At 41.3% G+C, this 240,199-nt stretch overlaps 2 protein-coding genes across 25 annotated transcripts; both read left to right on the top strand.

Annotated features, from left to right (window-relative positions):
* Window positions 1–12,177: 12,177 nt before the first annotated feature.
* On the top strand, window positions 12,178–176,825 carry SNCAIP (synuclein alpha interacting protein). 24 transcript variants are annotated; one of them, XM_086410681.1, is made up of 15 exons: window positions 12,973–13,112; window positions 42,969–43,065; window positions 62,486–62,553; window positions 95,724–95,826; window positions 111,712–111,784; window positions 113,777–113,870; window positions 131,466–132,337; window positions 133,939–134,118; window positions 139,823–139,936; window positions 150,409–150,534; window positions 155,317–155,486; window positions 161,456–161,548; window positions 162,119–163,187; window positions 164,450–164,520; window positions 176,271–176,825. In XM_086410681.1, exons 4-15 carry the CDS (start codon window positions 95,798–95,800, stop codon window positions 176,353–176,355), a joined length of 2,976 nt encoding a protein of 991 aa, XP_086266807.1. In that variant the 5' UTR covers window positions 12,973–13,112; window positions 42,969–43,065; window positions 62,486–62,553; window positions 95,724–95,797; the 3' UTR covers window positions 176,356–176,825. The 24 variants fall into 24 exon arrangements, 22 of the variants coding, with proteins under 22 accessions (XP_086266823.1, XP_086266814.1, XP_086266821.1 ...); XM_086410682.1 differs by lacking the exon at window positions 62,486–62,553; XM_086410685.1 differs by lacking the exon at window positions 113,777–113,870 and having other exon boundaries at window positions 12,980–13,112.
* Window positions 79,449–83,507, top strand: LOC147368999 (uncharacterized). The gene has a single exon (XM_086410704.1). The coding sequence runs from the start codon at window positions 80,730–80,732 to the stop codon at window positions 81,699–81,701; it is 972 nt and encodes a 323-aa protein (XP_086266830.1). The 5' UTR covers window positions 79,449–80,729; the 3' UTR covers window positions 81,702–83,507.
* Window positions 176,826–240,199: the final 63,374 nt, after the last annotated feature.

Genomic DNA, 240,199 nt, shown 5'->3' with positions numbered 1-240,199 from the left:
GTGTATGTTGGTGTTTCTTCTGATGTCACACTTTAAATTGTGCCTCTCTGCTGCCTATTTCATCACATCCAGTGTGTGTGCTTGCACACAGTTGTGTGCAAGACGGAGACTTTAATCGGCTCTTGTTCTGATCATTAGTTCACAGTTTGTGATTAGGAAACAGTTACAACAATAATACAAATGAGAACAATTTTGAAAAATAGAAGAGTATAAAACTATATTGAGGGCATTTGTCATAGCACTAGATCTAGCAGCAAAAGCAATGGAAAACAAAGAAAGTAGAGACAGACTAAATATTTGTCAATAATTAAAATATTGCGTGTGTTATCACTCAGTCGTGTCTGACTCTTAGTGACCCCATGGACTGTAGCCGACCAGGCTCCTCTGTCTATGGAATTCTCCAGGCAAGAATACTAGAATGGGTTGCCATTTCCTTCTTCAGGGGATCTTCCCGACCCAGGGATTGAACCCTGGTCTCCTGCCTTGCAGGCAGACTCTTTACCAACTGAGCCACCAGGGAAGCCCTTTAATTGAAATATTAGTCATCAGCTAAATAAAATTATGTGGACCTTATGTTTTTGCATGAAAAGATGTGCAAAGAATGTTTTTGTTTAAAAAGGAATTAATTTGGGAACCAGATGCATTACTTTGATTCCATTTTTGTTAAAAGCCAAAAAAATATTTTTTGAAGGTTGGGAAGAGTTTCTGGGAAAGTACATTTAAAGACACACTTGAAGGATAGGTTTGAAATGTAAGATTTGGATTTTTATTTTTAATGACTTCTTTACTAATGATTTTTAAAATGAGTATATATATTGTTTTATTAATTTTAAAAGCCATCATTTTTTTTTGTTTAAAAAAATAGGGAAATGGTGAAATACAAAAAAAAAAACAACAATAAAGCTGCGAGGTATGATTTAAAAAACTGCACTTTTGCATTCAGACTACCTCCTATGCCAGAAATGGTTAATTTTATTGCAGTTATTTAGTTTGTGTTCAATTCTAGAGGGTGAGTTAAGATTGACAGAATTTCCATGTGTATAATTATGTGTGTGTAATTTCTGCTAATACATTTGAGAAAAAAGAGAAATTACCTAATCATTTCCATTTTTCTTTCTTTTTTTCATTTTTGGAGGCCATTATTATGCTTTCTATTTTCTTTCCTTTCTCTTTTTTTTGACACAGTTTTTATTTGCACTCAAACATACTGTACTGGAATCTTTTGATTGTAACAGACAGAAACCCAGCTCAAACTGGATGATGCTGAAAAGAAAAGCTTAATGGGAATTTTGTGATCATATAAGTAAGAAATCTGGGGGCTTACATTTTTTCATCAAGATTTCTTTCCTTTTACATCTCTTAGTACTACTTTTCTCAATACTGTCTTCATTCTCAGTCAGGTCTCTTCAGAGTAGCAAAGATGGCAGCCACAACTGCCCAAGTCTTACATCACTCTCAGCACTAACAGCCCCAAGAGAACAAGAAGGAATGCTTCTTTTTCAATAGCCGCAACCAGTCCTCCCAAACCTATGGCCAAGAGGACGAGACATTCTGATTGGCTTGTCTTGGTCACGTGCCCATCACTATGGCCAGGGAGGCAGGTCAAGTGATAAACACATCTATCAGCTGAGGAAGGGAGTGTTCCCAGAAGAAAAGATAATAGTTGTTACAAGAAGGGAGCAAGTCTGCCAAGTAGGCTAAAACAACAGATATACACTAAACGTGGGATTTAAACTGTGTCTTTCTCCATAAGAAAAAGTAAAAGAGCCACCCTCATCTTTTTGGTCTTCCTAAATTCTTGAAAATTTTTCCTCCTTAAGTTTCTACAAGTTCTGTGAAAAATCTCTCTCTGAATTGGGAGACAAGATTGCCTGTGTTTTTCTTCCCGTGTGTATCCTGTTATGATCGAAAGGTTCATGATTTGGTTTACCCAACTGTCCTGCCACTTGCCTTCCAATGGTTTATCTCAAAAGGAAGCTGGTAAAATGAAAGATTTTTATTTTTAAAATACTTTATTTGAGTAGGGGTAGGGGGAGAAAACACTGTTTCAAATGAGGTTTTTAAAAGCCTTGAGTTGGCGAGTTGTTGCATAAAAATAACTTATGTTCTTTTCCCTGAGCCAGCAGTCCTTTAAAAAAAGCAGGTGTTCCGGATACTGGAGATGACAAACAGCTTTATAACTAACACAAGGAAGAGCAGAGAACAGGGAACTTTTCTGCCAAGTGTTAAAGCCAAGGGCAAAATATTCCAAAATGGACTTTTCTGTAACCATTTCAAAACAGAGGAAGCCAGAGGATTAGTAAAACAGTAAGTGTACAGTCTGGTCACTTTGAAGCCTGACATATTAGTCAGTTTGCTAAGGGAGTACATTTATGCAGATCTTTTCAAGGGAAAAGATTTTTCCTTCAGCCAAGTATGAAGACACAATAGTTTTTTTTCTGTATCCTCAGTCATGCTAAGCATCATCAACATCTGTTGCATAATCTACATGGAGTGTGGCTATTGTCAAGAAGTTTACAGAATACTCATTAGCTTAGAATACCTTAGATTATTGATTGTAAAAGGCTTCTTTCTGCTTGTTTAGTTGCTGTATTAGAAGAAAGATAGGAAGGTTCAATATAATTTTGGAGAATTATTCATGCTCCCTTTTTAAAAAAAAATCTAAAGCAATCTGAAGGACAGAATATTCTGCAGCCCCTCGTTCACTTGGCACAAGGATAAAACAGTGTTTTGTTTTATTTTTTATGCTCCTGGTTTCCTTCTTTGGGAACATCTACAGCACATCAATAAATATTGTCTAACACTTATAGATGAGTTTTTCTACCAAGCATTAATTTTTCCAATACTGTGTAACTGTCACATCCATCTCTCACCTCCCATCCAAACCTGAAACTGGCTACCCACCCTCTGACAACACTGCCATCCATTTTGATGGAATGGTTTAGGATGGATGCTGGGGAGCAGGTATGATGGGGTGATTTTTCACATTCCCTAGAACCGAGCTGTCCAATAGAAATATAATGTGAGAGAAATATTCATTTTTAAGTTTTGAAGTAGCTGGATTAAAAAAAAGATTACAGGTGAAATTCATTTTCAACATATTATTTAACCCATATATTCCAACAGTACACAATTATTAACGGATATTCTACGTTCTTTTCTCTACACTAAGACTTTGAGATCCAGGTGCCTATTACACTCAACAGCACATGTCAGTTGGGACTAGCCATGGTTCAAGAGCTCAAGAGCAACCTCTGACTAGTTGCTGCTGTATGGAGCCGTGTAGCCCTGGAAGGACCCTGTAGGTTACACTTAGAGCATCTGCTGTGGACCTGTTATGCTTTCAAATAATGTTATATAGTTCTGAGTATCAGGATACTGTGAGCAGTAGAATTTCTTGCCCCCACCCAAATCCTCATTTCCTCAATTCTGTACCAAGATTCCATGTTCTTTCCCCCTGGTCAGTGTAGCTTCTAAAAGCCATTGCCAAGGTCATGATGGTTCTAGAAAATGTGGAAAGTTAGAGTCCAGGAGAAGCGTTCCAAATTTATAGGTCACAATTCTTGTTAAATTCCATATAAGAAAACACAGTGTTTAAAATGCATCTACCTGATTATTTATGATTCTCATAGATTTTTTTTTCACCACCCTCATGATTTTCTGCTGACTTGCTCTTAAATGTGTTTTATGTTCCAGTCTCAATTCTCCAGTGTTTTGAAACAATTGACCTCCTTTCTGTTATACCTGGCCACACATTTCCACTAGCACTGCTTGATCCCCACACTAGGGAGTATGCTGTAGGAGGTTTGACTTTCTTTGAAGACTTGCTGTCTAGGAATTAGCACAATGCAGTTATATTGTTCTCACAGATGTTTTATAAGCACTTTAATAAGTCAACATATCCACTTGTGTTTCCCAAATACATGGTTAATGGTGGTATTGATGATAGATTTTGCTTTTGTATCTGTGTGTACCAGGCCAAGTGGTAGATGACGTGTGTGTGTGTGTTTGTGTGTGCATGCGCTCAGTCATGTCCAACTCTTTGCAACTCCAGGAACTGTAGCCTGCCAGGCTCCTCTGTCCATAGAATTTTCTAGACAAGAATACTGAAGTAGGTTGCCATTTTCTCCTCCAGGAGATCTTCCCAACCCAAGGATCTAATCCATGTCTCTTGCATCTTCTGCAGTGGCAGGCAGGTTCTTTACCACTGAGCCATCTGGGAAGCCCCAGTAGCCCTCCTTAAATCACTTAGTTATTTGAGAATAACTCTTAACACTTGGTTTCTGCATGGTCAATGGATTGATACTGAGCAGTCTGGGCTGGTTCTTCTACCTGGAACTCTTCTCTCACTGTTGGCATAGTTGTCCTTTTTTCTTTCTTCAAATTTCAGACGCCTTCCCTGACCACCCAATATTATAGTATATCCTCTTTGTTTTTCTTTTTTCCCCACAGTATTCTGTTTTTGCCTTCATAGGTCTTGGCAACACTGAAACATGCTTGTTTATTGACTACCTATAAGATCAGTCTAGTGTGTCTATTCTCTCCAAGATCCTCAACAATTAACACAGTGCCTGCTGCTGCTGCTAAGTCGCTTCAGTCATGTCCGACTCTGTGCGACCCCATAGACGGCAGCCCACCAGGCTCCCCCATCCCTGGGATTCTCCAGGAAAGAATACTGGAGTGGGTTGCCATTTCCTCCTGCAATGCATGAAAGTGAAAAGTGAAAGTGAAGGCGCTCAGTCTTGTCCAACTTTTAGCGACCCCATGGACTGCAGCCTAACACGCTCCTCCACCCATGGGATTTTCCAGGCAAGAGTACTGGAGTGGGTAACACAGTGCCTAGTGCACAGCAAATGCTCAAATATTTGCATAAATATGTAACCAAGTACCTTGCATTTTTCCAAGGACTGTATTTTTCCATTTATATCGCTATAGTGATAATATCTCAAAATCATATTGACAGCCCTAGAGTTAAATGTGGAAGATACTCCTCTCACTAAAAATGTTTCATTGTTAAAAGTATTTCCTCTTCGTCTATTTCTAAATTATTAGTCAAATCACCATTGGAGGTCTCAGTTGAATGTTAAATGCTATTTACAAACCAAAGTTAAATGTGAAATTGGAGGCTAAAAGTTTTTTTAAACTTTAAATTGTCAGAGAACCAATGGCAATACTAAAACATGAAATGAAAGATTTTCTCAATGTCACATGATCTAAATGATTATAATAAAAGTAAGTTTGTGGACAACTATACACATGCCATATAGCAATCTAGGATGTACTATTATTGTAGTTTAAGAAAAAAAGAATTCTAGTGCTGTTTAATGCCATGACACAAGTAGAGAAATAGGGATATTTCCATCCAACAAAGCAGCAGTGAGCTCTACGGTCCATTTTTTCCCAGTGAATTCACCCAGGTGCCATAGGTTTTCTAGAGTTCATTTATTTAACAAATACTTATTTAAACTTTTAATTGTTTACTTTTAATTCTTCTTAGAATATTAGCTTATTTAATGCTGATAACAATCTTTTGAGTAGGTACTATAACCTCTCATTTCATAGCTGTGAAAAGTAAGGCCTGGACACATGAAGTGACTTTGAAGGTGGTAAGAAGGGAAGCTGGGATTTAATCCCAGGAGGTCTGACTCCCAGATCAGGGTGCTTAACCTTTATACTGAGGGTTACTTTGGACTTTGAGTTTAAAAGCATTCAGTCTATCAACAATTACATCTTTCTGTATTCTTCCCACAAACCGCCTTTAAAACATTTCCCATGCTTTACAAGGACCGTTTTTCATCAGCCATCAGCTTTTCTCATCCTGTCCAATATGTATTTAGCTTTTCTTTCCTTGATTTCTTCTAAAGAGGACCATATGTTCCCAGGACGAGGAATTGGAAACTGGAAGCTATAAATTTATAGAAGAAAGTAAAACTCGTAAGATAGTCATATCTAGGAAGACTGAATATCTTCCTTCATTTTCAGAACTGGACTTTCTGCACCAAAACTGTTTGGAAATAGGATTTATTCTGGTTTGGAACAGTGGGGATTATAATTACTTATGCATTTCATTCACTGACAGCTTTCTTCTGTACTTAGAGGTAACAAATTCTAATGTCTTTGCATGACTTATCCAAGCGGGAAAACTTTTTGTTCTATTAATCCCTAGAAGCTGATTAAAGATCAAGTCAGAGACCAGTCTATTATACTTTTAATCCTCATAAACTCTAAATCACTTTACTCCATCTCATAGCCATGGAAATCTGTAGAGCCATCCAGTTATCTCCAAATGCATGTTTCCGGTGCTGAGGTAGAACAGAGGAGAAAAAAAGGTGTATTACTCATAAAGACAATAAAAACTCTGAATCCAAGCACATACATATCATAGCAATATTCAAAATACAGATTATGTGCATGCTAAGTTGCATCAGTCATGTCCGACTTTTTGTAACCCTATGAATTGTACTCCCCCTACTCCACGCTCTTCTGTCCATGGGATTCTCTAGGCCAGAATACTGGTGAGGATTGCCATGTCCTCCTCCAAGGGTATCTGTCCAACCCAGAGTCTCTTGGTCTCCTGCATTGGCACGCAGGTCCTTTACCACTAGCGCCACCTGGGAAGCACACAGATTATATACTGTAGTAAAATCTTGAAAACGTAAAAGAGATACATTAGAATAGATTCAATGTCAGTTTACATCAGTGACTGGAGAGCTATTAATGAAGATGGGAGAGACTCTAGAATTTAAAAGGGGGAAAGGATGATTTTAAAGACAAAAAACAGCCAAGTAAGAATGATTTTATTCAGGCTCTTGAAATAAGAACACCCCAGCCCTGAGTACCAGAGTGTTTCTGATGGGTGATGTTGCATTAGAACTTTGTAGGGAAGGACAGACATGTTACAAGTGAGATGATTTACATTTGGGATGGTTGTAATCAGAGGAAGTCTAGGTCAGTTAGCTGAACAGGAAACATTTTTCTCTGTGTCTAGGAAGTTTCAGAGGGACCCACAGTTGTAATCTCAGCTATTCATTCATGAGACAAAGAATGGGAAGTTGGAGGGTCTGGGTCTGGTCTTGTCAGCACATTCAGGCAGAAAGAGGAAAATCTGTGTTTAGGCTTGTCCTGGGTAAACAAAAGAGTCATGTGCAAATCTTATGAAGTCATTAGAAAGAGTGGACCGTGGGTTTTATCAAAGTCACGGGGAGGAGGCTTTTTGTGGTAAGCCATTGCCCAGAACACAATAAGGTGGGTACACTTCCCAATGATTGTTAATATGTGGGAGCACAGGGCTTAGGCACTTTCACCATTGTCAATAGCAAACAGATTCAGAGCAGAGGCTCAATGGACACATAGTGAGATGTGTGTGTGCATTAGTAGCTTGGTTGTGTCCAACTCTTTGCAACCTCAAGGACTATAGTCCTTTGGATTCTTCTCTCCATGGAATTCTCCAGGCAAGAATATTGGAGTGGGTTGTCATTTCCTTCTCCAAAGGATCTTCCCAACCCAGGGATCAAACCTGGGTCTCCTGCATTGTAGGCAGATGCTTTACCATCTGAGCCATCAGGGAAACCCCATAGTGAGATGTGCTGTGACTCAAAGGAAGATCAATTCAAGTAGATCTGAAGGCAAAAAGCCACTCTTGGAGGGAAGAGGTTTTCCATTAAAAAGTATCCAGGAAAAAGGGACCTACTGAAGATGATGTAAGTGGAGTCCCTAGAAAAAGACCAGTCCACTGAACCCAGGTTGCTGCAGAAACAACACTTTGAAATCACAACTGCAGGTTTGCAGATGAAGCTTAAGAATGGGCAGTGTCTCTCAAGGCCAACATGAATAGTGTGTCCAAATAAACTTTAGGTAGAATAAAGCACAAACATGCACAAATCTGACTACTGGGTTAAAGTAATTATAGTTAAATCTAGCCATGAATACTTGTATAGAGTTTGAATCCAGAGCTCCTCTAGGTATCTTTACACCAACTTTTGTACCCTGCTGGTAGCTTGTTATGAAAGCGGAACACAGGGGAAAGATCACAGTCCCAAATCAGTTGATTTACTGAAAACCCCTTAATGCCTAATGGATAGTTGTTTGTTTGTTTGTTTGTTTTTGGTATGTTTTTGCCCCAGGGTGTCTCAGAACAAATGGCAAGACATTCATCTCATTGTAACTTTGTGCATGGTCTAATTTTTCCCATTTAAAAATCCCAACAATAAAATTGCCAATGATCTGTAAGGATGAGTAAAGTACAGTAACAGGATTAAATGGAATTTCACGATAATCTCAGCAAATCAGATTAACAATGCATAAAATTACTCCTATACCTAATCTTCTACTGACATTGCAATATCATAAGCAGCTAAGCTGCTGGGCTTGAATTTCATCCCCCTCCCCAATTTTAACTTTATTAGAAGTGCTAAAATGAAGCAAAAGGCTAAAACTTGCTCCAAGAAGAGAAAAAAGAAGAAATATTGCAGGGAAAAAAATCACTAGAAAGTGAAGATGTGATCATAGAAACAGGTCAGGTGAGAATGCTAAATTCCTAATCAGACTCAGCTCAGGCATACAAATACCCGTAAGTATAGACCTCCCACTTGATGCTAGTGGTAAAGAACCCGTCTGCCAATGCAGGACACGTAAGACATAGGTTTAGTACCTGGGTCAAGAAGATCCCCTGGAATAGGAAACGGCAAGCCACACCAGTATTCTTGCCTGGAGAATTCCCATGGACAGAGGAGCCTGGCGGACTACAGTTGATGAGGTTGCAAAGAGTCGGACATGACAGAGCAACTAACACTTTCACTTTCATAGCAAAGATAAGCTGTATGTAAAGAAGTTTAAAGTTTGTCTGAAGATATTCAAAAATGTTCAAAAGTTCGATTCCTAATCATTCTTTGTCAGTCACATTTATTTGCTCTTGATTTTGTGGTTATTTCAGAAGTTAGAGCTGCTATAGAGTTTATACTTCTGTTCATCATCTATTTCTATACTTCAGCTCTATGGCTTTTTGTAAAATGCATGAAGACTTTTCTCCTGTTTTATGAGATCTACAGTCAAGTGTAGTACGCTCATACCGCCTCATCTTATTATTTACCAAATGTCTGGTCATATTGTAGGATGCACTTCCTTGTCGTCTTGTGAGAAGTGGAGCCACATGACTAGTTGTGGCCAATGAATTGTAAGCAGGAATAACCTGTATAATTTCTGAGCTGGAGTATTTAATTTCCCATATAAGACCTTCAAGTTCGTTTTCCCTCACTAGAGTGACCAGCAATATTGCTGTTAGTGGCTGTTTCATTAGGCTGGTCTTAAAGTGAAAAAGATGTGAAGCAGAGATGCTGCTGATCTGGAATTACCATATAGCGAGAACAAGAAATGCATTTTTAATGAGCTGTGGAAGTTTTGGCTTCTTGTTGCCTGAATGTTTGTTACTATAGTATAACCTAACCTATCATGACTGATACACTTATATTTGCATGTGAAGTATGATCTGATTCTTGATACACTGTTGTTTAGGTGCTAAGTCTTGTCAGACTCTTTGCAACCCCAGGAGAACTATACCCCTCCAGTTCCTCTCTCCATGAGATTTCCCAGGCAAGAGTACTGGAATGGGTTACTGTTTCCTTCTCCAGGCGATCTTCCCAACCCAGAGATAGAACTTATGTCTCCTGCGTCTCTTGCATTGCAGGTGGACTCTTTACCCACTAAGCCACCTGGGAAGCCCAAAAGCATGGGCCCAACTGAATTATAGGTTCCAACCAGAAGTCAGAAAGGACCCCAAACAGGGCTTTCTTCAGTGATTCACACTCTGCAATGAGAAATAAAAATCAGAGCTTGTCATGCAGAGTTGGATGTCTTATTAAGCAAACCAACACTTAAAGAATGGGAAAAAGAAAAGAAAAAAGAATAGTTTCTATTTGATCGTTGGCAGTGTTGTAGCAGGTTTATTCAATTTTTGTAGCACAATAAAGATATATTATGGAAACTGGGTAAAAAGAAAGAGGCAGCTGTTTAATTGTAATAATTGAATGAATAATTACATGGCAGCTCTTTGGCAGATGATTTACAGTGAAATGAATTTCTGTACTAATTATTTTCAGTAGCTAACTCTTGAATATAAAAATCTGCTTAGTGATGAAGATCCAAATATGAGTAATATGAACTCCCTGGCATGAATGGAAACTGACAACTGAATAGTAGGGAAGAAGAAAAGGACATGAAGCAGAAATAAGTGCTCTAAGAGTTGCACACTCCAAGCTGTGACAGGCCTGGGAGTTCTAAAAAGGGGTAAATGATCTAGTAGCTATGGCTGCTAAGCCATTCCATAGTTAGTACTAGCCTGTAGAGGCAGCTGCTTGAATAGAAAACTGAGTATCAGAGAGTAGTTGGTAGTAATAAGCCACTGAAGGAGTGGGCAGAGCAACTTATAACTTGATAAAAAGTCAACGTTATTTTGAGAAAGCCGGATTTCTTGCCATCCAATCTAAAATCTAGCAGCTCTGTTTCAACTCCAGTTACTTCACTACTTCCACACTTTGGTGTATCAGTTTGTGGTTTAGGATTTGGCAAGACTGTGCACAGGAGAAGCAAACCAACAAATGGTCCAAGTGAAAGCAAACTGATTGCCTGTGTGTATAAGCATAGGTTTAAGGCACAGTGTAAAAATAATCACAGGGAAACAATGGTAAATATGTAATCAAAAACATGTTAGAATGAACCATAACAAAAGAAATTAAAAAAAAAAACAGGGGAAATTTTCTGAAACAATGTCTCAAAGACTGCTTTTTTAGAGTATAGCATGCTCTTCCTTCGCTACACAAAACCAATATTTTCTCTCCTCAGCAATGTCTTCTGTCCATGTAACAGGATCATACCCATTCTTTGTTGAACCGTTTACACTGAGGTAACACTGGCTTACTTACTGTTAGATGTTTAAGGCAGTTGGAAGGAGATAGCCTTCAAAAAATTACTCCTTCAGTGTTAAAATTTGATTTTTCAAAAGCAGGCTGTCAAAATATTTAAGAGGATGGCAATAAAAGTGTGTTGTGTATAGAACATATCAAGGGTGACACCAACTCCATCCATATCTACTGGATGGAAGCAAGATGTGCTTTTCTGAGAGTTTATAGTAGGCAAAAAAAAAAAAAAAAAAGAGAGGCATTTTTATTTTAACCAGATGTGAAAGAATTAAACCCAATATTTTCAAGTATTTTTTAGTGCCATATGATGTCATCTGATTTTATATTTTCTGAGGGATAGTGGGTATTTTCAAATTGTTAAGCCACTTTCCATGTATGTACTTAAAGTCTTATATATGATAAATTACAGTAAACAAATTACCACACCGGCAGAACATACTTTTGGCTGTTTATGTAAGACAGCAGAGAGAGAAATTTAGTTTCTCAATCGGAAATGGGATCAAAATCATGTGAAATGTCTTCTTCTGGTCTTCAAGACAGTCCTTATTTCAGAGACTATGTACTTCCTCATCCAAAGAGGTCCAGGGCAGGGAGGGCTGGGTGTGTCCTCCGAATAGTACAAGGGCCTCTTCCCTGCAGCGCCAACACAGCAGCCCCCGGACCTCGTAGGCACTACACTAGTCATCCAGGCAACCACAGTTTTTAAACAACCATGCCCTTCCTTTTTTACTGGTAATATGTTTTCAGTGACAGCCTTACACAGGCTATATCTCACCGCCACTAACCCAGATGGGGTCAAATTTCCCAGGATTGCTGCGCCACTCTTGTCCTCCGGAGTTGGCAAGGGAACCAGGCGGCCCCTAAGCAGACAGGCGAGAGAACTTGCTTCCTCACACTTTTCTCTGGAGCAGCATCAGACAAGCGGCCATACCCAGGAGCAGGAGAGTGGCCCTCAAAGGCTTTGCTGAGTGAGCTTCTCTGAGCCATCTCTCCCGGGGTGGGGAAAGAGACTTCTTAAAAACCATTAAAAGCTTTCCAAAGGGCAAGAGCGAGACGATCGCGAGCCAAGGTTAGCATCAGTGGTTCCACTCCTCCAGACTTCACTTCGGAAATAAGGAAGGAGTCAGTCACCAGTGCTGACTGACGGATGCCTCATCCAGCAGCTCTCCGCCCTCTCCCAATTAAGACAGAGCTGCTGAGAGTAAAGTTAATATTACTAAAGGGCCGTCGTTGTATTAAACGTTGTTGAATTAGAAACACCATCAGTTCAGACCAGTCTCCTCCATCCACCACCCATACTCAAGCACGGAACATTCCGGGCAAAGACCCCTCAGCCTTCCTTCCTTGGCGAAGTCCTCGAGGGTGGGCGAGACCGGGTTGGGGGCGGGCGGGGAGGATTGGAGTTTAGGACTGTGCCAACGCAAAATCCTCTGCCAAGGGGCTCCCGAAGCAGGGCAGTTTCCCAGGACCGTGCCCACGTTCCGTCGCCCCCTCCCCGAGTGTCTCTGCCCGGCCGAGGCTGGAACCCTGGATGGGTTGGGGACCAATGAGATGGCAGCGGTTGACGCAGGGATCACGGTGAGGGGCGATTTCATCTCCCGGGGGTGGGGGGTAGAGGCCGCCCAGCGCGGGTGGGGGGCGGAGGAGAAAGCGGGTAAAAAGTGGGAGGGGAGGAGATCGGAGACAGCCAGTTGAGCAGCAAAGACACAGAGGTGTGAGAGCCAAAGGTAAAGAAGAAAAGAGCAGGTTCGCGGACGAGGAGGCGGCGCGGCCGGGGCTGGGGGCCGCCGCGCGTAGGGCGCCGCGGGGAGGGCGGGGGAGGGTCGCCGTCAGTCAGGCCGAGCCGGGCTCGCGGGCCGGGGGGCGGGCGCCGGGCGCGCGGCGGCGGCGGGAGGGCGCGGCGGCCCGGGCCGTGGAGACCGCGCCCCCGCCCGGCGGTGCGCCGCGCTCGGCGCTCCGCGTCCCTCAGCGCCAGCTCCGAGCCCGCCGCCCCGGAGCTGCCCTCCTCCCGCTGCCGCGCGCCCGTTGAGGGGCCCGGGGGGGAGAGGCGCCGGAGGCCCGGCCGCATTGTGACGTAGCGGGGCCGCTGCAGCGCCTCCGCCGCCCGCCGGCTCCCGCGGTTCCTGCTCCCGCCGCCGCCGTCCATCTGTCCGTCCGTCCGTCCGCATTTTTGAGCAGCCCCAGCCCCGGGCGCCCGGGGTGAGTCCAGGTCCCGGGGTGGACGCCGCGGGGAGACGGGGGTGGGGCGCGAAGGCGCGAGCGACTGAGCCTTTTCCAAGTTTGCACCGGGCGACCCGGGCGGGGGTCACCCCCGCCCCGCCGCGAGCCCCGGGGGGGCCCCCTTTGTGCAGCGAGTCCCGGCGGCTCGAGTGGCGGCGGTGCCTCTGCAGAAAGGGTTTCGGGGGAGGTCTCTATAGTAACGTTGGCGGCGCCTGCCAAGCGGCTTCTCTTCTTCTTGAGGGAGGGGGGAGGAGCCCCCACCTCAGGTTCCAAAGGATTGCTCTTTTCCTTTGCCGGTTTCGTGTGGTTCTTATTCTTCCTGCCACCTGGGATGGTGTGGGAGGCAGGGATGGGCAGTGCCGGGGCTCCTAAGAACTGAGGTAACCAGGGACGAAGTAATAGTAATAGAAACGGTACCAACAATAATAATAGTAATCGCAAAAGAGGGACGCCTGGGGTTGCCGCGCGGCCCAAGGGGAGCCCCTCGCTCTTGGGCACCGCGGCCCCCTGGCTGCCCGGTCCTCTAGGGCTCCGACCACCACCTCGGGCGCTGTCCTGTGTCCGCCGCTCGTCCGGGTCAATTGTAGCCAGGAGTGTTTCTCCCCTGGCCTCCTTTCGCGATGATGTCTCTCATCTGCAGGTGGTAAGCGAGGTGACTGGTAATTTGGCTATTGTCAAATGCCACGTTTTGTTTATTTCATTTTTACGAAAGGAAAAGAGGGAAAATTATGAGCCATTACTGGCAGCCATACAGTTTCCACAGGAAATACTAGCATTCTTTGAGGAACACGCTACTGCTTGCGGGGAAGAAAGTCTTTAGGAAACAAAAAGGCAACAGCATTGTTGCTCATTTTCAATGGACCGCTAGGAGAGGGGAAACGTGGTGTTTTTTCCTGTGGGAACAGGCTTGCCTTGGGAAAGTTAATTAAGGAAGCTTACTGTCGGGGCCCGTTTTTCACTTGCTGGTGCCTGGACCCCACTCCTCCTGGCTATTACTGACAAGTGTCCATCAAAGAGCTGCGAGGAAGGGAGAACCATTGCAGGACAGTCTCACCACACACCATGTGCTGTGGAGCCCAGCCAGGGTGCAGTGTGCAAAATGAAATAAGGGCTGTCTGGGGAGGTTTATGAGGATTGCATGTGTGCAGAGTATGTCAGTTCTCCAAGGTGTCACTCTAAACACATCATTTTCAAGCATGGCTTTCCCTGCTGAATCTGCAGAAAGGCAAAAAACCTATTTCTCTTATTATGGAGCGGACGTCCCAGCTGGAAATGGGTTGAAATATGTATTTCATTTGTATATATTGAAATTTTCAAAGGCAGAGAGGATAAGGTTTAGGAAAGCAGTATGCTAATGGGTTCACATCTAGAGAATGTCTGTTGGGTATTTCTGATGCATCTCAACGTTAAATTACGTTCAGCCTGGCTGGAATGAAGGGAGACACCCTTCAGGTGCCCTTTATTTGAAAAAGTGTGACATTTTGTCCCCATTGCAGAAGTCTCTCTGGAAGGCAGTATTAACTGAAGATTACCCAAATATGTAGGAGTTTTAGGTCTAGACACAGAAAGAAGATGGTGCTTCTCTTAAGGATCTTTGGACATCTCAGTTAGAAATAAAATATAAAAAAATAAATAATACAGCTTTGAACATAAACTTCATTTTATTTAGAGCAAGCATTTCATGAGGAAAGGTTACAATATGGTATATCTGAAATGATGCTGCAGTTATTGATTTGACATTTACTACTGTGTATGGCGTGCTGCGATTCATGGGGTCGCAAAGAGTCGGACATGACTGAGCGACTGAACTGAACAGAACTGTGTATGGATATCCAAAAGGAAGGGACTAAGGCAAATGAATTTCTCTGTCTACTGTGTCATAGCTCCGCTACTTTCAACTAGCTGTTCTTGTGCAGGTGTACAGTGGAAATTCAGAACAGAGGCCAAGAAACTTTCTGTGCCCTGTTGTCTTGGAGGGAATTGCAGCAGTATTTTACTGCTCTTAAGAGGAGGAAAACCCACATAAACATCTAATACAAACAAATGATCTTTGATATTATCAGAGAAAGCCTAGAGTCATTTTTCTTGCCAGATTGAAGGCATTTCTTGTCAAAAGAGGAAATCTCCCAAGGAGCAGGTGCATCATTATAAGAAACACAAGAGAATTTTTCTTTTAAATGCAAAAATCTAATTGAATTGAATAGCAACAAGAGAATCAAGCGACACTCTTAGAATAGAAAGTTTGTTTTTGGCAGTCTGTCAGATTAGGGTTGCAAACCACATAGGAGAAATAGGTGTCCTGGGAGAAAAATAATTTCCTGATGAAAATCAAACATTTGCTTCTGTGAAACTGTTACCTTTACGTGCTTGTTTCCTTGTGCCCCTTAGATTGGTGTGCAGATTCTACTTGCAAGAATTAATTTTCTGGAAATGATTCAATGAGTGGTTACTAATATATATACTATGCGTGATTTATGCCTGTAGATAACCGGATTTTATATTTTATAATTTTTATATCTTATCACTCCTTTTTTAAGCTTTTAAAATTATTGATCAAAATATGTGTTGACATGATTAATTTTTTTTATTTTTAATTGATATGATTGACAGCTGGGTCCTGGGAAAGTGCTGATTGATTACTAAATAGTCATCCCATATACACTTTGTACATACATGGGGTATAAAAATATAAAATGCAGAGTCTCTTCGCAAAGAACTTACAAGGGGAAAAATAGGATACATGAAATATTAAGTAATGATACAAAGCATGAAAGAAGATATTTTATGATTAATTGCCCAAGACAGTGAGCAGTAATTGAAAAGGAATTCCCGTGAGAAAGTAACCAAGTCAGCTTAGATGTTTTTTCAGTTATCCATTGCTGTGTAACAAACCATCCCCAAATCATTGCTTAAAATGACTATTGCTTGCAGTTGTGTGGTTGGTAGTTCGAGTTGGGTTCAGCGAGGTGGTTCTGCTGCTGCTCTTGGCTGAGTTCCTCTGTTATCTTCAGTCACCTGGTAGTTTGGATGATCTAGGATGGTCTCATTTACGTCTGATAGTTATTAGGTCGGGTTAACAAGTAACTGTAGCATGGGCCTCCCATTCTCCAGCTGACTAGCCTGGGCCTGCTTGTCTATGTGACAGACAAGCAGTATTCCAAGAGCAGCAAAAGAACAAACCCCAGTTTAGGGTGATTTTTAAGCCTCTGCTTGCATTATATTTGCTATACCTTCCCCTCAGCCAAATCAAATCACAGGGTCTCCCCAGATTCAAGAGGGTATTGAAAGACTCCAGTTGCTGTCAGTGGGAGCTGCAAAAATTTGTGGCAATTTTTTTTCAACCTAGTATGTGTATGAAAATAATTGTTCCAGCCAATGTTTTTGTGCTGAGGGATAGTGTACTGTAAGCTAGTATACTTGGAGACAGCCCAGAATTGAGGTTAGGGAATTGCCCTATAAATCATTGTCCTGTAATCTTTGTTCTGTAAACCACAGAAAGAAAAGGAATGACAACGATAATAAAATTTTAGCTATATCCTATGCTAGTGGTGTGAGGATGGTTTGGAGACAGTAGGCTGGTAGCAGAGTCAGCAATCCATTGTTGAAGGGTGAGGAAGGCTCTGACAAAGGTGGAGGCAGAGAGGAAGGAAAGGAAGGGATTGATCTGTGCATTTGGGCTAAGTCGTTCTGTCGTGTCCTGTCCAACCCTTTGTGATCCTATGGACTGTAGCCGGCCAGGCTCCTCTCTTCATGGGACTCTCCAGGCAAGAATACTGGAGTGGATTGCCATGCCCTCCTCCAGGGGATCTTCCCAACCCAGGGATCGAATCCATATCTCTTTCATCTCCTGCATTGGCAGGTGGGTTCTTTACCACTAGTGCCACATAGGAAGCAGGGATCGATCTGGGACATCCCATATTTTGAATTAGGTGACTGATTATACAAGGTTAGCGAAAGCCTAGAGTCAGAATCATTATGAGATTTAAAAAAGCTTAAGTGACTGAAAGAATGATTGTGCTGTTGTGAGAAATAGAGAAATCAATAAGTGATTTATTTGGGGGGAGGTGAAAAATTCAGTGCCAGGAAGATTGATTAAAAGAGATAAATGAACGTGAGACTGCTTTATAAGCTGCAGAGTATATTATGAATGTTACAATTGCTTAGTGTTTAAATCACAGTGGATTGTGTACAGTTGTTTCTCTAGTTGTAAAGCAACAGAAAACAAATGCAATCTGGAGGATATCCTGAGAGTCAAAGGGAAGTCAGAACCATTCTCAGGATAGAAACGGAACTCCTCTTGGGCACTGGGGAGTAGAAACTGAAGGTCTTGTTCCTGAGGCACACAGCTGGCTGTCGGCCCTTGGAAGGCTCTGCCCTTGCACTTAGCAAAGCAGGAAGAACTCCTTTGGCCTAGTTTGAGTGGCAGGCACACTGCTGAGCCAGAAGCGTTCATTGACAGCCCTGCTCAGATAGCACACAATGGGGGAGTAGGTGGGTGCTTCCTCAAAGGACCTGGGAGCACTGCTGTCAGAATTGAGAATGGACACAGGGTAGCAGAACCAACAAATCCCTGCCAGAGATGAACACTTGATGATTTCTTTGGGCCTGGCTACTGGGAGGAGAAGGAAATGGCAACCCATTCCAGTATTCTTGCCTAAGAATCCCGTGGACAGAGGAGCCTGGTGGGCTGCTGTCCATAGGGTCGCACAGAGTCGGACACGACTGAAGCAACTTAGCATGCATGCATGCATTGGAGAAGGAAATGGCAGCCCGCTCCAGTGTTCTTGCGTGGAGAATCCCAGGGACAGAGGAGCCTGGTGGCCTGCCGTCTATGGGGTTGCACAGAGTCAGACACGACTGAAGCGACTTAGCAGCAGTAGCAGCTACTGGGAGGTGGGCAGGGTAGGAGGTGACACTTTCGGCACATTTACATAGAGATACCAGTGCATTCGTGACAGTTAACACCCATGCTAGTGGCAGGAGAGAGCCAGCACAGTGTAGGCTCCTCTGTAAACGTCAGTGGATGTTTTATTAGTGGGAAGAGGAATGCAAAACACGTTCTTTTCTGTCTTTCACCTGAGGGTTCAGTGGAGGTGCTGCTTCGCCAGCCTTGTTTTATAGGTGGCCTGTCTGAAATTCAGGTGGCCTCCCTACCATAGAGTGCAGCTGTCAGGCTGGCCTGAAACATCTGGCCTCACTCATATCCCACAATTCGACTCAGCAGCACACACAGCTGTGCTTTATGGAAGGGCCTGGGATGGACCAGCTCAAACCCGAGCCCACACTTTTTTATATCCCGGAAGATATTCCATAAACATTAGTGAGTGAATGTGCCATTATCTGCCACAGTAACATTTTCTAAAGCAGTCTGGTCTGGATTTTCATTATTCACAGAAGAATTGGCTATAAAGTCCCTAAATACCTTTTGTAGATTGAAATGTTTTAAGGTACTGGTGGTGGTGGTTTAGTTGCTCAGTCATGCCTGACTCTTTGCCACTCCATGGACTGTGGCCCGCCAGGCTCCTCTGTCCATGGGATTTCCCAGGCAAGAATACTGGAATGGGTTGCCATTTCCTTCTCTGGGATTTTCATTATTCATAGAAGAATTGGCTATCAAGTCCCCTAAATGCCTTTTGTATACTGAAATGTTTTAAGGTACTAGTGTCACAGAAATACAGGTTTTTATAATGCCAGTTACAAAAATAGACCCTGGGGTTTTTTTGAAACACAGTTGTCTTTACTTTTTGTATCTGTCAGGACTCTTGGCAGCAAGTCACAGAAACCCAGTGTTCAAGTAGGAAGGAAGGGACATATCCTGGCTCCTATGTTGGAAAAGTTCAGGGAGGACCAAGTTCTGATTTTCTCTCTTCTTCATGGTGGTAAAATGTTTATCAGCAGCTTTAGACTTAATCCCTGTGGGAAAAGAGAATAATTCAGAATTAACTCTAATTAGACCACTTTGATCATATGCTCATGCCCAAACCAGTTTTTTTGGCCAGAGATGGAATATGCTCCTTGGCTCGGCCTTGATGATGGGCGCAGTCCTGTCCTGGAGCCTTCAGGAGCAGGAGGGAGTCAATGTGAGGGGTGGCTGGGTGCCAGGGAAGGTGCATGGGAGGGTGGGCAGGTTTATGGGGGGAGGGTGGTCAGTAAAGCCCTCCTAAACCCCGTGACCTGAGAGCAGGAAACGGGTGGGTTTTAAAGAGAAAATACTGAAAAGAAGAGAGTGGAGGCTGTGCAAGCAGAAGCAGCAGATACCTATTGTTCCATCTGTTTTCCCTAGAGTACATAGTATATCTTGCTAAGCCACCAAGCCGTAAACCTGAGGATGGCCCTGGTCTGACCATCTTCCTTTCCACTTCCACCTAATCATTCACCAGGGCCTCCGAATCCATCTCTCAGTCTTACTCTTTTTCCCTACGTCGGCATAGATCAGCGATCCCCTACTTTTTTGGCACCAGGGACCAGTTTTGTGGAAGACAGTTTTTCCAAGGACTAGGGTCAGGGTGGGGGGTGGTTGGTTTCAGGATGATTCAAGCACATAGCAATTATTGTGTGCTTTCTTTCTATTATTGTTACATCAGCTCCACCTCTGATCATCAGGCATTAAATCCTGGAGGCTGAGAACCCCTGGTTTAGGTCATCACTGTTTTTAACTCCTTCACTCCTCACAAGTCACCTCTGAAATGCTGCTCCCAGTCTCTCCCTGCCGAGCCGTTCTCCTCGCCACTACCTGAGAGTCCCTTCTAAAGAGCAAAGAGTTAAAATTGAACCACGTGTCCATGGCCAAATAGTACAAACTTCCAGCGGTAAAATGAAAGCCATGGGGCTATAATATACAGCCTGGTGACTATAGTTAATAATGCTATAGTGCATAGTTGAAAGTTGCTAAGAAAGTAGGTTTTAAAAACTCACCACGAGGAAAAATGTTGTAAGTTTGTGTGACAGATTTTAACTAGACTTCTTATGATTATCATTTCATAATATATACAAATATCAAATCATTATATGGTGCACCTGGAACTATTGTAATGTTATATGTCAGCTGTTTCTCAATAAAAAAAAAAAAAAGAACCATTCAAAATTTCATAGCTCTGGGAAAGAAGCCCAAGCTCTTGACCATGAAGTCTGGGGTTCCCCATGATGTGTGCCCTGCCTCCTATTGAACACCGGATGGATGGGAGGAGGGTGCGCAGTGACTTCTAGCTGCCCACGAATTCCCCATGCTGTGATGACCTCTCTAGCACTCAAGGTCACCAAGTGTCCATTTTCTCTCTCATTTTCATGCTTTTGCATCTGTTGTGGTCTCTGTGGAGTATTGTTTCTCCTTTCTTGACCTAGTGAAAAGCTGCTCCTCCTTCCTGACACAACTCAAGTGTTACTCTTTCGAGAAACCTTTGCTGGTCCAAGGCCCTGCCTTGGACTTGACCCTGTGGGACAGCACTGGGTATACTTTCTGTCTGTGCCGTTGCTCTGAACGTCTGGAGCAAGGCATTGCCTTTCCTCGTCTTTGTATATTTCTGTGCTTAGTAACAGTGCCTCTCATAGGGATGTTTTTTTAATTGAATGAATGAGATATGTGTACTGAGTTGTTAACCTTCAGGTTTTTAAGGTGATTTTTTTTTAGATCACCTTAACTTGATTCTGTTTCCTTTAACTTGATTCTCACATTTGCTTCTCGGAACATTGGACATGAAGACAGGTTACTTTTGAAAATGCTGCTCAGACACTTTTCCGTCAGTTCTCCCAACTGCTTGTTTCCTACTTGGTCACTAAAAGCTACCTTAGAAAAGAGCTGGAAAAATGCAAGTGGCCCAAAGTGAATATCAAGGCTGGAATCTATGGCTCAGAGATCAGATGAGGAATATTTTTTCTTCCTACTGTAAAGAGGCTATCTATTAATTAATATCTGAGGTGCTTACTCTGTGTTGGGTACTTGCCAGCTCAGAGGCATTCCAGTTATTCTTAGTGAATCCTCACAGAGGCTCTAGGAAGGAGGTACTAAGTTATCATCCTCTCTCTCCATCTGAGAGAACTAACATGTAAAGAGTTGAAGCAGCTTGCTTGCCACTAAGCTCTCCCTTCCTGGGGACTGAAAAGCTGCCAGACCCTCAGCTGGGCCATTAAGGAGTAGACCCCATCTCTGATTGGGCTCTTCTGAGTCATCTGTTATAATGCTTTCGTTGTTTCTCTAAAATGAAGTGACCACTTCCTAAGAGTAAAACATTCCAGCTGCCTCCCTTGGCCATCCGTTATGTCAGAAACACTATGGGAAAAGATGTGTTTAAAGAAGTAAGGACACCAGTTCTATAGGTAGTTGAAATCAAGATGAATTTCTACCTTAGGCATTCCCATCATGTTCTTCTGCTTCTGCTATGGCCAGACAATAGAGACCTCTTACAGAGGTTGTCCTCTTGTGTGTAATGCGTAGGTCTCTTGAACAGACATTGAAGAGGCTTCATTCTGAGAACCACTCTGAAACATATACTAAGAATACACAAAATGAGCTAAAGATTTTGGAAGCCATAGAATGTTTCTTAACCTGTTTTGAGTCTGAGAGCCTTTTGAGGCTATGATGAAAGCGATAGATTCTTTCCTTAGAGAAAAAAGATGTACACACACACACACACACACACACACACACACTGTGTATCTGATTTCAAGAGTTTCCATCTGTGGATTTCCCCCGGCTCCATACACTCCAGGTTAAAAACCTGCTTAAAAGCTGTAATCTGGAAGAACGGTAATAGCCATTGTTGAGTGTTTACCATGTATCACATGCAACCATTTATTGTGCTCACCATGTGCCAGTCCTTTCTGAAAAGCACATCATAGCCAACCAGCCCCAGAGACATGCATGATGAGCCCTGTTTTAAGCTGTCCTGAGTGAAGTTCAGAGAAGGAACTTATTCTTCACCCAGCTGCCAAGTGGTGAGGGTGGAATTAAAGGCTGAACCCTGATCTGCATCACTGCCCCTTCCTGCAGCCTCCACGCCCGTTCCTCTTACTGTGTGAGACATGAAACCTGGCTAGGGAGACTCCCAGCCTCTGTCAGTCCTGACGGCCCTCAGCCTCTCTGTTGACAAAGTTGGTCTAGTGGCTGCTTCTGCCACGGGAGCCTCCTGTAATGCTGGAGCAGATGAAGGCTGAAAAGGGGGACAGAGTAAGCAGAGTAAGCAGAGTGGTTTCCTTTCAGGCCCCCTCTGCAGGTGAGAAGGCAAAGGGACCAGATGACAAGCCACAGATGGAATGAAGACAGGCTGACTGGTCGGTCTGGTCCCAGTAGAGCATGGCTCCCTGGAAACCAGAGCCTGCTTCTCATTTATTGATGATGTGACTGTTGTCCTTGTTTTGGCCTTCATGTAGTGGTGTGTCTGCTGCAGATGAATCCAATGATAAGTGCTCTTCAGGGAGCACACACACCATCAACCTCTTCTCTTTGCAGCCCCTCGTGAGGTCCCCTGTGTTTTCCCTTCTCTCATTCTATGGCTCCTTCTCCCCTCTCATCCGCAACACCCCAAGACAGCCTACTGGATTTTCTCAAGCGTCCGCTGGTGACCAGAACTTCCTGCTACAAGTAATAGAATCCATGGTTCATTTCAGATTTTCCAGTAGACATGGTGAGAAAAGTAAAAGGAAACAGGAAATTAATATTAATGTTTTACTTGGGCTTCCCTGGTGGCTCAGTGGTAAAGAATCCACCTGCCAGTGCAGGAGATGCAGGAGACTCAGGTTCAATCCTTGGGTCAGAAAGATCCCTTGGAGGAGGAAATGGCAACCCACTCAGGTACTCTTGCCTGGAAACTCCCATGGACAGAGGAGCACGGAGGGCTACACAGTCCATGCGGTTGCAAAGAGTTGGACATGACTGAAGCTATTGAGAACGTACGCAGAGCACACGTGCAATGTTTTACTTAACTCAGTATATCCAAAATATTAGCATTTCCCCATGTAACTGATATTTTTAAATATCATTAATCAGATTCTTTGCATTCCCAATCTCTTTGAAATTTGGATGTATTTTAAAAATGTTAATTCTTATTGAAATATAGTTGATTTACAGTGCTATGTTATTTTCAGGCATATCATGAAGTAATTCAGTTATACATATATATATATATTTATATATATATATATATTTACATTGTCTTCTATTATAGGTTATTACAAGATATTGAGTATAGTTGGGTGCACTTTATTCTTAACTCAGACCAGCCAAATTTGCCTTGCTCACTTGCCACGTGTGGCTTGTGGCTCCCATTGCAGCCTGCAGGCTTGGGCTCTGAAGAGGCCTTGGGAGCCCCGAGGGCAGACTCAGTCCCCACCACCAGCTCTGTCTCCCCAACACTTAGCTTCATCTCCTCTGTCACCCCATAAGAGGTGTTGTACTCAATTGCCTGCGCTCTTGAACCTGGGCCCTTGAGAGTAGGCAATGTGTTGGTCGTCTCTCTGTCCTTGGTGTAGAGTGCAGTGTCTCAGAGTCCACAGTTGGCATTTGTGACCTTGAATGCATTAAAGGAGGGGGAGGTTGTATGTAATCTCAGGAACTGAAGAGACTGGTATATGAGGCTCACCTCCCAGCCCTGGCTCCTGCCTTTCAATCCCTGGTGCTTTCTGGTGCCACAGAACCACACTGGAGTCAGACCAAATGGACAGTCAGAAGGAACACTATAGCCTAGAATTGTGCTGTAAGCTACACCTCCTCTAGTATTGAATCCTAGGGGAACTTATTGCAGTCTAGCATGTTAAATCATAATGGTCTTATTTAACAGAAGGGGAAAGAAGTAAGACAGACCAAATACCAAAACAAACCTCATCCACTGGACAAGCCTCCTACTGACATTGCAAAGAAGGCCAACTGACATCTAGAATATTAAATCCACAGAGAGGGGATAGGCTGCATCAGGGAGCTGTTGCAGTCGTGATGATGAGCTTTCTCTATGCTTCCAGTGGTTTGAGAGTCACGACCACGCCCCCTGAGAGAATGGGAGATTTATAGCCCAAGTTAGTTTGCCTTTGCACAAACAGTAGTTAAATTTTGCAAGGCTCCTAACCAACTAACATTCATACGCTTGTCTGTCTACTTTACCCTAATGATAAATGCTGTGTAAAATAATTCATTCAACCAAGTCTCAAAGGTTGGTGCTGCCACAATACCATACAAACCACATACTCACATAAAGTCAAAAGTTTGGAAATGGGAGAAAATATTTGTGTTTGATCTATTAAGTCATATAATCATTTTAAGGACCTCTTGTCTCAGAAAAGAGTATGTTGCCTCAGAGCCACTCAAAGGGTGCATTGAAATAGAAAGTGGAATCAGGCCTAACCTCTGTCTTCTAGTTGATTCCCATTTTCAACCTGGAAAGCTCATTGACCTGCTGGCGGTTTTTGTTTCTCAGAGTACATACAGGGAAAAGTAAATCCTGCTGTCACAGACTATGTAGGAGGAGGATGAATGAAGTCTAGAGAATGTTTTGAACAATTTCTCAAAAAAATTTTTTATTGGGAACAGTTGGAGGGCAAAGTAGCTGCCAATATTTTTGCAGAGTAAATTCTAAAGAACTAGAAACATCATAGCATACATCCTATTGTAGATAACCAAACACTAACCATGTTTAAGTAATTTGATGATCTCTTTTTAATAAGTCAAGGATGGTTCAGGACAGACAAAGCTTTTCATCTATTGGCTAGAGTTTTGGGAAGGCTGCTTTCATTTGCATGTCTTAAAAAGAACCCGTGGCTCTCCTTATCTGCAGTGTCCTTCATCCTACATGCAGCTCTGGTGTTGCTGTGTTGGTGTAATTGAAAACCTATAAAAGGCCGAGAGCTACTTTTGAATTGGCTCAGTGAACTTGGACTGGATTTGTCAAAGTGGTGAAAGGTTTAAAGGAATTTTCATAAATGAGGTCTCCAAGCTGTGTTTTAGCCATACAGTTCCAATGAACTCCAAGGCTCGTGAACTCGGAGAAAAGCGCCTCTGAGAAGGGCAGTCATATCAAGATGGAAATAAATGATTCATTTTTACTCCCCGAGTTCTGCAGACATAAGCACACTTAGCCGCTGATCATCATAATTTAACGGTACTGTTGTGCACTAAAAATACAATTTAAAAGTCTAATCTTTAATTAAGTTGAGTACTTGCAGATTAACGTGGTTACAAATCTTGGGCCCTGAATGTAGCACAGTGTTCACTCTTGTTACTAAGAAATAATAGCTCTTCACAAGCTACAGATTGACTTGGTAAGAAGAGGGACATAAGCTTTTCCTACTAGGGGACTTGATCAGTTCTTCTTTGTTTCTGTCTCATAATGTATGTGAATGCATTTCATGCAGCAGAGGTCTTGCTGCTTTTGTTGGCCACAGAAAGCCCAGGTATGCGCACTAAAGCAAACATTTCGAGGATGTTTGAAAGATCTTACCTAGAGCTCTTGGACAAAATAAGCTTCATCAAGTTTTTGAGTTTTTAATGAAATGAATTTGTCCATTCATTAGAATTACCAAGGAAATAGATTGTTCTTTAATGTAGAATTATCACACAGCTAATTGATGGCTTTGCATTCTCACCATTAGTGGGAAGCTGTCAAATTAGAATCAGCATTTAATCCAAGTTGATGGTTTTCCAAAATCATTAAAACTTGCATGTAGGAAATCAACTCTGCTATTCCTTTTTCCCTTTCCCTCTCTTTGGCAAACCTCACCGCGTGACACATTGTACAATAGTTTTTAAAAATGCAAAGCTAATGCTTGCACAGCATGAAAGGGGGTAGCGATGCCAGTTCATTTGCCTTGTTCCTGAAAAAGACGAAAGATTTCTATGTGCTATTTCAGTCAAGATTAGGCATGAAAGAATGGCCTCCCCAAGCTCAAAAGCAGAACTAAGAAAAAACCCACAGGGACGAATTTCTGTTTGATCTGTTGGAGGCAGGCCCTTGTACACAGGGCTGATGTTTCAAAGCAGAGGCCCTTCCTAAAAGATGGAAAATAGCAGAACACTTGTTTGTGTTGAGGAACAGCTTTTGATTGGCTTGTGCTCATTACAGGATTTTGTCCTAAATCCAAACTCAGAAGAATCTGGGGAGATTATATCTTTTGAGAAGGGTACTGCTGAGGGACAGGATCCTGACTGCACCCAGCGTATATGCTCATGACCTCTCTTGGTGAGTGAGTGCATGCGTACATAGTCGCTTCAGTTGTGTCCGACTCTTTGTGACCCCATGGACTGTAGCCTTCCAGGCTCCTCTGTCCATGGAATTCTCCAGGCAAGAATACTGGAGTGGTTGCCATTTCCTCCTCCAGGGGACCTTCCCGATCCAGGGATCAAACTCGTCTCCTGCATTGCAGGTGGATTCTTTACCACCAGAGAAGCCCTGCTCTTGGGGATTCAGTTCAGTTCAGTCACTCAGTCGTGTCCGATGCTTTGCGACCCCATGAATTGCAGCACGTCAAGCCTCCCTGTCCAGCACCAACTCCCAGAGTTCACTCAAACTCACGTCCATCGAGTCAGTGATGCCATCCAGCCATCTCATCCTCTGTTGTCCCCTTCTCCTCCTGCCCCCAATCCCTCCCAGCATCAGAGTCTTTTCCAATGAGTCAATTCTTCACATGAGGTGGCCAAAGTACTGGAGTTTCAGCTTTAGCATCATTCCTTCCAAAGAACACCCAGGTCTTATCTCCTTTAGAATGGACTGGTTGGATCTCCTTGCAGTCCAAGGGACCACACTTTAAATTTCCCTCTGGATAATTAAGGGCTCATTTCTGTTAGAAAACCTCTTGTTGATTTTGGTAAAAATGTTTTCTCAGTCTGTGCAAGTACCTGGCACAGTTTTAGGTTCATACTTATGATTAATACATGCTGGCTGGATAAATGAGTCCTTCAGCATGTCTTGCAAGTAAATGTATCAATTATAAGACTGAAGGTTTACTTCAGTGCAGTAAATAGAGGTTATAAACGCTTGTCCTCTCAAAAGATATCATTGTGTAACCTGTGTAATTTATATTCAGAGTATCCCTCCGAAGCAGGATACTGTCAAACACTTGGGCAAAATACTATGTGATGGAAGGTCTCACTGCCCAGCCACTAGTTGGAATAGGGAAGGAATTGTAAGAGTCTTAAGACCTGCTTTTATGGAACTTTTGATGCTAGAAGGGAATTTGGAAATTTGATAGTAGTAAGATGGAGAGATAACAAAACTGGCACACAGGTTACAAGCTTCTAGAGGGTGTTGATTATTTTTTGTTATTCTCATTGTCACCTGAAACACCCAACAGCATGCTTATAAACGATGTGGGTCAGAGATGGTGCATGAAGGCAGACTGCTACACTGGTCATGAGTCTCAGAGCACAGGCTGGCTTAGTCTCTTACTGTGTGTGTGTGATCTGGGGCAGCTTACTGAACCTCTGGATATTTTGATATGATTTTATCTTTCACTAACAGATATCTGCTGATTATTTCACTTACTCTAAGTTTGGGATGATGGTATCAAATGGATTCTAATCCACTCTATTCCTTTCTCAGCCTACTCTGTGTGCTGAGATATTTGGACTGAATCAGCAGGCTTGTTTCCTGGTTTCTGATTGGGTTTGGTCAGTGAGAGGCATCAGCAGGAGATGAGCTCCTGGCACTTGAGCATCTCCCTAAGGCTACTTTCTGAATTCTGGTAACTATGCCCTCCTGCGGCTACTTCATACTGATAACTGCTCCCCTTTGGTCTTACTAGCTTAGGGTACTACACCATCTCTTGTAGTTTCTTCAAACCCAGCCCACACCTTTGCAAATGGTCTCTTTATTAAAATACCCACAAATTTGCATTTGATTGTGCCACTCGTTTCCTCGTGGGAACCTGGCACAAGTGGTTACCTGTTTCAGAGGTCATTGTAAGAATGACATGTTTTAGGTAGGATTTAAAACAATGACCAACTCATAATAAGTATTCAACAAGGTTAAATATGATTATCATCAGCAGTTGTTGTCTGCTACAAAATATTGGGTTTGTCATATTCATTGTGATTATGATGTTTTCAAGTTTTTAAAAGACAAGAAGTAAATAACTACCACGTTGCAGATGTTAAAAGTGGAAAAAGTGAAACAGAGAAGTCAAGAGCTAAGGCACTCAGTACTTCCATTCTAGAACTGAAGAAGTGAATTGAAGATTTTTGTCCTTGTTTCTCTGTACAGGGTACAGAGTCGCAATAATGTCTGGAAAAGAAAGTTACAACTTCAAAGTATTTACTAACTTGAAACATAACCTACTTGGAGTAAATGGATATGCCAAATATAATACAGTCTATTTGTGACCGCTAAATAATAATTGGGTTGAGTCATGGACACCTCAGCATCTTCACCTTAATTACTGTAAGAGCTGGGGCTCAGCATTTTCACATTTATGCTCTCTTGGTGGTGTGAAGATATATGATCCTTAGCACTGAATTTCTTACAGACTCTTGAGGGTAGATCTATTTGTTTATACTCATAGCTGAATAAAAGACCAGCATTATGATGCTTATATAGTACACATTTTTCTTACTACCATTGAAGTGTTCTCATTCTTAAGTCATATAAAATAGCCCACTCTGTGATAATTGGAGCCATCTCATCTTAACTTATAGTACACTCATTACACTGTTTGGCAAGAATGAAAACTAATGCTTTCCCTGAAGGAGCAGTGATCAGTTTGAAAAACTAAACATCCTACAGTGTCTTTCCATTTGTCATAGTTGTTGAAATTTCAGAACATGTGGATACATCTTTAAATATCCTGGAAAAATTGTATACATATTCACTAAGAAATTAGAAAGAAAGTGAGTTTCAGAAATGTCTCTCTCTCTCTCTTTTTTTTTTTTTTTACAGTTAAGTGGAGTCAAGGGGGAGAAGGCGATGGCACCCCACTCCAGTACTCTTGCCTGGAAAATCCCATGGACAGAGGAGCCTGGAAGGCTGCAGTCCATGGGGTCGCTAAGAGTCAGACACGACTGAGCGACTTCACTTTCACTTTTCACGTTCATGCATTGGAGAAGGAAATGGCAACCCACTCCAGTGTTCTTGCCTGGAGAATCCCAGGGACAGGGGAGCCTGGTGGGCTGCTGTCTCTGGGGTCGCACAGAGTCGGACATGACTGAAGCGACTTAGCAGCAACAGAGTCAAGGGAGGGATAGCAATCTGAAAGGCCTTTTGATGTCAGTCCATATGAGGATTTATAGATTCTCCCTTCCATTCAAGGAGCTAAGTGGCAAAAACAGATATCTCGTTTCCAGAGAGGCTAATGCTTCTAGAAGAAAGGATTATTGTTTGAACATTTGGATCTCTTTTTATTCTTTAACGTTTTCTTCAAAAGCGCATCCAGGTAAGATTGATGTTGTCTTTCTTTATAAAGAATATGCCTTTTATATATTGGGCACTTAACAAATGGAAACTTTCTCAACTACATGTTTATTTATTGTCTTAAGTTGTCCTTTATGGAGGAGACATCATATCCAAGTGCCATAGCAATCTCCCACTTGACCCTCATGAAGCCTCCCATTGCTTCCTTCCACCCATCTACTTCTGTTTAGATTTTCTCTCTTCCTATTTTTTTTTTCATATTGAGTGAAATACAGTGGCATAGTCACCAAGAGGAACTAGTAATATATTCATTGTAGTTATTATTCCAAATGATAACAACTGTTTTCAGCACATCAGTTGTGTTGACATGCATACCAGCAGTGTGGGAATAAAATAAAGTTCTTAGTAGATCATACTAAGTGATCCTAAAAATATCACACTGTACCCAAGAACCTTCCATGGCTGCTTGCCAAACAGATATAGCCATAGGTTTTTTAAATTGAGTAATAGATGGTGTTTGCAGATGAAGGACATGTTGCTTTACATAGTCATTTGGTAAACATGCTTTAATACTCTTTGCTGTATAGAGGCAGTCATTTCCTTCTCTGAACTTTCTGTCTAGTGCAGGACATAATTGGCTATCAATAGTAGAGGCATAGGCCAAGTGCTGTAGTAGGAAGGGGTTGGGAGTAATGAAGTCCACCTAGAATCTGGAGGAAGGTGGTCAGATTATCAAGGTTTCTCAGGAAAATTGACATTTGGTTTAAGAGTTTAAGGCCAAGTGGGAGATCACCAAGCAGAAAACTTCAGGAAGAGTGTTAGGGTCTAACAGACTTGAGAAATTGTAAGTATTTTGATGTGACTTCACAGTAAGATATATGGTGTGGAGTGGCAGGTGATAATGTTAGCTGGAGCCAAATCTTTAGCTGTTTCGCAGTATGGAAGAAAGGAGCCTATCTATTTCAGTGAGTGATACTAACAAATGACCCTACACAGACTCTTGTGTCATCTATGCTTGAGGTTCATACTATCATCTGTGTTGGTGACTTTCAAATTTTTATCTCTGGCCCTGGGCTACAGATCCCCTTTGTCCTCTGCTTACCTACATTTTGATGTTTTCATCGGCTGTCACAAAATCTCCACTCCCACAGTAAACCCATCACCCTTCCCTCAAGACCTTGACTCTGTTCTGATTCTTAGTTTAGACAATGGCCCCAGTTTTCAAGGTAGTCATCCATGACACTCTCTTCTCTGGAACCCCCAGTATCTCCTGATATCATCTCAATAAGTTTACTTATTTATTCAGTTACTCTCAACATTATTGTCTCTTTTCCATGCCTAGTTCCAGTATCTTTATTTAGGTTGCTGTCATCTTTCTCTTTGGTTACCCCTGCAGCCTCTTAACTCAGCTCCATCTCCCTTTCTGTTCAGTTATCTCATGGTTACCAGGTTGATCTTTCTAATTATCGCATAAGTGACAGCTAGTAAAATTTTTAGCAGGTTCTCATTGCCTGTGGATAGAATCCAAAACATCAGCATGACATACAAATCCATAGGATTTTGGCTCTGCCTGCTTGTCCAGCCTCCTGGGGCCCATGATCAATCCCCTACCCTTCTCCAGACTTTTTCAGTGACATGGAGCGCCTGTAATTTCCCGTCTGTTAGTCACCTGGGCATTTTCCTGTTCCTGTTCCCAGCCTTCTTACCCTGTCTGCTCACTCCTTTGCACCACTGCCTCCATCCAGGTCAGGGTGAGGTGTTTCTACAAGTATGTGGTGATAGGTTTGTTTGTTTTCCTCCACTAGATTTCAGGCTCCTCAGCATCAGGCACCATATCTCATTCATGTCTGCCATCTTCCCAGCACTCGTGTCTAGCTCAGAGTTACAGCAAAATAATAGTGTTGACAAAGCACTCTTTGTAGGCCAAGCAGGGTGCTAATTTATTTACATATATTCTCTTTTAAGGGAAAAAACAAAATCAAGCTATGATTTAGAAAAGGAATGTGGAAGAAAAGTAAAGATTGGGCAAGAGATTTGTTACAGGGAGTTCAGTAAAGACAGTATTTTATCAAAACAAGTAAGAATTGAAAAGATATCTACACTAGGGTAGGGCCTTCCCAGGTGGCGCTTGTGGTCAAGAACCCACTTGCCAGTGCAGGAGATGTAAGAGGTGAGGGTTCAATCCCTAGGTCGGGAAGATTCCCTGGAGGAGGGCCTGGCAACCCACTCCAATATTCTTGCCTGGAGAATCCCCGTGGACAGAGGGGGTCGCGCAGAGTTGGACATGACTGAAATGACTTAGCATACATGTACACGTGCACATACAAGGGTAGAGGCAGTAGAAACCCAGTGGAAAGAATTCTTCATAAGATGGTATGAAAAACCCAAACAAAACTTTCTGGCCAACCCAATGTTACAGTGATTCCTAGAGGTACTGAACGGATGGCTAGCTAGGTGACTGAATGGAAGAATAGAGAACCCAGCATGTGCTCCTTACATAGAACCTGCTGTGAAACTTACTTTGTTTAACTTACAAGTCTGATAACTTTGGTGCAACAACTTCATTAGGATGAGAGGAAAAAATGTCTAGGTGCAGAAGTAAGCTATGAGGCAACAGCCCGAGAGGAAACAAAGGTACAAGCAGACATATCCTGAGAGAGTAATTGTGATGGCTCTTAAAAGAGATATTTAAAATTAAATGTACACATACGATTATTAAATTAAGTCCAAAATTGCTCAGGTGTGGAAGTATGTAATGTAATTCAGAATTCTTTCAGGGTCAAAAAGTGAAGATTCCAGTGGTCATTGTAAGCTGAAGGATTGTCAGTTGGGGTGTTGTTGTTCAGTCACCCAGTTGTGCCCAACTCTTTGTGACTCCGTAGACTGCGGCACACCAGGCTTCCCCATCCTTCACCATCTTCCAGAGTTTGCTCTGACTCATGGAAGTAATGGTTAAAAGTGAGGACCCTGGAATCAGAGTGCCAGGCTTGAGTTCTGGCTCAGTCATTTACCAGCTATAGGACCTGGAAGAAATGACTTTACCTCCAAAGTAGAGGTACTTTCTTTGTTGGGGTGTTTTAATGATTCAGTGAATAAAAGAAAGCATGTGCTTCTGGAGCGGGCTGGGCTGTAGCAAGCAATCAGTGAAGTGTGGTCTCAGCTCCGTGTAAACCCGCACGACTTAGTAAAGGTGGGAAAGGGAGCAGTGACTGTATTCGCACTTACACTCATGGATTTCGATGGGCTTTCATCATGTTTGGTAGATGTGTTAATATGGGTGAAGTGTTGCCTTGTTTCATATTTAAAATGACAATTTTGTTTCGTAAGATACACTTCAAGGGACTTTGTTTTTGCTACGCTTCAGCCTAAGTGCACTTAGTTTTCCCATATACTTCCTGAAAATAGTTGGTCAGGTGAACAATGAAAGTGATCAGTAATCATTTAAGACACAGTGTATTAAAATATGATACCTAGTTAAGTCCTTATGGTGGGAATTTTCGAGTTCATTGGTGTTGAATGTTCATTAAATAGTCCCTTTTACTATTCATTATTTTAGCTAATTAAACATCTTAATAGAAAAAATCCTTGAAATATGCCACTTTCCAAATGTTTCCTAAGATATAATTCATATATATTTCAAGATAAAAATATTGTGTCCTTAAGGAGAATTGCCCAGAAATAAATATATATTGATTTAATGACTAACTGATAATGAACACAGAATTAACCTGTAGGATTGACTTAACAAGTCTTTTCTAAATGTCTGCTTTTTATCTTCATCTTCCTCAGTTTCTTTGATTGATGCAGACACAAAGCGTTTGGTGCGTGTGCATGTAAGCTAAGTTGCTTCAGTCATATCCAACTCTTTGTGACCCTATGGACTCTAGCCTACCAGGTTTCTCTGTCCATATGATTCTCCAGGCAAGAATATTGGAGTGGGTTGTCATGCCCTTCTCCAGGGGATCTTCCCTACCCAAGGATCAGACCCACATCTTATGAGACCTGCACTGGCAGGCGGGTTCTTTACCACCAGAGCCACCTGGGAAGAACATAACATTTGGTGGCGCTTCTCAATCCACTGTCATTCTCTGTACCTTTACCTTATGTTATTTTTTGTGTTGTAGCACTTATCCCAATTTAACATAAACTAGCATTATTTGCTTATTTATCATCCATCTCCCCAACCTGAATAGAAGTTGCTATGTGCAAGACTTTCATTTGTTCACTGCTACATTCCCCAAACCTACCATAATGCCTGGCAGAAATTCAGTAAATATTTGTTGAAAGAAGAAATGTACATATGTAAGTTTGTGCTTAGTCAAGACTCCTAGACAAGATTGTGCTGCTACATGGATGTATTTTTGTAAACATTGTTTACTGAATATAATGTAATGCTTATTCACTAAAAACTCAAAACAAAATTTGGGAAATACAAGGAAATATCAATTAAAAAAATGTTAAATCATTCTCCAACCCTGAGAAAATGATGACATTTTGTTGTGTTATCCCCTTCATGTATTTGATGTCACATCATAATTATGTGCCATCCTGGATATATTATTTTATATGCTGGATTTCTTTCACTTGTATTATATCATCAGCATCTTTCTATACTTTTACAAATATTTTCTAAAGACTTCTATTTTAAATAGTAGAGTTGAAATCCTTTTCTTCTACCTCCAAACAACATAAGTAATGAAAAAACAGAGAAGAAAATCCATCTGTGATGAAACAAGTCATTAGCAGCAACCCCAGAGCACAAACTTTGAAGTACACCTGCCAAGTCTATAACATATGGATACAGGTGAAGGAAGACTTAAGAAACTACCATTATTCCATCATCTTGGACCTTGAACAAGGTGCAGATTTCCTTCAAATCAAGTACACTTCCATCCAAGACATCTCCAGTGTTTCCTTAATTAACCTAGAGCCGTAGATAGACTCTGGGAGAAGTTGGAGTGACTCTGTAAATATCCAGACATCACCACTGAAAGGCGGACAAGATGGAACTGGAGGAGAAGTGATTCTGAGGTGCCATGTTCATTTTCCTCTCCCAACCTGCTAGCTGGGGGTGTCCAGTAGAAGTGAAGTGTGAGGAGGGCGGGGAGGCAGCCGTTGCCTGTAGGGGGCCCACTGGGGCAAGCAGAGGGAGGAGCAGGGGGCAGCAGAAAGGAAAGGCTTTCTGCAAGAGCTTGCCAAGGCTTTTAGGGAAATGCGTTACTTATTTCAGACTGAGAATGTACTGAGACACTGAATAATATTTGGTGAACTTAAAGAGTGAATACTTTCTCCTTATCCTGTTTGATAGAGAGACATGGCCACTAGGGAGAAACTAACCCATTAAGATTAGAAATGAGAATGAAATAGCTGAGCTTGTGCAAACTTCATGTAGTTTACAGAAAGAGGTTAGCACAAAGATAAGGGCCATAAATCAAAGATTAAGCAACATGGCACAAAAGGGCATGTTTCTGCAGTTGTAAAAAGAGCTTTGCAGCAAAAGGTGAAGCTGAGCTTTTCAGATTGCTAGAATGTCACTGTTTATTTATGAGGCAAGATAAAACTCATTTTTAGATAAATGACTAAATTGAAATACCATAATACGTACCATTCAGGTGCTGTTATAGTTTTAAAATGTGACTATAAAAATGTCACATTATTACGGATCCTATTTGTTGGTTGGGTATTTTCCGAGTCCCGTCTACTCAGTGTATTGACTCCCACTAGGTTTTACTGCTGCCCGCCTTGTGTAGCCAGTACACAGTAGCTATTATAAAAGCAAGATAGAGTTCTTTTCTACCTTGCAGAGCTCTGAAGAGTTTCAGGAATGTGGGCCAGAGCTCGTGTTGTTGTTTATGGTATTAGATGGAGTAGAAATAAAGGCCCTTTGCTGACAGAGACCATACCTCATTTACAAAAAAGCAGTGGGTTCTTCAAAATTCAAATTTATATTTCATTTGAAACTTGAAAATCTTACATTCTAGTTGTTTCCCATTTCCCTTGAGCAGCTCTGCCGGATTTAGGCAAGGCTGAGTTTACTATGTGAGTGTGCAAGTGCTTAGTCGTGTCTGACTCTTTGCAACCCCATGGACTGTAGCCCACCAGGCTCCTCTGTCCATGAGATTTCCCAGGCAAGAGTACTGGAGTGGGTTGCCATTTCCTTCTCCAGGGGATCTTCCCAACCTAGGGATCAAACCTGAGTTTCTTGCATCTCCTGTATTGGCAGGCAGTTCTTGACCTGCCTGAGCTGGTAACTCACTAAAAAAAACCGTTGCGTGACTGCATGACAGTAGCAGTCCTGTATTTTGTGTGCCTCGCTGGTTAGTCATGTTCACAAATTGCACTTTACATTTCATCATGCTACCAGTAAGGTTTTTGGAGATAGTTGGGAATAAGTCAGAAACAATGGGCAAATGGAAGCTGTGTTTGGGTATGGAGGCCACTAGGAAGAGCAGGTTGATATGGAAAACTGAGCTTTGGGAAGCACAGAGCAGTGGATTAAGAGGGTAAGTCAGGTGACAGTATGAGAGGAGGCTGTAACAGGCTTGCAACTTCTGAAGAGGTGATAAGAAGAAGAACTCAGGGAAATGAAAACAGAGTGGCAAACCAGTGATAGGAAAGATGTTCAAACCATATGCAGGCACTGTCCTAGATGCTTTACAAATGTTAACTCAGCTTCACCATAGCCCAGTGAGCTAGGAATGACTAGCATCTCCACTGTATAGGTGGAGAAAAAAATTGAAGTGAAGGAAGTTTTAAAGCGGGAGAAGGCAATGGCACCCCACTCCAGTACTCTTGCCTGGAAAATCCCATGGATGGAGGAGCCTGGAAGGCTGCAGTCCATGGGGTCGCTGAGGGTCAGACACAACTGAGCAACTTCACTTTCACTTTTCACTTTCATGTATTGGAGAAGGAAATGGCAACCCACTCCAGTGTTATTGCCTGGAGAATCCTAGGGACGGGAGAGCCTACCGTCTATGGGGTCGCACAGAGTCGGACACAATTGAAGCGAGTTAGCAGCAGTAGCAGCAGCAAGTTTTAAAGCACTTTGCTCAAGTTACACAGCTAACAAGAGGCCCAGCTGGGATTTGAACCTGGTACCTCAGATCCAAGCCCATGCTCTTGGTCCTTATATTGCTTTGTCTCTCAGACATCTGTGACAAATTAAGATGCTTTGTAAAAGTTTAAGTGTTCACTGTACAAACGAATGAGTTGGCAGTTAGGTCTTTGTTCGAGGTAAACACTTGATTCATACTTGAGACACTTTCAGGGTAGAAGTAATGAGTAAGAGTGGGCACACAGGGTCGTATCAATGGACAGAAGTTAGTGAAATTTAAAGAGGAAAATATAGGGTGGATTAGAGAAATTATTGTAATAATGAAGCCTCATCTTCAAACTGGGTTCATATTAGACAAATTGTTACTTTTAGAACCCACTTCAGTATTCTTGCCTGGAAAATCCCATGGACAGAGGAGCCTGGTGGGCTACAGTCCATGGGGTCGCAAAGAGTCGGACACGACTGAGTGACTTCATACACAGTCTGTAATTGAAAAATTTCTTTATAGAAAATGTGCGAATATTGTGCAGTTTTACAGTTCTGTTGTTCAGTCTCTAAACTGTGTTTGGCTGTTTGCAACCCCATGAACTGCAGGCTTCCCTGACCTTAACTGTCTCCTGGAGTTTGCTCAAACTCACATAGTGTGCTTAAACTCATGTACTTTACGGTAGTCCTAGAATAAACAGCATGTGAACTATTTCGTTGTCCCCTATGCAAATGAATTAGCCACAGAATTTAGGTAAGTGTCCAGTAATTAGTGGATTTTTCTTTTCAATTTAGGACACTTAGGCAAAAATTATGTTGATCCTCTTGGTGTGGATTTAGTTCAGTGTTTAGGAAGTATTATTAAATTGCCAGAGATATTATTAAATCACTATAGGTTTGGCCAGAATGTACTTTTAAATGTATTTGACAATGTGCCTTCACTTTTAACAACTAACACAATTAAAAGTGTAGGAGGAAGACTTTTAGGCAATTTAAATACACGTTTTCAATAACCGGTGTACGAGACAGCAAAAGAGACACTAATGTATAGAACAGTCTTATGGACTCTGTGGGAGAGGGAGAGGGTGGGAAGATTTGGGAGAATGGCACTGAAACATGTAAAATATCATGTGAGAAATGAGTTGCCAGTCCAGGTTCGATGCACGATACTGGATGCTTGGGGCTAGTGCACTGGGATGACCCAGAGGGATGGTATGGGGAGGGAGGAGGGTTCAGGATGGGAACACATGTATACCTGTGGTGGATTCATTTTGATATTTGGCAAAACTAATACAATTATGTAAAGTTTAAAAATAAAATAAAATTAAAAAAAAATAAATACACATTTTCAAGCATGTTTTTCCTGTTTCTTTTTTCTTGACAACCAAGATATTGTATAATTGTTTTTAAAATAAAAATAAAACCTAATGTTTTAGATTCATTTTTAGTGAAATGTATTTGTTAGGGAGAGCAGTTTTATAGACAAGTTTCAGTTGAACAATTGTCAAAGACCCAAAGGATAGGCTTCTTTATATGCCGTATGTAGGGCTGTGTCTTGACAATGTCAAAGCAACTGCTTAGTTCAATTAACGATTTGATTCTGGAATCAAATAAGAAAAACTAATTATTTGGTAAAAATAATCTGTTTTTGTTATTTTCTCTCATCTTCTTCAGTCAAAAGTACCCACTTGTAGTTGTAGAGAAGCTGATGCACCAGCTCTTACAAAAAATAAAAGGTGCTTCATTTATGATGTTGCAGGAAGCCTGACTCCAGTAACCTTTAATACTGGCTAGTTTTGGCAGATGGAGAAGGAAATGGCAACCCACTCCAGTACTCCTGCCTGGAAAATCCCAGGGACGCGGGAGCCTGGTGGGCTGCCGTCTATGGGGTCGCACAGAGTCGGACACGACTGAAGTGACTTAGCAGCAGCAGCAGTTTTGGCAAATGGTTACTCTGGACTCTAACTGTTATACTTTGGGACTCCTGGGAAGTAGACTATATGCCGGAAGTTTATCAGAGAGTGCTCTTGGGATCAACACCTGTGGAAGGGAGTGGGCAGGAGAAGCTGGGCTCTGATGCTGTCTCACCAAAGGCCTCAGTTGATCAGCAGAGAGTGGAGGATCTCTGTTTAGCCAGGGGCGATTCCCAGAGAAGAGGACAGCTGAGGGCTGTCGGGCAACATCATTCCCAGCAACTGGGGATGATGTCCTTCCATCCTAAACTGGAAGCAGCAGTGCCCTCTAGAATAAATGACTAAAATATTTTGAAATTTTAAGAAGGAAAAAAAAAAATCTGCATCTTATCATTTACTTTCAAGTTATATATAGTGTTATCACAGAAGCCTCATTTTACAAGGAAATGAAACCAAGAAAAATTTTATTTGAATAAGTCTTTTGCGTAGAAAAGGGAAGTGGTCATATTTTTAGTTACTGGTCATCGGGAGAATGTACTTGTGTGTGCAAGAGTGTGGAATAGATAAATAGGATGAGCCACTTTTAGTCTTGTGCGCTGTATTAGGAGCTTGAAAGTGAAAGTGGTTCAGTCATGTCCGACTCTTTGTGACCCCATGGACTCTACAGTCCATGGAATTCTCCAGGCCAGGATACTGGAGTGGGTAGCCTTTCCCTTCTCCAAGGGATCTTCCCAACCCAGGGATCAAACCCAGGTCTCCCACTTTGCAGGTGGATTCTTTACCCGCTGAGCCACAAGGAAGGCCCTGTTAGGAGCTTAACCTATCATTTAATCTGTGGAACTCCTCTGTGAGGGAGGTACTGTTCTCTTGATGGTATTGGTAAATAAACAGACTCAGACAGGTTAAGTGATGCCTGAGATCACACAGCTAGTTTGTGATATAGTCATGACTCGAAGCCAAGTTCATCCAAATCAAAGCCCTTTTTCAGATCCCATGCTATACTGTTCTAATCCTTTAACTCTAGCCAGAGATTTTCTGCTTCAGTGGTTAACTTTCTTCCCTTGTTTTAACCATGTCTCCTTATCCGGGTTTAGGTCCTCACAAATCCCAGAAATTTGCTTTTGACCCTTGAGACAACTTCTACTGGTAAAAGGCAAATATTTTTATCCTCCCTTATCAGGGCTGTAGTGCGGGTGACAGTGGACCAGCGTCCTATGAGAACGGGTGCCTTCTGGGATGATTTCTGCCCCGTACTTCTGTCCCCATTTAGTAGGTGTGTTAGTGGGTAAAGGAAATTCACCATGCTAAAATATTCTTAGGAGTCAGAGGTGAAGCTGGGTGTACTGATTCCAAATCCCGTGCTTGATCCCCGCTTCAGTGAGATTAATATGGGGAAGGAGGTGTGTGTGTGTGTATACAGTAAGTATAGAAACACTCCAAACTTTGAATGACCCCACATTATAAGCATTTCATTTATGATGAGGGGTTCTTGGAACCAGTAGAAAGAAATCGCTTGGGGTACTGCTAGGAAAAATATAAATATATACACTTGAAGTATATGCTTTTTGAAATGAATTTAAACCATTTAAATTAGAATAACTTCCTTTGGGCTTCTCATTTGATTAGAATGCCTGGACAGTGTTCTTTTACACTGTGTTCTGTGTTTTGAGGAGCTATGGTTGACTGGTCCCCACAGTTGAATCAGGTTACAAATGACACAAAACTTTCACTGCTCCATGACAGTCGGCGTCCTCTGATTTGTTTTCGACAGCACAACTGAAGTAGGCAAGGTTCTCTTGTTACTTTGCTTATTTGAATAGGATACTGCTTGTGTCAGATAGTCCATGAGGACTTTAAGACATTTGTCAGATTTTCATATAATATTTCATCTTCTATAGTAAAAAAAGGAATAAGGCAAGTCATTGTAATATTTTCAGTCACATATATTCTTTGATAAAAGTAAATGACAATCTCTATCTGAAGTATTTTATGTCTTTTCTCAAGCAGTGATTACTTTATTTGTATGACTTTGGTTTCTACGCAAATCTTAATTTAATGGAGGATTTCAGGAACAGTTGAATGAAACAGATATTTCGACATGATTGATGCAGTGTCCCATATATATTGTATTAACTGCATTATAAATTACTTGGGGCTTTAATATTGAAAACAGATGAAAGTATGTTTGCTTTTTGAAATGAGAAAAGAAGGATATTCGTATACAAACTTGTAGAGGTTTGACTATATCATGAATGCATATCTTCATTAACAACCATAACTCAGCTTCCCAATTTATCAGTATTAATCTAAATGGCTGTAAACTTAATTATCAGTACTAGTGCTGCAGTCAAGACCAACTAAGAATTTATTATTTTTTTATTGTTCTGGGTATTAAAATGGTCACAGAACTATAGTAATACTGTTTCATATCTATCCCTACATATATTAAATTATGCTGATACTGATAATTTATAAAGTTTATGAATGAGAACCAAATTAAAGATGCCCTTTGAGTTCTCTTTTTTTCCCCCATAGTGAAGTTAGGAATCAAGTAGTAATATAATATCTTGAGAATTCATATATAATGGACAAGGATTTAATGAAGACTTTCAGGTTTCACTGTTATTTTAGATCCCCATAGTATTTGAATGTGGTTTTATATGTCATTTGAATCTCTTGGCCTAAGTCTTCAAGGGAATGTTCATTTCCTAAAACCTCTTTATGGGATAAACATAAGCTTTTATAAAAGGATTCATGCACACCTCTGCTTCTAGGGTAGCCTAAAGGCGTGTGCATATACAGGCAGGAAGGAATCAGATACCAGGAGGGGGACTTGGGTCTTACACAGGGGGGAAGGCTGTGGCAGCTTGCGTACTGGTGTCCTGATCTGAAGGAAGCAACTGGGTTTGTGATCATTTTGAAAAGTAGTACCAATTTCTCTACATCTAATGTTCAAGAGAAGATAAAAATATGGATGTTTTTGTAAAATTCCTTCATTTTAGAACACTGAGAAGACCAAATCAATCCCTGATGTGGGCTGCATATGGCCCGAAGGCATCCAGTGTTCTCATTCCCATCTAAGTCATGGGAAACTGGAATTCTGATTGTCTTCCATTGGACATACATGGAATGGAAGTTTGAGTAGGAAACTAATTATCTTAATAGAATCTTCAAAATGAAATCAGAGCCAGCTTTGGATAGATTTAAATTTTTTTCTTCAAGTGTGAAAACTCCTCCAGTTTTCTAGGTTAAGCCACATATATTTTAGTCCAAAAAGGAGGTGGGGTATAGGAAGTTGGAATCCTGTTTCATTTGGGATACTGTCTTTTTATTGATTGGTCCAAAATTGAATACCCAATTTCCTCTTTCGCATTTATATCTCAGCATGAGATTTCCTTTCCTGATTTAAGCCTTTGTGGCCAGTTTTTATCTGATCATTTGTCTGTCTGATATCCTTGATATGTTTTTGTAACATTTTTAACAGAAAATGTAAGTGCTATTTATGGAAAGCAAGCTGGTCGGCTGTGAGGGGTCTCTTGTGATTTCTCAGGTTGTTTTCACATTCGACTGATGCTGGCTTCTAGAACAGAAGTCTGGGAACTAACAATGAATGTTAGACCACTGAACATAGGTTTCTTTCCTTTCCAAGTCTGTCTGCAGGGGCAGAGAGAAAAGATGAATGAGAATGGAAAATATATGCATGTAGCTGAGCAGGAGGTTAATTATATTAATTTCAGACTCAACCCAGCCTGAAGACAATATAATAATCTTATAAAAAATGGAATGCCAGCAAGGAGCCAAACTTCTATTACCTTTTTCCTTTTAAGAGCACAATATGTTATAGCAATCAGGAACTCATAAATTGCCCTTACAAGCAGTTCAGAAAAAGTTACTGTGTGAAGCCTACTTAGAGTTGGAAACTGTGGAGAGATTCTTTTCCCCCATTGCACCTGAGGTGTTTTTTTCCATGTGTTGAGTTTTGTTTCAGTTGTTCAGTAGAGAACATGGGAATTCTGCTATGTTTCTCAAACGTGATGGATGTGGAGGGGTCAAGCTGAAACTGAGTTACTTTGAATACTGAGGAGACAAATATAAATAGTACTCAGAAGTATGATTCCCTGAATATATATGTGAATACAGAGAACCATCCCATTTTCCTCTCCTTTGGACTAGGATCCCTGGTAAGAATGAAGTAGGGGATGAAGATGGGAATTAATGTAGGGAGAGATGAAATATTCTAGTGCCTTCCAACACAGACCTCTTCCTTACCTCACCAGGAAAGCTTCCGTTCCTTTCCTTCATCAATAAATACTAAGAATCACTGAGTAAAAGACCAGTGATTCAAAGTGTTGACACCTTGAAGTAGGGGAATGTTTTTCAAATAATTTACAGCAGCTATGAAAGTAATTTAAAAAGTTAATCTGCCCTTAAAGTATTCAGCTTTGTCAATTGTGCATAATATCCTCAATATTTACTATTACTTTATGCTACAAACATAAACAATCATTTCAATGACCCTTTTTTATTAAAATATGTGAACGTTTATATTTCATTATTTCAGAGAACCACATGAATCCCACAAGTCCGTGGAAATTTTAGAGTGAATTTTACTGCCTCGTCACCTGTGTCTAGACAAATTTATTAGGCACTTGCTGATGGTGAGTAATACCTGTTTATTAAGCTGGTTTTCAGGCTGCTTACATGAGAACTTCCATAAATTAGCTCTAGTAACCTTAGGATTTAAACTTAAATAGAGATTAGGTATTTATAAATTGATTCTAGCGATCATGAAGTAAGAGGGAAGATATATATTTTTAAATGCATTTTTTGGCTTGAAACCCCTCCCTTACTTTCAACCCCAGGGGCCTGCTCTACCATAAAAAGGACATATTTAAACATTAGAATCTCTAGTGCCAGAAATTTCCACTTTATGTCTTGGCTAACCAGTGAGGATAGTCAGCACCTTGTCTCTCTTAAAACTGACAGGGTACATTTTTAAAGTGTTGAAAGAGAAGTATACAGACTTTACAGGTTGAGCAGTCTCAGTTTCCTGGCCTCGATGAAGATTTTGAAAATTAAGTTACTTTCAGTTGTCAGGATAACGCACTGTGGTCAGTAAATGAACTGGCTATTTAGTCATTGGCATTTTCTAGTTAACACATACAAATTGGTAGGGCATACTCTGAAATAACTTCCCCGGTAGCTCAAATGGTAAAGAATCTGCTTGCAATGCAGGAGACCCCGGTTTGGTCCTTGGGTCGGGAGGATCCCCTCGAGAAGGGAATGACAACCCACTTTAGTATTCTTGCCTGGAGAATTCCGTAGACAGAGGAGCCTGGCAGGCTACAGTCTGTGGTGTCACAAAGAGTCAGACATGACTAAGTGACTGACACTCCTCCAAGACTCTGAAATACAAAATCAACATTACTTATGGTTTTATGGTACCTTAATCCAAGGAACCATCTACTTCCCAGTACGCAATTTAGTGTATTAAGAAGGCAAACCATTTAAAGACTCAGATTTATTAATCTTTTGGATATTAGCCCAGCCCCAAGTTTTAAATGAAATCTGCCTAAGTGTGGGCAAATGCAAAGAACCTCCAGGTTTGTTTTGTTTTTTTTTTAGCACTTTAATTTGCAAAACTGTAGGACTGTCTATTCCTCTTGTCACTGTTTAGAACTTTGGTCTGTCTCGTACCTCCTCAGAAAAGCAATAAAACCCTTTGTCTCTTGGGGTTCTTTAGGAAACTGCATTGTTTGGGGAAAGGCTCTACCATTTTAAACCCACCTTTGGTATCTTGGTGTCATGACTTCCCTGGGGGCTCAGATGGTAAAGTGTCTGCCTACAATGTGGGAGGCCTGGGTTCGATCCCTGGGAAGTGGCAACCCACTCCAGTACTCTAGCATGGAAAATCCCGTGGACAGAGGAGCCTGGTAGGCTATGATCCATGAAGTTGCAAAGAGTCGGACACGACTGAATGACTAAATTTTGACTTTTCACTTTGGTATCTTGGAGATGCTGGATAGGAGTTACATGGTGTGTCATGGGAATAGCCAGCATACAAAAATGAACAATACCCCATCCAAAATTTAGTTGTTTCTAAAATCCTTTGTCTCTCATAAATTCACTTCTTGATTATGTTGCAGAATCAAAAGTTAAAGAAGTATTAAATAAACTGTGAGAAAGTTTAGCAAATTTCAGTAAAATATGCTGTCTTCTAGCCACCTCTTTCTCTAGGAGAGTAGAACTTCTGTGGGTGGTGCTTCATGAGATATTTTGTATTTTAGCTACATTTGCCCATCAGCTGCATGTTCTCACAGCAGTCAGGATATTGATTGCTAGCCATCGATATTAATACACCCAGAGTGATAATTTTGTGGTTTCTCCTTTTCTCCTACCTCTCCTCTCCTGCTATCTTATTATCCAAGTCACTCAGTCTAAGGGTAGAGAAAACTGAGATGAGTGGGTTGGGGATGGAAGAATGGAACCAGAACTGCTCTGTGTCCCATCTTCCCAATGGGAGTTACTACTCATTGCTCAGGTAGTGTCCATAGGAAGGACAACTACATGTGTCCAGTGACCTCTGGCAAGCAACAAGCTGGCATCTCTCACAGTGACTCACATCACTGGACATGGATTTGGGTGCTAAAGAGAAGGCAGGACCATTTCAGTCCATACGCAGCTAGTTGTATCCATAATGCTGTCAGTAATTACCAAAGCTTTATGGAGTGCCCAGTCAAGCGCAGGTACTCTAGTATCTGTCTAGTTACTTAATCCTCATGACAGGGGGACTTTGATGACCATTTTTCCCGATTGACAAATAAAAAAAAAACTGGAGCTTATAGAGAGGCTAAGGAGCTTGCCATGGCCATTCTCCAGGTCAGTGGTGGTGAAAGGACTCAATCCTGGTCCCAAACCCATAGCTTTAAAAACAGCCTGTGTGCTCCCAACTGTGTTCTTCACTCAGCAATATGTATAATGCATCCCACAGTGTGAGATTCTTCATTTGTCCCTTTTTTTTCATGGTAACACTGTGATAAGCAGGCTGTGTTCTTTTTCCAGTGGCAGAATGTTTAAGATATATTGTTCTTATCTTAGAGATGTATAGGGGATTTTTTCAGTTGATATGTGAAGATCTATCTCTATATTTTCCTTAAGTAAGAAACTAAATAGAATGTCTTTTTTCTTCCTTTCCTCCTAACCTTGTGATTACACTTGCATTGGAAGAGATCCCATGGCAGATGGCATCTGAGAGTAGTTTTAACAAATATGTTCATTATAAACATTGTATGGCCTTCGTATCAACCAAGTTTTCTAATGACACAATAAAAACAGAACATTTTAATGTTGAAACCTACTTATGTACTTAGCTGTCAAACTAAATGGACTGTAGCCCATGAGTCTCCTCTGTCCATGGGATTTCCCAGGCAAGAATGCTAGAGTGGGTTGCCATGCCCTCCTCTAGGGAATCTTCCCGACCAAGGGATCAAACCCACATCTCTTAGCTTTCCTGCATTGGCAGGTGAGTTCTTTACCACTCGCACTGCCTGGGAAGCCCTGCCAAACTAAATCAGCCAAGTATTATTTTCTGCTAGCCTCTTATGTGGATAGCTCAGTGTCCACTTCTGGAGTTTAACCCTTGCCAGTCAAGTAGTTTTTTCATGTTCCCCCTTCATCTCACTATCCTCCTAGCAATCACTACAGTCTAGTCTTTTTACTCAAGCTGAAACTTACCATTATATTAGGTACATTTCTTTAGTTCAATAATTTTCACTGGAGACTGTTGAAATTAGTGCAAGTTTTTAATTACTTTTTGAAAGAATAGATAGCTTTTATATGTAAGCAGTGACTTAAACTGAAATAATGAAACATTAGTAATTATATCTTTATTTTTGCTTTAATGAATCACTGAAACTGTTTTGTAAGTAAACTCTGCAGAGATACTCTTTAAAATGATATTGTTTGAAAATGTTTTTGGTTTTCTCTTAGGTGTAGGTATTGAGTATTTTGGAGAGGCCAAGCATGCTTCATCATATATGGCAAAGCCTTTCCTCCTTGGTTCTCCTGACATTTGGGGTCAGATCGCTCATTGTTGTGGGGGCTGTCTGTGTGCATTGGGGGATATCGAGCTGTATCTTTGGCCTTTACCAATCACATGTGAATATGTAACCTCCTCCTAGATGTGACAGTTAGAAATGTCCAGACATTGTCCCATGTCCTTTGGGGCAAAATCACCCCAGACCGAGCGCTGTTGCTCTGTGGTTCTCCTGCTGAAAAGTCTTAGTTAGAGAGGGATCAAAATATCAGCTCTGGTGATGACCAAGCTACAGAAGATAAGGTGGCTAAGGTCTAAGACCAGGATAGGTTTCTTTTTCTTTTCTTTTCAGACACCTTTACCCAAGTGTCATCTTACCAGGCCTTCTCTAGCCACTCTGTTAAAAACTAGCACAACCCTATGACTCTCAGCCTCACTTGCTCTATTTATCTTCCTTGCACCTATAAGCCTGTAGTTATATATTGCTTGTTGTTTTTTTTCCCCTGTCAAAATGTAAGCTATAATTACCTTCAAGGCTCATTTCAGAAAATTTTAAATTGCTTTTTAAAAAAAAATTTTTTTTAATGTATGTTACATGAATGCAGGAAATTTGTGTTTTATTTAGTCCTATAAGTGCAGCACACAGACCCATATCTGACACATAATTTGTAACCCATGAGAAATTGTTGACTGAATGAGTCAATTATTTAGAGACACTTTCTATAAAAAAATAGAGTGAGGATATTAAAGATCACTAATATAGCTGAAAATAAATTGAGAGAGTTGTTAATGGAAAAGAAGCACAACTTCAAGTATAATAAAATCTACCTAATGATTTTATAATTAATTGTTTCATAATTGAGATTTAGGTTTTTCCTTCATTTGATGGAATTAGTTGTACTAGAGTCCATTTTTCATGTCAACCAACAATGGCTTCAGATGAGAGAAAGCCTTGAGCTGTAAGGAAATGAGGAGAGAAAGTCCAGATGATGCATGAAGTCAGAAAACAGTTGGAAAATACCAACATTTCGTATACAAGCAACCATTGAAAAATGTGTCAATAAGCAAAAGCCTGTCATTAGATGGTTTCATTGGAAGTTACGGAAGAACGAATACAGCATTCCTTAAAATGCTTGTTTTGTAGTTTGAGAAGTAACAATTGAAGTTTGGAATTTAAAGGAAATAATTTATTTATTGAGTTTAAAATTCTTATTCTGTATTTTAAAATCTTTTCTTGCTTTATGCTTACTTTTTCAGTTCCCTATTTTTAACCAATTGCAAATGTTTTTAAGTACCACTGCACTCAGTCTTTTGAACTGAAGTAGTTGCTTTTAGTAGAAAATCTGAATTTCATCATAAGGATGGAACACAAAATCCTTGGCTTAAATATAAGGCTCAGAAATGAATGGGATAAAATGATGTCAGCTTAGCAAATGGTAAATATACACAGTCCACCAAATGTGCTTTTGTCTTGAAGAATTATGGACATGTGTACCAGGCACTGTGAAGACTGCAGCCCCTTCAGGCTGTATACTGAATGCCACTTGAAATTTTATATGACAGGAATAGCCAACCTGGTCATAGGCAGACACCAGAATTCACTAGCATTATCAACAAAAGGTCTGTGACAATTGATCTTTCAAAAGAAATGTTATTCTCAGATTTATTGCTGTTGGTTGATTAGGGTGCCCTCATGTGTTTCCTAATTATAGTACCTATTTAATTCTTTCAAAGTACCTATCATTTCTTCCTTTTAAACATAGAGTCAATATAATTAATGAAAATACTGGAATTTTTTTTCTCATACATGCTTCTTGAGATATATGTAAAGTCCTGAAGAGTCCAAGGCAGCTCTGGGTAGTGGATTGGGCCCTGTTCATCATGAATTAGTTACAGAAGTAGAAGAACCAAAGAAACAGTCGGTCCTATTCCTCTTGTTTGTTGCGGTTTGGAGGGGTGTTGGCTCACCTGGTCTTACGTAGTATGTGGGTGGTATGTCCTGGCCTGAGACCTTTCTCCAAGGCTCTCTGTCCAGTGTTATTCCCAACCTCCATTTGTGGTATAACATGGTCATATCTTATCCCTCATGGATTATAGCATAGCTCAACATCTGGAGCCAGAGGTTTTGGTTTTATAATGGAAATAGGATGAGTGGAGGTGACAGGAAACAAAGAGATTATAGAGTAGCCTTTCATTCCCTGAAATTCTGTCTGATAGTAGAACATTTTGGGAATGTGCTTGTGTGCGTGCTCAGTCGCTTCAGTCATGTCTGGCTCTGGGAACCCATGAACTATAGCCCCTCTGGCGGCTCTGTCCATGGGATTTTCCAGGTAAGAGTGCTGGAGTGGGTTGCCATGCCCTCCTCCAGGGGATCTTCCTGACCCAGGGATTGAACCCACGTTTCCTGTAGCTCCTGCATTGCAGGTGGACTCTTTACCAGCAAACCACTGGGAAAGCCCCATTTTAGGAATTTACTCAATCAATGGACATATTAAGTTTCCCTTACATGCAAAACATCCTGATGTGTGATGTGGGGGATACAGAGATGAATATGAATTGCTTTTTTTCCTGCCCTCCAGGAAAGCATGTCCTCTAATGATTTCCTTCCTTGAGGTGGTCTACTACAACCCATAGCTACAGGTCTTTCTGGAAGTGTTAGAGATTCAGGAAAATCATGCTCTTGTGACTTTTGCACATCCTACAGGATGGCTTACACATATCATTTGGTAGCATTTTTGTACTTCTTTAGAATTCATCCTTGCAAGGACTTTTTTAAAACTTAAAAATGTATTTCATTTATCCCATGATTTGCTCTGTGTGGTTTTATATTTTCTAGGTACATTAGCATCACTAGAACATGTTAAAAGTAGAATTCCAGTGTTAAAGATGAGGGGATAGAGTTTGTCTCAAATAGCTGATGATGTTTCCAGAGTCAAAATAAAACTTCCTCTTTTCTCTTCATTCAAGTAGAAGGCAGTTTGACCAATGAACTCAACGTCTCTCTCCTGCAAAACATGGATTCACGGACTAATAGAGTTTTAAAGCTCTAAAATTATTAGAGGTAATTTCAGAGACTGCAAAATTAGTAGACACTGAAATACACATCTTCCTGCTAGTCACTGAGTAATAGGAATTTCACATTCTTATCTGCTTATCTGATAATTTCCTGGGGTTTAGGTGAATGAAAGTAGAGTTGATAAATGAGCTATTTGATCTATTTTTGGCATGTCCAGTGCCTAAGCATAAAGCTGAGAAGTCAATTCTAAAATCTTTTAGTAGTCACAAAAAAGCAATAATGTTGACTGCTGAGATATATTATGAACTGTGGGGTTGTTAAGAGACACTAATGACATGGATATAATTATGGATACAATGAAAGCAGTTGTCAGTGGATTTTGTAGGGTTTCTTTTAAAATCACATTAACAAGATTACTGAATAATTAGAACACAGTTTGAGGCAAGCTTTGCAGGAATGATTCCCAGATGTGAGTGAGCTAATTTTTATCATTAGATTAAACTCAGTGTTTTAATGCAGCTGGAGCGAAAAACATATACTTCAGTAGGACTTACAAGAAGCCAGAGTTGTTTGACTTTCTTCATTTTACTCACAAATTATTTGAAAAGATAGACTGAGTTCTTTGTTATCCATAATATATTACAGCTTTCTGGAAGGTCTGTGTGAGTAGTGCTTTTCAAAGCTTGCTGGGATAAAGTGGTCATCACAGCATCTTTACCGCAAAGAACATCTGCTCACCAGCTCTGCTTTCTTTGGTTGTAGGAGTACTTTAGGGGATGTTTTCTTTTTTGTCTCTTGACAGACTTCTGTGCTCGAGGCCCGACTGCAGAGATAACAATAGTGTGTGTGTGTGTTTGTGTGTGTGCACACAAGTGTAGAGTATGTTAAAATCATAAGCCTGACCATATAAGAATTTGTTGTTTCTCTGTGTATCCTGAAAGTTCTTGGTTCTTTCACATATGTGTAGATATTCTCAATTTGAAAAAAAATACTGATTTTCATTTGTCTCCCTTCAGATTATGCTCTCAATTTCTAGAGATGTTTTACATTTTTAACTAAAATAACACATTCATCCTGGTACCTTGGAATGATGAGCATCGTATTCAAGCAGTTCTGTTTGTGTCTTACTTGTAGAATATTGTGAAAATAAATATCTAATGGTTTTTCATCTAAAATAGAACTGTGAAGTAAGTTTTTGTGGGAGAAAAAAGTTGAATTTGGCAAACGTTTATCCTGAATTTTCCTCTCATGCCATTGCTTATTAAAAACATAAAAATAAGTGCTTCCCTCCCTATTTCTCTTTTTCTCAGCCTTTGAATATTGAACATAATCAAACATATTATGAGCAAAGCGAACTACTTGTATTTTGTTTTTACCTCTTAAATTAACTTTCAATATGTAAAAAATACCACAAATATTGATTATATTTATATTTTTCTCAAATTTCTGGGATCCTCCCATTATTTCAGATTCGGAGGGACTTATATCTTTCATTCAAAATATATTAACAGTTGATATACAAATGGGAAAATCTTAATTTTCCAAGCATTTTATATGTTCCTTAAATAAATGTGGTACATAGAAACAATATAAAGTTCATTATCTCATATTTGTTAAGACATCTTTGTTCCTTAAAGGGAAAAAAGATATATGAACCTGGCTTTCAGTTTCTGGAACATTAAGGTCTAGAGTATTACTGTTGTTCATTACCTTGATGTTCTTAAATAATGTTCTGATAATAAGAGCCTTCATTGTCTAAGCCCTCACAGTTTGGTTACAAGGTGAACCATCATAAGAAGAAAATATTTACTGATGAAGTGACTGGTTATAAAAGTAGCTTTCTAAAATCTCACTAAGCTGATGTTTTTATTAATCAGTTTTGGGCTGATTATAAAATGCTTACAACAATGTAACACACACAAAAAATGCAATGCTAAAAATATGGTACACATGCAATCCATATAACAAATTGATTGCAAGAATTCATTAATTCTCGGACTTCCCTGGTAGCTCAGTGGTAGAGAATCCACCTGCCAGTGCAGAAGACACGGGTTTGATCCCTTAACTGGTAAGATCCCGCATGCCTTGGAGCAACTAAGCCTGTGCACCACAACTACCGAGCCTATACTCTGGAGCTGGGAAGCCGCACCAACTGAGCCCACGTGCCCTAACTACTGAAGCCCCACTGCCCTGGAGCCCGTGCTCTGCAACAAGAGAAGCCACTGCAATGAGAAGCGCAAGCACCACAGCTGGAGGGTAGCCCCTGCTCGCCACAACTAGAGAAAAGCCCGTGCAGCAGCAAAGATCCAGTACGGTCAAAAATAAATAAATAAATAAAATTATATATATAAAAAAAGAATTCATTAATTCAAAACAATTGATGTTGGAAAACTGCCTGAATCATATATAAATCCACTGATAAATGAGGATCCAGCAGAGTGAGACCAATGAACAATTAAAAATGAGAGAACAAAAATGGATGAGGATATAAGTAGATGCTTCATATGAAAATTATTTTAGAATCAAAGGGCAAGAGGAACCCCTGGGAAAATTGATGACATCTTTGAGTATTCTTTGAAATAATAGCTCTGGTTTAGGCTGAACTGTAGTGTAATTTTGTCAGGAAAGAAAAATTATGTCTACTTGCTTCAATCTTTACTCCAGTTCATTGCTGCAGTTATAGCTTAAAATTTTCCTTATGATATAATTTTAATGAATTTATTTAAGATAATAACCCAGCATTATGTTTTTCACTATTTCAATGAAAAGGTGGCTTTGCCTTTTCCTGTTACCAATTTTTCTCTGATAATGAAAGCCTCGTGATAAAGCCACCTGGACTATTTATCACCAGATGGACTCTGAATTATCCATCACCAATAATTATGAATAGAATGTGCCTCAGTTGTTTGCTTCATTGAAAGCCTAAAGTATTTATTTGTTTCATCTCAAAATAGTTATTTAGCACAGTAATTCTCAACTCTTGTCAGGCTTTAAAATGACTTGCTCCCAGGCTGCACTCCAAGAACAGCTAAATTAGAATCTGAGGGTTGGAGCTTGAGAAAAACTTTTTTTGTTTGTTTTTAAGACTTCCTATGAGATTCTAGTGAGTACCACTGATAGTACATCAAAAGGTATTAACTTCCAATGATTCACTTTGCAGAATCAAAAAAATGAATATGGCTGTTTTCTTTCTACTAGCACTGTTTTAATGTATTAAAAAAGTTCTTAAGTTTTCCCTTACATAAGTCAAATTTGAAAAAGTAATGGTAACCTGTTAGGTCTTTATTGACAAGAAACAGAGGATTCTTAACCATAATAACTCATTTCTGCATTTTGAACTATATATTTCTTTAATTTTTTTTTCTGCTGTTAATTACTCCAAACACTCTCTTCCAACAACACAAAAGAAGACTCTACACATGGACATCACCAGATGGTCAACACCAAAATCAGATTGATTATATTCTTTGCAGCCAAAGATGGAGAAGCTCTATACAGTCAGCAAAAACAAGACTGGGAGCTGACTGTGGCTTAGATCATGAACTCCTTATTACCAAATTCAGACTGAAATTGAAGAAAGTAGGGAAAACCACTAGACCATTCAGGTATGACCTAAATCAAATCCCTTATGATTATACAGTGGAAGTGAGAAATAGATTTAATGGACTAGATCTGATAGAGTGCCTGATGAACTATGGACAGAGATTCATGACATTGTACAGAAGACAGGGATCAGGATGATCCCCATGGAAAAGAAATGCAAAAAAGCAAAATGGCTGTCTGAGGAGGCCTTACAAATAGCTGTGAAAAGAAGAGAAGCAAAAAGCAAAGGAGAAAAGGAAAGATATAAGCATCTGAATGCAGAGTTCCAAAGAATAGCAAGAAGAGATAAGAAAGCCTTCTTCAGCTATCAATGCAAAGAAATAGAGGAAAACAACAGAATGGGAAAGACTAGAGATCTCTTCAAGAAAATTAGAGATACCAAGGGAACATTTCATGCAAAGATGGGCTTGATAAAGGACAGAAATGGTGTGGACCTAACAGAAGCAGAAGATATTAAGAAGAGGTGGCAAGAATACACAGAAGAACTGTACAAAAAAGATCCTCACGATCCAGATAATCACTGTGGTGTGATCACTGACCTAGAGCCAGACATCCTGGAATGTGAAGTCAAGTGGGCCTTAGAAAGCATCACCTCGAACAAAGCTAGTGGAGGTGATGGAATTCCAGTTGAGCTATTCCAAATCCTGAAAGATGATGCTGTGAAAGTGCTGCACTCAATATGCCAGCAAATTTGGAAAACTCAGCAGTGGCCATGGGACTGGAAAAGGTCAGTTTTCATTCCAATCCCAAAGAAAGACAATGCCAAAGAATGCTCGAACTACTGCACAATTGCACTCATCTCACACGCTAGTAAAGTAATGCTCAAAATTCTCCAAGCCAGGCTTTAGCAATACATGAACCATGAACTTCCTGATGTTCAAGCTGGTTTTAGAAAAGGCAGAGGAACCAGAGATCAAATTGCCAACATCTGCTGGATCATGGAAAAATCAAGAGAGTTCCAGAAAAGCATCTATTTCTGCTTTATTGACTATGCCAAAGCCTTTGACTGTGTGGATCACAATAAACTGTGGAAAATTCTGAAAGAGATGGGAATACCCGGCCTCTTGAGAAACCTATATGCAGGTCAGGAAGTAACAGTTAGAACTGGACATGGAACAACAGACTGGTTCCAAATAGGAAAAGGAGTACGTCAAGGCTGTATATTGTCACCCTGCTTATTTAACTTATATGCAGAGTACATCATGAGAAACGCTGGACTAGAAGAGACACAAGCTGGAATCAAGATTGCCGGGAGAAATATCAATAACCTCAGATACGCAGATGACACCACCCTTATGGCAGAAAGTGAAGAGGAACTCAAAAGCCTCTTGATGAAAGTGAAAGAGGAGAGTGGAAAAGTTGGGTTAAAGCTCAACATTCAGAAAACGAAGATCATGGCATCTGGTCCCATCACTTCATGGGAAATAGATGGGGAAACAGTGGAAACAGTGTCAGACTTTATTTTTCTGGGCTCCAAAATGACTACAGATGGTGACTGCAGCCATGAAATTAAAAGACGCTTACTCCTTGGAAGAAAAGTTATGACCAAACTAGACAGCATATTGAAAAGCAGAGACATTACTTTGCCAACAAAGGACCGTCTACTCAAGGCTATGGTTTTTCCAGTGGTCATGTATGGATGTGAGAGTTGGACTGTGAAGAAAGCTGAGTGGTGAAGAATTGATGCTTTTGAACTGTGGTGTTGGAGAAGACTCTTGAAAGTCCTTGGACTGGAAGGAGATCCAACCAGTCCATCCTAAAGGAGATCAGTCCTGGGTGTTCAATGGAAGGACTGATGCTAAAGCTGAAACTCCAGTACTTTGGCTACCTGATGTGAAGAGCTGACTCATTGGAAAAGACCCTGATGCTGGGAGGGATTGGGGGCAGGAGGAGAAGGGGACGACAGAGGATGAGATGGCTGGATAGCATCACCGACTTGATGGGCATGAGTTTGAGTGAACTCCAGGAGTTGGTGATGGACAGGGAGGCCTGGCGTGCTGTGATTCAAGGGGTCACAAAGAGTCGGACATGTCTGAGTGACTGAACTGACTGAATTACTCTCTAAAGAAAACATCACAGTGCTACTTGTGTTCCTGAGAGGTTGAGGATCTGGGAGGCAGGACCTCTTCAGACTTGTCACACTTCACTTTCTCTATTCTTTTCTGCATCCTACTGTAGACACATAAGTGTACCCTTCAGGAGACCCTGGTTCAATTCCTGGGTTGGGAAGATCTGCTAGAGAAGGGATAGGCTACCAATTCCAATATTCTTGGGCTTCCCTGTGGCTCAGCTGGTAAAGAATTTGCCTGCAATGCGGGAGACCTGGGTTCGATCCCTGGGTTGGGAAGATCCCCTGGAGAAGGTAAAGGCTACCCACTCTAGTATTCTGGCCTGGAGAATTCTGTGGACTGTAGAGTCCATGGGGTTGCAAAGAGTTGAATACAACTGAGCGACTATCACTTTCACATATTCCCTAAATCTGTGGTGGTGCCTCATTGAGCTGAAATACTTCTGATGGACCTGCCTTGCCTGTGACCATCCTGTTTGTCTGTCTACCTGTCTTGCCGCCTCCCATCCTCGCCAGCCTGTAGACCGCCTCTGAACTTCCACACCCTTCTGCTCCCCCATCAGCTGAATGGTCTTTAGAAAGAGCCACTATACTGTATTTCTCCCCACGTGAATAGTACAGTTTTCTCATATTAGATACACACTCAGTAAGTTCTTAAGTTAGGAAGTTATGGAAAAGGATCTAATGGCAGGGAGAATCTCAGTATTTCATTCAGCTGTAATAAAAGTTTATTCTGTACAGATTTATTTCAAGAATTGCATCTTCTTGATCATGGCACATTTCTACATTTGGAATAAGTTAAGCACAGCAGTATCTGAATTCAGGAGTCCATCTCACCTGTAAGACTTGTAAATGCATAAATGGGTTTGCTGATTTTTATGTTTTAGTAGAAAGAAATATGACAAATAATTTTGTAAGTTCCCATTAAAAATAGAAGATTTCTTCTTTTATTATAATTCAGTTTCTCAGAATTAGTTTCAGCTTATATAATTTTTAATTGGGATGACATGATTTTTAACATTAGTGTTTTATTTCAGTATACTCTAAATAGATATTACAGTTGAGATTTCTGCATTTCTTTTGTCCACAAAGAATAATGCCTCACAAGATGTTTACAGTTAAAAGAGTTTTGCTTGAATCATTGTTCATTACTAGAAAAGTCTCAGAAATCACCTTTCTATACTTTAGCTCAGACTGACTCACAGCTCATCCCTGACCAACTTTAATTGCAAATGTTTGGGGGCTAAAACTGTGTTATTTTAGTTTTTTTGTGCTTATGTATACAACAAAGCCCAGGGATCATGGAAAGTGTATGATGGGGTGGTCACGAGATGGATGTCCAAACCAGAGTCAGGGTGCTTCCTGGCAAAGCCAAACAAAAAGGTGGGTCCCAGATAAGAAGGTGAGATGAAAAGAAGGAAGATGAGATAACAGTGTTCACAAGAGATTGGGGTGGCACTGAGGGATTTCTTGAGGCTTAACTGAAGCCAGAACACCAAAGACCATGTAATAACATTTAGTATTTATTCTTGCTAGTAGTGTTGAGTGCTGTTTACTTTCTTTGATCCTGAAGATCTTTGCTAGAAACATTAACTCTGTATCTAGGGCATCAGTTACTATAACCCAGATCTTATTTTACCTCTAACATTTTCTATTGATTCAGCATATACACTTCGGTGTTCTTTTGGATATGAAAGTGTTATCCTTTTTCATGCTTTTTTTTTTTTTACCGTAAGTTTTGTGGTGTCTTCTCTTCTCATTTTACGTCTTTCCCCCCATTAATAGATGTGCTTTTTGACTCCAGAGGAAAATTAAAAATGTGGACTGATTAAAGACATTATTTCATCTGTAGTGGTTGTGTACTTGGCATGGTCAGTAAATAGTTTTTTTTTTGTTTTGTGTTTGATGTCATTAGGACCTAAACAGGCCTGGACAGAGGGTACTAATCAGCAGCATGCAGCACCTCTGTGTTTGGACCCAGCCCTCTAACTGGGATGTTTGTATTGACCTCATTGAGGAAGGCTGGCTGCTTAGCAAATTTGGCCAAGCCTGTCCCAAACTAGAAGAGTTTGTATGCAATACGTGGGCTTTAAAGCAGAAAACCAGATGATGCCCTTCCTCAAAAGAAAGGATTTGTCAGTAACGATGACCTGTTGTTTCCCCAAAAGCAAGATACTGTGATCTCACCCACTGTTATCCTCTAGGAGGCAGGCATGTCTGATTCATCTAATGGCTGTGTTGGAAGCAACCAGGCTTGTGACAGATGGGCAAAGTGCAGTCTTGAAAATCTTGGATGTTGAGCGTTTCTTTATGATGTTTTCACAAATGTATTAAGTTGGTACATGTAGTAATTTCTGTGAAAGTCATTAATTACTTTTATGCCTTTGCACCTCTTACTGGATTTTATCCATTGCCTCCCAGAAAAATGAGTTCCTTGTGTAACCAATTCTACCTTGTCATCAAAGATTACACCACTGCTTGCATTAAAGGCTCAGGGGTCTTTGCAAAATTTCCAGGAATGTTTTTAAACTATTTTTTTTTTTTTTACTAAGATGTCTCTTTAAAAAATCCATAGATAAAATTGCTTTCTTTTAAATTATTGGAGTTTCCATTGGACCCTCATTAATAGGATTAAAGTCCAAGTTTCTGTTATCTTCTCTGATTACTGAGCTTTCTTCTTCTCTTACTGAAGGACAGTTGTAAATATGGCATTATAGTGGGTTTTTTTTCTGATTTTCCAGATTTTGTGGTATCATAAACATTAGAAACCTTTCTTCATGGTTCTATATAAGGATTAGAAAATAGTTCCTCACTACAGAAAAGGTTCTTGGAGGTTTTTAAAAAATGTTTTTTAACCTTTTTAAAACTTCATATACTTTTGTATTTATTGATTTGATATTAATGCATTGCATATTAATATAAAGGCCATATACTTTAATTTTGGGATAAGATTTGACCTCACAGGCCTCCTGAGTCCTATTCTAATGAAGGACCAAACTTGGAAAGTAAATATTATTTGCCTTGGCTTATATTACCTGAGTCTGAGAACAGGGAATGAGAATTGTTAACATTTTAAAAAGTGTGCTCAATTTAATGGCCTGTTTCTTTGGTTTATTAATTAGCACTCTTATGTACAAAATCAAAGATTTTTATTTACTTTATTTTTGTTTTCTTAGATAGCAAATCTTTTTAAGGAAGTGCTTTATTTTGACCTTACTGTATCTTTGATTATTTAAGAAAATAAGGCAAAAATTTCTCACTTATGAAAGAACTTAAGTTTCTTTTTAGTTTTTTTGTGTCATTTCTGCTTATTTTTCAATGTTTTCTTGTTACCAAATATTGCTTGAAATTCATCTCTGATCCTAGCTCAATGAAGTGTCTACATTTTCTCTGAAAACTTTGGAATTTTGCTTTCCCAAATTCAGAACCTAAATGCAGAAAAGTGAAATAACGAATCACCAGGATATCTTTTACACCTAAAACAGTTTTTGAGATTTCACAGATACTGGAAATATCACAGAGATTTATACTTTCATCTTATAAAAAAGAGAAGTGCTAGAAACAGTTTTGCTTGAAATGTTACTATTGTGAAAGTTTATAGGACGAGTAATGGCACCCCACTCCAGTACTCTTGCCTGGAAAATCCCATGAACGGAGGAGCCTGGTAGGCTGCAGTTCACGGGGTCGCTAAGACTGGGACATGACTGAGTGACTTCACTTTCACTTTTCACTTTCATGCATTGGAGAAGGCAATGGCACCCCACTCCAGTACTCTTGCCTGGAAAATCCCATGGATGGAGGAGCCTGGTGGGCTGCAGTCCATGGGGTCGCTAAGAGTGGGACACGACTGAGTGACTTCACTTTCACTTTTCACTTTCATGCATTGGAGAAGGAAATGGCAACCCACTCCAGTGTTCTTGCCTGGAGAATCCCAGGGACGGCGGAGCCTGGTGGGCTGCCGTCTATGGGGTCGCACAGAGTTGGACACGACTGAAGCGACTTAGCCGCAGCAGCAGCATAGGAAGAGTTGTCTAATAAAAATAGACTCTCAGCCTTCCCTATGATACAACTGTATAAATTGTTATTAATATAAATATTAGTATAAAATTTCAGAAATTGCTTTATGGGAAGTTCCTGGATACTTGTCAGTTCTCCCACTTTCATAATATTTTCAACAGCCTTTATTTGTGGAGCAATTTTTAATTCACAGCAAAATTGAGAAGAAGATAGATTTCCTGTAGACCTCCTGCCCCTGTACCTACTTGCACAGCCTCCCCCATTATCAACATTCCTCACCAGAGTGGTACATTTGTTAAAACTGATGACCCTATATTTGCATAGTATTATCACCCAGAATTCGTAGTGTACCTTGGTTTGTTCTCAGTGTTCTACAGGTGACGGATTTGTACAAGTGTATAAGGGCCTGTATCTGCCTTTCCAGTATCATAGAGAGTAGTTTCACTGCCCTTTAAATCCTCTATGTTCTGCCTGTTCCTCCAGGCCTCCAGAACTTTTTCTCGCTCACCGTGAACCTTGTAAAGAGAATCAGTCTTTTTATTCCTCACAGTTACAAGCCAAGAAAAAAATCATTGTGAACAAATGACAACATAAAACAACTTTGGGTTCCTTGAAAAGAAGATATAAGTCGATTTTTAAACAAATATTTATTTTTATTGTCTTCATGCATTTGAGTTGCAGGCTACTCACTTTATACCTTGCTTTACAGATAAATATATAGTTAACCAGAGTTGATACACCATGGCTCTAAATGAACAGTTAATATATCTGTGGACTCTGGAAAGTTTGTCTAGAACAGGTCTGGAATCACCACCAGTTTCCAGTTACTTATCGCCAGTGGATGCAGAACCCCATCAACATGGGAAATCCTTTAATACACATTTAGACTAAGATGATATTGCCTAGGCTGTATCTGCTATGCTTCTGTTTATTACTGAGATCAATTATATTGCCTTGGCTGTTTTCAAAAGTATGTTTCTTGTGTATTGCTTTAGTAGTTAGCATCATTAGAATTAGAGCTGGAAGGAATGAACAATTATACACACTATTATGGATGAATATTCCAAACAACAATGTGTTGAGCAGAAGACAGCAGGTACAAGAGTATATACTTTGTGATTCCATTTATGTAGAGTTAGCAAGGCCAACCAGTCTGTTGTGCTAGAACTCAGGATAGTTGTCAGTTAGGATAGGGGAGGGACTGTGACTGAGATGGGACAAGAGGGAGATGGACTCAGTTTGTGAAAATTCGTTAAGCTGTACAATTATGATTTGTGTGTTTTTTAACCAAAAGCTTGAAATAATGATAGCAGTTATAAGATAATTGAGGGGAAGAAACAGCTGCTGAGTTAAAGCAGGAATAGGAGGAGGGCCCAAGATGGGGATGGGGAGAGGCTGAGCCAGTGTGAAAACCACTGGTATAACCCAAGCACCATGTTTTGGAGCAAAGAAAAGAAGGGTTCCCCTAGAGACAAATTACACAGCTACTTGATGACAGCATTTATTAACGTATTTAATAACACATGCATATTGAGCATGTACTGTGTCCTAGCTATGGGGCAGGATGCCTGTATATAGTTGAAAACCAGAGTGACCATGCCAGATCCTGCCCTTTTGGAGTTGCTTTATTTTTTTATTTTTTCAAAACAACTGATGATTGTCTTTATTCATTTATTTTACATTTTTATTGGAGTACAGTTGCTTTACAACATTGTTTTAGTTTCTGTTGTACAGAAAAGTAAATCAGCTATAGGTATGTATACATATATCTCCCCTCTTTTTTGGATTTCCTTCCCATTTAGGTCACCACAAAGCATTGAGTAGAGTTCCCTGTTCTGCATAGTATGTTCTCATTAGTTATCTTTTTTATACATATTTTATACATAATGGGCTTCCCTTGTGGCTCAGCTGGTAAAGAATCTGCCTGCAATGCAGGAGACCTGGGTTCGATCCCTGGGTTGCGAAGATCCCCTGGAGAAGGGAAAGGCTACCCACTCCAGTATTCTGGCCTGGAGAATTCCATGCACTGTATAGTTCATGGGGTTGCAAAGAGTCAGACACAACTGAGAGACTTTCACTCACTCACTTTTATACATCATAATGTATATATGTCAACCCCAATCTCCCAGTTCATCCCCTCCACCCTCCTTTCCCCCTTGGTATTCATAGGTTTGTTTTCTATGTCTGTGTCTCTATTTCTGCTTTGTAAATAAGATCATCTATACCATTTTTTTTTTCCGGATTCCACATGTAGACGTTAATATACAATATTTGTTTCTCTCTTTCTGACTTAGAAGTCAGGTTTTCTAGCTGACTCATTTACATGACCCACCCTGCCTAGTAGACATTTGAGTTTGCCTTCCTTGGTTCACATTCACCTTTCTCTTTCAGAAAGCTGGGCATTTCATTTTGTTAAGGCACAGGCTAGAATTGCCTTTTTTTTCCTACTTGTTGCATGTTTCATTGTGTTCAAGGAAGAATGTTCTGAGAATTGTGTTTAATATTTTTTGCAAGAGACCCTGGTCTTCCAGAGAGGCTGTGATAGGGAGCAGAGAGAATTCTTGCTGCATCCTCCTCTTGGCCCATAGACTTGAGTCCCCATCATGTCTGTGTGGGTAAACTCATTCACAGCACTTGGCTCCCAGGCTTGTCATTTGATCAGGCTCTCATCTGCATGTCAATGAGGCTTAAAGCCCATGGAAAGAATTAACTGGTCTTGGATGTTTATGCAGCTTTTCAGCAAAGGCAATTGAAAGCAAAGTTGCCCTGACTGAGTTGATTGTCTTGGAGCAAATATATAGTGAAGTAATCATGTTAATATTATGTGACTAGGGTTATATGATATTTTCAATGATCAGCCTAGTAGGAGTTTAAACATGAGCAAAAACACAAACTAATCAAAAACGGTAAATGAAACATCCCTTTTAAAGCAGATCAACTGGCCTTTTATTTATTTTTATACTCTTTTTTCAGAGTAAAGCATAGGACAAACTCAGGTTTCTTTGGAGTTTATGAACCATGTTTTCTATTTTCTATTGCATTTTAAAACCAACAATATTAATTTCCAGTTGTATTTCTTTTCTGTTAAGGCTAATTAAAGAAAACATGTTTGTTTTTCTAGGCACATTCCCAAATTTGCAAGTGCCAGGATACAAATTCTGGTTTTATGTTCCAAAGGAATGTTTAGGCTTTGAGATCATACTACTCTTTAGTAGAATAAAAGTTAGTGTGTGAGGAAGGTACATGCATTCTTTGTTCAAGAGTTTAACCTCATACCATAGACATTTCTAGAGTGGTAAGCAAATTCCATGCAAAGACTTTTCTGTTCCTTCTCCACAGGTTATATAAACTCACAACAGATTCAACTCAGATTTAAAATCGTGTTTCAGAGGCCATAAATTTATTAGGTAAGACCCCTCAAAATTTGTACATTCTCTTTTGTTTGTGTTAATGTTTCTCATCTGTAGGATGGCCTCCCCTAAAAAAAAAATCTCAAGAAAGCTTGATTTTCAAGTCCTTTCAAACTGAGAGATAGCCGTGTAAGATCCTTCATGATTTTCCTTCTGAGTAAAGTTGAAGCAACTTTGTGCCAATACGTAATGGTATAGAGCAGTGGTCCCCAACCTTTTTGGCAACAGGGACCAGTTTTGTGGAAGACAGTTTTCCCATGGCTCGAGGGCCAGGGGTGGGGTGAGGGGAGGTGGTTCAAATGCATTACATTTATTATGCACTTTATTTCTATTATAATTACATCAGCTTCACCTCAGATCATCAAGCATTATATCCTGGACACTGGAGACCCCCTGGTATAGAGTGAAGTCCTATTCTATAAAGTGATTAGGTTATAAACTTGGTGCGTGAGGCAGAAAATATGTCTAGTCACAATAACCCCTGAATGCCTGTTAAATTGCCCTTAAAATCCACCTTCCCATAAGCCCAGTGCTGTCAGTTTTTCCTCCAACATTGGAAACAGTGGTTTGTCTTTACACATCAGATGATGTAGGGCCACATTATAGGGAAAAGTAACACTAGATCCTGCCTGACATGGTGGGATTCCCACAGCATGAAATGGAACCAAACCAATGGTTGGAACAGCCAATTTCCTATCTTGAGTCTCATGTTCATTTTCAGGCCCAGACTCGTTGAGGAGAATGGTGAGTAGAATTTCTCATGGTATGCCAATTGCCTTCCTTTCTTCCTCCCTCTCACTATAGAGCTGAATTTAAGTTAATGCCTATATACAATGATACCACTGTATCTGTGAGGCCCCTCTAGGGCTTTTTCTGTGCGTAACACACCAACAGACATGTCAGGGAAAATATGTTATCAATTCCAGGGTTAAACACTTGAAAACAATACAGTAATGAGAGGTTGAAGTGGTCTGAACCCCAACTCTCCTACTGGATAGCATATCATTATGGTTTAGAATAACTGGTTCTGAAGGTGGGTGGCATTTACACATGTATAAATATATGTAGATTGTGTTTAATACTGTGCCAAAATGTATTTTGGCAACAATAGATGTTGTAAGAGTTGGCTTTTTTTTAAAAGGTCATTACACAGTTTATATGCCTAAAGTTCTTTCTGACTGGATTGAAATAATTGGGCACATTTTACTTACAATTTTATACACACACACACACACACACACACACACACACACACAGGCTTCCCGACATGTTGATAAGGGCTTTTATGGTTTGACTGCTTCTGGAAGTTTGAGCACCATTTTTTTCTCACACTGTTCGACAGTTCAAATGGCACTCCATCCCTAGTGGCTGGTGATACGGGGATTAGCTCTACAGTTCCCTTTCAAATCAACCTCCTTGATTTCTTGCTTTCCTTTCTCTCACACACATGCACTCTCACCACCAATCGTGCATCACCAAGGCCGGCTGGCCCCACCCCCTGAGTACGCTGGAGTCTGGCCCTGGTGTGGTCCTAGCCAAGCCACTGCAGCCTCAGGCCTGACCGGGTTCCCTCCTGAGAGCTGTTTCTACTCTTCCATTCTTGCAGTTTGGCCTCTAACCAGCTGCTTGTCTGACCTCATTAAATGTAAATCAGCTCATGATACTCTCTCTGGTGGGAACCATTCACTGGCTTCCCTCTACCATCAGAGTAAACTTCAAACTCCTTTCCATGGCCATAAAGCCATGAAACCCCCACCCCTCCACCTGCTTCTCAAACTTGGTCTCCATAAACTTGCTTGCACCTATTCTCCTCCACATTAGCCTTCCCGCTCTTTCCTTCTGTTGCATTCCCTCTCACTGGAGATCTTTTGCACTTGCCGTTCCCTCTACTTAGAATCCTCTTCCCCTACTGTTGTGTGCCTTGATGTCTTTTGTTAAGAAAAGGCCCTTTCTTGATCCACCATAATTTAAAAAGTCCAACCTCTCCCCCAGTCATCCTCAGCCTGCTTTTTTTCTTTGTTACTCTTACCCAAACCTGAAAATACTTCATATACTTGTTTGTTTATTGTCTGATTAATCCATTGGAATCGTGCTGTCCAGTTTGGTAGCCATTAGTCACATGTGGTTATTTAAATTTAAACATAACAGATTAAAATGAAATAAAGTCTAAAACTGAGTTCTTCAGTTGCCATGGCCATCTTACAGGTGCTCAGTGGATACTAGCTGCTCGTGGCTACCTCATCAGACAATGTACCTTTAGAGCATTCCCATTATCTATATGTATACACAATGAAATACTACTCAACCATAAAAAAGGAATAAAATAATACCATTTGCAGCAACATGGATGGACCTAGAGTTATCATTACTGAGTGAAGTCAGACAGAGGAAAACAAGTATCATATGATATCACCTGTATGTGATATCTAAAAAAATGATACAAAAGAACTTATTTATGAAAGAGACTCAGACATAGGAAACAAACTTTTGGTTTCCAAAGGAAGTGGACAGAGGAGGGATAAATTAGGAGTTTGAGATTAACAGATATATAGTACTATATATAAAATAGATAAACAAAAGAACCTACTGTATAACACAGAGAACTATATTTTAACAAATGAGTTTTCTTAGGACAGTGAGCCTGTCTTGCTTATTCACTGCTGAATGCTCAGTGGCTGTGTCTGACACATGATGCTCGATAAATGTGTGGCAGGAAGGAAGAAGAGAAGAAGGGAGAGAGAAGGAGGAAGGGAGGTAGGGAGGGAGAGAGGGAGGGAAGAAGGAGGGAAAAAAGAGCCTTGTATCTTTCAGGAAGGGATATCTTTATCACTTTAGTATTTGTCTCCAGGCCTTCTGTATCCCAAAACAGGCTTAAATTTCAGGCTTACAAAATTTCTTTTTTATATATAAGGGAAGCCTTATATGCAATGGAGTCCCTTCAAATTCCCCTGTGTTTGCCACCTTTTGTCTCTTCTTAGAGTCTCACTTTGGGGACTCCAGCCTACAAAGAGAGACATTATCAGACTTCCAGGAGAAAAGCACATTTTTCCTGGTCTCTGTCTAGTATAATAAACCATTTTCCTTCCTTTATCTCTAGGATGTATGCACAATGTTTTTTTCTCTCAGGCTACAGTTCTCAAAAGTTAGAAATATGGAATGCGTGTACCTGCAGGTTATTTGTGTAACTTTTCTGAACTTACCTTGTGGAAACCATACTTCTGAGAGGTGTCTTGGCAATGTAAGAACTCTGCATCACACCAATTGGTGAGATGTTTAGCGTAAGGATTGTAGCTGAGTGTTGATTAAAAGCAGCACTTTCCTCCTGGCTTGCTTCAGAGCTAAGACCCTTATAAATTGTTGCTATGAACTTTTGAACTCAGAGAAACTTCTGGATGTATGTAATAAGACGTAAGGTGATCCAGAGCTAAGAATTTGTGTCTTCCTTGTAACAAATCACATCTATTAAAAATAAGTCTGATTCTTTGCTTTTTAAGATTTTCTTCTAACTTAATGTTTTAAAAATTATCTGAAACCTTTAAATACACTTTCTAAAGTGTTTTTTTAAAGTTTTTAATATACAATTGTCTAGATAGGAAATGATGCCATATAGTTGATATAAAAATAAGAATGGTTTCAAAAACAGTACTTTGTCATTTTTGTTTTAAGACAGAGAAATCTATCATTTAAGCCCAGAATAATTTACTAAACTATGCTCTGAAGCCTAGACTCTAGTTAGATTTGAATTATCAAAATAATGTCATAGCATTTAAATTTCTGAGTAGTTTCACATTGAATATTCTTTTGCCCTGAGTGACAACATGAGATGTTTAAATCTTAAACAGAACAAATACACTTTGCAGATTCTCTATGCCTTTCTTCACAAAGCTTACTGAATCAGTGAATACCTTTATTTAATAAAATCTTATAAGAGAAGTACAATAGCTATTAGAGGAAAGCCATATTAATTTAATTTTTTTTTTTTGGAAAAAGGTAGAGCAGAATATGTCTTTAAAAGCCAAGTGCTCATCAGCCCATGAATCTGTAGTTTTAGAGATAAAGAGCTGCGTCTCTAGCATGTGTTGCTGTTATTTGTAGCCACACATAATGGTGCCTTCAGCTTCTTAAGTGGAGGATCTGTGCTCATGGGATTCTTGGGTAAGGACATGCTGCAACTTGGAGAACCTGCTGGATTTTAAGCACCTCTTTATGTAGTCAGAGTTGATTTTTTTGTACTTGTGGCTGGGCTCTTTCATGCAGAAGTGGGAAAACATTGTTCCAGGGAGCACCTGTAAACACTTTCCCACCATGCTTTTTGAATTTTAATATTTGATGTCAAATTGCTTTTGGCTGCTTGAGACCTAAATATTTAGTAACATAGCCAGCCTTCCCCTTCAAAAGAGTATCCCACAACAAGCAAATGCCTGAAAGTGCTTCAGCTGTCTATAGCAGCACCAGTTGAACAGAATTCCTGGAGCCTCTTGGAGCTCTGGACCTTCTGTCTTCTCATCAGGCTAGTTGTTCAGCCAGTCCCAGAAATTAACATTGCAAGTGTCTTTCTCATGAAGATTGGTAATGAATAGGGTTATATTAGAGAGTGAGCTGAAAACTACTGGTTCCCACCACCTCCAGCATTCCGGCCTCAAGGCCGGAACACAATCTCCTCAGGGCCTTAGGAATATTATTCACTGTAGATTGTAATCCTTTCACCAACAAGGACCTGCTTTGTAAACTAATAATTGGCACTTAACCCCATGTCTCAGTTTTCCTGTCTCTGAAACGGGGATGGTTATAACTACTTTGCAGGGTGGTTGTAAGTTTTACAAGTTAGGCATGTGAACTGCCTGGCATGTGGAAGCTGCTCAAAAACAGTACTGTCTCTTTAGCTTCATGAAATTCGTTAGCTGGAACTCTACTTGAAGAAGAGAAATGGCTTTTTGGATCCCTTTCACTTAGCACTTAAGTTTTATTTTGTAATGTCTCCAAGTATTCTCATGAAAAAAAAAGTATGATTATGTGTACCAGAGGCCCTTATTATCTGAGAATAATCAGGAGAGGAATAAAAGCCCGCTTAAAAAGTGAAGTCACTAAAAACTTGAACATGTTTTCATAGAAAATAGTAAAACACACAAACAAAATTCACATCATTGGAATCTCTCTTGAAAAATTAAATAGAAATTATGGAAATAAGTCCATCTATGCCTCAGTCTGTATTTAATGAGACCTAGGTTAGATCTTTAGAATGAATTGCCTGTTAATTCTTTCAACAAAATTATACATTTATGTTACATGACATCCTTTATTTTGTGTTCGTCTTTGTAGTACATAATGATGGTCATTTTTACAAACAAAAAAAAAGAAGTCCTTGTGCTTCATCAAGTTATCCAAAGCCTTATCTTTACCTTTTACTCATCAAATCATTCTCTTGTGAAACATCTGTTACACCATCATCCTTATTGATGTGTTTCTGGAATTATTAACCCCTCTAACGTTTTCCAGTGACCTGATGTGTATTTTAAGCAGTTACTCAACACAATTTCAGACTTCATGGATCCTGATCTTTTGCAAGCTTTGCAATTTTGCTTCCAGTCCACTTGCATTGTATTCATGTTGCATTGAAGGAGGGTTGGAAACATCCCACAGCTCGTGTGGGACTGGTTTCCACAGATGTTGATTAATGGATATAGAGAGATGCTGCTTGTAAGCAGAGTGGGATGTTGAGGGCAGAGTGGCTAAAGCAGCCCATTCATGAATATTTTCATATTATGATGACTTTTCTATCCCTCTGTAACCTGGAAACTGTGGGAAGTTGGATAAGCAGGCCTCCTTGAGTGGAGTTATTGTCATCCCTTGATGAAGAGCTCTCTCACTGACCTTAAGGCCTCCACATGATCTTGTTCAGCATGTTTGCTCATGCAGTCCCCTGGGTTTTCCAGATCAGCTTTTCCATCAGTATCATTTGATCTTCTACTTCCGCATAATCAGTTTCAAATGACAGACCAGACATAGAAGAGAGAAAGATCTTTCATGTTTCCTCAGCCCTATGTCAGCACAGTCAACTTCTAATCTTCTATAAAACTGGCTGGTAATGATTTTGAAAGGGTGACCCTTGTAATTTTCCAGCACTGAAGGATGGATACAGTTTGGGAACAATGGAAAATGGAGGGTAACATGTGTGAATGTTTTCAATTCCAGCTGCAGAATCCTGATTTCTTAATCATCACTGACCTTGATACATTGAGTAATTTTTTTTATTATCACTGGGGATATTGTAGTAGATCTGTAGTAAAAATAATAATAAAAGCAATAACAACTAATTTCTGTTGAGCACTGTTCTGAGGACCTTGCCTCTGTGATCTCATTAACTCTTTACAAAACCCTCAGAGTTACCATATGATCCAGCAATCTCACTCCTGGGAATATATCCGGATAAACCTCTAATGTGAAAGATACATGCACCCTAGTGTTCAGAGCAGCATTGTTTACAATAGCCAAGACATGTAAGTCACCTAAATGTCCATGAATAGATGAGTGGATAAAGAAGATGTGGTACATAGGACTATTACTCAGCCATAAAAAGAATGAAATAGTGCGATTTGCAGCAACATGGATAGACCTAGAGGTTATCATACTAAGATGAGTAAGTCAGGCAGAGAAAGACAGATAGCATATGATATCATTTATATGTGGAATATGTTTAAAATGATACAGACGAACTTATTTATAAACCAGAAATAGACTCACAGATTTCAAAAGCAAACTTACAGATACCAAAGGGGAAAGGGCAAAGGATAAATGAGGAATTTAGGATTAACATATATACACTACTATCTACAGGTTCCCTGGTGGCTCAGACGGTAAAGCGTCTGCCTACAATGCAGGAAACCTAGGTTTGATCCCTGGGTCGGGAAGATCCTCTGGAGAAGGAAACGGCAACCCACTCCAGTACTCTCGCCTGGAAAATCCCATGGACAGAGGAGCGTGGTAGGCTACAGTCCATGGGGTCACAAAGAGTTGAACTACTATATACAAAACAGATAAACAATAAGGACTTACTGTATAGCATAGGGAACTATATTCAATATCTTGTAATAACCTGTAATGGAAAAGAATCTGAAAAAGATATATATATTCAGATACTTGTATATATATCTAACTGAATCACTTTGCTGTGTATGGGCTAGGTGTGTGTTAGTCACTCAGTCGTGTCTGATTCTTTGCAACCCCATGGACTAGGCCCTTCTGTCCTTGGGATTCTCAAGGCCAGAATACTGGGGTGGGTTGCCATTTCCTTCTCCAGGGGATCTTCCCAACCCAGGGATCAAACCTGGGTGTCCTGCATTGCAGACAGATTCTTTACCATCTGAGCCACCAGGGAGGCCCTGTATATCTGAAACTGACACAACATTGTATGTCAACAATACCTCAATTAAAAAAAATTTTTTTTTAACCCTCAGAGGTCAAATTCCTATTTACAGATGAGGATTCGAGTCTCCATCACTTACATGCCTGTGATCGTTGGATGATGGAGTAGAGATCTGTCAAGAGTGTGAGGTGAATATAAATGTCATTGTCCTCTGAGGTACAAGGATTACCACTATAAATCACCACAGGGGATATTTTGGAAATTCAGAAATCGGGGTATTTTTTGACCCCAGGAATGGAGCAGATGGTGGAGAGCCAGGTTTGTCCTCTGTGAAGCTCAAAGATGTGCAGGGAACTGCTGACTGAAGAGAACTGAAGTGAGTTCGAGCAGGGAAATTTTAAGGCTTATCAGTAGAAATGGAATGTGTGAAGTCAGAGAACTCATAGGAACGTGTACTGGTTACCAAGTGCAGAATCAGCTTAAATGGGAGAGGAGGAAACTGGAGAATGTCGACATGTGACTAGGTAATAAGGGAGCGAGCCAAGGACTCAATTGGAGCTTGACGAGTGAAGCAGCAGTCCAACTGAGGCTGAACTGAGCAAGAACCATGCTCAGAAGCCTTGGAAGTGCTCCCACCCACCCCACCCCACCCCCGCCATAATGATATAATGATAACAAAGGCATGCACATGAGTTGAATAATGTAGCAACTTGTGCTCCAACTATCTTCACCTTGGAGGATGGAGTTTGGCAAGTTTGATATTTGAGTCACAGATGAACTATATGGTTGAGAGGAAAAGAAGCTATGTTTGAAACATTGAATTTCTAGGTACCATGGCTTCTCTTGTTTGTCTCCCTAACTTTGTTGCACTTACTGCCAACAGTTCAGGAAGTCACATATCCATGCTATGTAGCCTGTTCTACCCACTGTCATTGCTTCCCAGAAAGGACGTGGTGTGCAAGTGACAGAGTTCCTTCCCTGGGAGACTCTGTGGGAGGAGGCTGAGACTGACCAGGGCCCGATGGTTGAAATTTGCTCCCTTTACCTCACCTGGAAGAGTCAGGCCCAGGGAAAGGGAAAAAAATGTGGAACTAGAAGTAAGCCTGAGTGTTTAAACTGAGGATCCAACATGACTTAAGTACAAAGGGGAAAAGGAAGAAAGAAAACATAATCCCTATTTGCCATAGCTCCTAGGATGGTGCAAGAAACTGGTGACGACTTGTAGTGCATCTCTTGATTGATTTTAAATGATTTGAAGCTGAAAAATGTCCTAGAGCAACCCACCACTTTTAATTCATCTAAAAAAATAAGCATCTGTGTTCAACTTCTTCTTGTTCAGATATTTGACATAGTTGTGAGACTTTTTTTTTTTAATTGAAGTATAGTTGATTCACAATGTTGTATTAGTTTTTTGTGTATAGCAATAGCGGACCAAGACCTTTGACCTAATTTTTTATTAGACCCTTAAAGGAAAAGGAGGAAGAATATCAGACAAGTCCAGGTGTTACTGAATTTAGTAGTAGAAGCTGACCTTAGAAGAAGTAGAAAGTTGTGGTGAGTTAAGAAGTAAAGAGAGACATGAATGCAGATGCCCCTCTTGAGATGTTCAGATGAAAGGAGAGAAGAGATGGGATGGAATCCAAAGCTGGGATGGGGTTTTTTGATTATTATTTATTTGGCTGCGCTGGGTCTTAGTTGCGGCATGGGGCATCTTCCATCTTAGTTGCAGTTGTGAACTCTTAGTTGCAGTATATGGGATCTAGTTCCCTGACCAGGGATTGAACCTGGGTCCCTTGCATTGGGACCACAGCGTCTTAGCCACTGGACCACCAGGAAAGTCCCTGGGATGGGTTATATTTGTCGGGTTGGTGAGACTTGAGGATGTGTGTGGCCAGGTGCAAAAAGACAAGACTGATGGGTTAATCCTTAGACAATAGAGTAGAGATATAGACCAAGGGACTTAGGGCTGGAGTCAAGCTGGGAGAGGGTGGGGGGAGTTTTCCACAACTGCCTGCCAAGGAACTGAGCTTAGGCTGCAGAGACAGTGCATTTGGAATTCCAGCCTTTGGCAAAGAGCCATGTAGCACCTTCCACTTACAAGCAGAAAGCACCTCTATGACTGTCTTACGATTTTAGGAAATAAGTACTCACAAAAGCTGGCAGTTATACAAGACTTTGTAGCCTTCAGACTGGGTTCATGATTTCATTTGACCTATGCTAACCTTATTACACACACCATACACACACCTCATATGCATACAAACATATGGGTATGCTTGTTTATACACACACTTATATACATACACATAGAACTATATATATTTCATTGTCTCTAAAAGAAAGTGAAAGTCGCTCAGTCATGTACGACTCTTTGCAACCCCATGGACTGTAGAGTCCATGGAATTCTCCAGGCAGGAATACTGGAGTGGGTAGCCATTCCCAACCCAGAGATTGAACCCAAGTCTCCTGCATTGAAAACAAATTCTTTGCCAGCTGAGCCACCAGAGAACGCCAATATGTAAGTGTTAGTGAAAGTCATTCACTAACTAAGTGAATTCATTAACTAACTAAGTCAATTCACTGGCTCTTTGCAACCCCATGGACTGTATGTAGCCTGCCAGGCTCCTCTATCCATGGGATTCTCCAGGCTACCCACTCCAGTATTCTGGCCTGGAGAATTCCATGGACTGTATAGTCCATGGAGTCGCAAAGAGTCGGACATGACTGAGCGACTTTCATTTTCTCTGGGAAACCTTTATTAGGAATCTGAGGCTAAGAGCAGATATGACCTGACAAACCTTTCACAGTCTGTTCATGATTTAACCCAGGTCTTATAGCTTCGGATTCCTAGAGACAGACTTTGCCATTCTCAGAGGCTGGCCTAGGGAGTGTCGTGTGTAGGTTCCTAGGGACATGTTCGGACTCCCGCAGACAGACTTGGCCATTCTCACAGGCTGCCCCAGAGAGTAAAGTCCTGTGCAGGTACTGCCCGCTCCACTTTACTTCCTGCTTCTGCAGGCCTTTCAGCCTCAGACATGGGGGCCACTCTTCTCGGCAATGGCAGCTCCTCCCCTCCGATGTTCTGATGGGGAGGCTCCCCCAGATTCTGCCCACAAATCTTCCCCATCTTGGGCCCTTTCTTTCTACATGCAGCAGGAAAGACCCCCACCATGGTCCTTATTCCAGCAGACTGTTTCTTCACGGCCTGGTTCTCCAATTCTCTCAGCTTTCTCTGCTACCACATTTCTTTCAGCTTTGAATCCAGTATTTGTCCCCATTCCCGCTCAAGGCCCTGCCCAACCCCTGCTCTGTGGAGCCCCGTAACCCTGGTGGGACTCATGATTCAGTCAGGCACGACTGAAACCAAGCAGGCAAGTTCCTCAGCTCTACTGAAGCTAGCAATTCCTTTTCAGTTACTGAGAGGATTTGAGGAGAGAACATATGCAGAGGGTCCAGCTCAGTGCCAGGCTTAATCAATCCGAGCTCCCTTTCCCCACCAGAGTGGCCTGGAGCTCTTACTCACATTTCCCAGCACTTAGCACACTAATATAATTAGCAACATTAGTATATCTAAAAGGCAATTACCATTTAATTGCTCTGGCCCCAGCCAGCCTGAAGTTGCTCTCCAGTCACTTCCAATTTGGAGCTAGGGTGTTTTCAGTCTTACCCAGGCCAGTCACAAAATCACTGCCTTGGAGAGAATTAAAACAACCTACAGGCAGCCATTGATTACGAGATAAAGGATTTGGTAATTTCCTCCATTTCGTTCTATATAAAAATGCACATATCAATTTGTTCCTGGCCACAGACAGCTTCAAGCAGCATCTCTCTGTGACTTAGTGGATTATCCTGCTTGGCAAGAGCAGCGCCACGCAGAAGGTGTGCCCTTCCCCCATACATGCTATACTGATCATCACAATAAATCGGTGCCCTCCTGTAGATCCAGACTTAGAATCAAGTTTCAGGCATCTCTTCTTAAAAGACATTGATTTGTATTACATACTCAATTTAAAGGAGTAAATGCCCTTCCCTCAGCCTGCAAGATTTGTTTATCTTAGCGCTACTGTGAGAACTTAATGCCCAAATGAAGGCAGCGTGTTTTATTTCTTCTACTCCCACCCGACATTGCATAAAGTTAACAGCAGCCTCTAATCATGAGGAACCCAAAGTAAATACTCTGAGATTTCGAATCCAGATCTTTACCATTAGAATCGCACATGTGCATTTGAGGAAACCTAGATTGCCTTAAGCCACACGGAAAGCATTTACATCTGAGCCACTTTACATGTGATTGCAAGTTAAAGTAAATTCTAAATAACTTTAGCAGTTTGCGATTTGGAAAACAGCCTGGGCCATATAAATTCTCCTTTAGTTCTTTTTCTGTTAAATCTTATGCCAAAGTAAATCGAGGCTGTAGAGAACCTTTGAACTCCTCAGTTCTCAAATGACCTCAGTGAAGTTGGATTGGCAGAGCCAGTGTTTAGTTTCCAAAGGAAACAGTTTTGTTTTTTTTTTTCTTTCCTCCTTGAAATGTACACAGGACGGTTACCTTCCTTAAGGGAGGATGCAGTCCTTGGAGGAGGAGGATAATAGGTGGGCTTCCTGGGCCCCCCTGCTTTGGGCCCTATTCCTGCCTCTCAGAAAGGGGCTTTCTGCCGTCAGCAGCTCATCACCGCAGTTCCGGGGGAGCCTTGGGGTTGGCACCCAGGTTTCTTAAGACCTCTGCTTCACAAGTCAGTCAGCTTTGCTTTCCCCCTTCCCTTTCTCTTTCAAAAAGATCTGTTGAAAGCAAAAGGTCTGAGGTTCTGTGCCACCTCTTCCTGCTGGGTCTCCACGCTTCAGTTTCCTTTCCTGTGAACTGGAGATTAAAAATGGATCTGGCCACAGGGGGTCTTCCCTTCTCTTGAGTGTTTTATTCTTGTACTCATGACCACACAGTTTATCACATTGTATTATTCATGATTTATTAGTTATTAGTAAATAATTTATTTAAATTTATTTTAAACGATATATACGTGTGTGTGTATGTGTATATATAGTAGGTTTGCATGTGTGTGTGCAGGTTTGCATGTGTGTGTGCTAATTCCCTTCAGTCGTGTCCAATTCTTTGCGACCCCACAGACTGTAGCCCACCAGGTTCCTCTGTCCATGGGATTCTCCAGGCAATAATACTGGAGTGGGTTGCCATGCCTTTTTCCAGGGAATCTTCCCGACTGCAGAATCAAACCCACGTCTCTAATGTCTTCTGCACTGGCAGGCAAGCAGGTTCTTTATCGCTAGCACCACCTGGGAAGCCCCGTTCATGTAATATAAATAATATATATTAACATAGCCTTAAACTTCAGTGTGTGCTTACGACTAGACCGCACACCTCTTGAAGCCAGGGACAGCGGCCTCCATTTCTGTGCATCACCCTTGGAGTCCATTGCTGAGCTGGACACACAGTAGTTCTCGGTAGACAACCAAGTGAGGCAGTCTTACAGAGGTGCCTCCTTAGCCATACTGTGCCATGGTTAACAAAAGCATTATCCATCAGTCAAGACAACGTTCACAAAGATCAGTTTTACTCCCCTTATATTTTAATGTGTGCTGTTTTTAATAGACACCCATCAAGATATATAAATAACCTTGAAGGGAAAAAATGACATTTATATTTTACACTTTTGCTGTGCTGCCAAGGAACATATTACATGTTTGCTAATCCTTTCAAAAACAAATGTTTATGTAAGCCTTTAGAGAAGGGGGTTTAAAAAACATTTTTACCCTTAGACCTCAGCTCTGAGAGTATTTGCCATAAATTGTTACTATGTCAGCATATTTGAAAAATTGCATCACATAGACAATTTCTTAATTCCCTACTGCAAAATTAAATCTTAAGGTGGCTGTATGTTGTCTGCTATTTAGGGTGGTTTTTCAAGAATCTACAGACTCACTCCAGGTGGTCATTGTGCCTCTGCTTAAATATGGTCAGGAATGGGGGCCTCTCTTCTGCTGGTATCAACCCTTTTCTCTTTCATGTAAGGCATCTTGAACTGGTGTACAGAATGTTTAAAGATCTTTATGATATTCAAGAGTGTAAATGCCCTTAATGTATGTTATTATTATTGAAGGAGAAGGGAGGGACTGCTATCCAAAAAATCTACATGACTTGTGTATTATAAACCCAAGAAAACTCTTATCAAGAGGTGCATATTATGGGCTCTATAGGTTGGGTGTACCAATTGTAAATGATTAGGAAACTGTCAAGAACCATCAGCAGAAAACCCACAGTCTGACAGCACTGTGGAGAGGTGGTGGTTAAGAACCAGTGGTTTCAGAATCAGTCATACCTGACTTTGATTCCTGTAGCAGCTTTGACCAATTTGCTTTCCTCTCTGGTCTTTTACTGTCTCATTAGTGAAATAAGAATGATATTAAGGATTAAACGAGATCACATTTATAAAGCAGAACACCAAAACAGTGTTTGGCCAAATTTATATTAAATAAATGGTAACCAATATGAGCAATATTATTGTGTTATTACTGTATTATTGTTATTATTATAAATTCAGAGGTGCCTGCTTGACTGCAGTTGACACTGAGGTAATGGATGTTTCTTAGGGAAGAAAAATGTGGTGTGGGGACTGAGTTGGCTACCTGTCTTAACTGCCAACTGGGGAAAAGGAGTTTAATAGGAAGTGTCAGCCCCCAAGCTTACCTCCCTTGGGTGGAATTGTAAGGTCCAACTTTCCTTCTTGTTAACACTGCTATAAACCGCTTACACATACCCTTATTGAAAGGGTTCAGTTCAGTTCAGTCCCTCAGTTGTGTTTGACTCTTTGCAACCCCATGGACTGCAGCATGCCAGGCTTCCCTGTCCCTCACCAACTCCCGGAGCTTGCTCAAACTCAGGTCCATCGAATCGGTGATGCCATCCAACCATCTCATCCTCTGTCAAGCCGTTCTCCTCCTGCCTTCAATCTTTCCCAGCATCAAGGTCTTTTCTAATGAGTCAGTTCTTCGCATCGGGTGGCCAAAGTATTAGAGTTTCAGCTTCAGCATCAGTCCTTCCAATGAACACCCATGACTGATCTCCTTTAGGATGGATTCATTGGATCTCCTTGCAGTCCAAGGGACTCTCATGGGTCTTTTCCAACACCACAGTTCAAAAGCATCAATTCTTTGGTGCTCAGCTTTCTTTATGGTACAACTCTCACATCCATACATGACCACTGGAAAAACCATAGCTAATACTGATCTTATCATTATGTAGGTAAAATACCAGCTCATATCTTATCACTCTATTCTGTATTTTTTGGTCAGGCCAGTATTGTCCTAGTGAAACAATTCCTCCCCCACCAAAAGCCCTGAGTTGCAGCATTTGCTGATTTCCATGGTGTAAATCAGATTGATTATATTCTTTGCAGCCAAAGATGGAGAAGCTCTATACAGTCAGCAAAAACAAGACCAGGAGCTGACTGTGGCTCAGACCATGAACTCCTTATTGCCAAATTCAGACTTAAATTGAAGAAAGTAGAGAAAACCACTAGACCATTCAGGTATGACCTAAATCAAATCCCTTATGATTATACAGTGGAAGTGAGAAATAGATTTAAGGGACTAGATCTGATAGACAGAGTGCCTGATGAACTATGGAATGAGGTTCATGACATTGTACAGGAGACAGGGATCAAGACCATCCCCACAGAAAAGAAATGCAAAAAAGCAAAATGGCTGTCTGAGGAGGCCTTACAAAAAGCTATGAAAAGAAGAGAAGCAAAAAGCAAAGGAGAAAAGGAAAGATATAAACATCTGAATGCAGAGTTCCAAAGAATAGCAAGAAGAGATAAGAAAGCCTTCTTCAGTGATCAATGCAAAGAAATAGAGGAAAACAACAGAATGGGAAAGACTAGAGATCTCTTCAAGAAAATCAGAGATACCAAAGGAACATTTCATGCAAAGATGGGCTCGATAAAGGACAGAAATGGTATGGACCTAACAGAAGCAGAAGATATTAAGAAGAGATGGCAAGAATACACAGAACTGTACAAAAGAGATCTTCACAACCAAGATAATCATGATGGTGTGTCACTGACCTAGAGCCAGACATCCTGGAATGTGAAGTCAAGTGGGCCTTAGAAAGCATCACCTCGAACAAAGCTAGTGGAGGTGATGGAATTCCAGTTGAGCTATTCCAAATCCTGAAAGATGATGCTGTGAAAGTGCTGCACTCAATATGCCAGCAAATTTGGAAAACTCAGCAGTGGCCACAGGACTGGAAAAGGTCAGTTTTCATTCCAGTCCCAAAGAAAGACAATGCCAAAGAGTGCTCAAACTACCACACAATTGCACTCATCTCACACGCTAGTAAAGGAATGCTCAAAATTCTCCAAGCCAGGCTTCAGCAATACTCCTGATGTTCAAGCTGGTTTTAGAAAAGGCAGAGGAACCAGAGATCAAATTGCCAACATCCGCTGGATCATGGAAAAAGCAAGAGAGTTCCAGAAAAACATCTATTTCTGCTTTATTGACTATACCAAAGCCTTTGACTGTGTGGATCACAATAAACTGTGGAAAATTCTGAAAGAGATGGGAATACCAGACCACCTGACCGGCCTCTTGAGAAATTTGTATGCAGGTCAGGAAGCAACAGTTACAACTGGACATGGAACAACAGACTGGTTCCAAATAGGAAAAGGAGTACGTCAAGGCTGTATATTGTCACCCTGTTTATTTAACTTATATTCAGAGTACATCATGAGAAACGCTGGACTGGAAGAAACACAAGCTGGAATCAAGATTTCCGGGAGAAATATCAATAACCTCAGATATGCAGATGACACCACCCTTATGGCAGAAAGTGAAGAGGAACTAAAAAGCCTCTTGATCAAAGTGAAAGAGGAGAGTGAAAAAGTTGGCTTAAAGCTCAACATTCAGAAAATGAAAATCATGGCATCCGGTCCCATCACTTCATGGGAAATAGATGGGGAAACAGAGGAAACAGTGTCAGACTTTATTTTTCTGGGCTCCAAAATCACTACAGATGGTGACTGCAGCCATGAAATTAAAAGACGCTTACTCCTTGGAAGGAAAGTTACGACCAACCTAGATAGCATATTCAAAAGCAGAGACATTACTTTGCCAACAAAGGTTCGTCTATTCAAGGCTATGGTTTTATCCTGTGGTCATGTATGGATGTGAGTTGGACTGTGAAGAAGGCTGAGTGCCAAAGAATTGATGCTTTTGAACTGTGGTGTTGGAGAAGACTCTTGAGAATCCCTTGGATTTCAAGGAGATCCAACCAGTCCATTCTGAAGGAGATCAGCCCTGGGATTTCTTTGGAAGGAATGATGCTAAAGCTGAAACTCCAGTACTTTGGCCACCTCATGTGAAGAGTTGACTCATTGGAAAGGACTCTGATGCTGGGAGGGATTGGGGGCAAGAGGAGAAGGGGACGACAGAGGATGAGATGGCTGGATGGCATCACTGACTCGATGGACGTGAGTCTCAGTGAACTCCGGGAGTTGGTGATGGACAGGGAGGCCTGGCGTGCTGCAATTCATGGGGTCGCAAAGAGTCAGACACGACTGAGCAACTGATCTGATCTGATCGTGTAAATACTTTCGGGATACCCAGTTTCAAGCTTCCAAGCAACTGCTCCATAGTCGCTGATCACAGAGTTGGGAAGAGATGCGCACAGTTGCTCAAGTCAGTGTAAGCTGGCTCCAGAGCACCACTGGGTCAGAGGGAAGCATGTGATGTGACAGTACAAGATAGGATGATTGAAAATGAAATTTACAAGCATATAGAATAGAGGGAAAATAGTTTGTCCTGGGAATGACCAACAGAATTCATCCAGAAAGTGATTACTTGAGCAGCATGTTTCACTGCTGTTTTTCTGTCCTTGCTCTGTACTCTGTAGTCATACTGAGGGCAGAAATCTTTTCCTAGCTGCCTGTGCTCAATTGGCAGTGGGGTGCAGAGGTGGAGGGTTGAGTGGTGGGTCTCCCTAATGACTTCTGAACATCAGATTGTTTCTTTAACCAGTAGTTTAAAGATTTGGTCTTGGACATAGTGCCCACGTTTGTAAAAATGTCTCCCTCCCTTCCCTTCTCCCTTCTCTTCCCTTCTCCCTCTCTCCCTGTCTTCTTTATTCCCTTCCCTATGACCTCACAAGTATTTTCTATTATCTCTTTTGTAATCCTAACAACCCCCAAGAGATCATCAGAACAGGTAATACTACTCCTGTTCTGCAAAAATGGTAGAAACATTAGAAAACTGCTATACTTCATAAATTTCTATCATGTTATTAATGTCATTGGTAATACATAATTTTGTTATTTGGAAACCTTCATTGTTACTCAAACACCCCCACTTCTGTAATATTTTTTGAGTCGAGAGGGTCATTTCAACCTCTGGCCACCTTTCCTTTGTTGTCACACAGTTAATTTTCTTCTCTCCCTCATGGTTGTTGGAAATTGTATCACACTGTATCTAGGAAATTGCATTACAGTGCTATAAATACATTTCTGAGAACTTTTAATTAAGTGATGATACCTAGAACTTTCTCATTATAGTTAAATCCCGAGAGATGATAAAACAGAATCCTCTTGAGAAGCTGTTTTGTTTCCAGTGGCCCAGCACTGAACAAACATAATTCTGTTACAAACCATCTCTGAACTATTAGAGTGACACCAGTGGAGGAGTGTGTCAATGTAGTGGCTTCGAAAAACCCAGGTCTTCTTACTAAAGACTTCTTAAAAGCTTTCCAAGTGCCTTATGACTCAAACTGAAGAAGAAGCCATCTGAGCTCACTGACTCGCCATTTACCATGAAGTCCTCTGTGGATGTGCTTGAAATCATCACTTGCATCCTGCTAATCCTTGTGAGCTTTATCGGAAACCTGTGTTTATTTTATTCTACAAGGAAGTGTATGACTGGGCGTCTAGAGACATCCTTTCTTCTGATTTTCAGTCTTATATTTGTCCACCTCATTAAGAACCTGGTGGTGAATGTCATGAAAATTGTTTATTCTTCTGGTTGCATGTTGGATTCAGCTGGCTGCAAAGTTCTGCGCTTCACGGCAGCTCTGACGACATCCCTGGCCATCTGGTTCATGTTACACTTTGCATTGCTCTACCACCAGAAGCTGTACCAGACTGTCCACCCCTTGAGTGAGCCTCCAAACCCGGACCATCAGAAGCATTCCTTAAAGGTGGTTTCTGCACTTTGGATGACAGGCGTGGCAGTATACCTCCCAGTTTTACTCTATACTAGGAAATCAGAATACCTGAATGCAGGAAATGATACAGACCCCTTGTCAACAAACAGGATTCACAGGGATTGCCTAACTGACTTTGGAAACAAGCAAGTAGAGTTTTACTATGAGGAAGTGTTTTTGGTTCTGATTGATATTCTTCCTTTAGCCACCTTAGTCTTTGTCTGTTTCTGGATGTCTTTTCTGCTTTCAGAGAGAAAGAAGATGACATATGGTGACATCTGGATTGGAGACGATGATTCAGAAATTGAAATCCTTAGAGGGGCCAAGTTTAGTATTTTATTAATGTGGCTGATCACTCCACTTTGGATTTCTCATTTTATCTTAGTCTATTTCTTGAAAGGCTTGGCAGCCTGTGTCTTTTTTCCAGCTGTTCTCACAGCCCTCTCTTCAGGCTTCTCTGCACTCAGTCCTTTCCTGCTTATGCTGGTGAATTACAGAATGAAGTTGGTGTCCTTCTGTGATGCCAAAGAGAAAAAACGCACACCACCTCCTGCAAATGTTATTCTCTCTCCATATGCTTAATGGCAAAAAAATCTCTGCTTTAACTTTGGGGAGTCAGACCAAACTTCCACAACCCTCATCAACAGATAATTTCTGAAAGAAGGACTAAAGACTGACTTTTCCTCAAAAAAAAGACTTCTGAGGGAAACAGTGCAAGAAGAAGATATTTGAACCTGAAGTTATTATAAGTTGAAGAAAAATAGTCATCTCAACATTTGTGATTTCAGACAATACCACAGTTTTTAGTGTAGAACCCAACAATGATCATAGTCTGGAAGTGAACTCAACAGTGTATTAAGTATTTACTGTGTGTAAGATACTATGTTAAAAAGCAGCATATTGTAAAAACTGAGGATTACACTGCCTAGCTGAATTCCTTTAAAGGTACTTAACAGTAATCTTGTGTTTTCATCTTGTGTTTTTTCTTGACATACTATGACATATATTGGAAGTGCATTAGTATAGTATACAATGTTCATTTTTGCACTTTTAATCACGATACCTCACCTAAACTAGAAGCAGATTCTGTTCATTTGCCTTCCTCTAATTATCTTTAGTAAATTTGGCTAGAGAAAACCATTGGATGAAACAATCAGTGCTTGCTAAATCATATTCTTTCTGTATGTACAGATGTGTAAATATTTGGTTACTACAGACATTTAACCCACTCTTCCTTCTTAATCACCTTAACATGCAACTTTACTCCTCTTCAGAAAAAAAAGAGATATTTATTTTAAGAGACTTTATTTCCTCTTTTGGTTATTAAGTTGGTACATTTTAATTGGAAGAATTGACAAGTATCCATAATAATCTATTTTTCTGAACTTGGATTTAATAAAAATAAGCACATTATAATTTAAAATACATGACCAGGATTTTATTTTTTACAGTTAGCCAGTGTAATCATTTGGACTGCTTCAGATTCAATAAATAATAATTTTATATATCTTATGATGCATATATGTTGTATAAGCATTGAATTTTAAGTTAATTTTTACTTGATTCTTGCATTTCATTTTCCTTCTTTATGAATAGACTTAACTTTATGAATAAACATAACTGCATTATGGTTCTAGTGACTGGATGCCCCTAAGTTGGGGTTCTTGCTCTGAAAAGGTTCCTTCTGAAATTTTAAACCTGGATCTCATTAACAGGAGAAACGTAGAACATCTTTGTTGCTGTGAAGTGCTATGGAGAAAGGAATTTTTAAAGTAACCAAAGCCCAAATTTTGTAGGGTTCGGTAGGCCGATGTCTTGTCCCTTGCATAGCACTGAGAATTAAAATACACACACACACAGACTGAAGACCTTCTGAGGTTTCTGGGTGGTCTTCATGGGAAATGCTTAGTTGAGTCCACTGAGGAAGTTTAATCAGAAGGGCACTATGCATGGATCCTATATAATGAAGTTAACATCTGTGGAGATGGGGGATGTGGGGAAGAGGTCACCATCTTTTAATTAAGTGCAGATGTAGCTGGGGCTGGGACCAGCCATTGATCTTAGGTAGTAGCTCTCAAATGTGGTTCTGGGACCAACAGGATCGGTATCATCTGGGAACTTGTTAGACGTGTAAATTCTCAGGCCCCAGCCCAGAGCTACAGTTTGGGCAATTGGACCCAGCAACTTGTTTTTAATAAGCCTTCTGGTTGATTCTCATGCAGGCTGAACTTTGAGAACCACTGGCCTAGAGTTACTCAGAAGTTTAATCCTCACAATGAGAAGTGTGAGAAGGAAGCCAAGATGATGGACACCTGATGTAGTCTTTAGTGCTCCTGTACACATTGCTGTTATGTCTATTGCTCTCTAAAACGGAAATCAGGATTGTCATCTGTGTTGCATACATTCTCAATAACAATTGCCAAACAAATCCACTGTAAAAATCAAGCAATCTTTGCAGAATCAAGAGGAAAGCATGACCACTTCAGGTGTGCCAAAAATCTGGAACTTGGATTTGGAGAGTTTCCGGTGCATAACTGAGTAATGGATCTAGTTCCATAGTTTCTTTCCAGGAGTCAGTGTAAGACATGGCTGGCGGACACCCAGGCTGAACTTCCCAGTGCTGGAAATGTTTCCTTTTCCTCCTCAGACATTTTCTTTTGGTTTGGGCCTCATTAGGTCATAGTTTTGTCCTTGTGGAATTGATGTTTTCATGTACAACAGAGAGTAAATCATATTCTCACTGAATGAACCACATTCCAGTTCACTTTTAAAAATTATGTTCACTCTAACTCTCTGACTCTCTTTCGCTCTCCTCCTCTCCCTTAACCTCCACATTTCATCTACATTCCTGGTAGGATCAGGATGATAGATGAAATAGGGTAGAAGTTCAACAAAGGTTGTCATGGTGGCAACCTTGCAGAGGGCTCAGAGTTGGTCAGGACCATCCTGAGGTCTTGGTTTGGGCCTCACAGAATCTCTGACTTAGAAGGTCATCTGTCCCTTCTTTCAATGCAAGATTCTTATCTTTCTCCCTCAGAGAATCCCTCCAAACCTCTGAATGAATAGTTTCTTGCTAGGGTGGTTGTGATCTTATCAAGGAGCCCGTTCCATTCATGCCCTTTCCAAACACCATTAGTAAGAAGTATTTACTGAGACTGGAATCCCTGAAACTTCTTAAAGAAGTTTCTTACCCTTGAAGGCAAGTCCTCCACTTACCTGATGGCTTTCTAGGCTCTTAGAGAGAGAGGAGTGCTTTTCTCTTCTCCCCGTTAGACATTTCTTTAGCCATGCCATGTGAGGTAGAGCTTGCCAGCCACTGGCTGTCATGACTTCCTCACTCTGTCTTGGTATATTCCAGTTTGCCTGTGGCCTTCTTAAGTAGTGGCAGCCAGCACTGAACACAATATATATTCTCTTGTATTTACATATGTTTATATTTTTTCTACATTCTTTTATCTTCTCTTGTGTAGGTACTGTGAGCATGGATTCTTCTCTTCCTCTTCCAAAAAGAATTTTAAATATTAAATTCACTTTAAATCTGCCCCCCGCCACACACACACACACGCACACACACAAATACAAATTTAAAAGCACCATTGTGTTAGGGCTTAAAAATGAAGGTCCTTTCAGGCTCTAAAATTCTGCTATAAGTTAGTTCATTCTCAGTGTCGGATTTTAAAAATAATGAAACACCCCCAAATCATTTGTAAGAATTTTAAACTATAGGCTAGGGCTCAAAACTACAATAAGACCATATTTTAAATCAAATAGACTTCATTTTCTTTTTAAAAAACTACAAAGAAACACAGCCTATACAGTGGTGTTTTGCTTGCCTTTCCAATAAGACATAAGGAAAGATGGTCATAATCAAATTTTCTTTGAAGATGAACTGGAGGTATTAAACCAACTGGCTATGGAATATAATGCTTTATAGGCCAGTTCAGGGATACCTGTGGATAGGTATGTTAGGTACACAAAGGTCTATATACTTTCCTTTAAAGATGATCATGCCTACCATTCTCTTTAGACTCTACTGGAGAGAGGAAAGAGCCAGTTCTTGCATACCCAAAGCAGTACAGCTCAGGACTGAGGATGCCTGTGGAATTCTGGCCTACATGGTTCAGAGACACAGTCATGTTTTAGGACAGTCTAAGATGCAAATCACTGCCAGTGGTGACTGCAGCCATGAAATTAAAAGATGCTTACTCCTTGGAAGGAAAGTTATGACCAACCTAGACAGCATATTAAAAAGCAGAGACATTAGTTGCCAACAAAGGTCCATCTAGTCAAGGCTACGGTTTTTCCAGTAGTCATGTATGGATGTGAGAGTTGGACTATAAAGAAGGCTGAGCGCTGAAGAATTGATGCTTTTAAACTGTGGTGTTGGAGAAGACTCTTTGAGAGTCCCTTGGACTGCAAGGAGATCCAACCAGTCCATCGTAAAGGAAATCAGTCCTGAATATTCACTGGAAGGACTGATGTTGAAGCTGAAAGTCCAGTACTTTGGCCTCCTAATGCAAAGAACTGATTCATTTGAAAAGACCCTGATGCTGGGAAAGATTGAAGGCGGGAGGAGAAGGGGACGACAGAGGATAAGATGGTTGGATGGCATCACCGATTCAATGGACATGAGTTTGAGTAAACTCTGGCAGTTGGTGATGGACAGGGAGGCCTGGTATGCTGCAGTCCATGGGGTCTCAAAGAGTCAGACATGACTGAGCAACTGAACTGAACTGAACTGAAGATGCAAATCGGAAGAGCTGTGAGCTTGATCCCAGGAAATGGTTTGTCTGAGCTTGCTTGGTCCCTATCTATGTAGGAGTACATCACCTCGGCTGAAAGATTCCTGAGTTTTACCATCTTTAAAATTGGAAGGATATGATTGCAAATTGTGATATACACCCTCTCTATCCCTCATGGACTTGTAATAAAGTCAGATAAAATATATTGAAGATTAAGAAAAAAAAGATATTGAAGGTGTTTTGAAAAAGTAAAATGTCTGATGCAAGTGAAGTGTTATTGGGTTGGCCAAAAAGTTTGTTCCAGTTTTTCTGTACAGTCTTGCAGCTAACCCCATACTTTACCCCTGCAGTTTGGGTAAGCTGAAATAAGGGAGAAAAAGCGAACTTACCACCAGAAGCCCTGGCTGCATGTGAGGCAGCCACAGCACCTCTCTGAGCCTTGGTTTCCTCTGTTCCATGAAGGAGATTGTGAAGATATTTGTCTCCTATGACTTTGGTGAACTGTGAGTGAGAGAGTATATGTAAGAGCACCCAGACCTACTCCTGGTACAAAGTTTGGCTTCATAAATCCTTGTGGTTGTTCAAACTGGAAATGCAGCTCCCCTTTCCTGGAGCTGGAGCGGGCTCAATACATTACATTAAAACCTCCTGTTTGATAGCAAATACTTGCTTGTACTTTCTCCAGACATGCCAGAGAATTTGTTACTCCAGCACATGCTCTGTTTATACTCTGACTTTGGAAATATTCTCCTGCCCACTTATCGACCCACCCCAGCTATCACCCTTCAAGACCCATTTTTTGAAGCAAAAACAGCAGCAAGTGTTAAATCTGTGTTACTCACCTTTCTGGAAATCCTGCTTCAGGACTCTTCTCACCTCCAGCCTCCACCCGTACAGCAGCTCTACCCAGAATGCTTCCTCCTGGCCCACCGACTCACTCACCATTTGTGCCCTCACTTTCTTCAGCTGTCAGCTTAGACCTCAGCTCTACTGCACACACTTCCCTCATCTACAAGATCTCAGTTAGGTGACTCAGGCTCCTGAGTATTTTTTAAACACCAAAAACATTTTGTATTGGGGTGTAGCCAATTAACAATGTTGTGGTAGTTTCAGGTGAACAGTGAAGGGACTCAGCCATACGTATACATGTGTCCATTCTCTCCCAAAACCCCTTTCGCATCCAGGCCGGCACGTAACATTGAGCAGAGTTCCCTGTGCTATGCAGTAGGTCCTTGTTGGTTATCCATTTTAAATATAGCAGTGTGTACACGACCTTCACAAAGTCCTTATCGATCCCTTCCCCGCACCCTTCCGGTAACCGTGAGTTTGTTTTCTAAGTCTGTGAGTCTTTCTGTTTCGTTTAAGTATGTTCATTTGTATCATTTCTGTTTAGATTCCAGATATAAGGGGTGCCATGTGATATTTCTCCTTCTCTGTCTGACTTATTTCACTCAGTATGACTCTCTAGTTCTACCTATGTTGCTGCAAATGACCACAGTATATGGTAATGGCCCTTTTTTCTGCACTGTTCCCCCCCATACTGGCCTGGAGAGTAGTGTTGGTCTAACCTAACGTGTTCTCTTAGGAACATGCCGTAAATGAAGACAAGGATGAGATCTACACAGCTTGTGCTTCCCTCCCCTTTCTCCCCATGTGTACTTCTTGGCTCTCCTTCAGTTACCTCTTTCCAGTAGAAATTTCTTGCCTCTATCATCTTTCTGCTTCAATACTAGGCATTCAGTGACTGCCATGCCTCTGGCCACTGTTGAATCAAAGGGTGAGAGAAACTGAATCCAACATTTGGAATGAGTTGCCTCCTTGCCAGCCAATCTACTGAGCCAACTGGGGACGACATTTCATATATTCTACTTTTTTCCACCCAAGCCTTCCAGTATGCAGTTTGTGATTTTTTTTGAACTCTTGTTATATGAAGGAAAGAAAGTTCAATATCTATGCCTAGGCTTTTAAAGTGAAAATGTATCCCAGGACAAATTTGGCTGTGTGTGTCAGGGTGTAGGCAAGTGCGGTGTTTTCCCAAGTTATTGGTGAATTAAAGACTAAAGAAAGAAGCTGTAATGCAAATCAACCAAGGTTACCTCATCACCAAATGTACCCTGCTCATTTATTTTGACAAGCCCAACTTAACTTTTAATTACCAGGCCTCCTAGTACACTGGTAAAATGTAGCAATAGTGACTTTGGCATAAGAGGAGAAATCTGTGTAACATGAGCCTTCAGAATGAGTCCATGCTGACTCCTTGTAAAATGGAGTGAGGCAATTCATTTTAAGAAGAATTTCAGTAGAGCAGTTTATGTGATCTGTGACTATAGTCGCAAATCAGCGAGCCTTTTATGAGCCAAGCACACCAGAATGTGTACATTAAATTAGGGTAGTTCCTCAAAGAAATTTTGTCGGCCACTCTAAGCCATTCATTACCCAACAGATTTTGTAAGTCTTCATTTGGAACTATTTTCAGAGTCAGTTTTCAAGTCACTATAAAAAAAAAAAAATTGAAAATGTCACTCGAAAGTCCTAATACTGGAGAGGGTAGGCTATTTTTTAAATTGATGCCTACTTTTTATTATTCCGTTGGACTCTTAGTTACTTGGAGCTCTTTCCTAAATTGAGTCTTCCCTTGAAGGAAGCAGTCGGGCCGTCACTGAGGTCACCCATGAGAAGGTGACATGGCGTTGATAGACCTATTAGGGCCAGAGCCCCTGCTGTACATTTTAATAGGCACTGGAGGGACTTCTGTTCTTGGCAGTTTATCAAAACTCTGTGCAAGTAGGGAAAATCCTACAGATGTGCACAGTTGATGCTCATTACTGTGCTTCTTTAGTCTCTTCCCCTCTAACTGGCATCAGTTTGGAGTTTGGGTAAAGTTTCTCTGGTGCCTTGGACACATCAAGAGAAAGGGTGCATTATGTCACCAGTAGCTTCTACCTGGCACTTGGGTCCCAGCCACCCGGTCCTGTGTCCTCACATCCTAATATTGGTTTTCCTTCCCTCTCTGTAATTTTTCCCACCCAGAGCAGTAGACTTAAGCCATTGGAAAATGTTTCCTTTCCCTTTCTCTACTTTCCCACTCCTGCCCACTCTCCACCTTCACCTCTCCACCCTGCCCTAAAAAGAAAGCTGAAACACACGACATGCGTGCCTCAGTGCATAACAGATTAAAACTCGCCCATGTCAGTGAAGAGAGAAGCCCAACCGACCTTGAAATGGAAGGATTTCAACCAGTCCGCAGTATCTGAGAGTAGACAGGTCTTGTAAGAGATGTGCTTGAGGGGAAGGAAGTGGGCAAAAGAGGAGAGAAGGAACCTGGGATTGCAGCTTGTAGACTCAGGGCTGATGGGGTAAGGGTGCCGTGCAAATTTATAAATGACTGGGCTCTGAGATCCCAGAGGGGTCCAGGGCCAACTATGATGTATAGCAATAAAAATCTCATGTAAAGGCCTTTCAGCTGGACTGCCCTTTCTGGGGAAGCTGAAAAATATTTTCCACTGAGGTGTCTGTCGACCCACTCTCGTCAGCCTGGAGCCGCTTGGCCCTCTTGGGTCCAAGCTGCCAGGCTGGCCACGCAGAGGATGGTCTTGGTCTCTTTTCTGGACTTGCCCTTGGCATAACTTCTGCCCTTCCCCCCAGTCACAGTAGTGAAGTGGCATCGTGTAACTGCACAACGCCAGTGACCACAAGGCAAAGACGTCTTCTTCCTCTGGTTGTAAAATGAAGGAAATGTAATCCCCACCTCCTAACATTTTATTGTGTTGGTGAAGCTTTCCTTTCTTTAATACTAAGAGATGACATGGAGGCTGTGGAAAAGCACATATTGTAACATGCTGGTAGTTTATTTGTGAGAAATTGTGTTTTACTGCTGTTGTGGTATGAGAATTCAAAACAATCGTAGAGTACAGTTTCAACCTTAGAATACAAATGAAGGAAATATCGTTTGTTGGGAGGCACCAATAAGAAAAGCAGGGAGGATGGCACTTAAGGTTTAATCCTGGATTCCTCTGAAGGGTCAAAGGCTGAAATGCCGCCAAGGCCAGGCAGGATGTGTGGATGAGCAGAACTGATGGGGGTTGAGGGGGGAAGCTGAGGAACACATGTCCCCTAGACAGGGCAGCGGCAGCTCAGCTCCAGCCGATTATTTATTGTGGGGAACACAGACCTGTGCTGCCAGAGCTTCAGATATTTTTTAAGTGAAGCCAGAAATCTAGAGTTTTATGTGAAATCACCAAAGGTCTATAAGCTGGCAACAGAGTCTATTTTTTAGAAACACTGCTGGGGCCAAGCACATCACATCTGTGGGCCAGACTTGGCTCATGGGCCTTGGGTGTACCCTCTGTGGCTGTTCATCCCATCAGAGCCTGTGGGGCTGTCAGAACAAGGGGGCTCGCTGGCTTCCGCTGTGGCTGGTGGGATGGTGCCCAAAGAGCACAAGGAGGAAAGCACATCCCCAGCCCAGCTCAGTTTCCTTATTGTGTTGGATTAGTTGCAACGGCTGCTCTAAACCTGACTCTGTTCCCATCACATCCCTAATTCCTCAGAAGGGAGTGCTTGAGGGGCCTGTGTGCTCCATGGAAGGGCAGATGGGGAAGGAAGAGACGATGTAATGACCACTGGGGCAACTGTGGGCTCACCCTCAGCTGAAAGATGGACTTGATGCTGGGAATGTGACCCAGATTTGGTGAACCACAGGGATTTCTCTACCTTATAAATGAGGATGTATTAATTCCAGAGTGGCCCCTTGAAAGAAAGAAGCATTGACACTAGACAGAAGGAATTGTGTTGTAGATGGCATTAGGTGTGTTAAAGGAGATGGCTACATGTGTAGGTCCATTGGGAAGCAAAGAAGAATACTGTATGCCTTGGACCACTTAATCTGAGGTGGGACCATTCAACCTACTGAGATAAATATGGCCTTCATGTAATGGGCTGGAACTGTTGTAACACTTATGTTCTGGTCTGTTAGAATAAAGAATCTCACTGTCAACCTCCAAGGCCAAATATAAAGATTTTCCCATTGTCATGATTTATATTATCCACTAGATATGTTCCGTTAGAATGTTTATGCTCAAATGCAAATTCTTCTTCACAATGTCAATAACACCTCAAAGATTCAATGACTGTTAACTTTAGTTAAGATGTGATCATTTGCATTTTGCATTTAGTTTTGTGTATCCATGTTTTGAAAGATCCACTTGTTCCCCAGCTTTGACGCACGCTTTTCCACTTCATCTCATGTTTCCATGCCTCTGGTGATACTGTTTGTCTGTACCCCATCCTAACACCCAGAATCATCTTTGTGTTCACCAAAGCCTTGGGAATAGAGTCTATAAATCAACAGTTCATTGTGGAGTACAGATTTAGTGAAAAGAAATTGAATTGAAAGAAGATCTGTTAGTTGACAAGCTGGAATCCCAAGTCTGGATTGTCTCAGAATCCACCAGAATGGAAGGGAAAGTTATTTTGAGTAATTTGCAAGTATGAGTATGCATGTTTTTCTCTGAAAAGCTTTTTGAGGCTTAAAGGAAAAGTGATACATTTTTGTACCAAGCAATTTGCTTACAAACCAATTTTTAGATTTCTATAAATAATAAAATTGAATTTAGGCATCAAATACACATTGATTTTCTTTTTATTTTATACCTTCTGTGATTTCAAAAGAATTTTTAATATATATTCTAAATGGATAATTACATTTGTACATGGTAATAGCATCCTAATCCTTTCTTAGATCAACTCTGTGTCCACTATAAATTAAATATATATAAAAATGGTGTATTCATGTGGGAAGGGAAGAAAAGGAAAATTGAGTCCAGTGATGGATTTGAGGTATGGAACGAAGAGTGATTTTCTCTCTTTTGCTGCAACTATGCTATTTTTGTAGTTTTTTTTTTTAAACCTCAAAATGAGAAATCAGTGCCTTCAGAGTCAGAGTTTTCCTTTAAAAACTAGGTATGTTTACAATCTCAATCTTTTACTGATAAGTTCATTCTAATCAGCCTAGATTTATTTTCACTTTCCAATAATGTATTCCTTACTGTTTGGCAAGTTACCCCTTCATTAGAGATCTGAAAGAGGAGAAAATAAATTATTTAAGACTCTCAAGTCTGAGTGCATAAGACAGTTTTTGTAATAAGCAAAACAACTTCCAGGAAATGGAATCTTTTTCAGCATCTCAGAGTTTCCTCTGCAGAAGAGAACTGCCCAGCAAGGCACCGGCAGGAGATTTTTATTTCTATTCCTGACATCTGTGGGTGCCACTGCCACCGCTGATGGTGGTGATGATGAGTAATGGGGAAATGAACTGGGAGGTGCTGTGTCTTCCTTGACAGATTTAAAGAGCTGCCGCGGGCTACCCAGAGGCAAGTCCTGCCCGAGGACGCTCTGGCGTCTGTGTCAGGTCCGTCTGGCTCTGGCAGGCAGAGCTGTTAGAGGCAGGGGGTGATGCAGTAACTCTGTGGTTTAAATCTGTGTTTAGATCCTTTTTTTTTGAGGGGTGAACTGGAGGTTGCCCTACAAATTCTGAAATATTCATTACTGTTGGTTAGTTAGTGTCTGCCCTGAGTTCAGTTCAGTTCAGTTGCTCAGTCGTGTCCAGCTCTTTGCGGCCCCAAGAATCGCAGCACCCCAGGCCTCCCTGTCCATCACCAACTCCCGGAGATCACTGAGACTCAGATCCATCGAGTCAGTGATGCCATCCAGCCATCTCATCCTCTGTCATCCCCTTCTCCTCCTGCCCCCAATCCCTCCCAGCATCAGAGTCTTTTCCAATGAGTCAACTCTTCACATGAGGTGGCCAAAGTACTGGAGTTTCAGCTTCAGCGTCATTCCTTCCAAAGAAATCCCAGGGCTGATCTCCTTCAGAATGGACTGGTTGGATCTCCTTGCAGTCCAAGGGACTCTCAAGAGTCTTCTCCAACACCACAGTTCAAAAGCACCAATTCTTCGGCGCTCAACATTCTTCACAGTCCAACTCTCACATCCGTACATGACCACAGGAAAAACCATAGCCTTGACTAGATGGACCTTTGTTGGCAAAGTAATGTCTCTGCTTTTGAATATGCTATCTAGGTTGGTCATAACTTTCCTTCCAAGGAGTAAGCATCTTTTAATCTCATGGCTGCAGTCACCATCTGCAGTGATTTTGGAGCCCCCAAAAATAAAGTCTGACACTGTTTCCCCACCCATTTCCCATGAAGTGATGGGACCAGATGCCATGATCTTCGTTTTCTGAATGTTGAGCTTTAAGCCAACTTTTTCACTCTCCTCTTTCACTGTGATCAAGAGGCTTTTTAGTTCCTCTTCACTTTCTGCCATAAGGGTGGTGTCATTTGCGTATCTGAGGTTATTGATACTTCTCCCGGCAATCTTGATTCCAGCTTGTGTTTCTCATGATGTACTCTGCATAGAAGTTAAATAAACAGGGTGACAATATACAGCCTTGACGTACTCCCTTTCCTATTTGGAACCAGTCTGTTGTTCCATGTCCAGTTCTAACTGTTGCTTCCTGACCTGCATACAGATTTCTCAAGAGGTAGGTCAGGTGGTCTGGTATTTCCCATCTCTTTCAGAATTTTCCACAGTTTATTGTGATCCACACAGTCAAAGGCTTTGGCATAGTCAATAAAGCAGAAATAGATGCTTTTCTGGAACTCTCTTGCTTTTTCCATGATCCAGCGGATGTTGGCAATTTGATCTCTGGTTCCTCTGCCATTTCTAAAACCAGCTTGAACATCTGGAAGTTCACGGGTCATGTATTGCTCAAGCCTGGCTTGGAGAATTTTGAGCATTACTTTACTAGCGTGTGAGATGAGTGCAATTCTGCAGTTTCAGCATTCTTTGACATTGCCTTTCTTTGGGATTGGAATGAAAACTGACCTTTTCCAGTCCTGTGGCCACTGCTGAGTTTCCCAAATTTGCTGGCATATTGAGTGCGGCACTTTCACAGCATCATCTTTCAGGATTTGGAATAGCTCAACTGGAATTCCATCACCTCCACTAGCTTTGTTTGTAGTGATGCTTTCTAAGGCCCACTTGACTTCACATTCCAGGATGTCTGGCTCTAGGTCAGTGACACACCATCATGATTATCTTGGTCGTGAAGATCTTTTTTGTACAGTTCTTCTGTGTATTCTTGCCATCTCTTCTTAATATCTTCTGCTTCTGTTAGGTCCATACCATTTCTGTCCTTTATCGAGCCCATCTTTGCATGAAATGTTCCCTTGGTATCTCTAATTTTCTTGAAGAGATCTCTAGTCTTTCCCATTCTGTTGTTTTCCTCTATTTCTTTGCATTGATAGCTGAAGAAGGCTTTCTTATCTCTTCTTGCTATTCTTTGGAACTCTGCATTCAGATGCTTATATCTTTCCTTTTCTCCTTTGCTTTTCGCTTCTCTTCTTTTCAAAGCTATTTGTAAGGCCTCCCCAGACAGCCATTTTGCTTTTTTGCATTTCTTTTCCATGGGGAAAGAAGATCAAGACATGGTCTTGATCCCTGTCTCCTGTACAATGTCACGAACCTCAGTCCATAGTTCATCAGGCACTCTATCTATTAGATCTAGTCCCTTAAATCTATTTGTCACTTCCACTGTATAATCATAAGGGATTTGATTTAGGTCATACCTAAATGGTCTAGTGGTTTTCCCTACTTTCTTCAATTTAAGTCTGAATTTGGTAATAAGTAGTTCATGATCTGAGCCACAGTCAGCTCCTGGTCTTGCTTTTGTTGACTGTATAGAGCTTCTCCATCTTTGGCTGCAAAGAATATAATCAATCTGATTTCGGTGTTGACCATCTGGTGATGTCCATGTGTAGAGTCTTCTCTTGTGTTGTTGGAAGAGGGTGTTTGCTATGACCAGTGCATTTTCTTGGCAAAACTCTATTAGTCTTTGCCCTGCTTCATTCCGTATTCCAAGGCCAAATTTGCCTGTTACTCCAGGTGTTTCTTGACTTCCTACTTCTGCATTCCAGTCCCCTATAATGAAAAGGACATCTTTTTTGGGTGTTAGTTCTAAAAGGTCTTGTAGGTCTTCATAGAACCGTTCAACTTCAGCTCCTTCAGCATTACTGGTTGGGGCATAGACTTGGATTACTGTGATATTGAATGGTTTGCCTTGGAAACGAACAGAGATCATTCTGTCGTTTTTGAGATTGCATCCAAGTACTGCATTTCGGACTCTTTTGTTGACCATGATGGCTACTCCATTTCTTCTGAGGGGTTCCTACCTGCAGTAGTAGATAGAATGGTCATCTGAGTTAAATTCACCCATTCCAGTCTATTTTAGTTCGCTGATTCCTAGAATGTCGACATTCACTCTTGCCATCTCTTGCTTGACCACTTCCAATTTGCCTTGATTCATGGACCTGACATTCCAGTATCTCTGCCTTGTCCTCGTGTTATTACCATGGAGAGGCTGAATTCATTACTCCATGCCCAGGATCCAAGGATACGCCCACATAAACATTTGAATAGGGTTGTCCTCAGATTTTGAGCTTTGCTCCCCATCCTCAAAGTCCATACATTCCCCCATGGTGTAGTATTGGAAGTGGGCTGGATCTGCCTTAATCACAGGGGAAGAGTCTGACCTGAGTTACTATTCTGGCAAAGGCAAACAGGCACAAATGAAATACAGTGAAGGACCCATGGCTACCTGCTAGGGACCCTCCTGGGGAGCCTGGAGGAGCTGTGCTTATAGAGAGCCAGGCTGGGGACATTGGAAGCAAGCGGGAAAGTGTGCTCAAAGGCAGCCCTCGTACCAGTTAACTTTTCTCATTTTGTTTGTCTAAATAAAATGATTTCTGGTTATAAAGCAGCTAACCTTTTTGCTTTTCTCTTGTGCTTCGTTATTGTCCAGGACTTTATAAGTAGCTGACGTTACTCAAAATGTGCAAAGAAGAATAATGGAAGCCCCTGAATACCTTGATTTGGATGAAATTGACTTCAGTGATGACATCTCTGTAAGTATTGCTCCTTGCAGGCAGTGCTTTCAAGAAATTCTGCCTTAATCTATATGGGTTCCTTTCTCTGTTGTAGTCTGTACATTCTAAGCTCTTCCTACCACATTTAGAAATTGACAACAGAAATCCTGCTGTGGCAGACAAAGTGTGGTTTGGGGGCCTTCCTGACCAGGAAGTAAATGAATCCCATTTCGTTTTGTGTGAGCTTGGATGAGAAAGCATGTAACCTCGCTGGACTTCCCCTTCCTAATCTGTTTCTTTCTTGTCACAATTATTCATTAGGTAAATGTAATTAACCCGATTGGTGTAGATGCCCATAATGTACATAATTAGTCCCTTTCGTATACCTGGCTGTGCCACAGCCTGCATGGACTAACATTCACAAGGACACAGACTGAAGGATGGCCAAGTTATTAGTCTTTGAACAATATCTTTCAGTCACTGGAGCTTTCAAAACATGGGTTGGACACTTGTTGGGAATATCGAGGAAGAGTCATGTATTGCTAAGGACAGGACAGGCTGACCTCTGAGGCCCTGATTCATCCTGTACTCCTGTGGACTGATGAACTTCTTAGTGTCCTCTGCACTCACGAACTCCCTGCTGCTTCCAGTCTGACTCTTGGCTGCTGTGAGTGGATGGTCTGCCTGCTTGCTCAGAGCTTCCTGTGACTCACCCTGGGCCACATGGTCTATTCTGCCAGTGGCCGGACAGCAATGTTAGACTCTCACACCCTCACCCGGTTGGGCTGACTCTCAGAGTATGTGACGAGAAGGTGGCTTTTCTGAACAAGTTAAGTGCCTTTTCGTCTCAGGGCCAACACGGACCTACTTTCTGACCTTACTTTCCATTGATGTCTTGGTTTTTGGTCACCAGTGGCAACTGTCTCAAAAACATAGGCTTTCACATGCCTCTGGCAGCAGCGTTATTCTTCTACTTTACTCCTTCCCTTAAGTGAAATATGCATACTCTATGTAAGAATTGGATTCCTGGGGTGCGTTTGATGAATCACCCATTTTATTCAGCCGTGGGTGAATCTGCCTACCTTTTCCTATATGTGAATTCAGCCTTTCCCTCTTTGAGCTTTCGGAAAATTATTAGTCCTCATTAAGATGGATGTGAAGTGAGTGGTATCCCTCTCCCTTTTTAAATCACTATGCATACATGCTCAATCACTTAGTTGTGCCCAACTCTTTGCAACCCCATCGACTATGGCCTACCAGGCTTCTCTGACCATGGGATTTCCCAGGCAAGAATACTGGAGTGGGCTGCTATTTCCTCCTCCAGGGGATCTTCCTGCCTCAGGGATGGAACCCACGTCTCCTGTGGAGTCTTTACCACTGAGCCACCTGGGAAGCCCCATAATTAATGTGGATCACAGCCTGGTTCTTTTAAAACCACTCCCCTCCAGGTATCTTGAGTTGAGTGGAGAAAAGCAAGGAAAGTGAACGATGATGTGGGTGGTGGGAGTAACGTAGAAAGTGTTTCAGAAAGGGACACATGTTACGATTCTCAGTTCAGGGTGGCGCGTAGGCTTTGAAGGCACCAGCGTGGGCTGCAGCCTCGTCCTGACCTTTGCTGGCTGTAGCACTGTAACTTTGCCTTGCTGAGATACCCACCTCATTTTTAAGATTGTTTCGAGGATTCAGTGAAATAGTAATATACGGAAAGCACTTATCTTGGCACACAGTAAGTTGCTCTTAAAAATGGTAGCTTTTGTTATTATTTCAATGAATGCTGCAATAATATTTATATGACCAATGGTGAAGAAACAACTCCAGGGAAAAGACCAGGCATCATGTCAAGACTTTTAAAAAAAATACAATAGAGCAGTTGTGTTTATAGAAGAGTCATCTGGCAGCAGCCCATAATTTTGATGAATTAGGAATCTCCACTTGAAAGATAATAAAATATGTTAAGCAATAACTGAAGCTGTTTAGCAAATTAGGATTCAGAATTATGCAATAGTTGAGCTTCTATAGCCTGACCACTCTGAAACATAAGTAAAGATCTCCATCTGTGACTGTGTAACTGCACTCAAACTCACCCCCTTTAGATATATTCCTATTGTTTGGATCTTTAACCTGCATTTAAACTGAAACCAGAAGGGAAAAAATGAAATTGCATAGACTTGATAAACTAATGATAATGGTTAACATTGAGCACTTCCCAGGGGATATGCATTATCTTGTTTAATACTCACAATAATTCTCTGAAGAAGGGAAAATTATTATTTTTTTTTATAGATGAGGAAACTGAGGTGTGAGTTGTTTAACTTGCCCAATGTCATCCACTGAATTAGGAGCACTGTCTTTGGAATATCTGCCTTTAGCCCCAGTACTTGGGGCAACTTTACCCTTCCCCCAGCGGACGTTTAACAATACCTGGAGATGTTTTTGATTGTCATAACAGGAGGTATAACCAGCATTTGGTGGGCAGAGACTAGGGATGGATTTAAACATCCTGCAATGCCTAGGAAAATACCCTACCGGAAAGAGTTATCTAGCCTAAGATGCTGGCAGTGCTGAGGATGAACAGTCCTGGTCTATTTCAGTCCACTTAAAACTAAAGAAACTCTAACTGGCATCCTCTGAGATGGTAGATTATTTTATAGTTGTTCCATCTCATCCAGGTTTAAGACCTTAAACATGTCAGAATGTATTAGCCTATATAATGTCTTCATGGGAAAAGAAATGGACATAGCCTCTAAAATATTGAAATGATTGTTCTCAGTCTATTTAGGTAACCTAGGGGCAATAAATTTACATCTGCTTTAAGGGCTAAGTGGATATAATTCAAATGCTAACATTAGGGGAAAAAATCCCCACAAAGATGTGTTCAACTTGCTAATTCACTGGTATAACAAAAAAATGTGTGTGCATGCATACTCTCTCAGTCATGTCCAACTCTGCGACCCCATAGGCTGTAGCCCACCAGACCCCTCTGTCCATGGAATTTTCCAAGCAAGAATAATGGAGTGGGTTGCCATTTCCTCTTCCAGAGAATCTTCACAACCCAGGGATCAAACCTACATCTCTTGTGCCTCTTGCATTGACAGGCGAATTCTTTATCATTGCACCGGGAAGCCCAACAAGAAATGTTGTCTCCCATAAACCTGCCTGTGTTGTTGAAATTCTGTAAACAACCTTTTCTGACAGCCTTTATGCTTCTTTCCTGGTTTAGTGGCAGGAAGGGGGAAGGGAAATGCATAATACATTTGAAAAAGATGTTTACAGAAGAGATGCCCAAGTTTAAAACTCCTCTTCTTACTCTCCAACCGTAGCCCTTTTACGTATTATAGGGTTTCTCTTTCATGATTTTCCCCCCTGGTCATGAGCCTAGTTCTTGTTTTAATTAAAACACAAGCTGTATATTGGTACAGAAAAGCAAAGCTTTTTTGCCTTTGCCTAATGAGACAAAACACAGAAGGCAATCAAATTATTTTGAAGTTTCCCAGACTCAAAAATAATGCTCATCTTTTGCAAAATGCAGAGTTTAAACTATACATTCTTGTAACTCTGCCATCTGAAAGGGCAGAACATTGTGCAGTGACTGAGGGTCTATGAGGGCGAGATGACGACACACACAGACACAGGGGTTCAAAGCTGGACTTTTCTGTTGCTGCAGATGGTTTACAGAGTTCCTTCTGTATTCCTATGGAAGCCAGCTCTCTCTGTCTTACAAAGGGAAAATGCCCTGGAATATTATTTTACTATAGAGTTCTTAGTAGCCGTGATGTATATTTTATGAAGAGAGGCCAATTTGCTGTCCTCAAAAATAAGATTATACACAGGACTGAACAAAGTAGAGGCCAAACCATGGATCCACTGCAGTGCTCCACTCGTGAGCCATCAAATGTTGGCTGCGCCACGCACCGCAACTCTTTAAATCATTGGTCCTGGTTAATCCTCATATCAGCTCTGCAAGGCAGGCCCTATTTTTAATCCCCTGTTTGGCAGATGAAATAATGAGGCTTAGAGAGATAGTCTGACTTTCACAGGGTTACAGATAGATAAGTAGGAGGGTCAGGATTTCAAAACAGAACTGTTTGTGTTACTTTTTCTCTTTTGAGCAATTTGGTTTAATAAAATCTCCTCTGGACCAGTCATCTTACCCATCACTATCCCTAGCTGTCACTGAAGTGATTGTAGAGTGCTTATCAAAAGTAAAGGAGTTGATATACAGTATAAATAAATATTAATAAAATAAAAGAAGCTAGGAGAACTTAAGCAACCCTCCTAATTTAATTGTTCCTCAGTTTTTCCATCTGTTAAGTCATAATAATCCATCTCTACCTATTGTCCTGTATTTTATGGAGAAGATATGAAATGTATATTTATGTCCATACATAAACTCACACTTCTATTCATATGCAGACACAAGTGCATATATATGTATATGCATATATTTATACAAATACCTACATGTACATACAAACATGTATGCTGCTGCTGCCAAGTCGCTTCAGTCGTGTTTGACTCTGTGTGACCCCATGGACTGCAGCCTACCAGGCTTCTCCGTCCATGGGATTCTCCAGGCAAGAACACTGGAGTTGCCATTTCCTTCTCCAACATGTATACAAACATGTAAATAGACACACACAGGCATGTGTGCACACGCACATAAATAGAACTAAGTACAATGCTTTATTCCTCAGCACAGGAATTTTTATTGCTTTTCTGTATCACCATGACTGCAGCTTTGGTGAAAGTTGACATTTTTGGCAATCACATAGCATACGTTTTGTGCAAATCAGATGAGATCAAGGTCAATAAGTGTCCTTTCACTTTATTATCCCTTTTGACCCAAGCCCTTGCTGCCCAGGGTAATAGTACAGACTTAGGTGGATTCATTTTCCTAAAGTGCTTAAGGGGCTTCCCCAGTGGCTCAGGGGTAAAGAATCCATCTGCAGTGCAGGAACCACAGAAGATATGGGTTTGGGTCAGGAAGATCCCCTGGAGGAGGGCATGGCAACTGACTCCAGTAGTATTGTCTGAAGAATCCCATGGACAGAGGAGCCTGGTGAGCTATTAAGAGTTGGTCGCAAAGAGTAGGACACGACTGAAGCGACTGAGCAAGCTAGCAAAGTGCTTAAACCACTGGTAGAAAAATAAATTCTTATGGCAAATAAATCTCACTCTGAGTGAGTTTTCACATTTCCGTCCCACAGACTGGGCATCACTTACACTAAAATACCAGCCCCCCTTCCCCCTTCATGCGTACATCACCTTTTGCTCAACTCATCCCACTGACACTTTCCAGATTTCTTTACATTCTGACCAAGAAGTGCTTCAGGGTAGTGGGAGACCTTGAGAAAGGGCCCGAAGGGCTTATCACATGGACCCAGGCACTGAGTCGGGGTGGATAAAGAGTACAGCTTTTGTTCCAGTTTTAGGTGTGAAAAAAATCTTAGAAAGATACTCAAGGTACAGAGAACCTTGCTTGTCCCTCCTCTCTCGCACGGCTCTAAAACCCTGTTATCTTTCTTTGGTGCTTCCTAGAAGGTTACTAAGACGTTTAGGGGCCTCAGATCGCCTCCATCTCTTCGCTGTCCCTGCCCTTTCGAGCCATCACCCTGCTCTTATTGCCGTTCAAACTTCTCTAAAGTGCTTCTCAGTAGGATTTGTTTCATCAGCTCTTCGGAATGCCCCAACTTTGGCAGTGTTCTTTTTGTAGTGTCCTGTATCCAAGTCTCAATTACCTCTCATTGGTCCCTTCTCCAGCTCACCATATTATATATGTCTTACCATTTTCTTAATACCTGCCAGGAAAGGAATTAAAAATAATCTAATCCAGGCAAAATTTAATTTCAAATTTATGTCCCATAACTAGTGTTAGAGTGCAGGCCTAGAACCCAAGTCCCCAGACGCCAAACTTGGACCTGACTGACATCCCTACCCGAGAAGGTAGAGAGCAATCTTATAGATATGGAGTGATTTCCTAGCAGAATGAATAATTGGTTGATTTACTGTTTTGCCCTTCTCTTACTCTGGAAATAGTTTTCATCTTGCCCAAGTCATGACACTTATTAAGTTGACTATGCGGATTATTTATACAAACCGTTTACCATTTATGAACAAGTACATGTTATACAAGTCTACTCAACAGGCATATATTAAACATTTACAGTGCACCAGGTATGGTTCTAGACTTGAGGTGAATGACACAGATGTATCCTATGTTCTCACAGAGTTTACCATACCCTGTGATAACAGTTGAGCATCTTATGAAATGTCAGGTTAACTTAAATATTAGGTCACAATTAATTATAGTATCAAACGCCATTCTTGAAGTCAGTCTTTATATTTTGGTAGTGATTGATTATTGACTCACAATTAAAAGTACACAATCATTGAAGTCAAATAAGGCTTGTAGTTGGTCATCTGCTCTACTGTAAGATAACTTGCTTTCTAAATCTTTCATAGTTTGTAATTTTTGCCTCAATAGTTACCATTATTTTAGCTTCATTTCTAAGTGCTCATTTTTTATACTTTTTAATTAAATAATAATGATAACTAACAATTTTTGAACACATGCTATGCATCAGACACCATTCCTGATATTTTTCATTATTACCTCATAATCTTCACAGCCACATTCTGATGTAGATACCATTAGTACCTATTTTACAGAAACTTGTAATATACAGAGATTGAGTAACTAAGATTAATTAGCTGGAAAACGGTGAAGTCAGGCTATAACATGTGCAGTCTAGCTATAGAATCCAAGTATGTAACTACTAAATTGAAAAATGAAAAAAAACCTCAGCCCCTTGGTCGCCTATAGCCACACTCATTCACCCACGTCCTTTCCCATCCACAACCACTCCCTGCAGTAGAAGAGGATCATTCAATTCTGTGGTCTCATCGTCCCTTCACCAATGTGGATTTTCATCTTTTGTCTGACTGCACATATTAACGTTACAATAGAGTCATTCCTGGTGTACTTCTAATATGGTCAGAGAGAATTACTGAGTTTTCCCAAATACCAACAGCAAGCAGTGTTTTAGCATGGAAGAATTTGACACATCAATTTTTTAAATACCTCTTGGAACATAGGATAAAAACAAGGAGTAAGAGCAAAAATCAAATGCATTTAAAATAGGATAATTTATAATAATTTTCTTTAATAGAGTCTGAATGGTGGAAAGAATTATATATTTAAAACAGACTGAGATATATATGACTTCCCAGGTGGCTCAATGGTAAAGAATCCTCCTGCAATGCAGAACATGCAGGAAATGCAGGTTCAATCCCTGGATCAGGAAGATCCCCTGGAGAAGGCAGTGGCGACCCACTCCAGTATTCTTGCCTGGGAAATCCCATGGACAGAGGAGCCTGGTGGGCTACATCCATGGGATCACAAAGAGTCAGACGTGACTGAGCATGCACACACGGGATTTGTTTAGTCACCGAATCATGTCCAACCCTATGTCTTTGTGACCCTATGGACTGTGGCACACCAGACTTCTCTGTCCTACACTATCTCCCAGAGTTTGTTCAAACTCATGTCCATTGAGTCAGTGATGACATCTAACCATCTTATCCTCTGTTGCCCCCTTCTCTTCCTGCCTTCAATCTTTCCCAGCATTAGGGTCTTTCCCAGTGAGTCAGCGCTTCACATCAGGTGGCCAAAGTTTGGGTGCTTCAGCTTCAGCATCTGTCCTTCCAATGAATATTCAGGGATTATTTCCTTTAGGATTACCTGGTTTGATCTCCTTGCTGTCCATGGGACTCTGAAGAGTCTTCTCCAGCACTACAGTTCAAAAGCATCAGTTCTTTGGCACCCAGTCTTCTTTATGGTCTAACTTTTATATCCGTACATGACTACTGGAAAAACCATAGGTTTGACTATACGGAACTTTGTCAGCAAAGTGATGTCTCTGCTTTCTAATAGGCTATTTAGGTTTGTCATAGCTTTTCTTCTAAGGAGGAAGCATCTTTTAATTTCATGGTACAGTCACTGTCCATAGTGATTTTAGAGCCCAAGAAAAGAAAATCTGTCACCATATCCACTTTTTCCCCATCTATTTATCATAAAGTAATGGGACCAGATGCCATGATCTTAGTTTTTGAATGCTGTGTTTTATTTATTTTTTTTTTCATCAAGTCTTTTTTTTTATTTTTTTATTTATTTTTTTTCTAATTTTATTTTATTTTTAAACTTTACATAGTTGTTTTAGTTTTGCCAAATATCAAAATGAATCCACCACAGGCATACATGTGTTCCCCATCCCGAACCCTCCTCCCTCCTCCCTCCCCATACCATCCCTCTGGGCCGTCCCAGTGCACCAGCCCCAAGCATCCAGCATCATGCATCGAACCTGGACTGGCAACTCGTTTCCTACATGATATTTTACATGTTTCAATGCCACTCTCCCAAATCTTCCCACCCTCTCCCTCTCCCACAGAGTCCATAAGACTGTTCTATACATCAGTGTCTCTTTTGCTGTCTCGTGAATGCTGTGTTTTAAACCAACTTTTTCACTCTCCTCTTTCACCCTCATCAAGAAAGTCTATAATTCCTCTTGACTTTCTGCCATTAGAGTGGTATCATCTGCCTATCTGAGGTTTTTGAAATTTTTCCCCGCAATCTCGATTCCAGCTTCTGATTCATCCAGCCCAGCATCTCGCATGATGTACTCTGCTTAGGTTGGTTCAATCAATCTGTTGTGCCCGACTCTTTGTGACCCCATGGACTGTACATGCATGGTGACAATATTCAGCTTTGATGTACTCCGTTCCCAATTTTAAACCAAACCGTTCCATGTCTAGTTCTAACTGTTACTTCTTGACCTGCATACAGGCTTCTTTGGAGGCAGGTAAGGTGATCTGGTATTCCCATCTCTTTAGGAATTTCCATGCATGGGATATATATATGAATATGTAGATGACCAGTGTCTATACTATGTAGAGCTAATGGTTGAAACTGTGGGAATCAGTAAGGTCACCTGAGAAGCATAGAATATGAAAAGGGAAGAATGTCCCAAGAAAGGAACTGTGCAGAAGTGTGTCCTGTGAGGAAGGAGGAAAAAGAAGCTTCTCTAAAGAAGACAGGAAAGAAGTTTTCAAAGATATTCCTTCAAAGAGGAAACTTAGGGAGATAGAAAGAGGGGGAGTGATGATTTAAAGAATGTAAAGGACCACTTACAATGGTCAAGCGTGGGAAATAGGTGATTAGAAAGAGCAATGTCTGAAAAGTGCCCCTGGATTTTCCAGTTAAAACTCACTGGTGGCCACAATAAGAGCAATGCCTGTGGGTGAGGGCACAAATACCACAGTGCTGTGGCTGGAGGAGTGAATGCAGAACTGAGGAAGTGGAGACAGGAACCAAGGCAATTCTTTAAAAAACGATGGCTGTGAACACCTGAGCAGGAAACTCCACCCATGACCAGCTGAGGAGGCAGTGTGTCTTGAGGCGGTGGGGGTGCTTGTTTAATTCTGTAGGATCAGAGGAGAGAGCTGATGTTGAGAGTGTGGCTGAGAGAAGGAGAGAGCATGAGTCCAAGGAGATGGGAGAGAATGAGTTCTGAGCCGTAACAGCAGGCTAGTGTGATGAAGGTGTGGATTGTGAGCACCACATCCCCAGAGAAGGGAAAACAGAGCACGATCTGTTAGGGAGGGCGTGAAGTCAGGATGCTGCTGCCTTGAGTTGGGCCATTGGAGAGGAGGTCACAGTTTTAGGAAAATATTGCACTTCTGAAAGTCTCTGTTCAGCTGTGTGCCTTTGCTTTCCCTACCAGCTTTGTACACATTTTTGTCATTTTTAGTGTGTGACTGTGTAGATGCCTGCTTGCATTTTGGAAAGCTACGTGAGAAACCACGAATTTCAGGATAGTTGTTTGGATGACTGGCCTAATTATTTCTTTTGGAAACTCAATGTGGCCTTAGTTGCTTAAAAGTCTCTAGCTTGAAAAAGTGTTAGGATTTTAGTTCTTTCATTTTCTGTGGCTCATGACCATTTGAGTAATGTCTGCTCATTCACCCAACTGGCTCCAGTTCTCAGGAGCAAGGGCCAAAGCTTTCAGCCCTGAATAGTATGTAGGGTGGTCAGAGGTCCCCAAAGCCCAGTGTAGAAGTCACAGCCTGTAATTATGAATCCCATGCACGTTCAAACTGTTTTGCATGGCAGAGTGACAACGTTGGGATGTGTAGGATCATCTTAACATCATAGCAACTCTGTGTAGTTTGTGAAGCTGAGTTTCAGTGTCTGTTCTTGGGCATGGGTTCTCTTGGAAGGAAAGACCAAAGAAGTGAAATAAAGTGCTGAGACAGGCTGGGCTGTCCTTCCTTTCCTTTCCAGTCCCAGCCTGGCCACCCCTCTTCCTGGCTCATCAGTTCTCAAGTCTTGATCTCCTGAACTGCGAATTATGAGAGGCACAAAGATGAGGAGGGAAGAGCTGTGGTACACACAAGGAAGATGAATTAGAGAGAAGAGACCAGAACATTTCACATCATTTTATAGCTTGCAGATTCACTTACATAATCTCATCTGATTATCTGTGTTTTCTGAATAAAGAAACTGAGCTTCAGAGATTAGAAATGATTTCTCTGCCCAGAACTACAGAGTTAATAAATGTCAGAAGTAGGACTTGAATCCAGAGCTTCTGGCTCCAAATCCATTGTCTCTGTACAAAAGGCTAAGGCATCAGCTGCCATTCATGCTGTGAATATATTAGAAGTGTTTATTCTTTTAAATATGTCCTGATTACATTGCTAGACTGGTAGGTATGGCATTTTCTAACATGATTAGTGCTATATAAATATTACTGAATACTACCAGTGGCTCAGAGGATAAAGAATCTGCCTGCAATGCAGAGACCTGGATTCCATCCCTGGGTCGGGAAGATTTGATCCCTGGTCCTTCTCCAGGGAAGATGCCCTGGAGAAGGAAATGGCAGCCCACTCCAGTATTCTTGCCTGGAAAATCCAATGGACAGAAGAGCCTGATGGGTTTGAGTCCATGGGGTTGCAAAGAGTTAGACACAACTGAGCGACTAACGTGCACATGGTTTCTTAAGATTAGTGCTATATAAATTAGCACTACCATTATTAGCATTAGTATTGCCACCAGTATCATGAGCTTCCTAGGAAAATTTCATTTTACTCAGTTCAGTAAGTACCTAGTATCTGGTAAATAAAATATTGTCCATACCCTCAGGAAGCAGAGAAAGACATTATGTAAAGGTATAGATGAAATGTCACATGATGGATTCTGTACTGAACATATGGCCAAGATAAAGAAAGAAAGAACAGTGGTTCTTGAGCTTTACTAGGCATCAGAATCACCTGAATGGTTTGTAAAAACACAGATTGCTGCTGTTGTTCAGCAGCTCGGTTGTGTCCCACTCTTTACGACTCTATGGGCTGCAGCATGCCAGGCTTCCCTGTTCTCTGCTACCTTCTGGAGTTTGCTCAATCTCATGTTCATTGAGTTGATGATGCCACCCAGCCATCTTATCCTCTGTCGCCCCCTTGTCTTCCTGCTGTCAGTCTTTCCTGGATTGCTGGGCCCTGCCTTAAAGTTTCTGGGGTGGGGCCCAGGAATGTGAATTCCTAACAAGTTCGTAAATGGTGTTAATGCCATTGGTCTGGCCACCACACTTTGAAAGGTGAGGTAAGTTCCACTTGGGAGGATCAGAGAAGATATTATGAGGGATCCACAAGAAACTTAGTATTATTGCAACCAGAAGAGGACAATGGTGAGAGATGAGTCCAAGCTCATGGAAGGCTGCCCATGCCATGCTAAGGCCTGTTGATCATTCTTCTAGGGGCAGGGCAGAGCCACTGAAGATTTGAAACTGAGAAGCACCCTAGTCAAACTTACATTTTAGAAAGCTAAGTAATTTTAGAGCAAGTACAGAAGCATGGAAGGAATTCCCACTCACAACCTAAATATGAAAGGACTTGCTTGACCGTCTATAATATTATGTCCCAGGATTAATCATATGTGTGTATAGCTTAGCATTTCAGACCATGAATAAGTTGTTGTGTGCCATCCATATATACTAAAGACATCATCCTTTCCCTCAGGCACATGTGGGAGCCAACACAGCACAGGGGAATGACAGAGCACACGACAAGGTTTTCTTTTCAAGGGCAGAAAAGCGTCCCTTTCTGACTTACTTCACTTAGCCTGGTAGTCCCTGAAAAGTGAAGTGAAATCAAGTGGAAGTTGTTCAGTCGTGTCCAACTCTTTGTGACCCCATGGGCTATAAAGTCTATGGAATTCTCCAGGCCAGAATACTGGAGTGAGTTGCCATTCCCTTCTCCAGGGGATCTTTCCAACCCAGGGATCAAACCCAGATCTCCTGCATTTCAGGCAGATTCTTTACCAGCTGAGCCACCAGGGAAGCCCATGATAGTCCCTAGTTGCATCCATCTAAAACATGGCAGAAATGAACCTATCTATGAAACAGAAATAGAATCACAGACACAGAAAATAGACTGGTGGTTGCCAAGAGGGAGGGGGTTGGAAGAGGCTGAATTGGGAGTTTGGGATTAGCAGATGCAAACTGGTATATGTAGAATGGATAAACTACAAAGTCCTTGGCGGGAACTGTATTCAGTATCCTATGATAAACCACAATGGAAAAGAATATGAGAAAGAATGTGTGTATATATGTATATGTATAAAACTGAGTCACTTTGTTATACACAGCAGTAGTGAACACAACATTGTAAGTCAACTATACTTCAATTTTAAATAATTAACTAATTTTTCAGGAAGAGTATGTTCAGTCAGGGCTGAAGCAATCAGGCAGGGTTTCACAGAGAATGTAGAACTCTGTGAAACCCTGGCCTTGAGGAGCTGGCCTTGAGGAGCAGTAGCATTTGCCCGGCCAGAAGAAAGTGTTGCAGGCAAGGAGGCCCCGGAGTAAAGGAACTGAAGGGAAACTAAACTTTGAATGCACAGGGACATGGAAGAAGTGGAGGCAACTGTTCAGTCTTTGGCGGGGGCTTTCCTTGGAGCATGCTGGAGGGGTGGAAAAGAAGTTTGAATCAAAAATATTGCTTCCTCTAAAGATGCTTAGAAAAATAAAAAATTAGAATGCAACACAGAGATAGGAAATATAGTACTTTTCGGCCATCTCCAAGGCCCCTCTCCTCTCTTGTCACTCAAGGATAATAGGAATCAAGGGAACACAATATAAAGGCTTGGGTTGAGGTCAAGACACAGGACAGAAATGGGGCTTTCGTTCTCTTAGGGCCAAAATAACAGTCATGGCTACCCTGGGAGCTGGCCATTGTCCTGAGAATAGGTGGGCTGGTGACCTAACAGCTCCTTATAAAAAGCCATCTGTCCTGTGAACCCGGGTGACGTCCTGGGAAAGCTTTCCTCTCAGCTCCCAGATGGTATCACGGTGCATTTGTGAAAGGAGATTTCCTGGGTTGTTTGCTTATTCCCAGATATGAAAATTATTTTTTTGTGTCAGTTTTGTGAATTTTGATTTCTGCTGTATCTCTTCATATCACAACTTAACCATCTGTATGGCACTCTCTTAAGTTTTATCTTGTATCCAAAGAGCGGTGTACTTGCTGAAACAAATCCACAAATTGATTTTTTTTTTCCCTCGTGTGTTCTTATAGATTTGTTTGCAGTGTAGGTTAGAGTCATTGCTGAATTTGACATTCCATATATTCTTATAATTATCCAAACTTTGATTTTTCTGGCCAACACATCATCTTTGTCTTCAATTACTATTTATTTCCATGACCAGGAGCAAGCACATGACTTTTTCTACAATGCCATATTCCCAAAGAATTAAGATAGATACCTTCCCAAAAGTGACTTCCTGTGTGCCTGTGGGTGAGAGGCAGAGCCACCAGAAGTGAAACAGATCGAGACAGTGGATGGGGCTCAGCCAGGCTCATCTCCGGAGCTCAGTCCCTGTACCAACCAGGCATCCTGTGGGCTGTTGAAGTGGAAACCTCATCAAATTAAAAGTGATTGCATACTGTGGACCTTTGCAATCACTCTGGAGGAGCTGAAGGTGCAGCTAATAAATCATAGGTTCTGACATTTCTGACAGATGGGAGGTGGCAGTTAGGATGCATGTGGCTGGAAATGCAGATAGCAGCACACCCAGTTAAATCAAATACTTACCATTAGGCCCACTGAGCAACTTATTGAATTTACCATTGACTATATTTAAACATGATCAATCTGAAATTTCCTGTCTGAGATTTTGCCTCGGAAGAACAGGGAAAAAAGAGAGAGAGGGTAAGACTTTGCCAAAGGGTGCTTTCATGGAGTTGATGGCAGCTGAAACAAAAGGCCCAGTTTTAATTGAATCACAGACTGTGTAATTATTTAACCTGTACCAGCTGGCCTCAGGAAGCTACCAGATTTCCTTAGAGAGCTTGTACTTGGCCAGAAACAGAAGGTAACTTACTAGTAACAAGAAAAATGCTTCTGTACCTGTGTTACCTCCCACACCCAGAGAACTTAACGTAGAAGGGGAAAAACTTCCATGGAGTTCATTTTTGGCTTAAGAGGCCGTCCTCCTTCCCTGGAGGATGTGAACGGGTTTGCTAAAACACCTGTAGTCTCTGAGGAATAGCCAACATAAACAGGATGTTATTGCATCAGGCAGGTAAGAGTCATTTCTCTAATTAGTCATCTGGGATTTCATTCTTCACGTGGAAGTACTGGAAATTTAATTTGTTTGTGATGTGCAATTGGCTAACTGACAATAGCTCCAACTGCCCCTCCCTCTGTCTTGCTGTCCTGATGCTGCATGGAAAGTGCAGGGGTGGGACGTGGGGGAGCTCAGTGTAGACACTGCTTCATCCATCAACGTCAAGCTAACTGAAGCACCTTCCTATAGACAAATGTGTCCCAAATACACATCCCTCACTTGTAATGCTGGAATAATCCTAATGAGCTTCTCGTGATCATTTTTCTTTTAGATTAAATGTTTTTGTTTTTCTCAATCCCCCTCCCAGTTTTGCAACGTGAAGTCATTCAGAATCCATGCTCATTTACATAAGAGCATCGTTCTTAAAGGTGCGGAGTAAACTTTTTAGGAAGCTATATATTATGAATTAAAGTATGATTGAAGACCGTCCCTGACTTGGCCTTTGATTAAAGAAAGAGTTCATCCTATTTACATTGTTTTAAAACACCCTTCTCCAAAGAAAGATTAATTGGCATCAAATGTCATTCCTATACATTATAACTATTGATTTTACATTTGTTGTAGCTCCTCTGATTTTATGCCCCTTTATGTCATAATCTATCATCCTGATAGCAGCCCCTGAGTTGGTGCTGGGACAGAGCCTGAAGGGTGGTTTCTTTCAATTTAGACTAATCTATCTGTGAAACAGATGAGCTTTCAAACAGAACCGTGCTCTTCTCGCTTTTCATAGCATTATCCTGATATTTCCCATGGAGATCATAGTATGATTTGTGGCAGCATTAGGGACATTTCTGTAGTTCAGGAGAGATGGATCCTGGCTACCCTGGCTGCTGTAGGAAGCCGGGTGCTCCTCTTCTTGACTTTTTTTTTCCATACATAGATTCACTCTTAGGATTCAGAGTGCAAATATTATGGCCATCTTCTGGAAACTGTCAAGGTTCAGAAAAATCCATCTTCCACAAGTAGCAGAAGAAATAGAATATCTGCTGGCTATACCCCACCTCATTTGTTAAAGGACTGTCCAGACCTCTTTTTAATCTGCATCTACTTACATGTTTATAGGTAGAGTCTGGGCTACAGCCAGATCACCAAGCAGTCCATTTAGTGTAAACTTAGACTTTCTGGACATACATGTTGTACTCAAGTATCACTTCTTGTGTTTTGGTTTTCTGGCCAGTTGAGTGAATATAATGCTCTTGTTTTAAACTGTTACTTTACACTCTTTTTCCTCTGGCTTCCTGTTCAGTATTCAGTCACATCACTCAAGACCATCCCGGAACTGTGCCGAAGATGTGATTCGCAAAATGAAGACAGATCAGGTAAGTTTCACTCATCTCTTTTTAACCTGCATTTTAGAGTGTGGGGGACTCCTCCTGGAATCTCTTCCCCCATCAAATTGGTTGCTCCTGCTTTCTGTTTTCTTCTTCTTTTATGGCTTCTCCATTCACCACCCACCCCCAACAAACAGATGTTAGGTCATCCTCCAGAGACTAACTGGACAGGGAGGCCCTGATGAGGACCCAGTTGTATACAAATAAATGTAGGCGATCATCGTGGTGGCTCCAAACCACAGTATACGCAGCAATTTACTGCAAACCCGAGAAACCATTGGTGACAAAACATAATGATGCAGGCGCCAATGAAAAAATGTTGGATACGTTTACTACCCAGATGGCAAGGACCAACTTGGGGGATGGTGCTTTGCCAAAGTCTGAAATCCTATCAGGGATGCGACATGATAGAATCTGCAGTAAGGCATACTGTAACAGTTAAGATTAAAGCAAAGCTTTGGAGTTTAATAGTGTAAACTAAACAGAGAATTATGGCATATAGATGAAAACCAGCTGGCTGACCTTTTCTCCTTGCACCGCCCCCCACCCTCGACCAAAATAAAAGTACATTCAGGATTGTTTTTCCTTCTGAAAATCAAATTAAGCCTCTCTGCTTTTCTCTCTGTGATGGGCAAAAAATGAAAATAAAAAAGGATATTGATGGGAATGATACCATAGCATTAAACTATGAAATGATGTTTGTTATTTTTCCAACTAATTACTCTAAGGCATCACCATTAACCTTGCCAAAGCGGGACCTCTGATAGTAACTAGAATCCTAAGAACTGCAGATGATGGGAGACTTAAGATAATCCTTGAATTAGGTGCATCGTGTTTGAAAATAAATAGATCTTCCTACCTATACAGCTATGAGAATTCTAGGCCTTTTGAACTGAAACAACTGTACAAAACTTATTTACTTTTCTTCTGGATCGTTTGTTTACTATCGACAGTTTGTTTAGATGAGGTGGGGAAAATAATTCGTCTATCTAGGTTTGTTTATCTCTTTGTTTTTCTGTGTGAGTGAAAGTAATGTTTCATTGTCTGGGTCAGAATCTTCATGGAAGATAGTTTGAAGTGCAAATGAAAGTTTTCACTTACCTCCATTAATTTTTTTTTTTTTTTCAAGCACACTCAAGTTTCTATGGGGTTAACAGAGGCTTTGATCACAAGACTTATCAGAATGTGCCTCCTTAAAAGCCATCCCCAGATTTAGAGTTGAACCCTGTGATCAGTGACAAAGGCAGCAGATTCAGTGGACAGGCCCCCAGCCTCAGAGTCCAAGACCTCCATCTGAGTTAGCATGCAGTCCTTTACCCTCTATCCCACCTTGAGCCTGTGACTCATTATCTATAAAATAAAAAAGAAAATTTTTCTGCCAGTGTTGCTAGGCTACTGTTAGTATCAAAATTAGGTGATGTATCTGAAGGTACTTTGGAGATACAAGATTTTCTTTTTTTTTTTTTAAGTTGAAGATGTAGAGTAAGAAAGAAGACTTAATAGCAAACACTTCAGTAGTGCTTAATGTGCCAGGTACAGCTGTAAGCCCTTTACTTGTGTTAACTCAATCCTAAAATCCTTGTGAACTAAGTACCATTAGGATGTTTGTATTATATGGATGGGCGAACTGAGGCACGGAGCAGAGAAGTTAATTATCTTACCCAGAGTCACACAGCAATTACATTACGGAGTTGGGATTCAAACTCCAGGAAGTCTGTCTCTGGAGTCTGTTCTCTTATACATTCCTTATACTATCAGATAGCTAGACTTAGGGATAGTAATTTAATTTCAGGATATTTTAAAACTTTAAAAGCTAGCATTTTCCCTCACCAGTGAAGTGGAAAATTTGTTCTCTGTTAAATAGTTTTTCTTGCTTACCAAGTTAAGTGAATTAACCGAAACTTTTAAAAATAATTTTCCTAGGGGTGGTTTATTCCATTTTTCTCCAGGTCATGTGACTTGTAGCCACTTCCACAATAGGCGCTGTTACAGATTTCTTCTGTGGTTGAGAAGGAGGCCAATTTCAAGTTCAGATGCCTTCAGACTCACCCAGAGCAAACATCCAATGCTCAAGGTAATCACCAATGATTAGACCTGACAAGAAACGAATGTTTGAGGGAAAAACTCAGGCCTCTTTAATGGGATCACATGTACACCTCCAATTTGATGGACCATTTGGAGGCTGGTAAAACACTTCCTAATAGAGCAAGAGCGATCTTAGAAAAAGAAACACACGAAAAATCAATCTCTCCAAAGCACCACTGTAGAATTATCTGTGAACTCCTTTGAAAGAAATCTCAATATAGTAAAGTTTTCACCTTCCCTTTCTGAAAGAACTGAGCCAGTCTCAATGAGTTCCATGGGCATTCAGATATAGAAATAGTCCCCAGATGTAGAAATAGTCCCCAGCTCCCCGCACTGGCCCCCCATCCCAGCCCCAGGTCTTTCTTGTTTCAACAACCTAGGAGGAGTTGGCTCCAGGAGCCCTTGCAGATATCCGTTGTTATGATAATCTTTTCGAACCCATGGCAGCAGAAGACACATTGGCTCCTGAGAAAAGTCCACGTCTTCTGGATGGGGGAACTTTCCCCTAAACTTCTAGTGACTGTGAACATACCCCACCCAACAGAGATGTGTCTCTTTACCTTTAAGTCTGTTAGGCACTTTCTGTGTAAGCCATCAAATAGTAATGTCCATCCTGGTATTAACAAGTCTTTGATGAGATAGCTATTCTTGGAGCCACTCATTCTTTTATTTATTCATTCCTCAAGTAACTTGTGTGTTTTCTGTCCTGTGCACTGAAGACAGGGTAATAAACAAGGTATAGACAGGCCCTGTTCTCAAAGTACTTACATCCTGGGGGGTGACAGACAAAGGCAAGCAAATGAATACATAAACCAGATCATTCCCAATAGTGATGAGGTGATGTGAGGCTTGTGACAAATTAACTTATAGTAGGGAAGAGAGAAGAGTTTGGGGATCAGGGAGTGTTCCTAGGGCCCAGCCATGGGAAAGCCAGTGGAGAGCATTCAAGGCAGAGGAACTAGCAAGTGCAGCGCCTCTGAGTCAGAAATCAGCTTAGTGGATGCAGAAGAAAAAGAAAACCAGTATGGCTGTGGAGGGGTGGGGGGTGGGGTGATCAAAATGAGGATGAGGCCAGGGAGCCATTCAGGGAGGGTCAAACTCTACAGGGCCCTGTGAGTCAAGGAACGTGGAGTTCAGGTTTTATGCTAAGACCTCTTAAGAGCACTGCCAACAGAATCCCAATTTTTCTGAATTCCTATTACCTGGAAGGAAGCCTAGAGTCATAACTCTCGAAGAAGGATCCCTAAAAATCATGTCGTTTAAAAAGGAGAGAAAGTGAGAAAGAGCAGATAATAAAAGCAGTTGGGTACAATGTTGACAGTCGATGGATGTGGGTAAAGAGTATACATGTGTTCTTTGTACTTTTTTTATTCTTTCAACTTTTCTTTAAATTTAAATGAAAAATGTTTTGATTATTTATAAGTGAGTTTTTAAAAGGCTAAAAGTAATACTACTGTAGTCCCAAACCCATCAGATCTTAGAAAGTGATGGTTACTATGCTGATGGGATCATCCAAGCCTATACCCCATCATGTTAGTGACGGGGAGCTCACAGTCTCACAAAGCCACCTATTCACAGAGATTAGTTTTTGTTCAGCCAAAATCAGTGGTTAATTTTTGTTCAGCCAGAATCAGCGGCCCTCAGATGTCCATCCTGATACCTGATTTTCCCTTTGGAACCGTAGAGAAGGACCGTTCCTCCTGGGCAAGGGTGCTGCCACTAAGTGTCTGGAGATGGCATTCACCCTTGGTTTTGTCTTCTCCAAACTAAAATTTCCCTCCCCAGTTTTGAGTGCGTCCTGCTCAGGCTTCTTGCTTTCTTGTGGACGTTTCATTTGTCAGCATCCCTCTTAAAAGTGGTGCACCCAGAACTGCACCCGAGGCCTCCCCATGTGTGATCTGATCAGAACCTGTCAGCCCCACTGATCAGCCTCAGAACTTAGCACACACCTTTCCTGCCACCCCTAGTGGGCTGCAGAGGCACAAGCAGTGCCTGTCCTTTCTGCCTGTTTTTCCAAGTGTTCCGAGAAGAGCAGGAGTTCAGATGAAGGCCCTTGGAAGCTTCTCCATGAGACATACAGCCCAGGGTTACCCGCTTTGCATCCCTGGGCCCTGTGCCAGCTCCACATGGACTCTGAAAATGCGAATGGCCAAGTGCTGCCAGAGGTCTGGGGCAGGCCCCCTGTGCCTTCCATTTGCTCACCGACACCACGAGTCTGCTCTGAGTGCCCTTCCCATAGCCAAAGGCATGGATTCCTATTAAAATCTGTATTTTCCCTGACAGGGTAATACTGTCAACTGTGCTCCTCCTGGGGATCTTCCCAACCCAGAGATCGAACCCAGATCTCCCACGTTGTAGGCAGATTCTTTACAGTCTGAGCCACTGTATGACTAAACAGAATTTTTGTCAGCAAAAAAGGTTTTGAAAAGAAATGTGAAGAAATTGCAGATACCAGAGGAAGGCAGGAGGAAGAAGAACAACTAGGACTTAGGCGCCTGAGAACAAACTTTGGTGTTTTTGGAGTTGTCCAGGTATTACTGAGCTCTCCCAGTATGTCTGAGGTGCTCAGTGTACCAGGTATTAGGCAAGGTCTTCTGAACACAGCTTATTTGTCCTCAGAATAATTCCCTGGTGGCTCAGACAGTGAAGAATCTGCCTGAGATGAGGAGACCCAGGTTTGATCCCGGGGTCAGAAAGATCCCCCTGGAGAAAGGAATGGCAACCCACTCCAGTATTCTTACATGGAGAATTCCATGGACAGAGGAGCCTGATAGACTACAGCCCATAGGGTTGCAAAGATTTGCACATAACTGGTCAACAAACACTTTACACTTTTACTTTCAAAATAATTCTCACAGGAAAGACTATACTAATGGTCTTTTTATTGATAAGGAAAATAAATGCCCATTTTATTGACTAGGCAACTGAGACTCACAGAGAACAAATACTTTTCCCAGAGTTCCGCATTTGAAGGCAAGTCTACTGACTGCAGAGCCCCTATGAAGTTTAACAGCTGAAGAATAGTCGCGATCTCAGGAACCGTGCGTGGCTAGTGGTGTGAGGCAAGGATTAGCACCAAGGATGTTATGTCTGAAAATTTTGCACCTGTAAGAGAGAGCTATTTGTAAAACATTTGCATGTTTTCTCTGCTTAATCCCTGTTCCTCGTGTAGAGAAAGACGACAGAATAAGGCAGGGAGTGTTAACTCTGTTCTCCATTTCCTCCATATGAGGATTAAATGCGTTAAATCGACATATGGTATTCAAATCAAATGTATTCAATTTCATTGACTTCGAGTTTCTTTTAATTAATTGGACACTCAAATACACATTTGTTTCAATTCATGGTTTAAGTGTCTCGTGATTCTTACAAGTATGTATCTGCTCAGCTCATATAATTTTCTTATGAAAGAAGGCAGATAAATATTAATGCAGTTTTGCATCGGAGAACTTAGTTGTGCTAAGGTTGGGAAACTTGGTTATGTAACAGTAATAAATGGCCTTGGGGTGTGTTTGAGAAGAGACACTGAAAGGATTTCAGTACCTAAATAGTAGAGAAGATCACTGGTATGACCATTTGAGTAAAGAAAAATCATACTTTTTAAAGTTCAGTTCAGTTCAGTTCAGTCGCTCAGTTGTGTCCCACTCTTTGCAACCCCATGAATCGCAGCACGCCAGGCCTCCCTATCCATCACCAACTCCTGGAGTTCACTCAGACTCACATCCATCGAGGCAGTGATGCCATCCAGCCATCTCATCCTCTGTTGTCCCCTTCTCCTCCTGACCCCAATCCCTCCCAGCATCAGAGTCTTTTCCAATGACTCAACTCTTCGCATGAGGTGGCCAAAGTACTGGAGTTTCAGCTTCAGCATCATTCCTTCCAAAGAAATCCCAGGGCTGATCTCCTTCAGAATGGACTGGTTGGATTTCCTTGCAGTCCAAGGGACTCTCAAGAGTCTTCTCCAACACCACAGTTCAAAAGCATCAGTTCTTCGGCGCTCAGCCTTCTTCACAGTCCAACTCTCACATCCATACATGACCACTGGAAAAACCATAGCCTTGACTAGATGGACCTTTGTTGGCAAAGTAATGTCTCTGCTTTTGAATATGCTATCTAGGTTGGTCATAACTTTCCTTCCAAGGAGTAAGCGTCTTTTAATTTCATGGCTGCAGTCACCATCCACAGTGATTTGGAGCCCAACAGTCTATCACTGGTTCCAATGTTTCCCCATCTATTTGCCATGAAGTAATGACTGGATGCCATGATCTTCGATTTTTGAATGTTGAGCTTTAAGCCAGCTTTTTCACTCTCCTCTTTCACCTTCATCAAGAGGCACTTTAGTTCCTCTTTGCTTTCTGCCATAAGGGTGGTGTCATCTACATATCTAAGGTTACTGATATTTCTCCCGGCAATCTTGATTCCAGCTTGTGCTTCTTCCAGCCCAGTGTTTCTCATGATGTACTCTGCATAGAAGTTAAATAAGCAGGGTGACAATATACAGCCTTGACGTATTCCTTTTCCTATTTGGAACCAGTTAGTATCTGGTAAAAGTCATTTTGGATGTTTATTTAGAAACCTTATGAATTTGCTATATTTTTAGCCTTTGTGCATGCAAATTTTGTGGAAAAAAAAAAAAACCCTGAACATTTGGAAATCCATGGTTTTCTAAGACTTTTCAAGGATTTGGCTAGCACCAAAAATAATATATTGACATGAAATTTATCCTTTCAGTGCTGCTGTGGTATAGCTAATGATGCTAAATATATAAACCTTCTGTTTATATATTATTAAGGTTTCCCTAAAAGCATGAAAACGAAAGTTGGTATAGAAGTTTAAATTGAAAGCCTACTAACTAATCCATTTCACATGATCTAATATAAAATGAACTCAAAGAATTGCGAAACAGATTTGTTAAGATCTCAGGCAAGAAAATGAACACTTCAACCTGATATGGCAAAGAATCTGACATTTATGACAAATGTCTTGTTTAACCACAGTAAAAATTTACATACAGTAAAGCATATAGGTGAGCATGTTAGTCATTTTTTATTTTTTTTTAACAAAATTATAATTATAACGGTGACATAATTCATTTTTTAAATGGTAGGTAAAAGCTACAATTAACCATGCCACCAAAACAAAATCACTATATTTCTTTCTAGCATTTTTTCATGAGGCGTATTTTTTGTATGGTTGTCACCATGATGTAAGGGCCATTTTATCCACTGCTTTTTTCTGCTGTTACAAAATGTGTATGGCCATCACTTTGAATGAACCACAGATCTTAGGAAAACAGAGCTGCCCCCTCTGTCTGCTTTTAATCCATTAACACTTACGGATTAACACATAACCCCATATTTAGCTTATGTTTCTGAAAGAAAGAATATGAAGTCAGTACAGGGAAAGATAGGAACCAGGGGGTGATAGAGAAGTTAAAAATAAAACTCTTGTCAAAAATAATGTAAAGGGCTGGCAGTGGCAGAGATTAAATACATTGCATCTTTTCCCCTTCTTTACTTGAATATTTCTTCCCTTTGCTTAGCCATGGATATAAGCCCTGCACCTCCCTGATTGTCTAGAAGGTTGTGCAGTTAAGAAAGTCAGGAATGAGGCATTGTCAGAGAGGGAGAAAAATTCAGGGCAGAGACCCAGTCTCATCCCCCCATTTTGGTTTTACTGAACTCAAAACTGGTGGAGAAATCTCCTCTTGGTAGAAATGAGTTCAAGGGAATCCCAGTAAGGAAGGGTGAGAACTCAGGGAGATAAGCATCATGGAGGGAGGTAGGGGGAAAAATGAAGCCCAGGGTCATGGGAAAACTGGTACAGAACCTGAGTGCTTTTGACCTTGTGCAGCCCCCAGGTGACTTCCTCCTCAGAAGTCACTCCGTCATAAGGGAGGAGGGATTTTCCCTGCCCCGCCTTCACAGTCACAGCAATGGTATGACTGGGGAGGGGAGCATCATTACTGATTTTGGAGTTTCTCAGCATCTCAGAGAGCACCCCACTTCTGGCTGAGAGCTTATCCTTTTTCTTTAGTCTCCCAGTGGGCTCTTTCTTCCTATTTAAAATGAACGGACGCGCTTTGTCCACTTAGCTCCTTTGCCCTGACTCTTCCCCTAAGAAAAAAATTTTAAAGTCATGTAATAGAAACAGGATACTAGAATCTCATAGTTGAAGGATTCTCAGAGGCAGTAAAGAATCATCTACAAAAATCCAGACCCTTCCACGGCACTGATTGCTCAGGCCCTCACGTCTCACGGTGCGATCTGGAGCCAGAACCAAGCACGGTCAGCACCACCCGTAAGCCTGTTAGAAATGCAGACTCGGCCCTGCTCCAGACTCCCACATCAGAATCTGCATCCTGCCAAGCTCTCCAGGCCAATCCTTTGTGCAGATGCAAGTTTGAGAAGGTGAAAGTGAAAGTCACTCAGTCATGTCCGACTCTTTGTGACCAGACCCCATGGACTGATTATACAATGCATAGAATTCTCAAGCCAGAATACTGGAGTGGGTAGCCATTCCCACCAGGGGATCTTCCCAACCCAGTGATTGAACCCAGGTCTCCCGCATTGCGGATGGATTCTTTACCAGCTGAGCCACAAGGGAAGCCCTCAAGTTTGAGAAGCCCTGACTTAAGCCACTCTTACATTTCATCTGAGTTAACAACCATGAACTAGTCTCACTTCTTTCTTCACCATCAATTCTACCACCCCATGTTTCCACCAAGTAGGCACAAAGATGTATTTTTAAATATAAAGTTGGACTTCCCTGGTAGATAGTGGATAAGAATCTGCCGGCCAATGCAGGGGACAAGGATTCAAATCTGGTCCAAGAAGATCCCAAATGCCACAGAGCAACTAAACCAGTGAACTCCAACTACCAAGCCTGTATGCCGCTGCTGCTGCTGCTGCTAAGTCGCTTCAGTTGTGTCCGATTCTGTGTGACCCCATAGACGGCAGCCCACCAGGCTCCTCCGTCCATGGGGTTTTCCAGGCAAGAGTGCTGGAGTAGGGTGCCATTGCCTTCTCCGAAGCTTGTGTGCTACAGCTCCTGAAGCCTGTGTGCCTGGAGCCCTTGCTCCACAAGGGAAGCCACCACAATGAGAAGTCTGAGGACCGTGACGACAAAGAATAGCACCTGTTCTAGCAAAGCAGTGAAGACAATATATAAATATATATATTTATAAATAAATAAATAAATAAAATTATTTAAATTTGATAAATATATAAATATTAAATAGCCAATATATAAATAAATAATAAATAAAATTATAAAAAATGTAAAACAGACCCTTTTATTCTCTGTGGAACGCCCCTAAGAATACCCCATTTCACTTAAAATATAAACCAAACTCCTTTTTGTGGTCAATAAAACCCTCAGATGAATCGGCCCCTGACAACCTTGCCTAGCTTCATCTTTGCTCTCCTTCACCCTCGCTCACTCTGCTCTAGGTATGAGAACTATGAAACCTGCCAGATTCTGTCTGGCATCAAACATTTGAGGATGGGCTTCCTTCTACCCAGATCTCCACAAAATCATCTCTTATCCTATATTTTCCCCGCAGGAGAAAGATGAGAATTGTAATTCTCATCTTACCCTCAAGTAATTGTGTTCTCATCCTCAGATCTTGGCTTAGGACCTATCATTGCCATGATGAGGCTTCTCATCTGTTCTCTGTTCCATCAGAGCAATTCGCATTTTGTAATTTCTCATTCATCTGTATACTTGCCTGCCTGTTGGCTTGCCCTCTACGGACAATGATTATGTCCGTTTCATTCCCCTCTAAACCCCTAGAACCGTGTGCACAGAGAACATTCAACAGATGTTTGTAGAATGAATGGACCCTGTAAGAGCCTTTTAACATTCTACCAGTTACTTTAGCACTTCTGAATAAGTGTTATCCTATTCTTGTATCTCTTGCTTATACTGCAAAGAAATTGCCACCTTTAACCAGTTGAAGGAATTGGCAGCTGAATTCAGAACTAATTCTCAGTGATAAGATGACTCTAAATTTAGGCTGATGCCATTAAAGATAAACAAAGTAGGGAAATTCTTCTACTCAACTGTTTCTAAGAAAACTTGTTATTAAAAGCCATTTTACTAATGTTACTTCATAGTCAGTGGTTACCAAAATCTATAGATAGAGTATACAGTTAGGGATTTAGACTAAAGTGAATCTGAAATGAGTACAACCAGGTTTTATTACTGGTGTCTAGGATTCCATTGCCCACATGTGACCCAAATAGAAAAAAAAAATGTGGGTCACATGTTTAGGGGATGCTTTTCATTTTGATAAGGCAGTTCTGTGGTATTACGGAAAGAAAGTTGAAGTCCAGGAATCTCAGTCCTGGTTGAGCAGTCAGCATAGTGTGTAACTTTCCATATAACGCTTAAAATTCTCTTAGTTCACATTTATATTCAAGTGAGAAGAACAGAGGCACCACTCACCCTCTGCAGTTGCTATGAAAACATCTAGTGAAATCATACACTTGCCTTGTAGTCAGAAACATAGGAGGTTTTACACCAACATACTGTGTTAGCAATTTAAAGATGGAGGACATTTTAGGAAAGTTCTAATTAAGAAACTGGAGAGGTTTTTTATTTTCTGATAGTTTATAACAGTGCCTGAGAAGTGTGTGCTGAGCCGCAGTGGACAGAGAGGAACGCGGCTCTGCTCGGCTTTCTCCCGGACAAGCCTCTGTCTGCTCTTTGCTGCATTCCCTGTACCTGCCCTGTTCTCTCCACAGCCTTGTAATGGAGAGCTTTGCCGGGGCCCCACCAGCTCAGGTGGGCAGACCCTAGTGAAAACGGGGGCTGCAGGCCAGGCTACTTCTTCCTCCCATTTCTCCACCCTTCCAGACCTTTAAGTGCTTCCCCCTCAAAATGGGACCAGAGTTCATACACTGAACACTTTTTTCTGGAAAATAGAGTTCATTTAACGTTTAGTTTTTAAAAAGTGGGAGAACACTCTTGCATCCTAAAGATGTGTACACCCTTTTCTCTTCTTGTATCTAAAGCTGTATTCCTAATGTGGATACGTGACTTCATACAGAGAAAACTTTACTGATGGCATTCTGGGAGCCAGCCATCTGTTGGAGCTGTCGAGTAGAGGGTAGAGGATGGGGATCTTTTTCAACCCCCATCCCCTGCCCTGCCCACCCCCTCTGCCTCTTGTTCTCTTAGCAAGGAGCAGTCTCTTGATGTTTCCTGGCCTTGACAGATCAGCACTGTAAAACATCGCCACCTTCAGTTAAAACTGGTAAGCGTGGTTCTGCACTTTCCAGAAACCATGCTGAGCAAGCTCTCCCCTGTCTCCACACTTCTCTGCTTGCTGAGCCTTTGTACCCTGCGTGGATGTGTATCTCTCTCTACAACTTAGCACTGAGAGAGGGGAAAAAAAGGAAACCTGGTAATGGGCTTAGAGTGGATACAAGAGTTAATCCACTCAAAAGGTTTTGCTGATGTCAGAGTGAAGGTCAACATGCTTTCCTATCAGACTCTTTGAGACCTCATGGAGCCCACCAGGCTCCTCTGTCCGTGGGATTTCCCAGGCAAGAATACTGGAGCGAGTTGCCATTCCCTTCTCCAGGGAATTTTCCAGACCCAGGGATCTTCCAGACCTGGGGATCAAACCTGAGTCTGCTGCACTGGCAGGAGGTTCTTTATCACTGAACCACCTGGGAAGCCATTTTAGGTAACAGAATAACTAAAACCATGTACTTTCTTGAGAATCACCCACTGCTCTTTTATAGGAACCATACCTTTAAAAGGTCCAAACATTTTAAGTAGTAAAAATATTATGTCACATTTCATGATAGAACATACATCTTTGGTGAAGAAGTATCTTTTCTATCCAGGTAGTAAGGGATTTTGAGTATTCCTATGAGTTTTCACCCAACAAATAGATGTCTGCAGATGGGGCACAAAGTGATGTGAGCAGGTCTTGACAGTTCAGGGCAGGGCTGGGAATTACAAAACTGGAATCTGACACTTTCTACAGCTGCTTGGTATCAGCAGCCACTTAAATTCAGGAAGTTGAGAACCAAATCAATGAATCTTTTCCATTAATATTTTAACTCTCAATGTGAATAAATTTTCAGTTGGTATTTTTATAAGAAAATCCTCTATACTTTCCCCTCAGCCTCACAGCATGCTCAATAAAGGGTCTGTGGCACCAGTGAAAGGGATGAGAAGACAACTCCATGGGGACGTTCCAGAAACATGTGTTCCTCACTTCCACAAGCTCTTCCCAACATCGTGGCCTGACACAATGCTCCAGATTCAAAGTTAACCCTTTCTTAGTTCAGGTTCCAATCTAGTCCCCATGGATGGTACAGAGAGTACTCAGCAAGTAATCTTCAGTCAGGCTATGTATCCTTCTTCATTTGTCATGAGATGATGTAAGTCACCTGTCACCACTCTTTGGAACTTGAAGTGTTTTTGATAAGTGGGCCCACGATGGATTTCATTTACATTGGATTCAGGAAACTTGACCCTAGCATTGATCCTCCTGATCTTTCATTGATATCCCTCTCTTAGGTATAGAAGTGGAGGGAAATGGCCTCTTGGAGAACTTTGAAGTCATGTCCTTGAAGATGCCTGGGTTTCCAGTAGCTGTAGATGTGAAGGGCATTGTTGTGTACATGTTAAGGCAATTACAGCTAAAGCTGATTGTTTTGTTTCTCAAGGAAAATAGTATTCCTTTACCTTTTAACAATAAATAGCAATAAAACAGTATTTTATCATAAAGATATCCCCTTTTTCTTCTTGATGTCTAAAGCTAATTTTCTAGTATGGACACATAACTCCATATTTAGAAGTAAAATAGACATTTTGGGAGCCAGCACTGACGTTCAGTCTCAAAAATTGGATCCACCGTTGCAATTGCAAACTGTACATTATCTTCCTAAGAAAATACTAATTTATCAGTCCCAAGAGCCAAAGAGTTGTTCTGTGTCAGCAATCAGCTTAGCCTCATAATTATAAATTTGTGAGGATCTGTTGAAAGACATGGATCCAGAAGAATTATAGTGTTTCATAGTGAGTCACTCAGAATAAAGAGCCCTGTTATTTGTAGACTTTCCATACAGTCATAGAAATTTAGAGGTGGGTCAGGTCTTAGCCATCATGTGTCTAACCCCTTTATTTTACAGATGAAGCAATTTTGGCTTAGAACTTAGGAAATACTTGAAAATAATACATAGCACATCTTCAGTAGCTTTACCAAGACTGTCTTTGAAATATTCAACACATTCAATGTGTCTAAAATGTGGGCAGGAGTGACTCACTGTGACAAGACTCATATGTATGTAGTATACTTTGCATCTTTGGTCTAGCATGTTCTTTTGTACCTTTGTTTCCCCTGTGCAATGCCCTCTCTCCTCCCTTCATTCATTTATTCGTTTTTTAAAAGGTTTAGTCCTTGGTCCCTGTATCTGTGACATGCTGTGCTTGAGAGAGGGCTGTTATAAACAGATTGGTTCATAAGCAGTCTTTAAGAGACTCTCAGTAGAGAAGGTGAGACAGATGCTCAAGTGAATTGTTGAAACAGAGCTTTATAAATGCCTGACTCTCAGTATGGGCAAGTCTATCTCAGGGCACTGAGAAGCAAGGGACAACAGTTATCTGGGAAAGTCAGAGGAAGTGAACCAAGGAGGTAACACATGAGGGGAATCTTAGCAGATGAGCTTCCATCTCAGGCAGCTGCTGCTGCTGCTGCTAAGTCGCTTCAGTCGTGTCCGACTCCGTGCGACCCCATAGATGGCAGCCCACCAGGCTCCCCCGTCCCTGGGATTCTCCAGGCAAGAACAGGCGGAGAAGGCAGCAAAGGCCTCATGGGGCAGGGGTACTCTCCACAAGGAGGGAGAATGAAAGAAGGATATGGGGCATCCAGAAAGGGTGAGTTTAGCGATGGAAAGGCAGAGGAAAGTGAGTGATGTGGGAATAATGGTGCTGAGATGAGAAGATAACTTAGAAAATAAAGAATGCTCAAGAATTTAGCTACTATCCTGAAAGTAGAAGGTTCGTCAAAACTTAGTTGTTCAAGTATCGTTTCTGCAACATGGGTACATGTAAAGTTTTCTCTGCCATTTTTGTTTTACCTGTAAACCACTTGTATTATTATTTTAAACCTGTTTTTCTAAGACCACTTATTTTTAGCATATTTGTTTTTAAGAGAAACTTTAGGTCAGTGTTGTAAGTGGAAAATCGGTGTCATAGTAAATTCAAGGACATCGTTAAAATGGGATAGAAATAAAGTGTTTCTGTGAACTCTTTGCTAATGAAAGTCTCTGAGGTGAAGGCCCACAGTCTTATTATTCTGAAAGGAGTTTGTAAGTTTGGGGGAGGAGTTAAAGTCATTGTAGCACCTAACAGAGTTCTTAAATTAAGAAGAAGAAAGAGTTGAAAAGTGAGAAGCTTGCTTATTCTTTAAATCAGGGGTATTTAGCATGGTTTCTGTGCACTGGGATATGCCTCCCCCATAGTGGGGGAATATTGTTTTAGGCAGTACAAAGCCACCTCAAAGTTTCTAAATTAAGAAGTGACAAAATCAGACTTATCTGAATAGGAGATCAAAAAGGAAAACCTAAGAAGTAGACAGAACCCTGCACAGACTATGGGAAGGTCTCAGTGTGGTCTAGTCAGTGTGGTAAGATGAAGCAAGGGACCAAATTAGAGAAGGATTGAGGATCAGTAAGACTTGCTGCCTAAGGGCTGAGGGGCAGGGATCATAAAAGAGAAGGGTCCTCATATAAGCGATATCATATGATATTTGTCTTTTACTTACTCTACTCAGTATGACAGGCTCTAGGCCCATCCATGTCACTGCAGATGGAGTTATTTCATTATTTTTTATGGTCATGTAATATTCCATTGCATGTATGTACCACATCTTCTTTATCCATTCATCCATCTGTGGACATTTAGGTTGCTTTCATGTCCTGGCTATTGTAAATAGTTCGGCAGTGAACATTGGGGTACGTGTATCTTTTTGAATTATGGTTTTCTTCAGATATATGCACAGGAGTGGGATTGCTGGATCATGAAATCTAAAATAAAAATGGTACAAATGAACTTATTTACAAAACAGAAATAGAGTCACAGATGTAGAAAACAAACTGGTTACCAAGAGGGAAAGGGAGGGAAGGATAGATTGGGAAGTTGGGATTTGATATATACACATGTTTATGTGAAATAGATAGCTACTAAGAACCTACTGTATAGCACAGGGACCTCTACTTACTACTCTGCAATGACCTATATGGGAAAAGAATCTAAAAAAGAGTGGATATCGTATATGCACAACTGATTCATTTTGCTGTACAGCAGAAACTAACACAGCATTGTAAGCCAACTATACTCCAACAGAAGTTAATTTAAAAAAAGAAATAGATCAGTGATGCCTTGGAGGTAGTTTGCTTGGGAGCCAGCATACATGGTCATATGATTCCGGAATACATTTAGAGAAGATGGAATAGAGAGAGAGAGGGTGTGTGTTGGATAAGGAAGTGGAAAGGAGAAAGCAGGCCAGTGTGGAAGGCGATACAACCCCTCGATCAGAACATTCTACCTGTTAAACATACCTGCATGACGTGGGCTCACGTTAGATGCTTGTTGAAGACATGGTGACCTGTAGATGGTCAGCAGGCAGTTGGAAACACCCTGCTGGAGATCGGAGACATTCCAAGTGCCAATTAGATTAGGAGAGGGAATTATGGCCTATAAGTCAGCCTCAAATGCACTTCCATTCACCTACTGACCATTTAGAAAATGTGTGCCATAATCAGGACTGGTTTAAGGTGTATTTTATATGTTTCCTTTCATAAGATGTTGAAAATAAATCCACTGTACCAAAAAGTCACTGAGAACCTACTCGTATAAAGGAATTTCCTGGGTGCTTTGACGGATAGAGAGAAATTAGACACAGACTGTGTTCTTACAGAGCTTGTAAAGATCTCATAAGATAATAGATCAGATTTTCAGAGATTTAAAGTTTAACATGTGAATTGTTTATTCATGATTTCCAGGAAACAAATTTAGCCTAAAAGTCTTCCTAGTAACCATAGTTAGTCTGATCTTTGTTTCCATGCATTGTAAGAAATTTATTATGGTGTTGGCATAGAACAACAGTATAAGTGGAATTTTTGGTAGACTTGTCGAATTGGAAGTGAAAATCTTGTCAGTCATTAAGGGCAATGATGTTATGCTTAAAATGCCCATTTTCCCAGCTTAGGAGAAAGAAACTAATTGAGTTTTATCTTTTGTATATAAACAAAATTTTACTTCTCAGACAAGTATATGGTAATAAATGAGAGCATTCTCATGAAAACTTGTCATCTAATCCATTTTTTTCTAACTGGGCTTTTTTTCCCAGGAAGTCAAGACAGAGACTAAAAAGCACAGATTTCACACTCAACCTAAAAAAAAAAAAACCATAGGTTTGAATAAGGAGGACAACAAGCCTAATGTTGATGCCCAGTCTTCAGTTTCTAGGCTTTTCTGTGGAAAGAAGTGTTTTCTTAAGATTCAGACAGAATTCATTTCCATAGAGCATTCTTAATGGCCCCTGTCAGAAGAAAACAGCTGGGAAACATATGGTATCCATTTCCCTGTATCACTTGGAAAAAATTTCACATGTAAATAAAGCCAACATAAAAGAGTAGCCCTTTGAACCCACGACCTTATATGATACATAAATACATTGGTACAATGCTCTCGTTGTACTGGCCCACTAAGTTATGTGGCTTGAAAATTTTTTTATTACATCCTGAGATTCACATTATCAAGAAGTTCCAAAAACATGAAGGTAGTTGGCAATATATGAGCAAATGCTGTCCCTAATAATAAGTGTATATCTCAGAAATGTTAAGGAATATATATATATTCTACTATAAGCTTTTCAGATAATTGATGGATAAAATTAAAGGCATATTTACATATTATAAACTCTGTGTCCACTGTTTCTCTGCTCTTTTAAAAAAGTAAGTAACCATGTGTTCTTGAAAGGAAGAGTTAAAGGCTTGGCAAGAATTTCTGGCAGGCATTAATTTTTTTAGCTTTACATTTTATAGGGCAAAAGGACATATAAAGGATAGAAAGACTTTGAAATTTATAATGGACCAGTTGGAATTAGTCTTTGCCTTTGCATATTTACATTTCATAAATAACTAGAAAATCCAGCTCTCGGTGATTATCGCTCCTCTGAGTTTATTAAAAGGACTTTCGTTCCCTGTGAAATTAAGCTGTGAATCCCTCAGAAGGATGCACTTTGGGCATTTTTAAAGAAATTTACTGTGTTGTACAGAGTGAGATTCAAACTCAGATACTAGCATTTGTTAATTGTCTGCTCTGTGTCAAGAACTGTATACATGTAAGAACCAGAGTTAGCTAAAGGCAGAGGAGCAGCAGCTTAAGAGCATCTAGATACCTCCCTTCCCTTCTGGAATATTCTCAATTAACACCCGTTTCATCTGTCTATGATGTGGGAGACCTGGGTTCGATCCCTGGGTTGGGAAGATCCCTTGGAGAAGGAAATGGCAATCCACTCCAGTACTATTGCCTGGAAAATCCCATGGACAGAGGAGCCTGGTAGGCTACAGTCCATGGGGTCGCAAAGAGTCGGACACGACTGAGTGACTTCACGTTCTTATTAGACAGAATCCTGGCCTCACTCCACAGCTGACAGTGTTCTCGTAGGTTCCTGAAAGTCCTCAGAGAAGGATTGCTTTGTGCAGACCCTCTGAGACACAAGCAAAGTTGTGGTCCACTTAGGGGGAAAACTCACCCACCAATAGGTATCTAGCATTCAGGCTTAGAACTCTCACTCTCATTTTGTTTTGACTCTGGAACTTACCGGAATCCTTTGAGAACACACTGTAGTAGGAAGAAGAATGGCCAGGTCTAAATTTGGGGAACTTTAAATCATCTGTATGCTACTTTCACCCCAAGAATCAGTGATAGCAGGGGCTATTGCAGAAGTTACAGTCCCGAATATACGTTCCTCTCAGGTTCCTTTAGTTTTTGGTTGTGCTGTGTGTGTGTGTGTGTTTGTGTGTGTGTGTGTACTCAGTCACTCCATCGTGTCCAACTCTTTGAGACCCCATGGACTGTAGCCTACCAGGCTCCTCTGTCCATGGGATTCTCCAGGCAAGAATACTGGACTGGGTTGCCATTTCTCCCCCCAGGGGATCTTCTCAACCCAGGAATCGAACCCCCGTCTCTTGCATCTCCTCTGTTGGCAGGTGGAATTCTTTACCACCGCACCACCTGGGAAGCCCATTTTTGGGTTGTGCTCACCGGCAAAGAACAGACACACACAGGTACTTTGGTTTAAACCCTTCCCACCCGCTGCTGTTCTAGAGGAGACAGAGATGGGAGATGCCAAGTGGGAAGGCGTATCCTGAAACCTCACCCCTTTGGTGGAGGATGGTATAAACTAAGTGGGAAAGGAGTAAGAGTCCATAAATCAGTGGCCTGCAAGTTACCAGGGTGCAGGGTCATCTGTCTAGTCAGAGGACTGTCCCAGACAGGAAGCTGTATCATCGAGGCTGAGGGAGGAGGCCATTGCTCGGTCAGCCTCTGAGGGGAGGCAGGGGCAGCTGGTCATATGAGGCTCCCTGTGGAAGGAGGTGGTGCTTGTCTTTCACCTCTCATGTGTTGCTGTTTCACTTGACACATCATCCCAACCAGACACTCAAACACAGACTATACAATCTTTATCTAAACTTTGCACAGAAATGAGAAGGGGGAAAAAAAATACTAGCCTGCCTGCTTCACCCTCCCTTTGCAACTTCCTCCTGTTATTTCCAGCTTTCCAAACGACGGAGGGCAGCAGTGACTCTAAAAGAGCATGTTCCCTTGTGGCGTGGCAGTGTGTTATGTTGCTGGTCATATGCCACAAAGCACTGTCAAATGCCCATGAGCTATGGTTGACTTGGATACTAATCAGTCTAGGGTGGGATGAACTCCACTGTGCCTTATCTCCCATGGTCCAGCCAGTCCTGACCATTCCATGCCTTCCTGTTCTTTCCCTGATCCATCTAACAGATCACCTAGGGAATCACTCAGTAGTTCTCAGTTTAAGTTTGCCCAGTATTAAATCATTTACCCCTTCTTTCTCCAAGACTTCATGAGCTCTAAGGGTATACCTATGTGTGTGTGCACAAATGCAGGTACATACCTTCTCTCCCTGAATTAGTTTGGAAGTTTATTAAATGCAAAGGATCCTATCCTCCAATTCTGTTTTTCAGAGTGGTGACAAGTATCAACATACTGTCAGGGAGGTGCAACCACTCAGGGAATAAAACAGAGTGTCTGTCTGGGTTTGTTTTCTTTTGCTATTTGCTTCTACTATTATTACTACATGAATTAATTCTAAGCCAATACGTGGTAACTTTCTTTTAGCATTCACTGTTTTTCAAGGGTAAGTACAAACTGTTTTATGGTCTACATTCTCTCTTAAATTGTTCCTTAATACCCAGACTTCCTTTGAGCACAACTTGAGAGGATCGTGTCTGCCTACATGGCCATGCTATTTTCAGTGTTTCAATTTAATAGTCCCCTCTCTTAATTTATTTTAAAACAGTGTCTAGCTCTGGCTGGAATTGTGGTGTCTCAACTCTTATTACAAACACGCAGAAGCCCACAGGAATCGCCGATGTGTATAGTAAGTTCCGCCCAGTGAAAAGAGTGTCCCCATTGAAACACCAGCCAGAGACTCTGGAGAACAATGAAAGTGATGACCAAAAGAACCAAAAGGCAGAGTACCAGAAAGGGAATGATCCTGACCCAGGCCCCCAACCCGAGGAGCTTGGCCCCAGAGCTGTCGAGGGCAGCCCCCAGAGGAAGAGCACCGAACCCAGCACCCTGCTGGGGGAGCTGGAACATTATGACCTCGACATGGATGAGATTCTTGACGTGCCTTACATCAAATCCAGTCAGCAGCTGGCCTCTTTCACCAAGGCGACTTCGGAAAAAAGAATTTTGGGTTTATGCACAAGCATTAATGGCCTTTCCGGCAAAGCTTGCCCTACCGGAAGTGCTGAGAGCTCCCCGTCTAACATGACACCATTTTGTGTCCTTTCTCCTGTGAAAAGCCCTCACTTGAGAAAAGCATCCTCTGTTGTCCAGGACCAACAGAAGCTCTCCCCTGAAGAATCAGAGAGTTCTCCTCCTCTCGTTAAAAGTGGCTCTGCTTATGAGCCTGAAAACCAGGGTAAGGACTTTCTACACAAGACCTTCAGTGATCCTCACAGTCGGAAAGTTGACAAGGCAGTGGCACCAGATTGCCAGCTCAGGGCCTTCCATCTGCAGTCCTCGGCAACAGACCCCAAACTAGAGGAGCAGATTGGTGGCATGAACTGGACCAGCTCCCAGGGACCTGAAGAAAGGAACGAGTACCTGAAAAAAGTAAAAAGCATCTTGAACATTGTTAAAGAAGGGCAAATATCTCTCCTGGTGAGTATGAACTAATTCAAAATACACGCTAACCATCTAGAACTCCAGTTCTATCAACTCCATTCACCAGTAACAGAATGATGATGCTTTTGTTCCAATTTTTGTTTAATCTCTGCTCATGGCTTTAGTTGGACGATGTGACTTTGGAATTTTAAAATTAAAAGGTGTTTAATATGAGGAAAAACAAATGGCTATAGAGGGAGTATTATTTCACTTGAACTGTGCATGAATTCAACTGTAATAAGGACATGTACTCTAAAGTAAAAGCAAAACCCAAAAAAGCCCAGCACTTTAAAAAATATGAATGTTAATGTCTTTCCTTTTGCTTTTCAAATGGTTCCCAATGCTCTCACTGAGTTATTTGTGGGGATGTCAGTTCCTTGCTGATGGGGAATTGCCAGATATATGAACAGAGGGTCTTCTGTTTTATCCTGATCATTATTCAGAAGACTTGGACCAGGATGTTTGAAAGCTTTTGCAGATAGAGACTTACCCTAGAGCTTGATTGCCCTCTGACCCACATGGAGTTTTTATTTAGTTCCAGGTCTGCATGTCTAGGGAGCATGAAGAAGCTTTTCCAGAGACTCTAGACACAGAGTAACATGATGTAAGAAAAGTCTGTTCTGCTTAGTCTCAGAGAAAATTAAACTGAAATCACATTCCATCTGCCTACATTGTTCTTTCCTGGCTTCCAGACATGGATCAAACAGTAGTAAACCTGAGCTGACACTGTGGTGTTAATTAAAGTCTCATTCAAGGAAAATCATCACATCTTGGCCATGTGATTCTACTCATGGTAAAGCTATGCATAGATAAATGTAATGCACTTGGTCTAATACCACAAATTTTAGTGTTATAATAGGATGATATCATTGAACAATTTTACTAAGTAAAGTAATTTTTTTTTTTTTTTTGGTCTCTTGAAAATGTCTTTTCCATTTCTCCTGGCTCTTCCTCTCTGGTTCATCCCTTTCTTTTATCTTTCCCATGTTTTTATGTTTCCCAAATGATAACACCTCTCAATTTACCCAACAGTCTTTATCAATGAGTCACGCTCAGGGCACTGAACTTCACTCAAGGTGAAGAAACCAGAGTCCAAGTATAGCTTCCAGATGCCCAGGAGTTTGTTTAGGGGTGAAAGTGTTTGGAGGTACCCGGGGGAGCACAGACTACAGCACCCATCATGAGGCTTGCCGTCAGAGCCAGCTCTCCAAAGCTCAAGTCAAAGCAGATGGTTAAGACAGGTAGTTCATTCATTCAGCAAACCTACCACAGGGAATAAAGCAGAGTCTGGCCCTCAGAACATAGCAGGAATGGAGGAGACAGACAAGAAACCTGCTGGTTGCCATGAGTTGTTAGAAAGCTGGCTTGGAGCCTCTACAGACTCGTTGACTCATCTCTGTTGCCTGTCTCCCATGAACGTAAGTCACTTGAGCATTCCTGTGCTTTCATAGCAAGGAATTCTGACTTATTACAACCCCGTGACTGTCACCAGGGCTTCTGGAAGTTCATCTCTTCTTCCCAAGGCCCAGAGCAAAATCCCCACAGCTTCTCATTCTGTTTTATTGACTTAAGTTTTCCTCATCTTACTATGTGTACAGCCACACCTAGCTGCCGACAATCTAGACAAAATTCATGATGAAAGTGGAAACAATCTCTTACACGTTGCCGCATCGCAGGGACACGCAGAGTGCCTGCAGCACCTCACTTCTTTGATGGGAGAAGACTGCCTCAATGAGCGAAATGTGGAGAAGTTGACTCCCGCAGGCCTGGCCATCAAGGTACTGGTGGTTGGGGCTGGGCCCTCCACATGTTCCTGTCTTGTCAGATTTCTAGTAAACTGTTAGAGTGGAAAGAGAAAAGTGATGTTCCAAGCAAACAGCAAGTGAACCTATTGCATTTAAAAGGTTAACCGTCTCAGTTGCTAACTGCTTTGAGATTTTGAGACTATATTCCAATTTAGGGTAAGCATCAAAAGAGAAAGGAAAGCTAATAAAGAGAAAGGAAAATGATCTGTTGCCATTTTAAGAACTTTTGTTATTCATGGTGACTGCAGTTTGGATTCTTAACCACCCCTGGATCTTTGTGAGGCTGTTTCATTTTTTTCCCTAATGTGAGTATAAATGAGCAAGATGAATGGGGAAAAGGTGTATGGTAAGGCATGCTAGCCTAGTACTCAGGAGGATTTCAGAGAATAAAGTGGACTTCTGATGGATTACATCTGAAGTTGAAGTGTCTGCAATATCAGGAGTTCTTTAGAATATCGGTGCCGAGTTTGAGTTTGGCTCTCACAGAGCACAGTATGTTATCTGTCAAAAACTAGGCAAATTAATGCCGACTGGGATAGAGTTAAAACCCAGAAACACTGATACAGGAAAATGTTGTCTTTTATAGCACTGTAGTGAGTGCCTCTGTAAAATGTAACACATCACTAAAAGGTTAGCTATTAAACTAAAATTACTTTTAAGATCTTTGGCAAATAAATGTGGAATTCAATCACATTTATTAAGAAGCCAGAAGTGAAGTTTAGGGAAATATAATACATCTTGTGCTTCTGCATTTGTACTTTGCTTTGCTTAATAGTTATGGCTTCTAAAAGCTGAATAATCATAATTTTTACAAATAGAATTATATTGAAATATACTAGGGGAACTTGCTAGTTTAAAGTCTGTTTGTGAATTCACTAAGGAACATGTTATATTTGAAAAGCAATTTCCTTCCCCTGTATACCTCTTATGCAAATCTAAATTTTTGTATCTTCAATTTATTTATCATTCAGCAAAGTTTTACATTGTTAAAAAGTTGCTTTCTATTGTGTTTAATGTTACTCAGTCATTAGGTTTCTTGATCATATAAGAAATCCATGACCCCAGTGGATAGATATCATTTTTCCTTAGTTGTCAGTGATGCTATGTCAAATAAGAGCTGAACTGCCATCAAGAAAAAAGAAAAAAACAAGTGTGAGTGAAAATTCAGTATAGTGAAGTTAAACAGTGTTTTTGAGTCCACCAGACATTGTTTTAAGGCACTGGCAAAACAAATGTGAATGAGACATAGTCTCTTTTCTTAAGGAATTGATAGCCTGGTGGATAAGGCAGGTAAGTTACCAGTGCAGGATGGTGAGTTCAGGATCTAGTCCCATGTCAGAATGGTGTGGGAAGGCAAGAATTGGGTTTGGTAATCAGTGGGAATGTCAGTCATGACTAAAATATTCTTTCAGTGCCAGTGATTGCTGACATCTACCTTGTCATTTTAGTATTTATAAAATACAGTGCTCATTAGTTTTACTCACTAGTGGTGGGTTTTGAATATATCTTAACTACATAATTGTAGTTAAGTCTTCTCTAGTGGCTCAGACAGTAAAGAGTGCCTGCAGTGTGGCAGACCCGGATTCAATCCCTGGGTCAGGAAGATCCCCTGGAGAAAGGAATGGCAACCCACTCCAGTATTCTTGCCTGGAAAAATCCCATGGACAGAGGAGCCTGGTGGGCTATAGTCCATAGAGTTGCAAAGAGTCAGACACGACTGAGAGACTAACACACACACATAATCATATAAAATTTGTTAATTTGTGTGCCCAAATGCTTGTTTTCATAGAGTAAGAATCTTCAAAGTAGAAAGGTACCTAAGAAATTTAATGGTCATTAAGCCAACCCTGGGCAAACTCCTTTATGTTATTCATATTAAGTGTTTGTTTATTCTTAAACTCCTCCAGTCAATATAGCTTCTCTCTGATACAATCAGCATGCAAACTTAGTAATTTTTTTTTCTGCTTTAATGAATAACATGCAATCAAACCCATAGGACTCAAAAGCTCTTATAGTTTCGCAGTCTCAAGCTTTTCATACTTTATTTCTGGAAAATGATCTGAGAAATGGAAGTGTTCTTTTATTCCTTCATTTAATCTAGAATTTACAAAAGCGGTAAATACAAATATTTTATAACACGTGCCTTGCCTTCTGGTGATCCTGTCCTGATACATGTCCTGCCTCAGTCCATTAGTGTTTTGTGATGGACGTTGATGAAATTGAGGGAGTCCCAAAAAGTCATCATTCTTCCATTTTAAGACCTTGTTTTGAACACTGGTAACTAACTGGTGGCGTTTCACCTCGTTAAGCACATTTTGGAGAGCCCTGCTGTCATTAAAGACAAACAGACTTGGTACAAACGGGCAGAAGTTGCTCAGATGATACGACTTGGCTGACAGGAAGCAGAGTCAGAGACAGGATATCAAATAAGAAGATTACATTAGAAAAGGGGCTCTGAAGTCATACCAAAGCTTAAGAACATCTCTCCCCACACTTAAACTCCTTAAATGGAACATCATAAATTCTTGCCAGCTCCATGCAAAATTTATTGAGTGCTTTCTCGGGGACCCAACACTAGATACTGTGGGAGTTCAAGGTATTATTAAGTGCCCTTTGGGAACAGTTAAACAAAATGATTGTAAAGAAAGTTTCAAAAAGGTGAAAACAATCTGTTTTCTAACATGGAGCCAGCACAAAAATTTAGAATCTAAACAGATTTGTAATGAAATAACCTTAATTCTCTTTTAATTTCTGAGTAAGTCCAAAGACAAAATGCTGGTCTGGTGAGAAAATACATAACCTACTGATTGTCCTTTTTAACATACAATGAGTGACCCAAAGCTCAGAGATGTTAGCAAGTAAAAATTTCCAGCTAGAACTTAATAAGATTTTTGTTTTGTTGGTAGTTCTATTAATGACAAGTGATATGGCTTTCAAACTCATGGTAATGATATAGTATTTCCTTTTGCCTCTCTGGCAACTTTTTATTTGTTTAAATGTTTCTTCTTCGATGAACTAAGCCTAACACATCGAACAGAACATTCTACCCAATAGCAGCAGAAACATGCATTTTTTTCCAGTGCACATGAAATATTCTCTCTTATAGACCATATGTTGGGTCATAAAACAGATCTCAATAAATTTAAAGTAATTAAAATCATGCAAAATGTTTGTCTTTAACTATAATGAAATGCAATCAGCTTTAATAACAGAAGGAGATTTAAGATATTCACAAGTATATAGAATTAACACAGTCCAAAATAATCATTATATCAAAAGAGAAATTATAAGGAAAATTGTAAGCTGTTTGGAGATTAATGAAAATGCAACATACCTACATTTAAATATGCACCTAAAGCTTACTTAAAGGGAAATATATGTTTTGGTAAATGCCTGTGTTTAAAAAAGAAGGAGAAGGAGGAAGATCTCAAATTAATAGCCTAATCTACCTCATAAAACTAGAAAAATACTAAATTCAAAGCAAGCAGAAAGAAGGAAATCTAAAACTTTTCAAGCAAAAATAAATGAAATAGACAATAGAAAAGCAATAGAAAAAATCAGCAAAACCAAATTTGTCTCATAAAAAGCTGCTTAAAAATTAGCAAACCTTTAGTTAGACTAACCAAAGACAGAGAAAAGACTCTAACTGCTATTACTAAAATCAGGACTATTATCTCATATTTCTGCATTCTGTGTTAAAATACATTGATGTAGACTGTCTTGCTTATAGATGCTCACCATGGTTCCTTTTTCTTTCTTCATTCAGAGGGAATGAAGCACATTGTATCCTTGGGTTGTTTTATTTTGTTTTTTAAGTTCTCCTAAGAAACACTGCATGCTCAAATTGTGTAATTTAAGGAGAGGCCATAATGAATGATTTATAAGCAAAAGGAGGGTGAATGGATGGGGTGTAGTGTAGGGAGCATGTGAAGGACAGTACAATATATTGGGGTCAGTAACAACCAGAGCGCATTTACCACCCCAGAGCCTAAAAGGGCAGGGGAAGGACTTGAGATAGAGAGGATTGAGTAGAACTGCTGACTTTTGACCTTTGACTGGTTGGTAGGACTCAGCAGACCAGTGGCATCTCCATTAAGGGGGAGTTGGGAACAAAGGGAACCTTAAACACACTCTCTTTTCCTGGTTTCCTGCTACTGCTTTCCATCAGCCAAACCCAGTCAAAAGCCGGGGGCCAAGGGAATCAACCCATAGAGATCAGCCTCCCTGGGCAGCAAGGAGGAAAGAAATGGGAGGAGATAGAGCTGAGTAGGGCACCGGGAAACTATTCAACAGGTACTAATCATGCTAGATGACTGTTCTACATGAGATTAGCTACAAGTTAACTACTTGAAATTCCAGAGTAAGTGAAGAATGAGCAGATTACTTCCCCTGTCTTATTTTCAGTATAGGCCTCCCTGACTTCACACCCACCGTAGTTCTTTTCTCTTGGGCTAAGATCCCACACTGTGTAAACCAGGAAAGCAGCTGAATGTCTCATTTGTCTTCTGGAGTTATTATGAGGATCTAAGATAGCATTTTAATATAGTATAAGATAATAGGTATTGTGTGCTTAGGAAGCTGACATGCTTCGCCTCATTTAATCTTTACAGTAACTCCATAAGGTAGCTGCTACTAACCCCTGCTATTTCATAGATGAGAAAATTGAGTATCAGAGAGATGAAGACGCTTATTCAAGGTCTTGTAACTAAGTGGTGGATTAAGGATTTAAATCCAGTCCAAAGTCTGGGTCTTAATGGCTAGGTTGTGTATATCACAGCAGTCTTCCTGGTTTGCACAGTGTGGGTTTGAGCACAGGAGAAAAGGACTGTGAGCATCAGGGAAGAGAAGGCTCCTTCAGTGAATGTAGCATTGGGATTATTTCCCTTTTCTTTATTTTGGACTCCTCACATTCTAACTTATCAAGAGAAAAAGCCAGTTCTAAGAGTTAATGGATAAACAAATTGTAGTATATTCATACAGTGGAATACTTCTCAGCAATAAAAAGAAATAAGCTATCTCCAAGCAGTAGCTTATGTAGATAGAAGCATTATGCAGCCTACCAGGCTTCTCTGTCCATGAGATTTTCCAGGCAAGGATACTGGAGTGGGTTGCCATTTCCTTCTCCAGGGGATCTTCCCAACTCAGGGATCGAACCCAGGTCTCCTGCACTGCGGGCAGCTTCTTTACTGACTGAGCTACAAGGGAAGCCCAGGTAGAAAGAAACTTGATGTTAAAGAGTGCATATTCTCTTCTGCTGTGATAGGAATCAGAGTGGTCATGTGGGCAAAGGTGAGCAGTAGGAGAACAAAGGAGAGCTAGAAATGAGGGGGCAAGGGTGGAGATGTTCTATGTCTTCACTGGAGTTGGAGTTACCAGAGAATATACTTGTCAAAAATTCAAATTGTACTTTTAAAAGAGTACATTTTATAGTTAGCAAATTATACTTTAATAAATTGATTTTTAAATAATGAAATTATGAGAACATATTTAAGTAAAAACTATGCAGTTGATTTAGAGTAGAAATTACTGGTCACAAGTATGGTATACATTTATTGTAAATGAGTTAAGCCAGAAATAAAAGCTAAAATTCATGTGATTTTTTTTCTTGGTAAAAATGCCACCTGTGAGATAACTTTTAAACTTGAATTACCTTCATTTTTTTTTCTTTTTAATCTAGAATGGTCAGTTGGAGTGTGTACGCTGGATGGTGAGTGAAACAGAAGCCATTGCTGAATTGAGTTGTTCTAAGGATTTTCCAAGCCTTATTCATTATGCAGGTTGTTTTGGTCAGGTATGAAGAAAATTTTAATTATTTTCTCTTTGCATACTGTGTAATCTACTGCTTTTTAAAATTTTAATATATCAAAATCCAAACCTAAAAAATCATCAAAGATATATTCAAAGATTTATAGGCAATGATATTCATTGTAGCATTTTTTTGTAGGAAAAAAATGTGTTAAACCTAGATATTTCATGATAGAATATTGGATAAATAATGAGACATTCATATGACAGAATTTTTCAGAAAAATATTCATTATATAATATTCAGTTAAAATATATGATACAAAACTGTTCCTGTAATTTGGCACCAACTTTGAATTTTGAAGATAAAGAGAAATGAATAATAAGACTAGAAAAAAAAAACTGTCTCCACATGTTTATAGTAATTATCACTCAGACTTATAAGTGACTTTTATTTTCTTTTTTTATGTTTTTCACTTCTTTCCAAATTTCCTACAATAAACAAATTTAACTTTTATGGAAAGGAAAAATAATATATTTTCTTGAACCCAAAATTAAAAAGCAAATCTTTAGTAAGACATTAATTGAGGAAGTCTTGCTCCATTAAAGATAAGCAAAGCAATCACTTACCTAAAATTTTCTTAAATATTCGTACATGTTTTCTTTTCCAAAACAGGCTGTTCATATTCAGTTAAACCATCTTTATTGGGATTTTAATTGTCATTGCTAAATTTTACTTTCAGATTAATTTGGTAATAATTACAACATTGAGTTTTTCTATTTATGTTTGTTTATGTATTCAAAGCTTGTTTTATCATCTTCAACAAAGAATTAGAGAATTAAAAAAAAATAGATGAGCAATCATGCAAACGAAGTGAGTCTCAGTTACAGTCAGTTTCTACATTAGGAAATCCCAGTGTGAGTAATTGATGTACACAGATTACAATCCAGTGTATACAGTAAAAAATCATCACTAACTCCCTTTGGGAAGGATGAGTATAAATAATCTTTTAAAAAAACTGGAACCACAAAATGCCAATCTCAGCCTTAAGAAAATATAAATAAAGTCAGCAGTGCATTAAAATAGATTTAATCACATTTGTTTGTGGCAAAGAAAATTGCTTCTCATTCTTATAACCGTATCCCTTTGGCTTCGTAAACTTTCCCAGTGGCAGTAAATTGTGGTGTTGTCAACAAGAGATTATACTTTTTCGAGCATGAAAATCTCAAATTTATAAATAGACTCAGAATATTGCCACAGCCTTTCTTTAGTGGGGTTCATGTTAGGTGATACCTTATAATATGCCATGGTAACTTCAATTAATATATATATGTACTGTTTCCTATACATACCAAGCACCATGCCATTGGACTTTTGTGTACATTATCTGACTTAGTCTTTAAAACAACGTTATTGGATTCTGTTGTTTTTATCCCTAGTCTATAGATGAGGAGACTGAAGACAGAAAGTCGTTTAAGTGGTTGACATATGGTCTAGTGGCCAGTAAGAGCAAAGGCTGGATCTCAACTCAGGTCCTTTGACTTTGAGGCCAGATTCTGTTTTTTTTCTCCATCCGTGTAAATTTGTGTAGCTTGTTTGCAATGGAACCGATATAGCTGCAGAAGTCCTTTTTTTTTTAAATAATTCTATCTAACAATATGTTGTGATATTTGGAGTATCTTAAACACAGCTCATGGTACTAAATTTATGGAATGAAGAAAGAAGCAAGAACATTTAAAATTTGTAAAAGCCACTGTCTTTGAAGTAATTGCTTCATTTTCTTTGTGTATTGCACTTATGAGCCCCAGCCATGGTGTTCTATGAACTACCATAAGAATTAATAAGTATTTGCTAAAGATGCTCTTTTTTGGCTTAGGCCAGCAGAGGGGAGAATAGTATTTTCAAATGACCACAAGAATTATGAAGACAAATAGTCCTCATAAATCATTCTCAGTATAAGATGAAATTTTATTTATTCTCAAATTGTCTGAATAATTGTTTCACACCCCTGATTTCATTTGCTTATGTAAAGAGGAGTTTCAGATATCAGTGGAAAAGCTGACTGCAGTTTTGGAAGAGCTTGCCAAAGAAAAGGAGGGAAGGATTGCCTTGCTGTTCTGAGACTTTAAGTCAATAATAGGGCATCTGGTATTCTTTGTCCTGGGAAATGTTGCTTATAGGTGCCAGTTTCTCTCTTCAACTCTCACAGCAGGCGTCTCATAACTTTGAAGCCATTGGGATAAAACAAAAGAAAGTGCCATTTCTGGGATTTGGTCAGGTGACAGTGTGGTTTATTTGGCTGGAGAAGAGGAAAATACAGAAATTAGTGACCTTTGCGAAGAGCCATGTCAAACATTTGCTTCATGTTAGTATCAGTCTTCAGATTGTTATTTCAAGTTGATAAGCATTTTTAATGACCTCAAGTACAGCTCTGAGCAGAGTACCCAGCAGTGCTTTCAGGAGAGCATTCCTACCCAAGTGGAAAATGTAGACACCCATTAGGACTGCAAGCTCAGCGCAGCCATCCTATGTCTGCTGCAGCCACTTATGTAACAGATAACCCGTGGAGATGCTGAGCTTGGAACCATCGCAAGCCTAATATTTTCACAAGGAAGACTGTTACTGAACAGTTTTCTAATGGCTTCAGCTCATGCAGGTTTTTCTACATAGAGCAGGCACTTGAGTGTGTTCTGCTTTTGTTTCTTCAGTAAATACCTTTTGGAAAGGATAGTACAGAGGAAAATTTCTCTCCTGGTTTATTTGGGTTACCCTCTGCCCCTCCTATAGATTCTTAAAAGAATGGGCTTCATTTGACTCACAGTTGGCATCCTTTTTCTGGTAAAAAATTAACTGTAAGGACTCCAGAACCACGAGGTAGCCAGCAGTTTTTAGTGGTCTCCTGGAGTGATAGATCTTTGGGTAACAGGAATTGATTTTCCTCCTCTTGACACACAAAGTCTCAGAGGGGGCAATTACTTCATTGTCTGATAGTACCTAGCAGAACCAGCCATGGGGAGCATGAAGGTGAATGTGTGAGGGACACTCAGGGAAAGAGAGGGGCGCATGTTCAGATGGGCCTGCTTTGCTGTCCCGAGGGAGAGATGCTGCTGGTGAAACAATCAAGACAGAATGATCTCAAGTCAAAGCTACCACCTGTGTAACTTGGACTGTTTTATTCAAATATGAAAGCTCAGATGGTCTCCTTCAGGGTCCCAGTGAAGCTCTCGCCCTCACATGCTTGGGGGCTCCGGCCTGTTTGGCGTGTTGGTCACTGTTTCAACATCAAACTTCTCATTTTGTTTCTAAACCTTTAATGTGACTTTTGGTCAAGAAGTTCTGCTATGGAAACAGCAGGCATCATAGCATTAAGCATTTACTGAGAAAGAGCACACTTGCCTATGTGATGTTCATTCTCCATTTTAAATGTTTGACCTGATCAGATTAAAAAAATAAAAGTCACTTTTTCACAAAAGGCTCAGAATTCCTCCAAATGGTCATGAATGATGACGGGCCTGCTGGTGAGGGGGTTGCTTCCACAGGCTGTGTTATAGTTTTTCCACAGTTTACTTTTAAAAGGAGAAATATTCTGTTGACTTTATTATTTTGTTGTCATGGGGCAGAAATAAGTAAACAACACTGAAAGTTCTACAATTGCAGATGAAAGTGCACAGAAGAACCTTTGATCGGCACAAGCAAGAATCTGCTCTCCAAGGCCTTTGAAAAAGCATAACTAGCACAGAGCTCCACAACCCACAGACTGACAGGCAGTTAATGTGATTTCTGTGACCCAAGGGGTGCCAAAGGAGCACGTCCTTTATGGAGTCAGGGGTCATGGGTCATGAGCCGTGGTGGATATTCATACACAGAAGACACAGGACGTTAGCTCCTCAGTCTGAGTTTAAATCCTAGCCCTACCCTTACTAGCCCAGGAGCCTTGTATATATTTCTTTATTTTAAAAGAAAAGATAAGAAAATGTGTCCTGGACCTCAGTTTCCTCATCTTTAGAATGGAGATAATAGAACTTTCTTAACAGGGTTGCTCTGAGATCCAAATGAGAAAAGTCACAGGAAGCCTATAGTAGACACTAGGTAAATGTCAGCTATAATGGTTATTGGATACCCTCCAACTTATGATTTTTATTGCTATAAATATTGTTTATTTACCTATAAGTAAAGTATAAGTTTGGCAAAAAAAATTTTCGGCCTAAAAACATCTTTGTGTGTGTGTTAATCACTCAGTCATGTCTGACTCTGTGACCCCATGGACTGTAGCCCACCAGGCTCCTCTGTCCATGGAATTCTTAGGCAAGAATACTGGAGTGGATTGCCATTCCCTTCTCCAGGGTGTCTTCCCAACCCAGGGATAGAACCTGGGTATAGAACCTGGGTCTCCTGCATTGGCAGGCAGATTCTTTACCGTCTGAGCCACCAGGGAAGTCCTAAACCTGTTCAATCTATTCTTAGATGTATTATTTTTTCATGTTTTACTCTCTCTAGATTCTACATTTATTTTACAATAAGTGACAATATGAAACTATTGCTGGCCTTTTTTTTTTTTTTCACATTTGAGCATCTCAAAAACTGGAATGAATCTTACAATTGATGGCTTGTTAGATTTGATGACATAATCACAGACAAAATTTCCTCCTTTAGAACTTACAGTTGTAACAAAACTATAGAGATTTTATTGATATCAGTAATGTACCTGTGGCATCCTTTTCAATTACATTTTTAACTAGACTGTCCAGCAAAGTTCATAAATTACATGTATTAATTGCCTCTATAAAGAAGTTCCATTGCCTTTAAGAATGCACAAAAAACATTAAAGCAGGTTATCAAAAGAGCAGAAAATCCCCAGAAGAGGAAACTAGTACATAAAGTAAGTTTTCATTCATTAGATGAACATTGAATGGGTAGATATAATAGATATAGGTGATTGGATGGCATGTCAGTTGGAGAGGCAATCTGTAAAACAGAAATAATACAGAACTGCGTCATCCATGTGATTACATTGGATGTTCTCTAAAAGCAATACCTATGGGAACATGAAGGTCTGAAGTTATATTCTTTAATATCCCCCACCCGCGCTCTCTCTCTCTCACACACACACACACACACACACACACGGCAGGGGTGGGGTCACTGGGGAGGTGGGGAGAACACACTAAAGGTCTAAAAGAAGAGCTAGGCATCATGGATATATATTTATATGTGATATACATTCACAGGGTCATCTTAGTTGGAGAAAGTAGCTGTATCTCTTTACTGGATATTTGTCAAATAAGTCACTGTTTAAACTGTAGGACTGTGGGTCTCTGCATGTTTTCCAGAATCAGAGCAGAAAGCATTTCTAGGAGAGTGGATGCTAAACATTGTGCTTAGTCACTCAGCCCATTGTGGCCAACATTGTGTCCGACTCTTTGTTATCCCATGAACGGTAGCCCACCAGGCCCCTCTGTCCATGGGATTCTCCAAGCAAGAACACTGGAGCGGGTTGCTGTTTTTTTCTCCAGGATGCTAAATATGCTTTACCCAAATCAAGGGATTCTAACCATCTCCATGCCATCTCAGAAATCCTAAACTCTGGTTGTGAAACCAAGTGGATAATCAGCCCATCCCTTTGAGCAGTGCCTCTCTGCACAGTATCATAGGGAGATGGTCGTTTCCATATAACTTCTCAGTAAACAGGCCAGTTGCATAAAGTGAAAGTGAAGTTGTTCAGTCATATCTGACTCTTGGTAACCCCATGGGTTGTAGTTCACCAGGCTCCTCCATCCATGGGATTTTCCAGACAAGAATACTGGAGTGGGTTGCCATTTCCTTCTCTAAGGGATCTTCCCAACCCAGGGATCAAACCCAGGTCTCCCACACTTCAGGCAGACTCTTTACCATCTGAGCCACCAGGGACGGTGCGGCCAGTTGCATAGCTTATTAAAGTGTCCACTGCAGCATAGGAAACTGAATTTGACCTGCTGGGCAAAGACCTACATTGTTTTAAACAATAGGATAATGTTGTTGCTGCTGTTGTTCAGTCATTTAGATGTGTCCAGCTCTTTATGACCCCATGGCCTGCAGCATGCCAGGCTTCCCTGTCCTTCACTATCTCCCAGAGTTTGAGTTTCTTGAACAGAGGAGCCTGGTGGGCTACAATCCATGGGGTCACAAAGAGCCAGACACCACGGAGCAGCTAACCTGAATTAAGATAATGGGTCTTCCTTGATTAAAGTCTTGCATATTGAATTTGGTAAGAATAATTATAAGGAAGAAATATCCAGGTCATCCTAAGAAAAGCAGCAGGTTATCATAACAGTATGGACTACACTTGACAGGGAGAGCCCCAGGAGCCAAGGCACCTCCTGCCTTACAGAGACCTTGTCCTGTTCTTCCAAGGCATCAAGCCCCTGTAAAGTCCAGGTCTCTATAGGTTCTTCCCCAGATTTCTATAAAGGGAAAATTCCTGCTCTTATGGAATGTAGTATTATATTTCCTCTAACTGTATTACTAAAATTATCAAACCTTGGATATGCAGATGACACCACTCTAATGGCAGAAAGAAAAGAGAAACTAAAGAGCTTCTTGATGAAGGTGAAAGAGGAGAGGGAAAAAGCTGGCCTAATACTAAGATCCTGGCATCTGGTCCCATCATTTAATGGCAAACAGATGGATAAAAAGTGGAAACAGTGACAGATTTTATTTTCTTGGGCTCCAAAATCACTACAGACAGTGATTGCACCCACAAAATTAAAAGACACTTAGTCCTTGGGAGAAAAGCTATGGCAGACATAGACAGCGTATTGAAAAGCAGAGACATCACTTTGCCAGCAAAGGTCCATATAGTCAAAGCTATGGTTTTTCCAGTAGTTATATCTGAACATGAGAGTTGAACCATAAAGAAGACTGACTGCCAAAGAATTGATGCTTTTGAATTGTGGTGCTAGAGAAGACTCTTGAGAGTCCCTTGGACTGCAAGGAGATCAACCCAGTCAATCCTAAAGGAAACCAGCCCTGAATTTTCATTGGAAGGACTGATGCTGAAGGTCTAATACTTTGGCCACCTGATGGGAAGAGCCAACTCACTGCAAAAGACTCTGGTGCTGGAAAAGGTTGAAGGCAGGAGAAGGGGATGACAGCGCATGAGATGGTTCGATGGCATCACTGATTCCATGGACATGAATTTGAGCAAACTCTGGGAGACAGCGAAAGACAAAGAAGCCTGGTGTGCTGCAGTCCATGGAATCACAAGGAGTCAGAGATGATTTGGTGTCTGAGCAACAACAGAAGTAAAAACACTGTGAATTATAGTAAAGGGCATTTTCTGTGCATGTGGAGCACACACACATCCATTATGATATTTAATTGAGTCTGGAAAACATGAAAGTGTGCCTGACAAGAACATACATATAAAGTATTTCTGATTATCTTGAACCCCTATGAACTTTACTTGCTAAAGAAGCTGCTGGAATATCCGAGAATATCCAGTTGTTTTTTTCAGTTGTCTGATTTGTAAAATAAGAGTTTGAATTGGATGATTCACTAAAATCTCTCCCACTTAACAATCTTAGTGTTTAATATCATGGAGCAAACCAAGTCACCACAAGCTTGCCATTGAAGATAGCAGGGCTGTCCTTTTCACCAGCAAAGGCACAGCAAATTGCCCTCTTGATATTTCTTAGACATTGACTTCTAACCAGTTGGTCATGTCATTGATCTTGAGATATACCCACTCATCCAGATCTTTTTAGGAGTTAAGATCACATGATTCAGATGCTGGAAAGATATGGAGGAGAAGAGAACCCTCCCACACTGTTGATGGGAATATAAGTTGATGCAGCCACTGTGGAGAATAGTATCGAGATTCTGAAGAAAACTAAAAATACAACTACCATATGATCCAGCAATCCCACTCTTGGGATATACTCAGATAAAACCATAATTTAAAAAGATACATGCACCCCCGTGTTCACAGCAGCACCTATTTACATCAGCTAGGACATGGAAACAACCTAAATGTCTATCAACAGATGAATGGATAAAGAAGATGTGATACATATATACAATGAAATATGACTCAGCCACGAAAAGGAATGAAGTGTACTGCCATTTGCAGAGACATGGATAAACCTAGAGACAGTCATACAGAGTGAAGTAAGTCAGAATGAGAAAAACAAGTATCATATAATATCATTTATATGTGGAATCTAGAAAAATGGTACAGATAACCTTATTTGCAAAACAAATAGAGACACAGATATAGAGAACAAACTTATGGATACTAGGAGGGAGAGAGGATGAATGGGGGTTTGGGGTTGACATATACATACACTGCTGCTGCTGCTGCTAAGTTGCTTCAGTCATGTCTGACTCTGTGCAACCCCATAGACGGCAGCCCACCAGGCTCCCCCGTCCCTGGGATTCTCCAGGCAAGAACACTGGAGTGGGTTGCCATTTCCTTCTCCAATGCATGAAAGTGAAAAGTCAAAGTGAAGTCGCTCAGTCGTGTCCAACTCTTAGCGACCCCATGGACTGCAGCCTACCAGGCTCCCCTGTCCATGGGATTCTCCAGGCAAGAACATACACTACTATGTATAAAATAGATAATTAACGAGAACCTACTGTATAGCATGGGACCTCTACTCAAGGCTCTGTGGTGACCTAAATAGGAAGGAAATCTTAGAAAGGGAATATACATATATATGTATAACTGATTCATTCTGCTGAACAGTAGAAACTAACAACATTGTATAGCAACTGTACTTCAATAAAAATGAATTAGTCATCTGTCTCCAAATTAAGATAATTCAATTTTTTTTTTCCCCTAAAATAGGAAAAGTAACAGAAGTTGTTCTACCTTATACATTTGAAACATCACTTGCTCTGGTATCAGTTTCAACTTTCTTTCTTTGTTTGCCTCTGAAGAAGAGAGCACTTAGGCCTCTTTTTTATCCACCTCCAGCCACCCAGCCGTGGCCTCGGGTTTCTGCCCCACCTCATTCTCTCAGGACATGGAGGATTTCCCCTTCCTACAAGGTCTGTCTGTTTTTGCAGCTAACGCTCACCCTGCTTTGCCAGGATACATTCTTGGTTGCAGCTATTAACTACATTTTCTGTTCTTTTTCTTTGGAGGGCTTACTTTCAGCTTGCTCCTGTGAAAAAAAGTGTGGTGCAAATATTCGGTCTCTCCCTGATATCACAGTTGCTTTCATAAACAGTGCCCCGTTCCCCACATGAGGGGAGAAACATGAAAGGAGTTGGCTGTTTTGATCCAACATTCCTTTAGCAGATTAGTTGGCATGTTCAGAAGGTGCAGGCAAATTTAATCCAGAAAAGTATAAAAGTTCATGAACAGTCCGAGCAAATAACTGGGAAAAAATCCTATAAAAGGCTAAGGAGAGGTTCAAGGCTCTTTGAAAGGCATGATCATCTTTTTAAATGTCAAATTCCACCCAGTAAATTTTATGCTGTTATTTTTACCACTCTCGTATTTTTTTAGCATTATATTTAATTTTTCTATTTTAAAACCCTGAAATCCCATCCCCCTGCTTTCTCCTGAGACTAAACATAACATGAAAATACCACAAAAGACTCAGTGGGTAAAATGCAAACAGGTTATGACAACACGCACTGACTCTTCTGTGTCTTTGCTTTGGAAAGGTTGTGTTCAGAGGTTTGGTGCTCTTTAACATAGAAGAGAAAGCTTTACCTTTCAAATACCGCCACCATTTGATCAGAAAAATCAAGAGGGTCCCAGTTTCATTTCAGTGTGGTTATCTTATGCCTAACAACTTTATATGTTTCCCCTTTTTGGAAGCCTGTTGATTGAAAGGTGTGAGATTACAAAGTCATAGTTGAAGTGTGATTAACTTAAAGTAGAAACTAGTTATCTCAATAGTTCAAGGTTTTATAATATTCTTAAAGCTACCAGATAATTTAACAGACTAGCAGAAATATTGCCTTGAAATCAAAAGACTTGGATTCTGGTTCCAGCATTGACTCCGTCTCACTGTGTAACTTTGAGGAGATGCTCAAACTTTCTCTGAATCCGTTTTTCCACCTGAAGAATATGGAAGCAAAACAAGAGCATTTCTGAGATAACTTTCTGCTCTTTGAATTCTCAGCACAATTCTCTTTCATTGACTTTAGTCAGAGATGCATCAATTTTCAGTTCATACAGAATGGAAATGTTCTCTTCATAGGGTAAGCTTGGCTATATCTAAGCTTCACATGTTAGATTTTTATTTTCCTCTTTTTATTAGGCTTCTTTACATGTTGTTCAGCTGCTCAGTCATGTCTGACTCTTTGCAACCCCATGGACTGCAGCACACCAGGCTTCCCTGTCGTTCATCATCTCCTGGAGTTTCCTCAAACCATGTCCATTGAATTGGTGATGCCATCCAACCATTGCATCCTCTGTCACCTACTTCTCCTCCTACCTTTGATCTTTCCCAGCATCAGGGTCTTTTCCAATCATTTGGCTCTAAATGACAGCCTATTAATTCCAACTTGTCCTTGTGTCTATAGGAGAAGATTCTGCTCTGGCTTCTTCAGTTCATGCAAGAGCAGGGCATCTCGCTGGATGAAGTGGACCAAGATGGCAACAGTGCTGTTCATGTGGCCTCACAGCATGGCTACCTCGGGTGCATACAGGTACACGGGCCCTGCTTCTCTGGAGAAAAGAGTGCAACAAGTAGTAAAGCAGAAAATGGGAATTTAGTTCCCTCGGAGAATGTCTAGATTAAATCAACTTTGTCTCTTTAGTGGATAATAGAAGAATCAAATTGATATATTTGTATTTCCAGAAGTGCACACGAGCATGGGCACGAATAGCTATCTGGGTCTCTCCTTGCATGTCACAGGGTGCTGACAGGGTCTCTTCTTGCCCTTTCAGCCTTGCCTGAAAACCCCAGTGCTGAGGACAGTAGATGTTAAGCACCCTGTGTTCTCAAGATAGCAGAAAACCCCTGTCAGACGGACATCGCTCAGACTGTCACATGGCAGGTGGCCATGCCTGCTGCTGTTAGCACACTTTGCCTTCCCAAGTGTCTAAAAAACAGAACTGAATTTTCAGGAAACAATTAGAAAAATTCCTTAGAGTATCAAGCAGTATGACACAGTGGAGACACAAGAGACGCAAGTTGTGTCCCTCAGTGGGGAAGATCCCCTGGAGGAGAGCATGACAACCCACTCCAGCATTCTTGCTGGGATAACCCCATAGATAAGGGAATCACAGAGTCTGGCTATAGTCCATGGGGTCGCAGAGTCAAACACGACTGAGCGACTAAACACACACACAGCAGGTAGTAGGCTGGGGAGAGAGGGTCCTGTGGTTTTCTCCCTTTCTTTGTAGTAGGACTGAGCTTCTTGAATACATTCAAAAAGCCCAGAACTGATTCTAGGAAGCCCTTGACATAGACCCCCTCAGCCCGAGGGCAGGCTCGGCAGGGCCCTGATTGGCTAGCCAGTCCACCCAACAGCCTCAGGTGGCCTCACCCTTCTAGCCAAACATACCTGGAGAATTTTACTGTGTCTTATGTGTGTAGTGATGGAAAGAGATTGGGGAGTGGAGCCACGGGAGGTGGCATCTCCCTGCCCCAGCCACCTGAGGAGACCTCCAAGAGGGCTGCTTAGAGAGTACAGGCTTCCTACGAGAAGAAGCGTTGGCATCTCATCCCGCAGCTGAACGCAGAGCTGCCCAGAGCTGAGCCACACCAGGGCTGCTGCCCTCACAGCGCATGGCGGGGGGTCCTGAGAGGAGCACGTGAATGTGAAAACTGGGCAGGCCTCCTATATGTAATAGTTTAACATCTGCTAATCCCAAACTCCCAGGCCTTCCCTCTCCCACCTGCCTGTACAGCATGGGGAACTATTTTTAGTATCTTGTGATAAACCATAATGGAAAAGAACATATAAAAAAGAATATCTATATGTGTATAACTGAGTCACTTTGCTATATAGCAAAAACCGACACAACATTGCAAATCAACTATACTTCAATTTAAAAAAATTTTTTTAAATAACTGGATAGGCCTTTTCAGCTAGAAGGTATAAGGCCCTGACTGACAAAACAATGAGAGAGGGGGCTGAAGGGGAGGAGGGACAGTGATGGTGTAAGGAGAGGAAAAGCTTTGAATTGAAACAAAGTTTAGAACTGGCCTGGAATTTACTTTAGGAAAATAAATCATCATTACCAGAGTCTGACCAGTCACACCATTCTTTTCATTGAAAGTGACCCAACATCTATGGATTTGTTCCCACATCTGCCTGAAATGTAGGAAAAGAACAATTGACAATGTATGGGTGAAGGCCACGATTAAAGAAAATACTTTTACCTCACCAGATTCATACAGTTCAAAATATCTTATGTGTACTTGAGAACTCTAAGAAAACAGTGCTCTTTTGCACCATATTTGGTAATATTTCTTTTATTCCAAACTTAACAGGCACTTACCAAGGTTTTCCTGTGTGCCGGTAGACTGTATCTGAAAGAAAAAACTGGACAGTGAGAACCAGTTGCTCAGAAAAGTAGAGAGGATTAGGAAATGACAGGAGAAGATATGCAAAAGCTGTAAATATGAGACAAGAGCTGAATAAAACCAGAATGCAGAGGCAATAGCAAAAAGATCTCTACACAGTCTCCTCACATGCAACTGCTCTGTGGAAAGCCACATTAACAGGAAATATTCCAAGTGTCTGAGAAGTTTCCCCACTATTGTTGGCAAAGCATGCATCTTCTAATTTAAGACACCCAGTTGTGAAAGGAGTGATGAGAAATCAAAATGTATAGAAAAGAGAGAAATTTTAATTACTACCAGGGTCTGCAGAAAGATGAAAGGAGTAGCATTGCTTTTTGTGGAGGGAAAATAATTGAACGAAGACTGAAAACTTCATTTTTCTGTTTAACAAAACACTATCATATTTAATAGTCTCAAAGTAAAAAAGAGTAAACTTTTATCAGCTAATAAATGACTACAAGCCAAAGAAAACTGGCTGATATCACTAATTCTGTTTGAGATTTCAATTTTTTTTTTTTAATATGTGAGGAGAGGCAGTCTGTCCTTTCAGCGTGTTCATCTCCACTTAACACAAATGATATTTTTGGCACTAGGCACCATGGATGTGGAAACTTGGATACTCTTGGAAGTAAGTCTCTCCACTGGGTGTGAGAAAAAGTAGGTACAAAGAGATTGGAAGTGGAAAAGGGAGTGAGCAAGTGTCATTATGATGTGAGGAGGGAGCTGAGTATGGGAAACACTGGAAAGAAAACTGCAGAGGCCGGAGCCAAGGGGAGCGCTAAGAGTGTGTGTTTATGCTGTGTCTCTGGGAGCTCAGTGTGGGGTGGGGACGCTTTGTGAGCTGAGTGGCAGTAACTGTAGGGCACAGTGACTTTTCATGGCGAGTAATCCTAAATTGAGTGGAAAATGAAGCTCCTTCATGACCTCTGAGTCTGAGTAGTCTAGGAATTTTAAAATAACAATTATTTCTTGTGGAGAAAACATTATCTATTACTAAAATAAATTTGGAGGTCTACAAACTCATCTTGATAGTGTCAAAAAATATATCAGACTATGCCAGTTGATTAATATTGATGTGACAGCTTTTTGTGGAGTCTATTGTCACCACAGCATAAAAACTAAAGTTTTAATTTTTAAAAATTAACGATGTCAGGGAATTCCCTGGTATACCGGTGGTTAGGACTCTTTGCTTTCATTGCTGAGGGCACAGATTCAATCCGTGATCAGAGATCTAAGATCACACAAGCCAAAGTACAGTAAAAAGAAAAAAAAATTAACAGTCTCAACCATGCTCCTTCAAATCTTTCTCCCCTATATTAATGATACCTTGACAAGATTCCTTAACTTTTTGCCTTTGTTTGACTATTAACATATACTTCAAACCAATTGAACAATCTCAGTCTTATCTCTAATTCAAAGTATTCTCCTCCCCAAGCCAGCTCAGCTCAGGGTAGAAGGAACAAGGTTGGGACAGAAGCTTGACTGTGGCTTGTTACACACCACCTTAGCTCCTATTCACCTCTCTCTCCTGGGATCCACTGTTGAGGACAAATAGGGAGTATGGAGAGAGAAAGTCAGCTGTCTCTTTGCTTAACTGGCAGGGGCCATGGCATCTCCCTGAAAGTTGTCTTGCTTCTTTAGCTCACTAAGGTTTGCCACTGATATCCTCGGGAGCAGCCTTCAGGGGCTGTGTCTCTGGTGGATGTGGTGGGTGGGGTCTTTGGAGGGTCCTTTAGAGCCTCCCCACTGCTACCTGACAGGGAGATGCGGCCCCGACCTTGCACTCTCCCCCCCATACAAGACCCTCCACAGTGTTGCTTCCCACTGCCTCCTGCTGCTAAAGCACCTTCTCCATTTTCATCGGGTGATAATAAGCTCACAGCATGCTCCCTTCTACAACATCTGCTCAATCTATGGAGACACATCCTCGCCAAGGCACATGGTGAGAATATGGGTCCCTGCCATGACAGTTCTCTCCTGTTCTTTTTATCTCTGATTGGGTAGGTTCAGCACCAGATCAAGTGTGCTGCCCAAAAAGGAACAGGTAAAAAAAGTTCCTTCTTTTTCTTAGGGGCATCCCTAAATTCATGAGCCCACCCACTGAAAGGGACAGAGCCTCTCACTGCAGACACGGCCCTGCTCATCTCACGAAGGAAAGGACTCCTAAGGACAACACATCCTCCTCTCCTTCCCAGTGTCCTTCTGAGGCTGGGTGGGGTTGATAGTAGGAGGTTGGTCGGTTGCGTTGTTGTAGGTTCTGAAGGGAGGCATCTGATACTGACTGCTAAAGTCTCACTAGAAGTCGTCTTTGTATAGGAGGCTCCTTGCCCCCACCCTGTCCTGCTGTGGACTCTGGTGACTGGTTTTGGAACAACAGGAGAAGTTCCATTCAACCTTCTGTTACAGTCATTAAAAAGTAATGTTTATGAACACACCTAAAGAATATCATACTAAGTAAGTCAGAGAAAAGCAGTTATATGATATCAGTTATGTGTGAAATCTAAAAAATAATACAAATTATTCTGCATACAGAAAGGAAACAGACTCACAAACATAGGAAACAAATTTATGGTTACCAAAGGGAAGAAGGAGGTGGGGGAGGGATACATTTGGGAGTATGAAAGTAACAGATGCTAACTACTGTACATAAAATAATAAGCAACAAGAGTTCACTGTGTAGCATGGGGAACTATATTCTATATTCAATATCTTGTAACAACCCATAATGGAAGCAACATGGAAAAAAGAAATATAAATATATATATATATGTATATATATATATATATATAATTGAATCACTTTGCTGCATACCTGAAACTAACAAAATTGTAAATCAACTATACTCCAAAAATTTTTTTTTAAATAACATTTAGAGGGAAGTCCTGACGGATCACATGTCTCTGCCTCCTCTAACAGACCCTGGTTGAGTACGGAGCCAATGTCACTATGCAGAACCACGCCGGGGAGAAGCCCTCCCAGAGCGCCGAGCGCCACGGACACAGCCTGTGCTCCCGGTACCTGGTGGTGGTGGAGACCTGCATGTCACTAGCCTCCCAGGTGGTGAAGCTCACCAAGCAGCTGAAGGAGTGAGTGACCTGCTTGTTCCATGAGAACCCAGTCTGGCTGGTCAGGTCGTGCTTAGGTGTCAGCCCAGTCCTCAGAAGGCTCCCTCGCGTGGGTGGTACCGGGAATGCCTAGTGTCCTCCTCATCTTCTTTTCTTCCCTCGTTCCCAGTCCTCACAGCCGGTGTTCATGCTGAAGATGCCATCTCTGTGGAGGCAAAATGATATTTAAGCAAAAAAAGAAAGCAGAGCAAGCTTCCTCAGCAGGAAACTTAAGCCACAGTGGACTAGGGGAGAGAGCCTCTCTCTGTCTTCACATCTTAGGGCCCCAGATGATGTAGCAGGCGCAGAAAGCACATGTGGGCATCATTCCGAACTTCTGTCCTTAATAGTTCAACAAATTATAAAGAATGTGAGAGAGAGAAAGGTTCAAGATGAGCCAGTTTCTCAGTTTTCTCAAAAAAGAAAAATGTATATTTGGGAAAGTATATGTACCCTGGTAACCATTGCTGCAAATTTATTATAAAAATTAAGCAGACAATTCACAAATCCTCAGAATGAAAAATCCTCAGAATGTGAACTCAGTATGACGTTACTTAAAACACTCTTTGTCTAGTTAAGCCCAGTTCTTTTTTTGATGAAATAATAAAGCTGGTACACATTGCATAACTAGATGTCAGGGGAGCATGGCTGGGAAGTTGCTATGATGTGTTTGAAAAAAGGAGGGCCCAAGGAGAGGTTATCTGGGAGGGGTGGGGGTCAAGCAGGTTGAAGGACTAAGAGCTGAGGCCCCTCTAAAGGGACAGAGGTCAGCCCTTGGAGAACACATTGGCCAAATGACCGTTGCCATACTGATAAGGGACTCATCGAAAATCAAGAATAGCACTCAAAGTAATGGTAACAGATTAGGAGAATAGACCTTAAAAATTAAGTTTTAGGGGAGAAAAGTGAAGTTTTACTTTAAAATTATAAAAAATATTTTTTTCTTCTTTCCTTGTGAAAAAAGATCTGTAGTTGGTGGGAGGCCTTAACTGGTTAGAATTTAATTCATGCAACAGTGACAAGTCCTTAGATCCTCTGGCTCCTCACTAGACTTGGGAAACATTTCTCTCTCTGCTTCTGCTCTCGTGCCTTAGAGGTTAAGAGTTTCTGCACTCCTCCACCCTTCCCCTGTCAGTACCTAGAATACTGTCTCTAATGAGTTTAGGCTTTCACTAGAAAAAAATTTAAACTTAAAAATTAGAGGGGTTCCTTTCTCTCCAACAATCCTTTGCCCAGTTACACAAGACTCCACTGGGGCAGGTGAGCTAAGCAAGCTTTGAAGGTCTGGATGTAACTGAAGGGGAAATGCACCCAAATTCCTAATTCCCTTCAGGAAGTTATCTTGTCAAGGCAAACATACTTGTACACATGCCTTTATGTACATGTATAGGTCTTTCTGAAAAGAAGTTCCTAGAAAAGGAATTACCAGAACAAAGGTGCATACATGTGGATTTTTGTTGTTGTTCAGCCACTAAGTCACGTCTGACTCTGTGACCCCATGGACTGCAGCACACCAAGCGTCTCTGTCCCCTCACTGTCTCCCAGAGTTTGCCCGAGTCATGTGTGTAGAATCAGTGATGCTATCCAACCATCTCATCCTCTGCCACCTTCTTCTTCTTTGCCTTCAGTCTTTCCCAGCATCAGGGTCTTTTCCAGTGAGTCAGTTCTTCATATCAGGTGGCCAAAATACTGGAGCTTCAGCTTCAGCATCAGGCCTTCCAATGAGTATTCAGGGTTGATTTCCATTAGGATTGACTGGTTTGATCTCCTTGCTGTCATGATACTTGTATACAGATGCTGCCTAATATCCTTCCAGAAATGTTGTACCAGTGGATACTCCCCCCAGTAGTATATGCACATATCCATCGAGAGGAACCTTAAAATAGTCCAATGGAATGTTTTTTTCTAAAGGTTTGTACTCAGAGAAAAGACTGAAAAACCTTCCCCTCAGGCTCTCAGCACAGAGTTGGAGAGGCTTTCCTAAGCTGTAGTAGTTGCTTTATTGGTAGAACTCTTCAAGGTCAGGGTCTTGGCTGCTCTCTGTGCTGATGATCCTAGGATAAAACACACATGTACGCTAATAGGCAGCAGTTATTCCACTGTCTCCAAGCTGAAGGCTGTAGACAGTTGTAGTCAAGCCAATGAGAATATGAAATAAGAGAGGTTATGCTGGAGACCCTAGTTTTGTACTTACTGTGTGTCTCAGTGAGACTGGCAAAACTAAAACAGAAATTCACTTACTCTATTTAGTCCACTCTGCCCTTCAGACTCTAGGGCACCAATAACATCAAAAGGTGCATGAGGAAGGATGGGAAACATTAGTTTTTCAGTCCAAAATTGTGAGTGGGAGACAGTCTTGAGCGCCTTTTCCTCCTAGGATATTTTTACCAGTCCTTCATCAACATAGGTATTATTTAGAAATGGTACCCTTCAGCTCTCTCAGACATCCTGATCTATAAGTGTAGGTGTCAATGGGTTGAATTGTGGCCTCATAAAATGATGTGTTGGAGTCCTAACCCCTAGGACTTTGGAATGTGAACTTATCTGGAGATGGGTCTTTACAAAAGTAATCAAGTGAAAATTAAGTCATAGGATTGGGCCCAATCCAAGATGATTGGTGTCCTTGCAAAAGGGGAAAATCTGGACACAGAGACAGACACACACAGGGAGAAGATAATGTGCACAGGAAGGCAAAGATCAGGGTGATTGATTCAGAAGTCAGAGAATGCCAGAGATTGCTAGTGAACCACCAAACACTAGGAGAGAGGCAGAGGGCCAATTCTCCCTCACAGCCCTCCAAGGAACCAGCCTTGTCAACACCTCAGTTACAGACTGCTAGCCTCCAGAACTATGAGAAAATAAACTTCTGTTGTTTAAGGAAGGCAACTTGTGGTATTTGTTAGAGCAGCCTAGCAGACATACTGGACAAATGCTCACATATTTTCACATATTCATATTTCACATGCTCATATATTATAAAGTTGATTAGTCCTTTCTGAGGGCTTTTTTAGAATCTAGATAATAGAGTCCTTTTTTTCTCCATCCATACCTGGGATTCCTCTCATCAGTCAACCTAATTGCCTCCAAATAGTTTTCTTGACTGTGTCATAATTCACATTGACACCTAAAAACCCTTTAAAAGGAGACTGTAATCTTGCTTCATCTATTTTAATCCCTCACCTAATGTTTTTCTAAAATACTTGACAGGCAATACCAAATTTCAAAGTAGGAAAAGTAGAAAGCTCCTGTATATTTTTTGTTTATTCTTTAGATTAGGGTCAGCAAACTATAGACTATACACTGAGGCCCAATTCACCCCACCACCTGTTGCTTTTTTTTTTCCACCACCTGTTTTTGTAAATAAAGTTTTATTGAAACAGAGCCATACACATTTTCTTACATATTACTGAGTGTTGATTTCACAACTACATAAGCTGAGTTGAGTAATTATGACACAGAATTTGTGGTGTACAAGCCTAAAATATTTAATATTTGACTATTTAGGAAAAAGTTTGCTGGCTTCTGCTTTATTTCAGTGTGTGAGTCACAGAATGAGCAAGATAAAATAAGATCACAGACTTCTAGGGATGGAATGGAATAGGAGGGATGGAATAGGAGAAGGCAATGGCACCCCACTCGAGTACTCTTGCCTAGAAAATCCCATGGACAGAGGAGCCTGGTAGGCTGCAGTCCATGGGGTTGCTAAGAGTCGGACACGACTGAGTGACTTCACTTTCACTTTTCACTTTCATGCATTGGAGAAGGAAATGGCAACCCACTCCAGTATTCTTGCTTGGAGAATCCCAGGGACGGGGGAGCCTGGTGGGCTGCCGTCTATGGGGTCGCACAGAGTCGGACACGACTGAAGCGACTTAGCAGCAGCAGCAGCAGGGATGGAATGTTAGTACTAAGACTGACCGCTTCTGAGAAAAGGAGAATATCTGGGGCTGGTGGAAGAGTATTATGCAAATCTGATCTCTCAGAATTAAATTTAGGTAGCCGACAGCTGTTGAGGATGTGCAGTGACATTTGGCAAGGAGAAGACTGAACTTCCTCAAGCCAGCATCGAAGATTCAGCAGCTCTTTTAAGAACACTTATAACTCATTGGTTTAGTTCTTCCTTCTGACTCATGGGAGTTGCTACCAGTTTTGATGCTTAGATTTCTACTCCTGTAACAAATTACCACATACTTAGTGGTTTAAAACAATGGACATTTATCTTACAGTTCTGTAGGTCAGGATACCAGAATGAATTTCTCTAGATTAAAATCAGTGTGTTCACAGTCTGCTTTCCTTTCTGGAGACTCTCAGATGAAAGTCTGTTTCCTGCTCATTCAGGTCATGTAGCAGAATCAGTTTCTTGCTGAAGTCTCTGTTTTCTTGCTGTCAGCTGAGAGTCATTGCCAGCTCCTCGAGGCTACTGCATTGCTTGGCTCACAGCCGCTTCCTTCATCATCAAAGTCCCCAACCACAGGTAGAGTCCTTACCACACTTTAAGTCCCTCTGATCTCCTTTTCTGCCTTCTCTTCACTGTTACTCATGTGGTGAGATTGGACCCACCCCATAATCCAACCTTAATTCCCTTTTTATCACATAAGGTAACACAATCACATCTTTCAGGGATTAGGATGTGATAGACATCTTTGGGGGGCAATGGGGAGTACCACAGGAATACTACAGAGATCAGTAAATACTGCTTACTTCTCTAAAATCAGAATCAGTGTAATTTACTTTTTCAAGTTCTATAATAATATGTGTTTTCTAAACAGATTTTACCTTCTTGAACCTATGGCTTTCAACCTATTTTCTTAACTTTAAATAAAGCACATTCTGATGCATATGCTTCTCTGTCCGGAGTAAATCAGCTGTTGCCATACACAGTTTTCTCTTTATACAAAAAATACCAAGTTATTTACCTGGTAGCTCAGCTGGTAAAGAATCTGCCTGCAATGTAGGAAACCCTGGTTCGATTCCTGGGTCAGGAAGTTCCCCTGGAGAAGGGAAAGGCTATTCATTCCAAAATTCTGGGGCTTCCCTGGTGGCCTAGGTGGTAAAGAATTCTCGCAGTTCGGGTGACCTGAGTTCAATTCCTTGTTGGGACGATACCCTGGAGGACAGCATGGCAACCCACTCAAGTATTTTTACCTGGAGAATCCCCCTGGACAGAGGAAACTGGTGGACTACAGTCCATGGGGTTGCGAAGAGTTGGACACGACTGAGTGACTAAGTACAGCGCAGCATACCCAACTTGGAAGCAGTTCGCTTGCTTTGTTTTATTTAGCTTTTTTCTGATGGCTAAATTAACTTAATTACTTTATAAATTCAGACAATTTAGGGACAGTGAGTAACATTTTGGAGTATATCCTTCTAGCTTGGGGTGTGGCTGGGGTTTGGGGAGAAAGAGAGATTTCTTAAAAATGAGATAATGAGATTATATTACACATAGCATTTTGTAACTTTTTTTTTCAACTTAAGGAAAGTAAATTACACTCTGTGTGTGTGTGTCTGTGTCTGTTTATATAAATACACTTCATACTGTATACTTTATATATATATACACACATGCATATATTAGGGAAGCTTTTTCTATGTTACAAAAATTCAGATATATTATCATTCTTAATAGCTGCCTTCCTAGAAATAATTATAAATTGATTTACTCAGTCTTAGTGATGAGCATTTATGTTACAGTTTTTTTACTAATGGGCTTCCCAGGTGGTGCTAGTGGTAAAGAACCTGCCTGCCATGTGAATAATAAATATCTTGTTGAGTACTTTTGATTGTATCCTTAGGAAAATTTCTGAATTATAAGGGTGAAGATTATGCACATTTGCAAGGCTTTTAGATTTATTGCAACTTATTGCAAATTATCATGAGAAAATGTATATCTATTAATTTATGGTAGTAGCCATGTGTCAGAGAACTTATTTGTTTTGATTTGTTTTTCCCAGACAGACAACGCAACGTGTCACACTGCAGAACCAGCTCCAACAACTTCTAGAAGCCCAGAAATCAGAGGGCAAGTCACTCCTTTCTTCACCCAGGTAATACCAGAAGTGGTGGTGGTTAGGATTGTTAAGTATTTTTAATCTCTGAGCCATTTTCTTGGACTTTCTTTTATTATCTTTTTAGAATATAACAACAGAAGACATTTTATTTTTATAAAGAGGAATAAAAATGAGCTATCATAGGGAAGAAGGCACTGGATCTAGGGTCAGAAGACGTGAGTTTATCTCTGGCTCTGCCATTTCTTCTTTCCATGACTATAAACAAGTCACTTACTCTTTTAGAGTCTTTTTTCCTTCATCTATGAAATGGAAATAAGGATACGTAGGCTCATAAGGTTATTGACAATGGGATTGGGAAAATTTGTGCAAAATTGATGTGTAAAAAAACAAAACAATAGATACATTTGGTAGTCACAGCATAAGGTATGAGGCATCCCATTCTGGTTATGGTTGCCACCATGGAATGTTTATAGTTTGACTGAAACAGACATTATTCTTATTTCAGTCTTAGTGATGTGGAAGTTATTCACAGCAGTAAAGCCACGCAGTGGTTCATTATTTTAACCCAATAGGAGATCATCTCATATATTTTCCATCCTCTTTCAGTTCACCATCCTCTCCAGCTTGCAGAAAGTCCCAGTGGAAGTCCCCAGATGCAGAAGATGAGTCTGTAGCCAAAAGCAAATCAGGAGTCCAGGAAGGGATTCAGGTTCTTGGAAGCCTGTCAGCATCCAGCCGGGCTAGGGCCAAAGTAAAAGATGAAGATTCTGATAAAATCCTACGTCAGTTATTAGGAAAAGATATTTCAGAGAATGTCTGCACCCAGGAAAAGCTGTCGTTGGAATTCCAGGATGCTCAGACTTCCTCGAGACATTCCAAAAAGATCCCCCTGGAGAAGAGGGAACTGAAGTTAGCGCGGCTGAAGCAGCTGATGCAGCGGCCACTGAGCGAGGCTGACACGGACTCCAACAACTCTGAGGACCCCAAGGGCACCCCTGTGAGGAAGGTTGACAGGCCCAGACCGCAGCCCATTGTGGAGAGTGTGGAGGGCGTGGACAGCGCAGAGAGCCTCCACTTGATGATCAAGAAACACACCTTGGCATCAGGACGCAGGTTTCCTTTTAGTATCAAGGCCTCCAAATCCCTGGAGGGCCACAGCCCATCCCCCACCTCAGAAAGCAGCGAGCCGGACTTGGAATCCCAGTGCCCAGGCTCAGGAAACACCCCCTCAAGCCAACCCTCTGGAGAAGCCCCTCAGCCCAGCCCTGACAGCACAGCCGCCCAGAAAGTGGCCACGAGTCCCAAGAGTGCCCTCAAGTCCCCGTCGTCCAAGCGCCGGACATCTCAGAACTCAAAACTTAGAGTGACCTTTGAGGAGCCAGTGGTGCAGATGGAGCAAACTAGCCTTGAACTAAATGGAGAAAAGGAGCGAGAAAAAGGCAGGACCCTCCAGCGGACGTCTGCTGCTAGCGAATCAGGGGATCAGCTCAAAAGGCCTTTTGGAACCTTCCGATCCATTATGGAGACACTCAGTGGCAACCAGAACAATAATAATAACTATCAGGCATCCAACCAGTTGAAGACCTCCACCCTCCCCTTAACCTCCCTTGGGAGGAAGGTGACAGACGGTAAGGGAAACACCGGGAGCTCTGCTAGCAAAGGAAAAAATAAGGCGGTGAGTGCTGTTTGGAGAATGTCCCTTTTATTCCTTTAAATTAATTACACCACAGATTACAGCCCTTGGCCACCTTGAGGGAATCCCGCAAGAATTCTAAATGATGCATGGAAAATCAGACTCAAGCGTTTCTAATGAGATATGTTGTGTTGAGTACCTTTTACTCTTCCTTCGGAAATTGAGAGAGGATGATTAAAGAGGTCACAGGAGATTATATCCTGGTCCTTCGATTTCCCCAAGTAGTTTGATCATTGAGAATTAGGGGTTGTAGACGGGGAGGCATTTCTATAGGATTAGATTACAAAATCGATATGAAATCAGGCCCCTCTTCATCCCTGATTCTGCCTCAGGAAGAGTTAGTTCTCCTCATGTGACTGGACAGTTTATTCTTGAGCCCAATTAAACAGCATACAAATAGAAATTCTATTTCTAAAGACTTAACTACTCAGCTTTAGAAAGACCTTTGAAATGAATATGCCACACTGACCTCCACATTGGCATTTTATGACACAAGCCCCTAAGGAAGCCCTAGTGGTCTACAGTGCTTGCCAGCACGCAGGGGATGGCAGAGTATGTGCCATGAACTACACTGTACAATTGCATTTATTGTAAAACCACATGTTATAATCTGGATTTAAATCCTGTGAATAAGAGATACGAACATCTTTTTAAGTAATGTTTCCTGCATGCTTTGTGCCTGCTATGCCCTTAAAAACATGGTATAGCAGCCAAACTGTGAAACCCTCTGTGAAATAGAAGGACCCAGAATATCCTTCATGGTAACTAGAGAGTCAACACCTGCATAATTTATTATTTGTTATAAGGTACAACCCCATTCCGGTGAGGTCTAAGAACTTTCCAGACTCTTTTTGCAGTACCAAAATCAAATTTTACTTAATATCACTCCAGTTAACAGCACACAAATTTTAATTGCACATTGATTTCCACCGAGTTGTCTTTGTTATAAAAGACTAGCTTTGTATTTGCTTCAGCTTAGAAAAGCCATGCTTGTGCCCCCGAGCACCAGGCTCTATGGATTAAATATGTCCAAACTTACATTGCTGGAATAAAACTCTTCCAGGTAACTTAATGGGTCCTCTCACTGAGGAGTCAAAGATCTCAGCAATTCCGCATGCACCGTAAAGTGTGTCCGAAGCTTCTATCCTTTAACCTGTCTCCTGCATGCCTCCTGTTTATTGAGACATGTGCATGTGCTGAGCTTGTTGCATGTGTTCAGATGATTTTTAATTGCACCTCTCTAGGAGATGTACGGCAGCTGCATCAATCTTTCCTCTAACACGCTGATTGAAGAGCATCTGCATAACTATGCACGGTACGTGGTGCTAGGGGTGTATCCACAGCAGTACCAGGCCTTCGCTTTAAATTGCATGACCTTTTAAATGGTGGTCCTAGGGCACCTTTTGCAGGCGCTGACACCTAGGAAGTATAAAATTCCGACTCTTCCCCCAAATAGAAGCTGGCAGATTTGTAACTGGTCCTTAGAAAGGGAGCAGGTACCCACCCTAATGGAGAGGCTTCATTCCAGTAGCAGAGGGCAGAGGAATCTGCTCAGATCACAAACAATCTGTGCTTCCCAGCTGACCTTGACTTTCAGTCTTTGTTTTAATGGTGGGCTTCCCCAGTAGCTCAGATGGTAAAGAACCCGCCTGCCAATGCAGAAGAGCCAGGTTTGATCCCTGGATTGGGAAGATCATCTGGAGAAGGGAATGGCAACCCACTCCAGTATTCTTGCCTGGAGAATTCCATGGACAGAGGCGCCTGGTGGGCTGCAGTCCATTGGGTTGCAAAGAGTCAGAGAAGACTGAGCAACTAACACTTTCACTTTCTTTCACATGAGTAAGTATAGAAATGACACTTCCTGCCATGGGTGGAGTGAGTCAGCCTCCTATCATAATCAGAACTTTGAAACTGAGCTGAGGTTCTTCATTGCTGGTTGTAGACTGAAAGCTCCCTTAGTCAGCAATCTGCTGCCCTCAGGAGAGCTGAGGTCCTGCCATGCTGCAGTTAGTTCAGCGTTCAGGACTGCAGTGCTGGTCTATAAGCCAGGCTGTGAGAACCCACCACCATCAACAACCAAAAAAGGCCTTTCTTCAACACAATATTTGTGATTCAAAAGGCATGGACTGTGTATATAGAAGGATCATCTCCAAGGTCCCCAGTGACTCAGGCTGCTCCTTGAGCAAAGTCCTTCTTCGGCATAGCTTTCCTTCATCCCCGGGATACACACAACTCCCTAACAGAGCAGGAGACAGGAGGGTGCTTAGAAGAGAGCAACTGACAGGGAGGTACTACAGTCAAGTGCCTCTTGACAGGTTATTCCAGGAGAGATAAACCCCTAACCCCCTTTCAAAAGGACTAATCATCTAAATTAAGACTATGGCATGCCTTTTAGCACCCTTCCAAAATCCTCCAAAATGTTTGTGTGGAGATGTGTTTATATATGATAATTACAGATACACAAATGCAAGCGAATGTGTTGTGGATATAAATGTTAGTTCAGAATTATAAGGTGTAAGAAATGTCACTCTGTTTTTCTTTCCCTCTAAATCAAATTTAATCCACTTCACGTCTCTGTTCAGGCTAGAGGAAAAGTAAATCTGTCATTTTACAGGGTCCCCCTAGGGATCTCATTAATTCCATACATAAGTTGAAGGAAGCCCCTTGAAGCTCTGGTATTTACGGGTCACCCTCATTCTGCTCAGGTCAGGCTCGCATGTTGCCTAAGTCTGGGCTGCTTCCCACCACATTGGGGCAGGGCGTCTTGGCCAGTGCTAACAGCCCAGTGCCTGAGTTGGGAAGGAAATAGAAAAAAAATACCCATCCCCTTCCCAGATGTTGGTATCAGCCCACTTCTGTTTCTCCCAGCCTATCTTGACCCTCCTTGTACCCTTCTGTGTCCACATCTTAGGTTCTGTCTTCTAGTATCTGAAAAATTCTGACTTTGTCCTTAAAGGGAAATCACCAATAATACTCTAAGGCAAGGAAGCACACAGGCTTGGGGAACTCCTTTGAAGCAGGAGGGAAAATACCTCTCATTTCTTCCAGGCTCCCACAGCACCTGAAAACAAGATAATTAGTATCACAGTAGATTCTCCTGCTAGATATATTTCATCCTGTCTTCTTACAAGCAGGGAAACAAAGCTAACAATCTACTATAATAGGATTACAGAAATCAGAGCACAAAAGGAGGTTATGAGGCTACTCAGATATCTGACAACTGGGTTAACACTTTCCTTCTCAGTTAAAGGAACAGTCCTTCTGAAGACTCAGTTTTGAACCTATCAGATTCACTGGCTTTATGTATTAAGAGAGTTTTCTTTCAGTAATAAAGAGAAACCCCAAAATTATAATTCAGTGTATTTAGATAAACATCCAGACCCCCTCCCCCTCCCTATCATATAAAATCAATGTGTATTTTATCATGGTTTTAGTTTGACATGTGTTCCATGAAAAGTGAAAATGCACTAGTTTGTCCACTGTAGAGTGAAAAGTTTTCTCCTATTCACTCACCACACACAGAGGCAGGGAGGACCAGCCCAGTTCACTCCTTAGATAAAGTAAGGATGGCTATATCTAGTTGAAATAAAGATCCCTCAAATTAGCATGGAAATGTGAACATGCGAAATACCTATTTATTCTTGTCTTGCCTTTGGGATCCATAGCACGGGCATCCCACAGAAAGGGGGAAAAAAGGAAAAAGCTCAAGTGCCTATCTACCAGTGATGCCTTCAAATCTTGACCCAAGAATTTTCTTGAAGGCCACATTGTTCCTCTGGGGAGCAGGGACTGCCTGGGATCATGTAACTTTGGAAAGCAGTAGCAGTCATTGGGTTGAAGTTGGCTCTCAGCATTATGCCACTGGTGACCCTATCAGAATGTCCCTGGGAGAAAGAGAAGGGCAATGGACCCTCCTTACAGCCCTATCCTTGGTCACATTTTACTTCCTAAGATTTTTTTTTTCAGTAAAGGAAAAATAGAGAATGAATACAGCATTCTAATGTCAGCTCTGTGAGGGGGTTTCTGTTTGCTATTTATTTTTCCAAAGTGGTCACAGTTTGATAGCAAAGAATCTAAATGTCTTTTCAATGCCCTTTAAAATTAGATTCAACTCTGTTACTTGGAATAGTTTTCCCAGTGTGTTTCAACTGCAGAGGATGACTTTGTTTATAATAAGCAGATTTATCTTTACTTTTTTTTTTATAAAGGACAAGTTGGTTTTAAATTATTACAACTCCAAGGGAATGTTGGCAGTTACTTATCTTAAAATGCCAATAAGACATTCATTTCCCAGAGTTTAAGTCTATGTGAGATCTGTAACACATAAAATGAGCATCGATTCCAGTCCCTGATAGGCAGATGGCATTAACCCCTGGCCACCACTAGTCATATCCTCTCTGACCACAGTGGCACCATGGCCTGAGGGGTTAGCATCAGGAAGCCCCTAATCCTATCACCAACATGAGAGCAGACTCCTTAAAAAGACATTAAGCAATAAACACCATTAGTGTGGGTTTTACTGCCAAGGAATTAGCCACGCTGGGACTTATACATCCGGAGCCAAGAGCTAGTAGCACATATTTCATATAGATGTCAAGACTGTTCAACAGCCACTTCAGAAAGAGTGGTAAATTTGAACTGAAATGATGTGAAATGATGTAAGGATATGACAGTGGTCATCTGCTGTGCCCAGTTTGAGGTTAGAGTTCAGGGTACCCCTGCTATGCATGTGCATACACACACACACACACACACACACACACAGACACACACACACATCTGTCCTTATTGCCAGGAAATATTACTAAACAGAAAAGTGAGCCAAAGACAGGGAAGACATTGGGAAGGTAGAGGTGAGGCCCTGGCCGAAACCTGTCCCAGGCAGTGTATACCCTCGGCCCCACTGAACAGCATTCCAGAATCATGATAGAAGATGCAGGGAGAACAAAAAGGAATCTCTGATCCTGGTACTAAAGCATTTTGCCATCATTTCTCTGGGTATAAATCAAATAACCACACCTTAATCTTAAAACTTCTGACCTGAAAGTATTTTCAACTTTTAGAGATTCTTGAAGGGATAGTTACCTAGTCATAGGGGTATGACCAAACTAGCTGAGATTATGTTGATTGCATAGTTCTAGACTGAATCCCTGAGAGCAGACTGAATCTTACCAATTTAACAGTTCAGAAAAGCTTGTTAGAGTGCCAGTACTAAAAGGGGGTTTGGTAACCCTGTAGACAGAGTTTCTGCCCCCACACTACAATTTTATGTTCTAATCTCTGATATGAAGTATATTTCTCTGTGTTTTTGCATCTGATACAGTAGTTCTGGGGTCCAGAGCCAGGAGAAGTTGGTGTACCTGTGGTAACCACCTCTGCCTCAGAAATCCCTAGAACTCCTCTGTCTCCTTTCCCTATAGCCTTCCCCACATTTGCCCAGTTTTCTCCTGCTCAGCTCTTGTCCCGCCCACCCCCACCTCTGCCTCCCTAGGATTCACATTCATTTCAGAGAGAAAATTTCATACAGGTCCCTATGATGTGTCCCAATCTGAAACCATTTCTCCAGATTACATCCATTAAGTGACAGCCTCTCCTTTGAAATGGGTCACAGTTTTGCATTGTTCTTGGCTGTTGCCTAGTAGAATCCTGTGTGTGGAGAAAAATGCCCATGTGATGGGGAATTGTTCACATGATCAGCTCTTTCCAGTGTCTGGGCACAACTTAGCAAACCCTTTATAAAATCTGCCAGAGTTTGCAAGATTCATGAGAGTGTGATTCACACACGGAGTTTTTATTCATAAGTTCCTTATACCCTCTGGGAAAAGGAGAAAGCATATTCTATCATAGGAAGACAGTAGAACAAGGTTTAGTATCAAAATGTGATGAGTTGAGATATAGAAGAAGCTATTGCAAATAAGAATCCATGTTCTATCTCAAAGCACTGCACTTGGAAAGCAAGAAACCAACATGTGGAACACCTATGAGCTGCAGGTAGGAGGGGACAGAGGGGAGATCTACCTTGGAAACCAAAATCCTCCCATCAGAAATACACTCTTTTAGCATACTCATCTGGTTTAAGTGTACTCCCAACAGTTATGAACAAACAGTTCCCTTCTCCCTCCTCCACCTTCCTCTCCTCTCCCTTTCCCTCCCCCACGGTCCGGTTTGGAATCATATAACCTCCAAAGGGGACGAATGTAGAACCAGTGTCATATTTGCACCACACATCTGCCACTGCTATACTGTCTTTGCACATTAAACGGTCTATAAACTCTCCTAAGCCTCGAGTTTTAAAGAAGCCGTAAGTCACTTGAGTTTTTAAAGTATCAGGTAGAGAATTTACCCAAACATCTTCTGGTATCTTCACTGAGAATCCCTGCTCCAACCACAGCCATCCGAGCTATCCCTTCCCACCTGGAGGACAGTGCAGCTGTACAACTCTCCTGCATGTCAGATCCCTGGATTGCCAGTGTCCTTTGTTTCAATACTGTCGTTAGCAATTTTGCCGTGCCAGAATAAGGCATGTTCCTTCATTTAGCAAGAGAATAATCGAGAAAATTGAGAGGATGTAGTTAAAACATGGTCAACTCCATGAAAGGTGTAAGAACTTCCTGGGAGTGGTAACCCTAAGTAGCACCATCATACCCCAGTCTGTACCCCGGTGTCTAGTTTGGTGCCTGGCACAGGGTAGGGACTTTAGGATATATGAAGGAGAGGAAGCTAGAGAGAGGGATAGGAGGAAGGATAGGGAAAAGAAAAGACCAAGCAAGCCTGTCATCCTGAAGAAAGAATGGTATGCTCTGTAGAAGCCTGCTGCTGCTAAGTCGCTTCAGTCGTGTCTGACTCTGTGTGACCCCATAGACAGCAGCCCACCAGGCTCCCCCATCCCTGGGATTCTCCAGGCAAGAATACTGGAATGGGTTGCCATGTCCTTCTCCAATGCATGAAAGTGAAGACTGAAAGTGAAGTTGCTCAGTCGTATCCGACTCGTAGCAACCCCATGGACGGCAGCCCACCAGGCTCCTCCGCCCCTGGGATCTTCCAGGCAAGAGTACTGGAGTGGGTCGCCCTAGGCCTTTTGATTACAAGTCTGCTCCCCTACAGTAAGTTTAATATTGAGTATTTCAAGTATATATTTTTATTCTTTGAGCCAGAATCTCATTTTTTAGAAGATGCGCATTTATAGATGTGCTCTCAGTGAAGGTCTGAAGGTGTGAAGGAAATCACAGAAATAGCTAAGTCAGTCTACCTATTTTGGCCATCAGTAGGAATATGTAGTGCATACTCATGGGCCATTTTAGACAGAGTCTCTAAAATAACTTGCCGTCTAGTCACCCTGGGCTGTAGAAATATGGAATCCAGGCACAGATGAGTCAGCAGGTTAGATTGCTTGAAAAACTGTTACTTAAATTTAAGCCTTCTTTCCAATTTTGGTCACAGAGAATGTGATTTTATATCCAAAAATGAAATCAAGAGCAGCAAATTATCTGAATAATTCATGCCAGAATTACCCAAACACTTTTGCTTTTTTAAAAAAATTTGAATACTGGTTATTCAGGACTAAGTAATTGAAGGGTTCAGGGAGTCTTGAATCATCCTGATATTATTCAGATAAAAGCCTCAAATTAACATTTTACTTGGTATTGACTCAACTCTAATCATGCTGGGTTTTGTTCTGCACAAACTGCTTTTAGTGTCTTTAAACACAACACCCCTTATATTAAAGTAGAAATACTCCCTCAGTGTCTAAATTATGATGATATCCTTAGACTTTTTTTTTAAGTTTTATTGATTTTTATATTTTTTTGTCCAAGTGCTATAGGTACATATGATAGTAACGCCTTATAACAAAAACTGGCTGTCCATGTGTCCAACCTCCCCTGTTCTCATTCCTACTCCCCTGAATCAGACATTTGCTTTGCTTTTAGGTGTTTTAACTAGTATTCTATATTTCTCAATAATGCACTTATATGGACTTTCAATTTTAGATATTATGCTGTCTATCGGCATCTTACTATAGAAAATAAAAATGATAGCTGCTGCTTATAAAGCACTTACAATGTACCAAAGAATATTCCAGGTACTTCATGCATATTGACTTTTAATCTTCACAATGAATGACACAATATGGTAGATATTATTATTTATCTAGATTTTCCAGATTGGAAACCAAGACACAGAGAAATTATACATCTTGCCCAAGATTACACAGTACCAGTGGTAATAAATTATGTATCCAGGGTTTCAGCTCAGTTTGGTTCCAAAATCCATGTTCTCAACAATGAACCAAATTTGGCCAGCTCTATTTGGACAAATTTGGCAACCAGCACTGCCCCCCATTTCAACACACACACACACATATACACACCTGCTTCCTCTTCCCACCGTCAATATAGTTGTATCACTCTTGGGAGTTAAATCAGTATTTGGCATTTATTATTATTCAGTTCAGTTCAGTCACTCAGTCATGTCCGACTCTTTGCGACCCCATGAATCGCAGCACGCCAGGCCTCCCTGTCTATCACCAATTCCTGGAGTTCACTCAGACTCACGTCCATCGAGTCAGTGATGCCATCCAGCCATCTCATCCTCTGTCGTCCCCTTCTCCTCCTGCCCCCAATCCCTCCCAGCATCAGAGTCTTTTCCAATGAGTCAACTCTTCGCGTGAGGTGGCCAAAGTACTGGAGTTTCAGCTTTAGCATCAGTCCTTCCAATGAACACCCAGGACTGATCTCATTTAGAATGGATTGGTTGGATCTCCTTGCAGTCCAAGGGACTCTCAAGAGTCTTCTCCAACACCACAGTTCAAAAACATCAATTCTTCGGCACTCAGCTTTCTTCACAGTCCAAATCTCACATCCATATATGACCACAGAAAAAACCATAGCTTTGACTAGATGGACCTTTGTTGGCAAAGTAATGTCTCTGCTTTTGAATATGCTGTCTAGGTTGGTCATAACTTTCCTTCCAAGGAGTAAGCGTCTTTTAATTTCATGGCTACAATCACCATCTCCAGTGATTTTGGAGCCCAGAAAAATAAAGTCTGACACTGTTTCCACTGTTTCCCCATCTATTTCCCATGAAGTGATGGGACCAGATGTCATGATCTTCATTTTCTGAATGTTGAGCTTTAAGCCAACTTTTTCACTCTCCTCTTTCACTTTCATCAAGAGGCTTTGTAGTTCTTCTTCACTTTCTGCCATAAGGATAGTGTCATCTGCTTATCTGAGGTTATTGATATTTCTCCCAGAAATCTTGATTCCAGCTTGTGCTTCTTCCAGCCCAGCGTTTCTCATGATGTACTCTGCATATAAGTTAAATAAGCAGGGTGACAATATATAGCCTTGACATACTCCTTTTCCTATTTGGAACCAGTCTGTTGTTCCATGTCCAGTTCTAACTGTTGCTTCCTGACCTGCATATAGGTTTCTCAAAAGGCAGGTCAGGTGGTCTGGTATTCCCATCTCTTGAAGAATTTTCCAGTTTATTGTGATCCACACAGTCAAAGGCTTTGGCATAGTCAATAAAGCAGAAATAGATGATTTTCTGGAACTCTCTTGCTTTTTCCATGGTCCAACAGATGTTGGCAATTTGATCTCTGGTTCCTCTGCCTTTTCTGAAACCATCTTGAACATTTGGAAGTTCATGGTTCACATATTGCTGAAGCCTGGCTTGGAGAATTTTGAGCATTACTTTACTAGTGTGTGAGATGAGTGCAATTGTGTGGTAGTTTGAACATTCTTTGGCATTGCCTTTCTTTTGGATTGGAATGAAAACTGACCTTTTATTATTATTATGGCTGTCTAAATAGTTATCACAGTGGATATGTGCAATGTACTATTGTTACATTTATTTATGTAACTTTGTTTTCCTTGAATATAATAATTTTGATTTTTAAGTATGTAATTTCTGAACACTCTGCTAGAGACAAAAACCCTTCTTTCAGTGCATTCAGACAAATCAGGTACCTCTCTGTTTCAGTCTATTCATGGAGACACCATCTTTCCTTTGCCCCAGTCTAGATTGCTGCTATCTGGCAGTGCTACACAGCTGTAACCCTGCAGTTTGTTATATACATTATCCTGGGAATTGCCTTTGGCTTTTCCCCTGTGATTTCCTGAATCTGTCTTTTCCCTTTTTGTCAGTCTGTATGTTTTTTTTGGTAAAGACAATTTGCATCCTGTGGAGGTGAAGGGATGCTAAAGGTTTTGAGGCCTTGCCTGCCTGAAAATATCTTCATTTTGCCCTCATATGGATTAGCACTATTTGGCTGGGTATAGAACTCTTGACAGGAAACTATTTTCCCTTAGAATCTTGAATAGATTATTTCATTTTCCTCTTGCTTCTAATGTGTCTGTCAAGAAGCTCAGCTTCTCCCTAATTTCTAATCTGTTGGAAGCTTTTATGATTTTTCTCTTTATCTCCAGTATTTTGATTTCATGGTACTTTGCCATGATTCTATTCTATCTATGTGCTTTGGTACTGGGAAGTGTTTTTGGACAATTTCTTTGAAAATTTTATCCCCTACTGCTTTTCTGTTCATTTTTCTGGAAATACTGTTAATCTGATGTTCAACACACTGAACTGATCCTTTTCTAACTATTTTTTCTATTTTTCTAAGTATTGTCTAACTATATTTCTCCTATTTTTATCCATACTTTTGCTTTTTCTAAAAATTATTTCTAGGATATTTACTCAACTTTACTTTTCAATTTCTAACTTTTTATTTCTTTGATGATTGTGTTAATATTCAGTAGCATTTTATTGGTTTTCTCTTTTTTTTTCATAGCACTAAGTATGCAAGACTTATTTAAATTTTATACTCAAATACAAATACAAATGTATATGTTTATCTTTCCTTCCTTTTTACAATAAAGATGGCATCCTTTACACATAGTCTTGCTTCTTGCTTTTTTTATCTATCATTTTAGAGGTCTTTATGTATTCATTAAAGAGAGCTTCTTCATTCTTTTACATAGATATGTATTCTTTATTTGTATAAATGTATTATTTTTAATTCTACATTTTTGTTGAGATTCTGGTTTTTCTTGTTGATTTGTAGCAGCTCTTTATGTATTATAAATTATAAAAATTAGCTCTTTGTGATACAAATAGCAAACATTTTCCTCAGTTTTTCTTGTTACAATTTTTTGAAGTTCTTATCACCCCTTATATCATCTCTACTCACTTTGACTGCTGTTTCTCTATTTATCCTGGTCTCTGTCCGTCATAGTAGCACTCTTCTCAAACATCTGGTGATCCCTAACTCATTCGTATTTAAGAATAAGACACTAAAACTGAACAGAAGCTCTGGCTTGTTGACTGGTAGATATTGCATCACACAGACTGGTTAAGTACTAGGCTCTTGGGCTGGGAAACTCACTGTCAGTATTTGTAGGACTTTTCTTTTGGCAGTTGACTTCTCAAGATAAGGAAACTCCAGTCTCCTCCTGGGATCTATTAACCTACCTTCCAGGAATCTTTGGGTTAAAGTAACAGGGGATAGGTTGACAATTGAGTTTTATAACTTTCACCTAATCCTATGGTTTTCACCCCTTCAGCTGAATTTAGAATCTCCCTGGTCCATGCCTTGCAAATTGTAACCTGCAGTCTCTCTTCACATTGGGAAAGGGACAGTCACCTGGCTGCATTAGGTCAGGAAGGTAATCTAGGTATGAACTGGTACTTCCAAAAAGTTTTAAAATAGTCTTCCTATTTTCAGCACTCACACAGCACCCACTGTGACTTTCAGAAGTACATAGGGTTTCTAGTTCCTATATCATGAACATCAGTTTGTTGGGTTCCCTGACTGTAGGCTTAGATTTCTGCTTTTCCTGCCTGCTCTGCTAAATCAATTCCACATGTTCATCCATTTTCCTGTTTCTGAAATGTTATTGGCAGTTTGTGTGTGTTATCATCTCCTCTTCCATTTCCCTTATTCATTTAGGTTGGTGCCTTTTTTATTCATTTGCATGTTCTTTTGTAAGAAAGGGATGATTAATACTATATATTCAGTCTATCATGCTTAATTGGAAGTTCCTAGAACATCTTTTAACCAACCAGGTTTTTCCTTCACACTCTTCCCTTTCTTTCCCGTGAATATCTCTCTAAAGTTCTGTTCAGATGAACTTTAAATAAAAATAAAAATTACAACTTTCAGACAGTGATGATGATTGTTATTAACCAGTCTAAGAATAAACTACATAATCTTTGTAAGCAAGTGTGATTTTGAGGGCCATAAAGCCATGCTTGGAGTTCTCCAGTCAAATGTGGCCTCATGTGAGCAAGTACCATTCCCAGAAACAGTTTGTTTTTGTCTGTCGTAGCAACAAGAAGGAATTTAGTAGGATGCACACTTGCTCACACTCAGAAGATAACTCCTGTCTGGGAGATTTTACACCCAGAATGGGACTAATATTTCAATGAAAATGAGTGCTTCTTCCCAGGGGAAATTCACATAAAAAGCAAAACTGTTTCCAGACTTGAGCTGGTACTTCTTTCCATAGATTTACAAGGTGTTGCGTATTGAAGGGAAAACAGCACTGTTGTTCCCTAGGCTCTTCTTTTTCCTATAGATATACCTACTTGTGGTTTTCCACCATGCTACTACTCAGTAATCACACACCCAGAGCAAAAGCATTTCCTTTAAACTATTAATACTCAAGCTTACTGGAGAATAAAAAGTGTCACCAGTGAACCCCATGAATAAAATATAAATATCTCTTGTTTCAATTTAACAAGCAGTACTACTCTTCCTGTTTTGTTTGACTGATAAAATTCATTTGACTGTAGAATTTTACTTGGATTCCAATCGGCATGATTGAGTAATTACTTCCGGGGCCAAATTTTAAAGTATCCATATAGTATGTTATTACATGACTATTCCTTTTATTTAAAGAGTGGTTTATATGAAAAAAAAAATAATTTTCATTCTGGAATGAAGTGTTCTTCAGTGTGGTTTGTGTGAGGATAATTTCCATTTTGGGTGAGCTGTTTAGTGGCATTGTATTGTAACCTGACCATAGTTTTATCTAATTTTGGCCTTGTGGTTTGTCTTCCACTTAGGCATGATGACATCAGTAGAAAAATGAAGAAATCCTACAGTATAAAGCATGTTGCTGAGCCAGAATCAAAAGAACTCTTCTTATAAATCACTTTTTTATTATCTCTCATTGCTGCCCTTTGGACACCATTGGAAATTTCTGGACTGTCCTCTGTGGAAATAGAATCATGAGAACAATGCCTCACCAGCAGAAGACCAGACGATTAGGATGCCTTAAATTTATAGCACTAGCGTATATAAGACACATTTTTGGGTGATATTTGTATATATAACTTGTTTTTAAAGAGATGCAGTTTGAAAGCATGATTGGGCAAATGTATGTTTTTTAAGATTGATTCAACCTCCCCACAGGACATCCACCAGCCACTGACACCACTTTGTCTCATCAGTTGCATGGGTGTTTGCTGATGCTGGTTGAACCTCCCTTTCCCCATAATATGGGCAATTTGGGCTCAGCTTCTCCGGGAGACCAGGTCAGTGCTGTTGTTTTCTGTCGAGTGTTTTTTTCTGTCGTTTCTACTTTTTGTATAAAGGAAATAAAACAATGTTAACAACCACCTGTAAGCTTGGGGCACTTACTTTCTAATAAGTCTGTGATGTTCTGATTTCTAAGGGGCTTTAAGCATATTTTGACTGCTGGTATTTTATTTCAGGAACAAACTGCCCAATTGAGCTGCTTTCCCATAGGGGTAAAATAAAACATTCTACTTTTCACTAAAGTACTAAAGGATCAAACGGGTATATAAAGTAAGTCAATTCCTTCTGTCTTTTCAAATCTCAGTGTTGACAAGAGAAAATACTAATGACAGCTAAGGATTTAGCCCCTTCTTGGGTCTCTTTTTTTCTGCCTCTAACACATGATGAGGCCTGTCTAATCCCTTTAGGAGACAGTGTGGAGCCTGAGTTCATAACAGCCCTATTGTTGATGCAGCTCTTTGAATCCATGTAAGAGTAAGTTCCAGATGGTTTTGTCCTATCGTGTGAAAATGTATTTCTGTTGCAACTTCAAGAGTTTTATTTTCAAAGCGTTGGCATGGTCTGTAAGAGGCCTGTCAAGTTTTAGTTTGAAAGTAGTATGTATTCTTATCAGAAGGAAGGAGCAGTGTATGCTATTAGCAATTACTAGCAATGTTTCTGCCATCAACTGTGGACCATTCTGTGTCCTGGTGGGCAAAATAGGTCAAGGTACTGAATTAACAGGCAATTTTGAAAAGGTGGGTCATTCAACAGACTTGGGCTTGATGACATGCAATGAAGTTTAGGAGAAGGAGGTAATGGTTAAGTGCCTTTATGTACCAGCCATGCTTATGTGAAGGTATTATGACTTTCCTTTTATAGATTAGAAAATTAAACTTCAGAAAGTATAAATTCCGTGTCCAAGGCACCACCACTAGCAATAGCAGACTTGGCTTTGGTACACGTTTGTTCATTGTCCTCACTTCACTGTCCATCTGTCCTGCACAACACTGTCTTCTTAGTGCATGGACCACTGGACTAGCACACAGGAAGCTTATGGTGCTGTGGTGTTGGCTGTGGTCCTGGACACCCCGTTAGTCTTGGGCAAGGGACACTGCCTCCTTAATAAATCTGGAGAAAGGAGGAGACTGGCATACCCATCTAGGAGGTAGGTTCCTTCCAACTTATAGAGCAGTGTGTCTGTGAATGTCAGCTAGTCTACACTGTCATTCGTGTCCTGTGAGAGCCTGGTGCTGCTTGTGGTTCTACGTTTCCCCACATTGTCTTCTCCTCCAATGAAATGCCCTGTTCTGACTGTGGCCCTTGACCTCACGTGCCCTGTTCGTTTGCTTCCTCACATTTCACTGCTCTGTCCTAGTGTGTAAGATTCTAACCGAGAATATATGGCAGGCGTACGTGAGAAGTGGATTCCTGTGCTTTCTGTTCAGTGCAGAGGAGGTGATCCTGGAGTCATAAGTGAGCCAACCTTCAGGACTTATCCCTCGAAAGGGGTCTACAAAGGAAGGAGATCCAGAGAGTGCTCTCTCTGCCCGCCCTCCCCTGCACTTGCAGAGGCCCCCATTTTGTTCTTAGGCTGTGTTTTTAAACTCAAAAGTTGAAGGGGGCTGGACATTCTGCAGAGATTTTATGAGCCAGACACAGAGTTTCCAATTAAACATAGCAAAGGAAATGTGAGGAGTTTGAAAGAAAGAGATGCTACCTTGACCTAGAACATTCTGGCAATCTGATTGTTTGTTGAAACTATCATTTTAGATACCACAGTACTAACTACAGAAGAACAAAGAATTTTTTTTAAAAAGGTAAAATAGGCAAGTCGAACGGATTCAGATGAGCCAGATCGTGAGACAATGCATGCTATGTTTAACGATGTTTCTAGGACACTAAAAATGCTGGTCTTAAATCACACGTGTACAATATCTTTACTGTCCAAGTTCCTTATGACATGGGTGAGTTATGTGTGCTTGAAATTAGTAGACATGATGTTTTCCTTACCACAAACTTAGTTTTGTGCAGAATTTTAAAACTGAAGACACAAACTCTTTATATCCTTATAGAAATCAAGACACACTTCCATGTTGAAGAGTGTTTGATTTTAGTAAGCACAGCTTTGGGGCCCCAGCCCCCACTCCCTCCCTCCCATCGGACTAGTAAAACGAATGAAGCTCTATCTGCATGCCTAATTACATGCAGGGAACTCAGCTCTGCTGTAAAAAAAACTATCACAACATCTGTCAGCATCTTTTAAAGTCTGGCTGCTTTTATGTCACTAAAGGGACTTGTACTGCCAAAGTTCAACACATCAAATTAAGAACGTTTGTTAGAAAAGATAACAAGATACCAAACCTTCACCACTATGAATGGATTGAATTCCCATTATTTAGTCTCACAAAAACTTGTGTCAAGACCTCCACCCTAATAAGAAAGTTCTAGATGTATATCATGGCGTTGGGAGTGTGGGGAGACTCTGGAAAGGGTATCTTAAAGAAGTGTATTCTTAGAAGTTTGTTTTCTCAAAGTGAATATTCATAAACCACATCCTGGTTGGTACAGGCTGGAGGAAATGAATATAAAGTAGATATTTAAATAATTTCCCTGAAAGACTCGCTGATGAAAGATGGGTTAAATATTATTTCTTCAGTAGCCTCCTATAAGCTTAATGTTAACTTGATAAAGCAAAGTAAGAATAAGGAATTTATTACAACAGGATTGATACAGATCCCCCACATAAAATGGAGTTTGTGCTCTCCGTTGCCCGTAACTCTCATTTGTTGATCTATCTATGTGTTATCTTCTGGTCACACATTATTCTTTAACAATTGCATAGCTTTCTGTAACTTTTCAAGCATTTCATTTGTGTCTCCTAATGAGACCATAAATTTGTTGATCTCAGTCGTCTTTGTTGTTGATCTCAGTAGAACCACCTCTCATAGACGGTGGCTAGTGACTATCTACTAGCAACTTTTCAATACTGTTCTCTTCTTCTCACTTCTCCCACATTCATCATATTCTGCCCATTTCTTATCCTCTTTTTCTCTCCAGTTCCTCCCTTGCTGTCTCTCCTTCCTCTTTACTGTCATCTTCTCACCCTTTTCTTCTCTCTTCTCTACCCTCAATTCTCAAGATCTCAAAGCCCTTTATGTATGACCTTCCTTGGAAGAAACCTGGCAAAGAAACTGCAGTAAGTAGAAATGTGTTGGACCCGTGTTTTCAATGAAAAGTAATCACCTCTCCCTTCACCTAAGCATATCAGTAGAACACTCATCCTTCTATATGCTGAGTAGTCAACAATCGATGACTGATCCATGCCAAGAATCAAGCCCTGTGCTAGGCACTCTCCTTGAGTTAAAAGAGACCCAGAAGTCTGTATCAACTGTAGCGGGCCATACAAGGAGACAGAAGTCTACCAAACTGTATTTAGAGGGACCTACAGAAAAGAGTCTTCTCATTCATTTATTGCAGTAGTTTTTGCTGCACTTTAGAATCACGTGGGGAAGCTTTTCGAAATCTGATGCCCAAACCAAACCTCATAACAAATCCAACTTCTTGGATAGAACCAAGCATCAGCATTTATAAAATCTCCCCCTGGACTCCAAAAGTCCAAAAGTGCAGTCAAGTTTTGAAACCAGTGCCTTACTACCAAAGTGTCATTGGGCACTGTCAGTATTGGCCTCAACTACGAGCATACTCGAAATGCAAAATCTTCCTTCTGGCATTTACGATGGCCTCCATTTTTAATTTTGTTATGGATGCTCTGTACTATCTATTGAGACAATATTTGAGAAGATAAGTTGACAGAAAAAGACCCTTCCTCAAGGAGAGGGAAAGAATGACATACCCCTACACCTGGGATAGGTATGGAGAAAAGATTATTAGGTCTAGGGAAGTATCACCGGGGTCCTTGCACTCTTAGGTTTAATATGCCTGTAAACTGAAAATCAGATTCAATACTATAGTTGCCTATGTAGGAAATTTATAAATCATATAATTATAGAAAGCAAGGCTTCTTTTCTGATTCACATAGAAGACAGAACAATAACTTTTCCATAAAGGATGGGGTCTTTGCCCTGTGTGCTTAATCATAATGTGGCTAGCTTTTCAATTGTTATTTCCCCTAATTTCCTAAAATCCTTGTTTATAGAAATCAAATCATCAGAAAGCTACCCATCTGGCAGTGGCAATCACCAAGATAAAACACATTGAAGCAAAGACTGAAACCCAGTCCCCCAACCACCACTGCAGGGCCTCCCCATAACATGCCAGCAAGATGCGTGTGTTTTATGAGCTCACTCCCCAGTACAGTGCTGTATCGTGTGCAAGATATGTTCCTTTGTTTACACAACACACACTGATACCTATCACATGTACAGCTCTGTCCCTAACAGTGGAACTACAACCATAAATCTATGGTAATATATGCATAGTTGCTTTTGATGTAATGTGCAAAATGTGAGTTAAACTTAAATTTGAAAAGTATAGCAATCTGTTGTGTTGTCGTCTTACTTGTATTTTATAAATTTTTTTTTTGTTCTTTCTGTGGAATGAGTTCCTGGAGTCGTTCAGCCAACGACAGGAACAAGGAATGAAGAAGTTAAACTATTTTTTTGTGGCAAGACTATTCCCGTCTCAGTATCCTTTCTCCCTTTTTCCTAATTAAGAGAAGTCAAACGTGCTGCAGTAAAATTACTTTCCCTGATGCCTGTGAAGTTAGGAATGACCATGTGACTCTGTTCTAGCCAATGAAGCGTCAGTAGAAATCAAGCGTGCATGCGTGGGTGCGTAGTCGTGTCCGACCCTTTGCTACCCAGTGGCCTGTAGCCCACCAGGCTCCTCTGTCCGTGGGATTTCCCATGCAGGAATCCTGGAGTGCGTTGCCATTTCCTCCTCCAGGGGACCTTCCCCACCCGATAGAAACCGCATCTGTTGTGTCTGCTGCATTGGCATATGGATTCTTTACCATTGGCACCTCCTGAGAAGTTCCAAAATGGTGAAGTGGAGCTTTAGAGAATTGTGTGAAGGAAGACATTTGTCTGGCACTTGTCTTTGCCTCAGTACTTTTCCCTCTGTGGTACAGCAGTGCCTCACAGCCCTGAGAACAGAGTTAACGTGCCAAGGATGAAAGAGAAGGAAAGAGACACAGCCACCATGTAAGCCCTGGACTGTCCTGCATATTACCTAGGTGAGCAAAATAAGTTCTTTTCATTGACTAAATCACTGATGCCTGGCTTCTGGTAGTACTAGCCAAAAAGAAAACCTGGCTTCTGGTAGTACTAGCCAAAAAGAAAAACTAATTGATGTACTCATCATGTGAAATAAGGAGTATACATCCAGTTCATTGGGATAAAGGAACATTTCACAAATTGTATTCTCTGCACCACTAGGCCTAGATGTTTGGCTGTGCTTCAGGATTAAAGTAGGTTTTGCTAGTTTGGTAAACTGTGCATACAAAATCTCATAACATGTTGTAATGCACCGCCTTCAGAAACAGAGGATTTATTCTCCCAGCTGCTGGCAGTATTCCTGGGCCAGACACCTCAGGTATGAGCCCTCTCTGGAGATTGCCCTCAGCTGAAGAGAGACACGTTGACCAAGAGCATGCCCCTTTCCAGAGCACCTGTATCTAAGGACTGTTCAGTGTTGGGATAGATAAACTCAACCCTGCACCCAACTTGAAACAACTCCAAAAAGCCATTCTAGCACCAGAGCTCCCCATGGGCTTGGCCCAGCTTCTTCCCCTGCCTTATTCTGTACCCCCAACTCCCCTTCCCTGTTAATCCCAAGAACCATTTATAAGAGACTTCCTGCCCACTAATCTCCAGGTCAAACCCCACGTACCAGGGAACTCGGACTATGACAGGATATTATTAGTCTGCTCAAACTTTGAAGAATCTCAGAGTACAAAGAAAACATGTTTAAATATGTTATGTGTCTAAATTGATTGGTAAACCAGGGGACTGTTAGAACACTTTTCACATCCTCTGGAGCAATTTCTCTTAATATGAATTTGGGACTTTCTGGAATCAATTCTAAATCATTGTGTGTACATAGAATTTAGACTATTATGACAAAATTGTTTAGTCGCCAAATTATGTCCAACTGTTTTGTGACCCCATGGACTGTAGCCTGCCAGGCCCCTCTGACCTTGTGATTTCCCAGGCAAGAATACTGGAGTGGGTTGCCATTTCCATCTCCAGGGTATCTTCCCAGACCAGGGATCGAACCAGCACCTCCTGCATTGGCATGTGGATTCTTTACCACTGAGCCAGCAGGGAAGCCCATATTATGACCCAATGTCAAATCAAAATGCTTATGCCATGGTAGAACTATTTAGCCAAATTTCAAAGAAGTGCAACCAAAGTTATACTCTAGTTGAATACAACTTTGTTTACCAATCATATCAAGTTGATACTTAATATAGTAGCCTGTGGTCATTATTATGTAAAGTACCTTTCTTAGGGTCCTTCTGTAGGCTATGGCCCCAGATGAAATCCATCAACCTTATTTCACTGCTGATGGCTGAACTACATCTTAAGTCCCCAAAGAAATGTCATCTCTGAACTATGGCATTTCTCAAAAACCAATATAAGAAATCGCCATAAAGAAAAAAAGTTTCTATGTTTTTTTTTTTTTATAAAATTCTTATTGAAACCATCATACGTTTAAAAAGTCAATGGCTCTGTTAGGGGCCATAAAATAAATTCTTCTTAGAGTTAGTGTTAGGAAAAAATCTACTTCTATAGAAAAACTGGCATGCTTCTTTTTATTAGCTAATAAGAACCTTATATAACTTGTGTTTTCCTTTTTGTCTTGCCTGCCAGGAAAAGGTCAAAAGTAAAGTTAGCCTTCCACCTCAGTAGCAGTCCTTAGCTTATTTTTTTCTAGTAGATTCTTGCCTAGATGTCCACTTAGGATTGGTTACTGGACCCGCCATAGATACCAAAGCCCACAGATGCTAACGTTCCATAGTTGGCTCTCTATGTTCTTGGGTTCTGCATTCTCAGATTCATTTGACTGTGGCTGGTAACTCAGTACACGATCTGCAGTTGGTGAAACCCATGACCATGGAGGGCCAGCTGTATATAGTATTTCTCACCTCTACCTTCATTCTTTGGTCTTACATCTTTATCCTTTTTTAATAGTTGTGCCATATCACTACTATAAGCCACCCTAGATCTTCTGAAAATAAGTAGGCTGAAATAAATGTAAATGTGCCTATTGTTCTTTCCACAACTTACCTACCCCTGGTCTCCCCAATCCTGTCCATTCATTTTCTCTAACTGCGGTTGAAACTTACACCAACTGTGTGCAAGGCAATGCTGATTCAAAGAATAAGAGAAACTGTCACCTCGAGTTGCTCATTGTTGATCTAGGACAAGAGAGACCACACACACACACAAACACACACACGTATGTAAAGTGCAAGACAAAACAATGTGTGTGTGTTGGGGGTTGGGGGGAGGTGGTGCTCCACGACCACTGTCGTTGAAAGCAGGGAGAACTCACTCTTGGTTTGGCTGAGGCCAGGCTTGTGCCCTGTGAGTTCCCCTTCAGTAGAAGCAGTCAGATATCCTCAGGTACAGTGATTGGCTACCCAGTCCCCATGCTGTGTATCAAGGGTCAAAATGTGAATCACATATTTGAACACAGCAGCGCGTGTCCACAGCCAAATGGTCTTACTGGTAGTTTATCTGACTCAGAATCTTGGCAAACGTTCAGTCAGCCCTTAACTTGGTCAAGCAATGTATGTTTTCTAACACAGAGACAGGTAGGCAGAGCTTCGGAAATGGAGCTCTATTTTCTTCACCTGCTTGGGACCTGAATCCTAGCTGCTCAGAGCCTTCACTGCAGGCACTCCTGGGTCAGCACCATGGACGCCCCCTGGTGTTGGCCATGCAGTTAACCCTGCCGGGCTCCATTCAAGATGCCCTGCTGTGCAGAGCTCCTTCAGCTCTGCTGCGGCCCCACTTCCCTGTGCTTTCTTAGCTGGAGACTGAGCACAGCAGAGGCATCAGAGTCAGAGCATCTCTTTCTGCCCGGGAGCCCCTCTTAGGGCAGGCTGTGGCCCAGGACTCCCCTCACCTGGCCAGATCTTCCTCCAGAATGTTCTGCAGTCTGAGGCTTTCCTCGCCTCTCTCCCTGCATAGGTGTCAGCCCTGTGTGCCAGTCTGAAGGCTCTCCCTGCCTGCTCCTGCTCCAACCCCCTTCATCCTTCCCAGGCCTGCCCCTCAATGACTCCTTGCCCATCTAATCCCATTTTGATGGCTGCCTGAGATACTCCTTGACCTTCATCCCTAGAGCTGCCCCTTTTACTCTTTCACGCTCTTCAAGGTTCAGCCTCCTCTTGGGGTAAGCATTCAGCTTGGGATTTTCTTTCCTTTCTAACTCTCTTTTCTCCCCCTGCCTAGGGAGGGTGGGACAGTGGGGGCTGGATGGTGCCTACAATCCTGTGGGTGGAAGTGGGGAGGGGCATGGGTCTTTCCTTGGCAAAGATGAACTTGGTGCTGGTATGTTTCAATATGTCTCCTGTAACTTGTCCTGAAAGAGTCTATTCCCTTCTCTGCCTTGAGCTATATCACAAAGAGCCATGTTCTGTTTCCTTAAGCTGGTGGGACAGGGAGAGGCATTATGTCAGTTCAGTTGAGTTCAGTTTCTCAGTCGTGTCCAACTCTTTGCAACCCCATGAATCGCAGCACGCCAGGCCTCCCTGTCCATCACCAACTCCCGGAGTTCACTCAGACTCATGTCCATCGATCAGTGATGCCATCCAGCCATCTCATCCTCTGTTGTCCCCTTCTCCTCCTGCCCCCAATCCCTCCCAGCATCAGAGTCTTTTCCAATGAGTCAACTCTTCACATGAGGTGGCCAAAGTACTGGAGTTTCAGCTTCAGCATCATTCCCTCCAAAGAAATCCCAGGGCTGATCTCCTTCAGAAAAGACTGGTTGGATCTCCTTGTAGTCCAAGGGACTCTCAAGAGTCTTCTCCAACACCACAGTTCAAAAGCATCAATTCTTCGGTGCTCAGCCTTCTTCACAGGCCAACTCTCACATCCATACATGACCACAGGAAAAACCATAGCCTTGACTAGATGGACCTTTGTTGGCAAAGTAATGTCTCTGCTTTCGAATATGCTATCTAGGTTGGTCATAACTTTCCTTCCAAAGAGTAATCATCTTTTAATCTCATGGCTGCAGTCACCATCTGCAGTGATTTTGGAGCCCCAAAAAATAAAGTCTGACACCATTTCCACTATTTGCCATGAAGTGATGGGACCAGATGCCATGATCTTCGTTTTCTGAATGTTGAGCTTTAAGCCAACTTTTTCACTCTCCACTTTCACTTTCATCAAGAGGCTTTGAGTTCCTCTTCACTTTCTGCCATAAGGGTGGTGTCATCTGCATATCTGAGGTTATTGATATTTCTCCCAGCAATCTTGATTCCAGCTTGTGTTTCTTCCAGTCCAGCGTTTCTCATGATGTACTCTGCATATAAGTTAAATAAGCAGGGTGACAATATACAGCCTTGACGAACTCCTTTTCCCATTTGGAACCAGTCTGTTGTTCTATGTCCAGTTCTAACTGGTGCTTCCTGACCTGCATACAGATTTCTCAAGAGGCTGGTCAGATGGTCTGGTATTCCCATCTCTTTCAGAATTTTCCACAGTTTATTGTGATCCACACAGTCAAAGGCTTTGGCATAGTCAGTAAAGCAGAAATAGATGTTTTTCTGGAACTCTCTTGCTTTTTCGATGATCCAGCAGATGTTGGCAATTTGATCTCTGGTTCCTCTGCCTTTTCTAAAACCAGCTTGAACATCTGGAAGTTCACGGTTCAAGTATTGCTGAAGTCTAGCTTGGAGAATTTTGAGCATTACTTTACTAGCATGTGAGATGAGTGCAATTGTGCAGTAGTTTGAGCATTCTTTGGCATTGCCTTTCTTTGGGATTGGAATGAAAACTGACCAACTCACCCTGTAACACAGGTAAAACATGTCACCTGAGTTCAAAGAAAAAAATTATCAAAAAGAAGTGGAAAAGAGCTTTCATCCTGTGTTAAGCTCCAGCCTCCTTTTTTGCATCTCTTATGCAAAAGTTTTGCTGCTCATAGGTGAATAATTCACACTTCCCTTCTCCACCCCAGTTTTTGCCTTCACATTTTCCATATTTGAGTTAATTTAACACAAAGAACATGCCAACAAATAACTCAACTTATCTCTTGTTATTTGTAGCATTGATTTCCCTTAAATTCCTCTCTGTTGAGAGAGATGTACTTATAAAGCTATTTAAAATTTTCCTAAGTTGGTTACAGGCAGTGTGTAGCAGATACAGGGAATAAATAATAAGTTAGATTGAAAGTTACTCATCATTATGTTATTGATGGTGGTTGCCTCTTGGTGGGGGGGGGGGGCAGGCACCTTTTCAGGCAGGATTTATTGTCACAGCCAATCTCTAAAACCTGTGAAGACTTCAAGGAGACAGGAACCATTCTACTGTAGCCTGTCTAAATGGAGTCCTGACGTCATGGCTGCAAACCCTCCCCGTTTATCTGGATCTGCAGACACATCTGCAAGACAAATCTCGTGATTTCACATTCCGAGCAATTGCTGGGTTGTAATGATGTCTCCAGGAGGAAGCAATTCATCCTTAAGCTTCAGAGTCACCAGAAGGGAATGGAAAGTGCTTCCTTCTTCCTGTATGTACAAGAGCAGCATTCCACATGAATTCTTGGCTGTAGTTTCTTCTTGGACATAAACTCCAACAACAAAGCAAAATCACACCTCTGATTTTAGAACCATTTTACCAGAATTTATCTTGGCATGTGGACACTTAAAATCCTTACTTTGTTTGCACCTCCTTCAGCCTCCTCCTAGACATTTTAAATGGCTGGGCATCCTCTCGTGCGCCCCTTTTGTTTTCCAGACACACCACAAACCATAAGGAGCACATGGACTGCAGTCCACCCAGTGCTCAGTCACAGGGTTTCTTGATTGGCTACCTAATTAAGTAAATCTCCTTGCCTGGAGGAAACTAAGTTAAAATAACATTGAGGTCCATCCCTAAGCCCACAAGAGAGAAGAAAATTTAAAAGCAGGGTTGAAAATTTCCTCTGTTGTGCAATGAGTATTGCAGAATGGCTGTCAGATGGAGTTTCAAGAACATATTAACATTTTCCTAAACAGGAGTTCAGACCCCACAGTCTCCTAAATGTTGCAGGTTTGGCTGACTTTAGTTCCTGAAGGATTACCCTGCTGGAAACCATCCGCCAAGAGTGACTCTACCCACTCTGTCTGTTTGTGTGTGTGTGTGTGTGTGTGTGTGTGTGTCTTCAGTCATGTCCAACTCTTGAGACCCTATGGACTGTAGCCTGCCAGGTTCCTCTGTCCATGGGATTCTGCTGGCAAGGATACTGGAGTGGGTTGCCATTTCCTTCTCTAGGGGATCCTCCAAGTCTAGGGATCAACCCTGTGTCTCTTATGTTTCCTGCGTTGACAGGTGGGTTCTTTACCACTAGTGCCACCTGGGAAGCGCCCTGCCTGCTATTAGATCTTCTTATTCTGGTTAGGGAGCCCTTTCTTCTGCTTTTCAGTAATAAACACATCAAAAAGCAGAGTGCAATCAGAGAAAAACAAATATCATATATTAATGTGTATTTGTGGACTCTGAAAAAACTGGTATAGATGATCTTATTTACAAAGCAGAAATAGACACAGATGTAGAGAACAAACCAGGGGAGTAATACCAGGTGGGTAATCAGAGGAGATGGGACAAATTGGGAGATTGGGATTGACAAATATACACTATTGATACTATCAATAAAAATTAATAACTAATGAGAACCTACTGTGTAGCACAGGGAACTCTGCTTATTGCTCTGTGGTGACCTAAATGGGAAGGAAATCCAAAAAAGAGGGGTCATATATATAGGCTTCCCTGGTGGCTCAGACTGTAAAGAATTCACCTGCAGTGTAGGAGACCTGGGTTTGATCCCTGGGTCAGGATGATCCTCTGGAGAAGGGAATGGCAACCCACTCCAGTATTCTTGCCTAGAGAATCTCACAGACAGAGGAGCCTGGCGGGCTACAATCCATGGGGTCGCAGAGAGTCAGACATGACTGAGAGACTAACACATATATATTTATAACTGATTCACTTTGCTGCACAGTAGAAACAAACACAACATTATAGAGCAACTATATTCCAATAAATTAAAAAAAGAAAAGTATGGTATGCTGGGCAGAGAACTGAGAGACCCTTTGCCTCCCAGTGCTTGCTAGAAGTAGCACAAGGGTACCATTCCAAACAGAAGAAAATGTGTATTTCTTTAATAAACCTCCAGAGAATGAGATGCCACAATCCCTGTCAGTAACTATTTTTAGGTTGGGACAACCATTAATGCCAGGCCTTTCTTCCTCCAGGCCTACTCATTTCTGTGGGCCTACCTTCCCAGAAATGGTCCTTTTAGGACTAAGCCTGTTGACCATGACAATGATCTGATCCAGTGCAAATATAAAAAGAGGGCAAAGAGTCAGCTTCTGAAGCAGATAATAGTAAAAAGGGATTAGATACTACTTCAAGTGCTAAGTGTAAGAACTGGCACTTCATTTTTTAACTGTAAAACTATATATCCCCTCATAAACTCATGTTTTATTGGTATGTATGTGGTTTAATATGAGAACCACTTTAAAGGTAATAAATTGCTCATGTTTCCCTTAACCTATGGAATAAATACTCATGAATAAATACCTATGAAGGGCAGACTTCTTGGGGTCATCCATCATCTTGTTGGTGTATTTGTAATAATTTGATGTTTAAGGCATAACACCAACACAGCTAACTCTTAATGAAAGATTAATACCCAATAGCTAGCACTATCAGACCACTGGTGACAGACAGCCCAGAAAAAATGTACTGCAGTACATCTAAAATCTAGTTTAAGTACACCTCTCTTCCCCCCCAACCTCTAAAAAATCTGTTCTTACATTGGGAGTGCCTAGTTTTTTCCATGTTAGTGTGTGATATTTAATATGCTTGTTAACATGGCTTACCATATTTTCTGGGCATGAGTATTTATGAGAAAAACTTCAGATTTATACAAGGTTTTGGACATGTGTCTCATATAAACTGGAATAAGAGCATTGTTGCTAAAACCTGGGGCTTGCTTTGAAGCCTCATCATACTGGTTTCTTGTGAAACCATTAAGCAAAATGCCCTGAAGGGTAGGAAAAATTGCATTGAGCAATAAAATGTCAACAAACTGCAGAATCTGAACATCAGGCACTTTCATCTAAACATGCCCTTCTCTCCTTTCACTTGGCAGGGGTTTGGTTTTTAAAAAGTAATAAACTCTAGCACTCCAGTTGACCTGGGATGTGTTTAAGAAATTCAACCCTAGAGCCAGAAGCACTTTGACCTTTACTGTGGACTCCCTACCTCAGAAAAACCATAGAATAAAAAATATTAACAGGAAAGGAGAACAGAAATTTATGTCTCAATTGTCTTGGTTTGGGTGTTTTTTTTTTTTTTTTTTAAAAGCACACAGTGAAACTATTGGCCAAAAGGAACAGTCTTTAAATCTGTTTAAACAGGTGTCCAGTACTTACCATCTCATGTACAGCAAACTAACACAATCACAGCACAATTTTAAAAGGATATAAACAAGGAAAACCTATTCCTAAGCCTATATAACTTTTATAAACCTGGAGCAGACACAGTTTGATCTTGGAACCGGGTTGCAGTCAAGAAATATATTCCCACAGCCAAAAGTAATTTCAAAATAACTTGAACCTTTATGTTTCTTAAAAACCATAAAGCATATCCAAATTCAAAGAGCATAACAACAGTTATTAAAACTGTCTTTCATCTTCCACCCCACCCTCCTCACACTTGCTGCCAGGGCAGAGCATTTCAATCCACAATTCCTCATAACTTCTCTCAATACAACATTTTCCTTTTCTCTGCCTTTCCCCTCTTCTCCACGTTACTTTATGATATAGATTGACCTGACCTCTCTAATAGAAGAAAAGAATCAGGAAATTGATCTGGTCAATTGATAATTCTCTTTGGCTGAGTAAAGTATGGAAATAGGGAACATCCCACATTAATCATTTGATCCCAATGTAATTGCCTCATGAATGAATGATATGTTTGCAGAGTTCTAAAGAAACTAGAAAAACCTAGAAAAACTTGTTTATTAAATCATAGAGAAGAAGATCTCTGTTCTGAATCTCAGAAAAGTGAAGTTTCCTTTTGGAAGTATTGATTAAAATCTGATAGGTTACCAGATGGAAGTCTAGAATTTCTTGGAGAAGGAAGTAGGAGATAAAATATTAGTCACGGACACTAGGAAATTTCAATGCCTGCATGCAGACACCACGTAACAATGCTTTGGGATGGTAAATCAGCATACACCTATACATGGCCACCATGCAAAATTTATAGGCTTAGGCCCAAGAAAAAGTCATTATTAAAACAGGAAACTGCCTTGAAAGAGGATACCTAATAGTTTCACTATATTACCTTTACCTAATAGTTTCACTTACAGAAAATTATACAAAGAAAAAAAACCTAGTTGCACAAAGATTATTATATGAAAACAGTTATCAAAACAATTTGCAACTGAAAAATCGGAAAAAACCAAGTTATCCAATAATAGAATCTTGGTTTAAATAAGTGTTGTATGATACATCCATAGTATGTAAAACTATGCACATTAAAATAAAATAATGCTGCAAAAATTATTTAATGGAAAGATGTTCTTGATAATTATTGTTGCAAAGCAAGTAACATACAAATAATTCTATTTTCTTATGTTTATATTTGAGGCTTCTAGGTAATGCTAGTGGTAAAGAATTTGACTGCCCATTCAGGAGACATAAGAGACCTGGGTTTGAAACCTGGGTACGGAAGAACCCTTCAAGGCAGGCATGGTAACCCACTCTAGTTTTCTTGCCTGGAGAATTCCACGGACAGAGGAGTTTGGCGGGCTATAGTCCGTAGGGTCGCAAAGAGTTGGACACAACTTAAGCAACTTAGCATGCAGGCTTATGTTTATATTTATATTACTGAAAACAAACAACCCCAAAAAAGGCAAAATATTTGAACCAGTATTTCACAAAAGAAGATACATACATAGCTAACACTTGAGAAAAATCCTCAACACCATTAGTCATCAGGAAAATCCAAATTAGAACAAGACACCACATAATCACTGGAAAGGCTAAAATTAAATAGAATGACAATACCAAGTGTTCTCAAGGTTCTGCTGGTGGGAATGCAAAATGGTACAGAAAATTGACAATTTCTTACAACGTTAAGCATGTACCAACTGCATGAGCCAGCAGTTCTGTTGTTGGGTACTTACTCAAGAGAAATGAAAACTTGTATCCACAAAAAGCTTGGAAAAAAGCATAGAAAACATTTATGGAAACTTTATTCATAATAGCACAAAACTGGAAAAGTCCCACGTGTCCATCCACATTCATACAATGGAATACTACTCAGAAAGGAAAAAACTACTCATAGATGTAACGAACGTAGTGTAATCTCAAAAACATTATCCTGAGTGAAAAGAGCCTGACACAAAAGACTATATACTGTATGATTGCTTTATATAAATTCAAAAACCAGACAAAACTAAATTGATGCAAACAAGAATAGGGGTTGTGGGGAGTGTGGATCCAGACAGTAAGAGGACTAACTGCATAGAAAATGCATGTAGAAAATGTTACATCTGTTGGAAATGTTCTATAGCTTGATTAGGATGTTATACAGATGAATACATTTTTTCAAAATTCACCAAACTTTAATAAAATTTATGCATTTTACTGTATGTAAATGATACCTCAGTGCATTCAATAAGTTGATTTAAAAAAATCATTTGCTAAAGGCTGTCCCACTCCTGCCCCACCACTATGCAAGACCCTGTGTGTACTGTAAGCCTCTGCTGCAAACTCATGCAGAATCTTTCCCGAGGGAACATAGTCCCTATGATTCTAGGAATCAACACACACATTCCCCAGCCCTTGTCCGCTCCCCAGCCACATCTGGCTGTGCATCACAATCACCTGGGGTGTTCATTAGAAATGCAGATTTGGGGGCCTTTTCCTTAGAAATTCTGGCCTTAGGTCTACTTTACATCCAAGGCAAATGCCGCAGTGCTTTGTGCTGTGTTCACTGCCCACACCCCAGCTGCACTGGATTTTGAGTCACTGCTCCAAGGCTCTGTTGTCGCTTAGCTGCTCAGTCATGTCTGACTCTTTTGGCGACCCCATGGACTATAGCCCCCCAGGCTCCTCTGTTCATGGGATTTCCCAGGCAAGAATACTGAAGTGGGTTGCCATTTCCTGCTCTGTACTGAAATTCAATTCCTCCTCATGTCCAGGGCTGCCACTGGGCACTGGTCTCACTTTTTAAAGAACTGCCTTTTTTCAAATATAAGGATCTTGAAAGACAAATGATGTCACTTTTATCATCCCAGGGCTCTGTGACACATTAAACTCCAGTCTTTTTGTAGGCCCTCTCCCCTCAGTCATTTCAAAACTCTCCAGGAAAGGTTACATAGATGCAAAAATCCGTCCTACTCATCATCCCACTTGTCCCTGGGATCCAGGATGAGGGATGATATTCCATAATGGCAAAGTGAGAATGAGGATCTCTACTCTGGCAGCATGTCAAGGTGACTTCTAAGGGATTGTTAGTAAATTATCCTGTGAAATCACAGAGTACATTTTCCCATAGTCTGTTCTATAAGACCATAAAAATTACAATGGTTAGGAGATCCTTTTCTCTGAAAGCCATTATTTGCTCATTTGGTCTGATTAGAAAAACGTCAAAGATTGTACCTTCAAACCCATGAATATCAGGATATACATGAGCATGTATATGCTACTCTTAGCGTGTAGATGGACGTTATTGGTCACTTAGGATTTATACCAAGGCAAGCCTTTATTTACTGTCTCCTAGCCGGAAGAGTAATTTAAACAGGGGAATAGGGTGTGTGTGGGTGTGGGTGTGGGTGTGTGTGTGGGTGTGTGTGTGTAAGACACATGTATGTAAGATGGCATTTCTAATTCCATGAATTTCAGGTCCTAGAAAACCAGGAAGACATTAGATCATTTTTTCAAACTTCAGGTTTTCTTTAGGTCCTATTGACCATTTAATATAAAAGTTTTTAATCAACTGGGCTACCAGGAGAACGAGGGAACTGGAATTCTTTTTGGTTGAGAAAGAAAGATAAATCTTTGTCCAAAGCAGCAGAGCAGTCAGAAAGGGGGAATCTTTAGAAGGCAAATGGCAGCAGGAGGAAAATCAGTAGCTCGAGTATAATAAATGGGGTGAAGAGTGGACTCAGAAAGAAAGAGGTGGATTGGAATGCAGATCTCTAGTCTGACCTTCTCTACAACTCTGCCCACAGCCCTGGTGACGGTTGTTAACTCTTAAACTTCTCTCCACATTGGCCGGCAGGGGCACTTTGGAAAGCATAGAGCACACCTACCATCATTTAGCCCTGTTTCCCTCTGAAAATACTCTGATTCTTTTTTATGTCTTCCTGACTCCAGTGGAAAAGAAAAAAAGAGACACAAGCTTATTACTTCCCTAAACATTCTCTCTTGTCAATACGATATTGATGGAATTCCCCTAGTCTAGGATCTCATAGGGATTCCCAAGACATCCTATTTCATTAAATTGATGACAATTCTAAGATCTTAAAGACTTGTAAAAGTTTAGAACTAGAGAAGACATTGGAAATTATCTAGTTTCAGCTCTTAATTTGAGGCATTTAATGATTTATGCAAGAATAGATAATGTTAAGCCCCTGCTATAAGCCAGGAATCAAAAAGAGCCAGAAACTTGCCCTGAAATACCACATCTTTTTGTCTACCTACTCTAAGCTGGTGGCCATAAATTTTTCTCATTGTGGGGTTGTGTTCTTTAGGTAACTACATGCTGCTGCTGCTAAATTGCTTCAGTCGTGTCCGACCCTGTGCGACCCCCATAGACAGCAGCCCACCAGGCTCCTCTGTCCCTGGGATTCTCCAGGCAAGAACACTGGAGTGGGTTGCCATTTCCTCCTCCAAGGCATGCATGCATGCTAAGTCGCTTCAGTCGTGTCTGACTCTGTACAACTCTATGGACAGCAGCCCACCAGGCTCCTCTGTCCACAAGATTCTCTAGGCAAGAATACTGGAGTGGGTTGTCATTTCCTCCTCCAAGGCATGCATGCATGCTAAGTCGCTTCAGTCGTGTCTGACTCTGTGCGACTCTATGGACAGCAGCCCACCAGGCTCCTCTGTCCACAGGATTCTCTAGGCAAGAATACTGGAATGGGTTGCCATTTCCTTCTCCAGGTAACTACCTACTATATCCTTTATATTAACCCCTTAAACTGTAGCTAAATTTACCTCTTTGGGGCCCTAGAGATACAATACTAGAAACACAGAGGTAGGTAAAATAGAAAACTCCTGCTTAGGTGAGCTTATATTCCAGAGAAGAAAATAATACATACTATAACATCAGATAGGCTTCCCAGGTGATGCAATGGTAAAGAATCTGCCTACCAATGCAGGAGACACAGGAGTCCAGTCCCTGGGTCGGGAAGAGCCCCTGGAGTAGGATCCATTCCTGTATTCTTGCCTGGAAAATTCCATGGACAGAGGAGCCTGGTGGGCTACAGTCCAGGATGTCACAGAGTCAGACACAACCAGGCATGCACACATACATGTAACATCAGATGAGTGATAGTCGCTCAGTGGTGTCCGGCTCCTTGCAACCCTGTGGGCTGTAGCCCGCCAGGCTCCTCTGTCCATGGAATTCTCCAGGCAAGAATACTGGGGTGAGTTGCCATTTCCTTCTCCAGGGAACATGAGATAGTGATATCAAAGAAGAAAAGTTAAGATGCTAGAGAATGAGTCTGAGGCTGGTGACGTGCCTAGACAGAGTGGTTAAGAAAGGCTTCTCTGAGGTGGTGATAGCTGAACTAGACACCTAAATGAGGTAAGACAATGAACTAGGTAGAAACTTGGGAACACTGTTCCAGATGACAGCAACAATAACAACAACCAAAAAAACCCTCTGACTTGGAAATGAGCTTGGCATTTTTAAGGAACATAAAGTAAATCCCTGTGACTAATATTGAGTGGATGAGGCAGAGTGATAGGAGGAGAGGCCAGAGATAAGTGATGAACACATCGTGCAGAGTTATAGCGCCTTGAAGGAAATGGAGAAACAATTTAAGTGATTTTCCAAGGACAGAGGTATAATTTGTCCTGTCCACCCCCACCCCCATACTCCACAGAAGGTTTTCAAGGTAACTTAGAGTCCCCCTGCATTTCTGAAATCGAAGACTGTCTTTATGACATCATACTTTCCCAGTATCAAACATTATAAAGTAGACCACCAGAGTAAAAGCAGATTGCAAGCAGGATTAGTCATCTTAAAAATGAATAGGATGACTAATACAATTTGAAAAGTACACGAGAGACATAATTGTAATTTTTAAAACCACGGAATATGTGATAGGGTTGCAATGGAATTACCTATCATTGGGAGACCAGTCACTTGTGAGCAATTCCTAAATAGTGAGCCCTCGGGAATGGCCAGAGAGGAGCCCAGAGTAACTGGCCCTGGCACCTCCAAAGGCTGTGCCCAGTTGCTCAGCCAACAGGGCAGAAAACACTGAAAACAAAACATAATACCTATTAACTTGGGTTGCCATCCAGATCACAGATCATGATGGCAAAATATAAATAGGTCCCGCTTTTCACAAAGTACACAACTTCTCAAGTAGACTCTAAATACTACTCTTCTCAGAGGGCTCTCTGCCCATCACAATTGCACCAGAGAGCTGTTTAGTAAGAATAAGGGATTGTTTTATCATCTAAAGTTTAGATAACAGGCTTCCCAAGAAATCAGTCCAAAAGGGGGAAATTCTAAGGCAAGTGAAAATAAGTAAAAAGAAAATAAGTAATTTTACCTACTTCACATATGATCAAGTCTTAATTTTGAGCACTAAAAGAAAAAATTACACAACTTGTATTAATAAAAAAATCAATAATTCCCCACTCATCTGAGTAAAGGTCAAACAAATGCACAAAGAATATATCATTACCCAGTCATAAAAAGGAATGAAACTGGGTCATTTGTAGAGACATGGATGGACCTAGAGTTTGTTATACAGAGTGAAGTAAGTCAGAAAGAGAAAAACAAATATTGTATGTTAATGCATGAGTGTGGAATCTAGAAAAGTGGAATAGATGAATCTATTCGCAGGACAGGAATAGAGACACAGATATAGAGAAAGAGGAAGGGGGGACAAATTGGGAGATTAGGGTCGATATGTATATACATCACCATGTGTAAGACAGATGGCTAACAGGAACCTGCTGAATAGCACAAGGAGCTCAGCTCAGCCAGCGCTCTGTGGTGACCTAGAGGGGTGTGTTAGGCCAGGGGAATGGGAGGGAGGGTCACGAGGGAGCGGATATGTGTATACATACAGCTGATTCACTTTGTTGTACAGCAGAAACTAACACAGCAGTGTAAAGCAACTATACCCCAATTGAAAAAAAAAAAAAGAATATATCATTTGAAGGAATTCCAAATTATTGACCTCACACAGAGCCTCGCATTGATGGGTCCAGGCTTGCTATCATCTCATTTTCTAGGAACATCCTCCTTCTTCTTGCCCTAAATGGAAATAAAGACTGGATCCCAATGGATTCTGAAAACATATGAATATTCAGGCAAGAAGCAACAGTGCCAGCCAATAGGTAGATGAAATATTTGGCCATGTTTTTCTTCATATGAGAACTGGAATGTTTTAGATATTCAGAGATGAATCTGAGAGTCCAAAAGAGGTTAACTTAGGAAGCACATAAGGAACTACTATTTCCACAGCAGGTAGTGAGAGAAATCTCTGGCTTCCACCTTAGGGTGGGTAAGCAAGGGCATGTCTCAGCTCTTTGGTTGCCTTTGGGGAAGACAGCTGTGCCCCTTTCCTAGACGTATTTTGGTGTTTTCATCAGACATGGAATACTCACTACATAGGCAAATCTTAAGCCTATGATCTAAAAGTACACATTTTAAGACACTAAGAGGCAATGGGCTTTATTGCCGTTCATTAGCTTGATATTTCAAGGAGCACAGAAGAGAACGGTAGCAACTCAGAGGAATTCATGTTTGGTAGACTATTTCCTAATGAGTGTTTATCTCTTAGAAATACTTGTTTTTGGCTAAACTGAGACCTCTGTTTCTACTCACTGCTTAGCATTTCGTATATCTCTCCATGTTTACCTTAAGGAGCTTTCTCTGAATAACCCATGTCCTGGAATCTTCTCTAAATTCCTAAAGAATTATCTGTGGCCCTCATTTGTCATTTAACATATGCTATTTCATAAGATCCTTTCTTCCTGCCTCCCTGCCTCCTTTTCTCCCCCTTCTTCCCTCTGCTTCCTCCTCTTCTAAAATCTGTTACTGTAACCACTTACTCTATGTGAGCATTGTTCTAATCTCTTTTCAGTCGATTATCTAGTTTAATCTTATCAATAGATCTATTATTTATTCTCTCCCAATTAGTTTCTCTACTTCTTGGGTACCCAGATTGTCTTATATTCCTCTTTAGGTCCCAGGTATGCCACACTCATATTCTTCCAAAGAAATAAAACTTAACCAAAATCTGTGTGCAACTGAAGAGTACACTTATGTTTGACTTGTGACTCACTCCCATGTAATTAAACAATTAATTTTGCCATTCTTACTTCAGTTATTATGTCCTAAGCCGGTATGTATCATTATGCATGGCTGATCCTAGAGCAAATAGAAAGGTGTTTATAGAGAGGGAAAGGGCAGGTGGGGAGAGAAAAGAGGGAGGGGAATGACTCACATGTTACTTCATATTGATAAACCACAAATATTGTCTCCTCTTTCTATGCCTCCTTCCACTTCCCTTTTCTTAGAAATTGGTCAATAGAAGAATGTTCATTTCTTGAAGGATGCTTTTCAATGTCATTGTATTAAAATCGTCATAACTTCAAAATGAGAGAGAAAATTGAGAGAATATGAGGTGAATGGAGGGAAAGAGGGAACATTCCTTAAACCCTGATCAGCAAGGCTAAAAGGCCATTTTCTTAAAATTATAACTTATTCCAAGAAATAGTTCCCTCTTCACAATCCATTTTAAAACTCTGCTACTAAATCACCCTGCATCTGTGCCGAGCCCTGAATCCCAAAGGCTGTGGATTCAAACCTTGGCTTCAGGAACTATCAGTGACTTATATGCCTATACTGAGAAGTCAAGGAGGCAGTTCAAACCCCAGAGCCGGCTGTAGCAAGACTGAAGTCTCTTATGCCCATAGGGCTGCTGATCCCATTCTACAGGAATGCTGAAAACAGCAGCTTTCCCAGAGAGAGACTCCAAACTATACTCTTAGGTGATACAACCCAAGCCAAGCTCCTTTACATGGCCAGAGACAGAGCCAAGGAAATTCCTGTCAGTTCCACAGTTCTTTTTGAACTCTTTAGTCACCAGACATCTGGAATTACAACCAAAAAAATTTAGGAAAATTCATAGAGGACTCAAATGGTAATAATAGCTGCCTTTTGAAGATATTCCACACAACAGGAATTAATCAACCATATAATTTTCCAATTATTTTACCAGCCATAGAAAATATTTTATGGACAAGGATACTGGGATTCAGAGATCCTAAGAAACTTAATAAGTGACAGAACCAGGATTAGAATGCAGATCCACCTGAGTGTTTCTCAAAAAGGGACAATGTTGCCCCCTACAGAATATTTTCTAATATTAAATTATTAATGACTCCAGATAGTACCTGGGCATTTTGGGTTGCTGTAACTAGAGGGAGAGCAGTGGTCATGGAGTAGGTAGAGGTCAGGGACACTGCTAAACCTCCTGCCACGTACAGGACCACCCCCACCGCATAGAATCACCGGGCCCAAAATGTCAGTACTGCTGAGGCTGAGAATCTGCCCCACCCACCCCCCACCTCCCCACTTATCTGACTCTAAACCTGATTTCAAGCTTTGCAAAGCATCCAGCATCTATATATACAGGGAAACACAGATGAGACTGCAAAGACTGTAGCTTGGGGCTGAAGAGGATGAATGGGAATGGAACTTATTGAGATGCAGATCTCCATTCATTTGTAATGAAGAGATGAGAGTGAATAGGCCACAGAATCCAAGTCAAAAAACTCCATGCATCATTCAAAGGAACTGTTAGGATTTCCCTGGTGGCCCAGTTGTTATGACTCCATGCTTCCAGTGCAAGGGGCACAGGTTCCATCCCCAGTTGGGGAAGATCTTGCATGTCACATGTAGAACCAACCACCATGCCCCCCTCAAAAAAAGAAAAAAACAAAAACAAGTAACCATCCCCTTTGTCAGCTGAGGAACACTGCCCAGCATAGCGGAGAATACTGAAGATTCCAATGGCTCTGGACAAAACCAAGCATTCCAGTCCAGGGAACATTTTGTCCTGGCTGCCTTCTGACCCTTGTCTGCCTGCCTTGGGGTTGTTGGGGTAACCCTCTTATCCCAGCTCCCCATGTCTGGCTGGGAGTGAACTCTGCCATGTCTACTTCATCACAGGCCCAGGCTCAGGCTATCAGCACCTGGATCTGAGCCAACAGGGGACTGAGCAGGGCTGCTGGTACCAGACACCCAGGCCTGTTCTCTGTCCTCCCCCTCCTAATAAATGGCTTTCTGGGCTCTGCTTGTGCATGTGTCATGGCCTCCCTGTTAGCAAGATAGCCATTTATCTATGCCTGATAGGAGTATGAAAAACAGAAGCTTTCTTAGATTGTAGTGTAGTGGACATGCTCACTCATCCGTTTTCTCCATCATGAACCAGTGATAAATCTACTAGGCAATGTCTGTATCTCTCAGTGGAGATGTCCTCAGCCCCTCCAGATGTAGGCAGTGTTGGAGGAATTGCACAAGGATTTCAGGAAGAGCCTTTATGTCTGCCCCAGCACACGCTCTCCTCTGCTCCCAACAAGAGATGTAGCCCCTGTGCTCTTCGCACAGATCTGTTTTCTTCCCCAGCAGGGCACTCACCTCTCTGTATCCAATTCCTCTCTGGCTGGCTGGCTGGCTGGCTTCTGAGCTTGCTCCAAGCTCTCCTTGCCCAAAGTTACATTTCCAATGCTTAACAGGGGGGCTGATCCTACTGGGTGGATCAGATTCTATTAGTTAAGGGAATAAATGAGATGCTATTTGTATAGGTATCCTTACAGCAGTTTATTTCATTTACTGCATTGTCACTTTTAAGATACCTGGCTCATCAAAACACAGAAAACTCCTTGAAGGCTGGGACCATGTATTCTCAATGCCTGGTCCATTTTAGGAGCTAAATGATTGAATGAGTGAAAAGAATTAATTGAAACAATCGAGGTTTGAGATTTTTTTTCTTTTTAAATTGAAGTCTCACTGATTTAGGGGCTTTCCCCGGTGACTCCCTGGTAAACAATCCACCTGCAATTCAGGAGAGGAGGGTTTGATCCCTGGGCCAGGAAAATTCCCTAGAGGAGGAAATGGTAACCCACTCCAGTATTCTTGCCAGGAAAATCCCAGACAGACAGAGGAGCCTGGTGGGCTACAGTCCATAGGATCACAAAGAGTCAGACAGGACTGACCAACCGAACACAAATGCATGCATCATTGATTTACAATGTTGTGTTAATTTCTTCTCTACAGCAAAGTCATTCAGTTATACATATATATACATTCTCTTTTACATTCGCTTCCATTGCTGTGTATCACAGGATATTAAATATAGTTCTCTGTAAGATACAACAGGACCTTGTTTATCCATCCTATATATATAGTTTGTGTCTGCTTGCCCCAAACTCCCACTTCATCTCTCCCCCACTCACCCCTCCCCTGGCAACCACAGTCTGTTCTTTTATGCCTATAAGTCTGTTCATATTCATAGATAAGTTTGTGTCATAGTTTAGATTCCATGCACACATAATATCATATCATATCCGTCTTCCTTTTTCTGATTTACTTCACTTAGTATTGTTAGGTAGTTAGAATAGGAAAAAGGAGTCCAGAATGGCAGTGACTAAAAGACAAAAGAAGGGAAAAACCCACGAAAACAGAACAAAGGAAGGTCCAAGGACTGGAGTGAGGACCTCAGGTGAAGCAAACAGCCTCCTGGCTAGCCCACTTTACATAGGGCAGGCTCAGGGAGAGGAGAAAAAAATTCAGAAAAAGAGGAGCCAAAATTGAGTCTCGGGACTCTCTTCTCTTCACGTCTTCTGGGTCAGCCCGCCTTCAAGCGTCGAGGGTGTATTTTCCTTTGCTTGCCAAATAAAACTGAGCTGTGACAGTGATCTGCCAGTCAGTTCATATTTTTGCTGCAGCGAGACATAGCCGAGGAAATTACGAACTCCCCTGACAGCACGATAATCTCTAAGTCTATCCATGTTACTGCAGATCACAAATTTTCATTCTTTTTTATGGCTGAGTAGTATTCCATTGTAAATGTATATGCCACATCTTTATCCAGTCATCTGTCAATGGACATTTAGGTTGTTTCCATGTCTTGGCTGTTGTGAATAGTGTTGCTATGAACATAGGGGTGCATGTATCTTTTTGAATTATAGTTTTGTCTAGACACATGCCTCACAGTGAGATTGCTGGACTATCAGATCAGATCAGTCGCCTATACGACAACTCAATTTTTAGTTTTCTGAGGAATCTCCATACTGTTTTCCATAGCAGCTGTACCAATTTACATTCCCACCAGCAGTGTAGGAGGGTTCCCTTTTCTCCGTACCCTCTCCAACATTTGGTATTTGTAGACTTTTTAGTGATGGCCAGTGTGAGGAGGTGTCTCATTGTAGTTTTGATTTGCATTTCTCTAATAATTGATGCTTTTGAACTGTGGTGTTGGAGAAGACTCTTGAGAGTCCCTTGGACTGCAAGGAGATCCAACCAGTCCATTCTGAAGGAGATCAGCCCTGGGATTTCTTTGGAGGGAATGATGCTAAAGCTGAAACTCCAGTACTTTGGACATCTCATGCAAAGAGTTGACTCATTGGAAAAGACTCTGATGCTGGGAGGGATTGGGGGCAGGAGGAGAAGGGGATGACAGAGGATGAGATGGCTGGATGGCATCACTGACTCGATGGATGTGAGTCTGAGTGAACTCTGGGAGTTGGTGATGGACAGGGAGGCCTGGCGTGCTGTGATTCATAGGGTCGCGAAGAGTCGGACATGACTGAGCAACTCAACTGAACTGAACCGAATAATTAGCAATGTTGAGCATATTTTCATGTGCCTGCTGGCCACCTGTATGTGAGACAGTAAACTGTCTTTGTATTAATATTTGATTTATGACATCAAACTGACATAGAGGTCACATAGCTGTGTGTGTTTATCAAAACTCATAGAGCTATACACAAAACAGGGTGAATTTTACTCTGTATAAATTCAGTTTAAGTTTTTAATGAAAAATAAAATTTTAAACATACCATGAAAAATAAATCACTTTTCTCTAGTATGTAATCATGACCATTATAAAAATGTTAAAGCAGCTCTCTCCCTTAAAAATATTATATAAGAAAAGATGCAGGTTGTTACAGAAGCATGACTTCATCATCATAGAAATGAACATTTCATAACTATCTTCAGAATGTCAAAGTAATTTTATTTCATAAACAGACTCATATACAGACTCATATACTCATATACAGGTAAAAATGAGGCATTTCCAGTTCCTCAAAGGCAACATTCAGCTACAGATATGTTTTCAGAGAGTAGATGTTCTTTTAGCAGATGTCACTCTTGTAGATTTTTTAAAAATGATATGTGCTAAAACTCCTGAGTTTTGAAAATATATTTTGCCTCAAGGATTTATTTACCTCTATCCCAACATCATAAAGTAACATGCATAAACTGCCAGGAACAGCTTTCTAGGGACAGAGAGACTTCATAGGGCCCTATATTAGCAGAATATTTCCAAAATTACAAATATTTCACAATTAAAAAAAAAACAACAATTTAATAATGGGAAGGGTGAGTAGTAAACAGAACACCAGACAGCATGTCTTTGGTGCAAAGCAACTGGATTATCATGGTCTTTCTCCTTCCAGTCTTCCATGATTCCCCAAGCTGACGTCAAAACCACCCATCTCTCGATTCTGTTGGCACTTTCTGTTTATATCTTTGGAGACTGGGATCATCGGCCTAAGGCAGACTCCATCTGGGCCACGTGTAGAATGAATACAGTACGAGTTTTGTGTGTGTGTGTTCTTTTGTTTGACTTGCGGTTTTTGAAAGTTTTGAATTTGTTTTGAACATTTCCAAAATTGGCAAATTTCCTGTATACATCCACTGTTCCAGTTTCTCTTGCGAAATCGGAAAGATCTGGCAATGCCCCATCCACGCTTCCATGTGGCCGGGCTGAGTGGTGGCTGCTTTCTATAGAAGGAGCCTGTGCCCTGTGGTTTTCCAGTGTCTCTACAACCCTCTGTGTTACCTCTCTGGTCCTGGGGACTTTGGATACACCACCCAGGCCTAAGGAATAACCAGGCCTATGGAACTCTGTACAAACCACTCAACATGGTAAGCAGGCGGAGGTCACTGCAGAGACTCTCCCAACCAGTGCTGAATCAAAGAATGAGCTGATGGGTGTGGTCAAAGCCAAAAAGATAGAGGGAAGCTCCGCAGGCTTTAGAGGACCAGGGAAGTCGCCATGGAAGGTGCAGTTGGCTTTGGGACGGTCTGACTGACAGTGGACAGGGATTCCCCAGGATGGCAGTGCTGTACAACAACTGGTATCGTCTGGGAAGGGACCCCCATGACATGACTGTGACAGTCTATGCAGTAGCAGTTTCCTTGCACAAAAGTACCAGAACCATAGGAGAACAGGGATCCCATGGGAGTTCCACCTTTCTTCAAGGGCTCCGAGTTCTCATCAATGCCACTGCTGTCGTACAAGGCAGGGGCAGGGTTCTGGTTTCAGAAACCTTCACAGTGGCCTCATTTTGACCAGCCACTCCTATCCTCTCTTGTATTGATTTGCAGTATCTACTTTATCTCTTCAGTTAGACAGTTACTTTCTGTGGACTGGGGAAATACCAGGTTGGCCAAAAAGTTTGCTTGGGTTTTTCCATGCCATCTTACAGAAAAACCCAAACCTTTTCGGCCAACGCAATACGTTATGTTTCTCTTGTTACCTTCTAGGACCAACTGCTATATGTTAGACAAACAGCTTGTACTCCTTATTTGTTCTAAATTGAATCGGCGTGCTGTCTTCAGTATCCTAAGTAAGATCATACAAACGGCTGAGCGGTTGTGGCAGGAACTACACTGCAGTCATAGGACCTTCAACTCGGCCCCTGCCTTGCTGTCTGTGTTATTAGCCTGGACCTGTTTGACCCCTGCCAGGCTGGAGCATCCACAGAGTGTAAAAACTCTCTAAGCTATATATCGAGAAGCATTCCAAAGTACTGTTCAATAGTAATGCGAGTGGTCTGCGGGCTCACCTGATTACACCTGGGAACAGGTATTACATGGCTATTGTATTCTCCGTGGGATTTTGAGGTTAAAAGATTTCAGAGGGCAGATCTTCTCTCTGAAGACTGTACGGTTTCAAACAGCAACCAGCCAACTGTCAAGAGGGATGTGTACCTACACTCACATAGGATTCTAGTGGAAATGAGCTCAGGCATCTATGAGAAAGAAGATTCCTCTGTAACTGTAAACACGGCTTCATCAGCCTTGCCTCTCTTTAGTTTACACCCCGCCTTCTAATTATGCCCTAATTTGGATGGTACAAACATCTAACAATTCCTCCACCAACAGCTTTTCCAATTAGTAAGAAAATCAGTGGCAGATGTGAAATCCGTGGGATGCTGAATGTAAAATGTTAATTAATTTAAAAAAACTGTAAAGCCTCTGGAAAAACCTTTTCTGAGAAAACTTCGTATGGTGGTCTCATTAACACAGATCATGGAATAGCTTTTTCTTTTATCATGCTACCCTTTAAGTCTGATTCTTAGCATTTCCAGACTCTTCTCTGAGTCTGAAGCTGTTTGGGAAATTTATTAACTCTTCAGTCATTGCCTAAGTGAACCTGGAATTGGTTACTCTGATATCTTTGACCAAGTATCTGACTGTCCTGTCTGACTCTGGCGATCAACAAGTTCCTGCCCCCTGCCCCCCGATTCCTACCTTTACCACATAGCAATGTGAGAAAAGCCACAGAGTCAATGAGGGTAAATGATGAGGGTCTGGGTCTCTCCTTAGGGGGTTTATCTTATATTCCAAAAGGTCTCAAGACCCTCAGGTTACCCCTGAGAATTTGTGCAACAGAATTGTCCCCAAAGATGGTGTTAATGAGAACAATGTCTCTGCCTCCTGGTTTATTGGGTTTCATGCTTTCAGGGACCAGCTGGGGATCAGCTGGTCAGTAAATCAGTCTATCTAAGTGGAAAAAGGAGTTACAAGACCTAAAAATGGAGAGGGCCATTTTTAGTCACCCCTACAAAAAAAATTTGATAGAAATTAATTCATATGCTTGGAACCCAGTGTTGCCAAGGCGCTCACCTCATGGCATATAAAGTTCTCCTCTGAGGCAAGAAGGCTGCAACTCTGCCTGCATTTTTTTCCTGCAGCGTCCCCTGCTGTCACTTTGGAGGATACCAGCTGGCCTTGACCTGACTTGGCTTTCTCTTCCTAGCTTGATCTCAGCCACGGCATCCGTCCAACACTTCTACTGAATTTAAAGAAGGGTCCTTGTTGCAGGGGTATAAGAATTCTCCCAATTCACTATCTTCATTTTTTTTTATACAACCCCTTTGATTGTAGTCACTTTTGTTTTAATTAAATTTTCCTTTCTTAAGACCTAAAAATGTTTTTTCATAGCTGGATCAGAAATAATGAAAATATTAATACTGAGTGTGTTCCTCAGCATTTCTCAGACACTATTCAAAGAACTTGACATTGTTTATTATTTTTAAGCCTCTCAACAACTCTGTGGAGTGAGTCATATCTGTTATTGCCATTTCACAGATGGGAAAACTGAGGCACTGACAGGTTGAGTGGCACGCCCCAATCACATAGTAAGTGGCCAAAGGGGGATTCAAACTCAGGTTCATCAGGCTCCAGAGTCCATACTCTGGGCTGGAAAACAAGACAAGGGACACTTGAAGTTACACTCAAAGCCTCCCTCCTCTAATTGCTGATTGTGTCCCTAGACTCGCTGGATATGTTCTCCCTCTCTCATCGGGGTGATGTCTTTCTGTGTAGAGGTGCAGACCTCTACAGCTGGAGAGGGAGCCCTTGCTTGCTGCATGCCCCTCACCACCCTCAAACCCTCCCTCACCAGAGATACTCATTCCTGGGGTCTGGCCCCATTATTCCCAAATGAGCTCTGGGCCTCAAACAAATAGAACACCACTGGCTTCCCTCCAAAATCCCTTAGCACCAAGAAAGAGGTGGAATCTTCCCAGTGATGCCCACCCCACCCCTTCCCCGAGTTCCTTCAGGTATTTCAAAAGACTCTTCCCTTTATTTACATTTCTTATTTTCTTTTCTAAAAAATGTATTTATTTTTAATTGTAGAATAATTACGACATTGTGTTGATTTCTGGCATACATCAGCATGAATCAGCTATAGGCATACATATGTCCCCTCCCTCTTGAGCCTTCCTCCCACCTCCCACCCCATCCCACCCCTCTAGGTTGTCACAGAGCACCAGATTTGAGCTCCCTGTGTCACAGAAAATTCCCACTAGCTGTCTGTTCTACATATGGTAATATATATGTTTCAGTGCTACTCTCTCAACTCATTCCACCCTCTCTTTCCTCCACTGTTCTTTATGTTTCCATCTTCTTTGCTGCCCTGCAATTAAGTTCCTCAGTGACTCTTCCCTTTAAAAGCCTCCTTTCGTGTTGGCTGTTGACTTGGGTTGTACGTGTGTGTACCAATGACCCCACATTTTGGATCTCCAGAGCATGGTGGGGGACTTTTGCCTTCTGTGTAAGTGAAAGTGTAAGGAGATTTCAACGAGAATGGAGGCAGGTTTACGGCCCTGAAGAGCATTACAATTGACAGAACTACTTGGTGGGACTTCAAAGTCCGTTCCCATTGTTTTCTGACCCTTGAACGTCAGTCAAGCTGCTCTGGTTTCAAACATTCTTGGTTCTTAAATTGCTTTTTAGCTTGTACACCTTAGCAGATTTTGTATGAGGTGCAAAAAAAAAAAAAAAAAACCAGGAAAAGAATCCAACATCATGCAGGTGGTGTGTTGAAATATTCTTCATATTAAAACAATGGCCCCCAGCCTTGGCTAACACATTGCCATCATCTGGAGAGCTTTTATAAACCTCAGTGTCAAGCCACACCCCAGGTCAATTACATCAGGACCTCAGAGGGTGGAGCCCAATTTTGACACTTTTTAAAGCTCCCTAAACAATTCCAATATGCAGTTAATTCTGAAAACCACATTTTTTGTAAAGAAAGCAGGCTTCATTTCTGCTAAACCCCATTGCTTCTGAAATTACTCTACAGTTAGCAAGGTTTCTCCCTTGACGCTGGGCTCAGTCTTCCTCTGAGGGTGAAAAGCTCAGCTTGGAATGGTGTTGATAATATGTAACACAGATTGAGTGTTTCCTCTGCATACTTATTTACTGGTGCTTCCTATGGATGGTCTAATTTAAGTCCATCAGTCCCAAGAACACTGTGGGCGTGGAGAGTGATCTTACTCCTGTTTTATGGAGGAGGAGACCAAGGCTCAGAAAAGTCAAATCCGCCCAAAGTCAAACAAACTGAAAAGTGATGGGATCAGGATTTGGCCTAAAGAGTAAGACTCCAGAATCTCCCTGAGATAGAAGCTTCTAAATCCTTCTAGTGACTAAGATCTGGGGAATTTTTATGTTTTTTTTCTTTTGTGCCACTTATGTGACTTTAAAATATGAGCTGTGAATTCCTACAAGGAAACTTGACTCCTATTATACACACCCTCATCCTTTCATAGCTAACACTTCCTTGCAGATGCCTGGCTTGTCAGGAAGCCATCTCCCTCATCCATCCCAGTCCAGTTCCTCTGACCAGCACCTCTGCAGCATATGGTCGCTGTGCTGGGCACAGTGCAAGTGCTGATGGGGAGTATCTCAACCACTCCTCGTAAGACCTCTGCTTCCTGCAGCTCTCCGCTTCATGGTACCGACGAGGAAACAGGCGCAGAGAGTTTCAGTGATGCACAGGATACCTCCTGGTAAACTGTGGAGCTGACCTTCAACCTGAGGCATGTGCCATTCATTATGGGTGTTCCACAGCCACCCCAGCTGAAATCCCCATCCGAGTCTTGAAAAGGAAGGAACGAGCATTTTTATCAATGGAGTTTCAGCTTCTCAGAAAAACAAGGATGGCCGCAGCCTTTGCAGAAGTCCGAAGATAGTAAGAGTGGTCACCAGAGGGAGACAGAGCTTGAGACATCCCAGTCTCTTCTACTTCAGCACCTTACCACTCAGTGAAGTGCAGAACTGGGAGGAAAACAGCTCCGTGTGTTTGGAACCCTTTGTTTGGGTTTAATTTCTTGTGTGATCAGTTCCTCTCCTTTTTTCCCCCTTCCCTCTGCTCCATTTCCTTGCCTGTTTCTAAGTGGTAAGGAACAGCTTTATCAGAGTATACAATACAAAATCAGTCTCTTTCCTCTGCCCAGAGCCTCAGTACCTGATATCTGAGAAAACGCTGCTTTCTGAGTGAAAAGGCACCAATATACAGTTTTCATAGCTACTGCGTCAGATTCTGGGGCCCTGGACAGAAATACAAAAGCAATACTAGATAATTTTTTTGAGCAAAGAAATTAAACACTGCCAAGGCAAAGGCAATTTTGATGTGCAACTTTTTTTTATTGCCATAAAACTTTAAGTTGGATTTTTAAATACCCAATAATTCTATATAAATAATGGATATGTGAAATTATATGCATACCATCAGAAGTCTTCTTTTTAGAGATCTGATTATCTAATTTCTAAATTTTAAAATATCTCAAGGCTTCTTATTAGAATATTTGCCATAGTTTAAAAAGGAAGGTTTTTTGTCATTGATAGAATTAAAATGAAATTTGCTCTTAAATCACAGGCCTGATTAAAGAAGATGTTTAGCCTAATGGCATCAGGCTCCTACAGAGAAGAGACTTGTTTTGTTTTGTTTTGGCTGTGCTGGGTCTTTGTTGTGGCATACAGGATCTTTAGTTGTGGCAGATGGACTCTTAATTTCAGTATGTGGGATCTAGTTCCCTGACCAGGGATCGCACCCAGGCCCCCCTGCAGTGGGAGCTCAAAGTCTTAACCTGGACCACCAGGGAAGTCCTGAGACTTGGCTTTATTATTTAGGCATCTTCAGTGCATCTCCAGGTATGTCAGCTCAAGAAAGGTGCTCTCTAAATATTTATGAAACTGAGTAACGAAGGAAAAATTCATGGTTAGCTGGTTTCTGCAGCACAGACCCCACAGCTTGGGGAAAAAAGGCAGATCATTGCCTCACCACCAGGTGGCGCGTCTGAGATGAAAGGTCTGTGAAAGCAGGGCTCAGACGCCACAGTAAGGAGCCCAGGCGGCAGCCGGCGCAGTCAGTATTCCTCTATGTTTGCCCACCCATTTGTCCTAGTCAGGGGTTACTTGGTTAAATATATCAGAACCCCACTCCACCTAGGCTAAAGGGAAGGGAGGTGATGACGCTGGAAGGACTTAGGTTCCTTCACAGACTCAAGGGCGGGCACAGGAGAGCAGTTAGGAACCGAGGCAACTTCAGACCACCCCCTGCTTCTCGCCCTCCTGCCAAATGATCTGTCTTCTCACGACGCATCTGCTTTTCTCTTTTCTTCTCTCTTTTCTTCACTTTTCTAAAAGTGAAGAAGAAGTGAAATAAAGAAGCTTTATATGCTGTACTGGTGGGGGGTGGGCGGGGGTGGGGGTGTAGTCCTAGACAAGCCTACGTGTCCTACATGAACTCAAAGTCCTGACTGTCACTGCATCCCCAAACAGAGAACCTGGCCAAGGTCAGATCACAGGCTCACCTTTGATCTAAAGAAGTATGGCCCACGGAGTGAGATTATTTCCCCTTCAACTCATTCAGGGGCTATCCCCCCACCCTCCTAAGGACAGCACACTCTGTCCATGAGCCTCCCATGGGGAGATGCTGCTTGTCCATGGGCCTAAAGGGTACACTTCCCTCTGAACTAGTCAACGTTGATGGAATAGTGTTAAAACACCAAGGAAAAGGATTCAGGAATTCTAAGTGTCTCCAATGGAAGCCCCTGTATTTAACATCACAAGGGTAACTCAAAAATTTATTCCTGCAAGCAGATGGTTCAGTCGATGCTAATTTTGCAGTGTAAAACTGAATTGCATATGAACATATTTGGCAATATCTGTAAGCATGTTTCAAGTTGCCTGTGACTCTGTATCTCTTGTGCAAATTCCATTTCTGGATGTGATCACACATCCAGAATGTGTGATCACAAAATTACCACTTCGAAAGGAGTGTGAGTCTCTTCTCGGGTGGGAAGTCTTGAGTGAGTAAGCAACAGTTGGAAAATATGTGAAGAGCAGCCAAGCCAGACAGAACAGATCTTTGATGGCAGTTTGATGAGATTCAGGTTCAAGGTGATGGCATGTTTGGTTAACACTGAAGCGGTCCTGTACGAAAATCCTCCTCTGTGTGGTTATGCACAAATATTATGATGAACCCCAGGAAAGTAGAGCACGCAGGAGTCATAAATCACTGTCACTCAATTTGACGATCATACTAACCCAATGACAATGACAAAGATCATTGAAAATTTGACCCAGGTGAACATTCAAGTATAAAATAAAGGCCAAATTTCTGTAGCCCATCTTATAGCCCAGACTTTGTGCCAGTGGTATGCTGTCTTATGATCACATTTCTGTGTGAATGGTGTTTCAAGGCAGGATTTTGCAAGTCCTTCATCACCAAACCCAGGGATAGTGTACCATCACAAGATTCAAGTGCCAGTAGTAAAGTAGTTTGCAATCATCAAAAATCGTGAGCTATAATGTCTATAAAATCTTGTTTCATTAATCACCCAGTAAGGCATAATATTGGGCTTCCCAGGTGGCTCAGATGGTAAAGAATCTGCCTACAATGCAGGAGACCCGGGTTCGGTCCCTGAGTCAGGAAGATTCCCTGGAGAAGGGAGTGGCTACCCACTCCAGTATTCTTGCCTGGAAAATTCCATGGGCAGAGGATCCTGATGGGCTACAGTCCATGGGGTCGCAGAGTTGGACACAACTGAGCAACTTTCACTTTCAAGGCATAATGAGTAACAACTTTTGAGACATCTCAATGATTTTATTTATTTAATAAACATTTGTATTTCTCAGCATTTATAAAGCAATAACAATATTCAAACAGCCTTATTAATGGGTAGTATTATTAATCCTATTTAGCAGATGAGGAAACTGAAGATGAATGGATGGATGGGCAGCCTCTATCTCTCTGCTCTATCCACTCACCCTGTCATGAAATGCTATGTTGGAAAACCCACTCCAGCAGAGAGGGATAGATAGAAAAAGTGAATTAAGGAGATGGGATAGAGACAGATGTCCTAGATTATGATGGCAGTCCTGGAAGTCATGGCAGCAGCGTTAGAGTGAAGCTCCCATCCAAGCTGGGGACGTATTTCGTTTCCCACTGTAGACAGTGGTTCTTTGGAAGGAGCTGAAGGTCCAGCAAGAGCATTCTCGGATGATGGATCACAGCACTGTCTTCACACAGGCTGTCCTTCGGTTCCTCCACTTTATCGTTCATTTGTTCAGCCAGCAGATTTTGATCATCTACTGTGTGCCAGGAGTTGGGCTCTTAGAGATTAAAACGTGATCTAGACTGCCCTCAGAGTGTTCATAGTTTTTAAAAGAAGAAGGATACAATATAGCGCAGGAAGTGCTCCTGGCACGTTACGGAGGTCTGACTCTTAAGGAGCAGATCCTCAAGGCTGAGACACTCACAAAGTGTGTGTACATCTGTCACAGACCAAGAGCTGAGACTGGAGATAAACAATATTTATTATGAGCTTTGGTTTCTCCACAGTTATTAGATCACTGGCTTTTCCAAACAATTTTTATGACTCTGAAAACAAATTTTAAAGGCATTCTAGCCAGCATGCCTGGTTTAATTCTTGTCTCATTTGTGTTCTGACTCTTCAGATAAGCCTTAGCAATATTGCATTCACATTTAGCTAACTAAATATCATTTGCCGAAATCCAGGTCTCTTTATGCGAGAAGTACTCATGATTATGTCAGTGCCTCCTGTTCTTGGTTGTTTATATGTTTATCTGATGCCCTTTATCCTCCATATATAGAGCTATTTACTTTGCTGTCATTTCAATGTCTCTGGAGATATTTTTTATCTCCAGCTCTTTATCAGTAGGCAAGTGCCTGCCTGGCATAAACCTTTCTGTATAGCCTCATATAACTACTTAGCTCTGGAATCTTAAGTAACATTTATAACTCCTTTGCCCCTGGTGGAATTTTTCCAGTAATTGAAAGGAATGATTTCTCCATCCTCATCTTGTTTCAGATCCATACTCTAGACCCAATTCACGGTTTATCATTTGGCTTATTTGACTGTTTCTAAGACTAAAGGCCAATGCTACACCTGATAATGTTTTAATCCAAACTGGAGAACCTTCCCTAGAGGGAAGCTTTCTCCAAGCCTGTGAGAGGATGGTGTTATCTCTGTGGAAATATCAGGTAGTGATGGCCGCGACCTTGACTGCAAGCTACTGGTGACAGGAACCTATGCCATCGTCTTACACCATCTGCACCTTGGCCCCGAGACTGGCATGTGGTAGACATGCCACTGTGTACTGAATTGGCTGTAATATGTATACACACACACACACGCCTCACACACACATATACACACGAGTTAGATTTAGTTTGAAATATCCTCCAAAACAAGATTCCACCTCTGATACAAGAAGAGGATTCCTGTAGCTTCATCATTCTGTTAGATGTCATCAGACACATTCTTGATAGACGGGTTTCTGTTTTTAGGAAGACTTTCTGCTTTGAGATTTTTCTCAAGTTTGAAAGTAAAATATTCACTTCTGTGTCCTGAAGGAAATCAGGCAATCAATAACTAGTTTTTGCCCCTGGGAAAGGTGAAATGCAGCTTTCATATTTGTTAGATAAGCAAAGTCTAGATTTCTCCAAGTCTAATCGGTGAGCTTTTCAATTGAATAATTGCACAACCCTCCTGGGCAGTAAAGAAAATAAGTCACTCTTAGGAAGTACTTAATATTCATAACACTGGTAATAGTACTAAATGGAGAAGGCAGGAAGAGTGCTGGATTGGAGTTTGTTCAAATGCCTGCTCTCAACTGGATATTCCAAGGTCCAGTTTCCCCAAGTCTTTACCTTCTCCAGTGTCAAGAAGGTGGTGGATGGTCATGAAGTGGAATGATTTTGAAGGCTATTTCTGAATACAGGTGGGAAGAAGGGCCAAGGAGAAGGAGCAAAGAAGGAGACTGGCTCTTTGGGCCGCATGCCTTCCCCACTCACTGACTGATGCTGCCCATGCCTCGCTTGCCCCAGCGCGTGCGCCGGCTCCCAGCCACTTCTGACTCCCCACAGCCCCCTCCTGCAGCTCGCCTGCTGCAGGCCTGGCACTCACCGACTTCCTGCTTAGAACACTCTTCCTGTGGTATCCCCAGGCTTGTCTCCTATACTTCACTCGGGTCTCTTCCCAAATGCCATTTTCCCAAAGACTTCCCTGTCAAAAAAAGAAGAAGCAGCAGCTTGCCCTCTGTTAAAAACAGTGCCCCTCATTACCTCAAAGCACTTACTCTGCTTTGTCTTCACAGCGCATCACTCCAGATATGTTCTAGCTTGTAAGTTTAGCATCTGTCTCTCCCAGCTAGACGGTGGGGTCTCAGGGAGCTGGGAACTCTTTCATTCATTCCTGAATCCCCAAGGATGTGGATCAGTGCCCAGCATATAGTAGCTGTGCAATTAATTTTTGTTAAATAAATGAATGATGCTTGCTTTGTGCCAAATGCAGAGACCCCAGTTTCCATTTAATATCTTCTAGATCTCCCACAAGAATTGGCAGGAGAGATCTTGTTATCATTATCCCTATTTGGGGGTTGAAGAACTCAAAGAAATTAACAAATTGCCTAAGACTGTCTAGCAAGCAGGTGACTGATGGGGCTATGAGCCCAGGATTGTCTCAGTCTGTGCCCTTAACCAGTTGACCTCTTTAGATGAAATGATTACACAAATTCAGTCAGCCTTGATGTAGCTACAAAACTCCTGTTGACCTGTATATATCAGTAGGACTTTGCCTGGTCCCCATTGGTGAAAATGCCACCTAAGTAAGACAGAAAACCACATCTGGCTGCTACTGGCAGATTCTGTCAGGGCTGTAATGGAGTTCCTTTCCTCTCTGGAACCTGGGACCCCACCTTCTTTTCAGGAAGAGAGCTATCAAGGAAAAGTTTTGGTGAATTTTCTCTAATCTGAAAATAAAGGGCAGAAAAGCAACCTTTTTGGTAACTGCAAGAGGACTGATGGGGGAAATGTTTAAAATGACAGGTTTGTTTCCAATGCCAGGAGAAGGCTGATGATTCCAGCATTACTGAGGGCAGGTGATTGGCACTGGGGATGAAATGCCAAGCAATCAGATTCTCATGCTAGAAAGCCTGTGAGTGCCTGATCTGTGGAAGCAAGTGAGGAGATTAGAGAGCTCAGACTGGTCCTGAGAACATAGCGGCATAGTTTTGGTGTTTGTTCTAGCAACTGTATTATTAATTCTTGCTGTCTGAGTGGCAGGCACCACGAAGTACACACTTACACACAATGTCTCCTTAAACCCTCAGTGAAGTGGGAACTTGACCGTCGGTGTGTCCATCATTTAGTAACACCAACAGTTGCTCATAGTATTAAACAATGAGTATGTAGTAGTCACTGAACACTGTCTATTTGACCTCTGGAGTCAGATTCCAAGAGCTTCTGGATTTCTCCCCTGGAGAATGTATCTGGTTTCTGTGATATATGTAGAAGCACAAAGCTTAGGTGAAGTCAGATGTGGTGTCAAGGGCTCAGATTGACTCAGCAGAGCGGAGATAAGAGGGCCTTGCATCAGATGTTCAAGCTGGATTTAGAAAAGGCAAAGGAACCAGACCAGAGATCAAATTGCCAACATCCACTGGATCATAGAAAAAGCAAGAGAATTCCAGAAAAACATCTGCTTCACTGACTATGCCAAAGCCTTTGACTATGTGGATCACAACAAACTGTGGAAAATTCTTAAAAAGATGGGAATACCAGACCAACTTACCTGCCTCCCGAGAAACCTTTATGCAGGTCAAGAAGCAACAGTTAGAACCAGACATGGAAAAACAGACTGATTCCAAATTGGGAAAGGAGTGTGTCAAGGCTATATATTGTCATCCTGTTTATTTAACTTATATGCAGAGTACATCATGTAAAATGTTGAGCTGGATGAATCACAAGCTGGAATCCAGACTGCCGGGAGAAATATCAATAACCTCAGATATGCAGATGACACCACCCTTATGGCAGAAAGTGAAGAGGAACTAAAGAGTCCCTTGATGAAGGTGAAAGAGGAGAATGAAAAAACTGGCTTAAAGCTCAACATTCAGAAAACTAAGATCATGGCATCCGGTTCCATCACTTCATGGCATATAGATGGGGAAACAATGGAATCAGTGAAAAACTTTATTTTCTTGGGCTCCAAAATAACTGATGGTGACTACAGCCATGAAGTAAAAAGATGCTTGCTCCTTGGAAGAAAAGCTATGACAAACCTAGGCAGTGTATTAAAAAGCAGAGACATTACTTTGGACATTACTTTGGAGTTTCAGCTTCAACATCAGTCCTCCCAATGAAAATTCAGGACTGATTTCCTTTAGGATGGACTGGTTGGATCTCCTTGCAGTCCAAGGGATTCTCAAGAGTCTTCTCAAACACCACAGTTCGAAAGCATCAGTTCTTCGATGCTCAGCCTTCTTTATGGTCCAATTCTCACATCCATGCCTGACTACTGGAAAAACCATAGCTTTGACTATACAGACCTTTGTTAGCAAAACTCTGTTAGCCTTTGCCCTGCTTCATTTTGTACTCCAAGGCCAAACTTTCCTGTTATTCCAGGTATCTCTTGACTTCCTACTTTTGCATTTCAGTTCCCTATGACGGAAAGGACATCTTTTTAAGAGAGGCCTGGAAGAGCATATTAGAACCCCCTAAGACTGGGTCCATGCCCGTCTGAGTAGGGTCACAATGTTTACAAAGACCAACAGTGACTTTCTTGTAATAAAATAAATGAGAGACATAAGGGTGCCCCTCCCCCCTGCTTTTTTTTAATGAAGGAGGGAGGGGTGGGTAATCAAACTCTGCTGAGACGAAAAGTCCTAACAGCCAGAGCGCCGCGTTCAATTCTCTTTGAGGCCAGCAGAGGGAGCTATTGCCACGCACATGGGATGGTTCATGTCCAGCCCGTCTAAGCTTCAAGTTTAGTCTTCCCAGAAAAAGATTTGATACAGTGAGGACTGTTTAGGTTAAGAGAAAAAGCACTAGACTCAGAATCAGGAGGTTTAAGTTTCAACATCCCCGGTGCCCCTTGGCAAGTCACGCTCTGTGAATCAGTTAGAGGTATATCGAATGAGGGGTGGGCTGGATAGCAACATTTTCCATTCCTGAGTACTTTCTTTATGCCAGACCCCTGCCAGACCCTTCCATCAACAGGGGTTCAAATCCTGCCTCTAAAGCACATATAGTATCTGGCTGATTTGGGAAAAGTTACTTAATCTCTTTAAACCTCAGTTTCCTTACTTACAAATTAGAAATAGCAAATCCTCTTGGGCTTATTTTAAGGATTAAATTAAGTAAGCATATATAAAGCACTAAAGAGCCACTTGATGAAAGTGAAAGAGGAAAGTGAAAAAGTTGGCTTAAAACTCAACATTTAGAAAACTAAGATCTTGGCATCGGGTCCCATCACTTCATGGAAAATAGATGGGGAAACAATGGAAACAGTGACAGACTTTATTTGGGGGGTTCCAAAATCACTGCAGATGGTGACTGCAGCCTTGAAATTAAAAGACACTTGCTCCTTGGAAGAAAAGCTATGACCAACCTAGATAGCATATTGAAAAGCAGAGACATTACTTTGCCAACAAAGGTCCATCTAGTCAAAGCTATGGTTTTTCCAGTAGTCATGTATGGATGTAAGAATTGGACTATAAAGAAAGCTGAGCACCGAAGAATTGATGCTTTTGAACTCTGGTGTTGGAGAAGACTCTTGAGAGTCCCTTGGACTGCAAGAAGATCAAACCAGTCCATCCTAAAGGAAATCAGTCCTGAATATTCATTTGAAGGACTGATGCTGAAGCTGAAACTCCAATACTTTGGCCACCTGATGTGAAGAACTGACTCGTTGGAAAAGACCCTGATGCTGGGAAAGATTGAGGGCAGGAGGAGAAGGGGACGACAGAGGATGAGATGGCTGGATGGCATCACTGACTGGATGGACATGAGTTTGAGCAGGCTCCAGGAGTTGGTGATGGACAGGGAAACCTGGCGTGCTGCAGTTCATGGAGTCGCAAAGAGTCAGACATGACTGAGAGACTGAACTAAACTGATATAAAGCACTTAGCACAGCATCTGGCACACACCTGTCAATAAATGGCAACTCCCATGGTTTACTAATTTCATTTCATCTTCACAGCAATCCTGCCAGGTAGTTAGTACGTTTTTTTTGTTTGTTTCTAAGTGAGGAAACGGGCTCAGAGAGGTTCAGAATGTAGCTATGTGACCCAGTTTAAAAGTAGCATCGCCTGGATCTGAATCCAGCTATGCTCTTTCTACTACAGTATGCCAAGCATTCTCAGATACTACACACTGTATTTCTTCTGGTCCATCTTTTGGAGGATAATTCAACAGTGGAAATAACCCACTTGGAAGCAGAGACAGGCTGGCATTCACAAGATATCCAAAGCTAAGCAAGCCTCCTCGCCTAGGATCAGACAAGCTTGCAATGGAAGGATTGGTGCTAAAACTTGCAGTTCATTATCAGCTGCTGTAAATGTGAGCTCTTAGGCGCTCTTTCTTGTTTTGGCCCACTTTCTTTCCACCCTTCCATGTCTGTGCTGAAACTAACTCTTAAAGAGGATATATGCTATGCTTAGTCATTCAGTCGTGTCTGGCTGGCTCTTTGCGGCCCCGTGGACTGTAACCTGCCAGGCTCCTCTGTCCTTGGGGACTGTCCAGGCAAGAATACTGGAGTGGAGAACCATGCACTCCTCTAGGGGATCTTCCCAACTCAAGGATTGAACCCAGGTCTCCCACACTGTGGGCAAATTCTTTACTGTCTGAGCCACCAGCCACCTTTTTTTTCTAAAGATCTCCAAAGGAGTTGTGTTAAATCAAGGGCTATTGGATAAAGTCTGACCAAGTGCCACTCAGAAAGTTTCTGCTCCACCACTGGACTTGCCACTGAGTTAGATGGAATCTCACACATGGGCGGGACCCCCCACTGCTGGAGAGAGTCATGCCTGAGTCCTCACCTCGGGAACAACCAAGGCCACTGTGTCTGCTGCCATGTTCCAAACTCTCTGCTCAACACCCGGCGTGTATTGTTTTCAATTCTCCCAGCAACCAATGCAGCAGTGTTCATATTCTCTTCCCTGTTTGACAGTTGAGGAAACAGGAGCCGGGAGAAGTGGTGAGCCCCGTGATTCAGTTGGGGATCGGAATTCAGTATTGCTGGGCTCCATAACCCACTGCCCCTCCACCACTCAATTTCACGTCCTGACTTGACTTTGAAGGTGGATTCTATTCTATACTTTCAGCTACCATATTCTTTTGGACAGCCCTTGGCTTGCATATGGTTCAGTTTGGTTTGTTTTTTTGCAATCAGCATCCATTCTCACTGCCTCCTCCACCCCGCTTTATGCTTTCTAGTAGAAGCCTGGGGTGCATTTCTTTGTGTTCTCTTGCTCCAGAGTCCTGGATCACATTTGCACTCTGGATGCCATGAGATGCATTTACTGGATTTAGAAAGTGAATGTCATTCTTCCCACCACCACCCCCCCCCCACCCCGCCCCGCCATGGTGACAAAAGAGGCACGGGCTGCAAAGAGAAGTTTCTGCAGCAGTCTCCATGCCCACCCAGTGGTCAAGGCTGAGACGGATCGGGGAGGTTGCAAAGAGTTCTCTGCAGATCCTTGTCCTCTGGGTGGTGGCAGCAGCTCTCTGAAGCTGCACCACAGCTATGGCAGCTAGGAGCAGACAACCAGTCTTTCCAGTAATTTCATAAGAACCTAAATCTCTACTGGCTTCCCTGGTGGCTCAGATTGTAAAGAATCTGCCTACAATGTAGGAGACCTGGGTTCAACTCTTGGGTCAGGAAGATCCCCTGGAGAATCCCTAGGTCTGGAAGATCCACTGGAGAAGGGCATGGCTACCCACTCCAATATTCTTGCCTGGAGAATTCCATGGATGGTGGAGCCTGATGGGCTACAGTCCATGGGGTTGCAAAGAGTCACACAAGACTGAGCAACTAATACTTTCACTTTCAAATCTCTTCTTGAAATACTTCAAGTTATTTTTCATTTCTACTCTGTGCCTAGACCAGTATTACTCTTAGTTAGCTTCTTCTACATCCTTCTTTTCTTCTAAATGCTCCCTAAATATAAATATACTCTTAGATTCCAGACCCACTCTTCTTTTTTTAATATAAATTTATTTACTTTAATTGGAGGCTAATTACTTTACAATATTGTAGTGGTTTTGCCATACATTGACATAAATCTGCCACGGGTGTTCATGTGTTCCCCATCCTGAACCCCGCTCCCACCTCTCTCCCCATCTCATCCCTCTGGGTCATCCCAGCACACCAGCCCCGGACCACCCTGTATCATGCATCGAACCTGGACTGGAGATTCATTTCACATATGATAATATATATGTTTCAATGCCAATCTCCCAAATCATCCCACCCTTGCCCTCTCCCACAGAGTCCAAAAGACTGTTCTGTACATCTGTGTCTCTTTTGCTGTCTCACATACAGGGTTATCGTTACCATCTTTCTAAATTCCATATATATGTGTTAGTATACTGCATTGGCGGAGAAGGCAATGGCACCCCACTCCAGTACTCTTGCCTGGAAAATCCCATGGATGGAGGAGCCTGGTGGGCTGCAGTCCATGGGGTCTCTAAGAGTTGGACACGACTGAGCGACTTCACTTTGACTTTTCACTTTCATGCATTGGAGAAGGAAATGGCAACCCACTCCAGTGTTCTTGCCTAGAGAATCCTAGGGACGGGGCAGCCTGGTGGGCTGCCGTCTCTGGGGTCGCACAGAGTTGGACACGACTGAGGTGACTTAGCAGCATACTGTATTGGTGTTTTTCTTTCTGGCTTACTTCACTCTGTACAATAGGCTCCAGTTTCATCCACCTCATTAGAACTGATTCAAATGTATCTTTTTAATGGCTGAGTAATACTCCATTGTGTATATGTACCACAGCTTTCTTATCCATTCATCTGCTGATGGGCATCTAGGTTACTTCCATGTCCTAGCTATTGTAAACAGTGCTGCAATGAACATTGGGGTACACGTGTCTCTTTCAATTCTGGTTTCCTTGGTGTGTATGCCCAGCAGTGGGATTGCTGGGTCGTATGGCAGTTCTATTTCCAGTTTTTTAAGGACTCTCCACACTGTTCTCCATAGTGGCTGTACTAGTTTGCTTTCCCACCAACAGTGTAAGAGGGTTCCCTTTTCTCCACACCCTCTCCAGTATTTATTGTTTGTAGACTTTTTGATAGCAGCCATTCTGACTGGCATGAGATGGTACCTCTTGTGGTTTTGATTTGCATTTCTCTGATAATGAGTGATGGTGAGCATCTTTTCATGTGTTTGTTAGCCTTCTGTATGTCTTCTTTGGAGAAATGTCTGTTTAGTTCTTTGGCCCATTTTTTGATTGGGTCGTTTATTTTTCTGGAATTGAGCTGCAGGAGTTGCTTGTATATTTTTGAGATTAGTTCTTTGTCAGTTGCTTCATTTGCTATTATTTTCTTCCATTCTGAAGGCTGTCTTTTCACCTTGCTTATAGTTTCCTTTGTTGTGCAGAAGCTTTTAAGTTTAATTAGGTCCCATTTGTTTATTTTTGCTTTTATTTCCAATATTCTGAGAGGTGCAGACCCAACCTTCATATCTTCTTACTTAAGACACTTCCTAAGAGAGCCCCTGTATTGATAATCTTCAGTGATAATCTATATTTTGATGAAGCTCAGTTCAACATTTCCAGCTGAACCTGAGCTGTGAGCTCCAGTACACACAGCCAGCTCTGCACTGGACATATAAGCCAGCCTAAAATGTAGTGGTGTAAAACAACTGCTTTATGATGCTCACAGATTTTGTGGGTCAGGATTTCAAAGGTGATACCACAGGAATAGCTGATCTGTAATGCAGTATGTCAGGGACCTCTACTGGGAAGAGTCAAGGTTGGGACAGCTTGTCAGTTTGGACATGGAATTATCCAGATATGTTTGCACTCGCATATCTGGTGGTTGATGTTCCTGTTGGCTGGGACCTCAGCTGGGCTGTTGTCTAGATGACCAGCACAGGGCATCTCCATGTGGTCTTTCTAGCTGGTACCAGTTGGACTTCCTTTCAATATGGCAGCTGGGTCCTGCGAGTAAGCACCCCAAGACAGCAAGGCACAAAATGCATGAAATTTTTATGATGCAGCCTTAGAAGTCACTTAGTGTCAATTCTGTCATATTCTGTTGGTCTTGGCAGTCACAAAGGCCCACCCATATTTAGGGAGAAGGAACATAGACTCTCAGTGGTGGACATATTAGAGTCACATTGTTATAAGAGCATGTGGTGCATGAGATAAGGTTGGGATGATCTCTGGAAATACGATCTACCTCACAACAGAAACTTAGTGTGTTCAAAACCAAAATCACCATCTTTCCTGCCCTTTATTATTTATCTTAGTGGATGACACTACTGTCCCTCAGTTGCTTAAACCAGGAACTTGGGAGTCATTCTAGAATCATGCCCTACCCAGCAGATATATCCCTCAGCTAAGCCTGCTTGATTTGTTTCCCAGTTCCTCCACTCTTGCCTTCTCAGAACCCATCTCCTCCTTTTATCCCTACAGCCTCAGTTCTGGGCATAAGATTAGGCCCCGTCTTTCTCCTTGTTCTGGAGAAGGAAACAGCACCCACTCCAGTATTCCTGCCTGAAAAATCCCATGGACAGAGGAGTCCACGGGGGTGGCAAAGAGACATGACTGAAGCGACTTAACACTTCATACTTTCTCTCCTTGTTCAGCTTGCCCCTCCCCACCAACCTCCAACCTCAAACCCATGCCCTGAAGTGCTGTCAAGATCTTTCTAAAATTCAGATCTGATCTGAATTTTGCAGATACCCTTCTGCTGCAAACTCTTCCCTGGCTCCTTGGATTCCTGAATGAGCTGTGCCAAACCTTCTGCACGGGCTCCTTCTGCACCTCCACACACCCTGATCACCCTGGCAGAGCCATCTCTGCCCTCCACTGACAGCATTTCCAGCTGCCTCCACCCCACGTTCTCCGAGGACTCTTACCCTGCTGCAGCACCCTCCTGTGTGGTGCTCCCCCAACTTTCCTTTGTCCACCTCCTCCCTGTCCTTCAAGACTCAGCTAAGTAACCCCCTCCCCCAGGAAGCCTTCCCAGCATTTCTTCCCCCAGGCTGAGTAGGGAGAGCCTACTTTTTGGTTTTTGCTCACTTTATATTTGACCAAACCATTAGTTCCCTTGGATGTTAGCTGCCTTCCAATTCTGATCCTTCTGAGGAAATTATACGAAGGAAGGAATCTCAGTGATCACGTAGGCTGCTTCTCCTCTGAAGCAGGCCTCTCACAGTCTGCATCCTTAGCGCCTCAGTGCCTGATACAGAGTAGGTATCGGCTGTCTCATTAAACAAATGTCCACACTTTTCTACCCAAAGCTGGATGTTATAGTTTTGGAAACCATGGCAGTTGTCAATCTGATTGGAGTCTAGAAGGAAGCAGGTTGAGAACTTTCCCTTTGGACGTCTGGGAAGACATACCCCTCTCCACCAGGGATAAAGGAGAGAAGCAGATTTTTTGGCCTTTCAAAGGTTTTCAGTTTTCCCTTACTGGTTTTTCCAATGAAAACATAATTCCTGAACAATGCAGCCATTTACTTTCTTCCTTCTTTCCAGTTTTGTCTTATTTTATATCTTCTGCCTAAAACAAGGAAAAAAAGAAAAAATGACAGGCCTTACGGCATCAACTGCAGGCATCCAAACTAAATAAGATCTTATTTTCTCTCCTCTTCTCGAGAGTATTTAATTTCTTCTTTTATTTTATATGTTCCAAGGCAGTATTTTATATGTTCCAAGAAAACCATAGCATTTCTTCAAGATAAATGTAGATGTTTTCATATTTTATGAACTAGTCATCTAACATCCCTGATAGATAAAACTTTCATAAGCTTTAAAATTGCACATCTAGGTCTTTAATCTAAAAATGTTCCTGGCAGAACTCAAGGTATTTTATATAGTAATGTGATGGTTTTTGCCCTCCAGAGTGAAGAAGAGACTAAATGTGAGAAATAGAAGGGAAATGGTGGCAAGGTGAAAGCTACCACTTACTTTCCTCTTCTATATATATAAAAAAAAAAGCAAGGATCATTTCTGTTGTGACCACCAGCATTTATCAGGTTGCCTGCTGTCACTGCAGTGATGTATAGGGTTCTAAAAGGAGAATCCTCAGAAAATGCTTAGACCACTTTCTCCAGTAGGATGAAGTAAGGGCTGACATCTCTGCTATCCGATGCTGAGTTCCAACTATGCTTTAAATAAAATGTGTAAAAATAATGTTTAATTCTTCTGAGCAGGGAAGGAAAGAACAAGAAGTATAATAGTAGCTTTTAAAAAAATGTTAATAACTGAACCTTTGTAATACAAAAATAACACTAGCACACTGTAGAAATTTTAGAATTTATTAATAACAACAAACAAAAATCTTTACTAATCTCACCACTCAGAGATAATTATTGTTAATATTTTAGTGCATATTCTGTCAGTCTCTGTCCCTCTCTTCTCTCCCACCTTGCCATCTCCCCTCTCTCTCTGTCTCCCTAAAGAGTGTGTATGTGCAGAAATCTATATAAACATGGATACAGTTACATGTGTTAACAAAATAAGCTCATACCCTACATATTGCTTTATAACCTGGATTTTAACCTATTTTTGGTAAACCCTTTTCTATAATTACATTTAATGAAAATGTACTATTGAGAAAAGTAGAGGATCTAGCCAGTTTTCTCTTGTTGTGCAATGGTGACATAATGATAGAATTTCCAGCATCAGTGACAGGCCCAGAAGGAAGCTACTCTGGGTGGAGTTGGGAGGAGACTAAGCAGCTCAATGGTACAAAAATCTAGTCCTTTCTGCTCAGCCTGGACTCCCCAAGCGGGTGTTTCTTTGTCAGAGCTCTTGCTTATGCTGGTGGAGCCTTGGTCAGGTTGACATCACCATCTGACAGCTCCCCATCCAACCCTGCTTTCTCCCTTTTCCTTTCACAGGCCTTCCTCTGTCCTAAATCTTTGCCCTCCTAACTCTGCCTCAGCATCCTCTTCTTGAGAACCACTGAGACGTTCCCTCTTTTGAGTTCCAAGAGAGTTCATATTCTCATTTGACTTATGCATAGGATTCCCAAATAAAATACAGGACACCCACTTAAATGTGAATTTCAGATAAGGAACAAATAATTTTTTAAGTATAAGTATGTCATGCAACATTTGGAACATACTTATACTAACAGAAATCATTCCTTGCTTGTCTAAAATTCACATTTAACTGAAAATCTGTTTGGTTTTTTTAATTTGCTTAATCTAGGAAATTCCTTCTAGAATCATCTTTGTGCTTAACTTGCTTCGTCAAGTATATCATAAGATTCCTGTGAGTATGGACCCCAGGTCTTACAATTCTTTGTTTCCCCAGAGGCTCTTCATGGGGCAGAATTTCTCACTGGGGGGTCCTTGACCAGATCCAGGAGGCCCACACACCTCCCTGAAGATGAAAACAATGTTTGTGTCATGTAGACAAAAATTCACATGTACCATTGTTTATGATTCCCTCAGTACTCCCTGGTTCCCACAAAACCCTATGGAGCCTCCTCAGGGGGAAAAAAAGTACTCCTCTTCCTATTTTACAGGTTAAAAATAAATTAATTAATTAATTAAACTTTAAAAATTTTTTAAAAATTAGATGGAAGATATGCATAGTATCATATAGAAGGTGAACCAAGTATTTAGGCATGTTCTTAGGCATTGAAATCCTGCAGTCCTCTCTGTAGGAAGCACATAATGTAATTTTCTCAATTGGAAGTTGCCTATAAGTTAGCTTTTGTGTATAAACAAGCCTGTTGTGAAACATAAATGACAGAAAATAGTGTTCATTTGTGTGGGAAACCCCCATGGACACTTCCAAGCTGACTGGAGAAAAATGGTGAGTGTTATGGATTAGTTGTGTCCCTTCCAAATTCATGTGTAGAACTCCTAACCCCTCACTGTGATGGGGTTAGGAGATAAGCCCTTGGGAGGTAATTAGTGTTCGATGAGCTCATGAGGGTGGGGACCCCATGATGGGATGAGTGCCTTCATTAGAATAGGAAGAGGCACCAAAGCACTCTCTCTCCCCCTTCATCTCTGTCTCTCTCTTCCTCGTTCTCCATACCATATGAGGATAGAGCAAGAAGGTGGTTGTCTGCAAGCCAGGAGAAAGGTCCTCACCAAGAACTGAATCTGCCCACACCTTGATCATGGATGTCCCAGACTGTAAGACAATGAGAAAAAAAATGCTTGTTATTCAAGTCACGCAGTCTGTGTGTTTTGTTCTAGCAGCCTAAGGTGCTAAGACGGTGAGTTTCTGCTTATCTCTGGGTCTTGACCATCACAAAGTGAAAGTGAAAATGTTAGTCACTCAGTCGTGTCTGACTCTTTATGACCCCATGGACTGTAGCCCGCCAGGCTCCTCTGTCCATGGAATTCTCCAGACAAGTATAGCGCCACCTGGTAAGCCCAGCATTGGAGCATATGACCTCCGTGGGGAGTAAAATAAAGATTAAATAACTAAGTTTAAGATGAGTTTTTTTAAAAAATCTGGCTTCCCTTGTAGCTCAAATGGTAAAGAATCTGCCTACAATGCAGGAGACCTGGGTTCGATCCCTGGGCTGGGAAGATCCTGAGTCAAAAGAAGGAAGTGGCAACCCACTCCAGTATTCTTGCCTGGAGAAGCCCATGGACAGAGGAGCTTGGCGGGTTACAGTCCATGGGGTCACAGAGTCAGACATGACTGAGCCACTAACACACTGTTAAGTCTAGCCATGTGCAGACTGGGCTATTTGCCAGAAGTCCACTTTAAGGCCAGCTCTGCCTTGGCATCCCTGGGATTTCTTCTAGTTACGCCTCATTTTCTAGATGATAAGAAGTCAGGGGAAGCAGTCCTGCTGGCACAGCCCTGCCACAAAGTTTCAGTCCTGCACGCCAGGACTTAGCCTCATCTGGTCTGTTCAGACTGTCTGACTCTGCTGTCAGCACTACTGCAGAAAAAGAGAATTTCTTCCTTCCTTATAAATACGAAGTGCCCCATTAAAAAAATAGCTTCAATAGACAAAAGCATGAACTCATAAAACATAAAGTGGGAGATGACTATTTACACTGCAAAAGGATTCTTTGTTTATATCACTCCCTGCCAGAAAATCTTCCAAGTGCCCCGGCTCTTGATACAAACCCTCTTTATCTGGCATTAGGGCCTTCGCAATCAGTTTTCTTCAGGACTCCCACCTCCCAAGTGCCCAGTATCCTGTATTCAAACTACAGTCCATTGCTAATTTTATTCTTTAGAAATACCACAAACATTTTTGTCTTTGTTCATGCTGCTTTCTATGTCTTATCTCCTTTTGTTTGCTCCAAGAAGAACACTCCCCCTCACCCTTTAAACACAGCTTGGTGTGTGTGTGTGTGTGTAGTAAAGAATTTAGCTTTGTCCAGAGAGGGTCTGAAAGCTTCAGCTTCTCAGAGGCAACCTCTGGGGCCTTGTAAGAGACATACGTGGCATGAGCATCTTTGCTTGCCTGGGGCTTTTAGATCAGGCCACATAGCCTAAGAGTGTGATTTAGGGTGGAGGTTGGCCACACCAGATAGTATTAAGAGTTGGGAGTGATCAGAAAGACCAAAAGGAGAGAGAATGGAGTTTGTGAGTTAAGTGGTATCAGTTGCCTTGGAAACTGAGATCAACCATGTGAGCAACTGACCAATCAGTCAGTCAAGCCTGCCTGATGGAGCCCCAATAAAAGCTCTGCCGAGGCAGTCATCCGCGCCACACATCAGTATTGTCACACATCAGTCCTCAAAGAGTGAGACTGTCCGCAGCTCAACAGGGAGAGAACAATGGCATGGCGCATTTGGTACTTCTAACTCTTCCCTAGTGTTTCTTCCCTTGGCCGATTTTAACGTGCCTTTTCCCGTCATAAAGTAGAAGCATGAGCACAGCAGCTCTCAGGAGGTCTGTGAAGCCTTCTGGAGGATTATCAAACTCAGAGCAGCTTAGGGAACTCCCTGGACTTACAGTTGTGTCGGAAGTGAGGTCTAGTGTGGATGGCCCTTCCGCTAACTTCAAGGGTGAATAGCTCCCACAGAGTGGGCTCCCCCAAAGAGACTCTCCTGGGGGACTTCCCTGGTGGTCCAGTGGTTAAGAATCCGCCTGCCAATGTAAGGGATGAGGGTTCGATCCCTGGTCAGGGAACTAAGATCCCACATGCCATGGGGCACATAACCCTGTGTGCCCCAGTGAAGAGCCCAGGCAACCAAAGAAACAGCCAAACTAAAAACCACACACAACTGGCCTCCAGAGAGACTCTCTTATTCCTCCAAGCTCCTCCTCATGGGCACCATGTTTTTTCATACAGCTTAATGAAGCAATATATTAAACCAGGATTCATGCTTAATTAGTTTCCTATTGCTGCTGCATTGCCACCAATTTAGTAATTTAAAGCAACACTTTTATTGTCTTACAGTTCTGGAGGTCAGAATTCCAAAATAGGTTTCATCATGCTAAAGTCAAGGTGTCAGCAGGGGTGTGTTTCTTCTAGAGGCTATTGAGGAGAATCTGTTCCTTTGTCTTTTCCTGCTTCTGGAAGTTACCTACAATCCTTAGCTTGTGGCTGCTTCCTTCACCTTCAAAGCCAGCAGCATAGCATCTTCCTGTTTTCCGCCTTTTCTCATAACCCTTCCACCCTGTTTTTATAAGGACACTTGTAATTTGGGGGTACCTGCAGAGATGATGCAGGATCACCTTCTTATCTCAAGATCCTTAACTCAGTCATATCTGCAATGACCCTTTTGCCATGCAAGGTAACATATTCACAGGTTTGGGGAATTAGAACATTAATGTCTTTGGGGGAGGGCCATTACTTTGCCTATAATACTCTTGATTTGTTTTACCCAAAATTCATCTCAAAGTTTAAGTATCATAAATCCCCTACTTGTATTGATTTTTGTTATTAATGCAAGGATTATAACGATTGACTTCAGAATTATAGCTGGGATCCCTTACTGTCTTGATAATGGCAGTTATATTTATTGGTGATTAATAATAATAACTATAGGGTCACTGTGAAGGTCAGCTGAAACAATTCATGTAAACCACTGAAAACAGAGTCTGGTGCAGAGAAACTATACAAATAATGTTGTTTCATTGCTATTATTATTGCTGTTATTGTTATTATTACTATTATGTATATATCTGATCTGTGACAACGGGACACACTATAGTAAAGGTCAGAATGTCTTTTTGAAAGAGAAGAATTGTTTTCTATTTATGATAGATTTTCAGAGGGTACAAGAAGTGATAAGGGATTTGAGAAGGGAAGAATGACAATAAGCTGGAAGCATTTTATGCAGAAAGAATCTCACCTTTGAATATTTATCCATATGTAACATATGTATAGGGCTTCCCAGGCGGTGTAGGGGTAAAGGACCTGCCTGCCAAAGCAGGAGAGCAAAGAGAGGTACATTTGGTACCTGGGTTAGGAAGATCCCCTGGAGAAGGGCATGGCAACCCATTGCAGTATTCTTGCCTGGAAAATTCCATGGATAGAGGAGCCTGGCGGGCTACAGTCAGTCCATGTTGCTGCAAAGAGTAGATCACAATGGGGCAGCTGAGCATACACATTGTATGTGGATTATTTAGGGTACTTTGGAACCAACACTGAAGGAAAAGAGAAGGTGGAGGGACACAGAATGTTACTCGGGGCCTTAGTGAAAGGAGGAGCTTGCCACTCCAGTGTTCTTGCCTGGAGAATCCCAGGGATGGGGGAGCCTGGTGGGCTTCCGTCTATGAAGTCGCACAGAGTCGGACATGACTGAAGCGACTTAGCAGCAGCAGCAGCCCCGCTGGGTGGTCGCGAACACAGGCAATTCTCGCAGAGCTTCTCAGAAGCTCAGCCAGGACCAGCAGTTACTGTGGACCTCACTGCCTGTTCACAGTCCAGGGGCGGAGTGAGTAAGGATGATGATGTGAAAGTAAATACAATGCACCGGTAATTACTTTTAGGTGCTGCCCTTTCATAAAATCTAATAAAATTGGACTTTAAATGTCTATCTTCATAATGCAGCTGTGATATGTTTGTTCTGGTATTACTTTTTAGTCTGTCTTGAATTTTTTTAAAAAGGTACATTTCAGGGAAACAGTACATTTTTTATTTTAAGTGGAATAGAAAAAAATTGATTTTTTTTTCCTAAGCCCTAATTGCAAACGTGTCAAATAACATGTCACATTTAAAGACTGTCATGGGAGCCTAACAGTGTAATTGTATATGGACAGTGCTATCTAATTTAGCTGGGTTAGTATGATTTACTAGGATGTTTTGCTATTGGTTGCATTATTTAGATCTTTGATAATCTCTTTCTTTTCCTTGGTAATCTAAATCTGAAAATGGTTCTTTTTTGCTCCTCATCGGGAGGTCTTTTTTGTCAGATTATCAGGATGTGCAACAGGAACTGTCTAGAAACAGGAGGTGAAGAAATGAGAGCCCAAGCAGATTTAGAGTTTACGAAGCAGGAACTGGTATTCTGGGTGCAGAAATAAATGGCCTAGTCAGAGCTTTCATGGGTTTGTTTGCATGCATTTTGTGGAATTCTGTGGTTGCAGGAAGAAGTCATGGCCCATTTTTTTCCCCCTCATGAAGCCCTTTTCTGTCCCTTTGTTTCTTAATATAATAAAAATTCAGGTCAAAGCACTAGTTTTCCAAACTTAGATGGGGTCGTGTCCTTTTCAACATGATGTGTTTTCTGTAAGAATTGAGAGTGAACTGTTACCAAGTCACTTCTCTGTAGTCTACTAGATAAGTTTCAAAATCTTTGAAGCTGATGAGTGCGAATGTGCCACCGTGTTTATGGGCCTGCTTCCCTGTGAGGAGTCCTCCAGACTCATGAACTAAAAGTATCTTTGCCACAGTTAAGGTGCTCATGAAATGCAGTCATGCTGATGGCTGTGGCTTGGGACTCTTCACAAGAGGTCGCCCACATCCCCTTTTCTCAATTCCAAGCTTCAGTCACATCCAGGATAGGAAGGAACTTCAAAATGCACTATCTGAGGAAAAAGCAACAGCTTTGTCAAAAGCAGCTGGTACTTCATGAAAAATGCTGTAAAAACATCTCATAAATCATTGGCTTATGATACATACTGTAGCTACTAAGATTCCTTCTTCCATCCTAATTGTGGTGGCCTTTATGTCCTATGGTCAGGTATGGATGTGAGAGTTGGACTGTGAAGAAGGCTGAGCGCCAAAGAATTGATGCTTTTGAACTGTGGTGTTGGAGAAGACTCTTGAGAGTCCCTTGGACTGCAAGGAGATCCAACCAGTCCATTCTGAAGGAGATCAGCCCTGGGATTTCTTTGGAAGGAATGATGCTAAAGCTGAAACTCCAGTCCTTTGGCCACCTCATGCGAAGAGTTGACTCATGGGAAAAGACTCTGATGCTGGGAGGGATTGGGGGCAGGAGGAGAAGGGGACGACAGAGGATGAGACGGCTGGATGGCATCACTGACTCGATGGACGTGAGTCTGAGTGAACTCCAGGAGTTGGTGATGGACAGGGAGGCCTGGCGTGCTGCGATTCATGGGGTTGCAAAGATTCGGACACGACTGAGTGACTGATCTGATCTGATCTGATCTGATCTTACAACTAGAAAGTGTTACATTGTCCACAAATGTTTTCTCATGATGATTCCTAAACTGGAAACTGGCTCTTATGGTAGCTAGATTGTTACAGCTGCAACAGCTTGAAAAGGTGTTGGTTTCTTTTTCTGAAAGAGAAAAAGTGGTTTCTGAAAGGAAGTCCCTGAGAAAATTGGGTAATATGGTTCTGGACATCATGTAGCTCTCATCCTAAAGGAGAAAAAGTAGAATACAATACAATTAATTGAAAAAGTGGAGCCAGTCTGTACTTTATCTCAGGACAGTTTTTCAAAACAACCATATGTCAAGACTGCGAGACTTTGACTACTCTGTCATTGGAATCCTTACTCAGGGTTGTTTATGCAACTTCCGGAGGTGAGGTAACATCTCCCCCTGGGCAACGAGCAGGCTTGCTTGCTGCTCATCATAAAGAGGTAGATTTCCAGCTCCGGTGTTCCTCAGCTGCAGTACAAACCAAACCCAGTGTTGCCTCAGCTGGGCCTACACATTGCCCTCGTGAGACTTGCAAACAAGGGGAACTAATGCAAATACACTGATGCTCCTGTTGCTCACTGGGCCACGAGTAACAGTGCTTTGTCTCTGACCCAAGTTTTGTGTCCTCTGCCAGCATTCGTGAAACAATAACAGGATAATTTAGAGCTTCTAAGCAGGGTAAAAAATCTCAAGCCTAACAACCCTCGGTTAGATTATAGCTCAACTGGTAGTTTTGAAAATAAACAAAGGTATTATTATAGGTTAACTCCATGCATTTGAAGTACAGTGGACTTCAATCAGAATGTTGCTTTTTCAGTGGAAAGAAAACAGGATTATTCTAGTTAAGCTGGTTATGTACAAGTCGGTTACGACAGCACCTACCATGTGAATAAATTTTAAGAAAAGTAAATGAGTGAAACCTGGTTGTTGCTGCTGTTGTTTAGTCACTAAGTCACTAAGGAGGAAATATTTTATGTTCATAAAATGCTGTAAGTAGTTGAAAAGAAGCAAAAAAAATCCCTTTTTATTTTCCTCATAGTTTAGTTTTATTTTATTCAGTGGAAAACTGTGATTTTAAATAGAGAAAATGTTACTGGTGGTTGACTCCTGCATTTGCATTGTCACCTGTGACTCTTTTGTGAGTTCATGGACGATAGCCCACCAGACTCCTCTGTCCATGGGATCATCCTGGCAAGAATACTGGAGTGTGTAGCCATTTCCTTCTTCAGAGGATCTTCCCGACCCAGGGATCAAACCTGCATCTCCTGAATTGGCAGGCAGATTCTTTACCTCTGCACCACATGGGAAGCCCCGAAGCTGTTTACATACTATAAACAATGACCATCATGAAAGGGGCGGTAACTGTATAACTGATACATAAAGTAAGAGTTGTGAGTATGAACTATATAAAAGAAAATTGAATGTATTCTCCTATCCCTGTAGTAGTCATATAATAATAGATGATTCTTTATATTTTTCTAGGAGAACTAGGCAGCCATACACTAAGATTTTCAGGAGTATTAAGAATCCAGTCATGCCATGGGTCACTTGCTTGATCATCTCCATTTGATTCCTACTAGATATTTCTCTCTCTCTCTCTCTCACACACACACAATACACACAAAAAGTTTTGACAATGTAAATTCAGGAGTCAACCACCAAACATTTCCTCTATTTAAAATCACCAGTTTTTCATTGAATAAAATGAAACTAAACTATGAGGAAAATAAAAAGGGATTTTTTGCTTCTTTCCAACTACTTACAGCATTTTATGAACATAAAATATTTCCTCCTTCTACTGAAAGTATCCGTCACTTCTGGATGCCATCAACACTCTTCACCATGAAATTGTACACATTTAACTTGATTTGTATAATATCAAAATTATAAATTTTAGGTATTAATTGCAAATGTTTTATGTACAAATTGTAGAAAAGAAAGACTATCCAGAAGAGTTCAAAGAGGGAAATTCAAATTATCAACGATGTCCAACAACTAGAATGTCACTGAAACTTTGCTACGTATTTAGGTTGTTTCTAGCTATTTGCCATTGTTTAAAAAGTTGCATATTAAAGTAGCAGTATAACAAATAAACCCCTTAAGTCTCAACAGATTTCACACAATAGTGCTTATTTATTGCTCATGTACAGTGCAAACCAGTGTTTCTGTTACCAGGTAGCTTTCCTTCAAATGGTGATTCAGGAATGAAATATCCTTCCATATTATGGCTCCATCATCTTTAACATGATGCTTCCAAGGTCATCATGGAAAGGAAAAGAGCATAATTACCAGTGAGACTGAAAGTGACGCACATCACACATCACTTCTGTTCACATTCCACTGGGTAGAACTCAAACGTCCATCTCTAACCACAAGGGAATCTGGGAGATGTTTTTTAGCTGTGTGCCCTAGAAAATGAGGAGAGGGGATTGGGGGTTAGTTAATAGTTCCTGCTATACAGTATTTAAAGATAATCCTTGTGAGTAAATCTTCTCACAGTCATGATTATTTTTAAGAGAAACTTCCAGAAATGAAAATAATTTTATTGTTTTATAAGGATTTGTACACATGGCAGACTTTTCACTTTTCATTGCAGCCCTAAGAGATACAAAGTTTGAATATGGTAGTATTCCTTTCAGGAATTAAGACAAGGAAACTTGTCTTAATTGATTGTTGGAAAAAGTCATGAATCTGCAGATTCTATGCCCTGTGATCATTTCCCTAATAATATGCTATTCAGAAAAAGCTAGACTTTTTTAGATTAGTGTTTATGCATACTTTTATGCATAGTTTGTATGCATACTTCCGTATGCGTACTTACGTATGCCAGAGCATAGCTAAATATAATTTGCAGTTAAGTTTCCATTATTTTTAGAGACATATTCGTGTTTCTACACCACAAAAAAAATTTTGCAAAATTTGGATATTAGAGAATTGTTCTCTTAAACATAAATTTCTTCCAAAAATCGTCCAAATGTTTATTCTAAGATAACTTAAAGGTTCAAATAATACATTTTTGAATTTTATCATTTCTTATTCATACAGACCAGAAGTTACTTCCCAACTTTTTTCTATTTACTACTTACTTCTCTTGCCATTCATAATCAACAAAAATGACCAAAAAGTAAGGAAAATTATAATTAAAGTGAATAATTCCCTGCAATCTAAACTATAAGCAGATGTTAGCAGTACTTAATGTATATTTGCTTGCTTGTTTCCTCTCCCATCCCATGGAATCAGTTCATTCTACATGAAATTTACAGCTTCCTCACGGTGATCTGCACTGGTTCCCCTGTATTTTCTTAGTTGTTCACAGATTTGATTATTGTATTTTCCTCTTTTGACAGTTTTTTTCTTGCTTTGCTTTAAATAATTTTTTATTTATAAAATGCATATTTTTCATACATTTTGCAACATACTTTTCTTATTTATACTCAGTGCTAACTATGGCATTAACTTCCCTTCTGTATTTCCTCTTTAAAGGGATGGTTAACAACAATAATCCTGTCTTGAAACAGAAAATATGGTTCAGAGACTTGAACCAAATGAAATATCGATTCAGGTTGGAGAATATTTTGATGTTTTAGTTTTGTTACAGTTCAGTTGTTTTAGAAAATATGTAGGTTTGGATTCAGTTCAGACTGGTTCACTGGGTTTTTTGTTTTTAATGGATTTGATTTATAGTTCTGTAAAAAGTTTAATATTGGGTTTAGGTCAGAGAGGACACATTCAGCAAAATAATTGTTTGTTTCCAATTTTGGTTCATGGGTCATTACAAGGCCTCTGTGCCGTAACTATTTCCAGAGCCACAGCATGAAGTTTGCACCTCCCTGTGGCGTCTTCCTCCAAGACGACAATAGATGCCATTCAGTCCCCGCAGAATTGGGACCACTCACCGGCGACCTGATGGTGTACGCCCTGTGTGAGATACAGGGAAAACGGATTGCATGTCAAGGGATTATTTGAGTCTTAAACTACGACAGCATTTTCTTTTGATGTTCCTACATATGAGTAAGAGGGTTCCTATAAACCTCAAATTTTAAAATTTAAATTCAGTCTTTACAGACTAAGTTTTAAGTTGTTTTCTTCTCTTTGTTTAATTATGTTAGTTAGTGAGCTCTGCTTTTAGAATTATTGCAGATTTTTAGGAGACTCAAGTGAAAGGCTCAAGCTCTAAACAATTCCATCTTTTGTCTCTTATTTTAGTGGCAAAATGTGGTGAAGGATTATCAAGTTATGGAGTATAGTTGTAATAGTTTTACAGCTTGGGAGATTTTTTTTTTTTTTTAACTACACTTTAAAATATTGCTGGGATTGTCATTGGGTATAACAATACTTAAGGTGAAGAAAGAAGGCAAAATCCTCTCACTAGAAAAACTCTTTAAAGCCTGGATAAATAGTAAGGAGTGTGTTTAATACAACTAATTTATAGATAAATGTGGTGCCAGGCTAGAATACATTAACAAGGTAAGGCTTCAGGGTCTCTAGGTAAGATAATATATTGCTTTCATTAAAAAGCAATCTGCATGGACGATATCCACCACCACTGGAAAGTCTGCAGCTGTCACCTTTATCAGGGGAACGAGAGCAAGCCACTACATTTTAATCACTGGAGTTTGTCAGGAACGAAAAACAGCCAGCTTCCCACAAATCAACAGACATGTATCCTGATAAGGCAAGCGCCCGGGAAAAGGACAGCTACATACCACACGACACCACCTATTCTAGGGTGATCAAAGCCCAGTCATTGCTGAAGATAAATCTACTGAATTGGGCTTTAGGATGAAATTGGCTTTGAACAAAGCAGACACGTACTTATACAAATAATCCATGACTTCAACGTGCTTAGGTCCGAGTACATTTTGCAATGTGGGAAGGAATGGACAGTAGAACAGCAAAGCAAGAGACGCAGGCATCTTCACACTGTGGTTATTCAGAGAACTCGGTTCTGGCTATGTCATAAGTGGAGGAGCCATCAGGAAAAAATTGGAATAAGAGTCAGTCAGGAAAGGCATAGCCAAGCAGAAACAAAAAGCCCGGCAAATGAGATGGGAAGGGGAAATATTGCCTAGATGCTTCAGTTCAGTTGAGTTTAGTCACTCAGTCGTGTCCGACTCTTTGCAACCCCATGGACTGCAGCACACCAGGCTTCCCTGTCCATCACCAATTCCTGGAGCTTACTCAAACTCACATTCATTGAGTCGGTGATGCCATCCAACCGTCTCATCTTCTGTCATCCCCTTCTCCTCCTGCCTTCAATCTTTCCCAGCATCAGGGTCTTTTCAAACGAGTCAGTTCTTCGCATCAGGTGGCCAAAGTATTGGAGCTTCAGCTTCAGCATCAGTCCTTCCAATGAATATTCAGGACTGATTTCCTTTAGGATGGACTGGTTGGATCTCTTAATGTCCAAGGGATTCTCAAGAGTCTTCTTAAACACCACAGTTCAAAAGCATCAATTACACCTTTCATTCTTTGCCTTTAGACAAAACAGATGGAGACTAACCCACGCTCAGCTATTCCAACCCTGTGCTGGTACAACTGAATATGTAGCATCTTCATAATGTACCTCCTTGCACAAGATGTCTTTAGAGAGCCTCTGTGGTTTCAACAGAAGAACTTTAAAAAATATAACAGTTTTTAAAATGGTTACAAATAAGCAAAGACAAACCAAAAAATGGATATGTATACTTTAATTTTAAAGGATTAAGACATCATAATGAAAAGCAGACTGTATTTTAGTAATTTAGAACTAACCATACAAAGTTTAGAATTCGCAAATGAGTGCCTCAAAATCAACGACATCTTACAGATTGCTGTAGTGTAGGAAGATAAAACATGGTGATACTCACAGGGAGAGAAAACTGAGGGGAACTGAACTCCAAATTTGGGAGTCAGAATCCCAGGGACGGTGGAGCCTGGTGGGCTGCCGTCTATGGGGTCGCACAGAGTCAGACACGACTGAAGCGACTTAGCAGCAGCAGCAGCAGCAGCAGATCACAAACAAGGGGAGTGAGATCTGTTTTCAAACGCCAACCAGGCTTATGGTCTCTGATTTAAATTATGGCTGTTGAATGCTGGGTCCCCAAATACCATTAGAACAAACTGTTAATAATACAAAGGAGTTTTATTTCTTATCAAGGTAGGAGAAATCATCAGTTCCATAGACTTAAAAATATTTAATTGAGGTGAAGTCACATAAAATAAAATCTACGTTTTTAAAGTGTACAAAGCTGTGTGTTCATCACCTCTGCTGCTGCTGCTGCTAAGTCGCTTCAGTCGTGTTCGACTCTGTGCGACCCCATAGACCGCAGCCCAATAGGCTCCCCCGTCGCTGGGATTCTCCAGGCAAGAACACTGGAGTGGGTTGCCATTTCCACCTCTACCCAGTTCCAAAGCATTTTATCACCCCCAAAGGAGGTCTCATAACTCATAAGCAGCCCTTCCCCACTCCCCTTCCACACCTCAAAATCTCTGACAACCACTAATCTTTTTTCTGTATCTACGGGTCCACCTATCCTGTATATTCATATAAGTGGAGCCATACAATATCAACCTTCTGTCTGACTTCCTTCACTTAGCACAGTGTTTTTAAAGTTTATCCACATTGTAACATGTATCAGTACTTCGATTTTTTATAACTAAATAGTATTTCAGGGTATGAATATATCACATTTTGTTTGTCCATCCTTCCATTATGTATATTTGGGGGGCGTATTGTTATTTTTTCATCTTTCAGCTATTGTAAATAATGTAGATTTGAGGGAAGGGCAAGTTCTGACTTGTTAGAATTTTGAAGTTTGGGTTCAAGAATGGTCTTTTAAAGCCTGGACTTGAGTAGGACCGGTGAAGGATCATTTTATAATTGTTTAGGATTGGTAAAAATGGCAAGCACCTTTGGGCAAAGACTCAAAGAGTCTTGGGATATGAACTGCCTGTTAATGCTTTCGATTGAAGAGTTGATGGCTCTTTGGGGAAATTTTTTTTTCTTTTTTTTAATTTTATTTTATTTAACTTTACAATATTGTATTGGTTCTGCCATATATCAAAATGAATCTGCCACAGGTATACATGTGTTCCCCATCCTGAACCCTCCTCCTTTCTCCCTCCCCATACCATCCCTCTGGGTTGTCCCAGTGCACCAGCCCCAACAGTCCAGTTATTCACTTGGGTGAGACTCTTGAAATAGTAAATTTATGCTGCTGACAACAATAAACAGTGAACTCCTTTTAATGTAGACAGTAAGCTATGTGATGTGGTTCTCGTACACCAAAAGATAGAGATTCATAAAATGGATACATTTTCTGGCAATATTGGGAGCAGAACTGCTCCCAAACAATTTCAATCACAAAACAGTATAAAGTAAGTTAACCAAGACCTATGCATGTGTGTGTGTGTGTGTGTGTGTGTGTGTGTGTGTGTGTTAGTTGCTCAGTCTTGTCCAACTTTTTGTGACCCCATGGACTGTAGCCCGCCAGGCTCTCCTGTCCATGGGATTCTCCAGGCAGGAATGTTGGAGTGGGTTGCCATGCCCTTCTCTAGGGGATCTTCCTGACCCAGGGATCGAACCCAGGTCTTCCACATATCCATATGGCACCTCTAATAGATCCTCTCAGGCAAAAACATCTGTCCACCCTTTGTGTCACAGCAGTATAGTAAATGAGCTAGCGCACGGTAGCAGCTTCCCAGAGTCTCTGAGAGTAATAATAATATGATATTCTTGCAGTGGTAATTAAGCAAACATTCATCTCAAAATACTTTATATTTTGCCAATAAAAATGAATACCACTTTACATATCTTAAATGAGTTGCCTCATATCACCTATGCTCATGGGAAGCTATTCTATCATTTAATAAGTAATGATCCTTTGCAGTTTGGCCATTATCCAGTCTGTAAAAGGATATGGGAGAAGTTGAAATGTCCTTGCAAGGTAGGAGCTGTAAAGACTAAAATAAATTTGGCAGCCAGGCTAAGTGTCCAATAGCTGATGCTGCCTGATAACACAGAACATATTTATAACGAGAATTTCCTGTAATTAAAGAAAAACAACTGTAAAGGAGTAGAAAGAATAAATATTTCATTGCTGCTGCCCTTGAATCGATCAGAAAGAGTACTGAAAAAATAAAGATGTGGCTATTTATTTTCAAATAGGAATAATCAAAGGAAATATTGTACTACAC

The sequence above is a fragment of the Bos grunniens genome, chromosome 7, assembly GCF_055505025.1.
Source record: "Bos grunniens cultivar Pamir isolate PY7600 chromosome 7, Bosgru_T2T1.0, whole genome shotgun sequence".
Taxonomy (NCBI): domain Eukaryota; kingdom Metazoa; phylum Chordata; class Mammalia; order Artiodactyla; family Bovidae; genus Bos; species Bos grunniens.
The sequence above is the reverse complement of the archived record's forward strand: the minus strand, read 5'-3'. Positions and strand labels throughout refer to the sequence as shown.

Coding starts and splice junctions, on each gene's coding strand:
- LOC147368999 (XM_086410704.1), top strand. CDS start 80,730: ATGAAGTCCTCTGTGGATGTGCTTGAAATCATCACTTGCATCCTGCTA.
- SNCAIP (XM_086410682.1), top strand. CDS start 95,798: ATGAAATTGACTTCAGTGATGACATCTCT. Junction 150,535..155,316: donor GCTACCTCGGGTGCATACAG/GTACACGGGCCC, acceptor CTCCTCTAACAG/ACCCTGGTTGAGTACGGAGC. Junction 163,188..164,449: donor GCAAAGGAAAAAATAAGGCG/GTGAGTGCTGTT, acceptor GCACCTCTCTAG/GAGATGTACGGCAGCTGCAT.